General features: G+C 38.8%; 1 protein-coding gene and 1 long non-coding RNA gene across 2 annotated transcripts; one reads left to right on the top strand and one right to left on the bottom strand.

Annotated features, from left to right (window-relative positions):
• Nucleotides 1-45,919: 45,919 nt before the first annotated feature.
• On the bottom strand, nucleotides 45,920-254,780 carry SH3RF1 (SH3 domain containing ring finger 1). Its single transcript, XM_027837607.1, has 12 exons — nucleotides 254,538-254,780; nucleotides 251,765-252,239; nucleotides 121,379-121,654; nucleotides 119,182-119,277; nucleotides 100,794-101,105; nucleotides 91,210-91,320; nucleotides 80,004-80,155; nucleotides 76,117-76,287; nucleotides 71,078-71,337; nucleotides 67,631-67,968; nucleotides 60,471-60,808; nucleotides 45,920-48,800 (listed from the first exon to the last, which is right to left on the bottom strand). Exons 2-12 carry the CDS (start codon nucleotides 252,146-252,148, stop codon nucleotides 48,632-48,634), a joined length of 2,607 nt encoding a protein of 868 aa, XP_027693408.1. The 5' UTR covers nucleotides 252,149-252,239; nucleotides 254,538-254,780; the 3' UTR covers nucleotides 45,920-48,631.
• A 1,886-nt stretch (nucleotides 254,781-256,666) lies between these two features.
• Nucleotides 256,667-271,205, top strand: LOC114024322. Its single transcript, XR_003566894.1, has 3 exons — nucleotides 256,667-256,721; nucleotides 268,770-268,910; nucleotides 271,170-271,205. It is a non-coding gene; the product is annotated as an uncharacterized LOC114024322 (long non-coding RNA).
• Nucleotides 271,206-288,358: the final 17,153 nt, after the last annotated feature.

Genomic DNA, 288,358 nt, shown 5'->3' with positions numbered 1-288,358 from the left:
TATAAGCTTTATTTTCTATATATATATTATTTCCCCAAGGCGCAATAGATAGAGAACACTGGGCATGGAATCAGGAAGACTCCTGAGTTCAAATCCAGCCTCAGATACTTACTAACTTTGTGACCCTGGGCAAGTCACTTACCCCTGTTTGCCTCAGTTTCCTCATCTGTCAAATGAGTTGGAGAAGGAAATGGAGAACTACTCCAGTATCTTTGCCAAGAAAACCCCAAATTGGGTCACAGAGAGTCAAATAGGACTGAAACAACTGAACAAAAACAATTTCCCCCAGTAGAATCTAAGCTCTTTGAGAGAAGGGACTGTTTATAAATCATAAATCATTCATTTTAGAGCTGGAAGGGAACATAGAGGCTAAAAAGTCCCCTCCCCCATTTTATAGATGAGGAAATTGAGGCTGAGAATGTTAAATGACTTGTCTAGGGTCATATAGTTAGTGTCAAAGATAGGATTTCAAGTCAGTTCTTCCCAACTCAAAGACTAGCAATCTATTCACTTTGGTACCTAGTCTTTGTATGTACAGTGTCTAATAATGCCTAGCACATAAGTAGGTACTTAATAAATACTTATTAAATGGAAACCATTTTTCCAGGGATCTTCATTTTCCTATGTTGAATCCCAGTATAAATCTAGGCTCTTTTTTTTTTTAAACACCTAATAGATCTATGTGTAGGCTCTTCTTGTTATTTCACTCATTTACATCATAAATGAGATGTTTCGGTAGATTTCCAAAGTTAGTTAGATTAAAATGATGCTAACGTTAATTTATCCTGAAGAAAAAGTACTAATATTTAGGAGAGAAATTCCACGTGGAGAAGCATGCCTCCCCACAGCAGAGAGGTGGTAGACTGTAGAAGTGGATGTAGGATGAGGCCAGGAGTGTCCTAGAAAATGTTTAACCTCCAACTTTCTGTCAAACAAAATGTGCAAACAACACTTCTAATTTTAATTTGTACTATTTAAATTTTCTGTATTACTTTCCAAGTCTAAATGATCAATAAACAATAACTCAAGCCCTCATTTGTAGCATTTGTCTATTTCCTAGATGTAAATGCTCATACTGAAATTGTAACAATCTAGTTCCAAGCACACAAGGGGTATGCTACTTTTGGCATACCTCTTGATGAGATATACATTGTCAGACATGGCCAATGATTTGCTGGTTTTTTCTGTGTAACCATATTCACAGAAGTGAGATGAGGCAGCAGTAGGGTTGGAGGTGTGGGGGAAGGATGTGGTGATGGAGAGGCAACATTGGTAAATGAGGGTGATGTCAAAAAAGCATCAATAAAATATGTATTAATTTTTTAAAAGAATCAGAAAATCTATATTGTTGTCTTTCCTAAGTAATGTGAATTTCATAAGAATAATGCCACAGAACCACACTCAATGCAGGTAAAGTGATGGATGTATCTACTCTCTCATCCTGAAGCTAACCTTAGGCATTCAGGTCAATGTACAGTCTGTAGTCATGGAACAGCTAAGGGTTAACTGGCCAGTATAGTAATGTTCAAGCCTAGAACTATGTCTTCACTAATACATGGTCCTAACCCATGGAGTGAACTAGCTCTAATGGGTGCTAAAGCTAAGATACATGAATAATTGGCCACTTATTAACCAGATTATGAAGGGCACATTGCTTTGTAAAGCTCTGACTTCTAGCCACTCAAGACATGTAAACTAGTAGATACTGCATTTGGAAGAGATCTCCTTCCTCTTTCCATTACCTCCCACCCTAGACTCCTCAGGCCAGCATTCTCTGTTCCCCCATCCTCCACTTTACATAGACCAGCAGTTTTTCTCCTGTCATTGTAGGCATCAGAATTTCATCCTGTTTCCCAGCTGCACCTCCTCCCACTGTGCACCAAGATTGAGAAGCTTTTTGTGAGGCAATCAGGCCTTAAGCTACTATTTTTATTTCTTGGAATGAATTCAGTGCTGAGAAAAGGTCCTTGGAATGACCACTCTGGAGACCAAAGCCCATCTGGAAAAATGGATAGTGTGAAATTTTATCCCACAATGGACCTTCCCCAAAAGACCAATTACAATGTCATCCTTTCCAAGAATTTCTCCCAATATTTGTGTAAGGTCACCAAAAAGTTAAATCTTAAATAAAAGTTTCACTGACTTATGTAAGAGAAGAAAACTGCTTTGTGGGGGGTGAAAGTGAAAAACAGACAAAAGGGATATAGCAATGTTGGAAATGTATGGAAATTTGTATATATTTGTATATATTTTCTCCTTGAGTCTCACAATGCCAGTGAGAGGTATTTGGTCAAAATCTCTTTCTCTGAAGTGATTGCCTTAATACATGGACATAGAACCATAACTAAGGTGAGGCAACTAGAACTTTAATCCATGATGTTAATAGCCCAATAATACCTTACTCTCTGGTGCATGTCATGGGCCCTATACTATGAGGTGCCACAAAAATAATCACACCCACCTTCCAGATCTCACTTTCCTCCATAAGGGTTTTTTCTCTCTCTAACTCCAATGTTACCACCATACTCCCAAATTGAATTTCCCAGGGGTATCAAAATTCCTAGCTATGTCTTTGCATGGTCATCAATGTTAGGTTGGTTCTAGTGTAATTTGATGAGATGATAGAATAAAATTACTCCCAAATCTCTAAACAGTTGTCATAAAAATTCAAGAAAGAGCTATTTTATTCTTTAGTAACTAACTAGCTGGCAGCAGATAGGGATAACTCCCTCCCCAAATGCAGGGGCTTTTTGGGCATTGTTTCTGCATATGAAACAGGTAGGGGGAAAGCAGATAGATGCTTTCTCTCTTGTTTTGATTTGAACTTACTCTTTTAATTCATTTTTTTTTATAAATATCTATTTGGCACATCCCAAATGGACTGTAAAAATAATGATAATAATAGTACCTACTTCATGGTATTGTTGTAAGGATTAAACTAGATTACATATACATATATAATATATTATTTATCACATAAATAACATATTATGATAATACATACAAATATATTTTATATTTATCATATATTACACATACATATATATCTTTAGTACTGTATTAATATAATACAATACATTATATTAATACATTATATTATTATATATAATTATTATATATATAATATAATATTAATTCAATATAATAATGAGCTATTATTATTAGTCTAGGTAAGAGAGGAGGGATATGAGAGATGTTGTGACTGTAGAATTGGTAAGACTTGATAAATTATTGGGTATTGAGCGAATGGAGACAGGAAAAGGTCAGTGTTGGCTCCAAAATTAGGAATCTGAGTGACTGGAAGAATTATTGTGCCCTCAGCATAAATAGAGAAATGTGGAAGGAAGGGTAGGCTTAGAGAACAAGCTAATGACTTTACTTTGCACTTATTGATTTTTGAGATGCCAATGGGATATCCAGGTAGATAGTTTTGGTATTTGTATTCTACCATAGTGCCTAAAATATAGGTGTTAATAAATGCTTGTTGATTGATTGCTATGCCCAGGAAGCAGTTGGTGATATAGGACTAGAATTCAGGAAAGAGATTTAGGCTCAAGATATAGATTTGGGAGTCTGGATATAGAAATCAAAGAGAACAGAGTTAAAAGATGAATCCAAGATTTTGAATCGAGCTGGCTGAGAAAATGGTAATACTTTTCTCTTTCTTAAAGGAATGGGGTAAGTCAAGAGGTGGGGCTGGAGTCAGGGGAAGATGATGAATTCTGTTTCAGACAAATTGAGTTTTAAGTGTTGAAGGGTGATTGGAATTCAAGACTGCAACTCAAGAAAATGGTCCCCATTGCCTTTTCCACTTTGCACATTTAGATCAAAGATACATATGCAATATCCTCAGCAAACTAAGGAACTGATCTTCAACAAGATCTCCTAGTACAATGCCTGTCATATAGTGGGCACTTAATAAGCATTGATTAATTGATTGATCATAGAGTTAGAGCTAAAGGTATATTATCTAGTTCAACACTCTCATTTTACCAGTGTGGAAACTGAGGCCCCTCAAAAGTTAAATGATTTACCCAAGTTCACACATGTAGCAGAAGCTACTTCAAATTTGGTATTCTTTCACCTGTACCATACTGCCTCCTGAAAGTGTAGACAGTTGTTAAAAGAGATATTATTTATAAATGCAGTGTTATAAAATTTTCAGGGTTAATACAATACTCTTTGGTTACCCCTCTGTGACTTCTGAGTTGAACTCTGTCTTTTTTTTTTTAAATTGATTACTTTTGTTATGACAGCAGATAAATAAAGATATAAAAATAAATAAAGATAAATAAAGACATAAACCACCAACAAAGGGTATTTCCAAACACCATTAAGCAAAACAGTCTAAAAGAAAGATTGGGACTCATAGTACATGCAAATCAGTGTACTTTTGTAATTTACCCTTTTTTAAAAAATTTTAACTTTATTAGTTAAAAAAGAAAGAATATGTGCTTTATTTTATTAAGGAGCCAATTACATTAAATTTGGTTCATTTTAACAAGCATTTATTTTGCAACTATTATTAACCCTGTTTGCCTCATTTTCCTCATCTGTAAAATGAGTTGGAGAAGGAAATGGCAAACCATTTCAATATCTTTGCCAAGAAAATCCCAAATGAGGTCATGAAGAGTCAGACAGCACTACAAACAACTGAACAACAACTAAATATCATATGGCAGATACTACAGTAAGCATTAGTATTGTTATTGTTCAGTCACTTCTGATTCTTTGTGACTCCATGAGCTTGTCCATGGGATATTCTTAACAAAGATACTGGAGTGGTTTGTCATTTCCTTCTCCCATTTTGCAGATGAGGAACTGAGGCAATGACTTGCACAGGGCCACATGGCTAGTAAGTGCCCCAAGCAGTAGATTGCTTTTTGTCATTTGACACAATGACAAAAAGGAAATAGTCCCTGCCTTCAGGAATAAATTCTATGTCCATTGCATTTGACCTAGGTTTTGTTGCCTTTTATGTCTTTGCTTAAACAGTTGGAGTCAGTATAGATATTATTCTTTTGGTTCTGTTCTCCTTACTCCATATCACTTCATTCACGTTTTCCCATATTTCTTTGGGTTCTTCAATTTATCTTTCCTTATGTCCAGACTTAATTTTTCAGAGTCCCTTTGGGCTTTGGTGCCCTATATGTGACAGTGAAACTGACTGGCTTGGATGGTAGTTGCCCCAACCTTCATATGATAGACTGATGAAGAGAAATTTTGGACAGGGACTTCCTCAGAGTCACCTTAAAGTACAATTCAAAGCAAACATTAACTGTAATAACTGGGAAATAATGGCAGGGTTCATGGGACAGAAGAAAGGAAATAAGCATTTATTAAGCCTACTATGTGCCATACACTGTCCTAAAAGCTATCTCATTTGATTCTCACAACAACCCTGGAAAGTTAGTGCTATTTTTATCATCCCCATTTTACAGATGAGGAAACTGGGGCAGCAGAGGTTGTGACTTGTCCAGGGTCACACAGCTACTAAATGTCTGAGGCTGAATTTGAACTCAGATTTTCTTTACTCCAGGCCCAGTGCTTTATCAACCGTAACACCTAGATTCCCATAATGCTACGGGAAGAAAACATTCGTAAATTAATCAGCTCTGGTTAAGCCAAAGCTACAATGAGTAAGAGGCTCGGCTGGCAAAAGCTGAAATTCTGTTCTAAATGATGGACTTAGGATATCAAATGTATGAGGTCTCAGACTGGTGCCTTTTTTGATTATGTCTAATCCTTTGCATATGGAATTAAGGAAAAGGATTGGACCTGTCATTTCACTGGCAGAGGAAACAGCCCATGAGGAAACTCCATTTACAAATGCAAGTTGGCACTTTCACTGAAACTTATAGTCATGGAGAGCTGCCTCAAACACTGAAATGTTAAGTGACTTGTCCAAGGCTACCACACAGATATTATGTGTCAAAGGCAAAACTTGAATCCATGACTTCAAGTATGGTTTTCTATGTACTACTCCACACTGACTCTAAGTTACAGAATTTAGTAACTGGTCTATGGGAAGGGCAGCTTGGCAAAGTTGCTAGAGTGCTGGACTTACAGCCAGAAAGATGTGAATTCAAATCCAGTCCTTGCTACCACCTAGCTATGTAACCTTAGGCAAGTCACAAACCTGAACTTGTTTCTTTTTCTGTCAAACAAAAATAAAAATATTCATTGTACTTATTTCATAGGGTTGTTTTGATCATGAAGCTATTTTGAGGTTCAATTGAGAGTACAGGAAAATCACAACCTGTTTAAGTCTCAGTTTCCTTTTCTGTAAAATGGGGATAATAATAGCCACAGCACTTACTTTATAGGGATATTGTGATACTCAAACAACATAATGTGTGTAAGGTGCATTACAAAATTTATGGTGCTATACACAAACTTCAAGGTACTATACAAATATTATTTTTGATGGTCATGGAGAGAAAAGGTTAGGAAACATGACTCAACTGATGCATAGTGTAGGGAGTCAGCAGATATTATCAAAGATGTTACTCAAGTGCTAGTACAAGCACTTTCCTGGCAACTTCTGGGCAGAGGCCGATTGTTGGTGTTTTGGTCTTATGTACAGTCTGAGAATATATCTATCCCTAGTTATCAATAGACACAAAAGACAATACATGCTGTAGCCCTGCACTTTATCAGGCCTGGGGTCATTCCTGCTCATCATTGTATTAGAAGGAGATATTCAAAGTTGGATGCTAATCAAGGACTCTAAAAGTCTGAGGCTGGACCAAGTCAGGGGACAAGGGAATGTGGTCTTTAGGGTGCTTGAGTGACTCTTTTCTCCATAGTCAAAGGCCTCACTAAGGGTTAGATTGAAGGGTGAGCAAAAAAGGCACTAAGTCTTTTCTCCATATAGTAGACACTCAGTGCCTAGAGTGATTATTTTGAAGTCACATGCAAGACTCAAGAGTCACTGATAAAATGCTGAGGCCACTGAGCTCAGTTCTTTCTTGTGGTGAGATATACATTTTCTTAGAGCAAAGAGAATTGAATCACTTCCTGCTTCCTTCCACATTCTGTCCCTTAACTGTGAGAAGAAAGTGGGTGTAGATGAAGAGAGAGAGCATTCTAGGTATGGAGTGCAGGTGGGCCATCACCAATCATCCTGACCTATGTCTTGCCACTGGACTCCGAAACTCTAAGGAGAGAGTGAGGTTGATGACTTTACACAGCTCTGTCTTACTTCTAATTCACTTGTAAATCAAGACATCACTTTCTTGATGTTATTGGTTCTCTTTGAGAATGAAAAATGAATAACATCCCAGATAATACAGTCAGAATCATTGTTTCTTTTAGGTCTACTGCTTTTTAGGGAAGTGATTTGATTTGGTACAGCCTTAGGAACTGTCACTCCATACCTAGGGAATGCCCAAGGTCAGGGGTGGGGACTTGAGGCCATATGTGGCCTTCTAGATCCTTGGGTATGGCCTTTTGACTGAGTCCAAGTTTTACAGAACAAATCCTTTTAGTAAGAGGATTTGTTCTGTGAAGTTTGGATTTAGTCAAAGGGCCCCACGGGAGGACCTAGAGTGCCGCGTGTGGCCTTGAGGCCTCAGGGTCCCCACCCCTGCCCAAGGTTGTTTACAGCCTCCTATGTTCTCTGCCTTTCTTTGCCACAAGAGATCTCCCAGGAGGGAGAGGGGAGTATAACCAGAAATAACTGTTAAGTAAAAGCAAAAGACAAAACAAATAATAAATGTTTTTTGCTTTTGCAAAACAATAATTTCTAGTTATATACTCCTCCCTGTCCTGGGGAATCGAACCATTGCATGTAGGAAGGAAAAAATAATTAAACAAAATCAATATGGAAACTTTCTGACAATGTATGCAAAATCTTAACCTGTAGTCTCTCACCTCTCTTCCAAGAGGAAGGAGACAGCTTTCATTATCTGTTTTAAAAGACCAAGATGAGTTATTATAGTTATGTAGAGTTTAACTTCCCTTTTCATGTCTTTTATTACATTATTGTTATTATATTATTATGTTCTTGGTATTGTACTTATGTCAAATAATAACTCATGTTATTAGTTGATAATATTATTGTACTCATTGTATATATTATTCTGATTCTCCTCATTTCATTCTGCATCACTTCATACAGGCATTTTTCTGAATTTCCCATCATCATAATTTCTTAAGATGCCATGATATTCCATTATATTCAGATACCAATTTATTTAGCCATTCTTCTTCTAACTGACATTTTATTTCCAGTTCTTTACTCTGATAAAAAAAAAAGCTGCTATTAATATTTTGGTATATTTTCTTTCTGTTTCTGACCTGTTTTGGGGTGGGGGGTGGGAGGTATATCTCTAATAATATTATCACTGGGTCAAAGATCATGTACTGTTTAGTCACTATTCTCAAGTAATTTCAAATTAAAACTCTATGTACTTCACTGTAGGTTGGCTCACTTAGCATAACCTGAAGCAGACTAGCATTCTCTACTTCTGGTTCAAAGTCTTACTTTCATTCTTCCCCCTTTGCCCCCCACCCTTACCCAAGAAGGTCCACAGTTTAAGAAACACAAGCTATGCTGATCACATACACATTGCCAGAATTGCAGGGACAGCAATATTGTAGTGAATCAGAGCTTTAGGGAGGATTTCCTCAAATCCAGAGTTTATCCTCCTTCACAGAAATGTGTATGTAGGGATCTAAATAAGAGTTTTAGATTCCTGCAAGGAGAGGCAATCATGATAAGAGAAAAAGTTGGTATTTCTTCTGAGCCTGAACCCCAATCCAAATCCTCTTGGATAAAGTATTTTTCAACAGACTGCAGCAAATCTGCTGCTGACTTTTAAGCTTTTGAAAATACTGACTGTATCATTCACACTCCATCCACTCCAGAACAGAGGGACCATTTCCACCTATTTCCCATGAAATGCTTCTGTTGGCTTCCAACCCAACAACTTAGCTCTGACCTGGGAAAAACCAAATTCGTTTTTCTTGGGGCTTCATATTTCATCTCCTTTTTGTTCCCCCGCCAGAGTTCTGCCTGTATCTGTCAGATCACATACCTTTTGAGAACAATGCCTGCCAGCTCCTGTGGATTATCTTCTCCTGCCAACCACCTCGCTGCCAGCCCCAGCAGACAGTTGATGGGCAGCTCTCCCTTTTTCCCCCCACTGCACAGTCAGAAGCTGCTTCAGATTCTCTTAGTTTTTCCTTCCTGTGCCTTTTGTTCTTCCCCCCACCAGCACAAGCTGCTTTGCAGGACCAGTCGTGTCTTTTTTTCCCATCATTAAGATGGGCTATGTGGATGGATTGGCCACCCGAAGATGCCAGGACTTCCTGTAATGAACGAAATGTAACATTCAGCTCCTGGCATGCCACTGAAACCAGACTTCCTCAAGTCTGCTCCATTACCCCAAGGACTAAAATTCTCAATTTCACTCTGGGAGATAAGTGAAATGATTATTTCCCTCGATGCCCAAGTCAGTTAAAAACCCAGCTGACAGCCCACATCTTTAGCTCTCTGGCCTGGTGTCTATGGCACAGTATTGTAACTTTAATAGGGAGTTTTGAGGTCTTTTATTTGTAGAGTTGAGGACTGCCATGCTTTTTTTCTGTCGCTAGCTCCCAGTGTGGCCTTGGGGAAATTGTTACATGGTGGGTCTCAGTTTCTCTGAAATACCGTATACTCTGTAAATACTGTATACTCTGTAAATACCTATTCTTTCCCTGGCTGTCTTTACCTTCATCCATTCATTCATCCGTTCAACGAGCACTTATTGAATGTTAACCATGTGATAGACACTATGCTAAAGATTAGAGACAAAAAGACAAAAACAAGATTGTCCCTGTCTTCAAGGAATCTACATTTGACATACTTACCTAATAGACATACTTCTAAGAGTCCCTGGGCTCTCTCCTCCTTTTGCTGAAAAGTTGTGTCTATTCACAATAGGCCTACTATCTGGCCAGTCCATTCATTTTGGCTATAGCCTTAAGGAGGCAACACATTTGAGGCCTATATTTGAATGCTATATGTGAAATCAGGAGACCTTGGTTTGAATCCTACATCTCAAGTTTACTACTGGGGACTATTGGCAAGTCACTTCTGCACTTAGAATGTTAATTTCCTCATCTATAAACAGGAATAATAATATTTACCACATCTGCCTCACAGGGTTATGATGAAGAAAGTGCTTTCTAAGCCCTAAAAGGATATTTAAGAGTTAGTTCCTAGCATTAATGATACTCGTGATTGTTAGACAAGCAGAAATTATTAAGCACCTACTATATGCCAGGCACTATGTTAAGCATTGGACATACAAAGAAAGGAGAAAAAAAGTCCCTGATAAATCAGATATAGTCTCAGAGTATTAGAGCACTAGTATTAAGGGGAATTGGGAAAGGCTTCTTGCAAAAGAGGCACTTCAGGGGCAGCTAGGAGGTGCAGTAGATAAAACACTGGCCCTAGATTCAGGAGGACCTGAGTTTAAATTCAGCCTCAGACACATAACACTAACTAGCTATGTGACTCTGGGTAAGTCACTTAACCCCAATTGCCTCACCAAAAAAAAGGGGGGGCCACTTTAACTAGGACTTCAGGGAAGCCAGGACTCAGAGGTGAGGAAGGAAAGAGTTTTAGGTATGAGAACAGCCAAAAACACTCTGAGTTGCGAGATAGAGCATGATATATGAGGAACAGCAAAGAGGCCAGTGTCACCCAAAGAGTAGGTGGAGGGTAGTAAGGTCTAAGAAGATAGAAAAGTAGGAAGTGGCCAGGTTATAAAGGTCTTTAAAAGCCAAAGAGTGACCAAATCATTCATTAATGTGGAAATTTTCACCAAATATAGAGATTTCTGAAAAGTATCTCTCCTTCTCTCTTCCCCCAGGAAAAATGTAATTTCTGAAAAGTATCGAATGATCTTTTAATAGTATAAAAAAGGTCATGCAACTGTTTCAGCACTAGCTACTTACCAGCAAGGAGGAGATGTCTTGGTAAATGTACAACAGCTGGCTCTCTGAAAATGAATGACCCATTTTTAAGTTTAATAAACATTTTTTAAAAGTTATTTATTTATTTTTAGTTTTCAACATTTACCCCCACAAGATTTGGAGTTCCAGATTTTCTCCCTATCTCCCTTCTCTCCCTACCCTAAGACGGCATGCATTCTGAACACCCCTTCTCCCAATCTGCCCTCCCTTCTATTACACCCTGCGGCTTCTCTTATCCCTTTCCGCTACTATTTTCCTGTAAGGAAAGATAGATTTCTATACCCCATTGCCTGTATATCTTATTTCCCAGTTGCATGTAAAAACAGTTTTTAACATTTGTTTTTAAAACTTTGGGTTCCAAATTCTCTCCCTTCCTCCCTCCCTACCCACCCCTATTGAGAAGGCAAGTAACTTGATACAGGTTATACATGTGTAGTAATGCAAAACACTTCCATAATAGTCATGTTGTGAAAAATTAACTATATATCCCTTCATTCTATCCTGCCACCCCCCCTGTTTATTCTATTCTCTGCTTTGACTCTGTCTCTTCTCAAAAGTGTTTGCTTCTGACTACCTCCTCCTCCAACTTGCCCTCCCATCTATGACCCCCCCTCCTTCTCTTATCCCCTTCCCCCCTTACTTTACTATAGGGCAAGATAGATTTCTATACCCAACTGAGTTATTCCCTCTTTGAGCCAATTCTGATGAGAGTAAGGTTGATTCACTCCTTCTCATCTCCCCGCTCTTACCCTCCACTGTGAAAGCTTTTTCTTGCCTCTTTATGTGAGATAATTTACCCCATTCTACCTCTCTCTTTCTCCTTCTCCCAGTATAATCCTCTCTCACCCCATAATTTTATTTTTAAGATATCATCCCTTCATCTTCAACTCACCCTGTGCCCTCTGTCTGTGTGTGTGTGTGTGTGTGTGTGTGTGTGTGTGTATATATTTCCCCCCCCAACTACCCTAATACTGAGAAAGGTCTCATGAGTTACAAATATCATCTTTCCATGTAGGAATGTAAACAGTTCAACTTTAATAAGTGCATTATGATTTCTCTTTCCTGTTTACCTTTTCATGCTTCTCTTGAGTCTTGTATTTGGAAGTCAAATTTTCTATTCAGCTCTGATCTTTTCATCAAGAATGCTTGAAAGCCCTCTATTTCATTGAATATCCATTTTCCCCCTCATTGATTACACACAGTTTAGTTGGGTAGATGATTCTTGATTTTAATCCTAGGTCCTCTGGAATATTGTATTCTAAGCCCTCCAAGCCCTTAGTGTAGAAACTGCTAAATCTTGTGTTATCCTGATTGTGTTTCCACAATACTTGAATTGTTTCTTCCTGGCTGCTTGCAATATTTTCTCCTTGACCTGGGAATTCTGGAATTTGGCTATAATATTCCTGGGAGTTTTCCTTTGGGGATCTCTTTCAGGTGGTGATTGGTTTATTCTTTCAATTTCTATTTTACCTTCTGTTTCTAGAATATTAAGGCAGTTTTCCTTGATAATTTCTTGAAAAATGATGTCAAGGTGATGTTTTATGAGTTCTTGATTTCTCATGGAGTCATTAGCTTCCATTTGCTCCATTCTAATTTTTAAGGAATTATTTTCTTCAGTGAGGTTTTGGACTTCCTTCTCCATTTGACCAATTCTGCTTTTTAAAACATTCTTCTCCTCATTGGCTTTTTGAACCTCTTTTGCCATTTGGGTTAGGCTATTTTTTAAGGTGTTATTTTCTTCAGTATTTTTTTGGATCTCCTTTAGCAAGCTGTTGACTTGTTTTTCATGATTTTCTTGCATCACTCTCATTTCTCTTCCCAGTTTTTCCTCTACTTCTCTTACTTGCTTCTCAAAATTCCTTTTGAGCTCTTCCATGGCCTGGGACCAATTCATATTTTTCTTGGAGGCTTTGGATGTAGGAGCTTTGACTTTATTGTCTTCTTCTGGTTCTATGTTTTGATCTTTGTCACTAAAGTAAGATTCTATGATCTGAGGTTTTTTTTTTTTTTTGCACTGTTTGCTCATGTTCCCAGTCAATTACTTGACTATTAAACTCTTTGTTAAGGTAGGGGTCTGCTTCCAGTGTGGAGAATATATTGTCCCAAGCTTCAGAGGTTTTGGGCAACTGTTTTCAGAGATACTTCTAGAGACATGTGAATTTTCAGTTCTCCCAAGGTGGTATGATTAAAGGAGAGGTGTTTACTCCTTTCCTGGCCTGTGTTCTGGTTTACGAGTGACCACAAGCACTCTTTTCTGCCTTAGAACTGTGAGGAGGATTCCCTCTCCACTGCCACCACAAGTTCCACCATGCCAGCACTCCTCCTCACCCAGGACTGTGACCCAGATCCAAGCATGGGCAAAGCAAGAGAATCCTGCCTCAGTGCCAGCAAAGAGATCCCTGCAATCTTCCTCTGATCAGCTGCTCAATCCCCACTCTGTTTTCTGTGGGTCAAGAGCTCCAGAAGCAGCCACCTCCCTGGGGCTGTGCCAGAACTGGGGCCAGACCAAACTCCTCTCTCACCCAGGTCTGACAGACCTTTCCTACTGACTTTCTAAGTTGTCTTTGGCATTTGTGGGTTGAGAAGTCTGGAAACTGCCACAGCTCCCCTTGATTCAGTCCCCTGAGGCCTGTTCCAGGTTTTCTGAGGTACTGTCTTTGCCTGCATGGCCCATGCTGAACAGGGCTCCTCTCCTAGCCATTGCGGTAGACCTTTCCCATCAACTGTCCAGGTTGTCTTGGGCTGGAAATTTGCTCCACTCCATCTTTTTGCAGGTTCTGCTGCTCTAGAATTTGTTTAGAGTCATTTTTTACAAGAATTTGGAGGGGTTTGGGGGAGAGCTCAAGCAAGTCACTGCTTTTACTCTGCCATCTTGGCTCCACCCCCCCCTTCCAGGAGGTTAATTTTCTCAGTTCTTCTTTTGAGTCAAGTTTGGTTATTATAATTACACAGCCCAACCTCCAGCTGTTGATTCTACACATTTAACTTTATTATTAGCTAATATTGTCAGAAGCTCATCTTGGAAAAACTGCAATTTTCTGTACCATATGAGCAAGATAAAACCAAAGAGGAGTAGTATTGCTTTAATTTTGTAAGGTTCTGGATTTCATTTGATTCTGATTCGATCACAGACTTTATAAGGCCTCTGGCCACTCAGCAGTTTAACTAATCGAAAACCAGCTTTCAATTTTACCAGCAATTTTGATACCTTATACAGATCCTGTGAAGAAAAGATACTGTGACAGTGAATTATAATTATGAGATACCTTTAACTACTACTCTTTGGGTTTCCCGTTCATAAGTCTTCATTCTCTTTTTGTTATTTTATTTAATGATGAATTTTGATCCTTCAAACTCTATTCCCTCCTTGGGTTGCCACTCCTAGGTTTGCATAATTGGTGGTTGGAGATGAGGGAAAGGGGGACAAAAAACACAAAGAGAACTGGAGTATGACACTGAATCATAGCTATTTTCTTTTCATTTAACTATTAATTAATGAACATTTATTAAGCACCTACTATGTGCCAGGCACTATGCTAAGCACTGAACATTAACCTCATCCAGGGCTAAGGAATCCACTTTATACACACTATAAGATTTTCAGCATCTGATTCAACTCAATTTATCAATCACTTATTAACTCCCTACTGCATGCCAAGCATTGTGCTGGTTCAGGGAAAGGAGAGGGGGAATGAAAGACATGGCCCCTGCCCTCTTGGAACTTATAAAGTAGTAGGGGAATATGACATTTACACAATAAAAGGTGCAAAGTACTATGTGAGATCCAAAGGGGAGAAAAAGAAGAGAATCAAAAAAGGTTGCATGAAGCAGGTGGTGTTTGAAAGAGGTTTTCTAGTAACTCTGCCAACTGTATGTCTTTGGACAAATCATTTTGCTTCTCTGTGACTCATTTTCCGTGTGTGTAAAATGAGGGAGTTGTATTAGATGGCCTCTAGGGCTCTTTCAGATCAGAAATTCTAGAATCGTCTTAATGATTTTCATTCCAAATGGAGGCAAGGAAGAGGCATTTCAGACAAAAGCAACAGAATAAAGAAAGTCATGGCTGGAGGAAATCATGAGGAACAGCAAAAAATTCAGTCTGACCAGAACATAGGGCATGTGGAGGAGAGTAGTATGAGATAAGGCTAAAAAGAGAAGTTGGTGCCAGATTGTAGAAAGCCTTGAATGGCAATACTAAAAGTTTTACAAATTGTTAGTGGAAGATTTTAAAATATTAGAGCTTAATTGATTGAGTCAGGTGTCTCTCTGATAAACAACAATGTTCTGAAGCCAGTTGATAACAGCTCTAGGATTGTTAAAATTTCAGTCTGAGCATTTATACTTCAGGAATTGGCAAACACAACAGATCAAGGCTTGATTCATTGTTTTGTAAGTTGTCTAGTCTTAAGAAAATGATGAAGAAAATGTTGATTGGGGGCAGAGCCAAGATGGCAGAGTAAAAGCAGTGACTTGCTTGAGCTCTCCCCCAAACCCCTCCAAATTCTTGTAAAAAATGACTCTAAACAAATTCTAGAGCAGCAGAACCTGCAAAAAGATGGAGTGGAGCAAATTTCCAGCCCAAGACAACCTGGACAGTTGATGGGAAAGGTCTACCGCAATGGCTAGGAGAGGAGCCCTGTTCAGCATGGGCCATGCAGGCAAAGACAGTACCTCAGAAAACCTGGAACAGGCCTCAGGGGACTGAATCAAGGGGAGCTGTGGCAGTTTCCAGACTTCTCAACCCACAAATGCCAAAGACAACTTAGAAAGTCAGTAGGAAAGGTCTGTCAGACCTGGGTGAGAGAGGAGTTTGGTCTGGCCCCAGTTCTGGCACAGCCCCAGGGAGGTGGCTGCTTCTGGAGCTCTTGACCCACAGAAAACAGAGTGGGGATTGAGCAGCTGATCAGAGGAAGATTGCAGGGATCTCTTTGCTGGCACTGAGGCAGGATTCTCTTGCTTTGCCCATGCTTGGATCTGGGTCACAGTCCTGGGTGAGGAGGAGTGCTGGCATGGTGGAACTTGTGGTGGCAGTGGAGAGGGAATCCTCCTCACAGTTCTAAGGCAGAAAAGAGTGCTTGTGGTCACTCGTAAACCAGAACACAGGCCAGGAAAGGAGTAAACACCTCTCCTTTAATCATACCACCTTGGGAGAACTGAAAATTCACATGTCTCTAGAAGTATCTCTGAAAACAGTTGCCCAAAACCTCTGAAGCTTGGGACAATATATTCTCCACACTGGAAGCAGACCCCTACCTTAACAAAGAGTTTAATAGTCAAGTAATTGACTGGGAACATGAGCAAACAGTGCAAAAAAAAAAAAAAACCTCAGATCATAGAATCTTACTTTAGTGACAAAGATCAAAACATAGAACCAGAAGAAGACAATAAAGTCAAAGCTCCTACATCCAAAGCCTCCAAGAAAAATATGAATTGGTCCCAGGCCATGGAAGAGCTCAAAAGGAATTTTGAGAAGCAAGTAAGAGAAGTAGAGGAAAAACTGGGAAGAGAAATGAGAGTGATGCAAGAAAATCATGAAAAACAAGTCAACAGCTTGCTAAAGGAGATCCAAAAAAATACTGAAGAAAATAACACCTTAAAAAATAGCCTAACCCAAATGGCAAAAGAGGTTCAAAAAGCCAATGAGGAGAAGAATGTTTTAAAAAGCAGAATTGGTCAAATGGAGAAGGAAGTCCAAAACCTCACTGAAGAAAATAATTCCTTAAAAATTAGAATGGAGCAAATGGAAGCTAATGACTCCTTGAGAAATAAAGACATTGTAAAACGAAACCAAAGGAATGAAAAAATAGAAGACAATGTGAAATATCTTCTTGGAAAAACAACTGACCTGGAAAATAGATCCAGGAGAGATAATTTAAAAATTATTTGACTACCTGAAAGCCATGATCAAGAAAAGAGCCTAGACATCATCTTTCAAGAAATTATTGAGGAAAACTACCCTGATATTCTAGAGGGTAAAATAGAAATTGAAAGAATCCACTGTTCACCTCCTGAAAGAGATCCCCTAAGGAAAACTCCTAGGAATATTGTAGCCAAATTCTAGAGTTCTCAGGTCAAGGAGAAAATATTGCAAGCAGCCAGAAAGAAACAATTCAAGTATTGTGGAAACATAATCAGGATAACACAAGATTTAGCAGCTTCTACATTACGGAACTGAGGGGGTTGGAATATAATATTCCAGAGGTCAAAGGAGCTAGGATTAAAACCAAGAATCACCTACCCAGCAAAACTGAGTATAATCATTCAGAGGAAAAAATGGACATTCAGTGAAATAGAGGACTTTCAACCATTCTTGATGACAAGATCAGAGCTGAATAGAAAATTTGACTTCCAAATATAAGACTTAAGAGAAGCATGAAAAGGTAAACAGGAAAGGGAACTCATAAGAGACTTATTAAAGTTGAACTGTTTACATTCCTACATGGAAAGATGATATTTGTAACTCATGAGACCTTTCTCACTATTAGGGTAGTTGGAGGGAATATATATAGACAGAGGGCACAGTTGAAGATGAAGGGTTGATATCTGGAGAATAAAATTAAGGGTGAGAGAGGATTATACTGGGAGATGGAGAAAGGGAGAGAGAGGTAGAATGAGGTAAATTATCTCATACAAAAGAGAGAAGAAAAAACTTTTACAGTGGAGGAGAACAGGGGGGAGGTGAGAGGGAATGAATGAATCTTACTCTCATCAGAATTGGCTTAAGGAGGGAATAACATACATACTCAATTGGGTATGGAAATCTATCTTACCCTACAGGAAAATAGGGGGGAAGGGGATAAGAGAGTGGGAGATGATAGAAGGAAGGGCAAATTGGAAGAGGGGGTAATCAGAAGCAAACACTTTCGAGGAGGGACAGGGTCAAAGGAGAGAATAGAATAAATGGGAGGTGGGATAGGATGAAGGGAAATATAGGTAGTTTTTCACAACATGGCTATTATGGAAGTGTTTTGCATGACTACACATGTATAACCTGTATTGAGTAGCTTGCCTTCTCAATGAGGGTGGGTGGGGAGGGAGGAAGGAAGAGAGTTTGGAACCCAAAGTTTTAGAAACCAGTGTTAAAAATTGTTTTTACATGCACCTGGGAAATAAGGCAATACAGGCAATGGGGTATAGAAATCTAACCTGCCCTACAGGAAATAGGAAAGGAAGGGGATAATAGAACAGTGAGGGGGGTGATAGAAGGGAGGGCAGATCAGGGGAAAGGGTATTTACAATGCACACTGTCTTGGGGTGAGGGGAGGGGAGAGATAAGAAGAAAATTTGGAACTCAATCTTGTGGAAGTGAATGTTGAAAACTAAAAATAAATTAATTACTTAAAAAAAGAGAGAGGGAATGAGGGAAAGGAAGGGAAGTAGAAGGAGAGGAAGAAAATGAAGGAGGAGGGGGAGAGAGAGGAGATAGAGAAGGAAAAAGAAAGGCAGGAAGAGGCAGAGAAGGAAGGGGATAGGGAAGAGGGAAAGAGAGAGGGAGAATACTAACCAATGAAACAAAATGTTATTCAATGTATTTCATGAGTAAATGAGAAAAGTAAAAAGTCTTTTAGGCTGAGCCTTTTCATCCTTATCTTAAAAAAAGAAGTCTATTCTCCTTTTCCTACTCCTTTTTCTATTTTATCTAAGGGAATCTGTACCTTGTCTACTGGTTTCTTTGAAAGCTGTAATACCTAAGGAGGGCATGCCCTAAAGGAGGGTCAAAATAGGCCACTGCAATGAACATGTATTGTCAATGAAACAGGTTTTAACAACAGCATTGAATCTGGTGGGTGGAGATAGTTTTATTAGGTGTTTCTTTATGTTATGACATTCTCATTTGTTAGAGTTAGAAAATTAACATGGCAGACTCGTCCCTCCCCCTCATCACTGATTTAATACTGCTGGTTCTGAGGTTGAAGACATGGTTAATTTTCTTCAGCCAGTTGATTGCAAACCAGGAGTATTTCCAGCATTTTATTTGTTCTGGCTTTACTGGACACTTTGAAACAAGTTGGTTGAGAAGAAAAATGTATGAAGGACAAAGAGTCATTAAAAGCCTGGGGTTGTTACAGCTATGTAAAAAAAAAAAAATTAACCTCCTTTCATTCATTCCAGTGGTAGGGGTCTATGGATATGGAATATTACATATATACATACACACATATATTATCATATGTGACATGGTTCTGAATGGTTTTGATGAACTGACTTTTTTTAAACTTTTTTTTAAAAAAATCTTTGTTACATGGGAGGACTTTCTTGGGGAAGGGAGCAAGAAATGAACATGATGTAAAAAATGTATTTGGAAATTAATATGATTTTAAAAACAAAAAGCATCAATTGGAATTTTTTTAAACCTACAATTTTTCATTGAATCCAGATTTTAAAATTCTGTCACCAAATTTTATATGATTTGAGAGGGAAAGAAAAGAAAAGAGGAGGAAAAAAAAGGGCAGGAAGAGAAAAGGTTCATAAGATCAAAGGATCGTAGATTAGCAGCTAGAAAGGAGCTTTTGGAATCACCTAATCTAGAACCCTCATTTTACAGATGAGAAAACTGAGTCCCAGAACAGTCCCAGATGTTATCTAAGGTCACACATGTAAAAAGGAGATGGTGCTGGGGATTAAATGCAGAGCCTCTCACTTTAAATTTCACACTCTTTTTTTAATTAAACATTTAAATTTGCTATTGACAATCTGATGTCACTGATTACATGAAGAAGTTTATCATACATTGAGGCCACCTTGAATACTTTGAGCTACCTTGTGGTTTTTCCTTTTTCCTGTAGGTCAGAAAGAGAAGGAAGTAGCAAAGCAGCTTCTTCTAATTTCTTTGTTGATTTCCAATGTAGGCACCGAGGGAGTGATTGTATTCCATAAGACAGCCACTTTTGTTGAGTCAGGCTCTCTAGGTACCTGCGTTCATCCCTGGGAGCAACTGAAAGCCATTAACTCTTCCGGGCAACTAAATGGTACCCTGAAGCATAATTGCAGCAGTTCGCTCCTTCAGTGAGACCCCTGTAGTCTGATCAAGTTTGTGTGCCTCTCAAGGCCTAGCTGAGTGATTGTCATTTATTAGATTTATAAAATCAAGCCTTGTCTGCACAGAAACACACCACTGATACAAACAACCCTCAGCAGAGAACACAGCACGAAAAGGAAGAGAAGGGACAGTAAAGCATCAGAAGAACCAAAATCAAATCACCCATGAGTGTGGAAAACCTCTTTCAAAGAGAGAGATTTTATATTATGTTGTAAAGCCTTACAAATCAAAGCACTGTTAGGCCAAGGCCTCAGTTAAAACTGCACTTGAGGGCTTTGGGGCAAATACTTGGTGACTTGTAAACAACTCTCTACTTTTCCAAAAGAGTAGAAAGAAAACAGATGCCTCTGGCCACAAAAAGCTGTCTACACACCACCCGAATACTAAACTTTCTCTAGACACAAAGGCCCTGGAGACTTCTCATTACTATGACTCATTATTCCCATTTGGGGTGGGGGAAACTGGGATATTTAGTATCTGGCATTCCCCTAAGGGTGCTCTGATCAACTCACCTAATAAGCACTAAGACTCACAAGACTTCAAAGTATAGAACAGTTTTCTTTCCTTTCTTTCTTTTTTTTTTATAACAAAGACAAACTTGTAGTTTATATTGTATTTTTTTTTTAAATAAATACACTTTACATTAAAGAAAAAGACCTTTGATTTGTAATTTCCACACAGGAGAAAGGGAAGAAAACAAAAAGATAAAAAAAACTGAGTCATGAAGAAAAATAGAGGGAGTGAATTTATATCACAAGTTCCCTCATCTCCACAAAACCAGTATCCACAATGACCAGAATGCCAGGACTTGCTCTTCCCTGCCATTCTATAAGGGTGGGTGAATGAATGTGTACATATACATGGCAAACAAGAACAGTGTTATTTTCACCAGTGAAGGACGCAGAAAGAACTAGCATGTCAAACAATAGCAAATCCAAAGACTTTTCTGATGGACCATTAATTCCCTTCCAGGGACCTTTATAGTCTTTGTAACTTACAGTATGACCCAGAGTGAGGAGAAGGGATTTAAGGTTTACTCCTCCTTCTCCAGGAATAATTACTTTTCTCTCTGCCTCCCTGCAACATTGCTCCTTTGCCAACCTCACCTCTTGTCATTACTCCCCAGTTTTCCCTTCTTTGGGCTCTCCTTCATTCTGGCTCTCTACCAAGTCGCTCCCCTCTGGTTACTAGTTCTTAGTAGATGACGCTAATTATCTCCCAACATCTGACTCATTAAACAGCTCACATAATAGCCTAAACTCCTGCTTGGTCAATACCTCAGTCTTTTGGAGGGAATTTTAAAAGGTACTCTTGCTTTTTTCCCATTGATCTTTCTACTTCCCACTTCCTCTGGGGAAATTGGGCTGGGTTATGCAGATGATTCTAGGCTGCTTTTCACAGCTCTAGAAAAGGAAGAGTTTGGCAGATGAAGAGAAGTGTACTCCCTGAGTGGTTCCAGAAATAGGTAGTAAGGTGAAAAGAGAATTTTGTTGTTCTTTTATATTTGTATCCACTATAACAAGTACCCCAGAGTTAGATAAGAGGTACATAAAAGATGATCAATAAATACTTGCTGGATTATGCATTGCTTCTTTGTTCTTCCATCTCCCTAGCCAAACAGATATTAGGCCATTGCTTGGTGGCCTAATATCACAGAATTTGGCCAAGTTGCTCTGCTTGGTCCAGTGTAGGGAGGGGAGTGAGCATTGTTTTTAGCTTCCTGACTTCTAAAATGACTAAATTGTTATTCAATCAATCAATAAGGATTTATTAAGCACTTAATTTGTGATGGACACTGTGCTGTGATATAAATCTAATTTTCAAAAATCATGGAGCCCTAAGGTCATATATCAAGAAGTGTGAAAAACCTCCCTCATTTTATAGATGCAGCAGCAGAAGCTCATGGAGGTTAAGTGATTTGTCCAAGGTCAAACAGGGTTGAACTCTGACAATCAGTGCTCTTTCCTTTGTAGCACACTGCTTCTATCACTCAGGAAGGGATGACAATTATTCTCTAAAAAGGGTCATATTGTTTGAATTCCAGATAGGTGTAGGTCATGATCATAAAAGCATTTTAAAATTTTCATTCATTCATTCTTTCTTGTATCATTAATATCCTCCACTAGAGCCTGCTCCAATACTTCATATGTAGCAGGAAGGTGACCCTTAGCTATTGAAAATTTTACCAGTGGGGCCCAAGTTTTGGTAGAAGTTATCATATTAGAAAAGATTTCTGTGTGCAAGTAAACATGTTTGAGTAGAAATTCATTTTCAGGGGGCCTGGGAAAAAAGAACTCTGTCTCCCAGAAGGCTGTACATGAGTTTGCAATATGAACAATTCTCAAGAGAGGAGGTGTGGGAAAAGTGTTAGGGGGGAAAGCCTTTGGGAACTGAACACAGAAAGATAAGAAAAGACTGTAAGCATCTACAAGTCAGTGCTAGTGTAGATGCAGCAGCAGCACTCTACACATTATTAGTTGTTATCCTGAGAGAGGTTTATTTGAGTGCTCAGTGAGAATGGTTCATCTGAAATCCCCATAAAGAAACCAGCACTCTCAAGATTTGCTACTGTGGTGAAATAGGATGGAATTTTCTTTAACAGAAAGACAGCTGGTAATTCCAAGCTGTAAGACCCATGCCTTGGCTTTAGACTGACCATGTCCTGCTCCAATGCGGAGATGAATTAAATGGGGAATGGACTATTGCTTCCAGGAGGCATTTGGTTTGGAGAGGCATGTTGTTTCAGTACCCAGAATGTGGCTGCTCATCTCAATGTCCTTGATTTACCTTGCTACCTTGTTTTCATTACAGTAAATGATTCTTATTGATGATTTCATGTTATCAAATCTGGTTTTGTCTCTGAGAGAATATACTGAATAGGACTGCAAACTCTGTTGGTTAGCTTTGTCTAAATTTTTTTTTATTTCAAGTGATGGTTCTATGAATGGCATTATATCAGGAAATGACTATGATATAAAACCAAAAAGATTAATAAGACAAAAGATGAAGATGAGAAAAATGGGGGAGGGGAAGGGGAAGAATGGGGTTGAGTTGCCTTCTTTCAATGAAATATGGCTCTAATAAAAATACAATTATTCCTTCCACATTGTGACTTTCCCCATCGATGTTTCAATATGTCATGGGTCAGCATAAGAAATTAAGTAAAAATTTTGGAGGAATTTTGCAGAAGCTGAAGATAACATGGAAAATGTATTTTTACTTAACATTGACCTACTCAATATACTATATACTATAGCCTGTGACCAAATATTTACCCTAAAATTTACAATGAGGTACTATAAACACCTCATAAAAGAAAAAGAAAAAATATTCAGACTTCTTCTCTGGTAGGAAAGGAGGGCCAAAATATGTTATGTGGATTTTCCAGATCATGGGGGCACTACAACCCCAACCCCTGTGATGTGGAAGGGATAACTGTATTTTAAAGAAACACTCCAAAACTTGGACAATCCAAATGAGTGTTATCCTTCAAAATTACTACCTGGGTAGGTTGTACACTTTTTCCAGCACTGATGTCATTGTTTAAAACATTTTAAAAACTCTTCTTTTGTAATTTTCTTCAGGGAAAGCTAAATAAGAAAACTAGTTTGATTACTTAAGAGCCACAGTTTGGTTCTTAGCAAAAATTATATTGATCAACTTGATCAATCGTTCCTCCCCTTATCACCATCCTTGGATTTGAATGATGGGATTATATCTGAAAAATCTCCTTTTGAAGGATAGATTTGCCACTATTGGAGAGAGAAGATATTCCCAAGAATGTTTGTACTTCCGTTTGAACTCACTGGAGTTGAATATGCTACTACAGTTGGAGTTGAATATGCTGCTACGCCATGACAAGAGTTCCCTAAATGGTTTGAACCAAAACAGTACCATTTGAGTAAATATTGTATCTCCCAAGAGGATTAGTTTCAATCAATAAATTAACAAGCATTTATTAAGTGACTACTACAAGCCAAACATTATGCTAATCATTGGGGGTACCAAAAACAAAAACAAAAAACCAGTCCTTGCTCTCCGGAGGCTTACATTTGAATGGGGGAAGCAACATGTACATAAATAGACAAAATGTGTACAGAGTAGATGAGGGGTTATCTCAGAGAGCCAGGCACTAGTAGCTGGGGGAACAGGAAAAGGCCTCCTTCAAAAGATGGCATATGAAGGAAGTTAGGGATTCTGAAAGGTTGAAATGAGAAGGAAAAGCATCTTGGGCAGGAAGGACAGCCAATGCAAAGGTCCAGAGATGGGAGATAGAACACTGTGTATGAGGAACATCTGTGGAACCAGTGTGGCTGATCCATAAAGTTCATGGAGAGGAATGATGTGCAAGAAGACTAGTGATATGAAGGGGCCAGATTGTGAAGAACTTTAAATGCCAGATATGTGTTTCTATTTTATTCTAGTGGTAATAGAGAGCCACTGGAGTTTATTGAGGTGGGAGGTTACATGGTGGGACCTATACTTTAGGAAAATCACCTTGACAACTATGTGGAAGATGAATTAGAGTGGGGAGAGAGACTTGGGAAGGAAGAACAATTATAAGGCTGTCAAAATAGTCTAGGTTAGGTCTTCACAACATACAACCCACAGGCTGCAAGCGGCCTGCCAAAGGATTTTGGGCAGTCCATGAAAAATGTAGGATTGCCACTGTGCACTTTTGCCTATTTGTCATTTGACCCATGACAATCAATCATCATCAGTCTGTCTCTAGTCTAATCTATCTGTGGTCCGAAGAAGTTCAGCTTATTTTAATTTTGGCCCCTACCTAATCATATGAAAAAATACTCTAAATCACTGTTGATTAGAGAAGTTCAAATTAAAACAACTCTGAGATACCACATTAAACCTATCAGATTGGCTAACATGACAAAACAGGAAAATGATAAATGTTGGAGAAGATGTGGGAAAATTGGAACACTAATGTATTGTTGGTGGAGTTGTAAATTGATCCAATCATTCTGGAGAGTAATTTGAAACTATGCTCAAAGGTCTGTAAAATTGTGCATACCCTCTGATCCAGCAATCTTCTAGGTCTCTCTCCCAAAGAGATCATAAGGGAAAAGGACTCACATGTGCAAAAATATTTATAGCAGCTCTTTTTGTGGTGGCCAAGAATTGGAAATTGGTAGCCCTTTGAAAAACAAAACTCCTAAGTTCTAACACTTGGAATCTCAAATTGCAATCAAAGGTCAGCAACAGATGTCATCTCCTACATAAGACCCATCCTGATTGCCCCAGTGATTAATCTTCCTTCCCCCCCCCCAAAAAAAAGTACTGTATTTTTATATTGTGCATACTTTACTGATCTGTGTGAAGATTGTATTCCCCTAGTAGAATGTAACTTCCTTTTGAAGGCAAGGGCTCATCTATTTTTGCCCTTGTAAACTCAGAACCTAGAACACTGCCATATTCATACCAGGTATTTAATAAATGTTTGCTAAATTGAATGTTTTGACATGCTTGGTTCTTTTTTTTAAAGGCACATTCTCTCACTGTAAAAGCATGTAGTTACAAAATGAAAATGTCATGAACTCCCTGTCCACATCATCAAGGTAGATTCTGGCCTCTGGCAGGAATAAATAGTGTCCTTTTGGGGTCCTCTAGCCTCATCCTTTGTCAACACCAAATACCTAAACCAAAGCTCTAAGCCTATTTCACTAAGAGCTCATGCCAAATGGATTGTCTCATCAACAAAATTTTCTTCTCACATTAATTACACTTTCCTTCGCACATCATTAAGCAGCTCTTGGAAAAAGGTGGTTCTACTACAAACTGAGTTTCATTCAAGTATTGTTAACATGGTCTTTTATTCTCACTTGTTAAAGTTTTATAAGATTTTCTTGGCCCAGCAATGGCATATTTATCCTGAATTGTCTCCATGAAACTATCAGCTTGAGGACCCTGATTCAAGTAGAAATTGCCACTTTAATGTCTGAAGTGCTTTTTGCATGATTTCTCAGTTTGAGGATTGCAAAAATATTTGGGCAAGAAGATGGGGTTGAGAGGGCAAAACTTCCGCAAGAGGAGAGTGTAAAATGAAAGAACAGGGCATATGGGAAAGACAGAACTCATGAGGAAGGAGGGCTTGAGCCTAGGGAACAATTCCATCCTAGACCTTCAGCAATCCTACAAAATAAGCCTGAACTTCAAACCAGTAATTTGAACTCAAAACTGGTTATTTTTTATTTTTTATCTTCTTAGTTAATCCCCACAGAAGACAGTACTCTAATAGAGAGAGGGGAGCACTTTCCCTGGCCACTCACTGTGTAGAAGGTGTTTACCTTTTATATTTCATTTCTTTATTTGATTGGTACTCCTCTAGCCACCTTGCCTTGAATGCTTTTAATTTCTTTGGATACATGAGTGTGATCTCTATGTAGATGTTAGTCCCTGATGGACAAAATCTGTTTAATTCTTTAAAATGCTCAGATTGACAGAGTTGTAACCAGAGTGAGGTGACAGAATTTTGTTACAGGGTGCCAGCACTTAGGTGGTGTACTTTGTCCCATATTAGAGCCTCAGAGTCTTGCCTTGGGGTTACCTGCAGGCTTGCCTTCTGCAATGAGGGTCCTAAACCTCTACTGCTTCACTATTGGGCTCATTTATCTGCTAAGTTGTGAAGAAGAATCAGAATAAAAGGGAAAAACCATGAGAAAGAAAAAACAAAAAACAACAACAAAAAAGACAAAATAGTATTCCTCGATCTGCATTCAGATTCCATTGTTCTTTCTCTGGATGTGGATAGCATTTTCCATCATGAGTCTTTTGGAATTGTCTTAGATCATCGCATTGCTCGGAAGGGTGAAATCTAACACAGGTACTCATCATACAATGTTGCTGTTACTGTATGCAATGTTCTCCTGGTTCAGCTCACTAAACTCAGCATCAGTTCATGCAAGTCTTTCCAGATTTTTTCTGAAATCTGCCTGCTCACCGTTTTTCATGGAACAGTAGTATTCCGTTACATTCATATACCACAACTTGTTCAGCCATTCCCCAACTAATGGGCATCCCCTCAATTTCCAATTCTTGGCCACCACAAAAAGAGCTGCTACAAATATTTTTGTAGGTCCTTTTCCCTTTTTTATGATCTCTTTGGGATAGAGACCTAGAAGACTGTCAGATCAAAGGCTGTGCACAGTTTTATAGACCTTTGAGCATAGTTCTAAATTACTCTCCAGAATGGTTGGATCAATTTACAACTCCACCAACAACGCATTAGTGTTCCAATTTTCCCACATCTTCTCCAACATTTATCATTTTCCTGTTATGTCATGTTAGCCAATCTGATAGGTGTGATATGGTACCTCAGAGTTGTTTTAATTTGCATTTCTCTAATCAATAGTGATTTTGGGTATTTTTTCATATGATTATAGATAGCTTTAATTTCTTCATTTGAAAACTGCTTCTTCATATCCTTTGACCACTTATCAATTGGGGAATGACTTGTATTCTTATGGATTTGACTCAGTTCTCTATATATTTTAGAAATGAGGCCTTTATCGGAGACACTGTCTACAAAAATTGTTTCCTAGATTTCTGCTTTCCTTCTAATCTTGGCTGCACTGGCTTTGTCTGTGTAAAAACTTTTCAATTTAATGTGATAAAAATTATCCATTTTGTATTTCATAATGTTCTCTATCTCTTGTTTGATCATAAATTCTTCCCTTCTCCATAGATCTGACAAGTAAACTATTCCTTGCTCTCCTAATTTGCTTATAGTTTCACCCTTTATGTCTAAATCATGTACCCATTTTGACCTTATCTTGGTATATGATGTAAGATGTTGGTCTATACCTAGTTTCTGCCATACTGTTTTCCAGTTTTCCCAGCAGTTTTTGTCAAATAGTGAGCTCTTATCCCAGAAGCTGAAGTCTTTGGGTTATCAAACAGTAGATTGCTATGGTCATTGACTACTGTGTCTTGTGTATCTAACCTATTCCACTGATCCACTACTCTATTTCTTAACCAATACAAAGTAGTTTTGATGATTGCTACTTTATAATACAGTTTTCCATCTGGTACGGATAGGCCACCTTCCCTTGTATTTCTTTTGATTAATTCCCTTGATATTCTGGACCTTTTGTTCTTTCAGATGAATTTTGTTATTATTTTTTCTAGCTCTATAAAATAATTTTTGATAGTTTGATTGGTATGGCAATGAATAAGTAAATTAATTTAGGCAGAACTGTTATTTTTATTTTATTAGCTTGGTCTACCCATGAGCAACTGATATTTTTCCAATTATTTAGATCTGACTTTATTTGTGTGAAAAGTGTTTTGTAATTGTGTTCATATAGTTTGTGGGTTTGTCTTGGCAGGTAGACTCCCAAATATTTTATACTGTCTACAGTTACTTTAAACGGAATTTCTCTTGCTGCTGGGCTTTGTTAGTAATATATAGAAATGCAGATGATTTCTGTGGGTTTATTTTATATCCTGCAACTTTGCTAAAATTGTTAGTTATTTCAAGCAGTTTTTTAGTTGATTCTCTAGAATTCCCTAAGTATACCATCATATCATCTGCAAAGAGTGATAGTTTTTTTCTTCATTGCCTATTCCTATTACCTATTCTTTCAATTTCTTTTTCTTCTCTTATAGCTAAAGCTAACATTTCTAGTACAATATTGAATAACAGTGGGGATAATGGACATCTTGTTTCATCTCTGATCTTATTAGAAATGCTTCTAACTTATCCCCATTACCTATAATGCTTGCGGATGGTTTTAGATATATGCTACTTATCATTTTAAGGAAAACTCCATTTATTCCTATGCTCTCTATTGTTTTTAAAAGGAATTGGTGTCATATTTTGTCAAAAGTTTTTTTCTGCATCTATTGAGATAATAATATGATTTCTGTTAATTTTTTTATTGATATGGTCAATTATACAGATAATTTTCCTAATATTGAACCAGCCCTGCATTCTTGGCATAAATCCCACCTGGTCATAGTGTATCATCTTCGTGATAAGTTTCTGTAATCTGTTTGCTAATATTTTATTTAAAATTTTTGCATCTATATTCATTAGGGAAATTGATCTATAATTTTTTTCTGTTTTGGCTCTTTCTGGTTTACATATTTCTATCATAAAAAGAATTTGATAGGACTCCTTCTTTTCTTATTTTGCCGAATAGTTTATATAGTATTGGAATGAGTTGTTCTTTAAATGTTTCATAGAATTCCCTGGTAAATCCATCTAGGCCCTTGAGATTTTTCCTTAGGGAGTACATTGATGACTTGTTCAATTTCTTTTTCTGAAATGGGGTTATTTAAGTATTTTATTTCCTCTTCTGTTAATCTGGACAATTTATATTCTTGTAAATATTCATCTATTTCACTTAGATTCTCAGATTTATTGGCACACAGTTGGCCAAAATAACTCCTAATTATTGTTTTAATTTCTTCTTTATTGGTAGTGAATTCATCCTTTTCATTTTTGATATTGTTAATTTGTTTTTCTTCTTTTTTTAAATCAAATTAACCAAAGGTTAATCTAAATAGTTTTCTTAATTTCAGTTTTATTAATCTTGCCTCTGATTTTCAGAATTTCTAATTTGGTTCTCCCCTAATAGTTTGAAGCAATAAAAAGATACTCTAATTATTTGAGTTTCATGTAACAAGTGAGCTGTCTAATCTGATTTATTTCACAGTAGAAACCAGGATTGAACGTTTGCTACAAAATAAGCCAAGCAAATCACATGGTGCCAAGATAGGAGAGAGGATCTCCAAGGGTAATCCCTTTCTTCCAAGTAGAAAAGTGCAAAAGTAGGAATTTGAAGAGCACTAGACTTTAGGCAAAGAACTTAGTCTCTTGTTCCAGCATTCTGGCTTTGCCATTTATTTACACTGGGGCTTGGAGCAAATAGTAAAACATAGATTCCAGAATTTTAGAACTGGAAAGAATCTTAGATATCATCTCTATCACTTTCCAGATTCAGAGAATTTAAGTGATTTGCCCAAGGTCCCAGCAATTTAGTGTCAGAGTTAAACCTAGGACCCAGATCCCTCACTATGAGGGCAATGATTTTGTAACTTTCTCTGAGCCTTAGTTTCTTCATTTGTACAATGAGAATAATAATACTTGGAATACCAAGAATCAAATGAGATAATGTATCTGAGAGTTTCTTCTACAAATTAGGACAAGCAAATCACCTGGTACCAAGGTAGGAGAAAGTGTCTCCAGGACTGAATCCTTCTGTATATGAACATGAGCTGCTGTCTTCTCTGAAAGGATGACAATGATGATGTCTGTTTGAACTGTAGGAGATTCTAACACTAGTTAAAACAAGGCCATTGGGCAGAGCAGTCTCTAAAATTTCTTGAAACTATGACAAAATTGTATTCCTTACAGAAGAATTTTTTGGCCCCTGGGACCAAGTCAGTTGAAGGAGAGACAGAGACTCTGAGGCAGTTGCTGGAAACCAGCACACGTCACAATTGCCACTGTTGGCCAGGTGCTCCCAGACCTACATGAACAACGTGACATGAACAGTGTGCTCTGGTCAGGTATAAAGTCAAGTCAAGTCATCAAACATTTATTAAATGCCTACTATGTGTCAGGCACTGTCTAAGTGCTTTATGGTATTATCTTTGATCCTCCTAACAACCTTTGGAGGTAGGTGCTATTACTATCCCCATTTTATAGTTGAGGAAACTGAGGCAGACACAGGTTAAGTGAGTCTCTCAAGGTCACACAGCTACTAAGTGTCTGAGGCTGGATTTGAACTCAGGTCTTTGTGAATCCAGGTCCAGAGCTCTATCCACTGCATCACCTCTCTGGAGAAACAAAAAAAGGTAAAAAAAAAAATTTCTGCCCTCAAGGAACACACATTCTAACAGAGGAAACAACATGCACACAATTATGTAGAAACTCTGTGTGTGTGTGTGTAGGAAAAATTGGAGATTATCAGAAGGAAGGTGTTAGCATTAAGGAAGACCTGGAAAGGCTTCTTGCAGAATGATTTTAGCTGACATTTGAGAGAAATCAAAGAGAGAGAACATTCTAGGCATAGGGGAAACCCAGTGAAAATGAATGGAGTCAGGACATGAAGTATCTTGTGTAAGAACAATAAGGAAGACAATGTCATTGGATCACAGAGTATATGGTGGGGTTGTGAAGTCTAATAAGACTGGAAAGGTGTGAAGAGAGGATTTGATATATGATCCCAGAGGGAACAGGGAGCCATTGAAGTTTATTGAATGGGAGTGATATGGTCAGACTTGTGCTTTAGGAAGATCACTTTCACAGCTAAGTGGAGGATGGAGTGGAATGGAGAGATTTTAGGTGAACAACCAGTAGGCTCTTGATTAGTTCAGGTGTGGAGTGCTAAGAAGCTGCACCAGGGTGGTATCAGTGTCAGAGAAGAGAAGGAAGTATACATAAGAGATATTACAAAGGTACAAAATCAACAGGCCTTGGCACTAGATTGGATATGGAAGATGAGAGAGAGTGGGGAGTTCAGGATGACACCTAAATTGCAAACCTGGGTGACTAGGAGAATAGTAATGTCCTAGAGAGAAATAGGATGTTAGGAAGAGCAGAGGGTTTGGGGGGAAAGATAACGAATTCCATTTTGGACATAGTGAGTTTGAAATGTCTATGTGATATCTAGTTTGAGATGTCCAGTAGGCAGTTGGGGATAGGAGTCTGGAGGTCAGGAGAAAGTGATTTGGACAAGTGATCTGAGAGACATCTGCATTGAGATGATGATTGAAGGAAGGGGAGCAGATGAGATGAGATCACCAAACAAAAAGGATATAGAGGAATAAGAGAAAAAGGCCTAGGACAGAGCCTTGGTAGACACCTAGAGTCAGCAGGCCTGACCTGGATAAAGATTCAGCAAAAGAGACTAAGTGGTCAGACAGATAGGAGGAGAACCAGGAGAGAGCAGTGTCATGAAAATCTAGAGAGAAATGGGTATCAGGGAGAAGAAAACTGAAAATGAAAGTCCATAAGCTCCAGCAAACTAAACCAGTAGCTACAGGAGTCAGCATCAGTACAAATCTGAATGAAAGAGTCCCTCTCCTGGATGCAGACTGTTGTCCTCTTCCTGCTCCAGTCTCCACGAAGTCACCTTTGTGGTAAAGAAGAGTAGGTTCTGAGAAAAGGGATACTCAGGGTTGGGGGCAGAGTCCCAGGGACAAATAAAGCCAGGGGGGAATTTTGCTGGTGGCATATTGCTGGTGAAGAACCCCTTTGTGGAGAAAGAGCACTGCTCCCCAGAAAATGGTACCCTGGAGTAGAGCCCCAGTCACCACTCACTCATTACACCTCTCATTTCTTAGCTTCTTCTTTTCAGTTGCCATTAAAACCTACTTAAACTGAGGCTCAGAGAGGTTAGTGATTTGCCCAGGATTTTGTAGTGAGTGATTCAAATATGGTTCCTTTAACTTCCAGAGTAGTTTTATTCTATTTCTATCCCTACACCACCTTCCACACCCCTTCCCCCGCTTTTGCTATAGCTTATGTTTATGTTGAAACTTTTCCCATAAACGACCTCCTCTGAACCTACACAAAAGCTTTGTAAGGGAGAATAAAACAAGTATTTTTATTCCCATTTTCTGTTAGAACCTCTAGGGCATTGAGCCTGTGATGAAGTCCATTTCAGGCAGGCCCTCCCCAGGGCCCTTGCAAAGAGCCTCCTTCCTGTTTCTAAAGTGAATGTCACAATCTACTAACCCACAGCAAGACAGCTGAGACAAGAAGTGAGCTGGGGCATGACTCCCTGGGAAACACAGATCCAGATCTTTGCTGTTTTAATCCCATTTCTCTGAGCACATGGAGAGGCCAATACCCCAATGTAACATTGTGTTACAAGCTTTGAGCAAATGTGACACACTCTGCCATGTGGGACCTGGGAGTACATAATCCCAACCGCATCCCAATCGCCAAGAAACTGGCTCTCTCATTTGGCCCTGTCTGCTATCTTTGACCTTCTACAGATGTGCTGCTTCTTCACAAATGTCTTCTGGCCTTATTCCCTCCAGGGAAGGAAAATCAATAGATTGGCCACTCTTCTTGTCAGGAAAGATATGCAGATTAAAGTCACCCAGTATGTTTCTTCAACCTATATCCTCTAGAGTCAACCAGTAGACTCAATTAAGAACCATTTCAAGCACTACAAATAATAAATAAATAAAACTACCACTGTTTTATTTTCTCAACCTCCGTGGCTTTATGCCCTGAGTGCATGCTTTAATAGAAGAGGCAGAGAAAATGATCAGAGATGGAAAAAGCTGAATAAAGGGAATGACCAGCCACAACATGAAGTCAGATGCTAATGGGCAAGCTCCTACGCCAGCTCAGCAGCAAGCTCTTGCTGAAATTGCTGCTCAAACCAAGGCGTAAGCTCCCTAAAGACAATTGCATGAAAGACACAGTTGGCAGGCACAGGATGAACGTTCTCCTAAGAGATCCACTTTTATTTTACACAAAAAGCTCAGTGTAAAGGAAAACAATGTCATATTTAGCCATCAGATGTCATGCTGTGTTTGATGAGATTTTTATATGGTTTTAAAGGCACTCTTTTGATATGTCAATTCCCATATGAACTGCCAGCAGGATTTATCACTGCACAATTACATCATTACAGCAACACAGCAATTTCGTTTCAACTCTTTATCAGGTCTTCAAGATATTTGCAAGTTCCTTGATGAATGGGGGATATTGTTTTCAATGGCAGGGAAATCTGAGGGAGTCCCAAGAATTACATGGTTCAGTTCCAGGGCTAATCTGGTACAGAAATCACCCATAACCTTAAATCTAGTCCTCCATTCAGGGAATAAATCTGTTTTTGGTGAGTATGAAGAGGAGGGATTGAGAAATCCAAAGGCTTCTTCTCTGTCCACCTCCTCCTTAACCTTTCTGCTCCATTGACACTGTTGATTACACCCCCATTTTCTTTTCTTTTCTTTTTTTTTCTTTTTTTTTTTTTAGTGAGGCAATTAAGTGACTTGCCTGGAGTCACACAGCTAGTGAGTGTTATGTGTCTAAAGCCGGATTTGAACTCAGGTCCTCCTGATTTCAGGGCGGGTGCTCTATCCATGGCGCCACCTAACTGGCCCTACACCCCCATTTTCTTGAAACTCTTCTCTCTTCCCTTCCATGGCATAATCAGACCCTGGTTCTTATCATTTCAACAGATGCTTTGATAGCTTTCCTCTTCCTGGGGATATTCTCTAAGTGCAATTTCTTGCCTCTCTTTATCTTTATTTACATATTGTCTCTCTCTCTCTCTCTCTCTCTCTCACACACACACACACACACACACACACACACACACACATGCAGATCAACCATTCTTGAGCTTCCAACTATTGTCTTTAAGCTGTTGCATCCCAAATATGCACCCATCTGTAGAACTTATCTGAGCTCCAGTCCTGTGTGTCTATTTACCAGTTCTATTTGTTTGCTCTGTGATTCCCTTAAACTAAACATATCCCAGATTAAACTCACAACCTTTCTCTTAAAATAAATCCCTACCCTCAGATGAAGAAATTAAAGCCATCTACAGTCATATGAAAAAATGCTCTAAACCACTATTGATTAGAGAAATGCAAATCAAAACAACTCTGGGGTACCACATCACGTCTATCAGATTGGCCAACGTGATAAAACAGGGAAATGATAAATGTTGGAGAAGATGTGGGAAAATTGGAACACTAATGCATTGTTGGTGGAGTTATGAAATGATCCAGCCATTTTGGAGAGCAATTTGGAACTATGCCCAAAGGGCTACAAAAATGTGCATACCCTTTGACCCAGCAATAGCACTTCTAGTTCTATATCCCAAAGAGATCATACAAATGGGAAAAGGACCCACATGTACGAAAATATTTATAGCAGCTCTTTTTGTGGTAGCCAAGAATTGGAAATTAAGGGGATATCCATCAACTGGGGAACGGCTGAACTAGTTGTGGCATATGAATGTAATGGAATACTATTATGCTATAAGAAATGATGAGCAGGCTGACTTCAAAAAAACCTGGAAAGACTTGTATGGACTGATGCTGTGTGAAGTGAGCAGAACCAGGAGAAAGTTGTGCACAGTAACAGCCAAGCTGTGTGATGACTAACATTGATAGACTTAACACTTTTCAGCAATGCAAGGGTCAAAGACATCTCCAAAAGCCTCATGATGGAAAATGCTATCCACATCCAAAGAAAGAACTATGGAGTTTGAATGCAGATTGAAGCATACTATTTGCTTTTTTTTTCTTCTGTTTTGTTTTGTTTCCCCTTTCTTGTGGTTCCTTCTATTGGTCCTAATTCTTCCTTATAACATGACTAATGTGAAAATATGTTTAATAGGAATGTATATGTATAGCCTATATCAGATTGCACACCATCTTGGGAAGGGGGGGAGAAAAACTTAAAATTCAAAAGCTTATGGAAGTGATTGTTGATAAATAAAAATAAATTAATAAAAAAATAAATTTCATGTTAATGAAATAAAATAAAATCAATCCCTTCCTTCCCTCTTCCATATTTTTAGTGGTATTTTCATTGTTTTAGGCACCCAGATTTGAAACTTCAGTCATCTTTGACTCATCCCTCTCTAATCCATATATCCACTGAGTCCTCAAGTCTTCCTTCAAAATATCTTTGGCACCCATGCCTGTCTGTCTATTCCCATTGTTCCTGCTAATGCTGGCGGTATCATCTCCTTCTTAAGAGAGCAATGCAATGTAGTGCAAAGAGTGATGGGAAAGCAGTCAGGGAGAGACCTAGTTTTAAATCCTCCTTTTGGCACTTACTAGTTGAGTGAGTGCTTAAAGAGAATTGTACAAAAGGCACAGTCAGCAGGCCCGGGGTAAACGTCCTTCTGAGAGATCCACTAGTATTATACACAAAAAACACAGAATAAAGGAAAACAAAGAGTGAAACAATGTTAAATTAAATTCAAATTAAAAACAACTTAACTGCCTCTTTGAGCCTCAGTTTCCCCATTTGCAAAAGTGGGTAATAATGCCTGTATAATACAACCTTATAAGTTTGTTATAAGAATTATGGGAGATATTATATGTGAAAGGGTATATAAATGTCACTTATTTTATGATGCCTGAATTACATTTATTTTGTGATAACTGAATAGTGCAGACTCCCAGCTAGTGTCCTCGATATGAATCTCTTTCTCGTTTATCCTGAGTGACTGCTATACTAACCTTTTTAAAAAATATTCTGATCATATTATTTATAGAATAATTGCTTTGGAGCTGGAAGGAACCTGAGAAACCATTTAATCCAACCTCTCTGTTTCATAGAAGAGGAAACATGAGCTGGAGGTTTGTGACTTGCCCAAGGTCACAGAGGTAGTAAACAGCAAAGTCAAAATTTGAACTCAGGGTTCTGACTCTGGAGTCAATGGTGTTTCCACTGTACCACTCTATTAGAAAACCCACTGTTTCCTGATTTCTGACCAAATGATGTCTAAACTCAGATGATGGCTTTCAAGGCCCTCCATAATCTGAGCACACCCACCTTGTGTTTTCTGCTTGTCAGTCCACTGTCCTTACTGCCCCTTCCCTGGCAAAAGAAAAAAAAAAGAACCTGGCTCCATCCTGTCCATCTGTCCTTGTTCATGTGGCTTTCATCATTTAGAAACCCTTCTCTGGAGTGTACTCCGCCCTCATTTTTGTTCTCAGAAGCCCTTGTTTCTTTCAAGGCTCAGCTCAAGCATCCCCTTCTACATGAGGCCTTTCCAGTTCTCCCCAATGGCTAGCACCTACCTCCCAAATCATGCTGCATACATTTTGTGTGGCCCTATCCATGTACAAATAGTCTACCCTAGCTAGATTCCTTCAGAGCAGGAACTATTTCTCTTTGTAACTGTAGCCCTCAAGAATAGCCTTGCCCATGATAGACCCTTGGTAAATATGCCCTTTTTAGGTTGTTTGAGTCCTTTTCTGTTTGCATATCCAGATCATACATATCCTCCAGAAGACCTACTTCATTCAGGAAGCCTTCTTCCTTCTCTACTGCTGCTATGAATTGAATAAACATTTATTATTTGGGAACTTCTATAGCATGTATAACATATCCCACACAATTTGGTGCTTCATTATCATTAGCCCTTATTGTCCATTTTGTGTGTTACGTTGAGGTGACTACATGGCACAATGTATAGAGAGCTGGACTTGGAATCAGGGAGACTTGAATTCAAATCCAACCTTAGATACTTACTAGCTGTGTGACCCTGGGCTTAACCTCTTATTCACTTAACCTCTCTTTACTTCAGTTTCCTCATCTGTAAAGTACAAACAATAACAGCGTTTACCTTTCAAAGCTGTTGTGAGAACAAAATGAGATAATATTTGTAAAGTGCTTTGCAAACCTTAAAGTGCTATGTAAATTATAGCTATTACTATCTTAACTCCTTAACCTAATTGTAAGCTTACTAAGAGCAGGAACCATGATTCACAAACTACTTCTCTATCCTCCACAGTATCCAGCAAATTCCCAGTAAATGCTTGCTAATTGATAATTACAATAAAGCAGAGGGTATATGTGTTATGTGTGTTTGCCAGGTAGTTTTTCTTCAAGGATCCTCTCTTTCTGTGGTTCTCTCTTTCTCTCTCTATTTCTCCATGTTCTCTCTCTCTCTGTCTCTCTTTCTTAGGTCTCTTTCTGTTTCTCACTGTCTTTCTCTGTCTGTCTCGCCCTGCCCCTGCCAAATGAGCCAGCATTTGACACTCAGTGGTAAAGTTGAAGCTGAAGTGATGGGCCAGATAAGGAAAACCTGGTGAATGTTTTTCACATTGGTCCTGGAAGTCCATAGGCCAGATGAGTGCACTAGCAGCTGGGCCACTTGGCTGACCTGATGGTTCTCCACTTGGCCCCAGTTGCCTAACCAGAGGAAGCAGAAAAGAAGAAAGGAAATATGTGGGAGTCAGGGGTGAGGGGTTGGAGTGATAAGAAGCATTCGAAATGAATTTGGTGGTGGGTGTTGAAGTGCCAAATAGCGCTGGCTAGATGTTAAAACTTGAAATCAAGTAAGCCTGAGTTCAAATACTGCCTCAGATACTTACTAGCTGTGTGATCACTTAATCTCGTCCACCTTGGTTTCCTTGTTCTGTAAAATGGGGATAATAATAACATCTACTTCATATGAGAATCAAATGAGAAAGTCTGTCTTTTAAAGAGGAAAGTACAAAGAAAAATCATATGTACCAGGAATATTCCAGGACCCTGGGCTGAATGCTGACTTCCAAATACATTTGAACTCTTATTTCTCCCAAGGTTAAGCCACTGGGTGAGTTGTAAATGGCAGCAGAGATTATTACAGTTTTTCTTGTGTTAAGCATTACTTTGGAGACACATTCTTCTTAAAAAGCTCCATTCACTTTGGCTTTATTATAGGGACTGACTGATAATATGCCAATCCCACAAATCTCTCTCAGTGAGTCCATAAATCACAGGAAACAAAAATCTGAGTTAAAAGGACAGAATGTTGAGTCTGGCTTTGATTCCTGCCACCATCACCACATCACAGAGAACCCACAACTGCTGCCCCAGTACAGCATGCGTTCTCTGCTATATCTGGAGCCTGAGCTGGGAGGGGAAGGCAGACAGCTTCTCACACCCCCACATTTCCTCCCTGGGTCACTGCCCTTCCAACCCAGCCAGGGCTAACAGAGTAGTTTCTTTGCCCTCATCGAGACTCCAGGTTGACTGAGGCATAACTTTCTATTCTTATCTGAGAGATGGCTGACTTGTGCCAGTGACACAAGTAGCTGTATAATGGTAGCTATATAATAGAATCACAGGAACGATGATCTAAAGGCAGAAGAACCATCTGAGACCATCCAGTCTATTGTTTATAGATGAGGAAATTCATATTTAGGGAGGCAAAGTCACTTCTCTAAAGTCACACTGGTAAGATAGTGCTGGACTGTCTAGACCAGAGGTATCAAACAAGCAGCCTGCTTCCCTTTAAGTGCTGTCTGAACTAGATTAAAATGTCTTTGAGAAAAATTTAACAAAATTAATAAAAATATAATAAAACAAATAATATTACTTTCGAAAACTAAGTCAATATATGGCCTTCAGGAATCTTTATAGCATGGTTTTAATGGCCTTGTTTCTATTTAAGTTTGACATTGATGAGTTCAGGATGCACCTCAAGAATGTTGGGGCACCCCCTGAAACGATGAGGAATAGATGTGCAGTTCCTATTGTGCTGAAAGAATTCACTTGGACGGTCTCCAACTTAAAGAAAGGCATTTATTGGAGTGACACACACAAGTGGGACTGCTTCCGCATGGGAGAGATAGAACATAGGTACAACTCCCCTAAGAGAGCAGAGTATACTCTGTTTCCTGTAGGAGACAAAGGTAGTTATTGGGGTTACATCTGATTTAAATACAATTTTATGGAATAAGGGGAAAGAGGACAAGAGAATAGGAGGAGCAATCCCGGCTCCAGAATGCCTGGGATATCAGGTAGTCTGAAGGTGCCTTTATCATACAGATAAGTAAAGAGAATAGCAAAGTGGGGTTGTTCTGGAACTGGGGGTGCTTTGCAAAAGCACACAGTAAGTCCATGGTGAGGAGCTTCAATGAAATCTTCTTTGATCACTTTTCTGGCTTGGTCATACCCTGCATTTTATCTCATATGTCCTGCATCCGGCTTGCTCCATCTGCCTCAAGTACTCTTTCTGTCTCATCATCACTGGTGTAGACTTAAGAAAGTGATAGAGAAAATACCAATAATATGGATTAAACTATATATTTTTTTCAGAGAGTCTTTTGTTAAACATTTACCAGCACACCACAGGGAGCTTTGTCAAACATGATTGGCTATAGAGAATGGATCCCAGTGAGTCAGGAGGATGGATTTTTGGTTGGGCTAAGAGCTGTGGAAACATCCCTTGCTGCTCTCTTTGGGCTCTTCTTTTTTTTGGGACCCTCTTCCTTAGACTTCCAGCAAGGGGACACGGGGATTGTGTAAAAAGCAAAATGGGATCTTGAGTCAGAATGGGGGTTTCCAGGCTGGGGTGAAAAGGCAGAATGAAGACAGGCAAGGCATCTGAGCTGGCAATGATTAAAGAGGTGAATCATGGCCGAGGCATTCACCCTCACTCCACCCCCCCCCCCCGTAAGTTTCGGTCTTTAGGAGAATTATTTAATATGCTTTTGTGCTATAACTGATAAGGAAATGTGTTTGAGGAAGGTCTCATTCTGTGTCTTGTAACAGCCTTGAATGCTTCAAGAAAAAAATCAGGAAGTCATTCCATTAAGATTTTAATTTTCACTTGGCAAAGAAATGAAAGTGGCTTTAGTGGTACTAATGAACTAGATGAGCTTCAGTGACACAATGACACAGCACTGCCCTGAACTTGAGATGACCTTTTTCCAGTGGTCTATAATTTTTCATTCTAATTAAGCACCTAAACTTCTTTTTCTTCCTTAGATAGGGACAGGAAAAAAAAAAAAAAAAGCAAAAAATCCAACCATCAATTTGGGGAAGAAATGGAACAAACATTTATTAAGTGCCTTCTCTATTCAAGCTGTGCTAAGTGCTTTACAACAACTTGAGAGGTAGGTGCTAGTATTATCCACATTTCATAGGTGAGGAAACCAAGGCAGACAAATGTTAAGTGAGTTGCCCAGGGTCACACAGCTAATAAGTATTGGGAAGGAAATTATGATTTTCATATAATAGACATATGTACACATATCATATCAATTATTATGAAAATCACAATTCCCTTCACAGTATCCAAGGTCAGATGGATTTGAACAAAGGTCTCTTGGATTCTAGGACCAATGCTCTATCCACTATAACTTCTGGCTGCCTCAGATATGTTAAGAATTGGCACCTAACTGAATCACCATTCTCACAGTTCATTCGGGTGCTCTCTAATGGGTTAAGAATAAGACTAGTTTGTCTATGTCACATTTTAAGGTTTAACAAAGTGCTATTCTCAGAGCAACCTTGAGAGAAGGGTTGAGACGGGATTATTATCCTCACTTTGTAAACAGGGAAACAGTCAATGGAGGTAAATGACACAGACAGATGTTGGAGTTGAATGAGTGAAAAGCATTTATTAAGCACTAGACTAAGTACAGGGAATACAAATAGAAAAATCAAGACAGTCCCTGCCCTACCTTTCTGGCCTTCTTGGTGGGTGGAGGAGGGGGCTGGAAAGAGGGAGACAATGTAGATCTGAAAATAATTTTTTTAATCAAATTTTTTTAAAAAAGGAATTCAGCTGGAGGGAGGATGGAAAGGTCCAAGAGTCTTGGGGTAAGTCAAATGGAATTTTCCAGAGGTTTGGAGGGAGTAAGGTCAGAAGGTAAAACCTAGCGGTGTTCCATATCACAAGAAGGATTGTCTTCCATACAACAAGAAGGATTGTAGATGCTTTTGTCACCCAGTAGTCCCAGATGAGGTCTGGGTAGATTGGGATTAGGAGACTAGGGAAGAGGAATGGGAGAGACTGCCCCTGCTGCCAGCTCTTTAGAATATTATTGTGCTATTAGCAACAATGAATAGGAACAGTTCAGAGAATCATGGGGAGATTTATATGAATAGATACAGAGGGAAGTAAACAGAACTAGGAAAATAATATACACTTCAAGAAAATAAATGGATAGAAATACAAGGAAACAATAGAGACCCATAATTTCCAAGAACCAGGGTCAGGGAGACAAGTTGAGAAAATAAATCTACCTTTTTTACAGAGGCAGGAAGCTATGGCTAAGATATTGCTATATGTGGCCCTCCAGGTCTTTAAGTACAGCCCTTTGACTGAATCCAAACTTTACAGAACAAATCCCCAGGATTCTGTAAATCTTGGACTCAGTCAAAAGGCCATACCCAAGGACCTAGAAGGCCACATGTGGCCTCCAGGTCGCAGGTCACCCCTGGCATATACTGTTGGATTATGTTCATATATTGGTTGTTTTTGCTGAACTATTTTTGCCTCTTTTTTTTTTTTAAATTCTTTGCTACAAGGTCACTAGGACAGGAAGGCAGGACTGATATGTTTGGAAATAAAAGTGATATAGGAACAAGAGATTAATGAATTTTTTTTTTTAAGAAAACGGAAGTCTAGGAATGTTCAAAGGAATAACACAGAGTCCTTTGGAAAACCCATTGAAAACTATACTAGGTATAGCACTTGCAGTTACAAAGCACTTTCACATCTTGACTGTCGAAGAAGCACTGGGAGGTAAATCCTGGAATCAGCTGGAATCATTTCCAAACACGTCATCATGTGGTTAGTGATGGGGTATGGGCCCAAGCTGAGACTTTTGCCTCTTGCCCCAAAAAGAATTTGGGTCCCTTTTGTCTACAGCCCCAGAAAACCCTTAAACTTTCTTTGACCTCACTCTGGTCTCAAACAGTTGCCTGAGGCTATACTCCACTCAACTGGCTTTTCCTTATCTCTTATTCTTATTCTGATGGACCAGCTCTCCGTTTTCCTAGGCCTTATCTCCCTTTGATCTCCTAATGAAGAAGCCTAGTATTTGATCCTAGTATATTTCCCACCTTTGATCTTATCCAGACCCCATTCAACCTCTTCCTTCCAGTTCTTTGTTACCCTAATAAAGCCTAGCACTTCATTGTCTATTCCAGGTGATCTCCCAGACACTCCCATTCTCCCTAAACTCCTCCCTTAGTCACCCAGATCCTCTTCCCAGCCTCTCCTCCAAACACCCCCAAATTACTTGGCTGTATATAAGATTTATCCTAGCCCCCATTTAAACGCTGAGATTTCCTCATGCCTACTCGTCCTTATGTGTGTCACTAATGTTCAGATTCCTTAAGAGTCTGGTTTATCTCTAATAAAATTTTGTCTTTTGCTGAAAGAAGAATTGGGTTGAATTCATTCAGGCAGGACCCGCGTGTTGTGGTCTCAGGATCCTCAGCACCCCTAGAATCTACACCTCATCAGTTAATACCATCGGGGAAACATGTTGTGACCCATTCATGTCTCTCCTTTCATGTGACTTGACTTGAAACTGTGCACTCCCTCAAGACATGCAGACTTATCTTTACCCTGGCTATTTTCTGTCCTGCATTCCCTTCTCTGCTCATTCCCTTTCTACCTCTTGCTCAGAGAACTTGAATTAAATCAACCTAGCTATGGCAATGGGAAGGGTGTATCAATAGGCACACCCTTTCCATTCACCATCTGTGGGATTCACATACGATGACATCTTTCTGGCCACCACTTCCATATATGTACTATGTTCCCCATTGGATATAAGCTCCTTGAGGGCAGGGACTGTATCAATTTTCTATTTGGTATTGGTATCCCAACATTTAGCATAGTGCTTGACATATACTAAATGATGTGGAGACACACAGTGCCCTAAGTGTTAAGAGAATATTAACGTTGCTTTTCCAGTACTTTGTGAAATCCCACCTTATTCTGTAACTTGAAAGACATCCTAAAGGGGGAAAGCCCCTTTATCTTGAACCTGTACCAAAAGAATTGCTTTTGTGTCCCTTATCCTATGTTCCCCCTGTCCTTTAATTTTTAACTTGTGCCCTCATGCCCTATCCTTAAATCGTAACGAATTCCCTTCATCTCCTTCATCCTATGTCATAAAATCCCTCCTTGACCTGTCTTATCCTTTCCTTATAAAACAAGCCCCAACCCTCTTTAAGTTGCCAGTCCTCTTTCCAGGGCTAGTCTGCTGCTTTTGCATCAACAAAGCTCCCAGTGGTTACAGAGAAGGCCTAAGTGAATTCTTTCATACCTGAACCAGCTCTCCCAACTCTAAGCCTCAACAGTAAACGCTTAATAAATACACTTCCTACTTTCCTTTTTTCCTTCCTTCTCTTTCTTTTCCTTTCCTTTCTCCCTCTCTCCCTCCCTTCCTTCTTTCCTTCATGGCTATGTCCTAGACATCCACTATAGGGAGTCCACCCAATATGCTAGGGCCTACCTCTAGGTCTTTGGACATTGCACACAAAAACGGAGCACACAGACATCCGTTATCCTGTGTTTTTGCTACATGACAGGCAGCCCTCTCTCTTTAGCCATGTCTCTGAAGACACCTTTAATTCTCTCTCTTCTGTGCAGTTTCTCCTCTTGGCTTCACTTTGGGGAAAGGTTTCTCAAGTTAATGCAGTAAGTTCTACTGCTCAGTTTTATGGTGATTTTCCTTAGCTGTGTGCCCTGAGTGGGTTTGGAAGAATGCCTATGTTAGACTGCACTTGGACATGACTTTTAAAGTGCCAATGCAGACGTGTAGATGAGAAACAAGTACAGCTGAGCAGGGCTGTATTTCTAATTCGAAACCAAATCCCCAAATCACAGAGAGCTCCAAAAGACATGGGAACCTTCATCTGTAAACCAGGGGTTAGCAAGCCTACAGCTTAAAGCTTTTCATTTTCCCTGGGCTAGCTGACAAGGCCACAGCCTTCCTCCTCACCATTTGTGACTGTCACTGCCCAGACTCCCTCTGCCTCCCCAGCTGGCTTGACCCTTGGCACACAACCTTGCCAGCTCTTAAGTCATTATTAAAGCTTTAGTTAATATCCTAATTTTAAAAGGCTGTCCTCCTGTGCAGATTTCTTTCTCCCAATAACATTGATCCTTATGAGATACTATTTAAAAAAAAAATTTCCTTTTGGTTTGAAAATGGTCTCTTTTGTCTCAGCAAAAATTTTACCTTCTACAAGAAGTCTTTCCTGATTTCCCCTAAATTCTAGTGCCTTCCCTCTGTTGATGCTTTCCACTTTATCCTGTATCGTAGCTTGTTTGTCCATAGGTGCTTATATTGTCTCCCTCATTAGACTGTGAGCTCCTTGAGGGCAGGGACTATCTTTTACCTTTCTTTGTATCCCGAGGGCTTAGCACAAAGTCTAGCTCATACTAGGCATTTGATGTTTATTGACCGGCTTCAAGTAGCATGTAGTCAGAAACTTGTACCACAGTTTAAAACATAAGAAAGGCTCTTCTTTAAAATGAATTCTAACCAGGAGTGTGCTGGTAAACGTTTAACAACAGGCTTTTAAGTCTAATTTGTATTATTTAATATTTCAGTCATCATTTTAAGTCTAGATAATCAACAAAACAATTCAAACCCTGATTTATAGCATGTGCTGATTTCAAAAGCAGGTTTAAATTCTTACACTGAAAACTTAAGAATCTGCTCTGTGGGCTACTATGAACCAACTTCAGCACACTTCCAATTCTAACCCTAACTCTCAATAGATAGTATCAGAGGGCCTTTCCCATTCAAAAATCCATTATTTTATGATCATAAAGCAGCATGGTACAATGAAAGTTAATGAGTCTGGAGTTCTAGCTGTGTTCAGATCTTCTTCCAGATGTTTGTAACGTGTATGACCTTGGACAAGTGACTTAATTTTCCTACGCTGTTTTTTTTTTTTAAGTTTTATTGATGTGTTTTTACATAAACAATTTGATTACACCCTCTCCTCCTCAATGAGAGGTCTCTTGAACAAATGAAACAATTAAGCAAAACTAATAATATTGTGATTCACCTGAAAGTACATGTGGCCATTCTATATCTCCACTCTATTTTTATAATACATATTTTTTAACAGAAATCTATTTTCTCTGTCTCCCACCTCCTATCTATGAGGGAGATGAACGAGATGATCTCTGATATTCCTTCCAGCTCTAAACCAAAGATTCTATGATCTTCTGTTTAAGACAGAGATAGACATTGGACGTATGATTTCACTGGTGCAGAGAAGTCCCAGATGAGGAAATTCCCATTAGCAGTGCAGGATGGCACCTTCTTTGCAACCTGTAGTCTTTACAGAGTTGCCAAGAGCCCTGAGAAGGTAAGCCACTTTAGGTTCTTCCAGGAATTGGTAATAGCTTGAAACTACACTTGAAATCCCTATGCTTCTGATTTAAAAAAGAAGTAACACTGAGAAATAAAACAAGACAAGCATAAAGACTGAACATCAAATTTTAATCTTAGACACCTGGATCCATTTCCCCCAAGTTCACATGGAAAGGCTGAAAAAATTGTCATCGTATCATTGCTGCACTGTTGTGTAACAAACTCTTGTTTCAAAACTTCACTCTACTATCTTCAAAAAAGTTGATAGAAAAGTCATACAATACATTATCTAACAGAACTATTAGCAGATATCTTAACTGACTTTACACCATGAAAACTATTCACACAGGTACCTTAGTCACATAGCTTAAGATAAGGAGAAAACAGACAGGTAGAAAAAAGAATTTTAACCTGTAGTAGTCTTTTTGCCTTTTTTAAAATCTTATTTTATAAAATGTGCTAATTTCCCCAAAATAAAAAATATTATGACACATTGGTGTCAACCTATATGTATATGAAAGCTGACAACAGCTTTTTCCTAGCTAAAGTTCATTTCACAAAACCTTTATATATTACATGAATATCCAAGTAAACTATTTTTTTAAAATATTTAAAACACAACAACAGAATATACAGCATTTCATTAAAAATGATGAATTTAGGAATGGTTTTGTTCTCAACTCTTGCTCTAGATTTCTAAGACTCACTGCACTTCTCGATGCCTCAAGAAGCCTTTTTTGAAAATTACATTTCTTTATCTCCCCAGTTGAAATTCTTAAGAGTAAAAAAAAAAAAATTAAAAGGCATTTTCCATTAGAAAACCAAGACAATGTTGTTATTCACAACCATGAGATTTCCCCCGCTCCTTATATCTTTGGGTCTCTCCCAATCCTTTGCACTTTATGGCAAGCATCAGAATGAGAGCAACAGAGAAGACCACTGATATCAAAGGCAGAGAGAGAAAAAGAGATGATCAGCTAGATCCTTGCCAGGGTCATAAGGTGTGGGTGCATTTGCTGATGCTGAGCTTGTCCAGGCTCTAATGGAACACCATGGGCATCGTTGAGCCCAGGTGTCACATCAGCCAGATGGACAGATGGTGAAGGTGCATTCTCACTGATGATGCAGCTTAATGGATGGATACAAGGCACCTCGGCCTTGTAGCAGAGTTCACTCAAGAGATGTGGTCAGCAGTGACTTTGGAGTGGAGAGAATACTGTTTACATTACAGCCCCAAGGGGGCCACTCTGAGTGCAAACTAGCCACAACAGGAAATGACAATGAAATACACACACCATGCACCATTTATATTACTGTGGGAATTCAGTAATACATGCAAGACAGTGGGGGGACAGAGGGAATCCCAACGGATTAAAGTTTCCATGGTTAAAAACTTAGTCAACTTTTCACAGTGCCTAACAGCCTTTTAAATTTTCTTTTTTTCACTTTAACACAAGTGAACCACCACCATTACTGCTCGACCATATTTTTAACGTCTTCTGGTCACGCAGATTACTTAGGGGGAAAAGGGCAAATTACATTTAATAGCCATTCTCAGACAGCAAGTATGGTTTTAATTTTACTTAATTTCCAACCCACGGGTTCATACCCGTGGTATGAAACCAAGTAGGCGCATTTTGTTTTTGTGTTCCCTGGGCTTATCACAAGGTCTGGCCTATAGTAAGCACTAAATAAATGTCTTTCAATTCATTCATTCATTCATTATCCCATTGGATTGGGAGTCAGGACACCATGGTTCTACTCCTACTTCTGCCACTAATTGACTTTGGGACCTTAAAAAAAGTCACTCTTCTCCCTCAGTTTCCTTATCTGTTAAGTGGGAGGGGGAAAGGGTTTGATGAGATGCTCTTAACATTCTATGATTCTACAAATGTGCTTTGATAACATTTTTTGTTCGAGTGTTGTGCTTAAATCTCCTTCACATTTCCCTGATTATGATAACTGTTCTGTGAATATACCCCCAACCACAGGATTAGACTGAAAACTTGCATGGCAAAATTTCCAGAGCAAATGAGATTGAGCAGGAATCTCTTTCTGCTCCTTTCTTGGGTTCTCTCCCTTCTTTCCACACTCATGTTGGTGTGGATTTGGTTGTAAGTCTTCAGTCCACCAGGAATATTACATTGTTTGGGATTTGACTGTCATTTAAGAAAGGGGAGAGGCAAAGGAGATAACCACTTTCTATCTTAGGGCACAAAATACAGTATTTTACCTGTTGAGACTTAATCAATTCAATAATACACTATCATCATCACAATCTGACAACATTGACCCTTTTTCAAAAAAACAAGTTGCAATCTGCCACATACAGTTTAAAAGGAGGAAACAACTCAAGAAGGGAAATGCACTCTCTGTCCAAAAGAATCACTTGCTCATCAGGAGAGAATCCAGCTTCTCCTTAGCTATCATTTCATAAATTAATAATCTGTTAAAATCATAATCCCAAGAATTTATCTATAACAAGAATTCAAGTTTAAAAAATCAAATAAATTAGTTACAGCCTTGTAAACAATTGTCCATTTTCATTGCAAATTTAAAAAGAAAAAGGCTTGTTTTGTAGAAGAAATCAGACAGTACAAGGCACATATTACACATCAGAATCCAAAGGGAGAAGGCCACGGTTGAAGCCACCATCATCTTTGGCTGATGCTGCAATCGTGCTTGCTATGGGATGCTGCAGATCCATCAGTCTGTTTCTATCCTTGATCATCTAAAAACGGATGACTGTGCTCTCTAAGATCATTGTGCTCTTTCATTAGGTAATGGGATTTGAAGCTTTCTAAATACAGTTACATCTTCTCAGATGTTTTCCACGAAGCTCCCTGGGAAAAGGCCGGTCTTCCCATTGCGCTGCAGGGTACCCTTAAACCAGCCATCCTCTCTCTTCTTGTGGACAAAGACAATGTCTCCTTCCTTGAGCTCCAGCTCGGCCTCGCTCTGAGGAGGATAAGAAACCACCACTCGGTGCCTGTAAGAAAGAGGTAGACATTTTTGTCAAGCTTTCCTCAAAGCAGGGATGCTTGAAAACTGGGGAATCCACAGAGTCTGTGAGCTCCAAAAAACATCTAAACAAGAAGGGGGAATGAAGTTGTTCATAGAGTTTATAGAGTGGTAGCTTGGGCTTCTCTGAACATGTCCCATTTGTCTGGCATGGAGCCTGCTGTGTCCATTACTGCGTGGGTGAGGGTAGCTTCCTTTGACTGGCAGCCTGTCTTTGAAAGCAGGAATCTTTATGTCATCTTTCAGCTGAGCAGCATAGACTCCATGAACTTAATAGGTCTTTCCAGTTTTAAAGACATAGACAGCCAATTAAACGAGGCTACCCTCATCCATGGTAGGGCACACAGCAGGTTCCATGTCAGACAAACTAGCATGCTCAAAGCCCTTCAAATCCAGCTCCATTTTAAAAGTAAGCATGGTCAGAGAAGCCAGGGCTACATAATACTACCTCAAAAATAAAGTTCACATGTGCATAGCAGCCCACATATGTAACTGGCTTCTCTGCCTTGTTGGTACAATATATACAGAGAGCCTTGCCCTCCTTCTTCTTGGCCTGTTCTGGCAGAAATACAGCAGCAGCTATAGTTAGGGATGAGGCAGCTGGCCTAGATGCCCTAGTACCTTTACCACTCCCACATTCATGCTTTCCTAAAATGTTTCTACCCCATTCACCTTATGAAAGATTTATTTTTCCCTTGCCTTCCCTTTGCCATTTCCACAAAAGGGTATTAAGAACAGAAAATCTGCATCAATGTACACTCACCCCAAGCTATTGCTAAGTGAGACAGTCATTTGTAAAAGGAAAGGGGATGGGGGGGAAGGATTGAGTTTTTTCTTTCTCTTTTTTTCCCCAAGGCAGAAAAAAACTTTATATCCTCATGGACATCACTCACTCAAGGTGTGGAATGTTATAGCCTGAGAAAAGACAAGTACAGCTAATTCTAACTTTCTGGTCTTGTCTTAGCACTATGATGCCCTTAAGAAATGAAACTTCTTAAATAGAAGCTGGTTGAGTTGTTCTGTTCTTTGTATGTGTGTCCCCTGCAGCACAATACCTAACTCACAAGCAGGCACTTAATTAAATGTTCGTGGATTGACTAAGAAACCTATTTTTTTTAAAGAGGATTTGAGCTCCATCAATCTGCATTACATAAAACCATAGTTCAGTTAAAGAAATGACTACATCAGAAGCATAAAACCAAATCGCCCATTTAAAAAGGCCCCAGGATAGGCACAAGATACTCAGAGAATGCATGCAAAAATTTTGAGCCCAGAGTCTCAAAAGGCCTCAAGAGCTCATCCTTGAATCACGGGTTGGAACCATATTATTCTCCTTACTCCATGGACTCGTAAATTTGACCAAAGAGGCAGGGTAACAGAATAGAAAAAGATCTTGATCTGGACTCAGAAGAACTGGGGTGGAATTCTGACTATACGACTCATGTGATAACTAGCCAAATGACTTTATTTACCTCTCTGTGCCTTAATATCCTCATTTGTAACATGAGGGAGCTGAACTCTAAGGTTCCTTCCAGGTCATGATCTTATGACCTATACTCATTATAAGAGTACTAAAAGGCTCGACAAAATGGCACATTTACATGATACCTACATTTCAACTAAACCCTCTAGATTGACTAGAGCTACCCATAGCTTAACATCTGTTATTTTTCTTTGGATCATAAATTTAGAGCTGTAAGGGACATTAGAGGTCCTCTAGTACAATCTCATTTTACTGATGAGGAAACTGAGACCTAGAAAGATTACTTGTCCAATGTTATAAATACCCAACAACCCAAGGCTCTTTCTGTGGCACCTTGCTTACTGAGAGTTAATTATTTATGAGGCTCTGGACAGCATGGGGGAGGACAAAAAGCAACAGAGAACAAGCTAGTCATCAAGAGGGAGATAGCCTCTAATAGTTGCCTCCCTTTATTTTCTCCCAATTGTAAAAACTGTCAAGTAACTTAGGAACTGGAAGATGTCAGAACTTGTATACATGTGTGTGCGCACGCGCACATAAAAGGGTAAGAAAGCTTGTTCTGAAATTTTACGTGGAACAAAAACACTTTGAAATAGTTCACTCTATGCCAGTAAAATATCTTTTGATTTCCTTAGCTACTTTCCGTTTTAAGAACTTGTTTCTATTTACAGAATAATAAAATCATTTTAAATTTTTTTAAAAGAACTGGAAAAGACCATAGAGATTTGGGAGTCCAACCCCCAACCTAAAAAGGATGATGGAAATCTTGCACTCAGGTATGTACATTTATTTTGCTTAATTTTAAAGTAGAATTTTCCTTCATAAACTCTTAAAAATTAAGAAAAAATCTGAAAGGCACCCACTGAAAGTTACCACAATTCACAAGCATTTTCCTTTATACATACTAAGTATCTATAAACACAACGGCAACATGACGGAGTGTTAAGAAAACAAGGGATGGAATCAGAGGACCTGGATTCAAGACCTGGCACTGCCTGTTACCAGCTGTATGATAAAAGGCAAAGCTTCTCTCCCTGGGTTTCTCTTTCCTGACTTGTAAAATTATGGGGTTGGGGGGGCAGCTAGGTGACACAGTGCATAGAGCTCCAGCCTTGGAGTCAGGAGGACCTGAGTTCAAATCTGGCCTCAGACACTTAACTAGCTGTGTGACCCTAGGCAAGTCACTTAACCCCAACTGCCTCACCAAAAAGCAAAACAAAACAAAACAAAAAAACCAAAAAGTAAAATTATAGGATTGGACTGAATGATCTTAAGGTCTCTATATGCTAATGGTTTCAGACTTAAATACCAGGACTAATAATTTGATGTTGCCTGTTCAAATGGAGGGAGATGGAGGGAACCTGGGAACTATTCAGCAGAACTACAGAATGATTAAAAGACTGAAAAATCATGTTCTGGAGAAAGGCTTGAACTGGAATTATTTGCCCCGAGAAGGAGAAAGTTGAGAGACTGGCTACTTATAATCATACCTTGTATTTTGTATAGTCATAAAGAATTTTCACATATATTTTCCATTTGATACGCATAAGAAGCCTATTAAGACAAGTAGTACAAGTTTTATTCTTCCCATTTTACAAATAAGGAATCTAAAGCAAAGAAAAGTTAAGTGATTTGCCCAACATTACGTAACTAATAAATGATACAGCCAAGACTCAAACTCTGGTCTGAACTTCTACTTGTTCGATAAAAGACCTGAAAATTATCAAGAGTTACGTAAAGAGGGGAAACTGTTTGCTTCTGCAGAGGACAAAACAGGAAAAAAGGAAATAAGCGGTTATGCCACAACATACGGATTGTTATGAGAGGCAGTGTAGCACACAGGTATAGGGCTTGGATCAGGGTACAGGATGACCTGAGTTCAAGACACATCTGACCTCAGACACATACTAGCTGTGGGACCCCGGATGATATGTCACTGTATCTAAGTACCCTGGGTAACTCTCTAAGACTCTAAGTTATAGACCAGTTGCTGATCTGAACAGATGGAGGGCACACAAGGAATTCCCCCTACACTGATGAAATCACGGGTCTGGACCAAAAAGAATATTTAAACAGACCAGAACATTTAAGCTGTGGAATCTCTTTTCTGGAGGTCTTCAAAAGTAGGACAGTTTAATGTTTCTTATAGAATTGAGGTGTGGTTCTTTTGGAAAGCAGAGAAATGATCATCTCAAAACCTTCTCCAGCCCCATAATTCTTACATCTTAAAAATCTTGGAAGGAAAATGGTAACAACTGTCATTTGAGCTGAGTAAACAATAAGGCACAAAGTCTTGACCCTCTGAAAAAAAGATGTGACTTCGATCATATTAGACTTTAATTGTTTATTGAATTTATCTCCAATCTCTCCTCCTAAGCTGCTTACTCTACAGCTTGAACAGAAAAAAAAATAAATTGTCCTCTTAAAAAGGTGAAGTTTTTGAAGACTGTTATTTCGTTTAATAATATGAACCAAACCCATTTTGTCAAATTTTGTTTTAGAAGTAGAACTGCAGCTGGGCTAAGGACAAAGCCTTCCTGCCAAGTCCCCACTGGGAGCAAATTTTCATTTTTAAGTTATAAGCCTCTTGGGGTAGGAGTGGGAAACCATGAGACTAATGGAAACTTTGACACAGCCTTCATCATTTACCATGACTGCCAGGTGTAGCCATAACACCCTTGCCTTAGAAATTGTCCTGTGAGTGTGGCTTATAGGCAGCTCAGATCTTAGACTCTGACCTTGGGAAGGTCGGTTTGCACAGAAAATTCTAACACAGAGTGATACAGGAACAAATAACTGGATGTAACTAGAAGATACTGTCTTGGGAAATGAAGTGTTCTGTTTTTTGGTTTGTTTGGGTTGTTTTTTTGTTTTTTTTTGGTAGGCTGGTTGTTTGCAGACCGACAACCAGCTGTGTGGGCACAGCTGCATAGGCCCTTCACATTCTTCCTGTTCCCGCCTTGTCTCACTCTAATAATCCTTGAACATTTCAAGAGAATTGACCTCTTTTTAAGATGTCAGGTTACGCGGCTTCCACAGAGTAGAAAATCATAAACATGATTTGGTGATCACTAGAAGCTAAAAGAGAAGACTCCCTCCCTCACAAAAAAGGTGGTTACCAGTTTCCCAGACTTACCCACCTACAAAGACAATTGCATTATTATTTTTTTCTTCAAAGGGTTTGCCCAAATGTTCTTTAGCCACCACCAGAGCACAGTCCCATGATGGCTTGAAATAGACAGCAAGTCCCATGAAGAAATAAATGTCTTCTAAAAATCCCGAGTTGATTTTTCCATGGTTTGGGCTAAGCCTATCTAGTTTTGAGTTAAATGGTTTATAGACATTTTTCCCTCTGGCAAATAATTCCTTATTCCTTCCTATGATGACATCCCCTCCCTCTCACATCACTATTTGGACCATTCTGGTATTCACAAGCTCGTTAATATTCATCTTCTCTGTAGGTCATACACTTTTCTTTTTCTTCTTCATTCATGTATTCAGGGTATACATACCAAAGAAGTCCTCCATCCAGCTCCGGGGAAATCCCCAAGCCTGTCATTTCTTATTGGCTTGCTCTGTAACCATTTACTGTTTCAGCTGGTTACCAAGGCAATCTGATATCTAATTAAGGATTTCCCTGGTAATACCAGACTAACTCACTTTATAACCTGCTTGAAGTCCAAGTAAATCATGTCCATTGCTGGACCCAGTCATTTCATTGTCACTGCCTCCAGGAAATTACTCACGCTGGTTAAGCATGACTGCCACTCTGTAAATCTATCTCTAACCAATTTGTATATTCCCAAGAGTTCTAGCTTAATTGTCATCAAAGGCACAGGTTCTTTCCAAATTTAAAAGGCAGATGTGGAGGGATGTGAGTTTGAGATTTATTATGTATGGCGACCCTTTAGATAGCTTATGATCTTCTACAAAATAAATAAATAACATTTAAAAATTATTTAGAAATAAATCAGTAAAAACGCATTTTTCCCCTTTTCGTCCTTGTTCCACAGTATTTTGTTTCAGCTTTCCCTCATTTCAACTCTCTAAATTACTTCTTCTCAATCCCTCTTTAAGAAGTCTAAATGTCCTCTTCTATGCTTTAATCAATTTTCCATTTCTCTGCCTTTGGGATACAGAACAGTTTCAGGCCTCTTTCCCTCAGACATCTTGGCAAACACAAAGGAATCCTTTTGTTACTCAGAGAATTCTCAGATGACACCAATATCCTCCACCACATTTCAAGGTTCATCTTTCCATATTACGAGATTGGTTAAACCTTTACATCTTGTGCCTGCCTCTCTATTCATTGACTGAGCCACCTCCTTTAGTCATTTCCCATTTACTTTAGCCTTATGGGATGCGGGAGCGTACCTAGGAGGAAACATTGGATTCTTTCTCATTATCCTTTTGTCTAGCTATCTATTCATACAGTGTGTCACGGTGGGGAAAGCCTAGAATCAGCAGAGATCTGGGCTGGAATTCCACTTAATAGCTGTGTGATTTTTAGTAAGTCACCTTTCCTCTCTGAGGCTCTGTTTCACCATCAGTAAAATAAAGATAATCATAATTTTAACCTCATAGAGTTGTCTGTAAGAAAAGTTCTTTGTAAATCTCAAAGTACTATATAGGTATGAGATACAATAATGTATATATGTTAACATATATTACATGATGCATACACATAGCACATGTATATATGGATGTATAGATGCCTATATGTGTGTGTGTGTATACACACACGCACGCATGTATTGTATACAAACATATATCTGAATATGAGAGAGGGGGAGAGGGAGAGAGGTAGGGAGAAAAAGAGAGAGAAGGGGCAGCTAGGTGGTACAATGGATAGACCTCTGGCCTTGGAGTCAGGAGGACCTGAGTTCAAATCCAGCCTCAGAAACTTAACACTTACTAGCTGTGTGACCCTGGGTAAGTCACTTTACCCTGATCATGTCACCAAAAAAAGAAAAAGGGGGGGGGAGAGGGAGCACAGTATGGTATAGCATATAGAGCACTAGACATGGAGTCAGAAAGACATGGGTGTGAATCTTACTTCAGATACTTTGGTAGCTGTGACCCTGAGAAAATCAATTAGCCTCTCTGAGCCTTAGTTTTCCTCATTCATAAAATGGGGATAATGACCCCACCTACTACACAGGCTTGTTTTGAAATAATGAATGCGATGCTCTTTGAGAACCCTAAAATTCCATATACATGTCAGTTAGTTATGATGATTATATGTATTGTCTTTTATACAACAAAAATTCATTGTACAATAAATTCAGTTTTCTGTAATTCTATCAATTAGAACTATTCATTAGCATTCCATACTTTGCTAAAATAATGCTAATTGATATGCATATTGGTGATACTGAGGCCTTGAAATATCACAGAATCATATCCCAGGTTTCAAGGTCATAAATCTAGAGCTGGAAAGGACTTTGGAAATCATCTAATACAACCTCCTCCAGTTTGCAAGGCCCAGCTTTGAACCCACATTCTCTGACTTGGAATCTAGCATTCTTTCCACTGCTGCTTTGTAAATGCCTCCTAAATCATCATGCCAATCTTGAATTTTGTCTTCCCTTGATTTTAGTAGTAAGAACATTTTATAACACATATTCTATTTCTCTGAAACAGTTAAAGGCAGCCAGAGGCACTGGGTCTGGAGTCAGGAAGACCTGAGTTCAAATCCATTCTCAGACACTTCCTAGCTGTATGATCCTGGGCTAGTCACTTAATCTCTGATTGCCTGACAAAATGGATCCACTAGAGAATGAAATGGCAATCCACTTCAGTATCTTTGCCAATGGTCAAAAAGGGTTGGACATGACTGAAAGAACTGTACAATAATAAAATTTCTCTGAAAAATTTAAATCTTATATTGTTATACATAATAACTTTTTGTTTGCCAGAATGGCCCATCTGCAACCAGTTTATAGTGTTCCTTTTCCCCCCACATATTCCCTACTACCCCAGGGGTCTGGTCCAGTAAGGTAGAACTGAACACTCGACTAAAGCTCATTATCATCATTGTATGAATCAAGTTTGAAAAGTTACTTATTAAAGCAATATTATTTAAAGATACTCCACTGAATGGACACATTTTTTAAATGAGAAGTTGGGCAGGAATTTTCCCTAATGTCCCCTCTGCAACCGCAGGAAAGGAAATAGTCATATAAAAATTTTGCCCATGGATTAAATTGTGCCTATGACCATCTGTCCAATAATTAAATTATTTATGTGTCTCATCTGATAAGACTCCCAATCTCCCCCCAAACCCACTGCCTATCTGAGTAACAGATTTCTACATCTCAGCACAGTCCCTGCAACAGCAGGGACTTGATATTAGACATGAATCGGTGAGAGAGGAAATAGGATGAAATGTAGGCAGTGCAGAGATCCAGGACATCTGGCAACAAAAAAAGGAAACAGAGAAAAGGAAGGGGGCAGGAATTTGTGCTTGAGCTACTCAGAATCCAAGGCGATTTTTGGGCATGGAAACATACCACCTAAAACAACCACAAAAATACAGAGAAAAAAAGCAATGCCCTCAGGTTGTGAAAGACACAGCATGGACCAATGCCCAGGAATGAAACAAAGACAAACTCCCTGCGGCCAAATGGGAATGTCGACAAGAAGTAGCTGATTCAGGAATGAGAGGATTGTCCTTGGAAGACAGAAGGGATGAAAGGAGCATCAAAGTAAAAAGTCAGGGTAGACTTGCATTGAGTTTCATTAAAAGCATAAGAGATGAGGGAAATAGGCAAAGTTTCTGCCTGCTGGGAAAGAACACTTTGGAAGATAATGTTTCTTTTTGGCCATTGTTTTTACAAGGGTTAGACTCACAGCAATCCCTCTATCACATTGCTCACTCTGAATACCATCAAACATATATTAGTAAATCACTACCCCTACTTAACAAGTCACACAGGCTGCTGGCACTTTTCCTTCAAGCTCTTTTCTGCAGATTTATGCTTCGGAACAGGGGGCCCATAAAACAGCTATGGTCAGTTGTCGGCTTCAGCCCAAATACACATACATGTTCCTGTGTCCTCTGATCCATTAAGGGGATGGGCAAATCACTATTAAGTTGGGTGCCTTTGAACAAAGAACCATACTCTTTATAGTACAAACACAAACACACAGTAAAATTATGTTTATTTTGACTATATTTTGCATATATATGAGGCAGCCAGATAGGGCAATGGACGGAACACTGGGTCTGCAGTTAGGAAGATCTGAATTCAAATACAGCCTCGGGCATTTACTAGTTGTGTGACTTTGGGCAAGGGTTGTATTATTTAACTCTGTGCCTCAATTTCTTTATCTGTAAATGCTAGTTATCAGCTATAATTATACTTTATCATACATATATAGTTATACTGTGACATTTAAAAAGTTCAAGAGACAGTTTCTAGGTAATTAAACATTTTTATTAATAATGCTAGTATGTTATTAATAAAAGAGGTCAATGGCACTCTTGATTACCAAAGACCTCTAATGGCAGAGGGCTCACAGTTTAGGGTGGCAATCAACTCTGACTGGTTAAAAATTAATGAGAAAGAATGAGTATTACGATAAGAGGTGGGCTACAATACAATGAGGGTTTTGGGGTATGTGACACTGAGCACCCAAATACTGGTCAAAGAGACTTATCAATTTCCATATTACCTGTCTGACAAAAGGGAGGATCCACATTTTCCCAGACCTGTCTGAGTAAACACAATGAGCAGGAATCCACCCATTTGTCTAAACTTAGAATTTCTTTTACTGTCTTTGATTAGGTCTTAGACAGGGTAAGTCTTTGCCCAAGATTTCCCAGACTGGTTGATTTCTAGATGAGGAAGTAGAAAAGGGGAAAAACCCAATAATTAGCTATTAGTACAAGACAGAAATAATTACTTTTTTCAATACTCATCATAAAACAGTATATGTTATACTTACTATACTCATACATGTATATATATGTATGTATATTGTTGTTTCCCTTAATAGAGCAGAGAATCCTTGAGGGGAGTGACTGGGGTTTTTTTGTCTTAGCACAGCACTTGACACAGAGTAGGCATTTGATGATGTTTGTTGACTGACTGATATCCTCAACTGTAAAATGAAGAAGTGGCACCAGAAGGCCTCTGAGGTCCTTTTCAGCTCTACACCTATGATCCTACAACATCTGGTACCTCACAGGGTTGTCACAAAGATCAAATGAGACAATACATGTGAAATACTCTGTAAACCTCAACACACAACACATTGGCAACTAGGCATCCTGGTAGACAGCGTGCTGGGGCTGGAGTCAGAAAAACCTGAGTTCAAATTCTGCCTCAGACACTTACTAGCCATGTGACCTGTACAAGTGCCTTAACCACTTTTTGCCTCAGTTTCTTCAGCTGCAAAATGGAGATAACAATAGCACCTATTTCCCAGGGTTGTTATGAGGATAAAACGACATAACATTTGTAAAGTAGGGTAGATAGGTGGCACAGATAGAGTGCTGGCCTAGAGTCAGAAAGACCCAAGTTAAAATCTGGCCTTAGACACTTACTAGTTTGTGGTCCTAGGCAAGTCACTTAACCCCATTTGCCTCAGTTTCCTCATCTGTAAAATAGGCTGGAGAAGGAAATGAAAACCACTCCAGTATTTTTGCCAAGAAACCCCAAATGGGGTCACAAAGAGTCAGTCATGACCGAAAAATGATTGGACAACAATAAAACTGCACTTCGAAACCTTAAAGTGCTATAAATGTCATTATTATTACCTATACTACAAATATTAGTTATTTTTATAAACATACCTCTCAAAATTCCACAGGCCTGAAAATAATTTTGAATCAACACAAGAGGAATACTGAACTCCCACAGGTGAATTCTGTACATATAAGGAATGCATACCTTATGAAAAAAGCAGGTACTGATGAAAAGAAAATTTCAAAAAGCAACTCAACAGATGACAGTTCAACATATGGTAAATGTATTTATGTTCCAGTAAATGCTGTGCCTATTTTCAGGGTATCAGAGAATGCTGGCTTTTCCCCCACTAGGCAACAACAATATTTCATTTTGGAATTTATATGTCCCTAGTTGAGGATATTTGTCTTCCTAAAAATAATTCATCTCCCAAAGTACTCTGGTGCAACTAGTGGCTATGTCAAAAGACAACTGTTCATTCTTGTAGCTACTAATCAAGCTCAGAGTGGTTCCAACAGCCCTTATTTTCTTCTGAGTATAACTGAACCGAATCACTGGGTCAGGAGGAGGAGATAAAATTCTCTGGGAAACCATGGCAAGTTAACCACATGCTTCTGGCAGAGGAATAATCGAAACGGAATGTTCTAGGTTGGCGAAAGTCTTCAGCTGCTTCCTAATGAGTAGGTACTGATACAAACCACTGCTACTCCTCACACCCCAGCCAAAAGCTATGGGTAACAATCCTAACAATCTCAAATTGATATGGCACCTGAGGCTTACAAAGCACTTCTCTGAATTTGTTTTGCTTGACTTTGCAGATTTGTTTTAAAAAGTTGTTTTTTATTTTTTTTTTCCCCAGTGAGGGGAAAGGTGGGAGGGAAAGAAAGTAAAGTTTGCTAATTGGAAAAAAAAAATGGACAAAACAAAATAAAAAAACAAAACCACTTCCTTTATCAGCTGCTAAAAGCAACTAAGTGGTACAGTGAATAGAATATGAGGTCCGCAGTTGAGACGATCTGAGGTCAAATCCAGCCTCAGATACTTACCAGCTGTGTTACCCAGGGCAAATCACTTAACATGTAGGCCTCAGTTTCCTCAACTGCAAAATGGTGGCAACAGTAGCAACCTACCTCCCAGGGTTATTGTAAGGGTCAAATCAGAAAATATTTGTAAAGTGCTTAGCACAGTGCTGGTACATAGCAGGGCACAGAACCTGCGGCCTCAAGGCCACATGTGGCCTTCTAGGTCCTTGGGTGCGGCCTTTTGACTGAATCCAAGTTTTATAGAACAAATCCCCTTAATAAAAGGATTTGTTCTGTAAAACTTGTTCTGTAAAAAAAGGCTACACTTGAGGACCTAGAGGGCCACCTGTGGCCTTGAGGCCACAGGTTCCCCACCCCTGTAGGTAGACACTTAATAAATGCTTACTCTCTTTCTTCTGGAGTTAACCCCTACAACTCACCTTTCACAGACAACAGGCCTTGACTCATTCAGGACAGGACCCAAGGAAGAGCAGGGCTGCCTTGGGGGTGGAGCGATGGGAACGCTGGCATCCAGTGAGCTCGTCTTTCTGTGAAGTGCCTCTAGGACTGCTGACGTTGGGCTGTCCCCATCCACGGGACAGGACCCAGCCCTGCCATGACTGCCTCCTGGGGGGAGCTCAGGTCCCATGGCCCCCTGCAGGGCCAGCTCTGCTGGACCCTGTTCCACTTCCAGAGTTGGGGAGGCTGGAGGAGAAGCTCGAGGTTTCCGTTTGGTGGAGGCACCAGAAAGCAACCTTAGCAGACTTCTCCTTTCCTTCTGTAACAGACATGTTAGTTTTAGTCTGGCATTATGTTTGCTATTATAATCAAAGCATAATAGGATTATAGATTGAGGGCAGCTAGGCGGCACAGTGGATAGAGTGCTAGGCCTCCTGAGTTCAAATCCAGTCCCAGACACTTACTAGCTGTATGACCCTGGGCAAGTCACTTCATCTTCTTTGACTCAGTTTCCTCATCTGTAAAATGAGCTGGAGAAGGAAATAGCAAACCACTGCAGTATCTTTTGTCAAGAAAACCCCAAATGGAGTTACACAGGGTTGGACGTGACCAAAAGGACTTAACAACAACAAAAAAAATTACAAATTGAGAGCTGGAAAAGACCTCAGAGCTTATGTGGTCCACTCTCCTCCCTTTCCAGATGAGGAAAATTAGGCCGAAGTTTAAGTGACTTGCCAAAGGTCACGTGGGCGATGTCAAAGGTAGGATTTGAATCTAGGTCCTCTGACTCCAATTCCAGCATTTTCCAACATACCATATTGACTTACAGGATTTGCTACTGTCTCTAGTTCTCATTCCCTGTATATTATATATATCTATATCTATATATCTTGTCATTTATTTGTCTCTGATCTCTCCCTTTCCCTCTCTCTCCACATTTAATTTAGTTTTAAACATGTCAATTATCAAGGGACTGATGGTCTTTTTGTGGGATTTTCCATGTCCTTTCCTTCTCCTTTCTCCTGATTTTGGCCAGTTGGTTACTCATTAGATTCTTATTCCTAGGAAATATTCCTTAATTTAGGGATTATTCACTAAATCAATTGTAAAATTCCACATTGGCGTGCATGTATTTGATCCTATTTGTACTGTTTACTTCTCATTTGGCCTTTTGGGGATCTATAAATGTGATACTGAAAATTTCTGTCTTTTTGAATTTAATTATAACTTCTCTGGCACACAGAGAAGTGCTTAATAAATGTTTGGTAACTGATCTTCTGATTGATTACAACCTAGAATACCATCAGTTTTTAAGAATGTTAATGTTCCACAGATATTTAAAACATGTATATTCTAGAAATTTTTCCATTAAGTTCTCTCCATTTCTCTATCAAATCTAATTTCTTTAACATTCTGTCCAATGTTCATTAGATTCTTCCAAAGGATGGGGCAGCTAGGTGGTACAGTGAATAAAGCTCTGGCCTTGGAGTCAGGAGGACTTGAGTTCAAATTTGGTCTCAGACACATGACACTTACCAGCTGTGTGACTCTGAGCAAGTCACTTAACCCCGATTGCCTCACCAAAAAAAAAAAGAGAGAGAGAGAGAGAGATTCTTCCAAAGGGAACAGGAGAGCAAAAATACAAACCAGTTATTGCAGTAGCACTCATTACAGGCTTGTTGAGGATGGAGGTATTTTTAGATTATCAGTGGGTTTCTTTTGTCCATGCTCAATGTAACACTTGGCTCTGTCATTCATAGACACTGACACTGATCAGTGAAGTGTCAAACCAGGACAGGCAATTTGTTGCTTTTATAAGGTCACTGCCTGGATTATATTATTTATTAATTATTTTAAAAAATATAAACAATGACAAAATTAAATATGGAAGCAAAGTATTACAAACAATATCATGCATAACCTATAAACTGCCTGGATTAAAATGAATAAATTAAAATAAAAACAATAAAACAATTTTCATTCTGCAAGTGTCTTTCTAATTAGGGAAGTGAACCATAAACCAGATGATTAAATTTCCTTTCCCATTTTTTTTTTTATTAGAGGCATTGCAGGGTAGTAGAATGTCCCTCTGAAAGATACGGGCTGTGTGACTCAGAGTCAGAGAAACTCAGTTTCTTTTACTTAATAGTCATCCAGGTCATGCCCAAGTCTCTGTCCTGGACCCTCTTCTTTTCTTCCTCCATACTTTCTCATTTATTTAACTCATTAGTTCTCAAGGGTTCAATGATTTTCTCTATGAAAATGGTTCCCCAGATCTCTTATATAGCCTTAACCTCTCTCCTTAGCTGTAGTCTTTCATCACCAACTGCTTTTTGGACATTATGAGTGCTTATACTCATATGATATAATATACTCATAAGTGCTCATAAGCACTTATATGACATTGTAAGTGCTTATAAATATAGTGCACCTCAAATTCAGTATGGCCAAAACAGAACTCAATACCTCCCCCTCACTCCCAATCCTTCCCTCTTCCCAACTTTCCTATTACTGTTAAGGGACCATCATCTTCCCAATCATTCATGGTTGCAACTCAGGTGTCATGCTCAATTCCTCACAGGTACTTAGCTCACATTACTCCATCTGTTGTCAAATCCTGTCATTTTATTTTAGCCTTCACAACATTTTTCCTATCTACACCCCCTTCTCTCCATTCTCACCACCCTTATATAAACCCTCATTACTTCATGCCCAGGCTATTGCAACAGGCTTTTCTAGATTGTCTTCCTGACTCGAGTCTCTCTCTTCTCCAATATATCATTCGGTCAGCTACCCAAGTAGTTTTCCTCTACTCAATAAACCCCTATGGCTCCCTATTACCTCCAGGATCAAATATGTTAGATGTGATTATGCACTTACATAATAATGATGATGTTATTAAAAGAACAGCTAGCATTTATACAGTGTTTTAAAGACTGCAAAGAGCTTTACAAGTATGATCTTGTTTTATCTTCAATATGAACACTGGGTCCTAGGTACTCCTATTTTTCTCCTTTTTACCATGGAGGAAAAGGAAGCACAGAGATTTGCACAGGATCATACAGTTAGTAATTGTCTGAGACCACATTTGAACTCAGGTCTTATATCTACTTTGTATTTTATTTACATGTCTATAAGGCTTATTTACTTATCTAGCCTACAAGTTCCTTGAGGACTGGGGCCATATGTCAGTCATCTTTGTGTTCTTCTGGGGACTAGCACAATGTCCAAGGCACTCAGTAGGTGCTTTCTGAATAAAAGGTCATTGGACTGAAATGTTGATCAGCCCAGGTGGGGGTGACTTCACCATCCCTGGAGCTCTTGGTCTGCACTCTTCAAGCCAAAACATATTCTGTGTTGAGATGTAGCTATTTGTGTACTTGTCTTAACTTTCCTTAGACTGTAAGGTCAAGGATAGTAGGGGTGAAGCCTTCCTATCTGTCATTCCCACAGCCCCGACCCAGTGCCTTGAACAAAGCAGCTGCTCCATGTGCTTATGCTAAATGAATGAATGAATGGACAAATGCTGATTAACTAGCCTAAATGTTCATAGAAAGGGTACTACCCCCAGCCTAGGAGAAAAGAGATCTGTAGAGCTTTTATATAAAGTTAAGAGGCAATGCTGGTGAAATCAGTTCATGGGAACCCCACCTACTCTGCCAAAGCCCCTCTTGTGGCATTATTCTTCAGGTCTGCAGGGCTTAAAACAGGTGCTAGGGAAGACACATGTGTAATAGCTGCCTATACTTCAAAGCCCACTCACCTCTGCAGCTTCCCATCACTACTTAAACGGGAGGAAAGTCAGCTCTAATCTCCAACCTCTCCCAATCTCCCTAGCACAACATGTCTCATCAGGACACTGATACCTCTGTTAAACCCATCTCTCACAAGTTTGGTTCTGGGCCCTTGGAAGACATCAGCTAGCTAGAGGAGATTCAAAACCCAGTGACTATGGAGAGGGATGACTCAGTGCATCTTCAATGATTAAACAAATTATGCCTGGCTTCCTTTAATGACTCCTAAGGGGACCTGTTATCACGAACCAATATTGAAGGGCCATAGGATATACAGAATAGGATGAAGCATGTCATAGAAAAAATGTGGTGCTTGTTCTCAAGGGCCCAGGCTTTTAACTCGGCATTATTATCAGAGCAATGGGCTGCTCTGGAGAGATGGTCTTAGAAACTGAGCTATTTATAATCCATTAAATGACTAAAGGGCACTTTTAGTTTTGGGGTGTATGTGTGTGTTTCCTCCCTAAATCCAACACTAGAAAATGTAAATGGGAGCTGAATTTTAAAAGATTGATCTCTGTTTCAAGAAAATTCTAAACTCTTAGATCATTATCCTTGAAAAAGAGGACAAATCTTTTTAATGAGCCTTCCTAATTCTAGTTCCTCTGTGGATTTCTCAGGAAATTATTTCTAGATGAAATAATGTTTTTTCAGGCATTTTTTTTCTTCAGGGGATTTAATGGTGTGACTGGCATCTGAGTTGAAAATAACTATTAAGGACAGAAACTAGCATTGGGCAGGAAGCACCTTTCATGCATTAAAGAGGAATACTGAATTCCAATACAGCAAACTTTCAATTAGCTAGGTAGAAAGGGCAGCATGAAAACTGAAGTCACTCCCTCCAAACCTCTCATTTTACCAAGTCCTTGTTCTTCCTTCCCCAACCCAAACTATTAACATCAGTGTTAATAACAATGGCATTTTACAGGGCTGTTGATTTTTCTCTCTTACTTCCTTTCTTGCTTTCAAGCTAGGCTGAAAAACTAGAAGACAGATAGAAATCCACAATCATAGACTGCTGTTTCTACACTGAATAACTGATCACCAAACAATCAAGAATTCTCAAATATGAGTGAAAAATGTAGTCAACTCAGTTCAATGAACATCTTACCCCCCATAAAGTGAGACTGAACTAGATCAAGGGAGGGGTCTTTTCTTGGGGTCCATGAATTTTAAAAAAATATTTTGATAACTATATTTCAATATAATTTGATTCATTTATAATTCTCAGTATTTCATTTTATGCATGTAAAAACATTATTCTGGCTTCACCACACTGCCCCAGAAGTCTATGACACAGAAAAAGTTAAGAATCACTCCCCCGAGAATACTACTGGGCTGTAAGAAATGATAAGCAGATTGATTTTAGAAAAACATGGAAAGACCTGAATGAAATAATGAAGAGTAAAATGAACAGAACAAAGAGAACATTGTATACAGTTAACAGGAATATTGTTTGAAGAATAACTATGAAAGACTATGTTATTCTGAGTATTATTAATACTCAAATTAACTACAAAAGAACTATGAAGATGCTATCTACCTCCAAAGAAAGAACTGATAAAAAGAATTATAAGCATAGTATGGTTTTACATACACACATACATATATACCTACACATGCACACACATATACACACGTCAAAATGGTGGTCTTCTCTAGTGCAGGGTGGGGAGGGAGGGAGACAGACAGTTCAGAACTTAAAATGTAACAAAAAAAAAATTAAATTACCAAAAAAAAAAAAAAAAAAAAGAACCACTCCCCCATTGCTTCTCCCTTGGTCTTGATGATCTTTTAAGATAGATTTTTCAAAACCTATTTTAAGCCCTACAGACTCCAGGAACAGCATCCAAAGAGAACTGGAGGCTTTGTCAGAAGATGGGAGAAATGGCCCGGTTTTGCCAGCACTGCCTATTAACACAAAAAATTTGTCGCTTTTCTCAAGGATGATGATCTAGGGATTTAAAATTTGCTAAATTAGAACAGAGATCCGTCTTTTTAAATTCAATTCCCATTTACATTTTTTAATATTGGATTTAGGGGAAAAAAACAAACAAAAAAACTATCTTTAGGTCCATCCAGGCCCTAACATTCCATTCTGTTTATCAAGTATGTGCACTACATAATGCTCTAGAAGGCATCTTCTCTAGAAACTCTGCTGATCTAACAAATTGGAAGAGTCATCCTCTTCATATATAAAATTCAGATCCTTAAGACATGCCCTGTCTGAAGGACAGCTGCTAGGACGGGCATGGGAGGGGCAGTGATAACTTGGCAGCCTGGGTGGGCTTTCCTTAGGAGAATTAAAGCAGTGACATATGCCATGGGAACAAGAGGCCAGCTTTAGATGACAAGGGACAAAGGACTAGGAGAACTGAAAAGCATCTGGGTGAATATATCTCATGGAGAGATTACATGCCAGAAGAAGCTGACATCATGGAAGACCCAGGGAGTTGTCGAAGGCCGGGCTTCCTTTGGCTTTCTGAAATATTCTCCATTGCAAAGGTAAGTCACTAGAAAGTCACCACTAGGTTTCATCAGTCAGCAACAACAGACCTTGAAATGCTTTTTCCAAACCTCCGAATTTAAGCTACAACAATAAATCTTCTTTAAAAAGTATTCACACGGTATGAAATATCAGTCTTGGGACTTTGCTTCATGCAGTTAATTATAAACACCAAACCAATACTGATCTACTTTATTCATAAACTCTCATCTTAACCTGGCAATTAAATATTAACTTTTTAGTAGGCTGCAAGGTTTATTCCCTCATAAACTACTGTTTACAGGTATAACTAACAATTTAAACAGATCCATGTACATTAGCACAGAACCAGATGGCTGAGAGTTCAATTGTGCCCTGGGGCTAATATGATGTGAGCTATACTACTGGGGTAAACTTACGAAATGCTCATTAAGAGTCACTGGAATGATCCAATTTTGCTGTAGTCACTTCCTCTGAATTTATCCACCCCCTCTCCATGTTCTGCCCCCACACAACACACACACACACACACACACACACACACACACGGATTATCTCATTCATACTATCATGTATGTTTAAGAGTAGAATATAAGCTCCTTGAGGGCAGGGACTGTTTTAAATAAACATAAGGAAAATGTGTCACATAACAAGTATGTGGCAGGTTCAGAATTTAACCTTATGACCTCTAACTATACATCTGAAGTGTTTTCCAGTAAGATGAGCAGTGAGAAACAAACCAAAAAAACCCCAAACTCCCCCCCCCCCCCAAAAAAAAGGGAGGAAGAGAAATAAGTGATTCACATAATCATTCCTTGACCATGGGACACTACAAGAGAGAGAAAGAGGATGCTGGTCCCACCTTGCTATCCTTGTCTGATTTGGCGGAAAGACTACTTGCACCAGCAGATAATGCATTCTCAGGAGAAGGGAGGGCTGTCCCTGCCTGACCACTCAGTTCTGTCTCCAGAGACGTGGCAGGAATGTCAGGGGAGTTCAAGGAAGTAGTTGCTGCACAGGCCAGTGGCACAGTTGTCCGGTTGAGACTGACAGTAGCAGCGACATAGGCAGCAGAGTTTGGAATCGGAGGCTGAGGTTGCTGATGGGGTAGTATGACAGTTGCAGGGCCAAGGCAGGCTGAATTCTGCACCTGGATGGGCGTTACTGCAGCTGTGGGGCGTTCCTGGTTGTGAACAGCAACTAGTAGAGAGGGGAGGAAACACAAATCAAAACTTTAATTTTCTAATAAACATTACTTGTCAGGATGAGTCACTCCATTGTAACAGAACATGATAAAAGCTTGCTATTTTGTCTACCACGATAAGGCTCTATGGTGGGGGCTTCAAAGTGTCTTGTCTCAGTCAAATACTAGGAAGAGTATTTCCAATTAGAGGTCAAGTCCTTTAAAGGTCAGATTTTTTTTTTTAATTTATCCAGGGGCCCTCTGTCCAGCTAACATCCAGTGCTCTGGAAGGTGGGTAAGATTTTCATGATATCAGTGCCGTTGGAGACAACTTTTTATGGCATCTTACTAACCAAGAGAGACAGCATTGTATTCCAAGCACTGGGCCAGAAAATCAGAAAGACCTGGGTTCAAATCTACTTCAGACACTTACTAACTGTGTGACTCTGTGTTAAGTCCCTTAACCTCTGCTTCACTTCAGTTTCCTCATCGTTAAAATGAGAATAATGTAAATAAATAAACAAATAAACAAACAAATAAATAAATAGATGAATAAAATGAGAATAATCTCACAGTTGTAAAGATCAAATGAGAGTGCTTAGCACAGTGCTGGGCGCATAGTAGGCTCTTAATAAAAGCTTACTCTTTTCCCCTTTGAGGGAACTGGGGGATTGGGACAGCAAGTGGCTAATTGTGGGAACTGAGTGAACCACACTGACTCCATCCTGTGCCTCAATTCTGGAGCTAGCTCAGTTCCCTTTCTATTCAATTATGGGTCTAGTCCAAGTTCTGTATTGTGAGAAAACTTTATTCAATTGTGGGATTTGGGAGAAAACGTGACTGCATTGCTTGAACCTAGCCCTGCGTGGCTCGGAGGCTACACCGGCTCTACCTATTGCTTAGAGACCCTTTATTAAGGAACCAGATTATGCTGACCAGAAACCAAGACAGATCCAAAGATTGATGTAAGGAATTTTCTTGCATTTGTATATCTCAAGTAACCCATATGTCTTATCTAAAAACTGGCCCTGTACTGATCAATCATTTATTATTTCCTATGTTCCTTAGATTGTTCAAAGACATTTTGGGGGGAATGGGACACCTCTTTTTCTGAATTTGGGGAATTTCACCTATTTGCTTTCCCCTTCTCAATTTGGAAAGTTCCTAATCTTGCACCCAATTAGAAATCAGATTACCAAATGTTGTAGTTTCCTTTTAATTAATTGGCCTTATTTGATTGTTTTTTTGTCTTTTGTTTTTTGCTTTTTGGTGAGGCAATTGGAGTTGAGTGACTTGCCCAGGGTCACGCAGCTAGCAGATTTGAACTTAGGTCCTCCTGATTCCAAGGCTGGAGCTCTATCCACTGCGCCACCTAGCTGCCCCGATTGTTTATAATGTAAAAAAGTTTGTCTCCCTCTATATTTGAGTTACAGGTCTGAACTGAGGAGGTCTGCTTCCACTTTGTTAGGCAATTGCCATGCATTGCTTAATAAATCAACATGCTTGCAAGTTTGAGCCTTTGTCTCCTCAGTCATTTCATCTTTCTCCTGCTACACCTTCTTCCTCCATCTCTGAGCTTCAGGTCACCCTCTTAAAGCCTACATCTGAAAGGTACTAACTATGGCATCTTGGGTCAGTCCTTCCCCTTTTTAAGTCCCATCAACTCTTTCAAAACACATTTCTGATACATATTAACTACCAGGCAAGTCCAACACTCTTTGAAAAGTCTCTGAAACTCTAAGGTATAATCAGTTTGCATTCATGCAGGTGGCAGGAGTTTCCAGACCAATGAAACCATAGATTCCTGATCTATTGCCCAACCAAATGCATGGTTTTCTGGTTTCCGCCCTTTCTCTTTTCAATTTTTTTTTAAACCTTTCATTATTTACTCTAACACTTAGACTATTCAATGGCACTCAAAAGTTTTGTTTTTCCCCATTGATGGGCCCTAGGACTCTTGGGGAGTGGTAAGGAGTTCTCTCGATTCAGGGTAGATGAAAAGGTGGGGAGACCTATTTCTTTTATAATTCATATATCAGAATCATGAGAGACAATCTGGCAACATGGATTGAGAGCTAGCCTCGGAGTCAGTAAGACCTGGGTTCAAGTCCCACTTCTGATACATACTATCTGGGTGACCCTGGGTAAATCACTTAATCTCTCTCTGTTATGGGAGAGAGATATTCCTCATTTGGGAATTTCTCAGACCAAGGAAGCCACAGGTTCTATCCCTGTCCCCTATGTTAGAATCACAGGATCACTACACTTTAAGCTAGATAGGACTTTCAATCAATCAATCAAGCAATCGATCAATAAGGATTAATTAAATGTCAACTATGTGCCAGCATCATACTAAGTTCTGGGGAATAAAAGGCTTACGAAGCACCAAAAGTCCCAGCCCTCAAGAAGCCTACATTCTAATGGGAGAGACAACTTGTAAATAAATGCATATAAGATATATACAGAGTAGATGGAAAGTAACCTTAAGAGGTTTTATCTTTTATGAAATATATTATTTAAAATTTGCAAATGAGATATTTGTAAAGTACTTAGCAGCATAGTGACTGGCACATAGTAGGTACTAAAATGCTTGCACCCTTCTTCTAAACCCCTTTCCCCTTACCCTTAGAGGGGAAGGCTCAAGTGTTTAAAAAAATCATCTAGTCTAACACCCTCAATTTATAGATGATGAAACTGAGGCCCAGAGAGATGAAGTGACCTGCCCTTGATTGCACTGCTAGAACACAAATCAAGCTTGTGTATAGGTTCATGAAAAAATACACACTAGAGAGTTAGCAATTGATTAGAAGCTCAGTCCTGATGCAGCAGGGGGTGGTGAGTATGATGGGATATGAGACAAAATGATGTCTGAGCTCCAGGTCACAGCAGTCTGATATCTCTAGGGTCTCCGATCTGTCTGTCGGTCTGATACACCTGGCATAAGCCCAGGTGAGGTGAGGTAGAAGTCCATTTGATTGGCTTGTCTGTCTCTACCTCTTAATGTTATTCATGACTTTAAAGTCACACGGGCATTTCTAAAGGTCAGAGTTGGGGGTGGGAGGGTGTTCTGATGACTGTCAGACAGACAGGCCTTTGTGATGAAGCCCCTCACAGTTCTCTCTTTACCTGTACGGACAGCATTTCTAGCTTGATTGACAGTCATCTGTCTGATGATGGGCATCAGCACCTTGGCCTGCGGACTTGTCTGGATATGGGCTGCTGACACCTCTATGGTGGGCACCACATTGGGACTCCCTGCTATGCCGTTTCCCTGAAGTTTCTGGGAAGGCCCTGTTGCAGTGGAGGGACTGACCATGGTCACCACTCGACCTGTCTGACCAGCAGTAGACACAGAGACTTTACCCTGGGAAGCACTTGTCACAGACCTGTCAAAATAGAGAAATAACGTTTTAATAGTAAGGAAAGGGAAATAAACGTCGAGGAAGGCCTGCTCACATAAATAATTGTATATAGAATTGTCTCAAGTGTAAATCTTGATTTGCTCAAGTTGGCTCAACTCAAATATCTATTAAGTATCTATTACATGCCAGGCACTATGCTGGGTGCTGGGATAGAGAGACAAAACCTGCCTTCTGGGGCAGCTAGGTGGTGCAGTGGATAGAGCACCGGCGCTGGAATCAGGAGGACCTGAGTTCAAATTCAGCCTCAGATATATAACACTTACTAGCTGTGTGACCCTGGGCAAGTTACTTAACCCCATTGCCTAGCCAAAAAACAAAAACAAAAAAACAAAAAACCTGCCTTCAAAAAGCCTGCATTCTATTGAGAAAAAACAACTTGAACAGAGTTAAGTAAATATAACCTAAATGGAGGAAATACATACAAAGTATGTTGTGTATTTATGTGGTATATATAGCAAATATAATACTATATTTATATGATACAGTAGATATATAATACTATATATAACATACAGGATATATATAATATGATATACACATATATGGATATGTTTATGTGTATGCATATGATACAGTGCGCATGCACGCGCACACACGCGCGCACACACACACATTTCAGAGGCTGAGAGGAGAGCTGGAGGAAAAGGAAAGGCTTTGCAGAGTTGGTGGCTGCTGAGCACAATCTTGAAGGGAGCTAGGGATGACAAGAAGTAGAAATCAGAAACGTGAATGTAATTAGCAAGGGGGAGAGACTAGGCAAAGACAGAGGCGAACAGTGTAATGCTATGTACCAGAAAGAGTGCTGAGAGGGTAAAGTAGTAGGGAAAGAAGTAAGAAGAAGGGAAAAACATTTATATAGCATCTACTATGTGCTAGCTACTGTGCTAAATGTTTTTTTTACAAGTACTTATTTGATCCCCACACCTGGAGAGGTAGGTACTATTATCGTCTTCATTTTACAGTTCAGGAAACTAAAGCAAACAAAGGTTAAGCAACTTGCCCAGGGTCACACAGCTAATAAGTGTCTGAGGCCATATTTGACCTCAGGTCTTCCTGATTCCAAATCCAGTGCTCCACTGTGCCACAGCTGCCTCCAAGTAAATCATCTTTGTCATCATCATCATCATATTTGACAGTGAGAAAGGCAGTCTATTTCAGTGGCTAAAAAGTTGGTGTCAGGATGACCTGGGTTTAAGACCTCTCAGTGCCCCAGGCAATCCTCTAAGACTTTAAGAATTTGTACAGAAGAGTTATTCATTGGTACAGAAAGCTTCCAAACTGGGATTCCTCCAAACTCACAGGAACAGATAAAAAATAAATTGAAAGTTAAGCTAGTCAAAGTCTTAGTACACATGATAACCTTCCAGGTAATTATTAATAATAATAATAACATGGAGAAAATAGGATGAGGAAGGAGAGAAAAAGGAAGAGAAGGAGGAGGAGGATTTAAGGAAGGCAGAGGAGAAGGAGGGAGAAGGGGAGAAGGAAGATGGAAAAGGAGAGTGAATTATCCCAAGATTATTTCTATCCAAATGCTACAGGAAAAGATAAGAAGAGCGTGATAAAGAAGAAGAGCCAATTTAGAGACTGCTTTAGAATTTTCAAAGCACCTAACATTCATTATCCCATTCAAACCTTAAAACACCTGTTATTTCCATCACTAACCCCATTTTGAAGATGAGGAAACTAAGTACCCATAGTCACACAAAGATAGTAATATTCAGGTGTGGTATTTCAACCCAGGATCTTCCTGACTCTAAGTCTGGGCCCCTCTCCAAACCATCACACCCCTCACAACCCAGCCATATTGTGTGCCAAGGCTCACCATCACTTTTACTTACTCTAATAACTTACTCTAATAATTTACTTACTCTAATAAGCTTACACGACTACTTCTATTTGATACATGAAAAATTCTTTGATTCCATCAGTGTTGTATTCCGTAGTGCACAGAGTGCTTGACTGTTTCAGGAAGACCCGAGTGCAAATCCTGCCTCAGATATGTACCAGTTGTGTTACCCTGGCAGGTCATTTAATGACTCTCAGCCTTAGTTTCCTCATGTGTAAAATAAAGATAATTAAAAGCACCTACTTCCCGGAGTTGTGGGGATCAAAGGAGATAGCATATGTAAAGACCTTTGCATGTCTTAAAGCATTAGCTACTATTAAGTTTTATATAATATTAAGTTAATTAAGTTAATGTAGAGTATGTATGAATATATTGATATATTTTTATCAATTATATGATTATTATATTAATTACTTTAATATATATTAACTTAATAAATCAACTTAGTAATATAAAATTATATAAGATACATAAAATTATGTGTCATTATTTATGATGCATATCATATTATTATTGTATAATATTAAAATATTAAGTATTAACACTGAGTATTTAATATTATTAAATATTGAGGTAATATATTATACATTAATAATATATTATGTGTTAATATAATTAACTATAATTAATATGCCATGTTATTATATTATATTAATATCTATGAAGTTACTCTAAGTGTTAGCTACTATTGTTATTATTCTTTCAATTCAGGCTGACTGCAACCCTCCAATGCCTTAGTATATGGTTACTGTTGCCAAAAATATAGTCACCCTGGTGAACTTTTAAGTCATGAGGTTCTGTCAGCTTAAAAATCTGATCTGTAGATGAGAAGACATACAGGGCGTCTACATTTCCAGTGTTATTACTCTATATTCCCCTCCGTGTACTCTATGACTATACAGACCTACATCTACTTTAGTTCGTAGAACAAAACATCCCCCAAACAAAACATCTCCCCACTCCAGGTTTTTGTACTGGGGGTCCTTTCATGCTTAGAATGCTCTCCCCATTCACCTCTGCCTTTAATCTTCTCTGGCTTCCCTCAAGACTCAGCTCAAATCGTACCTGCTAGAAGAGGTGTTTCTGGTTTTCACCTCCTCCTTCTCCCCTCCTCCCCATACTGCTAATTTCTGTCTCTCTGATATGACCTCCCATTTATACTGTACATATTTTGGAGGAACGTAGGTGTAACTGTTGTCTCCACCCTTAGAAAGTGAGCTCCTTGAGGGCAGGGACCATATTTTTATCTTTGTATCTACTCCCCACTCCTTAGCTCAGTACCTGGCATACAGTAAAGTTCTTAATAAAAGCTGGTTGCCCTTTCAGCTTGCTAGGCCTTGCCAGAGTTTATCCTTCCTTTGGCATAAACCCATGGTCAAAACCCATGGTTACTTCCAAGATGAGACACACCAGAATATGTCTTTAGTGGATGATAGTAATAATAGAACAATTCATCTTTACTGAGCTAAAAAACAGTGAACTCAAAATAATGCTGACCCTGAGGCACTGCATAATTTGAAGTACATTCTGAACTAAAGAAAGATTAAATCACTAAATCCTTTTTCAGCTTAGGTTACTGCAATGACTCAAAAAATTACAGTGATTCCCTAATTCCTGGTATAATAAATCCAAACTTTTCTGCCTGTCTTTCCAGGCCCTCCATAATTTTTCTCCATTCATCCAGTCTGGAATCCTTATATGTATATGGTATTTCCCCTGATAGAGTCTAAACTTCTTGAGGGCAGGGATGGTTTCACTTTTGTCTTTCTATCCTTAGCATGTAGTAGGTGCTTAGTAAATGTTAATTAAGAACTCTGGGGAAAAAAAGATCAACCATGATTTCTGAGGACTGATGATGAAGAATGCTACTGCTTCTCATCTGATCCTTGATTATAACCTTTCTGTATCGTGGTTCTGTAATTGTTCTCTACTGTTTAAGACTATCTTTTTGTGCCCTTGGAGATCTCTTCCATTATATCTCAGACTTTATGATCCTAAGATTATAAGTAATATACTCACTATCACACAGCTCTTTTGCATCCCCCACAATGTTTTAACCCTGTGTCTGGTAGGCCTAGAGTACACACTGAAATACCAGTTAAATGAAATAAATTATCTTTTAGCAGTGTTATTCAGAATAGCAACAAACCATAGACCTATATCCAGTGATTAAAGAATTGCTAAACAAATTATGGTCTATTGTGTGGAGACAGCAAACTGTGCTACATTTGGAGTTAACTAATCAACAAGCATTTATAAAGCACCCACTATGTACTGTAGCGCCATTGTATTTAGCACGGGGAACACAAATAAAAAGAATGAAACAGAGAAATGGGATTCAAATCTTCACTTTGCCACTGACCATCTTTAATTTGGAATTTATGACCCTTACTTATAAAATTTCTGGAGGTTGGCTTTAAATGACAACTGAAAAAGGGTACATTTAAATTTGCTTATGTGTAAACCAAGGCGTGTAATCTGAAAAGTAGTCCATTAATGAGACCAGATCTATGTATCCACAGATAATCTTCAGATACTCACATAAAAGGCATCTGTGCAGAAACACTGAAAGAGAAAGAACTTGTGTTGTATAAACTGTCAATAGAAAAGTAGATCATAGATTCTGTGGTCACATATGGCTGGGTGACTGGGCAAATCTCTCAACCTCTCAGTGCTTGAGGTAACTCTCTGTGACTTTTAAGTTGCAGAAAAAATGCCCACCTGTACAATGTTTCCTCATTTGGAAGTTCTCTGAACTAAAGTGTCATAAGGTCCCACCCCTGTCCTATGTAAGGAAGGCAGGAATGGTATAACTAAGAATGTGATACAGCTAGTGAATAAAAAAAAAAAAGCTATTGTTTAGAACTTTCGAAACCATCAGTTTAACACCCTACCTTGTGACTGGTGCTACGTAGTTTCCAGGAAAAACTCCTATTTTGCTTGTGTGCATAGAAGTCCCTTTGAACCAGCCATCCTGACATCGTTCAAACACTAGAAACATCTCCCCTTTTCTCAGCTCCAATTCATCCTCTTTCCGGGGTGTATATGGATAAATAGCAATATACCTGGGGGGGGAAAGAGAGGCTGTCAGATTGTTTAAAAGAAATACAAAATTAGAAAGGTTTGATTCTTTTTATTCAGGAATTAAAGCTAGGATAATAAAGAAATTTTTATGACCCTAATTCAAACATTTACAATATCATGTTTTATCTGAAATATATCTAATTTGTCAAAATCTTCAAATATATGCCAATCTTTTTTTAAGAAGAGAAGATGCAGGAATCAGCAAAATATATCTATAATTTGGGGAGTTCCGTTGGTGCATTTGAACATTCATGTGATTCTGTAGCCCTGGAGACAGGCAAAGTATAGACTCAATTCCCCCACACCAGACAGAAAACCCATTTTAGTGACAAAGAGCAAGGTTCATATTTTGGGATGGTTGTCTAGAATTACAAAGACTCAAACCTACCCCAATATCAGAATAAAGTAATTGTTTAATGTCTATAAAGGACTTTTCTACAATATTTAGCACAATTTTTTTTCCCCTTTGAATACTTAATTCCAGTGTCTTACATTGTTTTCTGAGAGCAAGAAGCTAGTGACATTCTGGACATTTCTAGAGAAATTTACATTCTCTGGGCTATACATGTTTAAAAAATCTTCTAAACTTCAGTCCAGCCATGACCAATTTAAGCAGAATTTGCAGCTTAACTAAAATTACCAAGTACCCCTTTACCTTTGAACAGTTACTTTACCAGCAAATGCAAAACTGTATTGTCTTTGTCATATATGATTTTAAGGTGGCCAGTAAAAACACAAGGATAATGATGAAAATGAAACACAAGGTGCTACATTAGATTACAAATAACATGGATAAATTATGACTAAACTTAAAATGAAAATCTCCAGGATACTCCTGAATTTTTCCTAGAGATGCTGAGTTTTTAACCAAATGCAGCTACTTGATAAAAGCTTTAAATCTCAAAATAGAGCCAGAAAATCCTGTCAGGTGAAAGAGTTTTGATGGCTTGGCTAGGAATCATGAAAACTGCTGAATAATTTCCTGATAAGAATTACTGAACTGGATTTTCCCACTGTCTGAGAAGCTGGCATACCAGAAGGTTCTCTAGTGTTGTGAAAGAATTCATTCAGCCTCTAAGAAGGCCATGCTTGCTCTCAGGGAGTAGCTATCCCCCTGGGCAAATCTAGCTGCCCAAAAGGCACTTGTTAGAAATAGACTCTAACTCCAAATGGAGATATGTGGTGTCAGTTACTATCAGGAGAAACAGCATATGGTGGTTGCTAACTCAATGGACAAACATACAGAGACTTTAGTAGAATTTGTTTCCTGTGTTAAGCTGGTCAAGTTATTGGATCTAAAAAGGAAAGGAGGCATGGATAAGGAGTGCATATTGATAAACAAAATATCCCATGTTGCAAGATTACTTTGCTCACGTTTACCTATTTTCCACCAAACTGATACCCGCCAATCCTAGAAGTTCTCATAGTATAAATAATTCTTTCCCCAGTACTGTGATCTTGGGTTTCCCAAAGCCTCACTTGCCATATGTGTTGTCTTCCAAAGCTTGCTTAATCTATGAAGTCCACTGATCACCTTTTCTATTTTTTATTGAGTACAGAGAGATAGAGAAAGATACCAGTTTGGGATGTGTTGTTGCTGGGAAGTGAGACACAAGTCACAGTGTCTTTCAGAATTCTCTAGTTAGTAAAGCAGTTACTATTTTACAAAGACCAGAGGGGGTGATGGTGTGAGGTCAAATGGGTTTTCCTTTATCATAGTATCTCTTTCAAATCCTTTTCTATTTAAGGAAGTAGAACCATGGGAAGATTTACCTAACCCAGAGGGAATAAGGCCTAAAAATTAAAATGGGTTTCTGATCATAGGGCAGGTGATGGATGAACTGAGATACCGAAGCATAGTCAGTAAAGGATAAGGCAGGTAAAAAAGTGGAGAGGGAGAGGGGAGAGGTATTCTTGACTCCAAGTCCACTATCTACTATGCTACCTACTTGTCCCTATTATTTATTTATATTGCTATTAATTAAAATTCCTTTGTTGTCAACTCAGTGTGTTCTGTGATTGGTAAAAAATTTAAACGTAATGGCAAGAATTAATAAGCTATAGTTTAGAGGGAATTCTGATGTATAAATTTACTTAGATTCTAAGGGGATGGGGAGGGTCAGAGTACAGAGGGCCTCATGAGCTATTACAAGTATCAGGTTGTTCTGTTAATTACAGCATTATATTACAATTTGAGAACTTGTTCCTTTTTTTTCCTACTCGAACTCAAACAGCCACCACCTTATTTCAGGTTCCCATCACTGCTCACCTGGCAATCACTCTAAATTGTACTCCCTGCTTCCAGTCCCAGCCACTCTCTAGTCCATCCTGCACACCTTTGCCAAAATAATCTTCCTTAAAGCACGGTTTGTCCATGTCATTCCTCCACTCAAAAATCTTCTAATGTCTTCAGGATAAAACACAAACTTTATAGTTTCATATTTAACATCCTTCATAACAATGATGATGATGATAATAATAATAGCTAACATTTATATGGTGCTTACTATGTGCCAAGTACTGTGTGTACTTTACACTTGTTATCTCATTTGATCCTCAAAACAACCCTGGGAGGCAGGTTGCTATTACTATCCTTTTACAGATGAGGAAACTGAGGCAAATAGAAGTTAAGTGACTTGATCACAAAGGGAGGGTCACAAACTGCTACCAGTAGGCAGGCAAAATATTAGTTACTTAGTCTTTTACAATAGTCACACTAAATTCCAATGGTTTTCTATTGTCTCCAGGATGAAATATAAAATCCACTGTTTGGCTTTTAAAGCCCTTCATCACCCGGCCCCTTCCTACCTTTCCAGTCTTGTTACACCTGATTCCCCTCCATATATATACTCTATGATCCATATGCATTAGCCTCCTGGTCATTCCTTATATATGACTCTCCATTCCTGACTCCAGGCATCTTCAATGGCTGCCCCCAAGCCTAGAACGCTTTCCTTCCTCACTTCCACCTCCTAATTTCACTTAAGTCTCTGCCAAAACCCCAAAACTCCAAGAAGCCTTTCCCATTCCTCCTAAATGCTAGCACCTTCCTTCAGATATCACCTTCAATTTATCCTGTGTATATCTTGTTTGTGTATACTGGTGTGTATATTGTTTCCCCCACTAGACTGTGAACTCCCCAAAGGCATGGATTGTATTTTTTGGTCTTTCTTTGTATCCCCAGCACTCAACATAATGCCTGACATGTAGTGTTTTATAAAAGCTATTAACTCAACCTGTTGATCTGAAGACTCTATAAAATCCAGCTGCAGCCCAGCATCTAGTCACAACAATCTTGAATACTTGACTGGGCTATTTCCAAGTCCATCAGCATCCCAATCCAGTAAGAAATGAAAACGAAGGTGTGTGGGGAGGAGAGGCAGGAGCAGCTAACCCAACAAAAGGCTGTCCTGATTGTGACCTAACCCATGGTGGTACTTGACACAAAGGGCCTCCAGAGAGGTTAAGTATCAGACAGACTTGATCACTGCTGTTTCCCAATTAGAGACACGATTACGTGAAACCTTTCAGAGATCTTGGACAGCCATAATCTCAAACCACCCAGTGAATAGGACATCTGCTTGCCCCCAAGCCATGGCCAAGTCCTCCTCCACCCCTTAACCATCTCCCACATACCCTGGGCCTAATTTTAAACAAATACTTCTGGCTATGTTGTCTGGCTATGATGGCCACTTACACACTGGGTCGAGTCTGGGGTCGTAAATGTGCAGTTTGGTCAGCAGATCCTGCAGGTCTCTGTCCGACTCCAGATGCCGCAGCAGCTGAAGATGTTGGGGCGATGACAGTGGCAGCCAGAAGAGGGGGTGGGGGTAGAGGAGGATTCATATTCTAGTATTGGGGAGGAAATACAGAGAAATCAAATTATTGAGGATAGGTGAATGAGTGAGGGAAAAAAGGAACCACAAATCAGGGGTAAACATTTTAATGGCGCCCCCCTCATGGTGCTGAACTGTGAGGCTGCTTCCTGGGAAGGGCTGACTGTACAATCCCACTTTTTTTGTTGCTCTCTTTTTTATTCTCTTTTAAGCCCCAGATGTCTTTTTAGCAAACAGGTAAGTAATCTCACTTCAGCAGGGGAAGGGGGAAAAAAATGAAAGGGCCACAGGTGATTTTGAAGTTAAACAGCATTTTCAAAGAAGCCCCTGGAGCAGAATCCAACTACCTTCTAAAGGGGCAGCTCTAATATCCCACTGCTTGATAGGACTTAATCTACAATTGCTTTGATGCCTACCCTACAATGAGCATAAATAATAGCAGGCCACAGCCACTGGGCTATTGTTGCCACTTCTAATTATTTTTAACTTTGCCAGCTTTTGAAAATCAGTACTATCAAAGTTGGTAATCTTTAACAAGTATACCAGTGAAAAGCTGCTGGTTCCTTTATGGGCATGGCCTAATGGGGGCCCAGCCTGCAGGATTCCATTCCTTTTGAAAATCAATGGGGCAATTGTTACCTTCTGATCTATAAAACCCCAGATCATTCTTTAGGGTCTGTATAGTGACACTCCTGGGAAAGCAGGCTCACAAAAGCAGTCAGCCCCAAACCATCTTTGAACCACTAGCAGGGTAAGAAATGATTCAAAGGAGAAATAAAAATAAAGAAAGGCCTAAAGAAAGCATAAATTGGCTCCTATACATCAGCATGATTATAAAAACAAACCATTAATTTCTAACCGCACGAACAGCCATTTCATTTCTAGTTCTTGGAATCAAAATTTAAATTTCATCAAGCAGTGACTTCGCAAGCCTGTCGACGCACACACACTGTTCCTGAAACTGGGTGGAAAAGAGCTCGGATTTCTAGACGTATGCTGCAACTGTTTCACACATTATTTTTAATTTCAAGCCAAAGTGACTTGTAGTTAGTTACTCTCCCCCCTGCCCCCACCACAGCAGCTTTATGCCAGTTGTTACGAAGCACAAAATGAACAAAACAGATCATGAGCAGAACAGTGCTAACAGGGGCCAGTGAAAGCACCAGGGCTGTTCACAGAATTTTACTCCTTTTCCCGAGAAAAGTTTTCTCACACTCTTAACTACACCAACTGGCAGACAGAACGTGAGTCACTGTTTTGGAATCTGTTTCTCTTGAAGCTTTTAGGACCTCCTCAAACCTATAAGCTGCCTAGGGTCACTCTCTCACTCCATCTGACTCTTAACAGAGACAAAACAGAAAGTGGAGGGAAGGAGAAAACCCCCAGGAAAATGCTGAATTAGGAAATATCTTCCTACACAGATCAAGGTGAGGGAAACAATACCAATGGCCTGAGGGGGGGGAGATAAACAAGCCCAGACTGAACAGAGATTAAGATCAATAAGAAAATCATAAAATGGCTATTTAGGAAAGAGTGTTAGATTTGAAGTCATTTGCTACCCAGGTAATCCTGGGTTAAGTCTTTTAATGTCTTTTGGCTTCAGTTTTTTTCATCTGTAAAATAAGGTGTGGCCTTTCAGGTCCTATTATAGTTTAAAATCTATGATTCTCCTATGATTTCACTTTCATTAAAATTTTTCACTTCTCAAAGAAGGTTGTTAACTGAGGACAAAAACAGAACATGCCATGCACCCAAATAATGACAGGTCATCTAAAGGCTGACTCTAAATCAGTGAAATCCAAGTCAAAACATTGGCAGAATTCCAATTTAGTGTTGAAGTGAATGAAAATAATTGTGTTGTACGGAAATATCATAAATCAATAATGTAGGTGGGAGGTAGGTGGAACTCTCAGGACCCTTCTACCTCTGAGCTCAGAATCTCTCCAAGAGATGCAAGAAGCACAATGAATCATTTGTATCAAATGCATATATGTAAAGCAAACACTAGGTGTACAGTAACTATGCAAACAGTGATGGGACAGGGATGAAGGAGAGCATAAGGATGCGCTCCAGTTGTTCCGATAGATTGGAAATTGGTCCCCAAGAGTGTAACTACAGCATTGTTCTTCTGTATTTGAATGCTTTATAAATTATTAGTAACACTAGACTTTTCTGAGATGCACAAATGATGCTTTGGGGATATAGGCACAGGTATACAGACAGACATAACAGTCCAGGCTGTAATATGAAGAGGAATAAGAATCATTCTCTGAGGCTCTAGAAGGCAGAATTAGGACCAGCAAGTAGAATATAAGGGAAGGCATTTTTTTTTTTTTTTGCTGAATAGAAGGAAGAATTAAATAATGATTAAAGCTTTTTAAAAAATGGAAAGAATTGTATAGAAAAATAGTGAATTCCCTGTCACTGAAAGTATTTAAGCCAAGAGTGGCTGACTGGCCACCTGTCTGGCATGTGATAGAAAGGATTCTTGTATTGGGTGGAAAGCTGGATGCATAATCTTGGCAGGTGCCTTTCTACTTGCGGTTCTATGATCCTATTAAATTAGGCAAATGTTTATTAAATGCCTATGATGTACTGGAGACACTGACTCAAAGATCCATAAGGCCCTGCCTTCAGGTAGCTTATATTTCATTGAGGTGAAACAACATGAAAGCTAATAAGTAAATACAAAGTATTAACAAAGTAAAAACAAAGGATTTTGGTGGGACAAGATTACCAAGTGGCGGGGAGGAGTAAAGAAAAGTCTTGTGTAGGTGGAAGCATTTGAGCTGGACTTAAGCTAGACAGATGTAGATGTGTGAAGTAGGATTCTGGGTTAGTAGATATTATAAAATGATGGTGCCCAGGAAGATAATAGACTATGAAATGATATGACGTGTTTTGTAAATGACCCTTGGCAAACCGAAATTATCTGGTGAAATGGGAGTTCACAAGGTGATACGTAATATCTTCAGATAATACACTATCCCCAAAGATCTGAACTCTTCGCAAAGCATCTTACAACAGTGTACTGGCTTCATCACAGTTGATCCAGAGCCCTCTCATTTTATAGCTCCCACCAACCCAAGCACCCTTTATTAACAATCAGAAGCAGCTTTAAAAACTTCTAAGAACCACTAATACAACATTGTGAAAGACATCAAATTTCATTAAGCACATTTAACATAACACTCTATACCCAAATGCACCAATGAAGCTGGGATTTCAACCATGTAAGAATTACCTTCAAGGATGCAGAACTCACTTTAGAGCTACCATGAGCCCAAGCACCCTTTACCAACAATAAGAAAAAGTTTCTAAAACTTCAAAAATAAAACTTTTAAAGCTGTCAAATTTTATTAAACACATTTAATATAATACTGTATACTCAAATGAGCGAATGGAGCTGGGATTTCTTTCATATTGGAATACCCTTCAAGGAAACAGGTCATCAGTCATTCATGAATCACCATCTTAGGCAATTCTAGTCTAAGTTTTCCCAAAAGTCTGCCAGAGGTAGGTCTACCCAATATGCTGTCTAACATGAGGATACCACGGGAGCATATGAGTTTTCCATCAGTTTGGTCCTCACTCATACTGCATGGACAGACCATCTTCTTTTATGTTCATAATGAAATCCTTTTATTCTAGATCTTTTTCATAATTCCATAATTATATTTGTTGAAGCCTATTCCCCCTCGCCATAAGAAACAGACTGAGTCTGCTTTCTGAGGATCATTCTAAGTACACAGATACCCATCAGTACTAGGGTGGCCTTGATGAACTTGGTGAATATTTCTTTAGCTGGTGTTGTTCAGTTGTGTCCAACTCTTCGTGACTCCATTTGGGGTCTTCCTGGCAAAGACACTGAGTGGTTTGTCATTTCCTTTTCCAAGTCATTTTACAGATGAGGAAACTGAGGCAAACAGAGTTAAATGACTTGGCCAGGATCACACAGCTAGTAGGTATCTGAGGCCAGATTTGAACTCACATCTTCCTGATTCCAGGTCAGGTATTCTATCTGCAGCACCACCTAGTTGCCATTCTTTGGCCATGAAAACCTATGAAACAAATACTTTCTACGGATTCAAATAAACGCACAGGTAAAGAAAAAAAAAAAAACAAAACCCTTCTGAAAATATCACTTCTCTAATAAATAGATTAAGTCCTACTAAATGGAAAGAAGCTTGAGAAATTACCTACCATGGAGATTTCTGGTCCAATAAAACCCACTGTTTTACTGGTCCAGCAAAATCTATTGACAAGCAAATGTTGGCAATTCTTCCTGGTGTCTACTTTAAAAGAACTCTCACAGCCACCTCCTGTGTAAAACATGTACAACAAGCTGAAATTCTGAAAAATACTAGAAATAATTTTCAGTCCATATTCTAATCTTGGCATTTGCAGCCTAAAAAGCTGCACAACAAGACGTATGTCTTTCCTTAAGGGAACCAGCCCCCAAGACTTTCATTGGACATAGCATCACAGATGCTAAACCTAATCCCAGCTGAATAACAACCCTCTGCAACATCTTCCACTAATGGAAAACTAGTGGTCTTTGGAGACTTCAAGTGAAGAAAAGCAAAATGTTTTAAAAGCATCAAGACTGTGCAGTGGCTAGAGCACCAGGCTTGGAGTAAGGAAGACCCGAGTTCAAATTTAGTCTCAGACACCTACTAGCTATGTGACCCTGGGAGAGTCACCTAACCTATACCCGCCTTAGCTTCCTCATCTGTAAAATGAGGATAACAACAGCACCTACTCAGGGTTATTGTGAGGATAAAATGAAATTTCTGCAAAGCACTTTGCAAACCCTAAAGTGTTATATATAAGTGCTAGTTATAAAATTGTAAGTTGAGAGACCTTTCCCATTCTAAACCTACCACCTAATAGCATTAATATGTGATATCCAGGGTAAATGAAACTTGGATCATTTCATTGCAATCCAAAATGTTTATGTGAAGTTTTCAAAAACCTTGCCTTCCAGTCATCTGTGCCCCTTGAGATAATGTCAGGCACAAGTGTATACTATCCCAGCCAAATTGAATTTGGTATTTCATTGACTGCTATTGGCACAGTATTCATACTAACTCATAAACTCTCCTTTTACCTGGCCAGCATGCAGATTTGAGTAGCTAATCCTAAGAGAAAATGATCTGATGTAAACCAATTTCTGGACCCATCTTGTGCTAGAACTTTACTTTCACTAATCTGTCCTAGGGTGAATTCATGGTTACACGTGGCTTGACATACATTCCATTTTTAAATTTTAATCTCTGGGAATTGAAGCCCAGCCACCTTTGTGCTTTTTCTGTTAATTAACTATTCCAAGATCAGAAAGTTACGTCTTTTTTTCCTCTCCCTTTAGGAAATGAAATTAGTATTTTCCATGTGTGGTGGGCCACTCACAACAGAAGCACCAATCAGCTAGATGTTGGGGATAGATGTTTACAGGGAAAGGAGGATGGGAGAGGAGTTTTCTGTTCTTCCTGCCTCCATCCTAGGAAATCAGAGAGGAGGTTTTTCATGGAACTGGTCTCTGGACAAAACATCCTTTTTGACCCCATTTTCATGGGAATCATGTCTCACTCAATCTCAGTTGTACTTCACATTTTCCCGAAGGAATGAAAAGCACAACCACATTTCCTTTACCAAGTAGCTGTCCTATAAACAATTGTAGCTGAAAGATGCCAGAGAATTTCCTGAAGTTTCTTTTCCACATCTAATCAGAGCAAACTTCACTTTTTTTTTTAATAGGAGAATGCCTGATTTATCCCACTGAGAGTAAAAAACAAATATGATGATTATCTCAGGGCCAGTTGTTAAAGCTTTCACCCCTTGCCTTGGGCACAATGAACAATTCATTCTCCCCAGCTTTCTGAGACCTTGACAACAGCTTCCTTTTATTTCAAAAAATTAAGTTGCTGCCAATTATTTCTTTGTTTTCTAAAGTTGTGCTTGCTTGTTTTTCACTGCTGAGGGTTTTTCCTTGTTCTCTTCCTCTTTTGTGCCTCGTCTGTATGTCCCCTGAATTCCCTCCCTTTTTTCTATTTCATCCACGCTCAAGCAATCATATTGATCAGTGATCTCTTCAGTGTGAATGTCTCCTTCAACAATTTCAATTCCATAATTTTGATTACATTAAACTGAAAAGTTTTGCACAAAGCCAATGCAATCAAATTAGGAGGGAAGCAGAAAACTAGGAATGAATTTTTAAAACCAGTTTCTCTGATAAAGACCTCATTTCAAAAATATACGGAGAACTGAGTCGAATTTATAAAAGAATACAATTCATTCCCCAATTGATAAATGGTCAAAGGATATGAATAGGAAGTTTTCAGATGAAGAAATTAAAGCCATCTATAGTCATATGAAAAAATGCTCTAAATCACTACTGATTAGAGAAATGCAAATCAAAACAACTCTGATATCAGATTGGCTAACATGACAAAACAGGAAAATGACAAATGCTGAAGAAGATGTGGGAAAACTGGAACATTAATGCATTGTTGGTGGAGTTGTGAAACGATCCAACCATTCTGGAGAGCAATTTGGAACTATGCCCAAAGAGCTATAAAAATGTGCATACCCTTTGACCCAGCAATACCATTTCTAGGTCTGTATCCCAAAGAGATCATACAAATGGGAAAAGTACCCATATGTACAAAAATATTTATAGCAGCTCTTTTTGTGGTGGGCAAGAATTGGAAATTGAGGGGATGCCCATCAATTGGGGAATGGCTGAACAAGTTGTGGTATATGAATGTAATGGAATACTATTGTGCTCTAAGAAATGATGAGCAGGCCGACTTCAGAAAAACCTGAGAAGACTTAAATGAACTGAGGCTGAGTGAAGTGAGCTGAATCAGGAGAACACTGTACACAGTTAACAGTTAACAGCCACGATGTACGATGATTAACTTTGATAGACTCATCTCTTCTTAGCAATGCAAGGATCTAAGACAATTCCAAAGGACTCACGATGGAAAATGCTGTCCACATTCAGAAAAAGAACTATGGAGTCTAAATACAGATTGAAGCATATCATTTGCTCTCTCTTTTTTTTCTTTTGTTTCTTCTTTCTCGTGGTTCCTCCCACTGGTTCTAATTCTTCTTTACAACATGACTAATGTGAAAACAGGTTCAATATGAATGCATGTGTACAGTCTACCTCAAATCGCATGCCGTCTTAGGGTGGGGGAAGGGTAGAGATGGAGAGATAATTTGGAACTCAAAATTTTATGGAAGTGAATGTTGAAAACTAAAAATAAATAAATAAATAAACAAACAATGGTGATCCCAGCCTATACAGTTCATTCATCTATACATGCCAAGCACTGTCAAATATAGTCCTTGGGTTGGTTTTGTTTAAATATTTTTCACTGTTACAAAGGAGAGTTTAGGAGTGGTGGTGAGGGGAGAGAGAGGCTAACAGGAAATGAGGGTGACATAAAAACAAAAGGAAACAAAACAACATAAAAAAGCAAGAGACTGGTAGATCAAAAGAAATAAAGGTGAGGCCTATAAGAAATGAGGCTGAAGACCACAAGAAAACACGTTATTGTTTCATGCCACTGATCTCCTCAGCATTACAGAGTCACAAAATCTCAGAACTAGAAAGAATTTAATAGGCTGTCTAATTTACTCTGTACCTGACAAGGAATCCTCACTACACTATCCCCAAAGAGGGGTCATTCAATCTCCACTTAAAGAACTCAAATGAGGCTGAATCTACCAATTCCCAATGCAGCCCATTCACACATCCCAGAAGTGTGAATTCAGGCCGTTCTCAAGACCCACAAGGAGTGGGGATCCCACCACCTCTTGAGGCAGCCCATTCCACTTTGGGGACAGCTCTCAACACTGGGAAGTTTTCCTTAGTGTAATATCAAGCTTAACTTGTCTTCTTAGCAGCCTCCACCCTGGCTCTGCCCACTGGGGCCAAAGAGAACAAGTCTACTATATTCTCCAGTGACAATCCTTCAGGTTCTCCTTGATGCTATACATGCTTAGTTCCTTCAGCTTATCATCAGATGACACAGACTCAAGACCCTTCACCATCTTGCTTGGCCTTTCATGGTCACTCTCCAGCTTATCAATGTTTTACTTAAGCCATGATGCCCAGAACTAAACACATTATACTCTTAGATATCTCTAACTGCTAGGAAGTTTTTCATTTAAACAAACCTAAATCTGCCTCTCTGTAACTTTCAAACATGGCTCCTAATTCTGTCCTTTGGGGTGCCAATCTATCCCTTTATAAGCCTTAAAGAGCTTATATTATACTTTTTTGTTGTTCTTGGTTCAGTCATTTCAGTCATGTCCAGCAAAATATGCCCAATCCCTTTTCTATACAATATTCCTTCGCATACTTGAAGGCAGTTATTAAGACCCTGCTAAGTCTTTTTTTCTCCAGGTAACTATCTCCAGTTCCTTCAACTAATCCTGAGTTGGTGCATATTGAGTAACTTGCCCATCCTGGCTTCAACAAAGTCATTTAGTTATTCATTGACTCAACACATAGTTCTTGACTAGCTATTACATTATAATAGTAATTACAAAAGTAATAGCTTGAGTAGCTATTACTAGCTATTAATAATAATAACAATTATTATTACTGTGCTATTCACTGTAAGCACTGCAAAGAAGAATGAGATTCACTCCACTACAATGTCCACAGGTGGGCAAGGCATTTGTGTCCCCTTTGCAAGGGTTGGAAAATGAGTTGTTTTTACATTACTATACTCTGTCTTTGAGGATTCATTTTAATCTGTGACTGTGACTTGTCAGAGCAGCTAGGTGGCTCACTGGATAGAACAATGGGCCTAGAGTCAGAAAAACCTGAGTTCAAAACCAGCCTCACACGCTCACGAGCTGTGTGATCCTAGGGAAGTCACTTCACCTCTGTTTGCTTTACTCCATTGGAGAAGGAAATGGCAAAGCACTCCAGTATCTTTGCCAAGAAAATACTGTGAACAATATGGTCTATAGGGTCACGAAGAGTCAGACAGGACTGAACAACAACAAGAACAACATGACTTGTCACAAAATAAATATCGACATGCTCCAGATTTGCCTACTGTGTGCTTGGCCTTTGCACAGGCTACATCCACACCTGGAATGTTCTCCTCCTGCTACTTGGAATCCCTTGCTCCATTCAAGGTTCAATTCAAGTTCCATCTCCTACAGAAGTTTGCTCCTGATCCCTCCAGTTGTTGACCCCCTTCCCCAATATTCTATATTTATATTCTATATATTTTGCTTTTCCTAGCTGTGTAAGTAGACTACCTGGCAGCTAGGTGGCACAGTGGATAGAATGCAGGGCCTGAAGTCAGGAAGACTCATCTTCATTGAGTTCAAATGTGGTCTCAGACACTGACTAGCTCTGACCCTGGGCAAGTCACTTCACCCTGTTTGCCTCAGTTTCCTCATCTATAAAATGAACTGGAGAGGGAAATGGCAAATCACTCGAGAATCTTTGCCAAGAAAACCCCAAATGGGATCAGGAAGAGTCAGACACAACTGAAATAACTGAACAACAACAACAAAAAGTAGAATATAAGCTCTTTGAGGGGATAAACTGTTTTTATTTTCACCTCTGCATTCCCAGTACGACACTAAGCACCTAGCAGATGCTAAATAAATGCTTTTTGCATTGTGTGGCACTAAATACAGCATGGAATTCTTTGGCATTAAAGAGACAGGCAGCTTCGTACAGTGCCAAGAGGCACTGGCTTTGGAGTCAGTAATATCTGGGCTCAAATCCCACAGCTGTTTACACTACTTGTGTGATCCTGAGCAAATCAATTCCCTTCTCTAAGATCATTCTCTAAGATGCTAAAGCTGCCACTAGGTGGAGATTCTGGCTTCAGACACTGACTAGCCTCTGTCTACTTCAGTGCCCTCATCTGTAAAATGGGGAAAATAATAATACCTACTGCCCAACATTTTTTGTAAAGATCAAAGGAAATAATTGTAACGTACAGAGCACAGTGCCTGGCACATATTAAGTGCTATATAAATGTTGGCTATTATTATAAATTGCAGGGAAAGTGATGATCTGCACCGTCAGATGGAGTTTCCTCGTCTAGGGGCTCCCTTTATCAATGAAGTCAGAGGTCTATCCCTTATCCTATTATTATTATTACTGTTATAACTATTATTTATATTAACATATAATAGTAATTCATAATATTTACATTAATATATAATTTTAAATTATTAATATAATTGTTATATTCATCATCATCATTATGGTATGGAGATGATCCTTAGCTCTCTGAGATCCATTTTCTATCCTCTATTTATAAAAAGCACCTCAAGCAGCTGCCTAACTTACCAACCACTAGTCTCAACTGTTATTGTGTAGAAGGAAAGATTAGACACACACTCACCTAACTATAATAAACAACAGAATGTGAATGTATAAGTATTTTTTTCTGAGACCATCAGACTATAAGTTCCATGAGGACAATTAGATTGTCTAAATTCAGTTTCACTCCCAGTGTCTGCCTATAACAGATGCTTAAAAATTCACTTGATGAATCATTGCATGGATAAAGTTAGTTCAGAAAAGGAAGAGATTTATTCCAGCTGGGGACTTCAAGAGAGACTTCTTGAATGAGAAAGCATTTAAGTTGGGCCTTGAAGGTCATGCTGGACGGATGCAGCTGGGCAGATGGGTATTCAGCATGCAGCCTGCATAGGACATGATGTATCTGAGAAACAGTCCATTTTGGCTGGTGTGTTTAGTATTATCATTATTACATATCATAGTATAGGATATACAGTTAGGTATAAGCTTGTTTAGTATTAAAAGAAAGGGTGAAAATTGGCACACTTCAGGAGAGACTTTTCGATTTTAACTGCAAAATTGGCAGAAATAATACTCCAGATGACTAACACTATAGGTGAAAGATATGACTGGTGAGGCTTCCACCCAAAGGAACAAGTATCAATAATAAACTAGGGCTGCTTAGAAGTTGAGAGAACCAAATTAATGCCAACTGTTCGATAAACAGCTAAGGACAAAATCATTAAAGATGGGAGAAATAATATGATACTTACTCCAAGGGCAGCTTGGTAGGGACCATCTGATGGGAAGGTGAATGAAGGTCCCGTTGTGACGGGGCTGCTCGGAGGCGGGGTTACAATTAGCCCAGTGGTACTGATGTGAACCTGTCAAGAAAAATACATATAAAAAGGGTTATTAGAAAACCAACTATGAATTTAATGCACGACGAGCCTGGAAAGAAAAAGCAGTGTAGTCACAGTGGAACGAGCTTTGAATTTGCAGTCAAATCCCAGCTGTGTTACCTACTGTCCTGTGGGATCTTGGGTAAGTCACGTTACCTCTTTAGGTCTCACTTTCTTCATCTATAAAATGAAAAGGTTAGGCTAGATGGCCTCTGAGGTCCCTCCCAACTCTCAACATGTGATCTTGGACTGTGAATTTCATGTAACAAACACACTATCTTGGCATAGCCTCCAGAGAAACAAATCATGCAGTGTTTACTATGCAGTCTCCCTCATTTTAAAAAGCAGTATGTATTTTTGTTCCCTTTGTGCTGACCAGTAAAAGGTAGGAGACACGGCTCCTGGTTTGATGAACACTCTCGGCCCTTGGCTTTCACAGTAACAAGAAACAACACAAAAACCTTTATTCTTTTTGGAAGGTGCTCTTCACGGGACCCACCTCTCAGATTCAATAACCCTGCAAAGAGCTCCATGCCCAATCATTTGCACACAAGCTCCCTTCAAACCTTGTTGAGGATTCAGCTTCCATAGGCTATCACTAAGTTAAATCTGGGTTTAATTCACAAGGCATTTCACTCTTTGGCAATCATTTCCTTCACCCACACCCCTAACTTCCACCTGTGATTAAGATGCAGTCAGCTCAACATGCCTCCAGAAAGTGATTACTTTTCAAGGCCTGAGGGAGACAACGTCCAGCTAAAGTAACTGTCTTCAAAGGTTCCTTGTCAGCAGCACCAATACAAGCAGAAATATGTGCGCTGGGAAGGACGTCCATTCACTCCAAGGTCCAATGCTTAGACACTTAATCAATTCCACTCAAGTTGCAGATCACAACCTGATACCTTGAAGATGGGAAAGGTGTCTATTCTATTTCTCTTTTAAACAAAAAGGTCCTTCCCCCATAGCTAGAATAAGGGATATAGCTTGCTTCTGCGCGTTCAAACAGGTGATTTCCCCCCTGTTAGAAATGACCTACCCTCCTAAATTCTGCCTCTCACAGAGGTATAAAATTTAGATGCCCATTATTACCACTACTGTTAACAAATGAGATAGTATTTGTAAAGCACTTAGTACAATGTCTGGCACATAGAAGGCACTTAATAAATGCTTGTTCTCTCCCTCCCTTACTATTTAATATAACACAAGAAGTCCTAGCTATAGCTATAAGACAAGTAAAAGACACTGAGAGAATAAATAAAAGAGGAAACAAAACTATCACTTTTTACAGATGATATGATGGTATATGTCTTTGGGGTTCTTTATCTACAGTCAATGAACTAGCTTTAAAAGTATTTTGATATCTATATTGGAATTACTTTGTTATCTTTGTAATCCTATGTATTTTATTTTGTGCATTTAAAAACATTATTTTGAGAAGGGGTCCAGAGGCTTCACCAGACTGTCAAATGGGGTCCATTTCTGAAAAAAATGGTCAAGAACCCCGATCTATCTAGAGAAGGAAGCCTAATGAATCAAGCATAAAATTAACTAAAATTAACAAAAATTAACTAAAAATAACTTCAGCAAAATTACAGGATGTACAACAAATTCATATGAACAACCAGCATTTCTATATATTACCAACAATATCTAGTAGGGAAAGACAGAGAAATTCCATTCAAAATAACTACAGAATATATAAAGTATTTGGGAGTCTTTCTACCAAGATACACATGCAAACTATATGGATGCAACTACAAAACAGTCTTTACACAAATGAAGACAGAACTCTGCCTGTCAGTTCTTCTCTTTCTTCAAGGCTCAACTCACCACCTCTTCTCAAAAACCTTCCCAAATCCCTTTTGTTGGCACTTTCTCTTCTCTCAAATGGCCTTTTATGTACTAAGGGGAGTTTGTGCTCCCCTTAAAAGAATGTAAACTCCTTGAGGGCAGGGATAATCAAAGGATTACAGAGTTATTGGAACCCCTCAGAAGCCATCCAGTCCAAACTTCTCATTTTACTCTTGGAGAAACTGAGGGTCAAGGAAATTAGTTAACTTGCCTAAAGACACATAGCTAATAAATGTCAGTGCTGAGTTTTGGATCAAAGTCCCATGACTCTCTATTGTGTCTCTGAGTCTCCACAACCCAACATGTTGTCTTATAAGCTCTCAATAAATGCTAAATTGAATTTTGATGAATTTTCCCCCACTAAGGAAACAATGGCAGGCTAAGAAGAATGACAACCACATACACAAGGAAATTCTAATATAACACATTTTCCATAGGTCAGATAAATAATCTATATGAGAAAAGAAAAAAGACTATTGGGTAAAACAGTTAGTTCTATGGCAAAACCCACAGTTATTTCTTTTATTTTTCCAATATTCTAGGTAGTGCTATGAATTCTGGTATAATAGTAGTAGCAGTAGCAACAGCAGAAGCCCATCAGGAGCAAGTCACATCAATACAGGGTATCTTAGTGAAATTTTAAGCCATTAAAGCTTAAAACTTCAAAACTTCAACAAGACTTTTGGAACATGTATAGGTTTTAAGGCTGAAAAGTGTTGATATACTATCAACGCAGAAAATCCCATCACTGCAAGTGGATTTAAAGATACTAAACATACTCTAAACAACGGCTAAAATTAAGTGTCTTGTACTATAGTATGTTCTACTAAAGTACCTCTGAGGAAATGTAAGATTTCCAACTATTCCTATATTTCTTGTACAAAGATACAGACATAGACATGCACACAGACACAGACACATACATGCTGTGTCCAGTTAGCTTTTCTTGTTTGGTTAGTTTTTTTCTGGCTAGGCAATGGGGTTAAGTGACTTGCCCAGGGTCACACAGCTAGTAAGTCTGAGGCCAGATTTAAACTCAGGTCCTCCTCAATCCAGGGCCAGTGCTCTATCCACTGCACCACCTAGCTGCCCCAGGAAGCAGGTTTTGTCTCTCTATCCCAGCACCCAGCATAGTGCCTGGCATGTAACAGATACTTAATAGATATTTGAGTTGAGTCGACTTGAGCAAATCAAGATTTATACTTCAGATGATTCTATATACAATTATTTATGTGAGCAGGCCTTCCTCAACATTTATTTCTCTTTCCTTACTATTAAAACATTATTTCTCTATTTTGTTAGCTTTTATTGGAAAGCACATTTTGTGAACTTTCCTTTCAAAGACTGAACCCAATGGTTTTCCACTTTCTAACTAGAAAAGTTTCTGCTCATTCAATCATCCACTCTTCTTTCCTTCCATGCTTCAAATACAGAGTATCCCATTAAAACTGCACTAGGACTTTTGGGACGCTCTGTATTGAGAAATGAAGCCATGTTTACTATAGGGATAAATGAGAACAGGTGTTGACCAGGAAGGCCAGAAAGCTGTGAGTGCTGTTAATTGCAGGCCCTGGACCAGAGCCCAAACAGCTGTGCATCACTCTGAACCCTAGACTCTCCCCCAGGACCTATTAATAAACAACCAGGAATATCCTGGCATCAGCTTTGTCATTTATTACCTGTGTGACCTTCAGCAAATCACTTAGCCTCTTTAACCTTCAATTATTCATCTGTAAAATTCTCATGTTGGACTAGATCAAGAGTTCTCAATCTGGGATCCATGAAATTTTTTTTCTAATCTTTTGATAACTGTATTTCACTACTACTGGTTTCCCTTTATGATCCTACACATCTTATTTCATGAATTTAAAAGCATTATTCTGCAAAAGCACTATTCTCTAGGCTTCTTTGACTGCCCAAAGGGAACCATGACACCCAAATTAAGAACCTCTGGACTAGATGATCTCTCAGGTCCCTTTCAACTCTTAACAGTCATTATGTCCAAAACCTAATTATCAGAAAAGTGGGAGACAGATGATTAGAAGGAAACAAGTATTTTATTAAAAGTACCTACTATATGTCAGGCACTGTGCTAGGGGCTTTGCAAATACTATCTCATTTAATCTTATATAAAGAGAATACCAGTAAAGAGACAAAGCATGTGGGCTGAAAATAATTAAATTGTTTTAAAAAATTATTAGTATTGTTAGTTTTGTAACACTTTCATTTCCAAATATATCCCCTAGTCGGAGAGACATTCTTTATTACAAATAAAAAAGCGGGGGGAGGGGGGGGGGCCGCTAGGAGCTATCCTGCAAAACTCACCAATACATCAACCTCATTAATATTATTATCTTGGGAAGGAAAGTGTTGATCTTCTACTCCACCCCATTTATTTTTCCTGGTGCAACAAATTAGAGTGATTAGGCCAGGACAACATGAAAGGGAGGTTGAATGAGGAAGATGGAAGGCTCTCCGCATTCCCTGAAGCTAGTGAAAATATCCTCAGTCCTAATAAGCCTAATATTAATGACTCATCTGGCTAGCTTAGGTCAAGATCAATCATTGGTGTGTGAGGTTCTTGTACAGAGGAGGTTAGTGAACAGGCAAAAACCACTAATTATGTGTTTCAATGGAAAGATCGTGAGTGTTGGACTTAAGTTTCTTTCAGAAAACACAGATTTGAGTCTCAGTTCTGCCACTTACTGGCCTTACATAAATCATGTAAACTCTGTATCTGCATCTATAAAATGGAGGCGATAGTACATCTTTCTCACTGTTATAAGGAAGAGTTCTGCAAAGTATATGTGAACTACCATTCTAGGATTTTGACCCAGAAGGGATCTTAGGGGTAAAATAGCACTAGATGGGTGCCAATATCACACACCTAGTAAGGCACAGATACAAGATTCAGATTCAGGCCTTTGGACTTCAAACTCATTGTACTGTGTTGTTATGATTATCCATTACCACAGGTTTATCACAGAATCATAAAATTATAGGTCCAGAAGGTGCCTTGGAGATCATCTAATCCAAATCCCTTCTACACAGCTTATCAGTCACAAATATCTGTGCACACCTGTTCTGGTGACTCACCTGGATGACACATCTTATAAACAAATATCTTTATTTATGTTTGTGAAATTTATCTTTCACTGAACAGTAGCCAAGCACAACAGCCTCCAAATACACGTAGAAAAATGAATCATTCATACAAATATTTTAAAATAAACACCAGAAGCAATTAATAAGACATTAGAACAAAGAAACAGAGAAACATATCCAGGTGAGACACGTAACATGCATTCAATGAGGCCCACTGAAGAAGCATGGCATCATGGATGGAATGCTGGATTTGGGGTCAGGAAGACCTAGGTTCAACATTTACTAGATGTGTGACCATGACCTTCTTACCAGGCTTCAGTTTTTTTATCTATGAAACAGGGATTTTTAATATGTGCTATACCCTCCTCACAAGGCTGTTGGGCGTCTCAGAAGAAATCGTGTATAAAACAGTTAGCAGACCTTAAAAATGCTACATCACTGTCAGTTATCACTTGTTTAGGAAGCCAACAGAGCAGCTAAATAATGACGTCAGTGGGGTAAACAGCACATGCATCTGAAGTCTCTAGAGACAACATGATCATTTCTATTAAATCCAGTGTAATTTCTATCCTGGTTCACAGATGTAGAATTAGAAGGAACCTTAGGGGACCCACCCTCATTTTACAGATGTGGGAATTTTGTCCCAGGGAAGTGATGTGATTGCATGCCTTCAAGGTCTCAAATGAGACTCCATATGGTCATGGAAGAAAATCTAGAGAGATAACAGTGTTACTCAGCAACAGCCATCTCAACCCCTATGTGGAAGCAGGAAAGGTGGAAGGGATAGTGATAGCTAATATATCATGGTTTAGTATTTCAAGGATTTGTGATTTTATTGGTTATACTCTACTCCACTGATCAAAATGCACCACAGGATACAGTTTACTGTGGCCAAAAAATCTGTCAACCTAACTCCAACCTGGTAATAAGCTTTTGTCACATACTTCGGCTAGTCCTTAAATGACCAACCATTGAATCCTTCTGATCTCTTCTGATCTTAGGGCCTTTTAGAGTGTATTGACCATGATATAGACCCTGAAAACCCAAAGGACTCCTTAATACCATGATGAGGCATCAGAGTAGGACCTTAGTAGAAGATAGAATAGAAAAATGATAAGTAAATAAAATACTCCACAATCATGTTTTCCTTCCATATCAAAGGAAAGTTGTATGGATCAATATCTAATAATTAGTACTCTCATTTCTCTGCATATACAACACTATAAGATGAGAAACATATAAGAATAAATATCACTAAGCTATTTTTGTGTTTCTATTCTTTTCAGACCACAGACATCCCTTTGAACAAGCCAGGGTGGGGGAATTTCTCACCCTTGCCTATGCCCAAAGGGGCAACAGTTGCTGTGATAAATTTCCAAAGTTTTAAGGAAGACAATGTTAGGCACTCCCAGGGTAAGATGGTGGTAGCTGTCTTTAACACGGTAATGAATTACTTTTGTATTTGAGGTGCCAGCCTGGGAGAAGGGGAGGTGGTGATTGACAGCGTGTGGGGGAAGGGTAAGAAAGGGATGGGACCTCTGGACTGGGCTAAGTGGGCAGTTGTGAAGTGCTAAGGGGGACTTCTAAGAGAAAACATCATGTGATTTGATTTAGAATGGAATGTGAAATACCTTCCAGGCAAAATTCTGACCTTTACTTCCTAGGTGAGTGTGGGCCAGTCACTTCTGGTCCTTAGTTTTTTCATCTGTAAAGCAAGGGGTCATATGAGTTGATTTTTAGGGTCCTTTCTAGCTCAAATCCTGGGATTCTATGAACATCTCCACTGAGAGACAGATTCTACCAGAGTCATGACCTGGAGTGAGAAAACTTGAACACCTATTCTTACATTATAAAAATAAGCAGTGGAATAATAACAGCTAATATTTATATAGAAATAAGAGAATAGATATAGAAAATAGATAAAAATAGAAATTAATAATTGTAAAGCACTTAGCACCCTGCCTGGCACACAGTAGGCACTTTAAAAATAATTGATTATTAGGCATCGTGCTAAGCACTTTAAAACTATTAACTCGTTTGATTCTCACAACAAGCCTGGGAAGTAGGTGCTATTATTATCCCCATTTTAGAAATGGTGAAACTAAAGCAAACAAACTAAAGCAAACGACTTGCCCAGGGTCACACAACTACTAATTGTCTGGGGCCAGATTTGAACTCAGGTCTTCCTGCCTCCAGGCCTGCCACTCTATCCAATGCACCACCTACCATTCAATAAAATCCTCTCAACATAGCATAACACAGTAAACAGAAGAATGATGGAGGGATAAACTTTGTGTATCTGATCATACACTATAGATTTCATTAAAAATGTCTTTTTTACAGGGATCACAGATTTAGAGATAACCTCCTCATTTTGTAGAGAAGGAAACTGAAGCAAACACAGTTTAAGTGGCTTGCTCAGGGTCACACCAGTAACCTCAGGGGAAGGATTAGAATCTAAGTTTTTCCACTGGGACACATAGCCTATTTCCTTGTGCAGGGGTAAGAAGGACTTGGGCCCAGGGCTGACTAGGAGCTAAAGGTTGTTTCTTCTTAGGATATGGTTACCTTCAAAGGATAGTAGCCTCAGGTTGGGCAGGGGACTTGGTGCTATGGCCCCTTCAGATCGATCCCCTGAAAGAAAAGCCTGTTGGATACAGATCTGTACGTCATCTCAAACTCTGGGATAAAAATATAGTAGCAGCTCACATGTACACAGCCCTGGACAGTTCATGGAGCTTCTCTCACAAACTATGCCATGAGACCTGAAGTGTACGCATTAGAAAGAATTACTTTCATTCCCACTTTACAGAGGTGAGGAGATTGAGACTCATTTGCCCAAAATCATGTACCTAATAAGTGGTGAACTGTGCATTCAAACTGTGTTGAATGAATGAATGTAAACATATTTTTTTTTTTACTACACATTTTATATATGTTTTGTCCTGTTCCTATTAAGTTTTCAAGGCCATGTCTTTTTCCTCTATATAAATAAGGTTGTTTTTTTAAAACCTTGTTTGTGTCATGGATCCCTTCAGCAGTCTGGTGAAGCCTATGGACCCCTTTTCAGAATAATGTTTTTAAATGCATAAAATAAAATAAGTAAGATTACATAGGAAACCAATTATATTGAAGACGTAATTTTTTTCCACCTATGTTCATGGATCCCCCAAAATCTATCCAAGAAGCTCCAAGAGGGGAACCTCAGATGGGTGTTCAATAAAACAAAGTGCGCACACTCTGCACAGAGTAAGGGCTTTACAAATGTTTGCTCAATGGAATGACTGACTTAGAAATGCCTTAGCCCTACTAAAAGACCCATCAAGTGGCAGTCATGAATAGAGCTCCAACCTCAGAGTTAGGAAGACCTGGGTTAAGATGATCTCTCTGACACATATTGGCTGTGTGACCCTGGGCATGAAACTCAACCTCTCAGTGCTTCCCAGGCAATTCTGAGACTCCAAATTGTAAAGCAAGTGCTGATCAGTATTAGTAGAGGGAATTTCCTCACTAGGAGTTCCTTCAATCAATGAGATCACAGATATGGCACCCAAAAAAGGCTGTTCAGAAGCTAAATAAGTCTGTACCACACAACAATGCACAGAGCTAGAAGGGCAAGAAAGCAAATGAAAGTGGTTGTTTGAAAAGGAAACATTTTAACAGAGATGGAAAGTAACACCCAACACTGACATGACTATATTTTCTCAAACAGCAGGTGCTCATGATCTCGAGGGGTATCATGATTAGTGCACCAGTATACAGGAGGACACTTATAGGATCATCAAGTCTCAGAGAACTGAGAGTCACGTGAGATCTTTTAAGCCCATTTGGGGGTGGGTCCTTTAAAAGAACTCTTTCTTTACCTTATTTTGCCTCCTCTGTAATACTTACTGAAAAGACTAAAAGAGGAAGGTAGGCTTATATAAATACAGGCAATTGATAAATTTATAAATGCTTTATAAAAAAAGCATTTCAACCACAGCATCCTAAGACTGGATAAAAGTAAAGTTTTACTTGGCAAACTTTTCCGAACCATCCTTATGTGGGAAATTTGGCCCAACTGGTTGGGTTGGCAAGATGTTTCCTCTCCTAAGGACTGCTTGGGTGGTCTTAGGTAAAGACACTCTGGTTAGTTTCCCTCTAACCTCTGCTTTCCCACATGCAAAATGGACCAGTGAGAGACAAGAAGTGAACAGAGAGCCAGACTCATATCCAGGAAGATATGGGTTCAAGCTCCATCTATGAGTACTGCCCAAGATGATAATTTGCAATGAAGATGCTTATCTATAATGATGGGGGTTCCTTACTGGGAGTTTGCTATACCAATGAAATTTTAGTTGAGATAAAAAAGAAATGATGGAGACATGATCTCATCTTGCCTCAAGAGCACTACTGTACTTCCAAATGACCATCTATTATTAGGGAGAGAACAGGGCTTGTTTTTAGTGCAAGAGTCTCTGTATGCCCCCCTACCCTCCAACCTCAGATGATTCATTTACCTGAGAAGGAGCACTACAGGAAAGTCCTGTCAATTCGCTGATTCGAGCTGCAGCAGTAGGATTGCTGGAACTGATGAGGACAGGAGGGCTGATCTCCATGGAATGGCGGTTCTGAGTAGCCTGGGAAGACTTGTTAGCCATGGTGAGGGAGGTGAAGGAGTGCCGCTTCTTGGTGTTCTTCTTGGTGTCACTGGGCTTTGGGGCTGTTGCATTGCTGTGGACTGTTCCTGAGGGGCCTTCTCCAGAGTCAGTACCTGGACCTGACAACAAAGCCTTGTCCAGTTCTATCAGCTGCTTGGCTGCTGAGTTAAACTGCAAGACCATCAACAGATTCAAGTTTAGAAAAACCTTATAGATACAATGAAATTTATTTATTCATCACAAATTTCCTTATTGTGCTTTCTTAGCTTATATAATCTAACAATAGATTATTGTTTTTTAATGTGGACTTATAATTTTTTTGGTTTAGAGAACTCCCAGGGAAGGGACTCCTTCTCCAATACCAGCTGTAACTATTTTGTAACTTAAGGTCTTACAGATTTGCCTGGGGGTACTTAAAGGTTAAGGGATTTGCCACAGTCACCCAGATAGTGTGTATCAATAACAACAACAACAGCAACAACAATAACAAGCATTTATTTAGCATCTATACAATGTGCCAGACACTGTGCTAAGTGCTTCACAAATATTATCTCATTTGATTCTCAACAACCTGGGAAGTAGGTGGCATTATTATCCCTATTTTAAAGATGAGGAAATTGAGGCAATCAGAGGTTAAATAACTTGCTCAAGGTCACACAGCAATAAATGTCTAATGCTGGATTTGAACTCAGCTCTTCCTGACCCAGGGCTCTATCCATGGTGCCGCTTAGCTGCCTGTATGAGAGGTGAGATTGACCCAGGTCTTCCTGACTCTGAAACCCTCTATAATCTTGTCATACATTGAGACCTGGAAGATACCCGAGAGGCCATCAGGCCAAACCCTTCATTTTACAAATAAGGAAATTGAGGTTGAATGACTGACCATTCAATGACAATAAATGGTAGAGGTAAGATTCAAACTCAAGTCCTCCAACTATAAAGCCAGAATTCTTTCTGCTGTACCACATTGCCTCTACCATGCTGCTTCTTATCTTCATTTAAACTTTAAAGGCCTAGCACAAGGCATTCATATATACATACACATACACATTTGTTATTGTTCAATTATTTCAGATGTGTCGGACTCTGTGTGATCCCATTTGGGGGTTTCTTGGCAAAGATAATGTAGTGGTTTGCCATTTCCTTTTCCAGCTCATTTTACAGATGAACAAACTGAGGCAAACAGGGTTAACTGACTTAACCAGGTTCACACAGGTAGTAAGTGCATGAGGTCACATTTGAACTCAGGTTTTCCTGACTGTAGACCCAATGCTCTACCCACTGGACCACCTAGCTACCTACTTATATACATACACACCTACAAATACTTTCTCATTGAAATAATTTTCCATCAAGGCTGAGGTTTCATTGGATATAAACACTGACACTATTTCTGTGGTGCAACATATAACTAGCAGTCCTCTCTTTTAAACTATTTTTTAAACTCTATTTTTCATAGGAGCTGTGTTTTAGCTTACCACAAAGCCCTAGAAATGAGGCCTCAAAAACTAAGTTGGTGACTTTTGGATTTTGGAGAATGGGCAAAAAGGCAGTGATGTTCTTAATGAAAAGTGTCTTCCTTTCATAGTTAATTACTCTCCATATATTATAGAAAAGGAAACCCAGAGACAAAATGGTATAATAATAATAATACAGCAGCAGCAATGAACATTTATACAGTGTTTTAAGGTTCAGAAAGCTCTTTACAATTATTATCTCATTTGCTCCTCACAATGACTTTGGGAGGTAGGTATTATTATTACCCCCATTTTAGGGATGAGGAAACTGAGGTTGACAGAAGTTAAGTGACTGGCCCAAGTTCACACAGCTATCTGTCTGAGGCCTATCCTTTTTCTAGGTTCCTGTATCAGTTGTCTTGAATCATGCTCAATTTTCAAAACAGTATCGGGTCAAATATATACCTCAGGGTCATTGATGGGGACTTTCTATAGCATTCTCGACCAAATAACCACAAGAAAATCAAGATTACAAGGAACCAAAGGTTAGTGTCTCCTTCCTTACATATACTTTAGGTGTTCGGAATGGAATCATCGTAAGCAGCAAAGTAAATAATAAGAGTTTTTTGTTTTAGGCCTGGTACAGAGGGAAAAATTCCTGAAATCCTCAAACATTACAACAACTTGTAACTATGTTGAGCAGGCAGATAAAGCAGTAAGGAAAAAATCCAACATATAGCTATTTTAACCTTATAAAAAGGCAAACTTAGCAGCATAAGAAATAGAAGATGAAGAATCAAAAAAATTAAAATATTCTCTGACACAACAATATTTTAATGTAAGATGAAAGAACTTTTCAAAACCAAAATTGACAAACCCTCATCACACTATTATGTATACCCCAATTAATAACTGTTTTTAAGGATGATGACTGTGGGGATGATGAAGAATAATCAATGGATATCCTTCACTCACCCATGAAAGGAAGGATTAGTTCCAGTCTTCCTCATGTCTTGATGAAGATGTCTTGTTGGACAGAATCTAATGGCTGTCAGTAAATAGCATAAGGAAATGAACTTGGTCTGCCACAATTCTCTTTTCACAAAGCTATGCTAATTACTGCTCAGCACCCAGCTCTCTCCTAGGTAATTGCAGATTGATTAATGATTTGTTCTACAATCTCCCCAGGTATTAAAATTCAGCTGACCCAGCTAGTCTATAATTAGCAGGGTCATGCTTTTTCAAAGATGAACGGTACATTTCCATTTTTCCAGGCCTCAACACTTTCCTGAGCTGTTCCAACAAACTCTCAAAGATAATGAAAAATGGCTAACAGTATCTGCTAATGCTTTACTTACTTTCATTTGCAGGTCAATGGGGCTGATTTGGCTAGGACAGAATTCAATTCAACTCAACAAGTATTTTGGTTCTAAGAAGTAAGGTGAAAAGAAGTTGGAAAGGAAGGACACTCCTAGATTGCAGGAGTATTGAATGCCAAGCTAAGGCATTTATATTTTATGGCAACAGTGTAAAGGACGGATTCGAGTGAAGAGAGAATGAAGAGTTGGTGGTCCAGACAGGTAGCAATGAGGACTTATACAAGGACTGTAGCAGTGGGGATAAAGAAAGGAGAACAGATTGAAAGATGTTGTAAAGGAAAAATTAAGGGGACTTAGGGAGGCAGCATGGACACTGACTCTGAAATGCAAGGACCTGAGTTCAAATTCTACCCCAAATGTTTCCAACTTGTGTGACCTAAGGCAAATCACTTAAACGTCTTGGGCCTCAGTTTCCTTCTCTGTAAAATGAAGGAGCTGAATTAGACGGCTTCTGTGGACCCTTCCAGCTCTAGAGCTATTATCCTATCACACAGGAGATGTGAAGAGAAGGGGGCAAGAAAAGAAAACTCTAAGGTTTCAAGCATGGGAGGTAAAGTGAATGACAGCAACCACTGACAGAATCGATGAAGTCAGGAACAGCAGGTTTAAAGGGAAAACCAGTAAGCTCCACTGGTGACACACTGAACTAAAGATACACTAGTTTAACACTTAGTTCAAGATGTACTGTGAAAGCTAAGAAATATGAGTCCTAGAGTTATCTGCTTGGAAATAACTGCTGAAAGGATAAGAAGAACTGAAATTGTTAAGGGGGAGACTGAAGAGTGAGAAGGGAGGAGAGTGTAAAAGTAAACCTTAGAGAGTGCTCATGTTAAAGCATCAAGAAGAGTAGGCAAAGCTGGAAAATCAGAGGGGAGGAGTCATTAGAGAGACAGGAAGAGAACCAAGACAAGGCAAACAAGGTCAAAGCAGGGACGGTCAATAGTGTCAAATGTTCTGGAGAGGTCAAGGAGGATAAGGATTGAGCAAAGGGCCTTTAAATGACGTGATGCAGTCTTTGATAAGAGATCAGATTCATTAACAATGGTAATACAGACTCCAGATTATGAGTGGCTGCCAGAATACAAAGACAGAGAGTATAGATTTTTTTTTTTAGACTTTGTGGTCAAATGTAAGAGAGAGATGAGATGGTGGTGTGATGAGGTGCAAAGGTCATAGGAAGGTATTTTTTAGGCTTAGAGAGAATGACTATAGAGAGATGGGAAAGCGACAGCATAGTGGGAAAAATCAAGAGAAATGAGTGTGAGGATGATTAATATAGCAAGGTACTAGAACAGGGGTTCTTAACCTGGGGTTAAGCATGAACCCTTTTTTTTTGTTAACATTTTGACAACCATAATTCAATATAATTGGTTTCCTTTGTATTTCTATGTATTTTATTTTGTGCATTTAAAAACATTACTCTGAGGAATCCATAAGGTTTCATTAGACTGCCAAATGGATCAATGATGCAAAAAAGATTAAGAAATTTGGATTATTGATGATTAAGGACATGGGCAGGGAAATTATCCTCAGCAAGGAATAAAGACATCTTTGTAAGAAGGAAAGGAGAATAGGTGAAGATAATACAAGTTCTGAGAAATGGAAGAGGTATTTTGACAGAACGCTTGTTGGGTGACATCTCAGTGAAATAGAAGTCTAGGCCATCTGCTGTAAGCCTGGGAGATGAGGTCTAATTATAGACTAGTGAATAGAGGAAAAAGATTCCAACGATGGGAAATTTACTACTTTTGGAAACTACTCATTTCACTGTTGGACTCTCCTAATAATGAGAAAGTTAGTTTTTGTCAACCATGCCATTTTCAGTCACGTCTGACTTGTGTCCCCATTTGGGGTTTTCTTGGCAAAACACTAGAGTGGTTTGCCATTTCCTTCTCGAGCTCATTTTACAGATGAGGAAACTGAGGCCAACAGGGTGAAATTACTTGCCCAGGGTCACACAGCTAGAAAGTGTCTGAGGCTGGATTTTAACTCACAAAGATGAGCCTTCCTGACTCCAGGTCCTGCACACTATCCACTGCACCACCTTGCTGCCCCTTATTCTGAGCCAATAAATAAATAAATATGGTTGGATTTTCTGTTTGTTTGTTTGTTTTGCTTTTCCTAGTTCTCCCTTTTGGATCAGCACAGTAATAATGGAAAATCCTGGGTTTGGAGCCAGGTGACCTGGTTCAATCCTGGCTCTGCCACAGGTGGTTTGTGTGACTTTTGAACAAGTCAATTTATGTCTCTGGGCTCCGTTTCTTCATCCGTCTGAGTGAGTTGGACTAGGTGATCTCTAAAGGTGTCTTCCACATCTAATATTCTGCGATAGTCTTTCTTCTACCTGACAGGCTTTTGGATATTTGAAGACAGCTATCATCTTCCCTGTCAGGTTTCTCTTCTTCAATCTAAACAGCCTCAGGGCTCCTCAACTGGTCTTCAGATGATTTGGTTTCAAATACTCAAATAACCTAGGTTATCCTGGATGTGCTCCAGTTTTTTAACGTTCTCCCGTATCTGCGTTTTCATTTTTTCCTGAAACTTTTTACTCCCTCCCCCTCAAATTTCAGTTTAAACTTTCTTATCAGGTTGGGGAAGAGCAATTATATGCCTGGAATACATTCATATTGGAAATTCCCTCTGCTGATGATATCACAAGTCCAGACCAAAACAAAAGAACAAAAACTATATGTGTATAGCCTCTTTATGAAAACACCATCATCAGTCATTAACCAACCTTCTCCCCTCATAACCTCAGAGGAAAGAGCATCAGATTCAGAGGACCTGGATTTGAATCTCAGCTGTGCTGTTTACTATCTGTGTGACCCTGGGTACATTGCTTCATTCTAGGGAACACATTTTTACATTTATAAAATAAAGGGGGTGGATTTAATCACATAGCTCAAAATCAATAATTTTGTGATAATGATGATGATGATGATGATGATATATTTACCTAGAGTTTTGAGGTTTGAAGAGTATATTATATACCTCATAGGTTCCATATGCAACTAAATATTCATAGTGTGGCTTTGCTGAGCTTTCAAGATGTCTTTAGACTTTCTGGAAGGAGGTTTGGAGTTGCTTTCTATGGGGGTGGGGTTCTCAATCTTTTTTGTGTCATGGACCCCTTTGGCAGGTAAAACCTGTGGACCTCTTCTCCAAATGTTTTAAAATGCATAATGTAAAAATACATGGGATTACAAAGAAAACCAGTTATATTGAAATAAAGATGCCATTTTTTCCATCCAAGTTCAAGGACCCCCTGAAATCTATCCATGGTTCCCAAGGTTAAGAACCCTTGCTCTAGGGGGCTGAACATCATAATATGGTAACTATCCCTCAGTGGCAGTAATGAATAAATTGTGTTGAAACTAAAAGATGTTTCTTTTGATGAGACCCTTGAGCTTTAGCAAAAATGAAAAAACAAGGATTTGAGAACTAAATGGAATTTGGATTAACTCCATTTGTAAATGTTTGAGCACAGTAGGGGGTCCTTTAAGTGGCTACCTCACTAGTGGTGGCTCACTCATCACCTACTACTTTAGCTCAGTAGCCCAGAATGCCTCCATGGATACATCTGGTAAGCTAAGTTTGATAATGACGAAGAGCTAGGTTCAAAGTTAAAAGTTCCTGTGCTGTTGCAAAAAATGGACTTTACTTTTAGCATTTAGAATGGTGCTTTGTATCCCAATGCCCCTCCCTTCATAAAAGCCCTTTGCAAAAGACTTGACTCAGAATGAGTCACTGCTGATAATTCTAGGTTATTAAGAGCATAAACACACCTGTGAGTCTGAATACAGACAAAAAGTTTCCTCTCTCCTAGAATTAATCAGTTAGCAAGGCCAGCTTCCATTGTGACAGATCATTCTGGGATGCTTTATGGCCCTGCACAATAAGAATCATCGTGTTTGTATGCTTTGTGTGTTTGTATGTCCTTTGTAAGCTGAAATTCAACATTTCCAGAACCAAAAATGTTTGGTATGGAATTTCTCTTAAAAAGACAAGTTGAATATTCATTGAATTGAACTGCGAGAAATACAAGTTAGCATTTAGGACATGCAAGGCACATACTAGGCACAGAGAAGACAAAGGTAGATGCACTGTGGACTCTCAGTAAGTAGGATTCAGGACAGAATGTGAAAAAGAGGAGAGCAGAAATGCAAGAGGCTCAGAAATTTGAGAAGAGCAAGATCACTTTCACTGAAGAGTTTCCAGGGAAGGCTTCATCCAGAAGGTAGCACCAGAGTTGGGCCTTAAAAGAAGGGAAGGAATGCAATAGACAAGAAAGAGGGGAAGGAAGAAGAATCCATTTCAGATGTGGGGATGGCAAAAGGAAAGATGAGAGACTGCCAGAAAAGAATGGGGAATGGAGAGTAATCCAGTTTGGCTAAACCACAGAAAATTTCAAGGGAAATGGTATGACAACATAAAGTTGAAAAGGGAAGGGGAAGGAAAGAAGCATTTATTAAACACCTCCTATGTGCCAGGCACTGTGCTAAGAACTTGATAACTATTATCTCACTTGATCCTCACGACAGCCCTATGAGGTCAGTGCTATTATTAAACCTATTTTACTGTTAGGGAAACTGAGGTAGGCAAAGGTTAAACGATTTGCCCAGGGTCACATAGCTAGTAAGTATTTGAGGCCAAATTTGAACTCAAGTCTAACTGACCCGAGGCCCAAGGCTTTATCCATTGTACCAACTTGCTATAGTTTTAAGTTATCCTGCTGAATGCCTTGAATGCAAGGATCGAGAATTTATTTTATTTGGTAGGCAAGGAGAAAACCACTGAATGTTTTCGATGGGAAGAAGGACAAGATCACAATTTTAAAGGTGAATGCGCTTGAGTTTTTGAGGGTCAGAGTATGTATATATGTATAGTCAAAATGCTTTACATTGTATTCCTTTGCAGTAGAGTAAAGGCTCCAGACTTTCCTAGGCGGAGTAGCCCTCTAGAAACACTGGCACAAGCTGTGCCTCTTAACAATCTCTTATTCCTAAGATGTAATTTTGGTAATGTGGTTTTTGTTCTTGGATGGCCAAGAAGACAAAAGAATACCCAGGCTTCATGTATAACAAAAGAGTCTCCTTCTGGGGAGGAGTAATTAAAAAGAACGAAGTGATTACACAAGAAGAAGGCTCTCCTAAATGGGGGCTAAAACCTCCCACAGGTATAGTTCTAGAAGCTCAGTAAATATTTGTGGAACAAAGATGGTGCATTTGAGCTGGGCTTCAAAGGACGGGCAGGACTTAGAGAAGGGAGAGTTCCCCATAGAAGGAACGGCAAGAGTCAAGATGTGGCAAAGAAGAACAAAAGGTGTGCTTGAAGAAGAGTGAGTCAGCTAATTTGGCTGGTTCAGGGAAAGCTTCGGAGGAGAGCTCCACAGAATGCTGTGAGATGCTGTACAGTCTGAAACTCCAGGCTGATTCCAGGCTTTGTTCAGTAGGCAAAGGGGAACCGTTATGCACGTTGGCTTTACTTGGGCTTTATGACTAAAGTGAACTCACCTATCACCTGCACCCTTCACATTCCTTTTTACAGGTATATGATACTGAAGAGGCATTATGCTGTAGTGGGTAGGGCCCTAGACTGAGAGAAGGGAAGATGGGACTTCAAATCCTGGGCAATTCGCTTAACCTTTTGTTTCTTGGTTTCTTCATATGTAAAAAATGAGAGAGTTGTAATTGCTGTCCTATGGGGTCCCTTCCAGCTCTAAATCTAGGATCCTAAGATCATAGAGGGTTTACAAACCAAAAAGTACCGACTACATACACACAATGTGAGCCATAATCTTGCTGTTTTATAAGCTATTAAAAACACAGTCTTCCACTAAATCCTAAAGCTCTACTCCCTGGTCAGATTTTCACAAGTACTAAACAGGTTTTGCATCTATCTTGGGTTGTGAAAATGACTCAAAGTATGGGTCCTACATCTTTACCCAGGGGGGTACTTGATAAGCACTAACTAAATCTTGGTCATACAAATTCCTTGTAATGAAATTAAAATAATATGATTTAGAACAAAGGGAAATTTCATCGAGGATATAGGGGAATAAGGGTGTTTAATATTGCCTACAATGGCAGATGCTGTCCTGGTGTCAGTTGATCTTGTTAATAACTCTTTTTCTTTGTTAAAAGGGAAATTTGGGTGGTGGTGGTAGGAAGGGTGTATCTTGAAATGACCATGATGTAGAAACAAATGTCATAAATGAAACTTTTTTGGGGGTGGGGAGACAATTGGGGTTAAGTGATTTGCCCAGGGTCACACAGCTAATAAGTGTCAAGTGTTTGGTCTGAGGTCACATTTGAACTCAGGTCCTCCTGACTTTAGGACCGGTGCTCTCTCTACTGTGCCACCTAGGTGCCCCATAAATGAAACTCTTAAAACAAACAAATTAATAAAAATTAAACAAAAGGAAACTCTAAGTTAGCAACAGGCCAGTAAAAAGCAAGAGAGGCCAGACAGAATAAAATAGGAATTCTTGTCTTGAACCCCTCTGGCAGTCTAGTAGGTCCTTTCATACCAGAATATTTTTAAATGCAGAAAATACATAGATAACAAAGGAAACAAATTATATTGAAATACAATAATCAAAATAAAGGAAAAAAATTACAGACCCCAGGTTATTAAAAACCCTAGTGTAAAGACTTTAGCTCTAGAGTCAGAAAACCAAGGTTCAAATCCTATCTCTTATGTCTACTTATATGACTGACCTCAAGTCAAGTCTCTTACCCTCCCTGGGCTTTAGTTTCTTTACCTATAAGATAACGGGGTCAGATTAAATATCCTCTGAGGTTCTTCCAGATGTAGCTCTGTGATAGGGGGTGCTTTACTTATTTCAAATGGCCTGTTTTCAATTCAGCTACCAGCACTACCTCAAGCTACACTTTAAACCATTGTTTAAAGTTATCCTGCTGAATGGCCAAGTGCCCTAAAATTACAAAGATAACTAATCTGAGGGTAAAATTCTGAAGGTATGCAAAATTTCCAACATGAAATAAAGCCTCCAGCACCAAAAATCATCCTCTAATATAAATATGTCAAGCTGATCAAATTTTATAAGGTATAAAGTAAAGAATATTAGGAATTATCAGCATTCTCTTCAGACCTCCTCATGATCCCCTTCTGTTAATATAAATGAGTTTACTGAAGCTGGCTTTAGATTCTATCAATTTAATATCATACCTAAATTCTAAAGAGAAAGAATACTTAAGGTAAAGACGAATTAAACTTTAATTTAGACAATTCAATCTAGTAATTTTTTTTAAATGAAAAGATCAATCTTTTTTATTTCTTCCCTTACTAATTTCAGAAAGCAACAAAAAAGTTTTGGATCAAGAAGATGATATTCCAGAAGAATCACCAGTATATAACCTTACACATCATATGACATATATAAGTATATAACTTATACATCATATGACAGAAGCTTAGTGTCTATTTAGCGGGGGGGGGGGGGGGGGGGAAAAAGAATAGTGGCAGGTAGCCTGATTTGCCTTTGAGCAGTACAAAAGAATGAATGGTTTTTTGACTGGGGAGTCATTTACTGACTAATATAGGTTGGACCATTAGGCAAGGTTGAACTAACTTCATTAATCTGGATGATTGTGGTAAAAAAAAAAAAAAAAGGGGCGGGTGGTAAAAAAGGAATGCTTTCATCAGTATGATGAAAGTCGTATGATTTAAGAAGTTAACAACATTTTTCTCTTAAGTTGATCTAGGAATCAGTCAGGCAGTCATGTAACAAGCATTTATTAAACACCTACCATGTGTGTCAGGCACCATGCTAAGCACCAAGGATACAAAGAAAGGCAAAAGACTGCTAGCCAGCCAGCCTTTGCTGTCCAGGAGTTCACAGTCTAATGGAAGAGACAATTATGTACTAACAAGATGTATACAGGATAAACACTAAGGGGTATGGGTGCTGTTTTAGCTGAGGTCTGAAGGAAGCCAGGAGGTGAGGAAGGAGAGAGTTTTAGGGACGGGACGGGATTGACAGACAGTGAAAACGGCCAGCGTTGGGAGATGGACAATCTAGTTTGAGAAACAGTAAGGAGACCAGTGAGAGAGAAGGCAAATGGTGGAAAGGGAGAGAGAAGGAAAATTCTAACTACATGGTGAAATGGTTAAATATTTTCAAAGAAACAGGAGTTGTTGGACTTTTAACATGACCTGGGCAGCCATGGGTTTGCTTTTTCTTTCTTCACTGTTTAAAAAAAAAAATCCCTATTCATTAAGAACTTAGGAAAATCTGACCACTCAGGGATTTAGGATTTAGTGGAAAGCTCCATTTTTAAAAATGGATTTCTCTTATAATATAGCAAGATTATGTCTGGTATAGTAGGTATTTTTTGGTTTGTAAACCCTTTATGTCTGTTCATGTACAGTCATGGAAGCCTAGATTTAGCCCTGGATTTAGACCTTAGAGGGCCATCAAGTATAACTCTCTCATTTTTTACATATGAAGAAACCAAGGCACAAAGAAGTTAAAATTTATGTAGTAGACAGAGTCAGGGTTTGAGTTATACCTTGGCCATAAACTATGTAATCCTTACAGTCACAATCTCCTAGAGATGCGCTGACCTGAACTAGTACAAGGATGAAATCACAGGTTCATTCACTATCCTTAAATTACAAACTTTTTCTCTTTACATAATCATCATTCCCCATTCCCCTTCAGACTGAACCCTCTCTTGTCACAAAGAAAAACAATTAAGCAAAAGCATTCAGTATGTAGACTGAGTCTGACAAAACTTAAGAGCTAACATTTATATAGTGCTTTTAAGTTTTGCAAAGCACCTTAGATGCATTATCTCATTTAATCCTCACAACAATCTTACAAGGTAGGTCTATTATTATCCCTATTTCACAAAATGAGGAGACTGAGAAAGGTAGCTAAGATAAAGAGTTGAACTAAGGTCTTCCTGCCTCCAAAGTCTGGCATTCTATTCCCTACTGCAACACTCCTAAGTGCCCCCAAACCATTTAAAGATGTACTTGGGAAACAGTTAACAAATCTTTTAACAATACAATAAAACACAGATAATGTCAAAACGTGGTTTTCTAGGTTAGCATGCAGCCTGCAGGAATCCTTATGTGTGGTTTAGTGGCCCCCTCTTTCTATTTGAGTATGACCACATTGCCCTACATGACTACCTGGTTGTCTACCTTTCTTATCACTGAGGGAGGAATTGTGATTCCAGATCCTTAATTTTTTCATTAATCAGAATTCAACTTGCTCTGATGATCTTTTCATTCCTCCCCAACCCCCCCCAAAATATGTATGCATGACACACCTTTTAATTTAATCTGCAATACCTCCACTCTCCTCCCCCTCATTACCAAGCAGTGTCCAGTGCTCTGGGATCAGGAAAATTTCCCAGCTGGCTAAACAGCAATAGTTGATCCCATCTACCTGGCCTGACTGAGCAAAACCCCCAGCTGTACAGAACTTCAGACCAAGGCAGGAGACACATCTGTTTAGTTTCTCCTCTCCCTGGTGAGAGGGGGAATATTCTTAATTAGGCAGAAATAGAGCCCTCACCACTCCCTACAAGATCCAGTTGCTATTTACGCAGATTAGTTACATTTGGTCATTAGCCATAGCCTTTGTATTATGGCCCCTATGGGAATAGGGGCCTCTGTGTTACTGCCCATAAATGAAAAGAAGTGTGATAGAATTATAGTAATTCCTGCCTAGGCAGGGACTTGTTTATTCTGCCTATCACAAGTCAGAGCCAATGGCCCCAAATGAAAAGTTTGAATAGACCTGAATATATCTCTCTGATTTGGGGCAGGGCTGCTCTTACATGCTCATGTGCAAATAGGCACACAAATATCCATGAACAATAACAAAAACAGAGCAGCCTCATCTGATGTATCACAGAGCAAATATTAGCATGAAATCGATAACACCTGGCAAGTGAGGACAGGTCTTCATCATTAGTCTGAAGCTTAGCCATGCTTTCAAATACGACCACTAAATTCTCGGAATTTTCCCTGGCACAACTATTGGAATACACGAGTGACATAACGAAACCCCAGCCTACTGGATATAAATTTTTTGGGTGGTGATTTTCAAAGAAGGGAAGATGATTTCAGCAATAGGAAACACCTAAAGGGCATGGCCACAATTCAAGACAAGTACAGGCTTTGAGTCACTTTTCCATGGGTGTGGACAAACTGATTTGCTATGAAAACTTTGGGAGTTCTCAACACTGCAGGAGGCAAACTGAATATTGGCTGTGATGATAAACTGCTTTTTAATTTTCAGAAGCTGGCAAAAATGGATGTTTTGGATAAAAAAGATGGGGAAACTAGGAATTGTCTTTCAAATATCATGTATGTTTTCCTCCTTTAAACAGAAGAGCTAAACTTTAGCTTTCTGTGATTTTTTGCCTTTCTTTGTATACCCAGCACTTAACACCATGCTTGGAATATAATCAATGCTTCTAAACACTTGCTGATTGACTACGAAGTAGAAATGAGACTATGGTTTGTAAACTTTTGCAAAAGTACTGTGGGTGCTCCATTGTTTACCTTTATAGGTATACAGTGATCGTTAGAAAGATATCTGGGTTGCTGACATGAATTTATTTCATTCATTGCTTTTCTATATGCCTATGCAACTTGGTTAGTCTCCAAGTCTCCTTTCTGTACAGGATCTGTCAACCCTACCCTAACTCTCTATTCCCTCAAATCACAATGCACTCTGATTGGGGAGAAGACAAGCTTGTATATATGCAAATTAGAGGCAATTATACCTCGAATTACTGCAATAAAGCCTATGCAAAATGAAGTCTTTCTGTGAAAGAAAAAAAAAAGAGGGAGATTCTGAGTCATTGCCCATGCTCAGTTTTGGAAGTCACACATTTAATGTGAAATGAATATTTAAATATACTCGAAATAACCAAAAATGATTATTCAAGTCAATCTTGATAGATACCATTCCAACCAATCTTTTTAAATTATCAAAATTCCACTGTAACATAAACTACCAGAATATTTTGTTCCATGTCACAAGGTTTCACTTCTTATAATGTACTAATTAAATGCAAATTAAAATGTCCTCTCAGCTCTAGAACGACCAGTTTTGAAAATCTCTGAAGTAGTCTTTAAAAGATCCCAAAACACATATATAGAGAAAGAGGGTTCTTAATTTTTTGTGCATCATGAACTCCTTTGACAGTCAGAAGTCTCTGGACCCCTTCTCAGAATAATGGTTTTTAAATGCCTAAAATAAGATACATAGGCTTACAAAGGAAATCAATTATTTTGAAATACCGTTATCAAAATACTGAAAAACCAAGTCCACAGAACCCAAGGTTAAGAACCCCTGACTTAGAGGATGCTTAAAGATGTTCCTAGAGGAGCTCCTGAGACATAAGACATCATTATGGACAATAACTTTTCGTGATTATGCTAGCACACTAGTAAGAGCTCACTTAAGGTGTATAACAGGACAATGACAAAGGAGCTTCGCGGTGTTGTTGGAATGGTATTTAGTGGAGCTAAACGAGCATGAAATGACAGAACTTCTTAGTTGAAATAATTGTGTTCAGTTCAACTCAATTCACTTCAATTTAATTCCATCAGCATTTATTAAATGACTACTGTGTGCTAGACACTGTGTTAGTCTTTGAATATGTGATGGGGGGGTTAGGGGAGGGGAGGACAATGAAAGAGTCTCTGCCTTCAAAAATTTTACATTCTATTGGGAGGGGACAGGTTAGAAGTAGAATTGCAACTCATTGATGTACACTAGCCAAGTATATGACACATCCCTTCATTTGCCCAGATCTTTCCTTTTTTAAATTTTGTCTGCAAAGGTCTCATATGTGCCTTAGTAGGTTTAAATGAATTACTTTAAAATAACATACCCTATTTATTATTTGGAATAGGTTATATAGTATACAAGTACCCAACATCATTCCAATCCTGAGCCTCACCCAACAGACAAACCTGAGCCAGGAATGAACCAGAAGAGCCCTTAACTTGAAGTTCTATTTATGGTTCTAGATCACATAATGGCTTCCAAATGCTATACCAGTCCTCCTGAAGTATCTACCATAAGTCATTTAATCAATCAATAAAGTAATAAGTCAATAAAGCAATAAAGTAATAATCCAATTCTACTAATTAAGTTTTATTTTATTTTTTAAAAAAATAAATATTTTTTAAAAATAAATATATTTTATTTTATTTAAGATATGAAAGAAAATAATTCATTCCTCCTTTGCAATTGTTTATCTAGTTTTTTCCTCTCCCTTGTTTTACAGAAGAGGAAACTGAGGAACAGAGAGGTTAAATGATTTGCTCACGGTTACATCACTAGGGAACAGATAGAATATGGTATCACTGTGTCTCTTGCTTACAAAATCCAGGATTCAAGAAGCTTGAGGTCATTTGTCCTCCAATCAAATGATCTATGATTAGCAGTGGAGCATGATTATTATGATGTATCCAACTGGAAACTAATACTTGGAGCATGACTGTTAATGTTTTGTATGCAATTGTAAGATGAACACTGGCTATGAAAACTTCTCAGTCCTTAGGTTTAAGAAAAACACAGACAATTCCTTTGGCACCCACTTTCATTCCATGGAAGCTACTTTGTAAGGTCAAATTTGAGCAATCAATCACTTTTGAACAAATGCAAATCCCAAGGTGTCATAGTATGGTATCAAGTAATAGGGATTTATTGGAAAAGACTGGTCACACCTACCAGGTGAGGGTTCAAAGAAACCTCCCAGGCACATTCAAGTTCACTTCACTCCCAATTCACATCCCAATTTCCCCCAACAGGTCTTCTGAACCTACACCCAGACAACACCCCAGCTGTCTACTAACATGGCCTCGGGAGTCTCTCAATTTCTTTCTGGAGATAGCAGCTGCATCTGCTGCCCTTCTTCCAGGTATCCAAAAGCCTTTACTCATCAATGTAAGCTACTGCTGCTTCCAGTCATCCCATCCTCTCTCTTTATGAAACACCCATCAGTCCATCTATAATCCCAGTCTTGGTCTTGTAAATCCTGGAGGAACTTGGTTCTTGGGGCTATGCCTAGCCCTTAACACTTCCTCTTTTAATTCAGCCCTTACGGCAGGAGTAATATCTACTACTACTATCTAGTTGGTATCAATGGCAGACAGGAAAGAAGGTCCATGAATAAAGACTTGTTTTTCCTAAAAAAGACAATGAAAGTACCCTCAATACTGTCATACTCAGAGGACTAAGGATTAAATGGTCAACATACTTTCCTGGTTGACTAAGGCATAAAAGTACAAGGCGTTAAGTAGTCAGTGCTCCTCGGGCCAGGAAAATCTCAACAATGCCATTGTGCCAAATGTAGAGATAAGCAAAGCTGTACCCAAATGAACTAACACTGTATCTTTCCTAAATACCCTTTCTATGCCATTAGTGAGTGACCTTTCTTGTTTTAAAGGTCATATAGTGCACACAAGGGTCTAATTTCATTCCAATCCCAAGCCCAAGTCATCAAACCAGCCTGAACCAGGCCTGACACATAACAGCCTTTAATTTGCAGTCCTCCTAGAGGCTCCAGCTCACATAATGGTTTCTAAACCAGCCATACTCCTGAAGTTTCTACCATCAGTCATTTAATCAATCAATAAGCATCCCAGAATAGTTCAAGCCCTAGAATTTAGGATTAGCAAGTTGTTGTCATATATTTGACCAGGTAGTGGGCAGTAAAAAGATTAGATTAGATAAAGCATTTAAATATTAAGCCCTTACTGTTTACCGGGCACTGTTGCTAAATTCTGGGAATAAAAATACAGCTCAGTTTAAACCCAGCTCTCCTACTTACTTGCCATATGATCTTGTGAGAAAGTGACTTCTCTTCTCCTTTTCCTCATTTTGAAAACAGAGGCATTGGACTAGTTCATTTCTATGGACCTAACTGTTTTAAGTTCTAAAATCCTCTGATGACACATATTAGGGGTCCTCTGCCTCTGGTCTCTCAGTTTTCTTATCCATAAAAACACAGAGGTTGAACTAGTGGATCTCTTCAATTCCCTTATGGCTCTAAAATCTGTGGTCCTACTATTCTATTATAGTCCCTCTTTCTGTGGGAAGAAACACTTTAAGGTCAGTCAGAGATGGAAGCACTGATGATAGTGAAATCCCTAAGAGGGGAAAGGGAAAGGAAAAGGGAAAGGGAATTGGCATTTATTTAGCACCTACTGCATACCAGGCATTGTGCTAAATGTTTAACAGATATTTTAAGAGACACACTGAGCTGCTACTGTAGGACTAGGGAGCTCTCACATATTTTTAAAAATAGATTTTACTGATATCATTTGTCTTTGCATGAACTAGATCGCCTTCTGTGTCTCACCTCCACAACCACTCCCAAAGAGCCATGAAAGTATGGCCCTCACATATTTTTTAAAAGGTTCATTCATATGTCTTACATTATTTCACACATATAATTTATATCATTTTCTTGCCTTCTTAGTGGGTAGAGGAAGGGCTGAAGGGAGGGAGAAAATTTGGAACTCAATATTTTTTAAAAAATGAATGTTGAAAATAAAATTTTTATGAAAAAGGCTTAATCATAACTTCTTATGGAAAAGAGGCAGCTAGGTAGCACAGTATATGTAGCGTTTGACTTTAAATCATTAAGTCCTGAGGGCAAATCCAACCTCAGACACTTATTAGAGGAGAATGGCTGAGCAAATTGTGGCATATGAATGTGAAGGAGTACTATTATGCTGTAAGAAATTATGAAGGGAAAAATTTTTTTTAAAAATTAAAAAAAAAAAGAATCAACCTATATGAATTGACACAAAATGAAGTAAGAAGAACCAGGTGATCACTGCACACAATAACAGAAATGCTGTAATGACGATCAATTCTGAAGACTTGGCAACTACCCAGAGAGAGAACTGATGAACTCTGGATGCAAACTGAAATATAATTTTTAAAATTTTTTTGTAATATGGCTAATATATGGAAATATGTTTTACATGATTTTACATATATAATTGATATTATATTGCTTGCCTTCTTATTGGGGGGGAAAGTGGGAAGGAGGGAGAGAATTTGGAACTCAAAATTTAAGAAGAAAAGGATGCTAATAAATAAATAATGAATTTGGGGATGTGGGGTGGGAAACAGCATATGAAATTTCAGCGTTCAGCAATCATAGGGCAGGCAAGAGTCAGGAATTACTACAGATTTATCCTGAGACCTAACATAACTCTCATCATTTATCTGTGTCTCACAATTAGTCCCTCTGTAAAATAAGATTAAGGTGCAGTTCACTCTTTGGGGAGGGGAGAGGGAGAGGGAGAGAAGCCATGACCAATAATGAAATTTCACAATTAAAGTCTATTTCTCGGGTCCATCACTGGTCTCCTCAAAATTGCTGCAGCTTAACTTACCTCAACATATGAAATAGGGAATATCCCAATTTTGTCGGACAGCATCCCTTCAGCCCAATTTTCATCCACTCTCCGAATTACCGTCAGGACATCATCCTGTAGGAATATCAAAATGATGATGTCTCCACATTCTAATGAAGACTTGTTGCTTACTTTGTGCCTGTTGATAATTTCAGACTACATGAATAAAAACTCAATGATGGGTATGTCTTTGTATGCATGCACAATTTTCCTCAATCAAATACTGTCTAGCTCAATGATTTTTCTGACAGTCTGAAGACTACTGCTCCCCTGTAATTTCCTTGTGAAGAAGCTTGGCTACAATATTATATACCTAGGATGTTGCAATCTATTCCCCCCCCCTTTAGTTTATAGAATCTTAGTTGGCCAGTTACTTAATTAACAAGCATTTATTAAGTACCTATGATGTGCTAGGTAGTACGCTAAGTGCTGGGCAAAAGACAGGCAAAAGCTCTAAAGGAGCTCAGAACCTAAAGGAGAGATTACTATGTAGCAACAAGATTTACAGGATAAATTGGAGATAATCCACAGAGGGAAGGCATCAGCATTAAAGAGGAAAAGGTTTCTTGTAGAAGGTAGGATTTTAGCTAGGGTTTGAAAGAAGTCAGAGTAGCAGAGCTGAGGAAAGTGCAGGTTGCAGGTATGTGGAAGCCAGTGAAAATGTCCAAAATGAGAGAAATACGTAGGAGTTAAGTGTTACTGGATCACTGAGTATGTGAAGAGGAGTAAGGTATGAAAAAACTGGAAAGATAGGAAAGGACTCTCAAACTTTTCTTACAGAAAACTTTTCTTAGATGAAACTAAATGCTTCTATTGCTTTACAAACTTTACATACAAAGGTAACATGCACCTTAAAATGCCTACGCATTATCAGCTCAATAGACAACTTTTCTGGTACCGTGAATCCTTTTAATCACAAAAGCAGACTTTTAACTTAGAAATTCCACTAGTTCATTCAACTTTCCATATCCTGGCACGACATATACACACTTTAAGGGAAGGTGCTAGGAATTTTTTTTTTTTTGCTGGGGAGAGATATAATTTTGATTATAAATGAAAAAACAAAAAAAGAAAACTCAAGATTTTATTTTTAATTGGCACTTCATAGTTTGTGAAGAAAAGTTAATGTTTCTGTGACCCCAGTTGGGGTTTTCTTGGCCAAGATGCTGGAGTGGTTTGCTATTTCCTTCTCCAGCTTATTTTACAGATGAGGAAACTGAGGCAAAGAGAGTTGAGTGACTTGCCCAGGGTCACATAGCTAGTAAGTGTCTGAGGCTGGATTCTAACTCATGAAAATGAGTCTTTCTGATTCCAAACCCAGTGCTCTATCCACTGCACCACCTAGCTGCCCCATGAACAAAACTACTTTTGGTAAATGATGATTACTCTTTTTTGGATCACATGTGATTTCATTGGAATTCCCCATGAGGAAACTCATCCATGAAGGTTGTCAACTATTCTGAAATTTAGAGTCGCCTGGGGCCACTGAGAGGTTAAGAGTCTTACTTAGGATGACACAGCCTAGGATGTGTTTTCCAAATTCTGAGGCCAATTCTATTCATTATGTCATGCTGCTTCTCTATTGACGATTATTTTTAAAAAATTAAGATCATATTTAAAGTTAGGAACTGGTTTGTAAAAACTGGCAGTACAAGGAAGTAAGAAGGAAGTACAAATGGCCATGAATCTATCCCATTCAGTCATACCCTGTCAACCAAATAGGAAGGAAATAGAACAACCGTGAAAGGCAGTTGAACTCTGATGAACTCTAATTAACTGATGATAAAACCCACCTCCAACATCCCAACTGAAAGGTGGAAGACTATGGATGTGGAATGGTGTATACCCTGAGAAACATAACAGTGATATCTATTAGTTTTGCTTAAATGTCTTTTTTTCTTTGGGGGGTAGGTAGATGGGGGATGAGTTACAAGGTTCAATGGTTTAAGAGTAAATGACTGTAGTTTAAAAACACAAAGCAACAACAACGTACTAAAAAAAAAAAAGAAATGTCCAAGGGCAGCCAGGTGGCACCTGCCCTGGAGTCAGGGGACCTGAGTTCAAATCCACCCTCAGATATTTACTAGCTATGTGACCCTAGGCAACTCACTTAACCATATTTGCCTCAACAAACAAACAAATGAACAAAAAGAAGTATCCAACTGAGAAAGTTTACCTTTGCAAATGGTAGACAGTCTTTGTCAGCTTCCTTGTCTCTCACTTCAAAATCATAAAGTGCTTTGCACTGAGGCGGGGGCTGAGGTAAAGGTTTAATAATCTGCACAAAATTAGTGGGAAAAAATCCATGAATCCCGTTGACTTCTCCATGATACCAATTTTCATCCACCTGTCGACGTAGAATGATGATGTCGCCCTTGGTGAAGTTAAGATCTCCTGGCTCTTTTCCCTCATAGTTGTATAATGCTTTGGCACATGGTAACTGAGGTACACCCTTAAAAGGAAAGAAAAACATGACTGAGTTTTTAATGCTAGAACACTGAGAGAGAAAAAAAAAAGATCTGAAAATATAAATACTCACCAACAGTATTTTAAAAAGTAAGGCCGTGCCTCAATTCTAAAGTATATAGAGAACTGAGTCAAATCTATAAGAATATAAGTCATTTCCTAATTGATAAACAGTCAAAGGATATGAACAGGCAGTTTTCAAATGAATAAATTATAACTATCTATAGTCATATGAAAAAATACTCTAAACCACGATTGATTAGAGAACTGCAAATCAAAACACCTCTGACGTACCACATCATACCTATCAGATTGGCTAACATGACAAAACAGGAAAATGATAAATGTTGGAGAAGATGTGGGAAAATTGGGACTCTAATGCATTGTTGGTGGAGTTGTGAAATGATCCAACCATTTTGGAGAGCAATTTGGAACTATGCCCAAAGTGCTATAAAAATGAGCATACCCTTTGACCCAGCAATAGCACTTTTAGGGCTGTATCCCAAAGAGACAGAAATGGGAAAAGGACCCACATGTACAAAAATATTTATAGCAGCTCTTTTTGTGGTGGCAAAGAACTGGAAATTGAGGGGATGTCCATCAACTGGGGAATGGCTGAACAAGTTGTAGTATATGAATGTAATGGAATACTATTGTGCTCTAAGAAATGATGAACAGGCTGACTTGAGAAAAACCTGGAAAGACTTGTATGTCTGACGCTGAGTGAAGTGAGCAGAACCAAAAGAACGTTGTACAGTAACAGCCACATTGTGCGATAACTAATACTGATAGACTTAACCCTTCTCAGCAATACAAGGATCTAAGACATCTCCAAAGATCTCATGATGGAAAATGCTATCCACAAAGAAGAATGAACTATGGAGTTTGAATGCAGATTGAAGCATACTATTTGCTATTTTTTTTCCTTCTGTTGTGTTTTTTTCACTCTTTCTGGTGGTTCCCCCTATTGGTTCTAATTCTTACTTACAACATCACTAATGTGAAAATATGTTTAATAGGAATGTGTATGTATAGGCTATATCAGATTGCGTGCCGTCTAGTGGAGGGAGGTGGGAAGGGAGGGCGAGAAAAATTTAAAACACAAAAGCTTATGGAAGTGATTGTTGATAATTCATTATTAAATTAATAAAAAAATTAATAAAAAAACAATAAAGTGATTGCATTGCCCCTCCAAAAAAAAGAAAAAAGAAAAAAGAAAATTAAATTAAAATCTTTCACAAACCTAGTAACAAATAATTTTGTCCAACCTGATGGTCAGTTCCCCCAATCTTTCTCCATCCTAATTGGTTATGTCTAGCCTACTTTACGCAAAAACTTATATTAAACTTCTCAGACACGATTCAAAAGGAGTAAAGACTATGAACTGTGTAGTAACTGCCAGCGGTCACTGGCAGAGCTCGACAGCAAAGAAAACTCTGCAATTCAGTGACAATGGCCTCTTTATTGTTCTTGACACATGACACTCCCTCTCTGAAATCCAAGCATTTTCCCTGGCTATTCTCCATGACTGGTACTCTCCCTTCCCATCTTCACCTCCCCACTTCCCTGGCTTCTACCATATCTCAGCTAAAGTTCCAACTTCTGCAAGAAACATTAATCTCAGTGTCTTCCCTCTGACAGTACTCCTTCTAAATATCTTGTTTGCAAGTTGTCTCCCAATTAGACTGTGAGCTCTTTCAAGTAGGGATTGTTTTTTGTCCTTTTTTTTTTGTATCCCCTGCCCTTAGCACTGTGCCTGACACGTAGAAGCTGACTGATATCGTCCAGGAAAAAAGAGGGGGGAGGGCAGAAGTGGGGGGAAGGAGGGATATAGAGAGAGAGAAAGAAAAAGAGAGAGAGAGAACATTCCTGAATTATTTATTAAGCATTTTCCCCCTTCCGGTTTGAGTCTCACAACAGATGAGGAAACTACAGCTGAGGTTCTGTCCTGAAGGAATTTATGCCACAATGACACCCTGAAAATGTTTACTTCACCACAACTCAGACAATATTCCTAGAAGTATTTAGTATTTTAAAACATACAGCAAGTTTTGCTTTTTTTTGTTTTGTTTTGTTTTTACCTCAGTATTTTTAAAATGGTCATACAACTCGAAGTGTCTATAGTGAGATTTGAACCCAGGTCTTCCAGACTCCAAGTCCCATCCACTACCCCATATGGACTTTTTCCTACTGAGGTGATCTTTGAAGGACATCTGCAGGGCTACAAAGAACTACAACCTGGTTTTCCTTCGACAAACTGGTGTGACATTTTGTTAGTGCTTATTCCCTGAACACAATCATGTCCAGAATCTGGTGGCCTGTTTTTCCAAAATAAATTATGAACTATTTCCCAAAAATGTATTAAGTATTCTTGATAGTCCTAACGGTAGAGGACAATATTGTCTATTACAACAACACTAGGGTTCTCCTTGGCCTGGGTTCATGTTCTTCTAGTGACTATCACCTACTTGGTAATTAATGCTGGCTAGTCAATTGAGGGCATTGCAAAAATCAATTCTGAAACATACAGTAGATCATAGAGGTCACAGAAAGTGAATCCATGCTCAAACATCTGGCTTCATTTTCCCACAATGTTCCTTTTGCAATTAAATCCTAAGAGTCAGAATCCAAGAAGCCAGATTCTGTCAAGGATCTCAAAGGAACACTTCCCACATTAAATAAAATGGATTCTGTTCTATAATTAAAAAAAAAAAAAAAACCAACAAAATTCAGGGGGAGGAAGTCCTTATTCGAACTGGGACAGACAATGATTAAAGATGAATGGTGAGCCCACTCTGAAGAGCAATAAAACAAATGCCTTGTCCTTCAACCCTTGGTTTGGATAGCACCCCCCTCACCATTCTTGGGGGCATTATATATCACAGCCCACCAGGGCACTATCTTCACAGTCATCTTCTCCACCAGAAGATCTGAGAGCAAAGCCTGCCTTGGGGCCCTACTGCCCTGTGCCTGCAGGCTGTCTTCCCAGGCTGTTTTCTGCCCTCTAAACTCTCTCATCAGCCTCCAGGCCCCAAGATCTGCTGAGCCAGAGTTTATATTTCACTCTGAGTCTTTCACTTGGCTACACATGAAAGGAAGGCTTAAAAGCAGAGGGAGGAAAAAAAAAACTCTGAGAAAGGGTGGGAGGGAGGAGGAGAACCCTACCACTCTGCAGCTTACCCACTGGTCTGCAGCTGTCATTTACCCAGCCAGCACTAGTCAAAATTCTTAGTCTCAAGATTGAAAGAGAAATATTTGAGTTGTAAAGAGAATTTAATATTCATTCAGGTTTTACAAAGTTGCTTAAGTTCTTGGTAATGATCATAAAAAAAAGTTTGGTGTATCAGACATTCTCGATTTATAAGATTTTCTAATAGAGAAGGGCTTAAATAAATACTAGTTACATTACTAATTTTTTAAAAAGTTATGACAATAAACCCATCTCATTTCTATAGGATCACAGAATCTCCAAGGTGGAAATCACTTAGTTTTATCATACAAGAAATGAGTATCCCTTCTCTAACATATCCAAGAAAGTATCAGACTTGGAAACAACTATGTTGTGGTTTGTTAACATAACGGAAATGTTTTGTGCCATAAGAAATTATCTATAGGAATAATAAAGAGAATCATAGGAAGATATGTGTGAACTGAGTGTGGAATGGCTCGATAATATATGCTTAGGAGTTTTTTTGGTCCTAACCTAGATTCATTTATGTAATGAATTCTCCCTGTGGAAACTCACTCCAGTTACAGCTTAAAGAAGTGTTTCTTTATCTTGTTGGAGAACTGCCTGGGGCACTGAAGGATTAAGTGATTGGTCTCTACCTGCCCTGGGGATCCCATTCCAGGGCATCTTGTCCAGCAAATTTCCCCTACTATCATTACCTCTCTCTCACTTATCTGCAATGTCTCTCTGTCTACTATGTCCTATCCTACTGCCTACAAACATGCCCATATCTCCCCTACCTTCAAAAAACTCTAACTTGATCCATCCTCCAATGTTAGCAATCATCTTATCTCACTTCTCCTTTGCTTGGCTAAACTCTTTGAGAGGCCTTCTACAACTGATACCTCCATATCCTTTCCTCTCACTTTCTTCTCAACTCTCTAGGCAGTCTGGCAACTGAAATTGTTCCTTCCAGAGTCACCAGTAATCTCTTAATTGCCAAATCTAATGGTATGTATCAGAAACAGGACTTGAACACAGGTTTTTGTAATTCCATGGACTTTACCTCCTATGTCACCTTGCTTCTCTCAAACAATTCATACTCCTAGGAAATTCTCATGCTGTAATATAACAACTCATTTCTTTATTTCCTGTCCTGTTCTTGACAAAAACAAATAGCTGCTAGTGCCATCTTTCATATGCCCCACAGAAATTCAGTGACTTGCCCAAGGTCATGAAGCTAGTAGGTGTCAGAGTCAGGATTGAAACACAAATCGTCCTGACACCAAGGCCCCTCATCCTCTCTATCTGTTATGCCACCAATGCTACTATTCCATAAAACATTCATGAATGTATTTTTCTGTGATAAGCACTAAAATCTTTAAATAATGTTTTTTAAGATATGCATAGGAAACCTATACCCACACAAATATTTTAAAACAAATGTTCTGAATTACAAATAAGTCCTAGCCTCAGTAAGTCCCATTAGTGGGAGGCTGATGCGCTGCAAGATCTGTCAGAATGAGTCTGATGATCCATCAAGGATTCTTACCAGTAAATAAAATATGCTTCATTGTCAATCTGCATTATACCCTCCAAATCCCAGTGCTCAGATTCACATGCAAGGCAGCCTCTTTCATTCCAAGTTCCTTCAAGCATTGCCTACCACTCCGTGACAGAAGGCAAGAGTTCATGAATCGACTAGTGAAAGAAAATTGAGATTTTCTCCCCCCAAATATATCTAGTTTACTGTGGTAATGACTGTGGGGGGGAAATACCATCTTGGCCTGAACATAAACCTCATTTCCCCCAATCTAGCACATATAAACATGGAATGTGGCCTATAATCAGTGCTACTTTTCATTGGATTCCTGCACTATACGTTCTTCCTTTCATAGGGATCTTGAATCTCACTTTAAGGAGGTGGCCTTTATTCAGAACGATGCAATATGATAGAACTGAGAAAAGATGGTAGAATATGGCTGAATTTGGAGTAATAGGACCTGGCATCAAAATCAGATTTTTTCCACTTACTTCATGACCTTAAGCAAGTTATTTCACTTCTCTGGGGCTCAGCACTCTTATCTAGAAGATGGAGGGGCTGGACTTCCAGTTCTAAATTCCTTTGATATAATTTAATTTTAAAGTGCTGATTTTTAACTGAGGTGATATTTCCAGCTACATAAACACAAAATACCGTCTGGATTCACCTTGGTTTTCCAGGGTTACTGAAGGAGAGTTTGGTTGTAATCCAATCCAATCAACATTTATTAAGCACCTATTCTGTGCCAGGTACCTGTGCCAAGTGCTGGGGATACAATTAATTTAAAAAAAAAAAGGTAATCCCTATCCTCAAGGAGCTTATAATCTAAAGATGGAGACAACACACAAAAGAAGGTAGGAAAAGGGAAAATTTGTAGAGCTAATAATAATAGCAAGGATATAACGATTTACAGATATCATCTCATTTTGTCTCCACAACAACCATGGGAGGTAGCAGTAGTATTATCCCCATTTTACAGAAAAGGAAACTAAGGCAGACAGAGGTGACATGATTTGCCCAGAGTCACTCAGCTAGAGGAGTGTTTGAGGCTGGAGTCAGGTCTTCCTGACTCCAGGCTCTATCCATTATACTACCTAACTGCTTCTGAAAAGGTGTTTTTTTGTACAAAGGGAAATCTATTGGCTATTCATTATTAGTATACTATAATGAAAGAAGATAAAAATGAGAGAATTCTACTTAAGTATTGATTCTTTAATAGCCAGCAAAACAGGTTTGAAATGAGAATTACTCTCCTCAAAGTATGCACATAATTGTTGCACAGAAAGTTCTAAAGCAGAAAGCAGACAAGTCTCTAACTACATAAAATATCATAGCCATAATCCAGTGGCTTCTAGGATCTAACTGTTCTTTCAGATCATAAGATCACAGATTTAGAACTGAAAAGGAACTTGAAGGTCTTCCACTTCATTTTACATTTGAAAAACTAAAGTCTCTAGAGAGGTCTCATAGAGTCTCATAGAGCACAGCATCTCAGAGAGCAGAGCTGGAATTCAGACTCTTTTAATTCCAAATCCAGCCCTGAGAACCAGAAAAAACCTTTGGGCATATCAGGAATCCAAGTGTGATTTCATCTCCTCCTCCACCAACCCCAAAAGAACAGACTTAAATGAGAAGTATTTAATCTCACACATTTTTATGACTTCAATTTTTTAAGCCTCTAGGGTAATGATAAAAAGCTTAGAGAAAGCCCTACCTTCACTGACTTTATAGTCTAGAAAAGACATAGGTAATAAGATCATAAATTTAAAACAAGAGAGAACCCCAGAAGTCACCTAGTCCAATCTCCTCATTTTAAAGAGGTTGATATGGCAGCCCAGAGGTTAAGTAACTTGCCAAAATGGCAGAATTGCTGTTAGACCCCTGCCACCAAACCGTAGTTCCTTATCCTGCATCAGGATGAAGACATAATATTATGACACATGTTCCACAATAAATATATTAAAGCTCTGTGTGAGACCCTAGAGGGAAAATCTTACTAACCAAGAGGACCAAGAAAGGTGTCACAGAAGAGATGGCACATGAGTTGGTAGAAATTCAACAGGTAAGAGTATGGATTAGGACATTCAAGGTATCAGGAATAGATCAGATTAGCTACAGCACCAAGTAGGCCAAAGGTACCGAAAACATTAAAGGACTGCTAAACTCATAATCCCACCATCCATTCAACATTTGTTGAACAGAATACTGGGGGTTCCATCTGATAAGTATCAACTCAGCCTCTCTTTAAATTACTGGTCAGTCTTTTTCCTTTTTAACATTTCTTCTATTATTTGGAAGTCAGATAAAGGGAGGTGAGCTATCCTGTCCCCTAGCCCCAAACAATGAACACACATGCAATTCCCCTAGTATTTATGAATGGTCCATATAATTTGGATACATACCACAGCTTGACAATTATCTGGGCCGAGAACTGAATAGAAAGAAGAAAGAAAGCTGGATTGTATCTGCGATATTGTGTGTGTCATTTTAATGACTAATTTTAATTAAACTAAAGCCCTAATTTTTTTTAACACCATCGGTGTTCTGGTGCTGCTATATATGTATGAATCATAACACACTATGGTCTTTTTAGAATTAAAACTGTGGATAAGTAAAAGGATAATGGAGAATGGTGGGTCTAAGTAGGCTACAGCCCATTACCAACAAAGAACCAAGTACCAGAAGAGGGGTAAAAGATATCATTAATGAGACATGTGACTGAAGACAGAGAAAGGTCATTCATCCCTCAAGAGGGATCACATATGCTCCACCACACTCAGGAAATGTCAAAAGGCCTAGAGTCAGGCCACCCATTTTGAGAGAACTCTCTGTTGAAGATCCATGTGAAAACATGGACATGACTTGCAAAGGATAAGCTACGATCTTGACTATGGGAGGAAGTACCCATTTCAAGGATTTCACAGACCCATTAAAGAATTAAATTACACGGAGGCTCAAAAGAGCAACCTTTCTTTTCTTCATTCATCTTTATTCTTCTTGATCTCCATTTCAGCTATTCCAGGCTTCCATGTCCACTCACATGTATTTTACTGCCACATCCTCCTTCAATAAAATACCCCACTTGAAAGCCTGCTTTCTACCGCACACTTCATCAGATTCTCCTATTGGTGTGAAGATGATGCAGGGCCAGTGCTAAAAGGGCCCATGTAGTGAGCCTATGTAGGCATTCCATAAAGATCACTACTTCTCTACCAACTGAAACAAATATTTGTCTAACTTCTCTTGCTACTGTGAAGAAACAGTCACAAGGTTTGTAATATCATTTTCTCCTTGGAAAGCTTTAAGAATGGAGCAGCTAGGCAAAACCATGAAGGGATTATAAATTCTTAGAAAGAAAACAATATGCATTGAGAGAGAACACAGAGTCCATAGTGAAATACTGACAAGCCAAGCCTCAAATTGCACAAAAGCCCAGTTTTCTGCCTTGTCATAAATGTAAATTAATTTAGACAGCAACTCAGTGACAGCGGGAAAGTCCGCTGGACAAAGTTCTATATGAACAGGAATTACCAATCTCTGAGAGCTCACAGTCAGCAAAATTTTAAAAAAAATTTTAATTTTTTAAATTAAAAAATTCAAGGGTTTAAGAAAAGCAAAATTGATGATTCTGAGAAATATTCAAACTAACTTTATTTCTTCAAGCAGTCAACTGAATTTCTACATTTGCAAAAAAAAAAAAAAAAAACAACTCACAACTCACAACATAGATGTCTGAATTCCTCAAATACAAATAAGTAATAAGTAATACCCAGCATGAGGCAGCTAGATGGCTCACTGGATAGAACACTGGGCCTAGAGTCAGACCGAAGTTCAAATCCGGCCTCACACACTCACTAGCCATGTGACCATGGGCAAGTCACTTAACCTCTGTTTGTCTTAACCCACTGGAGAAGGAAATGGCAAACTACTCCAGCATCTTTGTCAAGAAAACCCCATATGAGGTCACTAAGAGTTGGAGATGACTGAACAACAAACAACAAAACCCAAGCACGGCATCAACTTCAATTCAATCCAAATCAACAAGCCATTTACTGAGTGCCCTACTGTGTGCAGAGCACTGGGCTTTGGGAGATTCTGAGTTTATAAAGACGGTCTAGCTTCAGAAAGTGTAGTTAATTAAAATACAAAATGAACTCTGGTGGCTCCCTACTGCCAGCAGGATCAAACACAAAATGCTCTGTGTGTGGCATTCAAAGCCCTTCACAAACCAACCCTCTCTATCTTAACAGTCTTCTCATACCTTACTCCATGACCATGTACTCCCCAATTCATAGACACTGGCTTCCTGGCTATCTTCCAACTGAAATCATTTCCCTTCCCCAAATGCTCTCCCTCCTCTCTCCACCTATTGATTTTCCTGGTTTCCTTTAAGTCTCAACTAAAACTCCAGCTTTTACTGGCAGCCTTCCCCCAACCCTTTTAATTCTAGTGCCTTGCCTCTGTTAACTGTCTCCTAATTATCATGTATATAGTTTAATTGTATATATTTGTTTTCATGTTGTCTCCTCCAACAGACTGTAAGCTCCAAGAGGGCAGGGACTGTCTTTTGCCTATTTTTGTATCTCCAGTGGTTAGCACTGTGCATGGCACATAGCAGGCACTTAATAAGTATTTACTGATTACTGATTGATATCAAGAGCCTTACAAATGTAGAAAAACAGCATCATGTGAGGTCTAAGGAGAAAATGTGTTACTGATAAGAGGGCTCAGGAAGTGAAGGCATTGGGTTAAACAGCTTTTATCACACAATTTAGTAGTGAAGGGGAGAATGGGGCTGAAGCTAAGTGGAATAGAAAAGTCAAAGGAAGTCTTTTTAGGATTGGAGAGGCCAGAGCATGTCTTGCTTGTTGGACATTTTAACAGTTCTCTTTCATCACATAGTTTTATTCTCCCATGATATACACATGTATAACTAAGTGATTAGGGTCTAGAGATGGTATGGTACAATGGAAAGGTTACCACTGGCTACAAAGTGAGAGGACGTGAGTTCAAATTCTGCCTCCAGTGTTTACTACCTGTGGGTCCTTAGACAAAAGTCATTAAAGCTTCCTAGGCCTGGAAAATGAGGAGGGAAGAGGTTAGCCTCGATCGCTTTTGAAGTCCCTTGCAGCTCTAGACCTAAGATTCTATGAATTTCAGGTGACTTACTAATTTTTCTTTTGCTCAGTTTTCTTCTCTGTAAAATGAGGGGGTTGGTCTAAATGATATCTGAAGGGCCTTCCATCTGTGGCTCTTATGTTCATAAACATCAACATTTATTAAGCATCTACTCTGTATAGGGCCTCTACCAGGGGAGCTCACCACTTGTAGGGCTTGTATCCAGCAGCAATTTTTGTGTTTTTGCCTTTCTTTGTATGCCCAGCACTTAGCACAGAGCCTGGCATATGGTAAATGCTTAAGAAATGCTTGTCAATTGATTATTGATTTTTTAAAGTAGATCACTGTCACCTACATGAGATGTAACAATCATTTTAAATGCCCTGTTGGTTCTATTCTCATATTTCATATAAACATAGAGTCTTAGCACAAGTGGGAAAGATTTTAAAGATAGATCAATCGACAGGTAGTCTAACACCTATCATTTTAGGTTTTTGTTTAATGCTTTCATTAAAACATAATTGATAATTTTTTTGAGCATGGGCTAATTAGAACATCAAATGTGAGTTTTAGGAGAGATGACCAGCACCGGGTATTCAAAGTCCAAAATAACATTGGTAAATCATCCCTTTTAAGTTCTTTAGGAAAGATAAATAAAAATGTGTTCATAAATTGGAAAAGTTAAACACTAATCATAAAAAATAACTGACATTTACAGGCTACTTTGAAACGTTCAAAGCATTTTACATATACTGACTCATTTGAGTACTTGCTGAACCTCTTACATAGCAGCTGCTTAACAAATGCTAACTGGATAAAGGAATGAATATGTGAAGAAACTACTATTGTACTACTGGCATTATTATCTCTATTTTACAGATGAGAAAAGTGGATATTAACTTTGAGGTGTTGAGATATCTAATTTGAGAATATTCTTCCTTTGTTTTACATCTATAGAAATTAAACTGACAGATTGAAAAATTGAACTATTATCTTGAATAATTCCCAGAATTAACAGTTTGGCTTTTCCCTAGATACAGGCACAATGTTGACCTCTATCCAGAAAACCTTCCCTATCTTTCTATGATTTCTCAGAAGCTGAGGCTGGTGGATCTAAGATGGTGGATTAGAGGCAACAACCAGCTGAATTCTCCCAACATTCCCTCCAAAGATTAAAATAACACCTCAAATCAAATTTTGGAGTGGCAGAGTCAACAAAAGGTCAGGATGAGACATTTTTCCAGACTAAGACAATCTACAAGGTCAGCAGGATAGCTCGGTGACACCAGAGCCTTGGAAGCAGTCAAAATATTAGCTGCAGTAGCAGCTTCCGGAGATCACCACACAAAAAACTGTAAGGGGGTCGGACAACTGGTGAAAAAGAGATTACAGGGGACCCTTTCCTGACACTGGGTGCAATCACCACTGATTGTCAACTCTATTGCTATATGTTGCAGTTCCCAGGTGGAGAGGACTGCTTGTGGCTAGTCATAAGGGAGCAGAGGCCTTGGTCATAGTTCCAAGACCAAGAAGAGTTTTAGCACTTACAGGATATAGAGGAACAGGAAACCTTCCTGAGTAAACACCAGATCACAGACCAGGAGAACAGTGATTGCACCTCTCCCTGATCTCTCTACCTTGGAAGCACTACTTGGAAGCAGACACCCAGAACTAGCTTTGAAAACAGCAGGATAAAGCTTGAAGTTTGGCACAATGTATCCCCACCCTCTAGTGAGCAGAGCCTGACTTTAACAGAAAGGCAAGAAATGCACTGGAAAATAAGCGAAAAACCAAAAAGAACTTGACCATAAAAAATTACCACCATGGCAGGGAAAACTAAGACATAAACTCAGAAGAAAACAACAATGTGAAAACTGCTACAGAGCCTCAAAAAAAAAAAATGCTAATTGGACCCAAGCCCAACAAGAATTCCTAGAAGAGTTAAAGAAAGATATGAGACTGCTAAAGGAAAAATTGGGGGAAGAAATGAGAGTGATGCAACATACACACACACACACACACACACACACACATATATATATATATAAATTAGAGGTAACAACCAGCTGAAGTCTCCCAACATTCCCTCAAAAGATTAAAATAACACCTCAAATCAAATTTTGGAGTGGCAGAGTCAACAAAAGGTCAGGATGAGACATTTTCCCAGACTAAGACAATCTACAAGGTCAGAATATACAGACATACATACATACATATACACATGCAAATATGTATATGTATGTATGTATATACTGACCTTGTAGACTGTGTGTGTGTGTGTATATATTATATATATATATATATGAAAGGATTATATATAGATGTAGATGTATATATATATGAAAGGAGAATTAACACCTTGGTGAAAGAAGCACAAAAAATATTGAAGAAAACAACACCTTAAAAAATAGAATTGGCGTAATGGTAAAAGAGGCACAAAAATTCACTGAAAAAAAGAACTCTTTAAAAAGCAGAACTGACAAAATGGAAAAAGAGAAACAAAAGGTCACTAAAGAAAAAATTTCCTTGAAAATTAGAATTGGGCAAACAAGCAGAAGCAAATGACTCCATGAGAAATCAAGAAATAATAAAACAAAGTCAAAAGAATGAAAAATAGAAGAAAATGTGAACTACCTAATCAGAAAAACAAATGACCTGGAAAACAGATGAAGGAGAGATAGTTCAAGAATTATTGGACTACCTGAAAGCCATGATGAAAATGAAAAAGAGCCTAGACATAACATTTCAATAAATTATCAAGGAAAACTGCCCTGATATCTTAGATCCAGAGAGGAAAATAGAAAGTAAAAGAATCCAACAATACCCTCTTGAAAGAAATCCCAAAATGAAAACTCCCAGGAATATTATAAGACAAATTCCAGAGCTGCCAGATCAAGGAGAAAATAATGCAAGCAGCCAGAAAGAAACAATTCAAATATTAAGGAGCCACAGTCAGGATCACAAAAGATTTAGCAGCTTCCACATTAAAGGAGTAGAGGGCTTGGAATAAGTTATTGCAGAAGGCAAAGGAGCTAGGATTACAACCAAGAACTACCTAGCCAACAAAACTGAGCATAATCCTTCAGGGAAAAAGGGAAATATAATAAAATAGAAGACTTCAAGAATTACTGATGAAGAGACCAGAGCCAAACAGAAAATCTGACATTTAAACACAAGATTCAAGAGAAGCATAAAAAAGTAAACATGAAAGAGAAATCATAAGGAATTCAATAAAGTTTATATTCCTATATATATTCCTTTATCATAATTAGGGCAGTTAGAAGGAGTTTATAGAGACAGAGGACATAGATGCAAGTTGATTATGTTGGGATGATCTCCAAAAAAAATGAAGCAATGAGAAAGAGGGATGTGCTGAAAGAAGGAGGAAGAGAGAGGTAGAACGGAAAGAATTTTCTTACATAAAAGAAACACTAAAGGCAAAACTTTTACAGCAGAGGGGAAAAATGAAGTGGGGGGGGTAGTGGTGGGTAATGCTCAAAATTAGTTCAATTTCTTTCACTCAAAGAGGGAAGAATATTTATACACACTCAGTTGTGTATAGAAATCTCACCCAATAAGAAAAGATAAGGGGTAGGAGGAAAGAGATTGGGGGCGTGAAATATGATAAAAAAGAGAGTGATGAAGGGAGGCAGTGATCAAAAGCAAAATAGAATTTTGAGGAGGAACAGGATAAAAGGACAGTGAGAGAGAAGGATAAAAAGAAGAAAACAGGATGGAGGGAAATACACAGTTAGTAATAACTATGATTGTCAATGGAATGAGCTCACCCATAAAACAGAAGCGAATAGCAAAATGGATTAGAAACCAGAATCTATGTTGTTTTATAAGAGATACACTTGAAACAGAAAGACATACACAGAGTCAAAATAAGGGCCTGTAGCAAAATCTATTACACATCAAGTAAAGTAAAAAAGGCAGGAGTAGCAATCATGAACTCAGACAAAGCAAAAGCAAAAAACAGACCTAATTAAAAGAGACAACCAGGAAAACTACATTTTGCTAAAAGGTACCTAGACAACGATGTAATATAAAAAGTTTTTACAACAAATTTCTCTGATAAAGGCCTTATTTCTCAAAAACATATGCAACTGAGTCAAATTTATAAAAATAAGTGTCATTCCTCAATTAATAAATGGTCAAAGGATATGAACAGGAAGTTTTAAAAAAAAAATCAAAGCTATCTACAGTCATATGCAAAAATGCTCTAAAATCATTATTGATTAGAGAAATGCAATTTAAAACAGCTCTGAGGTACCACTTCACACTTATCAGAAATGACAATGTTGGAGGGAATGTGAGAAAATAGGTACACTTACAAAAGGTTGTTGGAGAAAATGGCAGAGTAAAAGCAAGGAGTCACTTGAGCTCTCCCCCCAACCCCTCCAAATACATATAAAAATGACTCTAAACCAATTCTAGAGCAGCAGAACCCACAAAAAGACAGAGTGAAATAAATTTTCAGCCCAAGACAACCTGGATGGTTGACAAGTAAGGTCTGTTGCAGCTGGCTGGGAGAGGAGCATAGACCAGGGCAGGCACAGACTGGGCCTCAGCAAACCCAGAACAGGCCTCAGGGGACTGAATCACTGGCAGCTGGGGCGGTTTCCAGACTTCTCAACCCACAAATACTGAAGACAACTTAGAAGGTCAGTAGTGAGAGAGGAGCACAGGCCAGCCCAGGTCCCAGCACAGTGGCAACAGCAACTGATCAGAAGGAGATTACAGGGATCTCTTTGCTAACACTGAGGCAGGATTCTCTTGCTTTGCCCTTACTTGGGTCTGGGTGACAGTCCTGGGGTGAGGAGGAGCATGGGCACAGCAGAGCTTGGGGCAGTGGGGGAGAAGGAATCTTCTTCCCAGTTCCAAGGTAGAAAAGAGTGCTTGTGGTCACTCACAGACCAGAGCACAGGCCAGGAAAGGAGTAAACACCTCTCTTTTGATCATACCACCTTGGAAGAACTGAAACTTTACAGGTCCCTAGAAGTATCGCTGAAAACAGTTGCACAAAACCTCTGAAGCTTGGGACAGTACACCCTCCACACTGGAAGCAGAGCCCTACCTTAACAAAGAGTTAAAAAGTCAAATAATTGGCTGGGAAAACAGACAACAAAGTCAAAGTTCCTACATCCAAAGCCTCCAAGAAAAATATGAATTGGTCTCAGGCCATGGAAGAGCTCAAAAAGGATTTTGAAAAGCAGGTCAGAGAAGTAGAGGAAAAACTAGGAAGAGAAATGAGAGTGATGCAAGAAAATCATGAAGAACAAGTCAACAGCTTGCTAAAGGAGACCCCAAAAAATAACACCATAAAAAATAGACTAGACCAAATGGCAGAAGAGGTCCAAAAAGCCAAAGGGGAGAAGAATGCCTTAAAAAGCAGAAGTGGCCAAATGGAAAAGGAAGTCCAAAAGCTCACTGAAGAAAACAATTCCTTGAAAATTAGAATAGAGCAATTGGAAACTAATGACTCTATGAGAAATCAAGAAATTATAAACAAAACCAAAAGAATGAAAAAATAGAAGACAATGTGAAGTATCTCCTTGGAAAAACAACTGACCTGGAAATAGATCCAGGAGAGATAATTTAAAAATTGTTGGGCTACTTGAAAGCCAGATTAAAAAAAAGAGCCTAGACATCATCTTTCAAGAAATTATCAAGGAAAACTGCCCTGATATTCTAGAACCAGAGGGTAAAATAGAAATGGAAAGAATCCATCGATTACCTCCTGAAAGAGATTACCAAAGGAAAACTCCCAGGAATATTATAGCCAAATTCCAGAGTTCCTAGGTCAAGGAGAAAATATTGCAAGCAGTCAGAAAGAAACAATTCAAGTATTGTAGAAACACAGTCAGGATAACACAAGATTTAGCAGCTAGAAGCTGCTACACATTAAGGAATTGGGGGGCTTGGAATATGATATTCCAGAGGTCAGAGGAGGTAGAATTAAAACCAAGAATCATCTACCCAGCAAAACTGAGTGTAATCAATGAAGGGGAAAAATTAACATTCAGTGAAATAGAGGACTTTCAAGCATTCTTGATGAAAAGACCAGAGCTGAGTAGAAAATTTGACATTCAAATTTGACTTTGACTTTCAAAGACTCAAGAGAAGCATGAAAAGGTAAATACGAAAGAGTATAAGGGACTTATTAAAGTTGAGCTGTTTACATTCCTACGTGGAAAGATGATATATGTAACTCATGAGACCTTTCTCAGTGTTAGGGTAGTTGGAGAGAATATAAATATATATATAAATATAAATACAAATAAATATAGATAGGTAGATAGATAGGTAGAGGGCACAGGGTGAGTTGAATATGAAGGGATGATACCTAAAAAATAAAATTAAGGGGTGAAAGGGGATTGTACTGGGAGATGGAGAAAGGGTGAGGTAGAATAGGGTATATTTTCTCACATAAAAGAGGCAAGAAAAAGCTTTTATAGTGGAATGGAAGAGGGGGGAGGTGAGGGGGAAGAATGAATCTTACTCTCATCAGATTTGGCTTAAGGAGAGAATAACATACACACTCAATGGAAAATCTGTCTTACCCTACAAGAAAGTAGGGGGAAAGAGGGTAAGGGGGGGTGATAGAAGGGAGGGCAGTTTGGGGGAGAGGGTAATCAGAAGCAAACACTTGAGGAGGGATAAGGTCAAAAGAGAGAATAGAATAACGGGGGGGCAAGACAGGATGGACGGAAATACAGTTAGTCTTTATGACTATTACTTTATGTCTTGACTATTATGAAAGTTTTGCATGACTACACATGTATAACCTGTATTGAGTTGCTTGCCTTATCAATGAGGGTGGGTGGGGAGGGAGGAAGGGAGAGAATTTGGAATTCAAAGTTTTAAAAAGGAATGCTAAAAAGTGTTTTTATATGCAACTAGAAAATAAGATATACAGGCAGTGGTATAGAAATCTATCCTGCCCTACAGCAAAATAGAAGGGAAAGGGGATAAGAGAGAGGGGGCAGTGATAGAAGGGAGGGCAGATTTGGGGAAGGAATATTCAGAATGCATGCTGTGTTGGGGTAGGGGAGGGGAGAGAGGTGGAGAAAATTTGGAATTCAAAAAGGAGAACAAATATTATGCTTTTATCTGTATTCAGATGCCTTAGTTCTTTCTCTGGATGTGGATAGCATTTTCTATCATGAGCCTTTTAGAGTTGGCTGAGATCCTTGCGTTGATGAGAAAAGCTAAGTCTATGAAAGTCAGTCATCACACAATATGGCTCTTACTGTGTACAATGTTCTCCTGGTTCTGCTCACTTTACTCAGCTTGTAAGTCTTTCCAGGTTTTTCTGAAGTCCACTTCCTCATCATTTTTTATAGCACAATTCCTTTGTATTCATATACCACAATTTGTTCAGACATTCCCCACTTGATGGATTTCCCCTCAATTTCCAATTCTTTGCCACCACAAAAAAAGCTGCTATAAATATTTTTGTACATGTGGGTCCTTTTCTTGTTTTTGTGATCTCTTTGGGATATAGAAGTAGTATTGTAGATCCGTTGCTGGGTCAAATACACTTCATTCTCAGAGGTTCAGTGACATTAGAAAGGTGATGTCTTGACTTGCAAGTGAACTGAATTTAAGTGAGGCAAGGCTGTGCAAAGTTATCACCCCTATTTCCATAAGGAAGGCAAATCAGAGAAAGATAAGGGCTTTGGGAGGGAGAAAGATAAATACAAAACCATAATTCCTTGTGGAAAGTTACTGAAAGCTTTACCAAGATGACAGAAGACAGAAATGGTAAATATTGGAACCAAGAAAGAAATGAAACAAAACTAAATTTATTTATTTATTTATTTTTGTGAGGCAGTTGGGGTTAAGTGACTTGCCCAGAGTCGCACAGCTAGTGAGTATCATGTGTCTGATGTCAGATTTGAACTCAGTTCCTCCTGACTCCAGGGCCAGTGTTCTATCCACTGTGCCACCTAGCTGCCCCTCAAAATTAATTTTCTAATAGAATTAAAACTAATAGAACACTAATTCACTGTTGGTAGAATTGTGAAAGTGGTCCGATGATTTCATAATCTGTAAAACAGTTTGGAATTATATTAGGAAAAAACCACCACACTATACATTCCCTTTGACCTAGTAATAACGTTACTACTTGGCATATCAAAGATAGAAGAAAAGGTTCCATAATATGCCAAAATAGTTATAGTGGCCCTTTATATAGCTGCAAAGAAATAAAGTATGTACCCATAAATTGGAGAATGAGCAGACAAATCCTCTCATATGGATGTCATGGAATATAAGTGTGCCTTAAGAAATGAATCAGAAGAATATAGGGAGCTTATAAGAACTCGTGCAGAGTAAAGGGAGCAGAACCAGGAGAAAAATAAGGAGATGGTATTATATAGAGGAAAAACTTCTGTCTCTAGAGTGAGAGATCTTGGATTCAAAAGCGCCTCTGTTCACTTACTGTCTATATGTTTTGGGCAAGTCACTATATTTCAGTTTTCTCATCTGTAAAATGAAAGTGTTTGACTTGATGGCTTCTCAGGTCGCTTTCAGCTGTGAATCTGTGATCCTCTAATGTATACATAACCACAGTGCTATGATGGAAAACCATCTTAAAAGGCATCAGAACTTTGACCAGTTGTGACTTTAAAGAACTGTTGGCAAAGCCTGCCTCCCTCTTCTTAGCAGAGATGGTAGACTGTAGGTGTGGAATGAGGCATATGTTGACTTGTTCTGCCTCTTTGTTACAAAGCATAGGTATATCTAAGGCATGGGCCATATGTACAGTATGGTTGCAAAGAGAAGTTCTATGTCGCTGAGGAGAAAATATCAATGAAATGTCTTTTTAACAAAAAGATAAAGAAAAAGAAAGTTGGTGGATGACCTTGGAGCAAGTCAGAGAATGGGAAAAGATTGTGAGAATATACCCTTTAGACAAAACCAAACTTCAGAGTCTCTCTTAGGTTTTAAAAAGCTTTCCAGTGAGAGATTTCATAACCCATTCCAAAATCTTAAAACCCTCAGTATTGGGAAATACTTTATCTATCTTAAAAAATTCACTTCACTTGAACTTGTTTCCTACTGTGCATCCTAAAATGGATATGGAAACCCGCCAATCACCTTCTTCTGTGAAAGAGCCCTCCATTATGTTTGAAGATTTATTTTCATACCCCTAGCTTGGGGTAGAAAGGGAGAGGGGGGAGTCTGACTTGGGAGAGAGTGGTGATAGAACAACGTAGTTTCTTCAACTGTTCCTCATGTGCCATATTTTCCAACCCTTGAATCATTTTGTGGCTTTTCACTGAATTCTCTCCAAGTTCCCTATATCCTTTAATTGTAGGACTCAGAACATAATATTCTGTGAACTTAGCTTCCTGGTAAGGATCTAGGGAGTGCTGAGAATGGTGGGAAAAGTTACCTTACATTTGGTCTTTGACTTTTTGTATAGTCAAATGCTGTGTAAATTTTTTTGAGAGTATAGTAAATAGTATCCAGTCAGACTGGGCCTTCTTATTGTTCCTCATCCACAGCACTCTGCCTGCTATCTTTTCTTGTCTTTGAACTTAAAATTTCCCTGTGAGGTGGGTGCTCTGTATTATCCATATTTTGCAAATGAGGAAATAGAGCTTGAGAGAGGCTAAAGTGACTTGCCCAGGGTCACACAGCTAATAAGTATCAGAGGCAGTTCTTGAGCAAAATTCTTCTATAGCCCTGGGAGGTGGGTGCCATTAACATTCTCATTTCACAGGTGAGGAAACTAAGATAGAGGTCAAATGACTTGTCTAGGGTCACACAGGGTCTGACAGATGCTTATGGATCACTTCAACATATAGACATCATTAAATGGGACTATTGGATAATAAAGAGGAATCTGGGTAGATCCCTGGGCCTAGAGTCTGGAAGACCTGAGTTCAAATTGGCCTCAGATACTTAAGTCACTTAATGGCTGCCTGCTTCAGTTTCCTTAGCTGTAAAAAGGGATAATAATAGGACCTACCTTCCAAGATTGTTGTGAGGATCAAATGAGAAAATATTTGTAAAGTACTTAATACAGTACCTGGCACATAGTAGGACCTTAACAGATTGTTATTTCTCTTTCCTTCCTTCTTTCTCTCCTTCCTTCCCTTCTTCCTTCCTTCCTTCCTTCCTCCTTTCCTTGTACTCAGAGTTCATCAGTTCTTTCTCTGGAGGTGCATAGCATTTTTTCATCATGAGTCCTTTGAAATTGTCTTGAATCATTGTATTGATCAGAGTAGTCAAGTCTTTCACAGTTGATCATCATTGCAACATTGCTGATACTGTACACAAAGATCTCTCAGTTCTTCTCACTCACTTTGTATCAGTTCATCTAGGTTTTGCCATGTTTTTTGAAACCATCCTCTTCATCATTTCTTATAGCACAGTAGTACCGCATCACAGTCATGTCCCAGAACTTGTTCAGTCGTTCTCCAATTGATGGCCATCCCTTCAGTTTCCCATTCTTTGCCACCATAAAAAAAATAAATAAATATTTTTGTATGTACAAGTCCTTTTCCTTTTTATTTGATCTCTTTGGGATACAGACCTAGTAGTGGTATTGCTGGTTGAAAGGATATGCACAGTTTTATAGCACGTTAAGCATAGTTCCAAATTGTTCTCCAGAATGACTGGACCAGTTTACAATTCCACCAACATTTTTATTTATTTATTTTTTAGTTAATTTATTTTTAGTTTTCAACATTCACTTCCACAAGATTTTGAGTTCCAAATGTTCTCCCCATTTCTCCCCTCCCCCCACTCCATGCTGGCATGCATTCTGATTACCCCTTCCCCTAGTCTGCCTTCCCTTCTATCATACCGACCCCTTCCCTTTCTATTTTCCTATAGGGTAGGATAGATTTCTGTACTCCATTACTTGCATATCTTATTTCCCAGTTGCATGTAAAAACAATTTTTAACATTTGTTTTTAAAATTTTGAGTTCCAGATTCTCTGCCTTCCTCCTTCCCCACCCACCCTTACTGAGAAGGCAAATAATTAGATGTAGGTTCTATGTGTATAGTCATGCAAAATACTTTCACAATAGTCATGTTGTGAAAGACTAACTATATTTCCCTCCGTCCTCTCTTGTTCTATTCTCTCCTTTGGCCCTATTCCTCCTCAAAAGTATTTGCTTCTGATTACCCCCTCCTCCAATCTGCCCACCATTCTATCTCCCCCACCCCCATCCCCTTTCCTCCTACTTTTCTGTAGGTTAAGATAGATTTCCATACCCAATTGAGTGTATATATTATTCCTTCCTTAAGCCAAATCCAGTGAGAGTAAGATTCATTCATTCCCTTTCACCTTCCTCCTAAAACTCCATTGTAAAAGCTTTTTCGGGCCTCTTTTATGTGAGATAATTTACCCCATTCTTCCCCTCCCTTTCTCCTCCTCCCAGGACATTCCTCTCTCACCCCTTAATTTTATTTTTTAGGTACCATCCCTTCATATTCAACTCACCCTGTGCCTTCTGTCTATATATATGTTCCTTCTAACTACCCTAATACTGAGACAGTTCTCATGAGTTACAAATATCATCTTTCCATGTAGGAGTGTAAACAGTTCAACTTTAATAAGTCCCTTATGATTTCTCTTTCCTGTTTACCTTTTCATGCTTCTCTTGAATCTTGTATTTGAAAGTCAGATTTTGTATTCAGCTCTGATCTTTTCATCAAGAATGCTTGAAAGTCCTCTATTTCATTGAATGTTAATTTTTCCCCTTCATTGATTACACAGTTTTGTTGGATAGGTTATTCTTGGTTTTACTCCTTACTCCTGACCAGTCTCTGGGAGCCGAGATTGTGGAATAAGCAGTAAGTTGCTGTCAGCCTCCCTTATTGACCTTGAAAAACCCAGAAAATACTGCCCCAGGAAAAATCCTGGAACAATAGAGCCAGCAGAAAAACAAGGTGCAGCAGTTTTTTAGCTTGTGAGGCTAGGGGGATTAATGGGAAAGGTCCCTCTTGCTGTGACTAAAGGAGACCAGTACAGGACAGGAGTCATCCCAGCAAGCCCCACCTCAGCAAACCCTTGGGAGATCCTGAGCCCTAGGATGGTAGAGCAAGCAAGCGCTAACACCAGGCCCCTCAGTGTGTCTTGGCACAGCCAGGGAATTGCAGCAGATGCCAGTGTAGAGAACCACCATGTGTGCAGGCGGACCTACCCATGCTCTAGCACAGCCCCAGGAGAGGAGGCGACTTCCAGTGGCCAGACCACCCCCACCCCACAAGCTTCAGTGTAACCCTGGGGAAACACAGAAAAACTTTACCTGGCTTGGGCACACACCAGCTACCACCACCATCTTCAGGTCAGCACCAGGTAAGCTACCACACTAGAGCCTCCAGCTGCCAGCATCTGAGGTCCCAGCACAAGAAGCATGGGACAGTGCTGCCTGTGCCCCAGAAGCAAAGATCACCTTTAAAAGTCAGGAAAAAAAAGCATCAAAGAAAAACAAAGATCATAGATTCTTACTGTGGGGACAGGGAAGATCAAAACACGAATTCAGAAGAGGACAGCATTGTCAGTATACTCACATCTGAAACCTCAAAGGGGAATATGGACTGGTCTCAAGCCTAAAAAGCCTTCTTGGAAGAACTCAAGAAGGATTTTAAAAGTCGAATAAGAGAGGTAGAAGAAAAATTGAACAATTTCTTTAAAAATGCAATTGATAAAATGGGGGGGGGAGTACACTGAAGAAAACAACTCCTTAAAAAGTAGAATTGGCAAAATGGAAAAGGAGGTACAAAAAAAGCTAACTGAAGAAAACAGTTTGATTTGGGCAAGTGGAAGCTAATGTCTCTATGAGACATCAAAGGGGCAGCTAGGTGGTGCAGTGGATAGAGCACTGGCTTTGAAGTCAGGAGGACCTGAGTTCAAATCCAGCCTCAGACCAAACACTTGAAACTTGCTAGCTGTGTGACCCTGGGCAAGTCACTTAACCCCAATTGCTTAAAAATTAAAAAAAAAAAAGAGAGAGAGAGATCAAAAATCAAACAAAATCAAAAGAATCCTTGTTCCTTTGACCTCTGGAATATCATATTCTAAGCCCTCTGATCCTTTAATGTAGAAGCTGCTAAATCTTGTGTTATCCTGACTGTGTTTCTACAATACTTGAATTGTTTCTTTCTGACTGCTTGCAATATTTTCTCCTTGACCTAGGAACTCTGGAATTTGGCTATAATATTCCTGGGAGTTTTCCTTTGGTAATCTCTTTCAGGAGGTAATCGATGGATTCTTTCCATTTCTATTTTACCCTCTGGTTCTAGAATATCAGGGCAGTTTTCCTTGATAATTTCTTGAAAGATGATGTCTAGGCTCTTTTTTTTAATCTGGCTTTCAAGTAGCCCAACAATTTTTAAATTATCTCTCCTGGATCTATTTCCAGGTCAGTTGTTTTTCCAAGGAGATACTTCACATTGTCTTCTATTTTTTCATTCTTTTGGTTTTGTTTATAATTTCTTGATTTCTCATAGAGTCATTAGTTTCCAATTGCTCTATTCTAATTTTCAAGGAATTGTTTTCTTCAGTGAGCTTTTGGACTTCCTTTTCCATTTGGCCACTTCTGCTTTTTAAGGCATTCTTCTCCCCTTTGGCTTTTTGGACCTCTTCTGCCATTTGGTCTAGTCTATTTTTTATGGTGTTATTTTTTGGGGTCTCCTTTAGCAAGCTGTTGACTTGTTCTTCATGATTTTCTTGCATCACTCTCATTTCTCTTCCTAGTTTTTCCTCTACTTCTCTGACCTGCTTTTCAAAATCCTTTTTGAGCTCTTCCATGGCCTGAGACCAATTCATATTTTTCTTGGAGGCTTTGGATGTAGGAACTTTGACTTTGTTGTCTGTTTTCCCAGCCAATTATTTGACTTTTTAACTCTTTGTTAAGGTAGGGCTCTGCTTCCAGTGTGGAGGGTGTACTGTCCCAAGCTTCAGAGGTTTTGTGCAACTGTTTTCAGCGATACTTCTAGGGACCTGTAAAGTTTCAGTTCTTCCAAGGTGGTATGATCAAAAGAGAGGTGTTTACTCCTTTCCTGGCCTGTGCTCTGGTCTGTGAGTGACCACAAGCACTCTTTTCTACCTTGGAACTGGGAAGAAGATTCCTTCTCCCCCACTGCCCCAAGCTCTGCTGTGCCCATGCTCCTCCTCACCCCAGGACTGTCACCCAGACCCAAGTAAGGGCAAAGCAAGAGAATCCTGCCTCAGTGTTAGCAAAGAGATCCCTGTAATCTCCTTCTGATCAGTTGCTGTTGCCACTGTGCTGGGACCTGGGCTGGCCTGTGCTCCTCTCTCACTACTGACCTTCTAAGTTGTCTTCAGTATTTGTGGGTTGAGAAGTCTGGAAACCGCCCCAGCTGCCAGTGATTCAGTTCCCTGAGGCCTGTTCTGGGTTTGCTGGGGCTCCAGTCTTTGCCTGCGCAGCCCACAATGAACTATGCTCCTCTCCCAACCTGGCACAACAAACCTTTCTCATCAATCACTCAAGTTGTCTTGGACCAGAAATTTGTTTCACTGTCTTTTTGTGGGTTCTGCTGCTCCAGGGTTTGTTTAGAGTCATTTTTACAGGTATTCGGAGGGGGTTGGCGGAGAGCTCAAGCAAGACACTGCTTTTACTCTGTCATCTTGGCTCCACCATCTAATACTTCTTTACATCTTTACTAATGCGAAAATATGTTTAATATGAATGTATAAGTAGAGCCTATAATCAGACTGCATGCCGTCTTGGGGAGGGGTAGAAAATTTAAAACTCAAAATCTTATCAAAGTGAATGCTGGAAAGTAAAAAATAAATTACTTATTTTTAAAAAAAGAGAATGAAGGACAAACCACAATCTTTGAGTAGTAGTAGCTGCCCCAGTGGGGATCCAAGTAGCCAGTTCCAGTTGGGCAGTGCTCCTTCTTTCCTTCTTCCCTCCTCTCTCTCTGTCCACATGGGGAATCATACCCTTACATATGGGCGCTCTGCTCAAAGGAACATAAATTTTGATAACTGAAGGCCCGCAAGAAATCTTGGAGTTTAGGGGATAGAATAAATAAGTAGGAAAGAGGAAAAACAATCTATCATTTTTTTTTTTAAACTGGGACATTTAACTCTTTTGTCCCAGGTAGTTTCATTTATGATTTCTTGAATCTGAGTTCTAGAAAACCATGCTTTGATAAAGCCCATTGCAATTCAAATGGGGCTACTTGACCATGCCATAAACCCAAATCACTGGCCAAAAATGGATCACAGCCCAAGCCTCACTTGGTCATTGTTTTGGTTTTGAAGGCTCTGAGTACAAATAGCAATTGTTCCTGCTCTGGCCAGAAACTCTGAGGGTCTTCCCATCCCAGTTTGTTTGTTTGTTTCTTTCTTTTTGAGTAAGCAAACTAGGCCATCTTTTGCCTCATTTTTTACCTAGCCTTAAATTACTGAATGGGTGTTGCCTCAGAAAAACTGCAACCTGGGCTTAAAAAGACCACGGGGTCATCTCTATCTCTCCTGACCTATATCTTGCCACTGGACTCAGATGACCCTAGAGGAGAAAGTGAGACTGATGACTTTGCACAGCCCTGTCTCACTAAAATCCAATTCACTTGCAAGCCAAGACATCACCCTCATGATGTCATTGGTCCTCTTCAATAATGAAGGACAAACAACAACAGTAGAGTAGAGAGGTATGGAAAGAAAAGATGTACCACTTTATCGATCCAAAGCAGGTCAACATTCTTGCTCAGTAGGTGATTTGGTTATTCTAAAGCTGGCAAAAATCATACTGAGATCTGTTCTACTGTTTTTGGCACTAGCCTTTAGCCATTTCCCTTGGAGCCCACACAGATAAACTGATATAGGGTAAAATAAGGTACAAAGGAATAAGTCATACCATCTCATTGGGTAGACTTTTCTTGTCCCCCTGATGCTAATCCACAGTTGAGAAGAATTTTTTGAAGGATGAGAGATTTTGCATGCCTATGTACCCACGTCACACTCATTATTCTATATTATCTAGCTTCCTGTTAGTGGAACCTATTCTTGAAAACAAAACCATTATTTTGCCATACTTACAGTGTTTTGGAACATAATTTAATGGGGTAACCCATTCACTCTAACCTAAGCTCAGAATGGTGGATGTGAAACCATCATTTACTAATAGGAGAGATCAGGTATATTTATCCTCTGGTAATTCCTGACATACCAGAAAGAATGCTTGATTTGGAATCAGATGATCTATGCTAAAATCCATGTTCTGCCAATTAGTATTTGTGTGACTTTGGGCAAGTCAATTAACTTCTCTGGTCCTCAGTTACCTGTACTTTAAAATGAGGGCATTGGACTCTGAGATTCTTTCCATTTCTAAAGCTATGATTCTGGTGCGTGCGTGCGTGCGTGCATGCGTGTGTGTGTGTGTGTGTGTGTGTGTGTGTTCGCCTGTTCATCCTGTCCCTCCTCCATGCCAAGGAATAAAATACATCTACACACCTCACTCAAGAGGTCTAAGGGTCCCAAACTCCTGGTTAAGCATCACAGGTGCAAACAAAGTCCTCAACAGGGTTTCATAGTATTTTCCTTCCTGACTAACTGGTGTCTTTTACTTGTACTGACTGGGTCAGTAAGTGTGAAAGTTCTGGGGAGGAGCTAATTTATATTTCCTTTTTGAGAAATTATTTTTCATTTCTTTAAAGATTTTTTATAATAAAATGATAGACTTCTTCCTAAAATGTGTGTCTTTTCATCCCATTATGTTGCCTTTCATTTCATTATTTTTGCTTGTTGAATGAAAAGTCATATATAATACATATATACTACTGTTCAAAGGAATTGACCACTGGTCAATTTATATCACATTTTGCAGTGAAGACTGAGTCATTACTTCCGTACAACATCCTTTCCCTTTGAAATATAATCTTTTACAAGAATATAAAAGCAACCTTATAGAGCCTATAGGTTGGAGCTAAGGCCATTGATTACAAACAAATCTATTCACCAGCAAAAAAAAAATTATACTTGCTTTGAAACTCAGCTACCCAAGAAATAAGAACAAGAGACCGAAAGCACATGAGAATTTGAATCTTTGATTCAATTGGAAAGAGATACTTAAAGAAGAAACTCATGGAAATAAGTCCCAGTTCCTAAACACAAAATGGCTGTCATTGAGAGTCCTTGGTGGTAGCCACTCTGAAATTTCTTTTGTTAAACTATCATCAAGATAGCACATCACTGGGAGTTATAGTTGAATGGCAAAATAATTCCATGTTTAAGATAAAAATTTTACTACTAAATTGACTTTTCATGAAATAAGAAAGCTAGCCTTCCCAGATCTCCTCAGTTGAAAGTAAATTCTCTCTTTGCCCTTAACACAGGCTAATTTGCATCATCTTTATTTGTTCATAATACCTTCCCAAACAAAGGCACAGGCTTTAACAGGAAGGGCATCCTCACTAGCAGAACTTGGGAACCTTGGGTTACATTTTTTCACTGTCCTCAAAATAATGGCAAAATAATGGTTTGTCTGAGTGTTTGTAACAAAAAAGAATAATCTAATCACAAACAGGTAATGGGTTTTGTTTTTATTTTCCCTATAAGTTCATTAATCAATCAACAAATATATATTAAGCCCCTACTAGGTGTCAAGTATTATGCTAGGGAGTGGGGATACCAAGACAAAAGAAATTAGTCCCTGGCCTCAAGGAACTTACTCTTTATCTGGGATTACAAAATATCTATAAAATGCGCACACGCGTGCACGCATAAACACACACACATACACATACACACACACACACACACACACACACACGGTGCTGGTTTTTGTTTTTCCCATCCTGTCAGAATGTATCCATATAAAAAAGAACAAAAACTGGGTAGGAACCCATTTGGAGACACGAAAGGCAGATTTTTATTAAGAACTTACTGTATGTTGCATAATAGCAGATTATTTTTGCTCTCTATACACTGAGAACTAACAAATTGCAGGTAGCCCTGATTCTCTGACAGTTAGAAATGTCTGCCACCTACATTAAGGAAAAAAAAAAAACAACCCACCACACCACAACAACAAAAACAGCAAGTATTTTGGATAATAATTTCTTATGAACAGGAAAGTACACCCAACTGAAAGAACAAATTTCTTCATTCTTTTTTTTTTTTTAATAAATCGCAAAATCCCAGAGCTGGAAGGGACCTTGAAAGCCATCCTGTCAGAACTTCACCTGAAAAAAATCTCCACTAGAGCTCAGTGGCTTAGTGGATTAAGTGCTGGACTTGGTGTGAGAAGATACTGTTTAGACACTTGCTGACTGAGTGTGACCTCAGAGTGACTTTGCTCAGACAAGTCACTTAACCTCTCTGTGCTTCAGTGTCCCCATGTATAAAATGAGGTGTGGATTTGATGACCCCAAAAGTCCCTCTCAGCTCCAAATATATGACCCTATGTACCTAACAAATGGTCATCCAGCCTTCATTTGCAGACCTCTAATGGTAAACCCCAATGAATCTCAGTTCAGTCCATTCAATTTTAGGAGCTGCAAGTGTTTGCAAGTTTTTTCTTACATCAAGTATAAATCTATCTCATCAACTCTCTTCCAGTGCTCCTAGTTCTATACTTTAAGGCCACAAAGAACAAATCCAATCCTTCCTCCTGGTGCCATTCTTTCAAATACCTGATGGTCTCTTTGGACGTCAGGTTAAACACACTTTCCAGTACACCATACTGCTTCCCTCTCAAAGGGAACAGAGAAATATATATAGGTGACTGTGTGTTTTCACAGACCCAAAGCTTTTGGGAGAGGCAGCAAACCAGTAACAGGGTTGGCTATAATGGCCCCCAGAGGGAGAGAATGGCCAAGAGACTTAATGAGATAGACACAGAGAAAGACAAGAAGAAAACATGTTAACGAGACAAACAACATCAAGAAGTCGGAATAATTTTTAAAAATCACAAAATAACAGTTAATGTTGACTCAGTGACAGAAACAAAAACAGTGACCAACCTTGATACACTGAACAGGATTCTACCCCTTGTCCTACCATCCCCCATATCTCCACTAGAGTGAATGAGAAAATAGATGTTTTACTGTTGCTTTTTAAGTACTGCTGACACTTTCAGGTTAACTACCCTCCCCAAAAAACATCCTCCATTTTAACAAAAAAAGTACAATAGAACAAGCCAATACAATCAATCAACAAATATTTATTAAGCACCTACTCTGTGCTAGGTACTATATGAGGCCTGAGGGAATACAATTAGAATGATGAGAAATGATCCATACTCATAAAGAGGGACACATATAAGTTTGCACAGAATAAATGTAAAAAGAATAAATACAAAAGTAATTAGCTACAAGGTAGTTTGGGAATGGGGGTGGTAGCAAAGGAAAGACCTTATGTTAAGAGCAGCACCTTAAAGAGAGGGATTCTAAAAGGAAGGAGTTAAATAGGGTGTGCTTACCAGCCCTGGGGGTCAGCCAGTATAAAGGCAAGGAAATAGGAAATGGAGTGGTGTGCATAAGGAATATAGAGAAAGACAATTTGGCTGGAGTGTAGTGTGTGGGAGAGTAACATGCTGTGAGGCAGGAAAGAGAGGCTGGGGCCAGGCTGTTTATGGTTTTAAAAGCTAAAAGGAGGAATTTATATTTTATCCTAGTGTGAATAGGAAGCCACCAGAACTGATCGAATAGGGAATGAGATGGTCAGATCATTTTGGCAGCAATGTGGAGGATGGGCTGGAGTAAAGAAATATTGGAGGAAGGGAGATGAGGAAGCTGTTCCAATAAATTAGGTGAGATGAGACTGGGGATGAAATTAGCAGCTGACTGAGAGATCCACCACTTCTCTGCTAAGAGGAGGGAGACATGCTCCACCACCAGGTGTCTGAGGTCACTACTGATCATTCTTTTTTCCTTTACCTTACTGTGGCTACTGTGTACCCTGTTTCTACTCCTCTTGATCTACATCAGTTCATACAAGTCTCCTTAAGTCTTCTGAATCCATCCTTTTCATCATTTCTTACAGCTCAATAATATCCTATTATATTCATGTATTACAGTTGGTCTAGCCATTCCCCAATCAATGGGGCACCTACTTTGTTTTCAGTTCTTTGCTCAGAACATATTTTTGCACATATGGGGCCTTTTTCTTTGGGAAAGAACAAATTTAATAGAAATGTTTCACTGGGGAGAAGTTACTTTGTTCATCAAAACATGGCAATCTGGTCTGGTCTGTTCCTTGTCAAAACAGGTTTATCATCTATGGGTGACCAATAAACTGGGTTCAAAGTCACAGCCTTTGTACCTCACATATAGCTTTGTATGTAGAAAATAACTATAATAATAATACTATTTACCTCACCAAAGTATTGCACACAGTGGTTAATGCAACATGAAATAATTGGTTTCTTTAATGAATGATACTAGAATAGTTGAAGGTAACATTCCAAAGAATTTAAGACTCAAAAAAAAAAATTGACCCCCATACAATCAGAATTCTTCTTAGCCACATTTATTAGTATTACCTCCTTGCTTCTCCCTTCCCCAAACTCCCAACACTCTGTGCTATCTCCAGTTACTCTAGGCTAAATGAACTTAAACATCTCTCTGCAGCAAGCTTGATGGCTCTGCTCCATTTCATCCTTCTGGCTACCCAGCTGCAAAACTTTACAGTCAGGATCATGTAATTAGAGGTAGAGGAGGCCTTAAAAGTTATCTAATCCAGGGGCAGCTAGGTGGTGCAGTGGACAGAGCACCAGCTCTGGATTCAGAAGGACCTGAGTTCAAATCCAGCCTCAGACACATAACACTTACTAGCTGTGTGACCCTGGGCAAGTCACTTAATCCCATTGCCTAGCCAAAAAAAAAAAAAAAAGTAGTTATCTAGTCCAATCTCCTCATTTTATAAATGAGGAGTGACTTACTCAAGGTCAAATAAGTAGCTAGCATCAGAGGGATGGGGGCATTTGAACCCAAGTCCCCTGACTACATAGGCAGGGGACTTTCCATCACACCATGATGCCTCCCTCTTAATGCACTGCTGGGGGTCATCTACCCATAAATCTTCAGTGCCCCTGAACCCAATGTTCAAAATCTTCCACAATAAATACAGATCCAAACTAATTTTTAGCCTCATCTCAAGGCAATGTGGACAGCTAGGTAGAGCAGTGGATAACGTGCCAGACCTAAAGTCAGAAGACTCATCTTCCCGAGTTCAAATCTGGCCTCAGACACTTACTAGGTGTGGGACCCTGAGCAAGTCATTTACCTCTCTTTGCTTCAGTTTCCTTATCTGTAAAATGAGCTAGAGAAGGAAATAGCAAACCACTCCAGTATCTTTGTCAAGAAAACCCCAAATGGGGTCATGAAGAGTCAGACACGACTGAAACGACTAAATAACAATAATTCAATATGGCTTTGTGCATTGGCACTAGTTTTGGAATAAGGAGGACCATGGTTTGGCACTTGAGACACTTACAAGCCATGGGAAGTTGACAGTACATTAACTGGAGTCTTAGTTTCCTCATCTTTAATACAGGAAAATAAGAGCAGTTATCTTAAAGAGTTGTTGTGAGGAGCAAAGGAGATAATATATGTAAAGTGCTTGGCAAACCTGGAAGAACCGCGTAAATGTAAACTCTTGTTTTTTAATATTCGTACATTCGAGGTTCCAGCTAAACTGAACTATTCCTCTCCCTCACTGTATTTTTTCCCATTTCTTGGGTTTTACTTATGCTATTCTACCATCCTGCAATGCTTTGCCCTTTACCTCTCTTACTGAAATCCTTCCCTTCCTTCAAGGACCAACTCAGGTCCTGCTTCTTTTGTGAAGTCAGTACTACATTCTAACATACTAGCTAAACTAGACTATTCCCTCACTCTCCTGCCTGTCTCTTTCCTGAGCCCCATATGTCTATTCCCCACACTCCTACCTGAAAATGATTTCTCCTTCCTCATATTTCTTACAGCAGCTTGCCCAGACCTCTCCTTTGTATGTACCACATTCTCCCTTGTGTCTTTCCCTTCCCATTCTCCAACAGACAATAAGCTCCTTCAAGGAATGACCTCTTTTACCTGGTCAAAAAAAAAATCAATCTGGGAGGGGAAGACTCTCAGGGTTTCTGGCCAAAACAGAAACAATTGCTATTTACACTCACTCTGAGCCACTGGGGCCCAAACAATTTACCAAGTGAGGCTTGGGCTGGGACCTACTGTTGGCCAATCAATGAGAGTCAGAGTGATTTGAGTTTAAGGCATGGTCCTTAAGAAAGAAATCTGGCCTGTAAACCACAAGATCAAAATTTATATTCCTTTGGGCAGAGCACCTACAGGTAAGGGTATGATACTCTATGTGGACGAGGGAGAGGAAGGAGGGAAGGAAGGAAGGAAGGAAAAGGGGGAAGGAAAGAAGGAAGGAGCTGCATTGCCCAACTAGAACTGGCCAGTTGGGTCCCCATTGGGGTAGCTATTACTACTCACAGGTAGTAATAGTGTTCTAAAAAAGAGCATCAAGGGTTATATCATTTCACCAACCAGGGAGATATGGCCTCCAACTAATGTCACCCTTTCCAAAGCTTCAATTAGTAGAATAAAGGTGTTTTTAGATGTATACATACACTTTAGGTCACCTAAGTACAGACCTGTTTTTAAGTAACATGAAGAAAATACGTATGTTTGCATTTACTATATTCCATCTTTTCCATGGCCTGTATGTAATTTCATTTATCCATTTATCCTTTATCCATTAAAGAAGGCTCTAACTGCCTCTATTTCATCTGTTCCCTCAGGGCAGAAATAATGTAATTATAATAGTTACATATTTCATCATACCTCTGTGATGTGAAAACCCTTAACACCTTCTTAAGATATGGCAGACGGGGGGGGGGGGGTTTAAATAGTGGAGAGAGCCACTGAAATTGGAGTTGGCAACAGGCTACATTTGAATCCTGACTCTGCTACTTATTCTTTGTGTGAATTCATCAAAAAAGTTAGTTATCTCATCTGTCAAATGAGGGGCTTGAATTAGTTGATCTCTAACATTCCCTATGAACCTATAAGAATCACAACTACCAGATTAAGAGAAACAGAAAACTTTCTTTCAAAATTTAAAGATCTTAATGATGGACAAGACAACCATTTATTGTGAGATCTTTCACATTATTTCTAGAGCACCAATACTATGATGATAAATTATTACTATTTTGACATCCTAGTATATGCTACATATTAATTATGTTAATTAATATATAATAATATTGGGCTGATCAGCCACAGTCAGACACTCTAAACCTTGGCTCCAACATAGTGATGTCATTTGGGGCCTCTTCCAGAACAAAGGTCAACAGCTAACCATATATTAACTAATGGTAGGAAGGATTTTAAGATTCTGTGATATCAATTCAGTCTAAAATTCTATTGACTAATATTGGTTTTGTGGTCAATTGAAATCCTCATATATTTTTTCCATGACTTGTTTGATTCAGTTTTCCTTTATCCCATAATGGCCTATTTGCTGTTTTCAACTTACATGCTAAATTTTACTTTTATCTCTGTTAAATTTCATCTTGTTAGATTGGGCCCATTCTCCTCTTTGCCACCCCCGCCCCTACCTCCTCCATTCTCTCTCCAAGCTGGCTGTCTGTGTGTGGTCATGGGCTCCAACACTGTTCTGAGGACCAACCAAAGATTCATCCTGGACTCCCAGGGAAGTCTGAGTGAGCTATCCCCTGCAGGGAGCCTCTCCGTCCCCCATGGAGCTAGCATTCTCCAAGAGTTTACACAATCCAAACCAAAGTTCAGGGAACAGAACTCTGTCTTCCTCAGCATTTGCTACCACTGCACCTGGTACATGCAAAGGGATCAAGGGAAAGAATGCAGGTCAAGCACGAGGCAGAAAGACCCTGACAACTGCCTCTAACCTTTCCCCACCCTGCCACCCCCATTCTCAGTCCCCGGTTTGCCACCACTGCCTGGGGCATTCAGCTGCACTCAATTGTTGGCTCCTGCTTCAATTCAGGGGGCAATCATGTGTCACATGGATGAAATCACTTTAACACGGGAACCTTGCTGAACAATACACCAGGCCTTTTGGGATGAATTGGGTGCTTTATTCCCTGCTTTCTCTCTCTCTCTCTCTGTCTCTCTTTCTCTCTCTTTGTCTCTCTCTCTGTTTCTCTCTCTCATATACACAAACACACAGATCATATCCTAAACTTTTTATTTAAAAAGTATTTAGATAAGTGTTGAGCTCTCTTAAGTATGGCAAAGGTAACATTCACAAACTGACCTCACCTCTTGAAAAAGGAAGGCATGTGAATTCCCTCTCCTTCCAGGCTTCCTTCTCAGGGTACCACAATAATCTCACTAGTGGAGTGCATGACTATAATCTCCTGACCCTGTGCAGTAGGTTATCACAGGACTTTACAGTAATATATACTCAGAGGGAATCTGCAAGGTTGAGGATACAAATTCCTGAATTTGTGAAATACAAAGAATTCTCCTGAGAAATCTCCTTCAACTAAACCCACAGGTGATTTTAACTAAAGAATTCACACTGCGATCCTAAATTATGTTATCTAACCACTCAGAAGTTATGGTTTTATTTTTAAATAAAGGGCTGTAAGCTCTTGTAGTTTCATCAACAAAAATCCACTGATCAAAAGCAAGAATTTGGGGCTAACTCATAGGCTATCCTCAAATCTAAGTCAGGGGTAAAAGTTGTGGTTTCATAAGCAGCCTTTGGTCACAGTGTCTGAAGAAAATATGGAGTGCTCTCCAAATAAGGGTGGCTCAGATTTGAAAGTTAAAAAAAAAAAGGCATTAGCCAGAAACGAGATTTGAAGTTAATCAGAATCACAGCATGAAACTCAAGAAATTCTTGTAAATAAGATGGAGAAATATGGGTTGGAGAATAGTTCATTTGGGTAGATTTCTAACTGAACAACTCAACCTTCAAAGAGTGCTAATTAATAGACCACCTAATCACAACCTGAAGAAAAGTTTCTAGAGGGATGAAACAGAGTTCTATATGGGCACTATCTTGTTTGACACTTTTATCAATGATAAAAAGACATATCACATTGGCAGATGACACAAAGTTAGAAGGTGAATATAATGCACTGGATAACAGAATAAAGATTCAAAAGAGCCTCTACAGGCAAGAAGATGAGTCCAAACAAGATAAAATTTAAAAGAGATAAGAGACAAAAGTTTTATATGGAGATTGAAAACATCAAACAGAGAAGTATAAGACAGGGGAGAGACCTGGATCAAACAGAAGTTGTGGGGGAAATTAGTGGGGAATTTGGCTGACCATAAGCTCAACATAGACCACTAAAACCTTAGGCTATGTTACTCTCACAGAATTACAACATCTCAATAAAGTGCTCAAGTGAAGGGAGGTCATAGTCCAACTGTAGTCGGCACTGGTGGGAACACAGAGAGCACTTAATCCAGGTTCTGGAGGTCATATTTTTAAAAGGATATTATTGACAATGAGGCATGTCCAGTGGAAGGCAAACAAAACAATGAAGGGTATAGATACCATGTCCTATGAAGAATGAGTTAGGGACTCAGCCTAGTGATATGATAACTCACTTCAAATATCCTTGGCTATAAGAGAAAGAACTTATTTTACTCTGAATCACTCCTGAGGAAAGAGTCAGAATTAATGGGTGGACATTATGAAGAGCAAATTTGGGTTCAATTTGATAAGAAATTTCTAAAACGTATGAGAAGTTGGGATTAGATGATTTCTACAGTTCCCACCAGCTCAAGGTCTATGAAGAAATTGCCAATATTCTCCATAATAAAAGTATTGTTGTTTATTATTGTTGTTCCAGTTGTGCTTGACTTTTTGTGACCTCTTTTTGGGGTTTTCTTGACAGAGATACTGGAGTGGTTTACCATTTCCTTTTCCAGCTCTTTTACGTAGATAGATAGATAGATAGATAGTTAGATGATAGATACATATATGTCTATGCATGTATCACACATATAATATGCAACAAAAATATATTAATATGTGTGCAATATATATTATATGTATATTTACATAATATCTTTAAAACCTCCTAATGAGAGCAAAGAGGTTGAATGCCATCATTCAATTATCTACAAAATAAACCTAGCTGATCCAAGTTTAAGGAACCATAAGATACTACTCTGAACCACATGGTACACTTAAAGCAATAGATTTTATTTTCCTTCTACTTGTGGCCAATGATGGCTCGGCACATAGGTACTATTAATTAGGGGTGTGATCTTCTCCTTGTTCCCTTCATTTTAATTTCTTTTGAAAACACAGGTCTTTTCCTGAAGCTTTCCTCAGCCTGCTATAGCCTAAGGGATTATCATTTCATAACCATCCACTTGTTACACAAAAAGAGATTTTTTTCTCCATCTAATTAAATAAGTCATTAACTAAGCTAAGAAGAACTCCTGGAAGAATAGAAAAGCAATAAAATGTTAAAATGCAACACTGAAAATCCTAAGTATTATTTCACTGAATGTCAAATAAATGTGTAACTACCATATATATCAACATGTAATTTAAGAAAATAAAAAAGCAGAAGGCACCTATAAGCCATGCTGTATTTCTATAAGTCTGAAAAATAATATGTGATAAAGGAAAAAACAAAGATGATTTAGATATTCCTGATATAGTCCAAATACAAGGGCTATTTGCTAACTATTTGAACTCAACCTTCAAAGAATGTTAACAGACCACCACTTAACAATAAATTGAAAAAGGGTCTCTAGTGAATGGCATAGAGCTCTATACTGCACTCTGTGGATAGTGTGTTGGGCTTAGAGTTAGAAAGACCTGAGTTCAAATGCAAACCCCGACACCGACAGCCTCAGTTCCCTCATCTGTATATTGGGGATTATAACAGGACCACACAGGGTTGTTTGTGTTGATCAAATAAGATAATATTTGTAAAGTGCTTAACACAGTGCCTAGAGCACAGTAGGTGCCTAATAAAAGCCTGTTCGCTTCCCAAGTTATATTTTGACCATGAATTTGTGTTTATCTATGTCTTAAAAATAAATTAAACACGCCTGTTTGAATGCATACCCACAGAAGCGTGGATATGTGCAAACAAACACTAAACGTGAAAACCAAAAAAAAGTCACATATCCTGAAAATTCCTTAAGGGTCAGAAAGAGGCTTGTAACAAAGTGCAGAGAACAATGGATCTGGAACAGAAAGACCCCTGGATTCAAATGCTACTTGTTACACTAGCTAGCCTTGACCCTTCGTGAATTACTTACCTCTCTGAGCCCAAGTTTCCTTTCTGTAAAATGTGGGTGATAGTACCTGTATTACGCATTTCAAAGAGCTGTTGTGAAGCTCAAATGAAATTCATATTTGTAATGTCCTCTATAAATGTTAGCTATTGTTATTCTAAGCAAAAAGAAGTTCATACTATTAGTTCATTGATACTTAATTCAATTAGGAGGTCACAATTGAATACTCTAGCAATTTTGAACAAACTTCTACATAATGATTCCTTTTTATCTGTACTTTTCACCTATATCCAAAGCAATTTTTCAAAATTTAATAAAAGGAAGCCATCAACAGATTCCAGAATTCAAGCCCCAGCCTACCCTCTAGACAGAAGTGACCTTCACCAGAATTTTAATTCTGAAGGGACTCCCCAAACTTCCTAACACCCATGATGCCACCAGCAAATTCACCCCATCATAGACAGTCAAACATTTATTAAGCACTTAGTCTGTGCCAGGCACTGACAAACCCACAAGCAAGAACAACGCTGCACAAACTTGGGATAAATTAAATTCCACTGCTCACTTTAACTTGTTTTTTGACATACACTTCCCAAGCAGTACAGGGTTGATTCTGAATCTGTTTTCCGGAATTCCATTTCTAACAGCTAGCTGGCTGTCCTTTTGAAAAAAAATATATATCATCAGAAATGTGCATTCTTCCCCAAGATCCATTCTACCTACCACAAGGACTACCAGAAATCTGGTTGATCACAGTGGATTACCATCTTAATACATATCTCTTATATTTCCATTCTGCAATAAGCCTCTTGGAGGAAGGTGTGACTGCATCAAAGGGTTTGGATCAAACGCTTATACAAACCTGTATAAATCTTAACCACATGCACTCTACAGGGGGAGACTAGAAATAAGAGGAAATTCTTAAGGGCTGAAAAACTCAGCCAAGGTCAGAACACCAGCATAATGGGAATATGGTGGGGAGAGAAGAGTAAAAGCCAAGTACAGGTCTGAACTCATTCTTTTAAAAAATGCTTTATTGATGCCTTTTATGTTTTTTTAATATCACAATCACTGATATATCATTGAATTTAACATTTTTTAAATAAACATCTGACATTAAAAACCTGCAGTCCTCCATCTTGCTACCACAATTGGGGGTGGGGAAATGGGGAAGCAATATGTTTCATCCTTTACAGAATCCATTGTTTAAATGGCCCTTTCTATTCCACTCTCTGGATTCATAGTTTCAAAAATGAAGAGCTAGAAGGGATGGGGAAATGAGGGCCAGAGAGATTGTAACTTGCTCAGGGTGATAGGTACTTGGCAGTACTTTCTGTTGAGAAAGGGATAAATACCTTTGAAGAAAAGCTGAGATTCTTAAGGGAAGGATTCTTAACCTTTTCTGTATCAAGGACCCCTCTAACAGTCTTGGGAAGCCAATGGATGCCTTCTGTAAATCATGTTTTTAAATGCATAAAAATATATAGGGTTATAAAGAAAACAAGTTATATCTAAATTTAGTTATCAAAATTTGATTTTTAAGTTCATAGCCCCAGGTTAAGAAGCACTGTAAAACAGAGAATTTTATTTGATCCTCACAAACTATTCCCCAAAGTAGGCAGTGCAAGCATCTTTATTACCATTTTACAGATGATAAGCTATACACTCCCACAATCAGTGAATGGCAGAGCTGGGAGATGAGGCTGCAACCTGGGTTTTTTTTGGTTTTTTTTTTGTTTTTTAACACCAAAACAGTCACTCTTTTTCCCTACTCCACATATTCCTTCTCAAGTGGAAAGGGTTAAATGGAAAATCTCTGCAGAGCAAAAATGTGCTCATACTGGAGTGTCTAGGACTCCAGCTCCAAGCCATACCTGCATAAACACTGATCCTCCAGTTCGTTTGAATTGTTGACATTACATAATCATCCAGTTACAATAACAAGCATTGCTGGCTTAATGGACTGCCACTATAACGGGAGAAATTCTAACTACTCTGATGAACTAGCTGTCACCACCTCCATTCATACATGTCTTGAGATGAGGCTAGGAGAAAGAAGAGGGAAAGAGAGAAGAGAAGGGTGACAAGGGAGAAGGAAAAGGAGAAGCAGGAGAAGGGAGACAGACTGAGACAGAATGAAACACAGACAGAGACATACAAATGTAATGGGGAATAAGGAACTCACTGTGTAGCCAGGATTCTGATCCTTCTGGACAAGCCTCTGGCTAGTTTCAATTCTTTTTAAGTTGCAAAAAATTTTAAAGATGCATGGTGTCTTATGTCACAAGAAAAAGATATTCATTTACATCAAATTTATCTACATAAAACTATCCATTCCAGATCTTTCCCCCTTCACTTCTTAAACTTCGACATAAAAACAAAATTCTTCAAAAGTCACAACTAGCTATTATCATTCCTAGCCTTAGCCAGAGGATGAGTTTCTTCTACCAGCTACTCCTTTCTTTCCTCCCTTCTATCCCCTCTCCAGAGACCAAGAAGGTGTTAGGTTCTTCTCTCTGTAAAATAAATTAAATCAGAAATGTAGGCCAACCCTGGCAATCAATCTTAGACACTTCTAACAAGAGTGTTTAATTCTCAAAATGAAAGGCAAAGTACATTCCTTTGTTTGGGGGCATGGGTCACAGTCACAGAATTCGAGAGCTAGAAGGGAGGTTTTCTAGTACAGTGTAAATGCTCAACAGTTTGAATCCAGGGGTCTGCTGGTGGCTGGTGAATGTTTAACAACCAGCTCTCTAAAAATAAATAGATGGATGGATGGATAGATGAATGAATGTAGGACATACTATTATTAACATTTCACTGCTTTCTTAAGTTTAAACAATAAAAAAAAAGTCAAGCCCTGATTTGTAGCACCTGCTGATTTTTAAAGTACAAATGCTCACAGTGAAAATTTAACAATTGGCTCTTGTCAAGCAAAGTGGGCCCATGGCACTTCCTAGCAGTGTGACTCTAGCCAAAGGACTTCTCTGAGCTTTAGTTTATAAAATAATTCCTAGTAGTGTGACTCTAGCCAAAAGACTTCTCTGAGGTTTAGTTTATAAAATAACAGCACCTATATCACAGGATTGTGGTGAGGGTCAAATGAGAGGACTGTCCAGCTCTATGAAAACTTTAATGTCAGATCATTTAATGGTCATGTCTCAAGCCAAGATAGACTGGTGAGATAGCTAAATTCATCACCTGGGATTGTTTCACCCTTCTATCCTTCTTCACTGATTCAGTTTGTAGTTCTTCCTGGCTTCAGAAGGGCAGGAGGAGAAGGAGGCAGGAGCAGGAGTCGTCTGTTTTTAAAATTTATGGATTTTGGGAAGTAAAGACTTGTAATAAAAGTTTTGTAGACCAGTAAAAATCTACCATGCTCTATCTACTCCAACCTCCTAACTTTACATATGACACTGAACTATAAAACAAACAAAATGTTTCTGATCCCTGCTTCATTACCCCTACCCTCACCATCTCCCCCCCGCCCCAAGCAATGCAATAAAACTCAATTATCCAGGCTAAGAAGAATATTAGAAGGGAGTACCCTGGCTGTTGAGTGTGCATCTCAGAACTAACCAACCTTCTATCTCATCACAACTAGGTCAACTCTATGTAATACTGTGGTTCAGGGGGATCAGATGTTGGTTCTAATGTGACTATGGGCAAAGCTAGTAAGACTCTCTGAGCGTCAGTTTTTTGCATTGTAAACTGGGACCATCTACACTACAAAGTTACGATAAAATTCATATAAGATACACATATAAAATTATTTTGTGTACAGTAACACACGATACAAAGGCAAGGCATGAAGTGACTGAAATTTGCCTTTGGTAATCTCCCCTAGACCTCCCTTTCCAGTGCCTCATGTCTCCCTCCATTCTCCTGGAGCCTCCATTTCACATCAGTAGCAAAATGCAGAGGTAGAATTTGAGGCCAGGTCTTCTGTCTCTTAACTCCAGCGTTCTTTTCACTACACTAAACTGCCTCTTTAAAAGAGGCAGATGTGTTACGACAGGGTTGCTCATTTTGACTAAGGAGATTAGAATGATGAACTGGAGGGATCAAATATTTCACTTTCCAGAGGATTTCTGTGATATGATGAAGTTCATCTACCGAAAAAGATGAAATCAGTCGACTACCTGCTGATTTGGGGTGCATTTCTCTTGTTAAAGCAGTAATAGCTTCTGTCATCCTTTCACCTGAGTCTCTGTCATCTGAGGACTCACATGAGAGGATGGTTGGAGTTGATTAGTGAACAACCTTGGAATGGATTCACTTAAATGGAGCGTAGGCTGCTAAAAGACAAGGAATATTGTAAAATCTCCATGGAGCTTATAGATTCATTTATTCTGACCAACTTTCATTTATGTATGCCCTTTGCAGTAAACTTTGCAAAGGAGGGGTAGAGAGGCAATGGAAAATTTAAAGCACAGACTCTGCCCTCAAGGAGCATACAATTTAGGAAGATTTATAAGGCAGCTACTCAGATGAAGAGGACACATATGAAATCCTATGATTGAGAGATTACTTCACAAGAAGGTAGAAAAGTTCAGGATATGTTTGAAGGATAAACAGTACTCCGGTTTGGCTATAGTGTGGAATAAGCTCATTAGGGGATGAATAGTAAGTAAGTAATAGTGAGACTAGAAAGGCAAATTAGTGTTCTATAAGAGGGGGCTTTCAATGTCAAGTCAAGGATTTTATTTATTTATTTATTTTTTGCTATGGACATTAAGTAATGGAAAATCATTAAACATTCTTGAGTTTTTCAGTGACATGATATGAAAGATTACATGCATACGAAATATTAATTTGGCAGTAGTGTCAAGTAGATTGGAGGAGAGTGAGAAATTACTGTAAAAGGCCAGGAAGAAGGTTTTGATGTGGCCATACAACATGTCTTGAAACCCATTTTGTGCCTGAATCCCTAGAATCCTGTAATTCACTGATTTATCCTTCAAAAAACCACCATACCTTACCCAAAGTAGACGCTTAATAAACGTTTCTTGAATTGAATGTCTAACTTCCCTATGCTGTTCATTAATACTAGGCATACCAGACATGCATAAACCCAAAATGGTCCAAGTCACCATGTTAAAGGCCTAAACATCAACAGCTGAAGTTAAATTTTAAGGTTTCACAAAAACCACATGATGAGCTCTGATCCTTTTGGATTTAACAATACAATACTTTTTAAAAGTATATCGAGTTAAAGCTGAGGAACACAGCAACCACTAATTAACAGTGGGCTATGAGGCTCCCTGCCTCCAAAAAAAAAAAAGGAAAAGAAAAGAAGAAGGAAAAAGAAAAAGTAAAAAAGGAGATAACCATATGCGGATACTAAAGGCTAATGGAGAAAGGATTCCAAACTTCATAAATGCCTGAGACATAACAGTGCTATTATTTATTGAATACTGACAGGCGGGCTTGATATTGGGCTGAGCCTACAAAGACAAAATCCACGCGTACACAGCCTAAATGATGTCTTGAGAAGTACGGCTTTAGACTGGACAAAACAGAAAACAAGTTGGGGCAGGCAGGCTTGCTCTTGTGCAGGAAGGTCTGTGTGTTTGCTGCTTCTCAAGTTCTGTGTACTGTTGAAACCCTTTTCATGATGTGCCTTGAAGCATAGTTTTTAAAAATTTATTTTATTTTTAATTTATGGAATAAAGCATTTCTATAACAATATAATTTAAAAAGATGATTGCATATGAAACTGCAAATCTTTTATGTACAACTTACTATTCCTTTTATATATATTATACGTATATATGCATTACTTTCAAATATGTTAATATATTTCCTTTTAAATATGTGTGTGTATTCCTTTTAAATATTAAGTTTTTTGAGAGAAGGACCAAAACCTCCTGTATCTGAACCTCTTCCAAGTGACCAAAGGTGGTCTGCCTTTAAGGAAGAAGTTTTCAAGGGAAGAAGTTCCCAGAGCCCTGATAGAAACGGAGATAGGCCTCTCTCATTGTATCAATACCGCAGGCTGCAGAAGGGCCATAACTGACAGCCAGTGATTCAAAGGGATTATGTATGGCTAAGAGACAAGCATCAGTGCTGTTAGGGGAAGGGTGTACTATAAATTTTCACTCAAAACTCTTCAAATCAATAGAAACAATCTAGGAAATGTAGAGCAAATAGAAAAGTTGTTGTTTTTTCCCTCTCAATTAAAAGCTTAGCCTCGTGTTTTGGTAAGGATATTGGATCTGGAGCCAACAGTCCTAGGTTCAAGCCTGGGTCTGCCACTTAACTCCTATGTGCCCTTGGGCAAGTCATTTATGTTCTGAAGGCTTAGTTTCCCCATCTGAAAAATAAAGTGCTTAGGACACCTCCGGGATCTCTATATCTTCTGAGATTCTGTGCTTGTACCTTCCTTATTATTTTAAAGGGACTACAACATCAATAGTACAGTGGGTAAGATGGCAACACCAGCTCTCATAAAAGAAAGCTTAAAGAGCAAATTCATTCAGCAGAATAGGGGGAATGAATAAATGTTAGTAGGTTAACTGTTCTATCTTTTTTAAGTCACTCTACTCAAAATTAATTTTTTTCCTTACTAAAGAACATTGAGGGATTTATTCCACCCCATCCCCATTTCTATACCACTACCCCAGCACCTGTTTTCCCTTCTGAATATTGGGTACAGAAATACAGGTAAACAAAAAGAACATTCACATGGAACTAATTGAATAATTGTAATGATCAATACTGGGCTCAGAAAACGGATAATCAAACATGTCTCCCTCCCCTCAGGAGACGTGCTTAATGCCACACATCGACTGTTAGAGGTGGCCACTGTGCTGGTTGGTGCTGCTTATCTGTTTTTATTTGTTAAACGGAGGGTTAGATAAGTATGTGTGGAGGGGAAGAAATGATTTTAATATAAAAACAAAAGGTGACATACAAACAAAACTATTTAAAAATAGTTTTTAAAAGACTTAATAGGAATAAGGCCCAGCCTTGAGATTTCATTGAAAAACAGAATTCCCAGATGAAGAGACCTCTTCTACCAAAGCTGGTCAGTACCTTCTCTACAACTGAAGTCTTAAGAGAGCTGCCTGGATCAAGGAAGGGGTAAATGAAGTGTCCAGGGTCACACGATCAGCATGTATCAGAGACAGGACTTGTAGTTTTGGTCTTCCTAGCACAAAGACCAGCATGCTTTCCTTCATCCCACAATCCCACTCAAAAGGGTTAAGAGAGGTATTTATTACTTATATAACGTCATGCTAAGAAGTTCTTCAAAAAATGAATACAAGATAAAATGAATACAAGATAATTCTGGGTAACATATGTTCACACAAAGAAATACTTTATAGTGCCAAAAAGTTAGAAAAACCATATTCGATATTTTGAAACTTTAAAATTAAACACTTTAAATTCATCTATTTTCTCATCTTTTAAGGGAAAAATGCTAAATTTCTGACAAAAACCTAAAAAAAAAAAACCCCATTCCAAAGAAATATAATGTACAGAAATTCACAGTATTATTTTAAGACCTAAATTGTCTTAGTGCTAAATCCATATGAGGGGAGCTGTACCTTGATCTTTAATCCGGATCTTTACGCCTATGTATAGTTCTATCTCTAACCCAAAATGAATACATTCCTTTAAAAGCTCAAGTTTCACCTGTATCTTGCAAAATAAATAAATAAAATAAATAAATACATAAGGGTTTTATTTTTCTTATGTAACACATCTTAATTTGTCAGGACTACTAGAAACTAGCTTTCTACCTTCTAATTTCTAAGTTTTAATGAGTTTATTTAGTATCCACAATCTCTCCGTGAACTCATTTATGATGTCCACCCGTCCAAACCTCACCATATTTGACCAAACCTGACCAAACACACAGGGGAGGACTCAATATTCAGGGGAGAGCTTCCCTGAATTACCCTGACATTAGTGGACACTAATGGTGTGCAAGAACTGTCTCTCACTCTCATTTCCTGATTAGGCCATCTGCTTTGGAGGTCATTCTTTTCTCAGATGGCATTTGTTAAATGATGCCTCTACTGCTAATGCGTTTCCTCAGAGATGACTTACCATTTTCACTATATACATTATATATGTGCACAGTTTTTTGTATGTTGTCTCCTCCATTAGAACATGGTCTCCTTAAAGGAAGGGGAAGATGTTTTTGCCTTTCTTTATATCTCTAATACTTAGTACAAGGTCTGGCACATAGTTAAGTGCTTAATAAATGCTTGCTGACTGACAGCATAAGGTGTTGCAGATTGCTCACACATTCCATGCTCCTGTACTGCCCTATGTGTGTGCCATGATGCCATCGCCCTTAAGATGATGATTAATTTCTGACTGTTGAGGAATGTAGCATTCCAAGACTTGTAACCATCACATACAGGAAATCTGGGTCCTACAAAAGAGCACTGACCAATAAATACTACCTCTACCTTGTTATCACTTTCAGAACCACTGTCTCCAGGACTGAAATCACCAGTTCACATAATATACAAAACAGACTTCAGAACAAAGGTGAAGCAAACAGATCTTATTTTTCCAAACAAAATTTTAAGATCTTTGATTACCTCTTAAGGCATCTAAGATCTATAAACTGTATTAAAGCAAATTTATACCAGATATAAATAAGATCTAGATACAATGAATAAAGTGCTTCCATAAAGATATTTTCCCCAGGATTCTTTTATTCTTCAGGTGACACGGAAATTTTACTCTAAATAAAATTCCAACTGTCTCTTTAGAAAGAACATAGGGCTGGAAATATGAAGACAAGCAAATATCTGTTCCCATCTCAGGGCATGCCATGCCTCCTCCTTCCTCCTTTGAGTTAACAAAGATCACATCATCTACACATTTCAGTTATCAATCTCATGGAGCTATCCATTGTCATGCTCACAAAGTCAGGCTTCAGAACACTAGAGATTTCAAGGGGGAAGGGGCCTTGGAGGTCATCTAGTCCAACCTCCTCATTTTAGGGTTGAAGAAACTTACTTCCTGATGTTCAAAGCAAAATCCAACAATAAAAACAGAAGGATCAGTGCAAAGTCGGTAAAGCTATCCACAGCCAACTGTTTTCTCTCCATTCAAAAGACAAGTCCCATATTTATCACAGGAAATCAGACAGAGTAATAGCCTACATCCAAAAGTCTCCATTTGAAATCTTTAAATTTAGGTTTTTTTACAGCTCTTCAGGCTGATTTAACCATTTAAAACTCTCTGCCATGGCTGAAGAAACACTAAATGAATGGCTTTGTGTATAGAAGCGGCCAAAATTAGCAAAATAATTTTCTTCCATGTTCCCTGCATCAATATTTTTATGTGCTTCAAATTTTCAGCAGACTGTTAAACACACACTCTTTTCTTCTCTAACTTTTTGTGGCTACAGGGCTAAGGAAATAGTTTATCAATGTATCACTTGTAACTGACTTTTTCAATGGAATTATGTAGACACCTTGACATTTTTTCACAGTTTAGATATGGCAGCAAAGCCAAAAAAAATACATAGAAAGAAAATTTCTGGGGATGCAATTAACTGTCTTATTCTAGTAAAAATTGCTTTGGTTTAAATAGCTGTTGTGAAGAGAGTATACTCTTACCACCTAAGTAAAAGCTTTTCCAGATGTCTACAATGAAGCACATTTTGGTTTTCTCCAATGTATTTCCAGTTGATGCAACATTCAAGTCTTTTGCACAAGAAATAAATCCCAAACCCTCCAAATCAATTGAGAGAGTACTGCTTGCAATTAGTCAGATGTCATAAGACAGTAAAAATGTCAGCACCTAATAGCTGGTATCTGCCACATTTTTCGGCCACATTTAATCATTCATCTTTCAAGTCCCGGGGCATTTATTGGTTCATGCCACTATCCAGAAGTGTCAAGCCACAAGCAGCAGAAGTCAAAGCTGAATCAGTTGAAGTTTTCCCCTCCTCAACACAGTCCTGGAAATCGGCGATTCAGAAATAAAGCAGCTGAAGAATTCAGGGATGATAAGTATAGGAGAAACAGCTTGCTGTTGACTCTTATCTGTATTGGTAATTCAGAGAATTTGTATTTCCTAGATCACTTGTGTAACATCTTCCATAAAAATAAAATTCTTGCCCAGATAAATCAGAAAAAGGAAGAAAAGAAAGGCATTTTTTCACAAGAATTCCAATGGTTAGCCTTAGGTCTGATCAGGTAACACACAAATTCTTCCCCACTGTAAAGGGAGAAAGATCTATAGATCTTTCAAAGAGAGCAAGGCTAGTTTGGCTTCTTTAGGTTTAAAGGATCAGTCAGTCCACAAACATTTATTAAACTCCTACTACATGCCAGGCATTGTGCTAAGCTCTAGGATACAAAAAAAAAAAGGGGGAAAAACACAGTCCCTGCCCTTAAGGGAACATAGATTTAGATCTGTAAGAAATTTGGAGGTCATATACTCCAACCAGGGGTGGAGAACTTGCAACCTCAAAGCCACATGTGGCCCTCTAGGTCCTCAGGTAGGCCCTATGACTGAATCTAAACTTCACAGAACAAATCTTTTTATTAAAGGGATTTGTTCTGTGAAATTTAGATTTAGTCAAAGGGCTGCACTTGAGGCCCTAGAGGGCCACATGTGATCTCAAGGCAGAAGTTTCCCTACCCCTGTGTCCAAATCCTTCATTTTACAGATGAAGAAATAGAGGTCCAAGGAAGTTAAGTGACTTACAGTCATATAGATAAGGAGTATCAAAGCTAGAATTTGAACTCAGTTCCTCTGTATTCCGGAACTCTTTGTTCATTCCCCTCTGCTATGTAAAATAGTTTCATTTAAATGTAAAATATTATTTATATCCTAAGACTGATATCCAAAACTGATACTTTTCACCTACATCTATCTACACACTATAAATCTATCTATATCTAACTATACAACTTGTTCCCAATGGAAGGGAGGAACAAAATGAATAAGGAATAATTCATTGACATTGCAGTCTAATCCGATAAAACAAACTTAGAGCCAGAATGAAATACTAGGCTATTACCTAAAATTAGCTTAAAAAAAAAACACAGAGGGATAGAAGTAGAGTGATTATAATAAAAGAATGATATATTTTTCCTTTGTAGTTGGACAAATAGCATACATACTGAAAATATTAATTATATATTTGTAAGTACATGAATGTACCTGTATAAAGCAGGGGTCTTTTATCTTTTTTTGTGTTATAGAATATTTGGGCAGTCTGGTAAAGCCTGGTTTTTTTTGTGTGTGTATATATTGTTTTGTTTTGTTTTTGGCGAGGCAATCAAGGTTAAGTGACTTGCCCAGGGTCACACAGCTAGTAAGTGTCAAGTGTCTGAGGTCGGACTTGAACTCAAGTCTCCCTGACTCCCAAACCTGAGCTTTATCCACTGTGCTATCTAGCTACCCCAATTCTAATTTTTTTCTTTTTTTTAGGCAACTGGGGTTAAGTGACATGCCCAGGGTCAACACAGCTAGTAAGTGTCAAGTGTTTGGTCTGAAGCTGGATTTGAACTCAGGTACTCGACTTCAGGGCCAGTGCTCTATCCACTGAGCCACCTAGGTGCCCCTAGAAGCCTGGTTTTTAAATTCATAAAATAAAATATACTGTATTTCACGGGAAATCAACTAATTATAATACAGTCAGCAAAACATAAAAATTAAAATTTTTTTTAAAAAGCTCAAGGACCCCAGGTTAAGAATCCCTGGACTAGAGATACCTATGTGTTTAAAATACTGAGTAGGAAAAAAAACTGAGGTTTTAGCTGGTGACCTCTCAACACCACATTCATCTTAATCAAAACTCCAACTTTTATCATACTTAGTATTTTAAACATACACATACTCATGTATGACATTTAAATGTTTCTCCTTCCTCTGCCAATATAACACCATTGCTGAGATTACAAACTCTGATTATGATTCACAAAATGAGAACTCAAAACCCAATTTTTTTTCTAATTAGGAAGAATGAAAGGATTTCATAAAGATTCTTTTTTTTAAACCTACTGGTCTAAATGATCTCAGATAATTTTTTGCCAGTATTGCCAATCTGCTAGGCTAGCAGAAAAAGGTAAGTTTTCTTATGAAAAGGTCTAAAATAAAGTCCCCTGGTCCAGCCCTTCATTTGCTTTCTTACTTTCTAGAAGCTGATTTTCAGATTATGGCAGTTTTCAAACTATAATGGAAAGAATGAATTCTTAGGGTATTGACATAAGAAAGACTATTAACCTAGCCAGTCATTTTAATATTGGTTTTCTCTTTCAATGCCACAAACTGAAAATAATTATTCACTTCTCTAGTGATGCAGTCAACATTTTGGTCATTAAAATTTTTAAATCTAATAATGCTATAATTTTTTACAGTGTCATGCAAGATTAATGTATATTTCAAAATTTATACTATGGACATTATTAAACAAATGGGGTAATGCATATAAAGACCTTATAAGTCATAAATAACTATATAAATGCCAGCTACCATTATTACATGCATTCATACTTTTCCCAGTAGAGATACTAACCATTATCCTGAGCTCCAGGCCTATATCAGCAACTGCCCAATGGCCCACTGGCTGTTTCGATGTCCTTTAGGAATCTCAATCTCAACATGTCCAAAACAGAACTTATCTTTTCCCAAAAATTAGGCCCTCTTCTGAACTTTCCTATTATTTCCCTCTTTTCCTAGCTGATAATCTCAAAATGGCAATCTCACTTGACTTCTCATTCTCACTCATCCCACATGTCCAACTAGGTGCCAAATTTTGTTTCTACTTCTATGATATCTCTAGGTATGTCCCCTCCTGTCCACTCACAGCTATTCTCCCTTGTTGAGGTCCACATCACCTAAACCTTGTAAGAGCTTTTTATCTGACTTCCCTACCTCTACCCTCTCCACACTCCAATCAATCAAACAATCAACAAGTGTTTATTAAACACCTACTCATACAAAAACAATGAATCAAACAACCCCTTCTCTCAAGCTTACATTTTAATAGGGGACACAACAAATGCAAACGTACACACAAACATACAGAGCATAAATAGAAACTAAAAAAAAATGTAAATATGCACAAAATAGTTAAATACAAGGTGGTTAAGGAGGACACTAGTAGGGGAATCATGAAAGGCTTCATGCTGAAGATTCAGCTTCATCTCCGAGAGAAGGAGACCTTGAGAGAGAGGTAAGGATCTGGAAATGTATTCCAGATATAAGGGATGACCTATACAAAGGCATGGGGATGGGAGATGTGAGGAATAGAGAAAAGACCAGTTTGGCTAGATCACACAGTATGTTTGGGGAGGGGGTAATAACATTTAACGGGGCTAGAAAGATAGGTTGGATCAGGTTGTATGATGCTTCAGAAAATAAACAGAACAGTTTATATGTAATCCTCAAGGCAACTGGAAGCCACGGGAGTTGACTCAATAGGGCAGTCACATGGTTAGATCTGCATTTAAGGAAAATTACTTTGGCATCAGTGTACAGAATTGACTGCAATAATGAAAGACTTAAGGCAGAGAGACCAAGCTGTTGAAAAATCTAGCCAAGAAATGATGATTGCCTAGACCAAGAGGTAGCTATTTGAGTAAAGAAAAGGGGTCAGATCTGAGAGATGTTATGAAGGTAGAAATGGCAAGATTTGGGAACTATTAGTGTCTTCTTTCCCTAACTACCTTCTATGTAACTACTTTGTATTTATTTGCATCTATATGCTTATATATAACACACACACACACACACACACATGGTCTCCCCCAGTCAAATGTAAGCTTTGAATACTGATTGTTTGATTCATTGGAACTGTATCCCTAGAGCCCCTCATAACTGGATACAGGGAAAGAGAAAGAGAAAGGAAGAGAGAAAATAGGTAATCCCATGCCTAGAATTCTCTTTCTCCTCACCTTACCCTCTTGGAATTCCTGGTTTCCCTCAAGATTCAACTCAAGGACCAAGGCTTGTACAGGAAGCCTTTTCTGCTCTGCCAGATGCTAGTGTTTTCTCTCCCATAACTACCTTTCAAAAAATTGTATTATATGTATTCATGTTGGGGCAGCTAGGTGGCGCAGTGGATAGAGCATCGGCCCTAAAGTCAAGAGGACCTGAGTGCAAATATGACCTCAGACCAAGCACCTGACACTTACTGTGTGACCCTGAGCAAGTCACTTAACCCCAATTGCCTAAAAATTAAAAAAAAATTATATGTATTCATGTTATCTCCCCCACTTGAATGTAAGCTCCATGAAGGGAGGGAAGGAATTGTTTTGCTTTGTATCCCCTGTGCTTAGCATAGTGCCTAGCATTAAGCAGGTCTTTAATAAATGCTTCTTGATATATTAACCTAAGTTTTTAAAATATATCATATCAACTGTGAATTATACAATAGTATAAGGTGCATGTCTGGATGGTGTTTTCCCAGTAAACTCCAGTGACAGACTTGGAGGCAGAGGAAGATCTGAGACTAAAGCCTGACTCATATATTTACTAGCTAGGTGACCTTTCTGAGTTTCAGTCTGCTCCTCTGCAAAAAGAAAGAGTTAGAGTTAATGACCTCTGAAGTACATTCCATCTCTAAACATATGATTCCATTATTATTGGAACATTCCCAGTATGGCTTTGTTATGGCATGATCTGGATAGGTTGGCTGAGAAGAAATGACCAAAGAGGCAGGTACTCACCAAGATTGAATTGAGAGGGAAGAGGAAAAAGGGGGGGCCTGGAAGGTTAATGGTCATACTAACCATACTAAAGACTCCTCCAGCCTGGGAATATAAATATTCAGGCTCCTATATTTCCCTCTCATTCCACACACTCTGGAAGCCTTCTTAGACACTCACCCTTTTGGACAGAAAGGTTCCCTCCAACTATGAGGTTTTATACTCCCATGCCTAGGAAGGCTCAAGCTGGGAACAAAAGGGAAAGCTTACTGGACCACAGAGGAACAGCATGAGAAGGCTGGTGTTGAGGTATCATTCAGTCAGCAGCTACATCTAGAAGAATGACTGAAACTTCTGTGAGGCACCCACAACCAGTACTGCCCCCATTCCAGGACTGATTGAGATCATTCCCACTCTTGCTAAAGAGACAGCCAGGAAGTTTTAAAATAAGCCTCTGAACTTATGGGTTGACTCTCCCACAGCTCAGAAGCAGCTGGAGAGTAAAGAGAGAGAACTTGAAATCCACCCGGGGGATGGCAGGGGGTGGAGGAAAGGGAAAGAGTAGTGGAAATGATAAGTTACAGTTATTGTGAAAATGTTGATGGGAGAGTTTATATTAACTTTGGAAATATTTGGTGAAATTACCACACTTTCCTTCGAATCTAATTTAACTGCTTTGCTTGGGATATAATCAGAAGCCTAAGAGAATAAGTAAGAGCAGCTGGATCCAAACTGAAGGCATTTCCGGTGGGTGGGAGCAGTGACAGGCGACACCAGAGGTATGGGATAACAGGAAGAAGGGAAGAAGACAATTCTCCGGCCACTGTAGAAGCCTGCCCTACCCGGCAATAAAAACTGTCATAAGCAGGAGCCTGTCACACTAGCTGAGGCAAACCCAGATATATTAGTCATGCATATAATGCCAATTTAAGTATATATGAGAACAAACTGACATGATTAACATTAGAGCATCCAGGGGAAGGTAAGCTCCTTGAGGGCAGATGGACTGCTTAATTTTTATTTTTACTGCATCATCAGTTAATATTGAATTTTTAAATAATTGTGACTTTTCTGAGATAACAGGCTCTCTCTGAGAAAAACCAAATTCTCATTTTTTTTTTCTGATCTTTTCATTTGGGTTAAGCAATACATAATGCATAGTGGGAGGAGCCAAAGAGAAAACTACCAAGGAAAGAATGTGCATCCACCAAGAGAGGAATGCTAGATCTCTGAGGAGGCAATGGATAACACCAGGGGACAGAAAGTCAAAGAAGGAGGCTTTAAAAATATCTAGTAAAATTACTTGTCCAAGCATAAGAATTAGCCATTTCTGGCCTTCCGAACTCTTTGCAAGCAGAGATTGTTTCATTCATTTCACCTTTGTGTTTTCAGTGCCTAGCACAATGACTGATATGTAGTAATGCTTAATAAAGGCTTGCTGATTGACTGACTGATCTAAGGGGGAAGGAAAGTGAATAAACACTGATAAAGCACCTACTGTGAGCAAAGCACTATGCTAAGTGCTTTATGAGCAAAGCACTGTGATAAGTGCTTTTAAAACACTGTCTCATTTAATCCTCACAACAACCCTGGAAAGTAGGTGCTATTATTATCCAAATTTTAAAGATGAGGAAACTGAGACAGAGGTTAAATAATAATAGCTAATTTTTATACACGCTTACTACATGCCAGGCACTGTGCTAAGTGCTTTATAATTATTATCTCATTTGATCCTCATAATAACCTGGAAAGTAAAGTATATATTATTTTACAGATGAGGAAACTGAGACAAACCGAAGCGAAGTGACCTGCCCAGAGTCATATAGCTAGTGTCTGAGGCCACATCTGAATTCAGGTCTTCTTGATTCCAGGCCTGGTACTCTAGCCACAAGCCAGCTAGCTGCCTCATAAGGCACAAAAGCACCTTGGCTTTTACCTGCTACCAGTTTCTCTCTTAGTTGTCTCTATTTACATCTTTAAATTACTTTTTTAATCTAAGAGCTTCACCACTATCAAGAAGCACTACACCAAGTAATTCTCTTAAGTCACAGGCCCCAAAGCCGTCCATAAAACCAACTCTAGATCTCACAGTAATTTGTTGTAACGTGTTAGCCTGACACATTGTCCGGGTTGGGGTGCCAGACAAAGAGCTAGATTATTCTTTAAAGTAGATCATTCCTTATGAGAGAAATAACAACAGTAAGCTGAGAGAAGTCTTCTGGGGCCACTCAAACACAAGACCAGCATAATGTGTGAATCCTGGAGGACTGGTGCAGAAAAAGGGAAATCGAGAGAGACACTGGCATTATACCCCTTCTCTAGATCATGAGACGCAAAGGCTATATATGCTAAGAACATCAGTAAAGCCAAAAGCAAAGTATAAATGAGTCATTATTATCATTTCTTTTATAAAATAAGGCTAGACTATATGACCTCTAAAATCCCTTCTAACACACAATCTACGATTCTATTATTATTCTTTAAATAGACAATTAAATTTTTTGCAAGATTTTGTTTAAAGTCCATAAAGAGTAAGAGGAATGCTAGCATTTTAAAATCAAATGACAGTTCCTACAGAGAAAGTAATGTTGTTTTCCTCTTTGAAGTCATCGTTTATCTTTGCCCATCCTGCTCAGTTGCAGCTACAACAATTAATATAAGCCAGTCGTTAAGACTTAAGACCTGGAGGAAGCTACTAATGCAAAAACTAAGAACCCTGGATCAATTGGGAATAAAGGAAAGGGGGAGGCAGGAGAGGTGTGGAAGGAATCTGTGAAAAACAATATTTGCTAAACTAAAAACACACGCACACACGGGAATTATTTTACTTTCAACAAGTTCTTAAAATGGTAACAAGATGACAATTAAAAGAAAAATGTAATGTTGGTGTTTCAGGAATGCTACTTGGAGACCAGGTATTCACACTTCATGCTGCTGACCCATTCTTCTGAAATCAGGATGCTGGCATGATGTTCCTCAGCATTTTATCTCCTTTTACAGCCCCTTTTTTTTTATCTGAAATTATAATTCAGTATTTTACAGAAAGCCATCATTGTTTCCGTGGCAACAGGCTATGATGTCACAAACAGAATGTTCTAACATTGCTTTCTGATGCTGCTGCTTTCTTTTTTCCATTTGAAATCATAAGACCATGTTTGCTTTTTTGTCCCCCAAGGCAAATTGAGGAAATGTAGCCTGAGTATTATGTGCAAGGATTCTAAGTAAGCTCTTTAAAAAGTAAGATTCAGAGTCTTTACTACTAAGGAAGCTAGTGGAACATTTCAGAAGAGTAATGGTTTGTCTACTCCAAAGGCTTTGTTCCCATCATGGTCCTTACCGGGACCAGGGCTGAGAGTGATGACAAAATAACTGTGTTTTTTGGGAATTGAATTTGGACCTTAACAAAGCAGCCCCCTTCTCCAGTTTAGTAGTTTCATGTGTAAAGAGGAGGCTGCTAGCAATAGCAGAGTTCACATTACCTACTTCCCAGAGTTATTTGTGAGGAAAGTACTTTTGTAGAACTTTAAAGCACAATAAAATGTAAGTTACTACTAGAATTACCAGTGGATAGTGCACCGGCCCAGGAGTCAGGAGGGCCCCAATTCAAATCTAGCCTCAGACACTTTACACTTACTAGCTGTGTAACCCTGGGCAAGGCACTTAACCCCAAATTGCCTTAGTGGGGAAAAAAAAAAAAAGGAATTGCTTGTGTCCCTCACACAGGCAAAGGCCTCATAATGGAAAATGCTATCCACATCCAGAAAAAGAACTATGGAGTCTGAATGCAGATTGGAGCATACTATTTGCTATTTTTTTTCTTCTGTTGTGTTTTGTTTCCTCTTTCTGGTGGTTCCTCCTATTGTTTCTTATTCTTACTTACAACATCACTAATGTGAAAATATGTTTAATATGAATGTATATGTATAGTGTACATCAGATTGCGTGCCATCTTGGAGAGGGAGGTGGGGAAGGAGGGGGAGAAAATTTAAAACTCAAAAGCTTATGGAAGTGATTGTTGATAAATCAAAATAAAAAAAAAGAACCCCCCCCCAAAATCTAGTACCTCTATTTCACAACCCCATATATTCCCTTCATTTAAGCCCTAAGGAAAAAGAATAACATTTCATGCCAGGCTATTAAATGGGATTAGGTAAGTCAAAAGAACAACCTTTTTTTTTAAACCAAACCCATACAGCTCAAAAACAGCGATGAAGAAATAGTTTCCAACTTTTGTAAAATGACTTCTTCCCCATTCAGATAACTATTCATTCAATACAGTAAGTGTATTTGATTTCAAATTTGCAAGACACACCTCCACTTTAATCAGTGACACCCCTTTCCACAAGTGTGACCTTCCCCTAACCACATACCTAGGAAGTCGTTTATGGAATACACAATTGCTTTGCACAAATAAAGCGAACCTTGTATAATCACTCTGAGTTTCAATTTCCTTCAGTGCAGAGTCTGGACCTATACTTATCTTAATTTTCTTATCTGGCATTTTGCTGTCATCACTAATGTCTAGAGGCTGACTTGCTTCCTTAATGGGTCCTTGTGGTAAATGAGAGGCCTGAATTTCCTTTTCATGTGTTAATTGGTCATTAGAAAAAAAGAAGGCAAAGTGGGAATAAATATATTAAACAGGTAATCTACTGGCAAGCCAGAGTTACTCAGTGTGTTGACAGACCAATATGGGAATATCAGCACAAATCCCATTTAAAATATCATGACAAATACCCCACTGAGTGGCCTATTTACTCCCCATTAAATCCAAAATCTTAACGTTTTGACAATGTTTTGAAACCAGATTCAAATTCAGGATTATCATATTCCTTCTGCTGGCAACAGCAATGGGAAAGTTAATGCCAGAAAGTCTAGTGATTTCTGTACATACTGCTGGTGTGTTAGGGATTCAGAAGACTGATGAATCAGACTGAAATTAACACCAGATGTATGGGTTTGGACAAATACAGAAATGATCTGAGTCCCTATTTGAAAAATTGTTCAGATTTGTATCATAAAATCTGTTTTCTGTTTCTACAAGACCCACTTCTCCCCAGAAGGCAGAAATAAGTATAACTTAAACCCACTAGTAAATTACTTTCTTTATGCCACCAACTATTAAGATTTTGAAAAAAAAAAAAAATGCAGTTTTAAAACAAGGGTCCCTTTCCAAGTATGTCAAACACCACCTTAAAGAAGGTGATAAAAAAGAAAGTATGACACAAGAGCCACAGGCTGGTTTAAACTGTCTGGTTCTATGTGTTTACAAATGTCCACCTTTCTGAAAAGCCTTAGAGTGTGATTTTTAACTTGGTAACATAAGCAGTTGCTGTGATCAGATCTTCAATGACAAACATTCAGGACGTAACTAATATATTATACCTTTCTCATTCTTGGCATTTACCAACATCAAAAACTGACAAAGAAAGAAACCACTGACCCAGAAAAATGGGAAAGGTAAAAACAGAAAGGAGGAATAGCAAAGGCATTTCTTTCTTGCCATCCTTTCCAGGATTCATAAAAATAATTTTTAAAAGCATGCTTTGAACTTCTTAAACACTCTCACACCAAACCTTATCCAAAGGAGTTATCAAATATAGTAACTTTCCAAAAAGCAATCACAGTCCATAGGGAACATTTATACTTCCAGCCATATTTTAAATACTTAAGTCTTTCTATCTCATATATCATATAAACATCATGGGTGTATATATGTATATAAAACAAGGATAAAATTTTTATAATGGGGAGGCAGCAAACTATATTTGAAGAAGTATATACAATCAGAGAATCAAGATGTGTGTACTAATCCCAATTCTTACACTTAGAAGTTGTATAACTTTTGGTGAGTCTATTTCTGTTGAAGGTCTAAATTTTTCATCTATAAAGGATTAGGGGGTGGAGAGAAAGAAGGAAAGGTAAATAAGCATTTATATAGAACCAACTATATGCCAGGCACTGTGCTAATTTTTTTTTTTTTTTTTACAAATAATAACTCATTTAATCCTCACAACAACCCTTGGAAGTAGGTGCTACAATTATGACCATTTTACAATTGAGGAAACTGAGGCAAACAGAGGTGAAGTGACTTGCCCAGGGTCACACAGCTACTAAGTGTCTGGAGCTAGATTTTCAATCTAGAGTTCACTCTAGGCCTAGCATTCTATCCACTAAACCACTCGCTCGCTGCCTTCCAGGGAAGGGTGGGGGGTGGGGGTGGACGGAAAATAGAACAACATAGTCTACTCTACTTGCAGCTGTCCAAGAGAAGCAATATAAAACTGCAGAGAGAAAATAATAATATTAGTAGTAGTATTAATATTGGACTGATCACCTTGAATAAATCACCAAAGCTTTCCCACTCTTGTATTTTTATTGGGTTTTTCCATCTGGTAGATGTGCTGCCACTAAACAGAAAAGAAACATACTATATATTGCAAATTACAGGCTACAAACTACATATCTACTGTACTAAACCTTCCAAACATGCCTTTTCAAGATATATAGGCCTCTGGAGCCTAGCTAGAAGAGGTACTAAATACTGTGAGGAATGCAAAAAGAGCATCAAACAAAAGACCTACTCTCAAAGACCTTAAAATTTAACTGGGGAGACAACTGAATTGCATAAAATAATTTTTTAGAAATTAAATCCTCAACTTTGTGATAATGACTATAAATTCAATAGCCATTCAGAGAAAGGCAAGACCAATGCAGAAGAGAATAGTTCAGGACAGCTTCATGAAACTTGGTTAGTTTGCTTAATTCCTGATAAAGCTCTAGTTTCCTTCCAGGGCAACTGAGTAAAGAGTGTATGAGGATGATTAATCTAACACTGGTATGTGGGTTGGCTTGGAGGTGAATATGATCCTGAAATCCAGGGAGAACATTTAGGAGATGTGAAGTGATGAGTAACTTGAACAGTGGAGAATCCAAGAAAGAAGAAACAACAGTATCTGTTGACAAATCAGATAAAATCTGGGATGTAGAAGGAAGGGTCAAAGATGGCTCCCAAGATTTTTAAGTACAATTGGAAGAATGGAAGTAATGGTGTACAGACCCTGGAAACCCTGCCCCACCTCGAACTTTCCTTGAACTTTCCCACAAGGCCAAGTCTCTAGTTTTCGCCTGAGGCTATAATTCTTTTAACTGACCTTTCATTGTGGCCTACACCCAAATGTCAAACCTCCTATTCTCCCTTACCTCTAACCTAGCCCAGCCTTTCATTGTCCTAGATCATTTCCCACCCTTAATTCCTTGTAGACACCTTCCACGTGGCCCAGGTCTCTGGCATTGGCCTGGGGCACCCATACCTCCAAGTCTACTGTCCACCCCCATCCTTTTCCAGCTCATTTTACAGATGAGGAAACTGAGGCAAATAGGGTTAAGTGTCTTGCCCAGGGTCACACAGCTACTAAGCATCTGAGGCCAGATTTGAATTTAACATCTTCCTGATTCCAGGCCAGGTACTGTATCTGCAGCACCACCTAGTTGCCCACCGAGCACATAGCTGGTGCTAAATCAATGTGCTGAATTGTTTAACAACCAGCTTGTGAAGGAAGAGATTACCCATTACATTTTACAGCCACCTTCACATTCAGTAGGTACTGTTTTGCTAACACCTTTCTCAGTAACCAGCAACGAAATTCTTCTTTTCCCCAAAACTACTATATTCCATTAGCTAAATGACTCTCTGATTGATGCTTTATGGAATCTTGTTTCCCTCTTTTCCATCCTTTGTGTTGAGCATTTGGTGGCATCAAAGAAATAGGGGAAAAGAAGAAGAAAAAGAAAGGGAAAAAGGAATTAAAGGAAAAGAGAAGGTAGAAAAGGGAAGAAAGTAGGAAAAGATTAGGATCAAAGATTTAGAGCTAGAAGAGACTTGTCTAGTCTAACCATCTCATAAAACAGATGAGGAAATTGAGACCAGGAGGTTAAGTGATTTGTCCAAGGTCACTCAGGTAGTATGTGGAAGAGATAACATTTGAATCCAGGTCCTCTGATTCCAAAACTAGAACTCTTTTCACTCCAAAACATTACCTGGGGAGATCATAATGGCAAATTGAAACTGCTTAGGATCAGATTCTAACTCATAAACCAGAAATGCAAGCTGCAGCATGCACTGTGGCCATACTCCAGTAAAACCATCTTGGCAGATGGGCTAAACAAGGGTGAGGGCAACCAAAAGGCCTCAAACCTGCTGGTGAGTTAGGGGAGTGTCTACCCCAAGCACGTGAAGACTTCCATCTGGCAGAATGGGCAGATGAGAACAATTATGTTCCAATGGCTATGAAGGTGGCTGAAGCAGGCACTATGAGGCAACTTTGAGTTCGGTCACACATCAAAGATGCCAATGTCATCTGCATCCCAGGCCATCAACAGGCATCGTGACTTCTGTCCTGGCATTGAACTCTCTAGAAGAGAGAGTGAGGCTGATGACTTTATGCAAGTCTGCTTCACTTAAATCCAATTCACTCACAGGACATCGAAAAAGAACAATGAGTAACAACAACTGAAAGGAGAGAAGTCTCAGAGTTCTGTCTTTAGATCATAAAGTATTAAAATGCTGACCATGTAAAATATGATCAACCTATCAATGGACCTTCCTAACTCTAGGGCATAGGACTTTGAGGTAACAGGTGGAAAGAGCTTTGTCAGGTAAATGAATCCAACAGCCCTTGAGGATTTGACCTACATCTAGCTAAATTGGCTCTGTGGAATACATTCATTTTGGGGCTAACTTCTCCTTAACTTGTCCGCTGAGTTAAAAGGCACCATGATTAATTTGATTAGAACAGGAAAGACAGGACTGTTTATACAGGTGCCACTTTCTAAAAGGGCACAGAAGGAGCAAACCCTCCTGCTGAGCAGGCCCCAGATCTAGAATTAATGTGCGTACCAGAGGCATTTACCCCAAAGACAATAGCCATACCTGACAATAAACATGGGGAGCACAGACTGAGGGGCTCATTTACCTGGGATCCTATGCCCATGCATCACCTAAATTAAAAGGATCTCATTTAGTTGCAAAAAGATTTATGCCATGTTGGCTCATTAGAGGTATCAGAAGAATTTCTTAGCTTAAAGGAAAACACTTTTTCTTCATTAGCTGTCGTTCAATTTTTTCCCACAAGCAATAACAGTGACTGTCCAGAGTTTAAATGACCTCTGCCCTTGCCGCCTACTTTGTTTTCCAGAGGAATTTCATTCATCCTTTTGTAACCTACTGTGACCCACTAGGGCCTCATTTTCTTCTGTCTGCTTTTCTTTCTGTTCTTAAAGAAGCTATATCTCAAAATGCAAAGGAAAGGGCTATTCTTGGAATGGAAAGCTTAAGAGAGAAATGCACTGGTATTAGTATCATAATGGATGCATTTCTTTCTCCTAAGATGTGTGTGCGAACACAAAATGAAAGAATTTACATGGGATTCTAAAGTAGCTGGATTCAATTATATTAAGTGAAATCTATCTTCTCCTTTTCCCCCCTAGTTATTTATGCCTTTTTAATAGGAAGAGACAACCTAAAAACCAGTATCCTGAATGACATACAAACATCCATCTAATTTTTGGTGTCGTTTAAAGCATTTCAGAGAGGCAGCATAGAAAGCTGGCCTTGAAACCAAGGGAAGCTGGGCTCACTTCCTGCCCCGATACATAACTGACTGTAGGTTCTTGAGCAAGTCATTCTACGCAACTCTCTGTAGCTATAAATTGCAGAGTTGACTTGCATCGGTAGTTTCCTCACCCAAGAGTTTCTTAGATCAAGCAAATCACCAGCATAGGCCTATCTCTATTCCCTCAAAGAATTCCCTCCAATAATACCCTGATTTCATAGCATGTTGTCATAATGAGAAAATATCTAACCAAACCTGGATCCAAGAACCAACAGACAACAAATAAGCTAAATCTCCAAAGTCCAAAGGACCATATACACCATGACTAATTCAGACTAAGGACTGTGTTCCCTTATGATCTTATAGATCATAATCTATATGTGATTGTGACCTTATAGATCATAATCTATATGTGATCTATTTATGACTGTAATATCCTTTAAGAATAAGAGGCATGTGCTTTAGTTTTATCAGCTATCAAAGAGTAATAGGATTTTAACTAAAGGTCTTTACCTCATTAAAAAATTTCAGAAAGATCAGCTGCCAAATGGAAATTCACTCACCAAATTGTTCATTTAAATGATTTTCCTTTCACTAACTACATGCCACTTAAACTTGACTCTAAAATAGGAAAAGGAAAGGTTGAATTTATTTTTGTAGTGATGTTCCAATTTCTCTTTCTCAGAAGTGACCATGTTTTCCCCAAAATAGAATCAGCAGTTCTCACACAGCCCTACAAACATTAGCTAAGAAATACAGAACATAACTGTCTGTCAGAGACTCCTATCCTTAGATGAATGCCTAAGGAGACTCTGGTTTGATCTGGTCCTAGCTATTCTTTACCTAGGCAGACATAACCTATTAACAAGGCTCTGACCATCATACTAAGAGTAAAAAGCTAAATCCAGAAATAAACATAATTGTGGTCATTGGAGAAATCATAATAAAAAAGAGGTATTATTCCTAACTTACATGAGGTTTTTGTCAATGAGAGACGAGAGCTAAACTGCTCTTAAAACGTGTGATTTTTTCAAACATGCCCATGCTTGGCTTGTGCCAAGAACATCCAGGACAAACCAGAACTTGACCCAACAATTCCCAACACCACACCCTAGTAAGGTTTTCACTTTTATCTTGAAATTTCATTTGACCACATGGTGGCTGGCACATAGCGAATACTATGTGCTTGTGGAACTGAATCAAATTAATTAATTAATTGACTGAATTGATAATGTTCGCTGAACGGAACTGAACTGGAGTCAGGAGGACCTGAGTTCAGATGTGGCCTAAGACACATAACACTCACTAGTTGTGTGCCTCTGGGCAAGTCACTTAACCTCAACTGCCTCACCCCAGAGGAAAAAAAAAAAACAACAATGGTTAGGGAGGCAGGGGAGAGTTGCCTTCTCATTTCTCTCAGATACTTGACACTAGTTGTGGGATCCTGGCAAGTCACTTAACTCTGATTGACTCACCAAAAAGCAAAAAAAAAAAAAAAGAAAAAAGGAACCAATCAAACCTCTGTCATGAAGCACCTTGGTCTTCCATCTGACCCACTTCTCAGACTCTGACCTGGCCTTATTGATTGTTTGTTCCTCTGTCTGTGCTCCCATTTACCCGGCTTTGGTTCTCAACTCTTGACTTGTTTCCACTTGTATCCTGCATTGGCTCATGACCTAATTTTGTTTCATCCCTGGCTTGGCTCTTTTCCCAAGCATTGGTCAGCCTTAACTACTTTAATGCTTGGCCATGGGGCTTGACTCTACTGCTTAATTCTCATATAACGATAAAACATAGGATCATAGATTTAGAATGGAAGAGACCTTAGACATCATCTAATCAAGTCTTCATTTTGCCAGTGAGAAAACTGAGGCTCAGAGAGACTCGAATTTGCCCAAGGCCACAGAGCTAAAAAGTATCTGAGACAAGATTTGAACCCAGTTCTTTCTGACTCCAATTTCAGCACTCTCTCCACTGAACCATGTCACCTCTTTAAATCAGTTCAGTTCCTACCATCATGACACATTACAGCTCTTAGGGTTTAAAATAGTGTAATGTTCCCTTCATCTCTTGAGTTACCTTCATCAAATGAGTTCCTAAATATGTATAACACTTTGCAATTTAACACAGTATATAAACGCTAGCTATCATTATTATTAAATGCTACTGCCTTTTACGTACCATCTATTCAAATCATGTATACTAAAACTTGAATTACAAATGCACCAAACTATGACAAGCACATTCTCATAAATATTCAAAGGATCATATATTTAGAGATGGAAGAGACCTTAAAAGTCATCAAATCCAACTCATTTTACAGATGAGGAAACTGCACCTCAGAGAAGTGAAGTGATTTGCCCACATTCACACAAACCGTGTCAATGCCTGAGGCAGGATATTAGCCCAAGTCCTCTTGACTCCAATCCAACACTACCCACTACACCATACTGCTTATTCAATGCTTTAGACATTTAAGAGAACATATTCCAACTTTTAGTTTTAGTTTCAGTATCAAAGAAAGAATGAAATTTCTTTAGTCTGCAAAAGGATGACTAGACCGATGAAAATACCCACATATTTGGTTCAATCCTGGAAAATGTACCATACTGGTCTAACTACAAGCAGAGGTTTTCCCTAAATCCAGCTTATACAAAATCTTAGAGCAGCCTAGAACCATACTCTTAGTAGCATACTTAGTGAAGTTATGACTTCAGACAAGGCCTTGGAAACCATGAGGAAATTCCATAGAGATAACTAGTTTTGTTTTTAAAAGGGAAAGGGAGAAAGCATTTATTAAGTGCCCATTATGTATCAGGAATTATGCTAACTGCTTTACAAATTTATCTCCGTAGATTTTCACAACAACCTTTTGAGGCAGGTGCTATTACCCCATTTTACAGTTTGGGAAACTGAGGCAGACAGTGACTTGCCCAGGGTCACTCAGCTAGTAAACATATGAGACTGGATTTGAACTCAGGTCTTCTTGACTCCAGGTCCAGCTTTAGCTCTTTAGTTATACAATAGTTTTTTAGAGCATTTCACTTAGTTCTTTTCAAAAAAATTATACTTTGTATTTACTTATTTATGTACATGCTGTTTCACCCTTAGCAGCATCTGAGGTCCCTGAAGGAAGCGGCTAAGTTCATTTTTTTCTTGGTACCTCTAGGGCAAACACAATGCCTGGTACATAGTAGGCATTTAATAAATGCTTGTTGAATAATTTGTGGAGTAACACTAGCTGAGTGACCTTAGGAAAGTCACTTATCCTCAGTCTGCCTCAGTTTCTTCAAATATAAAATGGGAGTAATAACAGCACTTACCTCACAAGGGTTATTGTAAGAGATAATATTTCTGAAATGCTTAAGATAATTCTTGGCATATAATGGGCACTTAATAAATAAATTAATTTATTATTATAATCCAAATTAGGACCACAGATTTTGGATGTGATTTAGATTGAAAAATGTGTGAATGACCAAAATCTGTTTGTTAATCTCTCTCTGTCTCTCCCTCTCGTCATCCCCAGGATCACAGAGTCATTCCTACACTTTAGAGCATGCATTTAGTCTAGGTGCCAACAGACACTGAGTGGGAATACAGTTGAAACAAATGTTTATCTCACCAAGTTACATCAACAACTTACTCTGAGCTTCTGGGAACTACAAGAGCGCGCAAGACCTAACCGATAATCACCCCCTCCCCAACTGAAGCCAACAATCAACCAACAAGTTTTATGAGGCAACTACTACACTGCTAGGTCCTAGGGCTATGAATACCCAGACTGAAGCAATCTCTATTCACAAGGGGCCTACCTTCCAATGGGATAACTAATCATATTTTTACATTGAAGCAAGAGTTTTTTTCATTCCCCACTCACTGGGTGACCCACACAGTGGGTTGGTATATACTTCAAGCCCAACTCTGGTTAGCTGATCCTTTTACAATATAAATGAGGGAACTGAGGCCCAGAGAGGGTCAGTGACGTGCCCTGGTTACTCAGTAAGCGGTAGAGTCAGTATGAAACCAAAATCCTCTAGACCCCAAATCCTCCCGTCTTTCCACTCCACCAAAGGACCTTCTCTCCCTTCTGGCTCCTGTTTGTCCTTTTATAAGCATCCAATCATCCCCAATTCTCCTTATTATGCCTTTAAGTTCTAATACCGTTGTAAAAATAAATTTAAATTGAATGCTACAAAATTATAACAATAATCAAGTAAGAGCTATGAGAAGATACCTTCCATTTTAAATGCAGAAGTGAGGGTACTACAGGCATAAAGTCAGACTTTTTCAATACGTTGATTAATTTTGCTGAACTTTTTTTCTTCCTCTTTTTATTCTTTATTACGAAAGAATAGTTTTCTGGGAAGAAACAGAGAGGGATACAGTAGAAAATGTAAGTGACAGTAAAAAACAAAATATCAATAAAAGTATATTTTTAAAAGATTAATCTTCTCTATGACTAACAAGGTACAGGTTCTCAATCAATAGCAGATGCTGCTTAGGGACTGCCTTTGTTTGATATACTCCTCAATGAAAACTGCTGGTTTTCTTATTTTTGTCCTACATCTTACTCCTTATCTCTACTTTATCTTCATAGATTAAGAGGAAATTAAGATTTGAGTATTACCAATTGAGTGATTATCAATTATGCTAGAACTGCTTCAAACAACAGTGGTTCTGAACAAGTCTTCAAAAGCAGGATTCTGATGGGTTTTTGTCTCCAGGGCATATCCTGACCTTAGGCAGAAAAATTAATAAACTGTCTGAAAATCTCCTGTGCAAATGAATGGATGTTAACTGCTAGGAAATAATATCTATTGTCCAGGTTTCAAAAACACTGCCTTTCAAAGGAAAGACTATGGCTAATGGGAAAAGGAGAGAAAAATCAGCAAGGAAAGAACAATGAACATAACAATGATGAGAGCAATGATGATGGATGAATGGAACATCTTTCTCTTAATTGAAAGCAATGTTCAAAAACTCAAAATATATCTGCATTAGCAAGGAAATGATAAAAACCAAAGGTAAAGTCCTTTGGATAGAGGGCTAACCTTGGATTAAAGACCTGTATTCAACCCTGCCTCTGAAAATTATTAGCAATGTGACCCCGGGCAAGTTACTTTCTCAGACCACAAGTCTGGGGTGAGTTGCCAATCTGTATTGGCAACGAGAATTTTCACACCAAGTAGTTCTCTATACAGATGAAGTCACAGGTCTGGACAAAAATAACACCTTATGTTATTCCACTGGTAATCCTTTCTGTGTAATAACCCAACGATGTAGGTAGTACAGGTACCATTATACTCCTTTTTCATAAGGAAACTGAGGCTCAGAGAGATGAAATTAATTTTGGTCATGCCATTTGGGTTGGACTCAGCACTTGAACTCATGTCTTCTGCCTCCCAAGTTTAATGCCCTTCCCCTTCTATACAGGGTATATCCATATTTTTCCCTACTGAAGAGACTTTAGGGGAATAGTCAATCTATATTCATACCAATGTGGCAATTACAGAACATTGAAAAGTCACTTTTAAAATATTTCTATTTTTCCCTCTCTTTTTTCTCCTTCTCTGTTCCAAGGGATGGCTTGCCAATGAAAAAGAGAAAAATAAACTTGGAAACGACAATGATGTAAAAACAAAAGAGAGAAATTTTTAAAGTTTCAAATATTTAAACATAAAATAAAATATTTCTATGGTAAATGAAAAATGAAAGTAGCTAATCAATGAAGAAGCACATTTAGTTGAAAACGGCATTGAAGGCCAACAATTTGCCATCTTTTGTACTAATTGTAGTTAAACTGGCAGAGTTTCCCTTTTTAACTACCCCCACTGCTTTTTTAAAAGTTAGGAGAATAATCTCAGTGTTCTAAATGAAAATTTAACTCTTCACACACTTAAGACTGAAAAGAGAAAAAAAATCCATTTCAATAACATTTTGTTTCATAAGTTGTATGATTAAACATCTACCCCAGCTGTTGTCTATTTCAAATAAAGGAACCACATGAATTGATTTTTCATCCTTCATTCATGCTCCTTCGCTGATCTTCTCTGCTCCACCCTAATCTCTTTTCCTAGTATTTTTTTTTTTTTTTTTTAGAGAATAGATTAGGAGTGGAGGGGAGAGAAATAAGAGAAAATGTTCATTGGTTCCAAGAGACCACTTGTGGTCTGGCCTTAGACTTAGAAATTCACAACCCTGTAAACCATACACCAACCTGAGTACTCTGTTTCAGCAGGCTTGACTTTTACCATGCTCAGCTCTAGTGGCTTGTCAAACAAGTGACCCACAAAATCCCAGCACAATTCATGGCAGGCCTTGCATCATGGGACCTGAAAGGGGGCTGAGTAATTTCTCTGGGAACTCTCCTGTCTAATAGATAAAAGGGCCTAAAAACTTGAGTATAAAATGATGGAAACTAGAATGGAAACCAGTACATTTAAAACATCTCTCCTACAATTTATGTGAATGACATTATATATTTTTACATATTTTAAATTACGGGTTCCTAACTCTGTCTGATGGACCCTTTTGGCAGTCTAATGAAGTTTAGGGAAACCTTCTCAGAATAATGTTTTTACATGCATAAAATACATAGGATTACAAAGGAAATTAAATATATATTGAAATGCAATTATCAAAATATTCAGAAAACAAGGTCACAGACCCCAAATTAAGAACCTATGGTCTAAATCCTTATTAATTTGAGGGCAAGATACAGCGCTTAATTAAGAGCTAAAGCTTGGCAAATGTAAAATAAAACATTAAGCTTAAAGCAGGATGCAATTCAGTTAAACCCCAAGCTATTGTAAATACAGAATAACTTTCATAGCATCAAGGTGACAGGTGGTTAATCACAGATGAGAGCTCACTAATAATATATATCTATGTATTTCAATTTGCTGACACAGTATCATTCTCTGTTCTCTAGTGAGCAAGCAAATCTTAAATGAAATTAAATATAAAACATGAGTCAGGTAATGATTTTTTTAAAAATCATTTTTCTTGAAAATCAAGGATTTGGATCAATTCAATTCAACAAACATTTATTAAATCCCATGTGCAGGGCCCTGGGCTGATAACAATAGCTAACATTTCTATAGTCTATTAAGATTTGCCAAGTACTTTAAATTTGTTTCTCATTTGATCCTTATAATAATCCTGTAATTTAGACACTATTATTACCCCCACTGCAGGGTAGGGGGAAAGAAAGGTAAGTGGAAAGGAATAAACATTTATATGGCACCTACCATGTGTCTGACATGATATTAAGTTCTTTTCAAATATTATCACATTTGATCCTCACAACAAATCTCTGAAGTAAATGCTATTACTATCCTCATTTTACAGTTGAAGAAACTGAGGCAATCAGAAGTTAAGTGACTTGTCCAGGGTCATACATTTAATAAGTGTCTGAAGTCCCATTTGAACTCAGATCTTCTCTAAGCTCAGCACTTTATACCTCCTTGCTGCCCCTTTGATGGAGGAGAAAAATGAAGGTGAGAGAGGTTAAGTGACTTGTCCCAGGTCACACAGCTAGTGTTTGCATCAGCATTTGAACTCACATCTTCCTGATCCTAAATCCAGCACTCTATTATAACACCAAGCTGCCCAGGCTAGGCCCTGGGGAAGATATAAAGCTTAAGTAAGACACAGACATATAGAACAGATATCAATAACCCAAGAAACAATATTACACAATAAGTGCACCAAAGAGATACAAAGCAAAGTATTTATTACGTGAAATCTAAGGAGAAAGAACATTTCTGACAGAGTATCAAAGAGGGAGGCAGATCTCCAACTCTCTCAACTCTGAGCTTCTGATGCTATTCTGAATGGAACTCCAAGTAGGGTATCCAAGTGCAGCATGTGAATAGCAAAAAATAGGTCTTTCTGATGAATCACGCTAGGCAATCAACCAGCTGTGCCCTCATGTACCAGCCATGGGTTTGGAACTACTTTCAAGACCTGGTTTCCACAGCAACCAAAAGAGAAAATTCCTACAACTGCTGTTTCAGGTCTCCCATCAAGCAAATATAGTGTATAACTTGAGGCAAGTCATATTCAGTTAGAGTGAGAACCATGTTTTGGGAAAAATGGGAAACTTCAGGGAAAATACACATTCAAAAACAAAATTCAGGAACATACACATATGAAATTTACACTTTTTACATTCACATCATGCTTCCTAGGTGCCACAGTGGACAGAAAATTGGGCTTGGAGCCAGGAAGGCAGTTCAAATGTGACCTCAGACACCTACTAACTGTGTGACCACGAGGCAAAGGCATTTAGCCTTTCTTGGACTCCATTTCCTTATCTCAAAAAGGAAAAGAAGGGAACAAGCATTTATTAAGTACCTTCTATGTGCCAGGCATTTTACGAATATTATCTCATTGGACCTTCCAAACAATCCAGTGAGACAAATGCTATTATTATTCCCACTGCGCAGTTGAAGAAACTGAGGCAGAAATTAAATGGGTCACTCAGCTAGTAAGCATCTGAGGCTGGATTTGAACTCAAGGCTTCCTGACTACAAGTCCAGCTCTGTATTAACTTCACTACTAGCTGCCTAATAAGAATACTACCTCCCTCTCACAGGGTTATTGTGAGGGTCAATTAAAATAATATGCAAAACACATACATCTTAAAGCACTTTACAAATGCTAGCTATTATTTTCAACTGGTGTTTACATGGTTCATTAAGGTTTTCAAAATATTTATACATATCTTATGTCACATGACCTTTCTAACAACCCTGTGGGTAGTGGCTAAAGTTGTATTACTGTCTCCTTTTTATACATGAGGAAACAGGTTTAATGAGGTTAAGTGACTTGTACCCGGACAAGGGTCAAAGACAAGAATTGAACCTATTTTTCCCTGACTACAGTCCAGCATTCAACCCACTATATCTTCCTATAGATTATCATTGGTAAATCATTTAAGATGTCTTCTCCTCCCTGGAAGGGTTGACAAGCAATTTTTTTTTTACGTTATTTTGTCAAAATGATTAAAAGAATGAAGAAAAGAACCATGTTGGGTGGTTCCTCTATGGAGGAATCATGGAAAACCATGGACAAGAAGAGTACGTGATGAGAGGACGTGGAAGTGGTGTGAGCTACACTACTGAAAGAAATACACACACAGATGAAATCTATGCTCCACTGAAGAAAAAAGCATTTTGTCAGCGGGACAAGGGAAAAGGAAAGGGGGAGCTTCATCCCTTTGAAACTGGATACCATTCTCTGTGACTACAGTTTTAATGTGTATATTTGTTGGAGATGAGCCTAAAATATTAGTTAGTTCAAGTTCAATACTAGAACAAAATAAGGTAAATCATTCAACAATTAACAAAAGGTTTACTTAGCCATAATAGAAGAAGGATTTTCAACAAGCTCACTCCAGTACTTAGCTAGAGTAGATGTGGCCCTCCTCCTTTCCACATGGAAATTCATCTGGTCAGCAGGGCAGGGTATCGTAACTCACAGAGTCTTGGGATATCACCCTAACTCCACATGGGTGGGGTTCATTATGTTCCTAAGTAACCAGGAAGTCATTTGGATAAGGCCAGAAACTACCAGGAAGATAAATCAAATATGGGGTAGTTTGAACCTTGTCCCCTCCTCCCCCATAGCTGATAGAATCTTGGGGACAGCTATTTCACCTTTAAGGGGAAAATAAACCTCACCCTAGTTGGGGGAAGGATTGGAAGGGAGAACACAGATACATAGTGGTCCTATCATAATACTAGATCATGAGTACATATCTAAAACTAAAATGGCCACTGGGAGCCATAGAGCCCAATACATTTATGCAAGTCATTCTGCAGGCTATAAGGAAACTATCTCTCTTAGGCTTCCCTCCACATTTCTTCTCCATGAAGAGACAGAATTTGTCCAAAAGCCTGTACTGAAACAGACTACAAGAAATTTCTCAAATCACACAGATTTTTATGTTGCAGATTTGTGTCTTGTCTATCTAAAACCACTAAATTAGACTTGGCACAACCCATCTGAAGAAGGAAGGAAACTTCCGGTTAAGGAAACTAAGGTCCAGGGAGATTAAGTGATTTGTCCAAGGTCATACAGGTAGTAGGTGTCTGAGACAGGATCTAAACCCAGGTCCCCAACTCCAGAGTCAGTACTTTGTCTATGGTACCATACCTCAAGGAAAGCTAACTCAACTTCACAAACACTTGGTATGGAACCCACTGAAGTTATATAACTACCATGAAAGATTAGTGGGTTCTAAAGGAAGTCAACTACAAGATTTAGCATTTTACATATTTGGGAACTCATCATTTTAATACCAATATCCTTTCAGGGATGATATATGTCTGTGAGCTATGGGAAAACAAAAGTTCCAAAGAAAGGATGAGGATCACCTAAAGGTACAATGAGGAGGTGAATGATGGGTACGAACAGGCTACAACATATTCAAAAAAAGACATTATGAAGGAGAAACAATGTAAAAGATATCATAAAGTAAGTATATGGGCAGAAAAGGTCACAAGGAAATAAAAATGAATTAGCAACTGGTAGCCCATAATACCCTACTGCTATCCTTGTGACATCAAGAAAAACTGAGGAAGGCATCAGCCCTGTGGAGGGTGAGCCCTCCACAGAAAACTTACAGCCCTAACAATGAGATCACAGATTGATTAAAGTATATCTCTACTTTTTTTTCCCACAAAAGCAAATGTTTTCATTTTTCTTTTATTGTGGCTAGGCATATCATGTCAGTCTTTGCTCTGTTTGCTTTATAAAGGTTTGGTATTTTTTCCCCTCTAAGTCAAAATACATTTTGCCAGTCAGACTAGCAACACTGATTATTATAAGCAGCAAAGTCACATATTATTGAATCTCTGAACACTTTATCAGCTTCCCAACAGTTATTTAAGATATTAGAATTTGACCCAATTAGCAATACCATTAGACTTGGCATTTTTTTCATATTATTAACCCATTCATAAGTGCTCTGGTTCAAATCAACCTGGAAAAGCATTTAGAGAGCAAGTTTCAGTCAGGTTTATTACTTCCCTTGTTAATCTTTCACCTTCTGAAAGGCCTTTTACAATTAAAAGTGAGAAAACTTACGTTAGCAAGTCTCAAGCACAGTATACTTTAACTTTTATGGTGCATGTTTGTTCCTTCCTGCCCCTTACAGTCCCCCTGCATGAGTTCAAATGAGAAAACTCAATTTTGTGAGGTCATTCTGTAACACCCTGCATTCTGAGCTTAACTGTCAAACTTAGCTGACTGTTCTCAAAGAGGATGGAATGACAAGAGAAAATCCTTGTCCTCTGTAGACTAGAAACACTTTCCAGCTTGCTGTCCCCAAACATCCAGTCCTAAGAGGAGGCAAGTTCAGAGTGTCCTGAGAAGGGCAGATAATTTTTTCTAGCCATACTCCTATCACACAGAAGCAGTCACTAAAGGCCCTCCAGGACCTTCCTTAGTGTAAAAACTCCATACCAGGGAGGACATAGTGCCATCATCTATCTTAGATGGAATGAGGAAGAGAGAAGGTAGAGGAGGAGGAAAATGAAGAGCATAGTTAAAACCATTTAAAACAGCTGAATGAGGCAGTAATGAAGTGAGGGGCTGAATGGCTTTGGTAACAGAACAAAGAACCTTCCAAGATTTCTGCAAAACCGACATTAAATGAGAAATAGCATCATATTTTATGTCACTCATTTAAAGAGAATTTAACAAACTCCACATGGTTTGGATTTTGTATATCATTTGAGAGTTATGTGTTAGACCTAAATTCTTAAAAATAATTATTCTGCCTTTCACTGAAATTATGTCTGTTTGGTTCATATCTGATTACATAAAAACTACATATCTTAATAGTGAATGATGAATAATAAAAATGGTATAATGAAAGCATTTAATGTAGATAGCCTGGGAAAGAAAAGCTTAGCCTCTGGGCCTCAATTTCTTCATCTCTAAAAAAGGAGGGGTTAGACTGAATTATCTCTAAGTTCCCTTCCAAGTCTAAGTACTATGATGCTACTTTTTCATATCTGAGAAAAGCAAATCATGAAAAGGAGACTTACATAATAGGGATGATGAGACTACAAAGAGAAGACTGAAAGCTGCCCATTCAATGGCAAAACCATTTATTCAATCAGCTACAGTAAAAATTAGTATTGTTTTTATCTTGGGAGGAAAAAAATCTAAACAGACAAAACTAAATACACCACAACTTTGGATAGAGGTTCAAGTTCCCACAATATGATAAAATTTTATAACTACATGTGGGGGATTAAACCATGGGTGACAAATTGATTAATCTGACTATTCTGCCCATTAATATTTTATCCTCGAGCGAAGAAGCAAGGCTATAAGTTATCCCCAAATGCTTAAATTAACTGACTTCATTAATATTTACAGCTTAAATATGAGTTAAACTTTAAATTTATGCCAAATTAATCTCAAATTTCCAAAATGTTCAGAATCACATTTTGAAATCACTGAGGATGTCTTACACCAGCACTTCAAAGCCTTAGAGACAAATGTCTCTTTGAAACTTTTTCTAATGATAGGTTACAGGATATGTCCCTAGAAACTTAAGGAAGTTGTTTCCTTTTTAGCTTTGCTATTTTCTTCAAAACATTTTAAGATGCGAGTCTCTGTTTCAGGTGGATTTGGAGCCCATAAATGACACCATACTTGAAAAGAGTTGGCTAGGGCTGGGAAAGTATGATCAAGGTACCTGTTTGTCCCAACACTTTTCCTGATTTGAGAGGGATTCATTTCTGCCAATTAACAACCTTTGTGGCATGGGTCCTCAAGCTGGAGTCCGTGCTCTTGGTGGGGTTTTTTTTCCCTCATATATAACTGGTTTTTTTATTTAATTGGTCTTTACAACCTGCCACCCATACACACACCTTTTCAGTCATCTTACACCTTACATCCTTTCTCATACTCCCACGTACCCATAGATCTAGTGACACCAGCCTCCTCAAAGCTCCTTCAACAAGACATTCCATCTCTGGACTCTAGGAATTTTCACTGGCCATCCCCTTATGCCTGGACTACTCTGCTCTCCCCTCCTCATCTGTGCCTCCCAGTTTCCTTCAAATCCCAGCTAAAATCTCACCTTCTACAGGAAGCCTTTCCCAATCTCTCATAATTCTAATGCCTTCTCTCTGTTGAATATTTCCTATTTATCATATATATGTCCTGTTTATACATAGTTATTTGCATGTTGTTACCCTTGTGGGCTCCTCAAAGGCAAGGGCTGTCTGGCTTTTCTTTGTATCCTCAGCACCAAGGACATAGTAGGTTCTAGGTGGCACAGTGGACACAGTGCCAAGCCTGGTGTCAGAAACTCTTGAGTTCAAATCCAGCCTCAGACACTTATTAGCTGTGTGACCCTGGGCAAGTCACTTGGCCCTGTATGCCTCAATTTCTTCATCTGTAAAATGAGCTGGAGAAAGAAATGGCAAATCACTCCACTATCTTTGCCAAGAAAACCCCTAAATGGGGTCACAGAAAGTCAGACACAACTGAAACAAAGAAACAACAACAATAACAAGTGCTTAATAAATGTTTATTGATTGACTGTGCTTAAAAATGTTATTCTAAGAAGAGGTCCAAATGCTTCACCAGACTGCCAAAGTGGTCCAGTACATAATAAAGGTTAAGAATCCCGTTCTTTAGGGTGTCTCAGGCCTGGAAACCCAGTTTCCTTTTTTGGGGGGTTGGGGAGGTAGGCAATGGGACTTACAGCTAGTAAGTGTTATGCATCTGAGGGCACCTTTGAATTCAGGTCCTGCTGACTCCAAGGCCAGAGCTCTATCCACTGCGCCACCTGGCTGCCCCTCTGGAAACCTAGTTTCAACACTTAACACAGGGCTCTATACTCCATCAATGTTTGCTGCTACTGCTGCTGAGTCCTTCTGCTTGGGTTTCTGGTTTAAGATTGTTATGACCAGCCTGTATCATTACTGAGATTCACCTCTTTCTTGGCTGTTAGTTGTGTAAATACAGGGAAACTCTGCTTTAAGCAAACACAATAATAGAAAGTCTGGAGTAAGGAAAATAGATAAGTTAGAGATCAATTATTAACTTTAAAGAAAATAAATTGCCTTAAGATTCTTTTAAGTAGATTCTCTAGTGTACTTTAATATCTACACGGAATAGAAGCTCATATTTATATAGTACTTTAATGTTTATAAATCACTTTCCTTATAATAGCCCTCCAAGATAGGTAGTGCATTTTAATGATATTAAAAAAAAATTTTTTTAACAGGAGACTAATTTGGAATTTGGGTAGCTAGGTGGCACAATGAAAAGGGTGCCAGGAGTCTGCAAGACTCATCTTGTTGGTTCAAATCTGGCCTCAGACACTTACTAGCTGTGTGATCCTGAGCAAGTCACTTAACCCTGTTTGCCTCAGTTTCCTCATCTGTAAAATGAGTTGGAAAAGGAAATGGCAAACCACTCTGGTATGTTTGCCAAGAAAACCCCAAATGGGGTCATGAAGAGTCAGACATGACTGCAAAACAACTGAACAACAATTTAGAACTGAACTGGAAAAGAGAAATTGGAAATAACAACAACAATAATGTAACTACTGACATTTCTATAACACTTTAAGGATGGCAAAACACTTTACAAAGTCTCAGTGTTTACAACCATGCTATTATTGTTTACCACTATACAATTAAGGAAACTGATGCCCAGAGTGGTTAAGTGATTAACACCAGGATCACATATCTCATAACTGTCAGCCCAAGGATAAGAACCCATGTCTTCCTAACTCTGTGCCCAACATAATATTCACAAAACAGGCTGTCTTAAAGTTATATTTTTTACTGCTCTAACAATAAATCTGAGAAAAGCAATGAGGCATTGTGAATGAAGGTGTGGCCTTGCAGTCCAAAAGACAAAGGGTCAAATAAGTCACGCTTCAGATACTGGCTGTGTGACTATGGATGGGCAAGTCATTTGATGTTTCAGTGACCCCAGACAACTCTCTAAGACAGTTGCTGATCTGTATTGATGACAGCAGCTTCTTCGTGAGGAGTCAGTCCTCTATTCTGAAGAAATCACAGCTCTGGACAAAAAGGAAGAAAGCAAGGCTCCCGGTAGGCTGGCTGGTTTTTTCTGTCTTCTTCGCATCTCAGCACTTAACACAGTGTCTGATGCATGGTAGGCACTTAATGAATGAATGTTTGCAGATGAACTGACTGGACTCCCACATCCTAATAAGTGCTTAATAAATATTTACTGATTGACTGTGCTTAAAAATATTATTCTAAGAAGGGGTCCAAAGGCTTCACCTGACTGCCAAAGTGGACCAGTACATAGAAAGAGGTTAAGAACACTATGCTTTAGGGTCCCTACTGGACCCAATGGGAGGAATGAACAATAGTTACATAGGATAGGCAGCCATGGATGGACAGAGATCTGCACCTTTGAGGAGAACCTCCACATTGATGTAATCATAGATCCATCTATCATATTAATTCATATTTATATAGTGTTTTTAAGGTTGATAAAGCACCTTCCTTATAACAACACTGTAAAGTATATCATTCTAAGGATTATTAGCCCCAATTTACAGCTTAGGAAACTGAGGGCCAGAGAGAAGTTAAATTATTTGCCCCTTGTCACACAGCTTTTCTTTCCACTACATCACGATAAAAAGCTGGCAGGTGGGGGGGGGGGGAGAATAGAAGGAAGAGGAGGGAGTTGTTGGATGTTTTCATTTAATTAGCCAGTTCCTTTTTTTTTATGAGAATCTAAACCTTATCCCTAAATTTGAATGGAGAACATAAGGGTGATGGATAAAAAGTGGATTAAATGGATTAAAGAAGGGATTGATGTTCTCCCATGTTATTTCCCATGCTCACATCATTTGTCTCCTCTCTCTTGCAACTGGGTTCTATCTGGAGTCTGCAGAGTACACAGCTGTGTCTGTGTGAGCAAATTTCTTTTTTAGAACTTGCTGCACTGATATTACTCATCTTAGATTGTAAAATTGAAGTTGGTGAGGCTTTATCCACATCACTTGCCTTGTACAGGGTCAGAGATACTGGTGGCACCAAAAGCTTTTAGTAATTGCCTAAAAGTGATCAGCTCATCAGTCACATCCCACTACAGAACCATACAAGAAGTATTTTCCTTATCTAGCTGGGCTAAAAACTTCAAAAAAAAAAAAAATAACTAATGCTTAATCATTTGCCAAAAGGAAAATGGGAAGAGGAAAAAAAAAAACAGAAGTCACTTGACTTCCTCATCAGTGAACTCTTTTTTCCAAATAATCTACACAACTGATGCTCTCACAGAATATAATAATAATAATGAATAACAATAATAGCTAACATTTGTATAATGCTTGCTTTGTGCCAGGCACTGTGCTAAGTGCTTTGTAATTATTATCTCATTTGATCTTCATTACAATCCTATGAAGTAGGTGTTATTACCAATCCCCATTTTACAGAGGAGGAAACTGATATAAAATGGTACTAGTAGTCCATAAAGAAAGATCATATGTTCAGGAGAAGAAAGGACTTAAAAGCCCATCACTAAATATCCCATCTTCTACTAAGTTGGACCCAGGAAATATAATTCATGGAGATCATCCTCTTGGCTACACACCCCAAGATGCAGTCTCTTCCTTAACAGATGTAAAGTGTGGCACAAGAATTTATGTTTCGCTACATAGCCGAAAGCCTAGAGCAACATACTGCTGCTACTTTGCTTAAAATCTGAATCATAATTCTGGAAAAAAAAAACATAGTAATGGGGTTACTGGAATTATAACAGGGAAGTATAGGATTCTTAGGACACTAAAATGCCAGAGTATCCCTTATTAAAATTGTGTCAGTCATGCTGGATTTCCAACAGAAACTTCTCAAGTGATGAGGCAGTTTAAAGGATCCCCTTAAAAGCATCCACTCAGGAAACTCTTGGACACTATTTTGTAACAGCAGGTAGCTTGATCTAGTATTACATTTAGAATCAGAGGATCTGAGTTCAAATTCTAACTGCTGGGAGGGGAGAAAAGGTTATCTTATCAGAAACAGCCAATGGGTATCAACGGGTGTTTTTTATTAACTGCACATTGTTACAGGGAAGGGTCGGTCCTGTTGGGTGAGAGGATAATTGAGGAGTGTTAGCTGTGTTTAAAAGAAAACATCAATGAAACCTTTTTTTTGGGAAAAAAAAAAGATGAGAATAATATACATAATGACCATAGCAAGGAAAAGGGGGAAAAAACTTTGAAAGATTTTAGAACTGATAACAGCAATGACCAATCATGGCTCCAGAAGCCTGATGATAAAGCAAGTTTCCCACCTTTTGGCAGAGAAATGTTGGACTACAACTGTAGAAAGACAATTAGATGGAGTCACAGATAGTGCCTCTGGAGTCAGTAATATCCAAGTTCAGACACTTACTAGTTATGTGACCTTGGGCAAGTCATTTAAGCTGTTTGCCTCAGTTTCCCCATCTGTAAAATATAAATAATAACAGCACCTACTTCGTGGGGGGGGGGGTTGTAGGGATGAAATGAGATAATATTTGTAAAGCCCTTGCAAACCTTACTATATAAATGCTAGCTATTGTTATCATTTCAAACACAGTCCATGCGTTAATTTGTTTTGCTTGACTATGACTATCACACAGGAAAGTTTAGATTAGAAAGAGTATGTTAGTAGTGAAAAAAAAAAAGGAAGAAAGCAAAAATAAGATACTTTTAAAAATGCACTTAAAAAAATTCAAAAAGGAACACAAACAGTGCAATTTTATAATTATTGTGTTAAATCTAATATGTTATTGTTACTGTTCAGTAATGTCCAACTCTTTGTCACCCCATTTGGGGTTTTCTTAGCAAAGATACTGGAGTGGTTTGCCATTTCTTTCTCCAGCTTATTTCATAGATGAGGAAACTGAGGCAAACAAAGCTAAGTGACTTGCCCAGAGTCACACTGCTAGTAAGTATATGAGACCAAATTTGAATTCGGGTTTTCCTGACTCCAGGCCCAGCCCTCCATCCACTGTGCCACCTAGCTGTCCTTAAACTATTTCACTGCTATAAGGATCTGTGAAAAAACTCCCTCTGCCAATGCACCTTCTCTACAACTTACCATATTAGAGAGTTACCCAGAGAAGTGAGAAATTAAATGACTTGATCAGGATCATTTATAGTATGTGTCAGAGGCAGGATGGAGCTTAGGCTTCCATTTCTGGTCTCTAGTTACTAGGCCAGCGACACTGCCTCTCAAACTTTATATGTACTTTTTAAAAACTGCTTCTAACAGAAGTTCAGAAATTCCCAGTTTTATATACAATCTTCTTTTTGGTTCTTTGTATACTAAAAGGTTCACACTTGCTGATGTTTACTAAGTTAATAATAAAAGATAAAAATTCTATAGGAGTGGATATGTAATAATAGTCCTGAAATGACCTGATGGGACCCATATAACTTCTGATGTCCTGTGCCAACCCTGAGTCCCGGAAGCCTGACTTGAATTTTATTTAGGATTTTATTTCCTATAAAAGTACTGTAATGCATTTTCAACTGCCGCGTTTCTTTAAAAGGTTATTTCATTACTTTGCTTCATAAATTGCAGTGAAATCAAGCCATCCATCCTTGAAAGACAATCTAAAATGAATTCCTCCTAATAGAAGTACAATCTGGGTTAACAAAAATTCAGCTATTCTAAAGCAGGTGATTTTCAGAAACAGGTAGTCACCTAAATAGGTTTGAGTGCCTCTATAAAGATAGATAAATTAAAAGTAGATACATCATTTACATACCTATACATACACTTTACACATATACACATACATACATTCACCTAAACACCAAGAAAATATTCAAGCATTTTTAGATTTCTCAATTTTTATTTATTTTATACAGATTAAATATATTAAGTATTTTCACACACGGTTTTTAATCAACTTTATAACTATGTATTTTAAAGAAACTTATGTTAAAATGCTACACTGTTGAAAGCAATTTTAGGTGTTCTGGAGAGCAGAAACCAGAAATGGCCTTTAACAGATAACAAAAGTAGATTTATTCTCCCTGCCAGAAAGGGGCTCCTTAGCATTCAAGTGGCTTAACAATTACTGAATCTCATTTCAATGTTGAATCTAGACAGACTATTAGGTACTTGGTCTTGCCCATCATCCACTCTGCCATATGCAGGGGTAACCCATGTAAGTGGGCTGCTATTTCATCACTTTAACTCCATTATATTTCACAATTGGGCAGCTTTCCAGAAGTTTTAATGCTTCTATACAGTTAACTACAGGTGCCCATCAAATAATTAATCAACAAGCACTGATTTAGCACTTCCCACGTGGCAGGCACTGTATGGTCCCTGCCCTCAGGAAGCTCACAGAGAGCTTGAACAGAGGAGTCACTCCGTCTTACGTCTGCTGCACGGCCTGATTTCAACTCCAAAAAATGAAATGCCCCTCCCAGAATAAGCTCATAGCTTCTAAACTCACCACCATGCTGCTAATTCAAACTCCTCCCAATGCCTTCCTTTACAGAGGGCAAAAACTGAACTCTCAGATCACTCCACTTTGCACCTACTGCCCTGCCAGGTTTCAACTCCATGGAACTAGATGCTCCCTTGTGTCCTGTTTGTTTTTCCCCTCCCCCTGCTTCCTTCCTCTTTTTGTGTGTTCCCCTTTAGATTGTAAACCAGCTGTCTTTCTTTCTAATTAATTGTATCCCCTATAGCTTAGCACAGTGGCTCGTGCTGTTGTGGATGCTTAAGGAATGTTTATTGGATTGGATTAGATTGGACTAGGAATGGCTTGGTCTGACCAGTGCCTTAAGAATGTCCTGCAGACGAAGAATGAGACAATTAGAAAGCTATTGCAGTAATTCCAGGAGAGAGGTAATGAGACTTTGGATCTGAATGGTTGTAACTAAGTAAAGAGAAATCAACCTATGTGAATGATGCTGAGAAAGTAGATAAGTAAATTAGACATGATTGGATATAGGGTGGGGAGGTGACCAGAAATAATGATGAAATGACAAAGAAGGTCCTATGTTGCATTCTTGGAAAGATGGTGCCCTATGTAAAAAGACGGAAGCTAAAAGGAAGGCTTATAAGTAAGGGCAAAGATGAGTGGTTTGGGATATGTTCAGGTGAGACGCATATAGGACGTCCAAGTAGAGATGTTCAGGGGGGAGTTGGAACTGGAATTCTAGAGAGAGATGGGGCTATATTTATCAACGTGGAAGTGAATTGCATAGAAAGAGAATATTTGCTACTAAAGGAGTTGATGAGATCACTAAGAATAGAGAAAAGAGAGGGCCCAGGACAGAGCTCAATTGTCACATGCTGTCATTTAAACTAAAAGTAAGTCAAAATATTTCAATTTCTAAATTAACAATATAAAAATTGACTCATTTCCATGACGTTATCTTTTACAATTATCTTGCATTTACGAAAGAAGCTTTTTAAAAAAATTTCCACACAAATTTGGTGAATGACTTACTTATCTTTCAACCAAGTATTTATTAAGTGCCTACTGTGTACCAGGCACTGTACTAAGTACTAGAGAGACAAGTGCCTACTGTGTACCAGACACTGTGCTAAGTACTAGAGATACAAATTCAACGAATGAAACAATCCTTTCAAGAAGCTTAATTCTAACTGGGGAAACCACAAAGATATTTGTAGGTATACACATAATAAAGAGAATAAATACAGAAATTGTGAGGCCAAAAACGGTTTCATGTAGAAAGTGATGTTTGAGTAGCATCTTGAAGGAAGAGAGGAAGTCTATGGGGTGAAGGGGAGGCCCATTCCAGGCTCATGTCCAGGGAGACAGCTGGTGCAAAGGGAATACTGGATGTGAGGTAATTTTTATTCTACATAGTGTTTGCACATCAAAATTAAATCACTTTCCACAGACAAAATGAATAGCAATCAGAAGAATCATTTTCTAAATAAGAAAAATCAGTCTCCATTTCTTGTAATTTCCTCTCAAATTAATAAGCATACTGAATAAACATGCATTTGTTTTCTATTTATCTGCTCTTTAAATATACGACTACATGGGGCAGCTAGGTGGCCCAGTGGATAGAGGACCAGCCCTGAAGTCAGGAGGATCTGAGTTCAAATCTAGCCTCAGACCAAATGCTTGACACTTACTAGCTGTGTCACCCTGGGCAAAGTCACTTAACCCCAATTGCCTAAAAATTTTTAAAAAAAAATTTTTTTTTAAAATATACAACTACAAAAAGAACAGCTAGATTAACCAACCACAGCTTAACTCACTGGACCAAGTAACATCTACTCCACTCAACATTTTGGAAGGTATCTTATCTTGCTGTCCAGTTTACTCTACCATTTTCACAGACTCTGCCCAAATGCCTTGCTCCCTGAACCTGCTTTGCTTATAGTCTATAAGAAAGCCTTATGCAACTCAAATGTACCATCATCTCCCTTGATCCTGGGAAGGTCCAAGCTCCCTTAGGCTGCAGCACTACTGTCAAGGTTTGCAGGGAACAGGGAAAAATGTCTTAAGAGAAACTTACACCAAGAGAAGGTCAAAATGGGTACATGACTTAGATATAAAGACTGAGACTATAAACAAAGTAGGAGAGCAAGAAATAGTTTACCTGTCAGATCTATGGAGAAGGGAAGAATTTATGACCAAATAAGAGATAAAGAACATTATAAAATACAAAATGGATAATTTTGATTACATGAAATTGAAAAAATTTTTGCGCAAAGCCAATGCAAGCAAGATTAGAAGGGAGCAGAAAGCTGGGAAACAATTTTTACAACCAATGTCTCTGATAAAGGCCTCATTTCTAAAATATAGAGAGAACTGAGTCAAATTTATAAGAATACAACTCATTCCCCAATTGATAAGTCAAAGGATATGAACAGGCAGTTTTCAGAGGAAGAAATTAAAGTTACCTATAGTTATATGAAAAAATGCTCTACATCACTGCTGAGTAGAGAGATGCAAATCAAAACAATTCTGAGGTACCAAATCACACATATCAGATTGGCCAACATGATAAAACAGGAAAATGATAAATGTTGGAGATGTGGGAAAATTGGAACACTAATGCATTGGTGGTGGAGTTGTGAACTGATCCAACCATTCTGGAGAGCAATTTGTAACTATGTCCAAAGGGCTATAAAAATGTGTATACCCTTTGACCCAAGAATACCACTTCTAGGTCTGTATCCCAAAGAGATCACAAAAACGGGAAAAGGGACCCACATGTACAAAAATATTTATAGCAGCTCTTTTTGTGGTGGCAAAGAATTAGAAACTGAGAGAATATCCATCAATTGGGGAATGGCTGAACAAGTTGTGGTATATGAATGTAATGGAATACTATTGTGCTATAAGAAATGATGAGCAGATGAACTTCAGAAAAACCTAGAAAGATTTAATATGAACTGATGCTGAGTGAAATGAGCAGAACCAGAACATTGTACATAGTAATAGCCACATTGTGAGATGGCTGATCTTGATAAACTAAGCTCTTCTCAGCAATGCAAGGATCTAAGACAACTCCAAAAGACTCATGATGGAAAATGTTATCCACATTAAGAGAAGAACTTTGGATTCTGAACGCAGATGGAAGAACACTATTTGTTCTCCTTTTCTTTTGTTGTTTTGTTTTGTTTCTTCTTTCTTGTTGTTCCTCCCATTAGTCCTAATTCTTCTTTACATCATGGCTAATGTGAAAATGTTTAATATGAATGTATAAGTACAGCCTATATCAAAGTGCACACCATCTTGGGGAGGGGGGAAGAAAGGGGGAGGGAGAAAATTCAAAACTCAAAATTTTATGTAAGTGAATGTTGAAAACTAAAAGTAAATAAATTAATTATATATAAAAAAGAAAAACATAAACTAGATGTCAACTGAGATAAAAAAAAAAAAAGATTATCTTAGGGAGTCTAAAGACCAGTGGAGTTACATGATTTATTTGTCAAATAAATCCCTCAAAACACCAGACATGCCAATATTCAAATATAAGTATGAAAACTCATTTAAAAGCCCCAAATAATTTTTTAAAATCATCTAAAATTTAAGATTATCCAACTATTATAAATTTCTAGTCAAGATATGGAGATCTGTTAACTGTCCTAATCTAAAGCGCTGACTTTAAAGTGTCCATACATCATTTAACTTCTGAGTTTAAGAGGCTGGCGGGGAGGGGGAGCCTCTACTGATTATAGAAGCACCAGGAAGGGGAGACCGGGCCTAACTTTTGAAAAGTGCATAAAAAGAACAGTAAAGCCCTTGGGAGGAGAGCTGGGCTTTGGCTCTGGCGTTGTTGTCAATAACTCCTATATGAACCATCTTATCACTTAATTTCTTCCAAAACTCAGTTTCCTCATCTATAAAATCTAAATTAAACTAAATTACTTCCAAGCTCCTTTCTAGCTCCCAACCTTTGAAAACTGAAAATGCAACTATGATTACACACTCTCTGACAGAGTCAAAATTTCATAATGACCTTTGGTTTTTAATTGATTGCATATGGACAAGTGCCATGGATAAAGCACTGGGGCTGAAGTCAGGAAGATCCAAGTTCAAATTCAGCCTCAGACACTAGCTGTGTGATCCTGGTTAAGTCACTTAGCCCTATTTGCCTTGGTTTCCTCAAAATTATGATATGGCGAAGGAAATGACAAACCATTCCAAGATCTTTGCCAAGAAAATCCCAACTGGGGTTGCAAAAAGTTGGACAACACTGAAACTGACCAGAAGCAATATGGGCAAGCTCCCTTATAAGCAGAACTGTTTAATGCCATAGGACTTTCAATGGGGCTAGGCTCAGCAAAACTTAGAATGTCTACACAAAAATAAAGAGAACACTGAGTCTACTTCAATACCACATCCCATTCTAAATGTCTGAGGAAACAAAGTGTCTGCGCTAACCAATCACAATTTATAAGCAACACTGAGATGGATGAAAGGTATTTCAAAGGTGTTCATTTGCCCATTCAGTTAGCCAAAGGTTACCTTTATCCACAGACATGCAATCAAGATACAGAAACATCATTCTGAAGGGATGGGAAGTTTATTCTAAAATAAATTACCGCTTTTTACCTTGTTTTTCAATTAAAATTCTATAGTTGCCTGAAAAAGAATCCATAGAACAATCTATTTTGAGTTTTAAAACAGAAAAGCAAGTACAACAAACCTCTTTTATGAAGAAAAGGGTATTCGTTTACAAACAAGGCCAACTTGTACTTCTGCTTAATATTCACTAAGAAAAAACAGTACACAAAGCTCATCCATCACAGAGGAGAGAAATGGTCCTTTCTTAGTCAGTGGTTTATATTCTGTGTGGCCTTTTGGGTCTTTCTGTTCTCTCCAAAGTCCAGTTGTTCATAAACAATAGGGGATACAGATGTCTCTGCTACTACTTTAGGCCCCAGACTAGACTATTTGCTATTCCCGGGACACAACCCAAGCATTCTCACCTCCATGCCTTTGACTCATGATGTTTCCTCTGTTGCAGTCTGAGAGGTTGAGACCCTCAAAGCACAGGACGGGGTCATCTGGAATGAATTCACAGACTCAAACATTCTTTAAGTCAAGGTGGCAAAGATTTATTGTTATGCTTTTCAGCAGGCAAGGATTCTTAAGAAATCTGCGAGAGACTGAAGATGGAGCTAAGGTTTATATGGAAAAGGGCATGGGAAAGGAATGCCAGGGATATTGATTAGGTAATCCAAAGGTCCAGGTATCTCTGGGAGATATGGATGGGAAAGTACAGGGAGTATACCAGACAGGAAGGAAGATGACAGAGGTATGGATCTTGGGAGTCTGGCAGGAGGAAGAGTCCTTGGGCCAGCCAAGGACAAAACTCTGTCTTGATGAGAGAATGTTCTACAACAAGGGAAAGCTTTCTCACAAGACAGGAACTTACGGCTTTCAGAGACATGATCTGAGGGCTGGAACCTGAGCAGCCCAGCACTCTCTCACCCAGCTTTGTGTAGCTGCACTAGGAAGAGAGATAAAGATCTTGCTGGGGCCCACGCATGAGTAATTGCTAGGCACAGTGTCCTTGAGCTGAGGAGAGATTGTTAAAGACAGTGTTTCTGAGAATAGGGAGAAATTGGGGTCCAAGTACAAGCACAAGCACCCCATCACCTCCACCTGGCATAAATGTTATTTTACCTCCTGAGGGCCCTAACTTATCTAATTCCCACCTGCCCCACCAATCCCAATTCATATGTTACCTCCTCTAAGATGTCTTCCCAAATCCCTCTGCCACAAATAGTCAAAAAATGCAAAGCATCAAGTCACCATTAGGAATATCAATTATTACTTCAAGTATTGGTTTAAAAAAAACCAACAATTTTTAAAATTTTTATTAAGTCCTTGGTTGTTTGGCTTCTGAATAAATTGAAATTATGTATTTAGTAAGGATGAGGCAGTGTAGAAAAAGAAAGGAAGGCCATCTAGGGCTGCCAGGTGGTCCTCATGTGACAAAATTATGATATGGAGAAGAGTCATAAAGGAAACTCCCCCACCTCCCACAGCAGCAAGGGGTCTTGCTCATAGATGAGATCTGAGATCTATCTGGGATTCTGAGGAATGATGACTATGCCATCTGATACCATTCTGATGCCTCATTTATGGCATGATGGTGACCCTGGGGTTCTGGAAGGCTATGAAAAAGAAGAGTCTACCAGATGAGAAAGGCTTCAAAAATGTAAGTTTATTGACTGGCTATGTGTCTGTTGTCCAAAGGATAGCTGGCACTTAATCTAGCACTCTGAAGTCTACAAAGCACTTTAGAGGAATTCATCACCACAAGGGGGGTCACCAGGTGGTGATCCCTTCAGCCACAGAAAGCTCAATCCAATACAGTTTAATTTGACAAATATTTGTAAAGAAATGACAAAGTGCAAGGCACTAGGCTCAGTGCTAGAAGTACAAAGACAACAAAATTATTATCCTTGGGTAATAAAAACAATAACAATGATGATGACAAAAATAATAATAAAAACTGCTATCTACATAGATATCAGATAGATTAATTGATTTAAGGGTTGCAAAGAGCTTTACATACCTTACCTCATTTGAAAATCACAACAACCTTGCAAGGTAAATACTACAGGAGGGTATTATCCCCATTTTATAGGTGAGGAAACTGAGGCTCAGAAAGGTTAAATGATTGCCCTCAGTCCTACAGTAACAGTTTGGGGCAGATTTTAGCCTCATTCTCTTGACCTCAATTCCAACCTCCAAGCAACTACACTAGCCACCTGCCTCCTGATATATCTATGAAGGCAGAGAAGGATTACATCTGAGAGGTGAGGGAAGTACTCACAGAGATGAAGTGCCACAGATTCCTGAAGGACTGGAGCTGGTAAGACAGTAACTAATTTTCTCCATAGTCTCTCAATAATGAGTGATTTAATCTGCCAACCACTTTCCTCACCATATTATTCTCTGGCACCATCATTCTTTAATGCTTGTCAGTTCTACCCTCCAGGAACTGACATTTCATTAAGGAACACAATTGAAAAATCTAGCTTCCAGGTAAGTTGAGAGGTTTTTTTCCCCTGGCAATTTCTCCAGTTTTTTTTTTTGTTGTTGTTGTTCCCCCCCCCCTCCCCCAGCTGCTATGAATCACATTCTCCATCTCTCCAAGTTACCAAGTGTCCTCCATCCTGGATTCTTAAGACACCCTCTCTCCAGTAGACCAGAAATAACCCTGATTTCAACTTTCTCTTTTTCCTTATCCTGCTCTCAGGCTTCACTGTCCAACCATCTACTCTGACCTACACTGGACTGGGATAATAACAACAAACATCTGCATACAAAGGCTTGCAAAGTTCTTCCTTCACAGCCAGTCTGTGAGGTAAACATTACAAGTATTATTATACCTATACAGGTATAGGAACCTGATAAGTAAACTGAGGCTCTGAGAGATTAACTGATTTGACCATAATCACAAGGCTATCTGGGTCAGCATCCAAACCCAGATCTCCTGCCTTCAAGTCCAGTTATCTTTTTACTTTGCCCAACTGCTTCTATCAATCAACAAGCATTTATTAAGTGACTACTGTGTGCCAGGAACTCTGATAGGTGATAAAGATACAAAAATAACAAAACAATCTGTGCTCTCAAAGACCCTGCAGATCATTGAAGGAGATATAGATAGGAAGATAGATACACATGTACACACGGTACCCTGAATACTTATATAATAAATACAAAATGTATACACAGTAGCTCAATACACTGTAGTTAGGGAGGAAGGATACTAACATTTGGAATGCTCAGGAAAGGTTTCAGGTAGAAGATGGTGCTTGATCTGAATCCTGAAGGAAACATGTGACTGTAAAAGGAAAAAAAATTATAAGGGAGTACATTCTAGGCATGAGACACTACCAGGGCAAAGGCTGAGATGGGAGATGGAGTGCTGTGTGTAAGGAACAGAGAAAATGCCAGTCTGACTGGTCCACAGTGTGCAGGAAGGGAAGTAGCACACAAGGAGTCTGGAAAGACAGGATGGTGGCAAGTTGTGAAGGACTTTAAAAGCTAAACAGAGGAGTTTATATGTTATCCTAGAGGCAAAAGGAAATCATTGGAAGTTTATTGAGTAGGTCAACTTGTATTTAAAGAAAATCACTTTAGCAGCTGTGTGGAGTACAGACTGGAATGTGAAAAGGCTTGAGGCAGGAAGACCAATTAGGAGACCATTGTAATAATCCAGGCAAGAGGTGATGAGGGTTTTAACTAAGACTGTGACTATGTAAGTAGAAAGAAGGGGTCAGATGAAAGAGATCCTGTAGGGTTAGATATGTGCAGTGAAGGAAAGTCAGGTATCTGGAATAATCCCTATGTTACAAACTTTGGAGGCTGGAAGAATGGTGTTGCCTTCCACCGAAATAAGAGTATCAGTAAATACTCTATAAATAGAGTAGATCAGTAGAGATGTGAGGGAGCAGATGAGTTCTGTCTTGGAAATGTTGAATTTAAGATGTCTCCAGAACATAACAATTTGAAATGTGCAATAGGCAAACGGTAATGGAGGACTGAACTCCACAGAGACACGAGCTCGAGATATAGATCTATGAGTCATCTGCAAAGAGATCATAATTAAACCCACAAGAGATGATGAGGTCACTGAAACAGTATAGAGAAAGAAGACAAAGAAGGTCCAGAACAAGGTCATGGGGTGCACCCATAGCCAGAGGCACAAAGAAGGAAGAGTAACCAGGAGGAGAGGGTGGTCAACAGTGTCAAAAATGCAGCAAGGAGGCAAAGAAGGATGAGAACTGAGGGGAAAAAGAACACCACTGGATCTGTCAATTAAGAGATCTTGGATAAATTTAGAGAAAACAGCGTCAGTTGCAAGATAAGGTCACAAACCAGATTGTGAAGTACTGAAAAGTATTGAGAGACAATAAAATGTTTCCCCCATCTCCCTTGGAATTGACTGTGAAAGGAAGGAGAGATATAAGACATTAGCTTGAGGGGCTAGTAGGTTAAGGATGAGGGTGGGAAAGACTTAGGCATCTATGAAATCAAAAGGGTACACACCAGTAGATTAAGGAAAACTGATGTTTAGAGAAAGGGGATGTTGGAAGGAGTAATCTATTTGAGAAGGCAGAAGAAATGGGCTCAAAAGTACATACTGAAAGCTGGCTTGCACAAGGAGAAGGGCCACCTCATTATCAGAGAATGGAGAAAAGAAGAAAAGAGTAGAGGATGACAGCAAAGGGTCTCAGAATCAAAGAGGAGAGAATATATTCCAATTGGCCTCAATTTTCTCTGTGAATGTAAAGAAGGGAAGGCAGGAAGAATGGGAGGTATATAAGATATTTGAGAAGAAAAAGCTAGAATAGTTTCTGTGAGTAGTAGATAGTACCTTTGTATAAGGTACAGTAGGAATTCCTGTCTCAGGGTAGGAATTACAGAAACTACCAGACTCCATGCCAAACCTCAGACTGTGTGCCAAGGAAGGAAGGAAGGAAGGAAGGGAAAGAAAGAAAGAAAGAAAAAAAGAAAGGAAGGAAGAAAGAAAAAGAAAGAAAGAAAGAAGAAGGAAGGAAGGAAGAAGAAAGAAAAAAGAAACAAACACAGAAAAAGAAGGAAGAGAAGGATGGAGGGACAGGGAAGGAGAAAGAAAGAAAGGAAAGAAGGAAAGAAGAGCAAGTACAAGTTGAAGCTAAATTTTAAAATATTGTTACCAATGTAGTCACAAGCACGTCAAAGTGTACCGAGTTCAATTATATAAACACTTATTAAATACCTATTTGCAAGGTCAACATTTAATTTAAATAGTTAAAATATTGGGGGCAACCAGAGCACCGGCCCTGGATTCAGGAGGACCCGAGTTCAAATCCGGCCTCAGACAAAGAACACTTACTAGCTGTGTGAACCTGGGCAAGTCACCTAACCCCATTGCCTAGCCCCCCCCCCCAAAATAGTTAAAATATTTTACTTTTATTTAAATACTATTACTATAAATATTGTGATAACTAGATAAACTCATTGTTAAAATGATTAATGCTAAGTGCACAGGGACTTGTGAATGCGTGTTATATGAGATATTGTGTTTTACAGAATTTGCTGCAATCCAATTAGCAAAGTTGTGTGAGTTATTGTCTAGACCATGGAAATAGAATGATTATATAAAATAGGTCATTCCAATGGTAATCCATTAAAACAAAATTCTACCTACATTTGTCAAACAATAGGGAACCTTCTTATAGAAAACAATCTTACAAGACAGAAAAAAGAGAATTAGGTCAAACTCAAAATTAGCCCCTGAGTTTTTAAATCCCAACCTTCACACATTGGATTTAGTTAAGTCATTTATTCTTACCCAAAATTGGGCTATAAAAATAGTTATATTTGATTGATCTGACCTACATGTCCTTTGAATTACTAAGGTCATATATGGGATCACAGATTTAGAGGTAAAAGGGATCTTAGAGGCCAGCTAGACCAGGCTCCTCATTTTACAAATGAGGGAACTGAGGATCAGAGAGGTTAAATGATATGTCCAAAGTCCCACAGGTTACAGAGACAGGATTTGAATCCAGGTCCTTGGAATTCTCTTATACAGGTTCCTGCTTTGGTCTGGCTCCTGCCTAGGACTGGTTTCTCAACGTCCACCTGGACTCTTTTCTTCCAACTCAATTCAACAAATATGGATTAAGCACTTACTACTGTTCAATGTACTTTGGTCCAGGGCAATAGCTACAACAGCCAAGGGTAAAAGGAAGCAGGGAGAGAAAGGTGAACCCCATGACTGCTTCTTCCTCCCTGTAGACTCTGCCCCATCTTTTTACCTCCAAACCCAAGGGACTAATCCTTACTCTTAGACTGAAATGCTCAGGACAACCTGAACCCAATTTTCCCCTTTAAATCTTACTTTAGTATACAAAGACCTGCCATTAACTGTGTGTGTATGTGTGTAACCCATATGTCTCAGATTTAAGGTCAATTCCATTTCATGAAAAAAAAAGTTATTTTAAAGGCTTTGCAAAATATATATACTTTGTCTCACCATAACCCAATTCTTTTATCATTAAATGTAGTCATCCTACTTTCTTTCCCCACAAGGTACACGTGAAAAGGTAAGGGACAAAGTTGGAGAAATTTTGCTCCCAATCTGTATCCCCTTTCTTAGAAGCAATAAAAATCCCATAAAAAGCTCAAAAGGGAGACTACTCTATTCTAGAGTGAGCTACAGAAAGAAAAAACCCTGGTCAGAAGTAAAATGGAAATATCTAGGCTAACTTCTGGTAGCAAAAGAAAAGAGGAAACTAAGCTATCTGGACAGACAAGAACCACCACCTCCACTCCACCTCACCCCAGCTCTCTCTCCACAGCTCCCTAACTCAGACCTTCTGCCACTACCCTTTACTATTGTTATAGTGGAAAGAATCATGAGCTTGGAGGTAAGTGTAGGTTCAAACCATGAACTCCAACATTGCCTATCTAGATGATGACTTCTGACCCTTGCTTTCCTCATCTATAAGACAGAGATAAAAATACCTACAGGAGCCATCACCAGCAGCTTGAAGCTGAAGGTGACTCTGCTCTCACCACTTGGGAGGTGGGAGACTGACTGAGAGGTCAGTACTGCATTCACAAGTTATAACTTAGAGTGCTTTTTCCCATTAAAAAATTGTTACACACCATCTTGACCTCTACAACATATAGAATCAAAGGGCGAAAGGATCACATAAGTTAGTCCGATCTCCTCATATTACAGGTGATGAGGGAACTGAGAGCCAGGAAAGTCAAGAGGCCTGCCCACAGTCATACAGGTAAGCAGCAGAGCATGAAAGTGAAACCAGATCTCCAGACTCCCAAATCAAGGCTCTCTCTACTAACCCACCAGGGCAGTTCCATAAAGTCTCTAAGTTCAGGTATTTTATCAGTTAAATAAAATAGGTGTCTGGGCTAGCATGAGAACCTAACCATCACATGTATTGGTGCCTAGGGGAAAACGTAGTCCACCAACTTCCAAATGAATGCCTTTAGTTAATGATGCTATTTTAAGTCCATGTCTCCAATTGGAGACAATTGCACAAGAAAGACCAATTCTATTCCGTTCAAGAAGTATTTATTGAGCATTTTTATGGACTGGGCACTGTGCAAAGCACTGGGCACACAAAGACAAATCCTAAACAGTTCCTGCCCTCACAAAACTTACATTCTACTGGGTCCAAAATATTGCTCCAATCTTGACAGGAAGGCCTGACCATGGACACCAAATACTCATTTGTCAAAGCAAAAACAATGGCCTAGCATGAGAATCTGGCTTGTCAGTAGAGTGACATTCTTTTATAATGGAAGCGTTAAGGAGGAAGTAGGCTAATGACATCAAATTAGTCTTTTTCTGGACATACTTATTTAGTTTTGGGGGAAGAGATTTGGCATATGATTTAACAAGTCCCATGTGATCACAAATTATGCTGCAATAGGATTCTATTGCACTCTGCATAAATTCTGTCTCTCTTTCTATGTGTCTGTGTTGTTTCCTTGGATAGAATGGTAGTTCCTTGAGGACAAAGGTTTGTCTTCGAATCCTCAGCACCTAGCAAAGTATCTAACACGTGGTAGGCCCTTAATACTTGCTGACTAAATGGTTTTCATTCCAGGATATTTCTTCTCCATAGTAATGGACAATACTATGGTAAGTAACATCTTACATTCTCCAGTACATTTAACATTTAAATTTAAATTTAGCAATTAAATTTCCTAATTTCTTTCTAATTCAATTCAGGTAGCATTTATTAAGTGCCTCTGATGTCCTAGGCACTGTGCTAGGTACTGAGGTTACAAATACAAAAACCAAACAGTCTCTGCCCTCACAGAGTTTACATTCTATGGAGAGAAAAACATATACAGTGATAAATAAATGTGAAGTATATACAAAATAAATAACATTAGTTTGGGGGCTCGAACAAGTGCTAAAAAGGGTGGGGTGGGGTGGAGGGAGTGGAGAAAATAGGAAGGACCTCTTGTAGGAAGCAACATTAGAGACAAGCCTCGAAGGCTACGTAGACACTATCAGACAAGTTTACTCAAAGCTGGCATGATGGGGTCATTGGTCTTTATATTCAAAGGAATAAAGAATCTAAATAGAACATTTGGTTCATGAGGCACCAAATAACTGGTGGTTAAAAGGCCTATCTGAGTAATTCAAGGACCAAAGGAAAGAAGGAAGGAAAAGAAGAGAGCGATTGGGAGAGGAAGAGACATAGAGATAAAGAAAGAAGCAGAAAGACACAGAGGAAGGAAGGAAGGAAGGAAAAGAAAGTAAGAGAGAGAAAAAGCAAATGATTGGGAGAGAAAGAATGGGAGAGAAGAGAGAGAAAGAATTAAAAAAAGGGACACAAAAGGACTGAATCTAAAGGGTCCCCCTTTTTGTTTCTGTTCCTATCCTCCATTCTGCATACTTGTACACTCCCTTCTCAATGAAAATATTTAAACTGCCAGAGATTCAGCAGAAGGAGCCAAAGCACCCAGTGCCAATTGGCTGCGAGGTATGTACAATAATGTCTACTAAATGAACACACACCTGACATCCAATAACTGGAAAAAAGGTCACCAGACTGAAAAGGAGCTTTCTGGTGTGAAATCGCAAGGCAAAGAGTGTCATGCTTGGACTCAAGGAGCCCTGACCCCGACACATACTCCTCAAGATTAATTTCACTGTGGTCCTTGTATTTACTTGGGGGAGAAATACAACAGATTTTAAGGAGTAGGAAGACTCTACATGCCCACGGGAATTTATAGGAACCACCAGAATTTTTAAGAGATCAATGTTTCAGGAAGGTCTCTGCACTCCTTATTAGAAATTATCTTAATGGGGAAAAGCAAGGAGGACTTTCTTAAATAAAAGAAGGGAGAAGTCTGATTCACAAGTGAAAAAAAGACTGCCTCTCCTATAAAGGAATGTGTTTTTTTTCTTCCCACAAAACACAGCATCTTATTTCATTTTGAAAATGAGTCTGACGAATGCCCCAAGAACTGTACATAGAATGTGGAGCAGTATACAAGTATTTCTTCATTATTCTAGAGTAGGGTACCGGCATACAATAGTCCCACCATAAATATAGTATATTCAGCATTATTGGACTTTGCTTCACTTTCTTCTAATGAGAACATTTCTCTCCTGGCTAGTTTTTGTGTCCTTGTCATTGTTTCATAGTACAGTCTTCTTTCTGTCTTTTTTTATCACGGTGGAGGGTGTCTTGTAAACGAGTATCAAACGACCAGTTTACTGTTTCCAACATAGAGTTAGAGGACAGTATAAAAGTCTCTTTGCAGAAAGTCACAAAAGCCACAAATTGGGCATTTAAATTCAATCTAATTAAAATGAATGATGAATGAAAAACATTCATTAAATATCAGATATTGATAGGCACTCTGCTATATGCTAGGGATACAAAGACAAAAATAAGACAGTTCCCGTCCTCAAGGAACTTACATTCTAATAGGTGGTAAAGGAATGTTATAAAGGGATATATATGTATGTATGTGTATAAACACATATACACACATACATGTACATACATAAACATATATCCCTTTATAATATCCCTTTATAGGAAGAGTATTTGTTTCACCTGTGAATCAAACTTCTTTCTTTCTCTCTCTGTATGTATGTGTGTATGTGTGTGTGTGTGTGTATAAAAGATACATATATACACACACATATTTACACACATATTATAAAGGGATTGTGAATTTAAGGGCAGCATATGAGGGCTGGTGGAATCCATGCAAATTACAATAGCTAACATTTGCATAGTATTTTCAAGTTTGCAAAGTATTTTATATATAATAATAATAATAGCAAACATTTATATAGTGTTTTGAGGTGTATATGTATATTATCTCATCTGATACTCACAACTTTGTGAGGTAAGTGGTATTTTTTACATATGAGGAAACTGAGACTGAGATAGGTAGTTTGCCCAGGGTCCCATAACTAGCAAGTACCTGAGGGAGAACACTTTGAAGTGATACCATTAGTATACAAATGGGGGTTGCAAGTACGTTTAAAATGGAGCAGTGTAAACATCCCAGATTGAAGCTCTGAAAGTCCCAGATCATACCAGATTTAGTGGAGAAGGCAATATGGTGTAGAAGTGTGGGAGATAAAAGACACACATTCAAATCTCATCTTGATCATTTACTAAATGTGTGACTTCGAGACACAGTTTCCTGAACCATAGCTTCCTTATCTTTAAAATAAATGGGTTAATAACACTAGATAATTTCTAAAGTTTCTTAGAGATTTCAATTCATGATCCTAAGAGGAGCTCCAGGGGAGAGTTGTGAAGAACTAAGAAGGAGATTTAAAAAATCTAAGGATGACAGCCTCTGGCAAAAAGGGGCACAAAGACAGATGTCACAGAGATGACAGGAGCATGAGATTCCTGTTGGGAAGAACTGTGGTTACAAAGGCAGAGCTCCAGACAGAGCCCACTAACAGCAGGCCAGGTACAGAAAAGGAAGGAAAAGGAAGCATACAATATGCTTTAATTCAAACAGGAAAAATAACATCCCGTAAAAGGGCTTCCATCAAAGGCTAGAGAGAAGATATAGCAACCAGAGAACAAAGAACACTCATCCTCCAGAGACCAATTTGAGAACAAATGGCAGTGGCTGGGCCTGGAGATTGGAGGGTAGAAGTGGAAAGATTAGTAGAAAGGCTGTAGAAGGGAGGAGAAACCTCCTAGTTCAAGGGGAGTGATAACAGGTTGCACCTGGACAGGTCTACTGAGACTTTTAAACCTGTGTAATCCATTACCTGTGGCCAACAGCAGAAAAATCCAAAGTTTCAAACCTTGTTCAAAACTAAGTGACTATACTTGGAAGATACTGCATCAGTTGAAATTCCTGTGTGCCTTCACCTTCACACTATCAAAGAATGGATGGAAGAATCACAGATTTAGAGCTTGGAAAGGATCTTCAAGGTCATCTAGTACAACCTTCTCATGCTACAATTGAGGAAACTAAGGCCCAGAAAGGTTGAGTGGTACTGTATGAGAAAGTTTGGTTGAGCATCTAAATGATGGATGAGTTGGACTGAAGTGAAAAGGGTACCACTCTAGGAGGAGAAGAGGTGGGAAAGGGAGAGAAGCCTGGACCCAGTCTTCAATAGGAGATAATTCTCTGCCTTTATGCTTAAGTGGTACAGCAATGAGGAAAACTTAGATCATTTTGGTAGATGAGACAGGTTCATCATTTTGCCCCAATTTACCAAATGCCTATTATATTAGTTATGATATTTTATTGGACATGATATGGGAAATGGCAGAATGGGAATGGGATGGAAAACAATAATCCAATTTGTCTAGAATATAAGCCACACAGTGTGTCCCAAAAGTCTTAGTGCAGTTTTAAACCTTGAATAGTTTCATGCTACCTGTATTTTTTTTTAAAGGGAAGTAGTATGAAATAAAAACTGGAAAGGTAGCTTGCAGCCAGGCTACAGAGAGCCTTGAAAACAAAGTCTATACAGGGTATCCCAAAAGACTTGATGCAATTCAATAGATAAAGCTTTAATAGCTTAAAACTATAGTAAGACTTTCGGGACACTGTATTTTGTCTCCAAACAGAAACAGGCAGTCACTGAAGGTTTTTGAGTAGAGGCAGAGCTGTGACATGAAGAAAGCAATATGGTCTCTCTATCAAGGGGAAGACTTCCTACAAGCTGCTGACATTGAAAACCAAAGCTATAGAGTACACTGGGTTAGAATCAATCAGTTCGATAGAATTCAGCTGATTCAGACAATTTCTATTTATTCCTTCCCCATCCCTCAACTAAAGTTAACTCACTGCCTAAGTTAAGTAGTTATGGAGGCCACTAGTACATTCTTCTAGCTCACTGAGAAAGTAAACACCAACAATATCTCTGCCTTGACAGAGTAGGTGAGGATAGGATGTGCTTAGCCCCAATAACAGCATCTACTTCCAACCATATGCATAATAGCTCACATTTATACAACACTTTACAAAGTGTCTTCCTTATGAAATATCTAAAAGACATACCATGATCCAAATATTATTCACCATTTTACAGATGAGAAAACTGAGACTTCAGAGAGGACAAATAACTTGTTCATGGTCATACGGCTAGTCAGTATTCACATCTCTCCTGACTCCAGGACCAGTATTCTTTCCACTATACTGTTGACTCTCTTAAAAGCACAACTGTGGCAGCATCCAGGACGTCCGGCCTTGAAGTCAGGAGGACCTGAGTTCAAATGTGACCTCAGACCAAACGCTTGACATGTACTAGCTGTGTGACCCTGAACAAGTCACTTAACCCCAATTGCCAAAGTGGGGAAAAAAAAAGAAAAAAGAAACGAAACTGACAGGCAAATAATTTCAAAGATAATCCCTCTTCAGGTTGCTTCCCCCACACTTTTTCTAATTCACTTGACTTTTCCCAGTCTCCAGACATCAGTCCTCCATGAATTCTCAAAAATGACTGCTTAATAGCTCTGCAAAGACCTTGGCCAGTTGCTGAAGTCTGGTATGATACAAGTTAGGTAGTAGTGTAGATTTGGGCACATTTGGTCCATTTAAGTAATAATGATCAATCTTTGCCATTATTCCCAACTCTGCCCCTTGTCCTTCTCTCACAACAAGCTTGGCTTTCAGCCCTCTCATTTCATGTACTGCCTGTTCCAATCTGCAGACCCCCACTATAAGCATATCCCTGTTGTCCACCAATATTCTACCCATCAGTCAAGGAGGCAAACGTCTCCCATCTCTCTGCAAAAATGAAAGCTTTTATTAATACACCAAGTAGAATGAGAGAGGCATATTGAAAACAGAATATGCCCATGTGCCTTCTCCCCAGAAAGTTGGAATTAAGAGAGGTCAAGCACCAGAAAGGGAAACAATGAGCAGATGAGGAGAATGCTGAAATAAAAGGGATGTGCATAAAATTTAACAGACATCTGGGAATATTCAACTTTGCACACTGCTGTTAGTATACTCATATGATTCTTGTTTTTATTAAAGTCATTGTTTAAAGTTAATCTTTATCTACACCCTGCCTGTATCTATAGACTAATAGGCTAAAGCTTTCCAATTTTCCTATATTTGGCCATGTGTCCATGGTGGTGATGGTATGGGTGTGGGTTGTGGGTAGGTGTATATGTGTAGGATTGATCTAAACCTGAAAACTCTAACCACTCAATAGTTGGGGGGAGGGAGGGTAGGATTCTTCTAAAGCTGAAAACTCTCTAAGCACTCAACAGCCGGGGTGGTATACAGAATAAGGTGGAAGGGCTAATATGCATAAACAACAGCTTTGAATCTCATGGGACTTAAGGCGACTAAAAAGAACCTCAGAGATCATACAGTCTACATGTTCTTAACTTAAAGTTTCTCCAAGGGGGCGGAGGATAGATTTCAAGGGGACTTGAACTTGGATGGGGGGGAGGATTACTGTTATTTTCACTATCCTCTAACTGAAATTTTGCATTATTATTTAAAACTATTACTCTGAGAAAACGTCCATAGACTTTACCAGACTGCCAGAGGGTGTCCCTGAGACAAAAAAAGATGATCTATTCCTATCCATTGGCCTCACTAATGGAGAAACCCAGGGCCAGACAGGTGAAGAACTCCATAAGTTTATGACCAAAATAGCTGGGCTGGGGCTGAGACTGAAACTAGGTCCCCCAACCCCAAATCTGAGTTAACGATTTGTGCATGCTGTTTTTCATTTGGCAATAACCTCATCCTACATGAAAAACAACCCTGTTCTAAAAAAAGTGAAGAATGACTGAGCTGTTAATTATACAGCCCACTAGAACAGATGAAACATCAGAAATTGCCAACTAGAAACAAACGTCATGATCTCCGGTGAGAACAGCAGGCCTCAAGCTCTTTAAACTAAAGGTAAACCTGTCCTTGCAGTCTTAGCATGGCACCTGGGAGGTGCAACTATGAAAAAGGCAACCACCTAATACTTAAGAGTCTACACTCAAAAGTACAGTTGATCCATTTATATTGGCTGTGAGAGTAACTACTGCTCAAGATTCCCGAGCACTGCAATAGGATAGCCCTTACTGAGAATTTAAGTTCCTAGAGGGCAGGTATTAGCATTCTCGGTGCTTAGCACAGAGCCTCATTCACAGTTAGTAAATGCTTGTAGGTGGATTGACTGATTGAAAGAAAGGGAATGAGAGGGGTTCTCTCCCGGAAATGTGTTTACTTTGTGATTTTTAAATAAGGGTCATTGTTTTGAACTTTTGCTTGGGGGTCAAGAATTTAAACTTCTCAAGACTTTTAAAATGGAAACAAGCTTAGACTTTTAAAATCATGTAAAGTAGCACCGACTAAACATAAGAAAAATGGTTTTAATTTTAAAAACAACTTATTGATGAGAAAACCAGATGGATTTTCTTCAATGAATTTACCCTTGGGCTAAATTAAATAGAATAAATTTTCATCCCCAAGTTTGTGGGGGTGGGGGTGGGGCAGAAGCAAGAAGGTGAGGGGCGTAGAAGGTCTGCTTGTTGTTTGTTTTTAAAATTATAATCCATTGAAATTACAGGATTAAGAGTAAAGTAGCTTTAGCAGTAGACCAAACAATATGCTTTGACTCAGGTCCCAAGCTGTCTCTACACAAGTATACCTGAACTATCCAAAGCAGAAACTTTTGAATTTCCAGTGTTCCTGGTACTTTTGGAATATTGCCTGAAATTGAAATGCTCCATCAGTATATCAACAACAAAAAGGAAACACGCCTTTTTAAAAAACAAAAACAACAACGTTCACGCTGACATTCCATTAAAATGTCAGTTCAGCAACAGTACCTTGGACTCTAGAGATAAAGTGTTTTCTATGAATAATGGAAAACTGGCAACCACCTGTAAGACCAGAAATGGGATATTTTAGTCAAGTCAGCTTGGAGACTTTCCAGCCTCCAGTCTCAAGGCCCCAAATCTTAACTCTAGTAACCAGAGTTGGGGAGTAGAAAATGAAGCTTGGAAAACAACAAAAACTCAAGCCAGGTCAAAGAAGCAGCTTAAGACCACCTGGCAATTGGCTTCAAAAATGAGTAGGATCTGAAGGAGAGATAATGAAAAAACATAAAGAGGAAAGACAGACCTATAAATTCTAAATCAAAGGAGTTCTCTTTTAATGAAAAGTAAAGGGTTTGTTTTATACTGAGAAGGTAGAAATCCTACAAAAGAACTATACCTCAAAGTGCATCAGAGAAAATCCTCTGCCTGAAAATGACTTCAATCATCAGAATTAACTTCTAGCACCTGACAAAGGCAAAGCTGCTTAATCCCATCAAGCTAGGCCTAAGGGTAAACCGGTTTAAAGATATTACTTAAACACCCGCTCCCCCAAATTACCCCAAACAGGAAATGGACAGATACCGAACTTTTTGCCCAGCCAGGATCTTCTTCAGTTGAGGTTTCTGGGTTTAGGAAACACGCAGACCAAGTGGAATGTTTTGAGACTGGTTTAGGATGCTGCTAACTAAAACATTTTCTCCACTGCACTCTTTCACCTCAGAAATGCCTGCATGCTTGTTTACGTTTTTAATGAAATTTTGTAGACTGCATTTTTCAGTACTACTTCAAAATGACAAGAGGCAAGGGAGGATGCTGCTGGAAATGAGCTGAAAGCCATTTCCTTCTTTTAAATGATAGAATTAAAACAACTGAAATTTATATAGCATTTTAAACTTTGCATGGCATTTTACACATATTACCTCAACAAAACCTGTGGGGTAGATCCTATTATTAGCCCCATTTTGAAAAAGAAGAAACTGGGACAAAGAGAGGGTGATTGTTTAAGGTAATGGCTGAAGCAACATTTCAACCTAGTTTTTTGTGGATCCAAGTCAGGAGCTCTATCCACTCTGCCTTGTAATCCTAGAAGCCTGCTTACTCCAGGGCCTTGAGGAGTGGAAGAGACCCTGGATGCTTGGAGGCTGTCAACTCTGCCTGGAAGGTTATACTAAGCTTCTTAAGATTTGAGTATGCCCTCAGGGATGGGCTGCATATCCATTTTCTGAGGAGAAGCCTAGGTAAATAAACAGTTCATCATCAAGCTGGCTATAGGCTAACAAATTTTTTGGTCACAATGACTTACAATGCCTATTTCCTAAGGCACTGAGGAACTTCAGTCTGCATCCAAGAAAGGGTGTACCCAACTCAAAGAATCATGGATCCTTGAAGTAAAAAAAATCATAAAACATGGAGATCTTAGGGATAAAAATTGTCTTAGGCATACCTTGGATTAACATTAATTTTTTGTTCTCTACATTCCCACTGTGTCACCTCACTGAATGCATCAGATCATAGCTGAAATGTAAATTATTCTTTTAAATACATCTTGTTTTTGCTTTTTAAGAAGTCATGTTCTTATTTCCATATTCCACTCATAGATCATTTTTTAAACTGTAAAATAAAAAAAAGACTTCTTGTCTTTTCTTCCCTGCATTTTTAGGAAGAATGAATAGACCATCGATTTCTTCCCAACAGACATAAACACTGCATAAAATGATTACAGTAACTTTGAAAACAAACTCAAAAAAATAGCACAATTTAATGTTTTTTTAATTTCAGTAACTGCAACCATGGCAGGCATGGGCCAGTACTGCCAAAGTCAATATGTTAGGTCTGTCTCTAGGGCAACAGACTAAGGAGTAGTAAATGAGGTTTTGGCCGGCATGCCTATTCGTTTCTGATTTAGGAACAGGCTTTTACATGCTCTCATTATGCCCTGGCCACCGCTTTCACTAGTCTCAAAGTTGCCTAGAGTAAGCTTTTTTTTTTCCTTCCAAAGAAAAGAGAGAAAGAAAAAAGCATGAGGCATCCTCCATTTCAGTGTTTCTGATTATATCATTTTAGGTACCTAGTCCTCTTTCTTTCACTAGCTTTCTACCCAGTTTCTATTTTTCCTCCTTTATACACTACAACTTTTACATTTTCCCTGGGAATGGAGAACTGCAGTCATTCAGAGCTTAATTAAAAATCTGCAAACCCCTCCACACAATGGGCCAGTGCTGATTCAGTAAGTACTTCCTGCTGCTTTTATAAAAGTTCCTCTCAAGTTGTTGTTTTTAAAGCCCACCACACCGCAGATCCCTCCCTCCACTACTCCTTACCCCCACCCGCCACCTAGTCTAGTCTTTCACAATGAATCCTTTGGAGGACTCAAAAATACAGTGTGTGATGGGAGGCTAGGATGGCACTCATTCTCAAATGCACCCATTCCATAAGTTAATAGTCTAAGCTTGTCAATCTGTGTCAAACCAATATGTACAACAGACTAAAGAGAAATAAGAAAGAGACACCTAGTTAGCCTTATTACCAAAAAGAACAATTAAGATAAATTGGTGAGAGAAGCAGGTCTAATGAAATCCCCCCTAGGATAAAATGCAAATTTGGCATATATTTAGAGGGATACAATAATGAACCTGCCTAGGGCTGGTTTCACCAAACCCCCACCAGCACTTCTAGTAACTCATATTCATTTCCTTGTGGGTTTGCTTTTTACTTTACAATTTAACTTTTTTAACACTAAGAAAGATACTTTACCACTAAGAAACAACACTGGAAGAAAAAAACAAAAACACAGCCTCTGGCCTGAGTCGAAAAGAAATGCTAAACAATAACAAATAGGAGAGGAGACCTTCCTATTTTTTTTTTGTAAAGATTACACAAAAATTGAAGCAATATTTTAATCTAGGTTGGCCCCTGTGACGCAGAGACGCACCTGCAGCTGAATAAACAGACCAGTACAATCAGAAATTTGTCCATAACGATATAACTGGCATTCAATACACTTCCATTAAAATAATTAGTCTTTTCTTCTTCTGGCTGTGTCACTGAAAGCTAAACGACATAAGCTTTTATTGATTAAAAATGAATCCACTCATGTCAACCTCAATTAAGAAGAGTAGTTCATTTTAAAGCAGAGATTAAGGTGACAATAAACTTTTCCAAATGAAACTTGTGTCAAGCTGGACCAAAAGGGAGGGGATAACAATTCAGGCCAGGAAATGAAATAGGAAACCTTCCCTTACCCACCCCTTCCCTACCCCCTTCCCAAACTAACCTCTGTTTGGACCTGAATGTCTCTGTTTGTAATGCCTGAATACTGAATTCAAGCTGTGTTGACAAATAAGCTACAAAGACATGGTCTAATGATGTGGGTCAAAAAAAGGCTCTTACTTCTCAAGAGCAAATTATTTTGACCTGAATTATCCAGATAATAACTGCTGGATGGATTGAATGAGTTCACCATTTCTGTACTTGAGGTTTTTGGTGGGGGGAACAGAATGTGCTGGTTTTTTGATCACTAATTGAGGCTTGAGCATGAGATCTTACAGAGTAATTGGTGTCACAAATAACAATCTAATAATCCAGAGATCAAACCTCTAGTTGGCATAATTTTAGCAAGCGCCTCGGTTTATGTGGAGGATGAAATATCTTCCCCTTCTTGTTGGTCTCTGTGAGATGCAGTCACTTGAATGGAAAAACTGTACTTTGTAATCAATAGGGCCAGCATGATGTTATGGCTAGCTTGTTGGACCAAGAGTAAAGCCAGCCTAGGTTCAAATCCCACCTCTGACATGGTGACTTAATATTGCTGAGCCTCTGTTTCTTCATTTGTAAAATGAGGATAATTATACCTGTAGAACCTACCTTCCAGCACTGTTATGAGGTCCAAAAAAGATCATATATGCAAAGCACTTTTCAAACCTAAAAGCACTTTGGACATGAATTACAGAAATATATTGGAAGAAAAAAAAAAGACATACTGTGGTGGGTCTATAATGAAACCTAGAGCCTTCTGACTGGATAGAATGAATGAAACCTAGAGCCTTCTGATGGATATACACTATAAAAAGAAAATATAATTTGTAAATTGCTTTTAATGCTACCAGGAATTGGAGGAAAGTTAACATGGGAATATTTATATAAGACCACCTTGTGTGGATTCTGCCAATAAAAGCTAAAATAGGGAATATAAAAATTAGTCATATTAATTTTTAATGAAACGAAGGAGAAGTCATTCATAAACATCTACGTTCACTCTCCTTTATGAAAGTCAGTTTGGTCCCCTTCGTTGGAAAGAAAACTAATGAAAGGAAGAAGTCATTCATAAACATCTATGTTCACTCTCCTTTATGAAAGTCAGTTTGGTCCCCTTTGTTGGAAAGAAAACCACAACTTTGGCAGAACTTGATATCTATTTGAAGTTCAACGGGCTTAAGACTTGACAGAAAACTTTTGCAGAGCTGCAGGCAATACTTCTATCTCAACTTTCTGAGACACATAAATGCAACAAGGTGACCATTCATTCTAATTTTAAGTATTGTAGTGGTTATAAAATACATTCCAAATTAGCCTTTGTGAACCTTGGTTTCTTCATCTGTAAAATAATAAGGGACAGTTAGGCATGCACTATATACCTAAGATTTAAGACCAACAGGTCTGTTAGAATGTAAGCTCCTCGAGGGAAGGAATTATTTCCCCCTTTTTCTTTGTATTTCAAGAGCTGGTGGGCACAGTGCTTGGCACAAAGTAAGCATTTTATTAAGATTTAGCCCAACTCCCTCATTCTATTGATGAGGAAAACTGAGGCCCAGGAGCACAAGATGACTTGACACAGTTGGAAAATAACAAGGTTAGAATTCAGACTCGGGGTATCTACTCACTTTGTACTAAAAAGAAAAAAAGAAGTCTTTAAACCTTGAAATATGAATATGAATGTAAATTCTTATTGAGATTATAATTTGAAACTAAAAATGGTTACAATCTTCACTACAAGTCTGAACTTCAGAGATCTTATTTCAAACCAGAAGGGAAAGGCACTTATTCATTTAATAAAAGAAAGCCTAGCTACCAAAAATATTTTAAATAAACTTGGCAAAAAGAACAATACTGTTCTTTTTTCTCCAGCTAGTCAGCTATTTTATCACAGAATTTGAGTTGGAAGGAATACCAATGACTGTCTAGTCTAACCCACATAGCAAAAAAATCACTGCCCACCAAGTGGTCATCACTCTCTGCTTGGAGGTCTTCAAACCTCCAAGGAGGGGAAATCTACCAGCTCGCAAAGTATCTCATTCCATTTTCAAACACTGGTAATTGTGAGAAAGTTTTTCCTTAGCCGTCAAGCTTAAATTTGTTTCTTGCTATCTTCTCGGCATTGGTCCTGTATCTGTCCCTGGGCCATCACAGCAAGACTTCCTTTACTTGACAGTCTTCAAATACTTGAGTATAGCGATCAGGTTCCCCCACATACTCCAAAGTCTTTTCTAGGTTAAACATTATCATTTCTTTTAATGTATATATTCAGTTCAACAAGCATCTTTAAGAATCTGCCATATGTCAGAAATTGTGCTGGGTGCTGGAAATACAAAAACAACAATGAAACTGTTAGTCCTGCCCTCAAGAAGCTTATACTTTATTGGGGGGCTGGTGAATATGTAAATATATAAGTAAATGCAAAAGAGATGCAAAATAAATACAAAGTAATTGGAGTGGAGAGGACATCACTAAGCATTATATATTTTGAAAAAGCATCAAATATGATAGAGACCATGGGCATGTACAAATTCAGCTCTTCCGTATTTTGACACAGTGCTGTGATTAATAGAAACTGAATAGGTCATGCTTATTGTCAAAGAAATCCCTACATGTTTGAAGGGTTGGGGGGGAGATTGAGCATTCAACTATATTTTCAACATAATTAGACTAATTGCTTCCCAATTTTGGTTGATGCATTTGCACATGCAATTAATTACAGCTGATTTTAAAAGCAGTGCTTGCAATCCTTTGTTCCTTACTTCCTACCAATCAAATTAGTAAGGAACAAATTTAATTTTTCAACTTTCATTTTAGGATTAGAAAAAACTCATGTTAACCTGGTCCAGGGGTGGGGAACCTGAAGCCTCGAGGCCACATGTGATCCTCAAGCATGGCCCTTTGACTGAATCCAAATTTCACAGAGGTCACAGGTTCCCCACCCCTGAGTCCTGATATATTCCATTAATATGAAGTCAGCTAACTAGCATTTACTCTTAGAAGGAACCTGATCCAAACTCCTTCCCCCTATAAAACAATTCTCCATTAAATATGAAAATTTCACTAAATGTTCCTATAGTAACCTAAAAATGAAGATGGGAAAAGCGAGCATTTCACTCTGTTTATGTGTTGGGAAGGAAAGCTATTAAATTAACTCTGCTTTCTGTTTTTATGCACAAAATCAAATAGAGCTTAGTAGTTACACTGGGTTCCAATTTAAAGATTACAAAACAGTCAGCTGGGAGAAGGGAAGATGTTCCAAGCATCTGGATTTTCCAGGACAAAGACTGAAAATGGAGCCTGAGTTTTCCAGGAAGCAAAAAGGAAGAAAGCTGAACCAGTGTAGAGAGTGCAGGAGGAGAGCAAGCAGATGCAGGTAAGGAGGGGAGAACCTGTGGAGAGCCTAGTCAGAAGATGGTATTTGATCCCATGGTGTCAATGAGGAGCTATTTAATAGGCTGGAGATAGGACAGAACTGAAGGCACAAGTATAAATGCTCCTAAAATGCACCCAATGACTGATACAGGTGGCTGGAAAGAGACCAATAGTAACCAGAGCCAACATCGGGGGTGGGGGTTGGGCGGGGAGATGTTCAATGATACAGGCAGAAGAAACGTACAGCAAAGAAAGGGGCTTTACTTGGGGGCTAGATAATATAGTCCATGGCAGTTATGGAGAGATGAGGCAAGGAAGTGATTTCTCAGGCTTGAGAGGGCCAGGTTAGAAAAGTCCTACTGTCTGTGGTAAAACAGAATTTGGGCAACAGTAAGCCAGAGAGAGAACAATCTAAAGAATGTCTGACCTCATCTTATGAGTTTGGAGTAGCTGGACAACCAAGAGCCCTACAAGCAAAGATTCTCAACACGGGGTCCAGGGGCTTGTTTTCTTTAAGATTTTGCTAACTGTATATCAATATAGTTGGTTTCCTTTGTAATTCTATGTATTATAAGACCATAAAATATATATTTTTGGGGAAGGGATCAAGGGGCAACAGATGGAGTACTGGATATGTAATCAGGAAGACCAGAGCCGAAATTCGGCCTCAGACATTCACTAGTTATATGATCCTGGGCATGTCACTTAACCTTTGCCCCAGTTTTCTCCAGTAAGAAGGGGATAATTATAACATCTACCTCTCAGGGTTGTAGTAGAGATAAAAGGAGATATTTGAAAAGCACTTTGCAAACCTTAAAGCACTACATAGGTGCTAGCTGTCATTATTATTGTTTTTAGGCCAGAGTGCCAAAGCAGTCCATGGCGCTCATTGTAGGGAAAGGCTTAAAGGTACTTTAAGACAGGAGAATTCTTAAAAAAGAGACTGACAACCTGAAAGAGCCTCTAAGATGGAATGTAATTCTGCCTGGGTTTAGATAGGTCCCACTTATACTTATGAAAGTATATCATGTTGTATATTATATAATTATATAGCTATGTAAGTATGTCATACTTACATAGGTCCTATTCTGGTATCCTCTTCCTGACTGCTGCTAATACCTTTTCCTCTAAGGTTATCCATATGTACTTTGTATTTATCTTAGACGGAAAGGTATTTTTCTTTTCTTTTCTTTCCATCAGAATGCAGGCTCCTGAAGGGCAGGGGCTATTTTCCCTTTTTCTTTGTATCCCCTGCACTTGGCAGAGTGCCCAGCACATAAGAAGTGTTTACTAAATGACTGATGATTAGTTGACTGATTCAGTATGGTACTTTCTTGTGGCCCTGAGGAATGGTTGTAGGGCTGGGAGTAGAAGGATGTGACAAGAAGGAAAAGGGGAATTTCAGGAGCATCCACCAGGAGAGATAAAAAAGGCTACATAAGCTTTGGGAGACAGAGGAGAGAAGAGGATGATTCAAGGGGAGTGAGACAAGAAAAGCAGTAACTGAGATGGAACAAGCGCTGGTTTCCAGACCATTTATATGCTAGATGAGGATTATTAGCTCTAAACAGCAGTCACAGAGCACTGTAGACACAGAGATGTGGATATACTTTGGGAGAGGGCTTTTCCTCACTGGGGTTCCTGCAAAATCATTCAATAAACATAACTTTCCTCTCTTTGGGCACAGAAATCCCACCTGCTACCAAGAAACTATAAAGGATCAGGGTAATGTTTCTTAAGCACTTAGTGTAAAAGAACACCAAGGCTTCCTTCACCTGTTAACCTCTCGCAGGGCTGTGGGGGAAAGAGTGGAAAATTCTCAGTGAGCTGTTACTTTCTCTGGCAGACTCAACAAGCCAAAGAAAGTATATCTACATTTAAGCATGGCTGGTGTCACTTCCGAGATGCTGTGATTGTGGTCCTGTTTATAGGTCTCAGTACAGGTATATTTCAAATTATTTTACTTGTAACATAGAAGATGTCTCAAACGTCTTAGTGCCGTTTAAAGCTTCAAGCCGAACCAAGACTTTTAGGACACCAAGTCTCCATCTCTAGCAGAGAATAGGGCTCAAAGGGAAAAGTGTTTTGCTCTCATTAATCCTTACAAAGCAATGAGCAGGCTGGGGAGGCTCATTAGGTAGTACCAGTTAGGAGAAAAAGGACCTTTAAAGACAGAACAATTTCTTGGGGTCATGAAGCAGACCAGATTAAAAAGCTTTGTCCTGCCCACACCTTGAATTGTGTCAGGAATGATAAATCTCAATTTCTCCTACTTAAATTATGTTAACTACTAGAGTTTAACAAAATATATTTTTAAATGTTCTTTTCTATAAAATCATTAAAAGCTATCTTAAAACATCAGAAAAAGTAAAATTACCAAAGGGTATAGTATACTGTTGGTTAAGTACTTGTGTCCAAATCTAAAAAGAGTTACACAGATAAGAGCTTGAGACCATGCTACATGTCTAATTTTCTAGAAAAATGAAAGAAAGAGAAAGGGAAAAGGAGGAGAGGAGAGAGAGAGGGAAAGGAAGGAAGTGACAAAGAGGGAGGGAAGGAGAGAGAGGAAAAAGAGAGATAGAAAGCAATCCCTTGACTCTCACAGTAGCACAGACATGACCCTGAGTATGAGTTCTACTGTCCACCGGGTCAGAGAAAGGATGTAGTTTGTATCAATGGAGGAATTAATCACTCCACTGAAACCACAGATCCTTGATGTGCTGTTAGAATGTTAAGTTTCATTTTTGTTTCTGATGCTTGCTGATTGATTGACAAGACAGTATGTATGCACATACACACATGTAAATGTACATATGTATGAATATACATATACATACATGCTGGAAATATCCAAAAATATAATTGGCAGTGGTACTCCCTTCATTAGTTGAGACTACACTCCATCCATATTTCATAAATTGCATGTCTCCCCTTTCCCTCACCCCAACCCCCCAAATTCATCAATCTGGTGACCAAGCTTTTAGTGATGAGCCTTTATTAATTTCTGCAGGCTGGTCCTCAATGGGCAGACACTATCTAGTCATTAGATCCATACTCTAAAACCAGTGGTGTCAAACTCAAATTGAAACTGGGGAACACTGCAAGTAAATAAGGATCCCTGCTGGTTGCATGCTGACTTAGAGAAACCACCTATTAACATTATCTATGTTCAACTGTATTTTTATTTATTTTGTTAAATATTTCCCTGGTTACATTTTAACCGGGATCCTGAAGATGGGAGATTTTGACACCTCTGTTTGAAACTCTTCCACAATGGAAAAGTTCATCAGAGCTTAGAGTCCACTGCATGCTTTATCTGTTGAGAAGCAGTACAAATAGTGAAAAGCACACTAACCTTCAACTTCTCTGAGACTCTAGGAAAGTCATTTAACCTGAGACTTGGCTTCCTCATCTGTAAAATGAGAGAGCTGTAGCAGTGGAAGGAGCACTAGCTCCTTCAGAATCAAAGGGCTCTGGGTTCAAATCTTACCTCTGTGATCTACAGTAAGTCACCTAACCTTTGGCTGCAACATCCTCATCTATAAAAGGAGGGGGAAAGTAGATTAGATGGACTCTGAGGTCCTTTCCATCTCTAAATCTATGACCCAATGATTCGGGCCACCTCCACACATAAGAGCAGGACTTTAGAAGAGGATATCTTCACAGGCATAGACTTATTTGAGAAAGGAAGCCTGGTAGAGTACAAAGATATCAATCAAAACACAGTTTCTCCCCACTCTGGATAAACCCCCCTCCCCCAAGCCAAACCAGATTAAAATGTAATTGGGAAATTTTTAACGAAATATGTAAAAAAATGTAATAAAACATAGATAACATCACACTTTAAAACTGAGTCAATATGTGGCCCACAGGAATTCTTGTTGAGTTTGACATCACTGGGGAAGTAGACAGAGAGCCCACCTCTCTACCAGGGACCAACTGCATAAAAATGGGCAAGTGACAATCTCTCAATTTTGCTGTTTAGTGATTTCAGTCATATCCAACTCTTTGTGACCCCATTTGAGGTTTTCTTGACAAAGATCCTGGAGTAGTTTGCCATTTCTTTCTCCAGATCATTTTACAGATGAGGAAACTGAGGCAAACAGGGGTAAGGGGCTTGCCTAGGGTCACACAGCTAGTAGGTACCTGAGGCTAGATTGAACTCAGGTCTTCTGACTCCAGACCCAGCACTCCATCCACTGCCCTACCTAGCTGCCAATCTCTTAATGTCCTCAGGCAACTCTCAGAGACATAATTTACAACCCAATGGCTAAAAGGTGTGGGTGAAAGGTATTTCTGTAACCAGAATTTTCCATGCAGATGAAATCACTTGTTAAATAAGAATTATAATTTGTTTCACAAACTTAGAGAAAAAGCCTCATATGATAACAATGAAAAGGCTGACTTCTCTCCTTGCTAGGATTTAATGGCAAAGTAAATAACCTATGTGGAATGCTGGGTATAGGATGTCTCATACCCTTTTGTCTTAGAGGCTTATGCAGCTCCTGAGCCATCGGAACCTGAAGGAAGTCAGAGGGCCTTTTGTAGGAGAGGCCAAATGTATTGCAACAGGCCTCCCACTTACCTGGACCAGGGCTAAAATAGAGGTATAGACAACTCCACAGCAGGCCCAGGCCAACTATATTCCACCTCTTCCTACTACCACCATGTCTACCCTAGAATACACTCTAAAATTAATAAGGTGACTCAAATAAGCTCTAGGTCAGACTCCCTGAGTCCAAAATTGAACCAGAGACTCCTTTGAAACACCTCCCTTGTCTAGACGTGTACTCCTGAGTTGTCCCCAGGACTAGTTTGAAGTATTTCATTAGCTAAGTAAGTGCTAATCTGGACAAGCTCCCCTAAAATATTTTTTGCTGCTGCCAGTAGAAAAGCCATTTTAAGAAGGATTAATCTTTGGGGGAAAAAGCCAGATGAAGTTTAGAAAGAAAAAGAATACCAAAGTTTAAACTGTTCTTTCAATTGTTTCTAAAAAAAAGAACACTTAACCACCAAGTTAATTGTGTTTATAAATAATGAGTAATATAGCAGTAAAGTGTAGTGGTTAGAACAGTGGGCAGCGAGCCAGGAAGACCTGATTTCCATTTCATCTCTGACCTTATTTGCTATGTGGCCCTGGGTATGTCAAATGTTTTAAAGCAACTAGTGGGTTGGCAAGAGACATCAGTTTTGCTCAACGGTAGGTTATGCACAGTGTTTTTGTAGGTAGGCATCAGAGTAGGCTGGCAATAAACTGAATTGCCAGAAGTAGCAAAGGCAATTCTCACACTGGAAGTCCTGAGTTCAAGATACTATATTCTCCTTGCTAATGTAAAGGTTCACAGAACAAAGCAATTCATCAATGAAAGAATGATCATTTATTACTTTATGCATCAGGCGGTCTTTCTAGGCCCACAACAAATGGAGCAATTACTATCTGCAATAAGCTTATACTCTTATCAGGGAAACATTATTATCCATATCTATTCAAAATAAGTTTTCAAAGTAGTGATAACCTGGCTATGCCAAGTCAAAGAATCTGGTATTTTCATCAAGTTCTTCAAGTTCATTCACTCTCCAAGTCTCAAAAATGAAGGGGAATCATGCTCTTAAAAGGCATCCTATTTAAAGAAATCTATATAAAAAGGTCTGTGACAGCACCCATCCTCTAGTGACTTGTATCATCATGGGGCATCACTGAAACTGTCAAGGCCAGTTGTCTTAGGTCCATGCTTTCACAGCTATGTACAAAACAGGGTTACCAGCATTCCCTTTCTTTATTATAACAATTTGAAAGTCAGATAGGAGTAAATAGTCCTTTTGTCCATAACAAGCTACTTGAAAAACAGAAGCCTACTGTCTTTTATTGTCCATTCCCGGTTTACAAAGCCTGTACGGTTAGCTTTAACCCTGAAAAAGCTCTTAATGCACAGGTACATTTGAACTATATTTTACAGATGGTGAGAAATGGAATGAAATGGGAGTGGGCCACATCCCCTTCTGTTAAAAAGGCTGGATCTAAGCATCGTGGAGTGATCTCACCTGTAAGAAATGCCATGTCAGTGACATGGAACAAAGTGGCTTTCCTCACAATGAAACACAATCTGTCTAAGAATAAAGCCCCATTTCCCCTCCATGATTCAGGGCTGCACAGGCCACTGGAGGAAGTTGCATTCTTCTGTTTACTTTATTATCACTACAATTTGCAATGATATCTGTGGCACAGACAGTAAGGAAAACATTTAACTAGTCACTGTTCTCTGTTGAATGCTGTTCACGTGACCTTTGATCAAATACATTTGTACCAAATAAGTGCATTTGCCAGTAGGAGATTGTAAGCTATGGTTTATACATCTCTATAAATAATGACTGTGCTATGCTGCCCACAAACAAGCTTAAGAAGAGTGAGTGAGAGTGCGTGTGTGTGTGTGTGTGTATGTGTGTGGGTGTGTCAGTGTGTGTGGGGGGTGTGTGTAAGGTAAGGTCAGATTAAACACATACTTCAAGCCAAATCTACTATGCCCAAATAAATTCTATATTTTCACATTTTTAGGCTGTCTGTAGAGTTTTCCAGTTGATTTAAGTTTATTACTGCCCTCCTTTCACAAACAATGAGTCCAAGGCAAAGACTACAGAATAAACCCATTCATTTATCTCCTCGAACTAAGCTGCAAAAATTGTGCTTTGCTCCTTTAAGAAATGTAGTGACATCCTGTTAGCCCTGAGTGAAGGCAGTCACTTTGCTAGTCAATAATTACCCATCCTCAGGCATCTACTTCCCAGGGGTATTGTGACTTGAGATAGCCTAAGTAAAGTGCCACCTAAGTAAATCACCACCACCACTACTACTACCATTACTCCACTACCACTGCTACCACCACTACTGCTACTATTACCACCAACACCATCCACTACCACCACCATCATAACTACTACTACTACTACTACTACTACTTACTACTACTGTTGATCCAAGAACATAATATCCAAAGGGAAAAAAAGTTTTAAAAAGCAATTTCATGGCAACTTTTAAATTAGTATAGTGTCAAAAATTCAAATTGCTATTCTCCTCACCCTACAGCAACACAGAAAGGTGGTTAGTGTCTAATTGCCCAGCCCTGAATCCTGGATCATCTAGGGCATGGCTGCTACAAATTTTGGGCTCCAAAGTAAAGATGATGCTTAGAGTGAAAGAGGGAAAAATAAAATAGAAATAAATTTGCCTAATTCAAGTGACATTCTCATTCTTGAAATTATTCAGTGACATTTAAAAAATTGTTTTAAATTAAATTAAACCATACTAAGTAGTCCCTCAGAGATAATGACATAGTAGTGAATAGAGGGTCAATCTTGGAATCAAGAGCCCTATGTTTAAGGACTGTTTCTGACACATACTACCTGAGATTTTTGACAAGTGACTTAACCTTCTCAGTGCTCTAAAAAACTCCTTAAATTGCAAAGAAGATGCCAATGTACTCATAGCAACCCTTTTATTATCCCGATTGTGCAGATGTGGAAACTGAGACTGAGAGAGGTTAACTGCCTTACCAGGGTGACACAGCTAAGTCTATGGCAGGATTCAAACTCAGTTCTTCCTGAGTCTAAGCCCTCTATCTAAGCCATGTCACTGCCTAAGCCACTAAGATGACAACCTGGCAGACAAATTGCTGACAGGTATCAGTCAACACTGCTTTTTCCTCACTAAGAGCTCCTTACAGCAATAAAGGTTCAGAACAACAAAAAAAGTCATTTCCTTGAATTTCCTTTTCTCCCGTGCTGTTTACTCTATGACAAAAAGTTGAGTCCTCTAGATTTTTTTGTCTGTATTAGACAGCTTGTCTCTTCTAAAGGAAGTAATGGGGTATTACTAAAGATTCTTCTACCTTAATATTAAATATATTTTTATTTATTTCATTAAATATTTCTCAATTACATGTAAAAAATTTAACATTCATTTTTCCATTAATATTTCTGTAAGAATTCAAAACTATCTTATGGATTAAGTATCTTAAGGAGTAAGTTGAACAGGGCAATAAAGATGATAACCTTCTCTTTCCCCTCTCATTTTTATGGCCAGCAGTCTGATGCAAGAATTTATAGAGGGCCTCTTGGGACCAATTTACTGATGCTACATTCTGTTTCCTCAAACTCCCTACACCCTGTTCTTCCTTGTCTTACAGATATAGAATGTATGGAACCTTGGGTCACTGTGATTTTTTTGGGGGGGGAGGGGGTGAAGGAGACATCTGAGGGCAAAGGAGCCATATGATTTTCCTTTTCTATTTTTCTTATCCCTCCCATCCCTTTACATGCACGACCAGTAGGCTTAATTTTATTTTATAAATACATGATGTCTCTAGAATTTGATGATGCCATTGTTAACTACACCATATTTTCCATTACTCAGTGGCAAGACGCCCCCAGGAGCCATTTGCTGAATAGACTAAATGGACCGACCCAAAGACCCAGGCCAGTGGTATAACTGAACAGATTCAAGTTCAATGGGCATTTATTAAGCACCTACTGAACTTCAGTATGTGCTAATTGCTGCTAATTGCTGAGGCTACGAAGACAAAACCAAAATAGTCCCTGTCCTCAACGAGTTTGTATTCTACTGGATAAAATGGAAAAGAAACTGTATTTGTGGTCAGAGGACCTGGATTCAAATCCCAACTGTGGTACCTGCATAATACCTGCGTGATCTTTCAAGGGTAAAGTAAAGCATGTGATTCACCAGCTGTTCAGTAAAAAAAAAAAAGTCAAAATTACATTAGGAAGAGCATGCCCTGTCAGGTTTATCTCATTTTCTGCACTGACCACATAGTGTACTTGCTGGATGGTTTAGACCACAGGGAAAGATTCAAAAGTTAACACGCAAGAAGAATAATTAGAAAGGATCTACTGACAGATTAGCTACCATTCCAATGGGACTTGGAAGGTGAAACTTTTCATTACAGAGCTGGACAACGGAAAGGAGACTACAGTTAAATTCTAGATACTAAATTAATTCTAGATACTAAAAAAAAAATTTATTAAGTGCCTACTGTGTGCCAGGCACTGTGCTAAGTGCTTTACAAATGTTATCTCATTTGAACTTCACAACAACCTTAAGAAATAGGTGCTATTATGATTTTCACCATTCTACAGCTGAGGAAACTGAGGCAGAGGAAAGTCTGACATGCCCAGGGAAACACTGCTAGTTAATAATAACAGCTAATATTTATGTAAAAGCTTTAAAATCTTACCATTACATAACTGTATAATTATATATTATATAATGAATAAGTATATTATAATTATTGTAATAGAATATATAATTATATTCAATAATAATAACTAACATTTCTATAACACTTATTGTGTGCCAGGCACTGTCCTAAGTGCTTTACAAATATTATTTCATTTTTATCCTCATAATAACCCTGACCGGTAGGTGCTATTATTATTTTCCACTATTGAGGAAACTGAGGCAGACAGAAGAGCAGTCACGGGGTCACACAGGGAATATCTCAAGTTACACAGGTCTTCTGACTCCAAGCCCAGTCTCAACCATCTAATTGCCCCCAAATACCCTACCAAAAACAGGTCATGAATTCAAAGTGACTGTGACCAATTAGAATGGGGAAAAGACCATGAATTGTGTTTTTATAGAGTTAGGACTAAGTGCCAGTTACACTGAAGATTAAAAGACTATTAGAAGATCATGAGCGGGGAGGAGGTCTCAGGGGCCATCTCCAACCCCCTGATTTTACAGATGAGGAAACTGAAGCCCAGGGAGGTTGTGATTTACTGATGATCCCATGGGACCCAGGTGGGATTTGAACCCAGGTCCCCTTATTCCAGTGCTATACCCACTGTTTTACTGTGTTGCATCCCAAAGTGCCTGTTTTCAAAGAGCTTACAATTACTTAGAAAAATTAAATTAACTTAATAAGTTGCTTACAACAATATGATAAAAAATCTGTGGTCCCAGAGAATAGGCAAGGAAACATACTTATGTACTTCCTTCCTCTTTGCAAAAAGGTAGGGAACTACATGCACAAAATGCTGTATACAATGTCATACAAGGGATTTTTCTTGTCAATTATTTTGAGTTTTGCTCAATTATTTTTTCTGTAACAAGAGGGCTGTGTTAGGGGCATGATGGGCAATGGCTGGTATAAAATGAACAAGATGTCTATAAAACTGTAAACATACAAACAAAAAGGAAACAAAATAAAATCCACAGCAAGGAGCATAAACACATCAGAAGATAAAGGCAGTGTCTACAAGGCCAAACAGTTCCAAGTATCTGCTGAATAGACAAGACTGTCCACTGGATTCCTTTCCAATGAATCATCTTAGCATGGAGGGGGCACTGAGTATTCATAAACTCTAGCAGGTCCTATACCAACTCCAAATAGCTTCAAGTGTGAGCCTTGAGGTTCACAGAGGCTCATCACCAGAAAAAGGGATCCCAAGGTAAGTGTCTACGTAGCTGGGGGAGGAGGGGATGGGGGGGGGCAGCAATGCACAACTCACGAAATCATTTACTATGATGTGTAATGTTTTCAGTCCATGTCAGTGATAGCTTGAGAAGGACCCCAGGCAACACAAGGCCAGGAATGTGATCATGAAAAATTAACTTCCCAAACATATGACATATAAAAATCTGGATATATAGATATTCTTATAAATTATACACACGTATACACATACACACAAAAATGTGTTTATAAATATACATGCATGTTGTGTGTATGTTTATATATACATAAATAAGTACACATATATTATGATAGACCTATACATGTTTTTATATATATACATATATATATAAATACACATGATATAAACAACTACATCATGCGTGAATGGAGGGATTGTGTATATTATGTATGTCTGTGTATATACATATGTATGTATGTATACATGGTTCCAAACAAATACGAGTCCATAAAAGGAGAGCTAACACCCTTCAGGAGAGAATCAGGATCCAAAAATCTCTGAAGAGGCCTAAATGACAGACTAAATCTGACAGATAAAGCCCGATGAGGATAAATGTAAAATCTACCACTTGGGTTCAAAAAAATCAACTTCATAAATACAGGATGACAGAGGTATGGCTAGGCAACAGTTTGTGTGAAAAAAAAAAATTTGAGAGTTTTAGAGAACTACAAACTTGTAGATGGGTGCCAGAAAAAAAAAAAAAAACCTAATGTGACCATGGGCTAAATTCCTAAAAGAAGTGTCCAAAATCTCAGTGTCCCTTGCCGGAGTCAGATCAGATCTACAGAATTCTGTTCAGCCCTACCTGCCACATTTCAGAAAGGGCTTTGATGAGCTGGAGAGTGGACAAAGGAGAAAGACCAGAATTCTTCAGAGGCTTGAAAATATGCCCTTAAGAGAACAGGTGCAAAGAACCAGAAATATTTAGATTAGAGAAAGGAAGACCTATGGGGAAACGTGATAACTGTTCGAGGGTCTTTGATAGCTGTCACGTGTAAGAGGGATTAGATTTGTTTTTCTTGGACCCAGAAGACAGAATTGGGAGCAATGAAAGAAAGCTGCAGAGAGGCAAATTTCAGCTCAACGTAAGGAAAAATCTTCCTAATATAGAGGAATGTTCAAAAATGCAATGGGCAGCTTCAAGGAGTAATGAGTTCCTGCTCACTGGAGGTCTTTCAGTGGGAGCAGGATGAACCAAATGTTTGAGATGCTGTAGAGGGATTTGCTATTCCAATTCAGTTTGGGCTAGATGACTCCTGGGGTCCTTCCTAGCTCTTGGAATAAGTCATCAATGTAGTGAAGTTGTTCAAAAAGTACATAATAATAATAATAATAATGGTGATAACTCATGTTCATTTCATGCTTTAAGTTTTACAAATGGGTAAATAACCCTGTGAGATAAACAGCGGAAACATTATTTCCCCTACCCACCCACCCATTTTTTAGATACGGACCTTAAGGCTGATGTAGCTTGCAGTCTAAGAATTGTCAGAATTCAAACCCAAGACTTCCAACTCCAAATCCAGGGTTCTTTCCACTGTGCCACACATATGACATTAAGATATATAAATAAGTGGGGCAGTAAAAAGGAGCAGTAGGATAACCCTTCCACAACCCTAAACCTTGGTCAGAACTTCATTATAGTCCTGGGAGCTCTACCAGACTGAAACTTAAACAAGATGTGCAGAGAGTTGGAGAGGGTCCAAGGGACGGCAACCAAAATGATTATAGGTCCTAAGAGGAAATATAAAAGAAAAATAGTTATTTAATCTAAAGGAGAGATGAGAGATGGAATCTTAATATGAATTTTTGCAGATATGAAAGGATAGCATATGATCAAGCTCTTCTTTTCCACCAAGAACAGAACAAGAGGAAATGTGATTAAATTGAAGCCATGGGGATTTGTATTTAATACAAGAAAAAACTTTCTGGCTAAGAAAACTCTGAGATACTGAAATGTGTGCGGCAATTAAGATTGGGAATCTACTTTTCTAGACACTTAAAAAATATAGTAGATGACTACCTTTTGTCCAATTCCTTTCTTACTTTATACTTTCTTATGGAGAATTAGTTTTGATAAGCCAGAATGATGAATCTGCACTCTGTGTAGATTAAAACATTTAGGCTCTTGGGAATGAGGTAAAATACATTACTGTCATTTCATTCCCCAAGTCTTACATACAGTGTTTGCTGGAGAATGCAATAATTAGACATACACTTTCCCAGTTACAAGAAATATCATGAGTTTCTCTAAATACAGAAATATTCAATACACAAATAACTGGACCAGGAATTTATTATGCCTTCTTCAAGATCTATAATCTTCTCAGTGTCATCCAGGAAAGAAAAAAATCTCTCAACTACAAATAAAAACCGTAAGAATATAACCTGAGATCTAAAAGTCTCTCTGACCAACAGTAGGAGCATATGTTTGCCTTCCTTAAAATTTACCTTCAGCATACTCCAAACCCTATCTGTCATCCATTAGTAAGAGTCCACTCTAAAGTTTCTGAAAGCTAAACAGAGGAACCAAGCTGAAAGATTTATGGTTCAGATCATTTGAATTACATTCTCTATTCCCACATTTCACTTAAAAGAAAAACTAAAGAAAAAAAATTCACACATATACAACATGTAACTTAACACAGCTAGTTTTGTTTTTGCTGCTATAAGTAAAATACACATTTCATACAACAGGTAACTCCTCAATTTTCCAGGGAGTTGTCACCCAAAAGTTCATTAATGGATTTGGTACTCAGAACATTTTCCCCCCCCCCCCCCAAAAAAAGTATTAATGGGAATTAAGCTCCCAGACTGACCCATAAAAGCATACTTAATATATAATTAAGCTTCATTAATTTATTAGCTAGTGAAGAAGAAAGAATAGGAAGAGATGGGAATAGGGAGGAGAGTTTCTTCCCCAATTTGAGATAAGTGAATTCTGTCTCCCAAGTCCCTTTCTGTGCTTCTGTCCCTAAGACCTCCATGCTGTCCCTAAGTACCTTCATGCTGTCATAATGCTGGACGCCTTTCCTATTTCCCAAAGTGCTCTTAACCCAAAATTACCTCTTTCTCTTCACCCCACAAAACTCTTTATTTCCTCAGGGTGCAGCTGGATATTGGAGTAGTGGAAGAAAAGTAAAATGGAAGGCAACACTAAACCTCAGAAATAGGAGGGCCTTCACGGCCCATCTTGTCAAACCTATACCAGAAGGAAAATCTCCTCATAATACTTGTGACAAGTAGTTATCCATCCCTAAAAGCTGAAGCTGGGTTTGAAAATTCCAATTCTGCTATTGATTTACTTACTGTATATCCGTGAACAAGATGCTGGCACTCAGGGGCAGCGAGGTGGCGCAGTGGATAGAGCACCGGCCCTGAAGTCAGGAGGACCTGAGTTCAAATCTGACCTCAGACCAAACACTTGACACTTACTAGCTGTGTGACCCTGGGCAAGTCACTTAACCCCAATTGCCTAAAGAAAAAAACAAAACAAAACAAAACAAAAAAAAAGATGCTAGCACTCAGTTCCTTTATCTGTAAAATAAGTGAGTTGAGAAGGGTGTGGCCTATAATCCCTGTTAGAGAGGAGGCTGAGGCAGATGGATCCTTTGAGCCTGGGTCTTATGAGCTACAGTGAACTAGGTCTAGCACCAATATAGTAAGCCCCTGGGAGCTAAGCGCCACTAGACTGCCTAAAGAGAGGTGAACTGGCCCAAGTTGGAAACAGAGCAGATCAGGCCTTCCTTTAAGATCAGCAATGGGGTCAGATCTGTGAGACATAGCATTTCCAGCTTGTGTGAGTGAGACAAGGAGACTCAAACTCCCTTGACCCTCCCCTCCCTCACAAGAATGTGGAATGGACAACAAATCAGGGAATCTTAACCTGAAATGCGTGAACTTTCAAAAAAGAATATTTTGATAATTGTTCTTCAGTATACTATAATCCTATATATTGTATGCATTTAAAAACAGTATTCTAAAAAGTGGGTACTTAGGCTTCCCCAAATTGCCAAAGAGTATCCAGGACAAAAAAAAAGGTTAAAAACCATTGCATTAAACATTTTAAAATAGAACTGATGTCTGAAAGAGTAACTGTGATCATGGCATTGAGAGGATTTTGTGTTCTCAGAAGTGATGCCCCTATATCAACCTGGAAAGGCCTAAAGTGTAGCACTAGGAACAAATAGTATGTCTTTTCCCTGAGGACCGAACTAGCTAAGTCCTGAGACTCATCATCAGAAGGCTGACCCCCACATGAGAAATGTTCTCAGACCCAGCCATTCATTAAACTGCCAAGTGAGTGGAGGAGATGTGTCTACATCAATAGGACCACAGAGAAGTTCATGGAAGAGGCTGCCACACACCATGAACAGTACATTACAAAGTAGAAGTGGTACATAGTCAAGATGCTATCAGTGAAATTTATGACCGAAAAAAATAATAGGATCACATGGCAATTGCTGAAGGAAAATCAGGAGATAGCCAAGTACTCCATTAGTATTTTCACTGATGGGAAAAGAAAGCAAGCAAGTCCCCTTGCATTCTGGATGGACCTCCCCTGGTGAACTTATGGGAGGGAAGAAATGAGAAAGAGTCTACCAGGCTAGTCAGGAATAGATGGGTTGCAATCTATATCAGAGGAGGAGTCTGCGCACAGCAGTAACATCAGAAACATGTATGCAAATATAGCCATCTTAAAGACAGATGTGTGAGTGAACTTTTTTACAGGATGCTTTCAGGTTTGCAAAGCACTTTGATGATCACAACAACCCAATGAGGTAGTAGCTGTCACTATCTCATTTTATTAATGAGGAACCTGAGGCAGATTCAGCAACATGTCCATGCAGCTAGTAAGCATTTGAGGCAGGATTCAAAGTCAGGTTTTCTAGCACTCTGACCACTTTACCCATCTAGCCATCTCCCCATACCCACATGAATCCCAGATCCCAGAAGCAGTCAAGTGTATGCCTATTAAATGGAAATGACTGAACAGAGAAGTCTCTTTTGCAAACTTGAAATTAGACTCACTTCTAAGTTACAAAAGGATAAAAGTAATTCCTTATTACTTGAAGACAGTTGCTAATTAAGCAATAAAAATAATAAAAATCTGTGCTCCCTCATGAATTATTGGACCTCTAGCAGTAAAAAAAAAAGCACTGGGGAAGGGGATTTTTTTTTAAAAAGTATTTTAGGATATTTATTATTTCCTTAGGGTAACAGAAAAATGTTTAAAACTTGACAAATCTTGCCTTTCTGTACTATATTCAATGCAGCTGAAAATTTCATTTTCGAGCCCTCCTACTGCTTACTTTTTTCCCTGTTTCACAACTCAAGTAATTTATTGCCGACTGCTGCTGTCATCCATCTGAAATGGCACCTCCGTTCCCTTCCAGCTTCCACTGAACAGCTCGCTCACACATCTATCTTTAAGATGGCTATATTTACACATACCCATATGCCACCATTCATGAAACAAACCACTGCCTTCCTCTTGTCTTGGCACTGATGGCTACATACATTCCTAAGTTTTAAGGGGGAGTCAGAGGGTGAATGAGAAAGGGGATTTCTCTTTTTAGGTTACTACTCATTTTTTCATGGGCACAGAGTAGGCATTTTTAATTCCATTGCCTTGTGGAATGGAATTGGTAAATGTAATTTAAGAGAAAGGCTAAGGAGCCACAGTAGGCTATAGAGGAAAGGTAGGATTCTAAGAGTTGGGAGCAAAATGCCATCTTCACCTCTGTTCTAACTGCCTAAAGTCCCTCTCCAACTCTCCTCTACCTATCCAAATCCCATCTTTCAAAGGCCAGCTCTTGGTCTCACTTTCTTTTTTTTTCTTTCTTTCTTTGGTGAAGCAATTGGGGTTAAGTGACTTGCCCAGGGTCACACAGCTAGTAAGTGTCAAGTGTCTGAGGCCAAATTTGAACTCAGGTCCTCCTGACTCCAAAGGCTACAGTTCTATCCACTGTGCCACCTAGCTGCCCCTCTTGGTCTCACTTTCTTCATGAAGCCTTAATTGATCATGGCAGTGACTATTTCTTCTTGAAAATCGATCATTTGATCTCACTGAGTCTCAGTGACCTCGTCTACAGAATGGGGATAGTAATATTCATATTTACCTACGTCACAGAGCTGTTGAGAGGAACATGCTTTCTAAGTCCTCAATCACCACAATTTGTGTTATGAATCTCTGTTATTATTGTTGGCTGTAACACTTACTTGGCCTTTAACCATAGGATCATAGATTTAGAGTTGAAAGGGCTCCTGACTGTCATCTGCCCCAGGGTGTGCTGGAGATAGCTCCTCCTGAGAGTCAATTGTTAAATTTTCAATGTGAGCATTTATACCTTGGATATTGGCAAATGCTACAAAAGAATGCTTGATTTATGGTTTTGTTGACTGTCTAGATTTAAGAAAATGATGGAAAAAATGTTAATAATGCAGATTAAACTTAAAAGTATGTCCTGCACATTTTGGAAAGCAGGTTGTTAAACATTTACAATCATATCGCTAATCTAATTCCAAATGGATTAAGTAACCTGCCCAAGGTCACAGAGGTCATAGGGAAAAGAGGGGGGATTCAAATTTAGGTCTGAAATTTAGACTCTAAGTTTAATGCTTTCAAATTTACCATCCCAGTCATATCCTCCTAATACCTCTCCTCTTGTTGTTTTATATACTTTACTACTGAATACTACTGAATTATTCTTTAAATATTAATGGGTAAACTCCTTGAGGGTAAGGACTACATTAGTCACACCCTAACCCCAGCACCAGGCAATTTCTGATCCTTACTAGTTTTTTGTTGTTAAGCAGTCATATCTAACTCCTCATGATCGATTTTTTGCGGGTTTTCTTGCAAAGATACTGGAATGGTTTGCCATTTCCTTTTCCAGCTCATTTTACAGATGAGGAAACCAAAGCAAACAGGGTTAAGTATCTGAGGCCAGATTTGAACTCAAAAAGATGAGTCTTCCTGACTCCAAGCCTAGCAATCAATACTTGTGGAATGAAAGAAGTCAAGGCCAGTTAACTATCATGGTGGGACAGTCAAAAAAGCAGAACTATACTTATTCTACACTGTCTCCAAATTCTTAGGGCAGTTTTAAATTATTAAAGCTCTGACCCATGAAAGCTTACAAATTGCACTAAGACTTTTGGGACAGACCACACAGTCCATGGAGCTGGAGTTGAACCCTAATTCTACATCTTACTATCTGTGAGACTCTTGACTATGTCCTTTAACTTTTCCCAGGACTCAGTTTTCTCAACTATAAAACAAGGTTAGATTAGATCAGTTGTGTGGAGCTCAGATAGAAATGGATCCCTCCCTGCTGGTCCCAGATAGGCGTGAGTCTGACACCTTTCTACCAAGTGATCTCCAAGGTCTCATTTGACCCTGAATCCAATGAACTTGAGCTCCAAAGACACAAGAAGATTAACAGCATAATACTTTCCAATAGTAATGTTAAGATACGGAAAGGCTGGCTGAAAGCAATCAAAGATTCCACAGGCACGTAGTGGTTAAATGACTTACCTAGGGTCACACAGTAAGAAAAACCCTGAGGCAGATTTTGAACCCAGATCTTTCTGACTACAAGGCCAGATGTCTATCTACAATGCCTTCTCCAGGCTTCATCTCAATATGTTCACTGTAGATCATACATGCGTTATCACATTTGATCCACAACTCTATGAGGTACGTGCTATTATTGCCCCCATTTTGCAGATAAGGAAACTGATGCTGACAAAGGTTAAGTGCCTTGACCAGGTTCACACAGCTAATAAATGTCTAAGGTTTTCCTCACTCCAAGATCAACACTCTCTAATGTACCATGTAAGTTCAGAGCTGGAAGGACCCTTAGAGTTCATCAACCTTAGAGCTCATCAAACCTTTTGTTTTGAGGAAACTGAGGAACTTGCCCAAGATCACAGAAATCGACAGAGGCAGGATTAAAACTCATGGCTGATGACTCCAAGGCAGTCTTCTTTCCATTACACAGAAGATGGGGAACAGATTGGATAAGCAAAGATCATCCTTCTCCTTGAGGCCCATGCAGGTGAGGGTCCTCAGCCTAAAACCAAGTCAAGGTAATTCTCTGCCTAAGGGCAAGAATGAAAGCTTCCAAAGCTGACTTAGGCAAGGCAGCCATAACCCTTAGTTAGCCCTCTTCATTCTGTCTCTGGACTGAGCTAGTAAGTCAAATTCTGGAAACAAGATATGCAGAACATATTGGAAATGTTCAGATCTGCTAATACTCTGCCTCAGCTAAGGGCACAAGGAAGCCACATGATCACGAGTCTACTGGTACATAACAGGACATAACTAACAAATTAAAACAACGTTCCATGTGTTATCACTTTCAGCTGTGCCAAAACATGTGGCAAAATGCATGCTGCACAGTACTGTCATTTAAAAATCTCTCACTAACAAGGATAAATGCTCGGCAGTCATTATGGCCACTTTCTCATTGAGTGTGCTTAAGAAAATGTGTGTGTGTGTGTGTGTGTGTGTGTACACTCTCTAGCTTCCGCCCTGGCATGCCAACCTCAGTGCCATCCACAAACTGTGATTTCTTTCTTCCTCAGGAATTTTCTCCTAGACCTACAAGTATGTTTTTTTAAATGCTTAGAAAACATTCATCAAATAGAATGTATTTTTACCACTATTTATTCTGAGTATAAAAGGTACCATTAACAACTAATTAAGAGTTATTTTAAACAGAACAGGCTGTCCTTTTAAGTACTGAAATATTTGGCATCACTCATCAGGAAGAGACCTTAGAAACCATCAAGTCCAACATCTTCATTTTACAGGTGAGGAAACTGAGGCACAGAGAAGCTAAATGACTTTCCCCAGAGTCATATAGTAAGTGTGTAGGAGGGAGGATTTGAATTTGGCTTTTCCTGGTCCAGTGCTCTACCTCCTATGTCACCTTGGGGTAAATTCCACTTCAATATAAACAACATGTTTTTTTCCCATTTTACCCATCTCTACTACAGTAGCGAAGTTATAGTAAGCAGCAAGATAAGTTGGGTTTCTTAAAAAACAATTTTTTTCCATGCAAAGAAATCACAAGTAAATATACTAACAGAACACCTGGGTTTGGAATCAGGAAGACCTTGGGTTCTAATATCACCTCTGACACTAAACAAGTCACTTTAACTGTATGTGCACCAAGTAACTCCATTGAATTTATTTACTAAGTTATATATGGTTCTGAACTGCTCTGCAGGAGGGAATTTTCACACCGGGAGTTCCCTACGTTGATGAAATCACAGATCCCTTTGCTATTCTCTTCCCAGTTAGATTGTAATAAAATAAGAAAACTGTAAAACCTAAGAAAATACTATCAATACTAGCTGGTATTACTGACATAAATACTAACAACTGTTTACATAGCAATGCATACCTGAAATACCTTAGCAGTTCAAAAACACAAGAATTGTGTGGGTGGATTATGTAGGGAGATAACAAGGTAGAGTTGGAAAGAATGCTTCCTTTAGAGTCAAAGGACATGGGTTTGAATACCTGTTCAACCACTTTTCTGCCAGTGTTACCTCAGGCAAGTCTCTTCACCACCCTAAGTCTCCATTTCCTCATCTTCAAAATAAAGGGGTTAGACTAAAGGACCTCTGAGGTCTTTGTGAGCTCTAGATCAATGAAGATAGGTAGCAGATTCCTTCCCTACAAAGAAAACCAAGGCTGTAAATTATTAACTCTAAATCTTAGGGCTGTTCTGTTGAATACTTCAGCCCTCTCCTCCAAATTCTTTTTACCAATGATCAAACGTTCAGAGCATTCCTCCTAACACATAAAGTGATGTGTCAACAACAAAGATACTTTCTATTCATAGCCAGAAGCTATCCTTCTAAATCTAATTAAGAGTGAAACAAAACCTTTCCAAAGAAACAAATCTCCCCTGTCATTAAAGGACGCAGACCTGGGTCAGGTGCCTCAGAAATGATCAATGTGATGACTGGTTCTCCAGTTAAAATATTCATGAGTGAAATTCCCCAAGTCTTGTTTCCTTTGGAATTTTTCTTGAAAGAGTCCAGGAAATAAACAAATGCCAAGAAGAGTGCTGAGGGGACCTGTGTATTTATCTAATCTACAGCACATGGGCTCCAAATACTGAAAAGGATCACCCTCTCTCTCAGAACATTCACTCTCTTGAAGAAATTTTAAAATGTGAACCAAAATAAAAGATCATCAAATGGTCTGCCAGTGATGTGTTCAAAGGATCAGTTTTCTAAACTTGGGCCATCCCCTGGGGGATGGATGTAGAGGCAACCTAGTGTTTGTAGCAGCCACATCATCTGAGCTGCAGTCAAACCAGCTGCTCCTCATCTGCTCTAGGTGAAACCTGTATTATCTAATACCTGCAAGATGAAGAATTCCTGTAGTAAGTCAAAGGAAACTACACAAGAAACTACAAACCACATTATTTTTGGTGGAAGGTTATAATAATAGACATTGGTACTGGTAGGTGGAAAAGCACAGGAGTTCCAGTAGAGAGACCTGGAATCAAGTCTACTCTGATATTTAATACCTATGTAAACTTGGGTCAAAACATTTCATCTCTCTGAGCCTCAGTTGTTTCTTATGTAAAATAGGGATTTAAAAAACTGTACTACTTACCTAACCAGGGCTGTTGGGAGGAAAAGGCCTTATAAACCTTCAAGTGTTAAAGGAAGTGTGAGTTTATAAATGCTTACTAAGAACTTCCTCTACCACACCTGTCACCTGTGAGACACTGGGCAAGTCACTAACCCTCTCTGGTTTTCAGTTTGCTCAACAACAAAATCAGATAGCTGTACTCAAGGAGCTCTAAGATCCCTTAGCTCTAAATCTAAGATCCTATGAACTGTTGAAAAACATTCTAAGCAAGATTAACTACTAATGAAAACTGGATCCATGACAATTTAGCCAATTTCCAAAATAGTTTCCTCCATGACAAATGCAACTATTTACTTGACAACTACTTTCCCTACTTCCCCCCCCCCCCAAAAAAAGCAAGAGAGAAAAAACCACAACACAGTACAGGATATTATATTATCTTATTACAAGATAATATCATTACCTGACTTCTGACCTTACCTAATAAAATAGTTTATTCCTAAGATATATATTTGATTAAACTAGAGTGAGGCTCAGTTAAGCACTACATTCTATCTCAAGTCTATCTTGGTATGTCCAACCCACAGGAACTCCCCCCAAAATTATTTTGTATCAAATTGCATAAGGTTACAAGTCATCTAGTCAAACACTCTCATTCTACAGATAAGAAAACTGAGGCACAAAGAGGGTGGCGTGCCCAAGGTCACACCAGGATCATAAGGCCAAACCTGGATTCAATCTCAGGCACTTTATGCAAGTCTCCCCTACATCCCCTCAGATCATAAGCTCATTAAAGGCAGGAACAATCTTACTTTCATCTTTACATTCCTAGTGGCTAGTACAGTGCTGTATCTGACTCTTCATGATGCCAGTGGCCAGAGCATGCCATAGGGTTTTCTTGGCAAAGATACTTAAGTGATTTGCCATTTCCTTCCTGCAGTGGATTAAAGCAAACAGAGGTTAAATGACATGCCCTGGGTCACACAGCTATTAAGTGTCTAAGACTGAATTTGAATTCAGGTCTTCCTGACTCGAGGTCTGGCACTCCACTGAGTCATCTATTTGCCTCCGCTTGGCACACAGTGGGTGTTTTTAATAAATACCTGTTCACTGGTTGATTTCAAGTGGTGGTGAGCAGTCATATTATGTGTTACACTTAAAATTTTTTTTCCAGCCCCAACTCAGGCCCACACCCAAGCTCTAATAAAGGATCTTGCTAAATGAATGTCATTGCACTCCCACTAAAAAACAAAAACAAACAAAAACAACCCCATGTGATTAGATTGTCCACAATCCAGAATGACATTGTGCTGCCATGGTAACAAAATTGACCTACCTGTGGCTATGGTCTGTTAAGAACTCCTCCTACCAGCAAATACAGTAGCACGCTTTCATAAAGCCGAACACCACCACAACCAGAAGCAAAAAAATGATGCCACTGGGCTGATTTTCTATTCCGGACATATATAATCAGTGTGGGAGAAAATAAATAAACCACAATCACATCTAACCAACATTTTACAAGTCACCACAAGCTGCCATCTTCTAAATTACATTTGAATAATTTGGTAATTTTCCCAAAAAAACTTACTTTAACTGAGAACACATACAGAATATCAAGATATTTTGAAACAGATAATTTATCACCAGTTCCAAAAGCACTTGTTTTCTTAAGTACTGGTAATGAATAAATGGAAGTAAAGAGAGAAATCCAGTCCTCCATGCACTTAATGTGATTCACCAACTAGTTGTTTCTTGGCTACTTACTCGGACTGGGGGGCTCCTGGCCTGCACACGTTGCTGTCCACTTTGGGACCCTTGCGGATCTTTCGAATTACAATTCCCAACAGCACTGCCCTGGGCCCTTAGAGCATTTGTGCAGGTGATCCCGACACTGGTGCCTGATTTCCGAGGTCTCTGCTTGATTCCATCCAACAGCCTAACCAACAGGATGTTACTGGGTAGCTCCTCAACTCCGCAGCCCACTAAAGTCCTGCATTCTGGACATCTCAGTTCATTTCGAGAACCAACAATCCCCAGCAAACAGCGTTTGCAAAACGTGTGCTGGCAAGGCAAGACCTTTGCAGAGGCATCAAGTCGTTCTAAACACACAGGACATTCCAACAGATCCAACAAGGCAGATTCATCCATCTTTATCTAATTTACTGAGAAAAAAGCCTTCATAGTTGTTCACCTCCCTTAAAGTGATTCATGTAACATCCATGCCTGTTCAGATTCTCCTCTGGAATTCGTGGGCAGAGAAAAAAGAAAAATACATAATTAATGTTGTGATCTGGAGAAATAATGTAAAAATGAGTTCATCGATAAGCATCATAGCATAGTAGAAAGAACACTATGATCCAGAGACCTGGGCTTATGTCTTAGCTCTAACAAGTTTACTTTCTTTCACTAATCAAGTGTTTACTTTTTAAGAAATTTAACTGAATAAAAGAAGTTGACTTTAAATTATGGTAAGTCACTATATTATTAGTTTAATTTAAAATTAATAAATCACTTTGTGGTCTTGGGAACCTCATTGACTTTCCTTAGCCTCAGTTTCCTCATCTGCAAAATAAGAGCATCAAATCAGATGATCTCTTAAGTCCCTTTCAACTTGGGCAACATGGATCTACAGAAGAAGGGCCAAGAACCAAAACATTCATAAATATTTTTAATAGAGCCTGCTACACTGGTGAGGCAATCATTTTTAAAATATTTCTACATAATTCAAAAATAATCCCTAAAGCTATTTAGAAGTACACTGTTTTGTAATAGCCATTAAGTGCTTATTACAGAAGGATTTCTGTAATAAATGCAATTTATGAAATGAAATAAAGATAATTTCTTTGACCATCAGAGTGCTATTAACTGCTGTACTTGGCTCAAATGCAAAGCTAAACAGAAGCCAATTCAAAGTTTTCTTTACCTTAAATTACTATTAACATCCAACAAAGCTCCAATTTTCAAACCACTTTAGAGTTTAATAAATTCTGCTGCCTGTGATCACTTGTGGCAAACTGGCTCCAGTATCAGATATGTTTCTTTTTTTAAGTCTGGGGCTGTGATTTCATGAGTAAGGGAACTCCCAAGATGGAACTCCCTCCCCTGATTCAGATCTGCCACTTGTCTGTAACTTTTAGTCTTAGAGGTTTGCCTGGTATACTGAGAAGCTATGTAACTTGCTTTAGGAGCACAGACAGCATGTATCAGAGACTGGACTTGAACCCAGGTCCTAGTGAATCCAACACCAGTAAAACCTTTAGCCAATATGCAACTCTGCAAATCAATTGTTTCTTATCTGGTCAAAAATGAAATTTTGTAATATTTCTTATAAAAAAGAATGCAAAGTCAATACTGTAAAATAAAGGGCCGGAATTTAGCTGATTATAAGAGACCTTCTAACTCTGGATTCTAAGACCAAATTCCAAAGATATCCCTAAAAAGACTGGCTTGAAAGTTTCTAAAATATAAAAGCAGCCGTAATTTACACCAATCTCCACCTCCTGAGCAGTCATTCACAAACTCTCAAGAACACAGATTTTTTTTGTTTGTTTGTCTAAACTGCCTGCCCTAATTCCATTCAAGGCAACAGGCAAAAATAATTGTGAATCTGACAATAGGAAATCTTTGCCTAGAAAGCTGGGGGCAGAATAGGAAATTTGACCACTCAGTAAAAAAGTCATTACCCACTTCCATCCCCTCACTTCCCTCACGCCAAAAAAAGGCAATCTCTACAGATTATTAACTCTGACTCAATATAGGAGAGACATACTATACAGAGGCAACCCACCCATATCTCTGTCTCTCTCTGTTTCTTTCTCTCTCCAGACACAGCCCACAGCAAGGTGTTTGGGGCACAGCGTGGCCACTTCCAAGTGGGAAAGGTCAAGGGCTAACGCAGCCAAGGCAAGGGAATGGGAGAAGTGGGTAAAGAGGAAACTAGTCACGGAATGTGGGTTTTATTAAATAGAATCCACTGTGCTCGCGCCTTTCGGTTGGGGCAGCACACACACACACACACACACACACCACATACACACAACACACACGCACACGCGCGCTACAGAGATCTCTGGAAGTTTTCAAGGACTTAAAAAATAAATGCGTAGCCTTAAGTTGCGAAACTAAGCTCGGGAGTGGGGGGGGGGTTGAGGGGAGATAGGCAAAACAAGAAAAACCTATTAGAAAAAGGGGCGGGAGAAATAAAGAGATACCAGTCCCCACAGAAATAGATTTCTCTGGGTGGTGGAGGGGTCCTGGTTATCGCGTAAAAGCTAGTCAAGCCTGGGGAGGATCCTGTCCCCAAGCCTGGCGTCCGGGCCACAGAAGCCCTGCTGCAAATCCTGGACCTCGGCAATTCCCTCCTGGATCCCCAGGCACCCACAGGGACCCAGCCTGCAAAGCGAGCCGGCTCTCCTGCTTTCCCGGAAAGGAGAGACATCTCCGCCCCGCACCCGGCGAAAGAGAGAGCGAGGCTTGGGAAAGAGCGGGAGAGGGAAAGGGAACGAGGCTGGGAGAGAACAAGAGAGAGGGCACCCACCATCTCCTTCCTGCGTGGCTCCTCCGTGACCAAGAAGGGCTAGAGGAGCCAGGGTCCAGGGGCCCCCTGCTCCCGGTCTGGAGCTGCCTCCTCCTCTTTGTTCGCGGGCACTGCAGCAGCAGCAGACGGAAGGGGGGTGCGACGGCAACAGCAGATGCAGCCGATGCCGCCCCAGCCCCGCTGCCTCTGTGGGTGTGTGTCTGTCTGTCTGTCTCTGACGACGCGGTGGCACAGTGGAGACTCTGCTGCGCCCCCTGCACCCCCCTCCCCACACACACACATACACACGCCCGCGCGCGCGCCACCTCCCACTTTCCCAACCAAGAAGAAGGGAGAGGGGAGGAGGCAGCGGAGAAACAGCAGCAGCCCCAGCCCCGGGGCACCAAGAGCCGGGAGCCCAGCCCCTCCTGGCCGTGAGCACACAGCGCCTCCCCTCGGCGCCCAGCGCGGCCGTGGGGCGGGGGTGCAACTAGCCTACTGCTGCAGCTGCTACTGCTGCCCCTGCTGCCCACCCCTCCAGCAGCGCAGGCTTCTGCCCTTCCGTCTACAGGGAAGAAAATTGGATGGGTCCTGGAGGGTGCAGTTTACCCAACCCGGCTAATCTTAGGATGCATAGGTGATTTCAAAGAGTCTGAACCCTGAACCCAGTTCAGGGCGAGAATTTTAAAGCAGGCTAGTCAAAGAACATTTATTAAGTGCTAACTACGTGCTAAGCGCCAGGGATACAAAGGAAGGCATAAACAGGGGTCCCTGGCCTCAAGAAGTTCACTTTCTAATGAGGACTACATGCAAACAACTATGTACATACAAGATATATACAATGTAATGGGGGCAGTATATACATATATATGTATATATATACATATGTGTGTGTGTGTGTGTATATATATATATGCCAGGTATTGGGGGAGGGGGGAACTGGGAAAGTCTAGAAGGCCTCTGACAACCCTTAGTCAACAAGCATTCATTAAGCTCTTCCTGTGTGCCAGGCACTGGGCTAAGCCCTAAAGAGACAAAGAAAAGCCAAGAGATCTCAAGGAGCTCACACTGTAATGGCAGAAAAACATGCAAAAGACCATGTAGGCACTCAATATTTACAGAATAGACGGAATGTAATCCCATTGGAAAGACATCAGCAGGAGGGACCCAGAAAGGCCTCTTGCAGAAGATGGGATTTGAGACAATAATAATTACGTACAAACAAGATATATACACTGGGAGGTAATCTTAGGGGAAATCACTAGCAGTAGGGAGTGAGAATCAGGGGGTGGCCCGTCGTATAAGATGAGATATGAGCTGAGTATTGAAGGACTCTGACATGCTCCTCAGTCAACAAGTGTGTGCCAGGCTCTGTAACAGGGGATACAAAGAAAAGCAAAGACGTGCAAGATCACATTTTAATATGGGAGACAACATGCAAATCACTACATTTATGCAAGATATATATTGTGTAAATGGGAGGTGATTTCAGAGAGAAGACACTAGGAACGGTGAGGAAGCATCTTTAAACTGAGTCTTGAAGGACTCCAGCGTGTCTGGAGGGCCCGGTTCAGAGACACCGCCACCCCCGCTCCGTGTCTTGGAGTGGTAGGGAGAAGCTCTACGCTAAAGGCTTTAGGGTGAAGATCCCAATATAGATTTGGAAGAAGGCTGTTTGCAGAAGGACTCAGCGATGCAAAGGCAAAAGAATGAAAAAGGCAGAGGTGGAAGCGAGACAAGACAATGCCTTCGGACAGATGGCCAGGAGACCCTGGAATGCCTGGGGACCATCAACGGGACGGACCAGCCCCTCTTCCTGCAGAGCCCAGGAGCTGATCTGCTACGCTCCTAAGTTTGGAGAGTGGGAGGACGCTCGGGAGCCGCCCTAAGGAGCGAGATGGGAGTCTAATTCCAGCCTTGCTGGGCGGTCTTAAACTGTCCGGCCCCCAGGAAACTGGGGGGCGGGGGGAGAGTGACTGCATTGGTCAGCGAGAAGGAAACGTGGCACACTATTTTAATATAAACCAGTTAGTTCCTAGAGCCCTTGCAGTATTCCTGGGGCCACACCCCCACCCCCAATCTTTCCTTCCCACCCATTTACTTCCCAAGCTATCACGCGCACGCATACGCACACAGGCGTACACGCACACGCGCACGCATACGCACAAATACACACCTGGGGTGGAGGATCTTGGATCTATGCAGGTATACGAGCGGCATCTGGGGGGGTTAAAAACAAGAAACGTGAAAGGTACGACCTCCCACGCAGCCCCGAAAGTGTAGAGTTCCGACCAAGACAATGCGGGGATGACGGGGGCGGGACGAGGAGGGAATCTGGCAAACAGGCTCAATTGCTTCCCAGCCAAGGAAGCAGCTTTCTGTATTCTTTGTTTTGGGTGGCCCCTTGAACACACCTGTTACACCGACTCCCCATCCAGCGCAAGAGAAGGAGGCGGGGAGGTGATGCGCAAATGAATGGGCAAATAGGCTTTAGTACAGAGGCAATCGTGTCAACTTCAAAACAGAACGATTCTGCTTGGGATTGCTCAACCCAAGGACTTTTCGGAATAAGCATCCCATGGCATGAATTAAGGATTAAGTAGTGGATTACAGAGACGAGGAAAAGAGCCATCCCTCAGCTCTGCCATGACTCACTATTGGGCACTTTTGGTTAGCGTCTTCCATATGTGCACATGGTGGCAGTCAATAAATGTTGACCGGCCAGAAGGTTGTTTAGTTTTAATTTTTAATTGCCTGGTATGTGCTGTTTTGAGATTGTGGTCAGGGAAAGGGGACTAGAATGGTGTACCTTCTGAAACTCGGATGGGGCACAGAAATTCATTGTTGCACTTTTGGGTCTTATCCACATAGTGCCTGGCATCCAGTAGTAGTAAGTAATAAGTGCTTTTTTTGACTGACCCAAAAAATTGACATATACCAGAGTAGGGCTGAGATGAGCAGTCCTCTTAACATTGGTGAATAGAGTTATTTTATAGCATACTGGCAGCTCTAGGAATTTCCTAGATACAAGCTACCATGTTTTTTTAGATGCTAATGGGTCTACCAGCTTCAAGTACCTTCCCACTCCAATCCACTCAGCCACCCAAGTGATATTCCTAAAGTGCAGGTCCTACCTAGTCACACCAGCACCACCACCACCACCAGCACCACCACCACCACCGATCAATCAACTTTAGGGATTTCCCCTGGCGTTCAGAATCAAATATAAAGTCCTCTCTCTGGCATTCAAAGACCTCCATAACCAAGCCCTCTCCTACCTTTCCAGTCTTTTTCACCTTACTCCTCTCCATACAGTCTTCCATTTAGTGACACTGGCTTACATCTAGTGACACTGTTTCTGGCTTCGGGCATTTTCTCTGCCTTTCCCCATACCTGGAATAACTCTTCCTTCCTCATCTCTGCCTACCAGCTTCCCTGGATTTCTTTAAGTCCCAACTAAAATCAACAGGAAGCCTTTTCCAACCTCTTGCAGGAGTGGGGAACCTTCAGCCTCAAGGCCACATATGGCCTTCTAGGTCCTTGGGTGCAGCCTTTTGACTGAATCAGAACAAATCTTTTTATTAAGAGGATTTGATCTGTGAAGGTTGGGTTTAGTCCAAGGGCCAAACTTGAGGACCTTGAGGGCCATGTGTGGCCTTGAGGCTTCATCCCCACTGAGGTATATAGTGCTTAACCTCTTGTAATTATTTCTTTTTTACTGTGTATATAGCTTATTTGTGCATATTTGGTTGCTTGTCTCCCAGTTAGATTGTCAGTGACTTGAGGGCAGGGACTTTTTTTTGCCTCTTATTTACCCCAGTGCTTGGTACAGTGCCTGGAACATACTAGTTGTATGATAAATATTTTTTGATCGACAACAGGAGGAGCCAGCTTCTGCTAAAGGTCACCCCAGAGCCAGATTTATAGTAGAAGATGGCTTATTCTCTTTTTAATCTAGGCTCCTAAATTTGGATCAATACTTTTTTCTTCCTAAAGGTTGGTCAGAAGTCAATAAACAGTTTATAAAAGTGATTTATCCCCGGATATGAAGGAATCTAATTTCCTGGAGGTAATTGGATAGATTGAAACTTAGCTACCCCAGTTAGGAAAAAGGAAGGAAAGAAATAAGCAATTATTACCTACTATGTACCAGGCACTGTACTAAGATCTGGGGATGTAAAGTAAGGTGACAGCCCCAGCTCTCCAGGACCTCACAGTCTCATAACGCAAAGGGAAGTCTAGGGGAAAGGAGGCACAGGATGAGATTTTCCTTCCCTTCATTCCTACAGATTGAACATGAAGAAAAGAATGAACTTATTTTTCTGACCATGGTATGATTTACTTAAAGAACTGTATATCTTTAAGATGATGCCTCACTGTGTGACCTGCTGCTATTGGTGGCTGAGATACACTTAGTTCCTTTCCTCCCAAGACTTCAAAGCACTTTAATATATATTATCTTCACAACATCTCTGTGTAGCAGTAGGTAAGAACAGATATAATTATCCTCATTTTACAGATGGGAAAAAAAAGAGATTAGGTTATGTGCTCTGAAATAGAGCCCCAGTCTTTGAATTCCCACTCTTTTCATTAGGCTAAGCTATCATGAGTATATATACAGCATGGTACAGTGGAAAGGACACTGGCATCAGAGTCAGAGGACTTGGATTCAAATATTGCCACTATGACTACTCACATGACCTGGGGCATGTCACTTAACTTCCCTCAATCTCAGATTCCTCATCTATAAAATGAAGGGGTTGTCCTAAATGTTCTCTAAGTCTGATTCTATAAACAAAAAAATAATACACATACAGGTATTGCATATCTACTAACTAAATCATGTTGATGTGATTTTGTTGTTTTAAAGAACCAAAAGTAAGGTAATATGAGCTAAGAAGACAATATACCCAATAACTGCACCATTGTAAAAGGAAACAACTACGATGAAAACAAAACTGAATGGTACTTAATTATAATGACTGAGGTTGTCCTGGGGAGAAGAGATGAGAACTTAGCTCTCCTACTTCTTTGCAGAAATGGATCCCGGATTGTGGGTGATTTAGTCAGTTGGTTAGTTTGGCTGAACTGCCTTTCCCCACTTCTCTTTCTTCTTTTGTTGGCACATAGTAAGTGCTTAATAAATGCTTATTGACTGACTGACTTGTCATAAAGGATGGCTCCCTGGAAGGAGGTAAGGGAAGGATTATATTGGGAAATGAAGGTGATGTTCAAACAAAAGATATCAAAAACAATTTTTAAAAATTTATAGAAAGAAAAACATGTTGATAAGCTACACAATGACCCTTCTCTGTCATACTTCCGCACTGTATATTTGGAATCATGCAGACATTGCTAGCCCAGTTCTACCATGGAAGGACAGATGCCTATTCACAGAATTATCTTATTTTGAAAAATATTTTTTTATTGATGTCTTTGTTCTTTCATCACCTACATTTTTTAATGCATCCCTTCTCCCATCCTCCTCCCAGAAAGCTATCCATTATGACAAATTTAAAAAAAAATCCAATCAAACTAACCAACAGATCGAGTCAACAAGCATTTAAGTGCCTACTATGTGCCAGGCACAGTGCTGAACTAAGTCTGGGATACCCAGAAAGGCAAAAGACAGTTCCTGCTCTCAAGGAGAGCACATTGACAGTATATTTTTAAAAGTCCGGCATTATCTGTATCTTCACCCTTATTCCCCCACCTCTGAAAAGAAGTGAGGGAGATGTCTTCTCATATCTCTTCTTTGAAGCCAAGGCTGGTCATATAATTCCATGTCATTCAGTTTCAATTGTTTGATTATTGCTATGATTTGTATTTAAATTGTTGTAATCATTGGGTATACTATTTTTTCCTATTTGAACTTACTTCACTTTTCATCAGTTCATGTAAATCTTTCCATGCTTTTCTGTATTTATCATATTCTTTGTTTCTTTCATCCCAATAGTATTCTATTACATTCACTCACCACAATTTCTACTATAAGTCTTTGGCCATATTTGGAAATTTTCTTTTTATCATTGACCTTCATGAGATATTTGCCAAGAAGTAGAATTTCTGAGTCAAAAGGTAGGGACATTTTAGAGGAATTACCAACTATTAACAATCATACAAAAGAAAAGAATGCTCCAAAATTCAAATAAGAGAAATGTAAAATCAAAACCACTCAGAGGTTTTACCTTACCCAGCAAATTGACAACGATGATACTTTCTACATTCTCTCTAATATTAGTTGTCCCCCTCTTTTGTTATCTTTGCCAATTTCTGCCTAAGATGAAACCTCAGAATGATTTTAATCTGCATTTCTCTTATTAGAGATTTGGAACATTGTTTCATATCATATTCTTCCCAATGGTTGTTTATAGTTTACCATTCCTATTTTGAGGATTTTTGATCATACTCTTTGACCATTCATTTATTGGGAAGATAGGATATCTTAAAATCAACTAACCAGCAAGGTTTTACTGAATAAAACTCTTATGTCCACTATGCAACAGTAGTATAACCCATAGGTCCTGTCTTCAACCTGCCTGAAACCTAGTTGGAGAATCATAGTAAAACATTTTTAAGTGTTAAATTGTGCCCTGCATTAAGAATTTGGGGGTGGGGAAAGGAGAGGAGGGAATTATGAGCTCCTTGAATTGAAGAGCTAACTTTTGCCTTTCTTTGTGTCCCCAGTAATTAACACAGTGCCAGACACAAAGTAGATGCTTAATAAGTGCTTATCAACTGAGTTTTTTTAAAGACTTCACAGAGAACTTAAGTCAACAAACAATTGTTGATTGCCTATTGTGTGAAAGACACTACTAGTTACCAGGGATAAAAAAAACAACAACACAAAAAGGGTTTTGGCCTTAAGAAGATTACAGTTATATTTCTTGAAATACAGACATTATTTAAGCCTTTCAGGCAGTGTTGTAGAGTAGAAAGAGCACTCCATTAGAAGTCTGAGGACAGGCTTTTTAAAAGATTACCTAACTAGGCTAGATAACTTTATGACGTTAGGCTTAGTCACTTCCCGTCCTGAGCCACTTCCCTCATCTGTAAAATGAGGGAGTTGGACCAAATGGCCTCTGACATCCTTTCTAGCCAGGGTGGGTTAGGGGCAACTTGAGAGAAGCCCATTGTTAAATTTTTGGTGTAAGGATTTACACCTCAGAAATGTACAAATGAATCAGATCAGGACTTGGTTTATAGTTTTATTGATTTCCAAATTTAAGAAAGTGATAAAGAAAATGTTAATAATGCAGATTAAAGTTAAAAGTTTGCCATATGTAAATTGGGGAGGGGGGTAGAATACCTGTTAAACATTTACCAGCATACTCATAAATGCATTTATCAGCTGCTTCTATCTCTAAAGGGAGAATCTCTAAGGTCCCTCTAATTCTAAATCTCACAAAGACATCACTACTAGATCCTAAGGTCCTTGAGATCAGGATTGGCATTATATCTAGCTTGGTATCCCCAGCAGCCACCACAGTACAGAGGTAGATATATATAAACGCCCCTTGAATTGAAGCTTGTGGGGAAAACTGAGCCCTATCAGATGGAGCAGAGTGTAGGTAAGAATGGAAAGTAAAGATGTTTGGTAGTGCAGAGAGTTATCTAATCTTTTGTGTACCATGGGCAACTAGGTGGTACAATATATGGAGCAGTGGGCCTGGAATCAGGAGGACTTAAGTTCAGATCTGTAAAATGAGGATAATAACAGTACCTACCTCACAGGATTGTTGTGGAGATCAAATGAGACATTTGTAAAGTGCTTAGCACAGGGCTGGCACACAGGTGCTTAATAAATGCTATTCTCTTCCCCTGTGTATCAACATAGCAAGGGGCTGTTCCTCCCCCTCCTCCCCCACAAAAAAAAAAAAAAACAACTTGTGGGTCACAGACACTTGGAGTAGATTTACATTGCATTAGATTTTCATGGCCCTGCTGATGTCTACCTAGCCTACCTAGAGAAAGATAAGTAATATGGAGACCAGTAGATAAAGGGAATGGAGTACCTCCAAGCCTTTGAGAGTCAAGGGGAGATATTAAGCAACTCGCCTGCAGGCCTGGCGGAGAGGAGTGGGGAGGGGAGGAAGGTTTGGGGAATTTTTGAGCAGAACAAATAGAAAGCAATATCCATAACGTCTGAAGAAGCCCTCTGTTTGAAGGGTGGAGCTTTGGGACCCCAGTGTTAAAGAACAGAAGGAGTAAATAGCCTGGAACTATGGGGCCCTGGGTGTGAAGAATTTTAGCAGAATTAGCCACTCCCCTGTTCTAGATTCTGGGGAACTGGTTCCATCTCCTGGCCAAAAGTGGAACTGCTGGAGAATAACCATAACAGAGAATGAAATCTGTTCTAAATTTGATGCTTTGTGAGCCTGAGTATTTTAAGGGAAGCTGATGGCTAACCTCAGAGGGAACATTCCTAATTACAGCTTAGTGGAGGCAAATGAGTGAGAAGAGTGTTAAATCTCTAAAGGGACCAATGGGCTTTGAGTCAGGAATGAAGCCTCCTGCATAAGGTTAGGTAACTGGACACCCAGAAGTCAGTCAGAGAAGTCCAAGGAACCTATGTCCATTAATATTGGGAAGGTGGGAAAGGCCAAACCCAAAGGTTTGAAGGACCTCTGAGCAAAAATATTTGTAGGCATCACCAGAAAACTCCCATTCACCTAGAAAGGAACCTGGGAGGAAAGCATCAATAATCAGTTTGAGACATAATAAAATGGACTTTCCCGTTTCTTCTTGAAAAAAAAACAATTTAATTCAGTTTAGCAAACATTTGTTAAGCATCTGCTACATGCCAAGAATTTAAAAAACAAAGAATCTTGTTTCTTCCCTCAAAAAACTTACAATCCAGTAATTAATTAATATGTAGATTGGAACCTGGCCCCTGAGGAAGCTATAGGTCCTATTCTCACCTTAGCTCCAACCTAAGCCTTAGGGCAAAATTCAAAGGTTACAGAATCCCCTAGGACCTCATATGTAGTTTAGAATCATTCATATCAAGCTTGGCAGAGAAGGGAAGGGTAAGTTTTTCTCTTCTTATTTAAAATATTTCTGCTACCAAACTCCAATGTGATTTTAAAAGTTCAAAAAAAGATCTTAAAATTTAAATGTACAGTGGATAGAGCACGGGATTCAGGAAGTCAGGAGGACCTGAGTTCAAATCCGGCCTCAGACCAAGAACTTGACACTAGCTGTGTGACCCTGGGCAAGTCACTTAACCCCAGTTGCCTTAAAAAAAAAAAATTAAATGTAGGGTCCAACTCTGTCTCCAAATAAACTTGTAGACTCCTAGGATTCAGAGCTAGAAAGGACCTTTTAAATCCAATCTTTTATTTTACAAATAATGAAACTGTGGCCCTCAAAAATATAGTGACCCTCTGCTTTTATCCTGGCCCATTCTGAAACATACTTTCTCCGGGGCAGGACCTTTTAAAACAAAACAAAATAAAAATCATGAACCCTTTCTGATCCCATCAATCATGGAATGTATAGCCAGATTTCACTCTAACCTCTAGAGTCAAGAAGACCTGAATTCAAATTTGGCCTCAGATACTAACTAGCAGGGACTCTGGACAAGTCACTAAAACAAAACGAAACAAAAAACCCTTGTCTGTAAAATGGAAATAATAATAACACCCCCACCTCGCTATTTCAAGGACTAAATGAGATAGTATTTGGAAAGTGCTTAGCACAGTGCCTGGCATATAGTAGATGCTTAATAAATGTTTATTTCCTTCTTTCCTTCCTTCCTCCCTCCCCTCCCTCCTTCTTTCCTTGTTTCCTTATTCCTAAGTGGAGTAGTTAAATATCAATCTATCCAATTGTCTCCAGGAAATTAAATTCATCCTTCTAGACAACTCTCCTTTATAAACTAAAAATTGTCTAGTCATTTTCAAACTTCTTTTAGAATCCAACTTGGAGGGAAAATTCTTTGCTGTCATTAACCAAGCCAGCCAGAAAGTACAAGCAAAACATCTGCATGTATTTTGCCCAGCTTCCCAAAGTCATAACCCAGTTTTCCTTTCATTATAGCCTTGGGCAGAAGATGAAGTCAACTTGATCACACCCAAACACACCTATGTGGCAAATGCATACACACCCTTCATATATTACAATCCCATTAAATTTTCTTTTGGCCTTTCTTTCTCACTAGCCCTTCTTCTCTCCTCCTTTCTGTACCCAAAATGTGTTTTTATTCATCCCGTTAAGTATAATTATCATCATATGAAGCAATAATCCCGTGAGACTTCTTTCTGCCTCCATCTTTGGCTATACTAGACTAAATCCAACACTTGACTTCCGCTTTGTCTCTACAATCACTTTTCCTTACTATTTTAAAGGGAAAAAAAGGGGGGTGAGGGAAGGGGGAAGTTTCTTTTTCAACTTGAGAGTTGACTTGCAACAATTTACAGCCCAAATCTAGTGCTTTTTCTTAGAACTTATGGTGCATTGTCCATCCTGGGAGATGTGTGTTTGGAGGGTCAGGTGAGATGAGGAAGAGAGGCAGAAAAGTTATTCCTTTTCATGATATGTGAAAATAGTAAATGTTGTTAAAGTTCCATCCTGACCCAATTTAAAAGAGCAGATTTGAAAACACACACACACACACACACACACACACACACGGAATCAAAGTACAGTTTTATCATCTTCATAAGCAAGACACGAGCTTTGCCAAGGAAGTCAGCCAATAAAGTTCTTATGAAGCATTCACACATGTAAATTGTTATGTGACTATATAGAACAATCCTGAAAAGTTTAACTAAATTGGTGTTTATGGTGGATGCTATAACATTAAGCTTGAATTCAACCATGTAGAAAACATGTGTTGCCATCATAATCTCAAGGAAAAAAATAATGTTCCCACATAGTTTAGAATGAGTAGTTAGAGATTCCCAGCCAAAACCAGAAAGCAGGTAATTATCAGTCTTCAGTATTCTACAGGCTATCAATCAGAAATCACTTGATGAGAGCCCAAAGATTACGATAATTTTCTTGTGTTCTGCAATATTTTATGTAAAAAAAAAAAAAAGAATGATTTGCGTAGCTTCCTGTCACTCTCCTCAACAAAATTTCTGAAGCTATTTTTCAAAAAGAAAAACTGTATGTCTCCAGTGTACACCATCTGTCTCATCTCTCTCCCTTTTTAAGGATCACAATTATCTTGTAATTGGAGCTGTCAAGTCTTGTGCCTTTGATAAATGAAAAGAAACTGTATATATTGTTATGTATAGTGTGAGTGTTGCTGGGGTTAAGGAAAGGTCAGATGCTCAAAGCCCATTATGGCTAAGTTGACACATTGGAGGAAATGGGACCAGGTGAGCTGGCTGCAAGTTCACCAGGCAGGCAAACCATCCCCGGAAAGTGGACACAAAGCAGACCTTGTGGGTTAAGAGGAGGAAGAGCTGGAAAGTAGCCTTGCAAGGCTCATGCTGTGAGCCACATAAGAGAATGGAAACTAGGTTTGGGATAATGACCCTGCCCAGTGACCTCCTTCTGAGGTCCACAACTATTTGAATACAGTTAATGCTTATTTCAAGTTTTATAGGTATAACACAAGCATCCAGGAAATCAGAAGGAATGACAACAAAGCATTCATGCTGAGGTTTTATTTAGAACCAATCATGCCAGGTAGATATAAAATATGTTTTGCTTGGAATTACCAGGGAATTGCTATCGTATCATAGTACAATATTTGGACTTTATAACCAACGAATGTGGTATTTCATGATTTTCCCCTAGCACTGATTCTAATAAAAATGGTTACAAAGCACAGTAAAACATAAATTAATTGGAACAAACACTGAAGGTGTAAATCATTCTTGTTTACTAAGACCTAGTAATGGTTTGTAAAGAAGGTATTTCACTTGCAGAACCTCCTCTATCTCCTGTAAATTTACTTGGTAAGCACTTACTAAGGAAAATAAGCATTTGTATCAAGCACCAAGATAGAAAAAAGGCAGGATAAGGTATTGTTCCTGTCCTGATGAATCTTATCATCCAATAATGGTACATACACAGATAAATGAGAAAAACAAAGTTTTGCACAATAAAGGTGCAAAAAAAAAAAAAAGATATGTCATTTTCTGGATAGCCAAGCATTTTTAGATTGCCAAATCTAAAAATTTGTTATTAGACAATTTAGGCATCAGATTTCTTCTCCTTTTTTTTTTTTTTTTTTAAATCTTAACTGTTTTGGATAGATCTTTTGCTAAAATATATTACAGACTTTCTTCTCAAACAAATATGCTGAGCATAATTGAAGCTTTTCTTTATGACTCAGAGTCATCATAATGATCAATTGTTACTGTGGAGTAATTGAGTTACATCCTCAGAGTCTATTGAATTGTATGGGATTATTTACCCCTATATTAAATGGCCCCAGATGGGGTTCTTGGGTCCACTTTTTATGGTTTTTCTGACTCCTTCCTTAGAAACAGGCTATCAGGGTATCTATAGCAACTTCTTACTGCTATTATTGTACTTGCCAAGAGAAATCCTTTCCTCTCCTTCTTATTTGAACATTCTAGGTAGGAAAAGAGAAGGAAAGGAAGGAAGACAGGAGGGAGCAAAGAAAGGGGGGAGGGAAGGAAGGAAGAATAGAAAAGAAGAAAAGGAAAGAAGAATAGGGAGAGGGTAGGAGAGAAGGAAGATAAAGGAGGGAAGGACGAAAGGGCAAAGGAAGGAAGAAAGGAAGGAAATGAGTATTTAAAGTATTGTTCTGTGCAAGGTACTGTTCTAAGAGCTTTACAAATATCTTATTTGATCCTCACAACAACCTTGGGAGGTAAATGCTGCTATTATCCCCATTTTACAGATGAGGAAACTGAAACAGAAAGAGGTTAAATGACTTGCCCAGGATCATGTAGCTAGTAATATCTGATGCTGGATTTGAACTCAGGTCTTCCTGATTCCAGTCCCACTACTCAAATCAAGAAGGTTAAATAATGTGTGACTCCCACTGTCTCTTTCATTAGGTTTATACTTCCTTCATATCTGCTTAGTACAGTGACTTGCACATAATAGGCACTTAATAAATGGTAATTGACTGACTGAAAGACTGTATCCCCCAAAGTACCAGGTCCAATGTTGAGAACATAGTGGGAAATGCAAGGGCTATCTTTTCTAGGTACTGTTTGCGGTCATTGTTTTATGTTTAAGATTTACCACCTCATTTCTAGACTTGTATATTGACTGGTAGCTAGTGATGAAACAGAGGGATTTAATAACTAGAGTCCTTGTTTGATAGTAAATAAATGTGGAATCAGAAGTGTTTACAAAACTGCTTAAAAATTAATCCATACCAATACTTTTTTTTTTTTTGCAAAAGGTTAAATGAATTAAAACAATACAAAAATATTAGATTAAAAAACAAAACAGAAATGTGAGTTCTGTCTAAATTTCATAGACTAAAAAAAGGGGAGAGTTAGGGAAAGAGCAGGAAATCTGGAGTGGGTCAGGTCAGGGAGCAGATGTACCATGCCCACTACAAAAACCGTGTACATTTTCCAGAAGGGATGAAGCATAAATGATTTCTGGAGCTTGTGACTTCGGCTTTCAGCCAGCAATGAATAAGCTTATTTGAAACTGGGCCAGATGCCTTTTTTTTTTTTTTTAGGCAATTGGGGTTAAGTGACTTGCCCAGGGTCACACAGCTAATAAGTGTCAAGTGTTTGATCTGAGGCCAGATTTGAGCTCGGGTCCTCCTGACTTCAGGGCCAGTGCTCTATCCACTGTGCCACCTAGCTGCCCCCTCCCAGATGCCTTTTGAACACCTGCTGTGAACCTTAAACAAACCAATAGTAGTCCTTAGCTTCTCTCTAGGTCATTTACTTTGCCAGGATATTCTTCTGACATTTTAGGAGACCTCAAGGATCCTATTTCCTATTCTCTACTTCCATTCTCATCTACTTCAAAAGCAGAGGTGAAATGAGGACAGGGCTAGAAGTTTCAGAGAAAGCTTCAGCATTCTAGTATCCTTTTCAGATTATTCGGATAAATGTCACAGAAAATCATTGGTGAGTGTTCTTCAGAAAAATAAAGCAATCTTAAGCCTTGTCTCCTTAGTAAAATTAACTTGGTCCTGAAATGTCAAAAGAGGAAACAGAAAAACAGGAAAAGGACTGGAAAATGGAATAATGCCCTAAACGACTTGATGTGATTTTCAATAAGCCAGAGCTTTTCAGAAGAACAAGAATAAGATTAATGTGCTCATGCTGATAACTTAATTTAACTTATTTTCAGAGAGTTGTCCAAAGGAGAAACCGAAGTCATTTTTTTAAACCATCAGATAAGATCTCATTATCATGGGAAAGGAAGACCACAGCCAACAACATATCACTTCTCCTATAACAAGAACAAAGATCACATCTGAACTCTTACTTGGTATTTCTCTCATGTCATTACTTGTTTGTTTGTTTGTTTATATTCAGAGGTTATTTTTTTTAATTTTTTCTTAAAATATGATTCAGACTGGACTTCTCGGAAAAGCAAGCCATGTAAATGTCTTCTTAGATGTCATGCTCCTAGCACGAAGTCAACAAATTAAATCAACAAATATTTATTAACCATTTGCTATGTGCCAGGCACTGTGCATACAAATGCAAGCAATAAGATGGTCTCTACCTCAAGAAGTGTACATTCTATAGGGGGATACAACACATAAAAGGGAGAAGAGTGGATAAGGAAGAATGATGAAGTCTGGAGATTTAGAAATAGAGATGGAGGGGGAATGAAGGGTGACCATTCTTTACAATAGAGGAAGAATTTCTAGAGACAACAAGTAACAAAGGTAAATGATATTTCCTCCCTTGACCTGGACTAGTGCAAATGCAGGTCTCCCCAAAAATCCTACAAAACACTCTCAAATTGCTGTTTGGAGTAGACTGAGTTTCAACCTGTTTGTCCTTATTAACATTCCAGTGAAAGGCCTTCAAAGCCGCTGTCAAAGTCCTACTGCCTGATGAAGAGCATATGAGGATACTTAGGGTCACACCTATTACTAAGACAGAGCAACAAGGACTCTAAACCCAAGGAACCAAAATTTAGGGGGTGCTGATAATGCTTATATGCTTTTAGAAGCTAGAAATAACTGAACTTAGTTAACCTAATTAAATTAGAAAGCTACCAAAATAAAGCTTACCCCACAGATTCCTCAATAGCCAGAATTTCTTATCTTCAACATGGGCCAGTGTCCTAAGGTTTCTTCTTTCCCTTCAACTGAATTTGTCTTTAAATGTTGCTTTGAGGATGCATAAAGGGTATGTGTAATTTGCTGGTTAAAGATCAGCTTATGATCCCCCAGCTTTCCCAAGCAGCTTCTGCTGCTATCTGGGCCCCAAGGAATCAGTCCCTTTTAAGGGCTTTGAGGGTCAGTCCAGCTTAAGTTTGTTTGCAAGAGGGTCAGTGCTAATACTGCTTTAAGGTAATTAAAGATACATACATATATATATTATATATATATATATAATATATATATTGTATATATATATAATATATATATATATATATTTTTTTTGGTTACATTTTGAATTCTGAATTGTTTGCCTTCTTCCCTCCCAGCCCTGAATTAGAGAAGGCCAGCATTTGATATAGATATATATGTGGAACCATGCAATGTATTTCATATTTCAGTTTTTCCTCTGGAGGTGGATAGCATTTTCCTTCATAAGTCCTTCATAGTTGATTTGAATATTCATATTACTCAGAATAGCTTAGTCATTCAGTTACTCTTCAAACAATACGCTGTCACTATATATGATCTCTTGATTCTGCTCATTTCACTCTGCATTATTTCATGCAAGTCTTTCAAAGTTTTTCTAAAATCAACCTGCTTATCATTTCTTACAGCACAGTAGTATTCCATCACAATCATATACCACAACTTATTCAGCCATTCTCTGATTGATGGGCAACCCTTTAATTTCCAGTTCTTTGCTGCCACAAAGAGAGCTGATATGTTTTAGAACGTATAGGCTCTTTCCCTTTTTCCCTGATCGTCTTAGGAAACACACCTAATATTGCTATGGCTGGTTCAAAAAATATACACAGTTTTATAACTTTTTGGGCATAATTCCAGATTGCTCTCCAAAATGGTTAGATCAGGTTGCAGTTCCACTAACAGTGTATTAGTGTCCCAATTTTTCCATATCCCCCCCAACATTTGTCATTTTCCTCTTTTATCCTTTTAGCCAGTCTGATAGGTGTTAGATGATATTTCAAAGTTGTTATAATTTGCATTTCTCTAATCAATAATGATTTAGAACATTTTATATGACCATATGTAGCTTTGATTTCTTCTTCCAAAAACTGCTTGTTTATATCCTTTGACCATTTATCAATTGGGAAACGATTCATATTCCTATAAATTTGACTCAGTTCTTTATATATTTGTGTTATGAGGCCTTTATCTGAGAAACCATCAATAAAAATTTTTCCCAAATTTTCTGCTTTCTTCCAATCCTGGCTACATTAGTTACATTTGTATAAAAACTTTTTAAATTTAATGTAATTAAAATTATCTATTTTACCTCCCACAAAGCTCTCTATTTCTTATTTATTCATAAATTCTTCTATCTATAAATCTGATAGGTAATATGTTCCATGTTCTTCTGATTTACTTATGATATCTCCCTTTATGTCTAGGTCATGTATCCATGGTAAATGGTGGAAGATACTGGTCTATACCTAGTTTCTGCCAGATTGCTTTCTAGTTTTCCCGGCGAGGTAAATTTCCATATTTATTTGTACAATGCTTGGATCTATTTGAGAATATTTAAGAGCGTGCACTGGTATGTCTGTCAGTCATGGATGTTTCAATTACAGCAGGCAGTTAGGATGGTCAGTGAACTGATTTCCCTGTTGTTTGTTTTTTCATGCCTTTCTTTTTTTTCTAGCCGCTCAGAGGCAGGCCAGATACTCTTGCCTTTATCTACACAACAGAATGGGATTTGAGAAGTAATGGGTAGAAACATTAAGGGTATAAAATTTGTCCACCAGCTCTCTTGTTCAGTGGAGATATGGGGCTTTGGAAGGGACTTCTAATGGTTGGAGTTTTTTTGCTGCTAAATAATGCTAAACCCAATAAATCATAGATCATAGAACCTTAAAGCTAAAATGAAGACTCAAAAAAGGTGTAGCTAACTTACCCAAGGTCACACAACTACCTTTCAACAGAAGTAGGACTGGAATTCGAGACTCCACAACACTATCTTTCAAGGGAGTAATTCTAATGGTTGAGTCTTTTGATTTAGGTCAGGGAAAGAGAAACTCTTGACAGCTCTAGATTGGAGAGATGATTGGGCCGGTGTGGCCTCAAATCACCAGTAATAAATAGGCTGCCTTTTCTTCCTTGTAAGAATAGGCCTATCTTCATCTTTCTGGGAATACTGAAAGGTTAGATGACTGTTTTTAAAAGATTTCTAGTCTTCACAAAAAAGTGTCTATAAAATTACCAAGGGTAAGAAAACAATGTTGTAGTTGTTTTTAAATAGTTAAGAGATACATTTGAAGTTGAATTATAAATGAGTTTCACATAAAAACTTACTACAGTAGATGAAAATTTCCATTAAAAATTATAATATTTAAATGACTGTGTCCTATCAATATCAAATGTAATGGATATTGATAGCTTTAAATAGAATCGTTGAATTTGTATTTTTCAAGTGAGGATCACAAAATAACATATTACAGCTTTGCAAATGTTAAAGTGCTATATAAATGCTAGCTAAGGTTGTTGTTATTATTATTTTCTAGACCCATAGGAGTGAAGTCTAAAATCAAAATGAACACCAAGGTAGCCCAAGTTTCCCTAATAGCTCACAAACGTTTAGCATAAAAGCAAAAATAAAAATAAAATGGACACCTGCATTGAACACAGATGATTCCAAAGACAATGCAATGAAATAAAATACTTAGAATGTTCTCAAAAGATCACTACAATCAGTTGAAATCTGATTTTAAAATATACATTATGTTTTCTTTAAAATTGTTCTGTTCTGTGTAATGGGCAGCTAGGTGGTACAGTGAATAGAGCATTGGGCTTGGAGTTAGGAAGATTCATCTTGCTGAGTTCAAATCTAGCCTCAGGTACTTACTAGCTACTTGCCCTAGGCAAGTCACTTAACCCTGTTTGCCTCAGCTCCCTCATTTGTAAAATGAGTTGCAGAAAGAAATGGCAAACCACTCTAGTATCTTTGCCAAGAAATCCCCAAATGGGGTCACAAAGAATCAGACAAGACTGAAAAATGATTGAACAACAAATTCCATATAATGGTTACAGGCCCTTTAAGAAAAAGTTCTGAAAATTACATATCTGAGATGCATTATAACATGAAGCCATTGCTTGTAGCTTCCTCTTTCTCTTCTACTATGTGAGGAGGAAGGAGCTCATTGCTAGAAAGGCTACTACCTTTTTCTCTAATTGGTTTAAAAAGTCAAGATGAATAGACCATTCCTACACCCTACCCAATAACTGCTGCAAGATAATCTGTCTAGAAGCATTTTGACATTACTTTTCTAAAGTTTAAACAAATTCCTGGAAAGGGCTTTTGATTTCAAACTATAAATTCAGAGTCAATTAATAATGGAAAATGCAATCATTTAAGCTGGCATTTATAGAGCATTTTAAGGTTTGAAGAGCGCTTCCTATATATTATCTAATTTTATCCTCACAACCCTGGGAGGTAGGTACTATTGGTACTATTATTATCTCTATTTTACAGATGAATAAAGTGAGGCTGAGAGAGGTAAGTAATTTACTAATGTAGAGATTAGGAAGAAAGTTATTTAATTATACTTAACGTCCCCTTCTTATGTTATCCTAACATAACTTCTGCAAAACTCATGCATGATTGTCACAGAGCTCATGTGGTCTAACCTTCCTTCCCTTCCTCCCCCCCTCCTTTTTTTTTTTTTTTTTTTTTTTTTACAGTTGAGGAAATTGAGGCCCAGACAGTTTAAATCACTTGTTCAAGGACATATAGTGAGATCTATAACTCGATTCAGGTAGTTTCAGTCTTAGTGGGTTCAGTACCAGCTTGCCTCAAGGATTATGATGAAAAGAGACATAAAAGTAAAGAAATTGTCCAAATGTCCCGCTGCTCAGGATTAGTCACCTCCTTAGCACAATGCCTGGAATATAGTAGGCACTTAAGTGCTTATTGACTTCATCACTTATCTTTGCCCAAAACGTTGCCATTTTCAAATGCTCTTTTTCACTGTTGATTAGAGAAATGCAAATTAAAACTCTTGCAGTACCACCTCACACCTGTCAGATTGGTTAATGTGACAGAAAAGGAAAATGATGAATGTTGTAGATGTGGGCAAATTGGAACATTAATGCATTGTTGGTGGATTGTGATTCTCCATTCTGGCGAACAATTTGGAACTATAAAACTGTGCATAGCCTTTGACCCAGCAATACTACTTCTAGGTCTGTATCCCAAAGAGATCATAAAAACAGGAAAGGACCCACATGTACAAAAATATTTATAGCTGCTCTTTCTGTGGTTACAAAGAATTGGAAATTGAGGGGATGCCCTCATTAATTGGGGAATGGCTGAACAAGTTGTGGTATATGAATGTAATGGAATACTATTGTTCTATAAGAAATGATAACCAGGCAGATTTCAGAAAAACCTGGAAAGACTTGGATGAACTGATGCTGAGTGAAGTGAGCAGAACCAGGAGAATATTGTACACGGTAACAGCAACATTGTTTAATAATCAACTGTGATATACTTAGCTCTTTTCAGCAATACAGTTCCAAAAGATTCATGATGGAAAATGCTAACCACATCCAGAGAAAGAACTATGGAGTCAGAATGCAGATTGAAGCATACTATTTTCACTTTTTTTGTTTTTTTCTTTATTGTGGTTTTTCCCTTTTGTTTTGTTTCTTCTTTCACAACATAACTAATGTGGAAATATGTTTAACATAATTATACATGTATAACTTGTATCAGATTGTTTACTGTCTTGGGGAGCAAAAGGGAAGGTGGAGGGGAGAAAAATTTGGAACTCAAAATCTTATTAAAAATGAATGTTGAAAACTATCTTTACATGTAATGGAGATAAAAATAAAATACCATTAAAGATTAAAAAAAAAAACAAATGCTAAAAAATAATCATTTTTGTCAGCCAAAAAAAAAAAATCCTCTCCTCCCCTTCCTGCCTCCTCCCCTTCCTACCTCTCCTCTCCTCTCCTCATGGGGTATCTTGCCCTTACCTGTGGGTTCTCTGCCCAAAGGAATGTAAATTTTGATGCCTGAAACGTAGCTAGATTTCTTTCTTAAGGACCATGCCTCAAACCCACATCACTCTGCCTCTCATTGGTTGGCCAACTGTAGGTCCCATCCCAAGCCCCAGCTGGTTTTTGTTTGGGCCCTGATGGCTTAGAGTGAATGTAAATGGCAGTTGTTTCTGTTTTGGCCAGCAACCCTGAGGGTCTTCCCCTCCCAGATGAATTTTTTTTTTTAACTAGGTAAAGAGACCATTTTTTCCTTCATTTCTTACCTAGTCTTATTACTAAATGGGCTTTACCTCAGTCAAACTGAGACCTATTAAAGACCTTAGTTTAAAAAGGCCAAGGTTTTCCACTGCATCCAGAGCCATCTCCAGTTGTCTCTATCTATATCTTGCCACAGAGCCCAGATGGCTCGGGAGGAGAAAGTGAGACTGGTTACTTTGCATAGCTCTCCCTCACTTAAATCCAGTTCACTTGCAAATCCTCTTTTAGAACAAAGGACAAACAATAACCCATTGCTGTAATTAGCTGAGTCATCCTAGACTCTTTCCTCTTCCTTACTTTCCCCACACCCTCAAAATGTAATCAGTTACCAAGTCCCATTAGTTCTATTTCCACTACATTTCTTGCATCCCGAAGTGTGCTGGTGAATGTTTAACAACCAGATAGCTGAAAGTGAAAATGTACATACCACTATTTTCAGTTTAATCTACATTTTTAACAGTTTCTCCCTTACTTTCTTAAGACTAGACAATCAACAAAACCATAAATCAATCCCTTATTTGTAGTGTTTGCAAATTTCCAAGGTGGAAATACATTGAAAATTTAACAATTAGCCTAATTAAGTACATTCCTTTCTTTGTATTCACAGTGCCAAAACTCCAGTTCAGGACTTATTTCCCTCTCTAGGACTATAGGAATACCTTCCTAATTAATTTCCCTGCCTCCAGGCTCCTCATTTTCTAATCTATTCTCTTAGGAGATGCCAAAATAATTTTTATAAATGAATCATCTAATTGTGTTGTACTCAAAAACCTTAAGAAGCTTCCCTGTTGCTTATAAGATAAAATGTGAACTCTTTAGTTTGGCATTCAAAGTGTTCCACAATCACAATGCAACCTTTTTTTCCAACCTCATCTCCCATTAATCTCTTTCATGTACTCTATGTGCTAACCAGAAAGGACTTCTAGTTGTCTCCTATACTTGATCTTCCATTTCCTGCCCCTGTTCCTTCAAAGAAGTTATCTTCTGTGCCTAGAATATACTCACTCCTCCTTTTTGGCTCAGAAGTTCATCTTTCTAAAAAGTTCAATTCATATGCATCTTGCTCTGGGAAGCCTTCCCTCAGGCCGACAGGCTGAGATAAACACTTGTACACATATACATATGCACTTTTATCTAGATTCATGTGTATGCACCTAGGAAAATGTAAAGTCCATGTGGAAGAGACTTTTTTTCTACTGTTTTTCTTATTTTTTTCTCCCTGGCTTGCAGTAGTATATTTAATAAATGTTTCTTGTTCATAGAATGACTGAGGAACCCCTGTCCCCTGATGGTAGCATTTCTATGTAGTAAAGGCCATCTCATAGAGTATGATGAGTCCACATTCCTGTTTCCTTGCCACCATGTGGAAGCTTCGTTTAGGGAAGGGGAGGGGATCTTTTCAGTTATATGTGACTCATCTCTGAGGGGCTTACCCTTTGACATAACAAGGAGTCCCTTTGTTGGCTGTGGAGCCACAGGATCCCAGAGGCAGAGTGAAAGCTCTGGAGGGAAGGCAATGAGGAAAATGGCCAGAGTATAGACATCATGGTTTAGAAATGGGCCTAGTGTCAAAACCACTTGCCCTGCCTGGTCAAACCTATAGGCAACTGAGTATACTAAGATAAGATAACTAGGCTTAGAGGTAGCTTTGTGAAACTGAGGGAAAGGAAAGGAATACTTATTTATTAAGTGCCCACTATATGCCAGGCACTCTGTTAAGCGCTTTACAAATTATGGCTCATTTGATCAACAACCTTGGGAATTAGGTACTATTATTATTTCCATTTTACAGTTGAGGACACTGAGGCAGACAAAACTAGTAAGCATCTAAGGCTGGGTTTGAATTCAGGTCTTCCTGACTCCAGGCCCAGCAGTGAAATCTCTATCCCACCTAGCTGCCTCTGAGAGGTCCAGAAACTTGGGTCACTTGGGTTGGAGGTGGCTCATGGAAAGGGAAGCTTTTGCGTCATAGAGGACAGCCACCAGCAAGAGGACTGGCCTGAGCCTGGTTATTTTACCAGTAGATATGTGCCTGATATCATTTGGGTAGTACAGAGGTGAGATGAAAAGTAAAATACCTGCTTGGCAAAATAATCCTTCAAACTGCTTTGTGTTCTGGTGAGATTTGTGTGTCAGCCTACAATCCAATTTATAAGTATAAGTTAAGATACCGAATCTTGTTCTGCTTAGGGTATGTTTATAAGTTTTTTATGTTCAGCATTTTTTGTGTGCAAGAATAAATCCCCTGCCTTATACTTGATTTATATCTTTTACTCCTCTCTTTTTGAGGACATCCTAGATATGAACCATAACCTAATAAGCAGCTCTAAGTAAAATTGTCCCCAGAGTCATCAGGATAGGGGTTTTAATGATCCAAAGAGATGAGAAAAAGGTATCTAATACCTCTCATTACATGTCAGGCTCTCCCAGGACTAGACTTGGCCCACCTTCATATCTACATGCAAAGCAGAGGAGCCCCTTGGTTGAACCAGGGAGTGTTACCCTTCCCTCACTCTCAACTCACCACCAACTCCCATCCCCAACAACCCAGAAGTGGCTCCTCAAGTTAGACCTAAACTGTCAGTTCAGCAATTCTTTTCTGTAATTTAGACAAGAAGAAAATAAAATCACAATGACAAAGGAGATGATAAGAGCTATCGTAAAGGTTTATGCTACAAATTATCATGATTCGTACATAGCAGAAATGGAAACTTCCTGGTAGTCATCTCCTCTCATGTCATCGTGGCCAATAAAAGCATAATTTTAGGGGCATTACAGGGCCTGTGTCATGTCAAATAAATCAATGGACAAACATTTATTGAGCACCTGCTGTGTCCAGGATACTGAGGGGAGCCTGGGCAAGGCTCCGAATAGTATCTACCTACAAGGAACTGACAATACAATTCAGCAGAGGAGACAGGATGTGCATTAGTAGCCCCTTTTAGATGCTCTGCATTCCTGGATTGTAAATTGAAGCCACTGTTAATAGCAACAAGCTGTTTGAGTTTCCTCCTCTGTAAAATGAGAGGGTTGCCGAAAAGAATCTTCATGTTCCTTTCTGACTCCCAAGCGCTATGTTCTAAGTCGATAAGTACAGGAAGTCAATTAAGTCATGCCAAGCTCCCCAGGGAAGTTGCTACTGAGAAGGAAGGAAAATAGAGAAAGAGCAAAACCCCTTACTGATTTGGGATGTAAGAAGGTGCTAAAACCGATCACTGTCAGGTAAAAAATTCTTCGGCCTATTTGGACCTCAGGGAACACTGTTTAGTGAACAGGGAAAAGTGACAAGAGGCCAAGGCAAGGATTTGGAATTTTGCTTCTGCCATTTACTACCTTGGGCAAAATCACCAAACCTCTCTGGGCCTCAGTTTCCACACCTGTCAAATGAGGGGATTGGGCTAAATGGTCTCTGAGGGCTGTTCCAGGTCTAGATCTATAATCCTCCAGTCCTACTAGGCAATTTCAATCAAACAGCATGGTGAACTTTGAAGCAGTGAGAAGAGAGGATTGCCTGTATAAAGGGAAACAAGTAATAATAAAACTGATATAGTGGAATAGGAGTTCGGGGTGGGGGGAGAGAGAGAGAGAGAACGAACACATTCATGTTTATCCCTTTAGCAGGTTGATTTGCCAGACTTAATGGGACATGGGACAGTTAAGTTTTGATAGGAAGTTAAGGTAAATTCAGAGCATGAAGCATTGTGGGAGGGAGGAGGCATAGACTACCGGTATGAGGAGATCAACAAAAGGGTCCTAAAACAGAAGGAGGGAAATATAGGCAATACTAAAGACAACCAGCCTACTTCATAGTTTCACTTAGGATCTACCCAGACTATCCAGGTCTGCTTCACAAAAACGTTTTTCCTCTTCCTTTGTCCAGCCACCTTTAAATGATGACAGCATTATTGATAGAATATATTTATGCCCTTTACCCACAAATGGCATCAATTAACCACCTCATAAAAGCCCCTTTGTATCAGTTCAGTTCCTTAATTCAGCCGTCTGCGTGGAATATGTGCCTATTATCTTAAAAAAAAAAAGTTGTCAACAAATCAGCCCAGCATCTAGTTTGAGTTGACAAGTAGGAACGATATATTCCTCTAAACAAAACATTCTTGCCACCATACAGACTTTGCAAATAATAGAGAAAAATATTCTATTGCATTTTTTAAGATGCAACAACAAATACATCCTTCTCTCTAATTTGAAGTATTTGAGGAGAATAATCTCCTCACAAGGTCTGGTTTTCTGACTAAGCATTTCCACATCATTTTTCATTTATGAAGAGCAGGGATGAACTAGACAGAGAGGTACCCTGACCTTTTAGCCAGGACTGCCTACCGCACCCCACCCCTCCATGCCTTGGCCGCAGCAGGTTTAAAGTGGGAGTGACCCTCTTTCTTTTTTTTTTTTTTTAAGAACCTTCATGTATTTGATCAAAGTCTCTTTGAAACCTATTTCTGAGATGTTAGCCATCCTGCACACTTTGCACTGTGCATGCCGTCACTCCACGCAATGCCAGTGAATGCTGCCAGAAACACCTCAGCTCAGATTCAAGACTACTGTATGTTATGAATTGCAATACATAGTTATGTTATGTACATAGTACATGTTATGAATTACTGTACATAGAAAGTTTTCTGCTCTTATAAAAACATAATAGTTTAATTATGGAAAATAAAGACTTAGTGTCTTCCTACTCATTCTTAAACTTGTAAGTATTAAATTAGTATATCTTTGGATTGGATTGTGTTAGAATGTTTGATTTTAAATGGTCAAGGGATATGAACAGGCAGTTTTCAGATGAAGAAATTAAAGCTATTTATAGTCATATAAAAAATACTCTAAATCACTATTGATTAGAGAAATGCAAATCAAAACAACTCTGAGGTACTACATGACAAAAAAGGAAAACAATGAATGTTGGAGAAGATGTGGGAAAATTGGAACACTAATGCATTGTTGGTAGAGTTGTGAACTGATACAACCATTCTGGAGAGCAATTTGGAACTATGCCCAAAGGGCAATAAAATTGTGTGTACCCTTTGATCCAGCAATAGCACTACTAGGTCTGGATCCCAAAGAGATCATAAAAATGGAAAAAGGATCTACATGTACAAAAATATTTATAGCTGTTCTTTCTGTGGTGGCAAAGAATTGGAAATTGAGGGGATGCCCATCAATTGGGGAATGACTGAACAAGTTGTAGTATATGAATGTAATGGAATACTACTGTGCTATAAGAAATGATGAGCCAGCAGACTCCAGAAAAACCTGTAAAGACTTGTGTGCACTGATGCTGAGTGAAGTGAGCAGAACCAGTGTTGTACACAGTAACAGCCATGTTGTAGGATGACTAATTTAGATAGACTTAGCTCTTCTCAGCAATGCAAGGATCTAAGACATCTCCAAAAGTCTCATGATGGAAAATGCTATCCTCATCCAGAGAAAGAACTATGGAGTTTGAATGCAGATTGAAGTATACCATTTGCTCTTTTTTTTTCTTCTGTTTTGTTTCCTCTTTCTTGAGTTTCCTCCTGTTGGTTCTAATTCTTCTTTATGAACATGACTAATGTGAAAATATGTTTAATAGGAATGTATATGTAGACCCTATATCAGATTACAAAATGTCATGGGGAGGGAGGCGGAGAAGGAGGGGGAGAAAATTTAAAACTCAAAAGCTTATGAAGTGAATGTTGAAAACTAAAAATAAATTAATTAAAAAAAAGAATGCCTGATTTTAAAAATTGCTATTACCTCCTTTTACAGAAACATGTGTTTAATTGCAGTGGGTAAAGACAAAAGCCCTTCAATAATATTTCTCCACCATCGCCACTGTATGTGTAAGTGTGAACATCAACTTTTAAAATTAAGCACAAACAAATGCAATTTCATAAACTAAAGCTAATATTTATCTGAGATAAATATTTATTTATGTTTCAGTACAAAAATATTTTTGGTTATGGATTAGTGGCTAAATTTAGACAGAAGAGGTAAAAATACTGATGACAATGCAACAGAGTCTTCACTACTAGGTTGTAGTACGTCTAAATTGACAAGAAAAAGAAAATATGTCAAATCATTTTTGCAATATGGAACCACTGAGATCAGGTTCATAGTGGAGTTCAGGGAGAGGTCAGTGGGACCGACTCTGTTGGGGTTAGGGATGGTTGAGGGGAACAGAGAAACCCATGAAAATCCATAGTTTATTAATTAATTAATTAATAGTTTATTAAAACTATTTAATAAATTACTGAAGAAACTACAAATAGAGCTTTGAGAGCTTAGTACTGGAGAAGAATGGGGACAACAGAACCTGAAAATCTTATATATTGTCATTCCTCTTGTGATTACTCTCCTACCCTCTCCTTGTCAAAACTACATTATTTCTCTCCCATTATTTCTTCTCACATCTGTCCTCTCCTCTTTATCTCTACTGCCACCACCCTAGCACAGGCCCTTCTCATGACCTACCTGAACTATTACAACAGTTTCCCAATTGGTTTCCCTGCTTAAATCATCTTTTATAGTGCTGTCAGATTAATCTTTAAACCAGAGATGGGGAACCTGTGGCTTCAAGACCACATGTGGCCTTCTAGGTCCCCAAGTGTGACCCTTTGACTAAATCCAAACTTGGACTCAATCAAAACACTGCACCCAAGGACCTAGAAAGCCACCTGTAGCCTCAAGGCTGCAGGTTCCCACCCTTGCTTAAGCAATGATCATTTCACTTTCCCACTCAAAACCCTTCCATGGATCCTTATAACCTATGGAGTAAAATCCAAAGTCCTTAGCCAGTCATTTCAAGTTCTTTACAATATGGTGCCTCCTCTCATACTCCCATATATAACATCCTCCAGCTAAACTCAGTTATTTACTATACCCTGTATTTATCCCATTCTTTCCTCTGCTCTGTGTTTTTTGCTCAAACCTATTCCTTATGTTGAAAGTACCTTGCCCACTCTCCCTTATATCTTTGCCTATTGAAATTCCTAACTCTCCTTCAAGGTTTAGTTCAAGGACCACCGCTTTGCTAAAACTTTCACTAATATCCTCCATTAGAATATTTACTGCTTTAGATCTTTCTACCTCTTTTTATGCTCTTCTCATGTACTATTGCATGTTATAGCAATTATATACAAATTCTAAATAGAGTGGTGCATCAGTGGAATAAATTAGGTACAAATTACATTATAGTAATTGACCATAGTAATCTAATATATGATAAACCCAAAGATCCAAGTTTTTGAAACAAAAACACATTATTTGACAAAACTGCTGGGAAAACTGGAAAACAGTATGGCAGAAACTAGGTGTAGACCAACATCACACACTGGATACCAAGATAAGGTCAAAATGGGAACATGATTTACATATAAAAGGTGATACCATAAGCAGATTAAGAGAACATGGAATAGTTTATCTGTCACATTTATGGATAAGGTAAGAATTTAGAACCAAAGAAATAGAGAGCATTACAAAATGTAAAATAGATAATTTTGATTATATAAAATTAAAAAATTTTTGCACAAACAAAACCAATGCAACCAAAATTATAAGAAAAGCAGAAAACAGAGAAAATTTGCAACAAGTACCTCTGATAAAGGCTTCATTTCTCAAAATATAGAGAACTGAGTCAAATTTATAAAAATACAAATCATTCCCCAGTTGATAAATGGTCAAAGGATATGACAAAGAAATCAAAGCTTTCTATAGTAATATAAAAATGCTCTAAATCACTATTGATTATAGAAATGCAAATTAAAATATCTCTGAGATACCATCTCATACCTATCAGATTGGCTAATATGACAAAAAAGGAAATGTTTGATGTTGGAGGGCATGTGAGAAAACTGTGACACTAATGCACTGTTGGTGGAGTTGTGAACTGATCTAACCATTCTGGAAAGCAATTTGGAGCTATGCTTAAAGGGCTATAATACTATCCATACGCTTTGATCCAGCAATACCACTGCTAGGTCTACATCCCAAAAAAGAGAAGAGGACCTATCTTACGTTATAATTATTACTATTATTCCAGGAGGAAACAAAGAAATGTGTCTAGGCATGACATTATTATTTTTATTTTTTAATTTATTTTTAGTTTTCAACATTCACTTTTATAAGATTTTGAGTTCCAAGTTTTTCCCCCTCTCTCCCCTTTCCCCTCCCCAAGACGGTACATAATCTGTTATAGGTTATACTTGTACAATCATATTAAACATATTTCCACATTAATCATGTGAAAGATGAATCAGAACCAAAGGGAAAAGCCACAAGAAAGAGAAAAGAAAAAACGAGAGAGAAAATAGTATGCTTTGATCTGCATTCAGACTCCATAGCTCTTTCTTTGGAGGTGAATAGCATTTTCCATCATGAGTCCCTTGGAATTGTCTTAGATCATTGAATTGATGAGAAGAGCTAACCAAGTCTGTCAAAGTTGATCCTCGCACAATGTTGCTGTTACTGTATACCATATCCTCCTGGTTCTTCTCACTTCACTCAGCATCAGTTCATGTAAGTTTTTTTCAGGTTTTTCTGAAATCTGCTTGCTCATCATTTCTTATAGAATAGTAGTATTCCATTACATTCATATACCACAACTTGTTCAGCCATTCCCCAATTGATAGGCATCCCTTCAATTTCCAATTCTTGACCACTACAAAAAGAGCTGCTATAAATATCTTTGTACATGTTGGCCCTTTTCTCTCTTTTATGATCTCTTTGGGATACAGACCTAGTAGTGCTGAATCATAGAGTATGCACAGTTTTATAGCCCTTTGGGCATAGTTCCAAATTGCTGTCCAGAATGGTTGGATTAGTTCACAACTCCATCAACAATGTATTAGTGTTCCAATTTTCCCACATCTTCTCCAACATTTATCATTTTCCTTTTTTGTCATATCCAATCTGATAGGTGTGAGGTGGTACCTTAGAGTTGTTCTAATTTGTATTTCTGTAATCAACAGTGATTTAGAGCATTTTTTCATGTGACTCCAGATAGCTTTAATTTCTTCATCTGAAAACTTAGGCATGACATTATTTTAAAAGGTTACTTACAAATCCTCAACATCAAACAAATAGAACTCCGGGGGGGAAGTCATAAAGGAAAACTCTGTCTCTGTCTCTCTGTCTCTGTCTCTCAACTCTCTGTGTCTCTCTCTTTTTCTGAATCTCTCTCCCTCCACATTTATTTTCTGACTACCTTTTATTCTAAGCACATGGATCTCATGGAGACAGGCATTGCAAATGTGGGAAATTTGATATTTCTATTCATATTGCATAACCATAATATAACCACTTTGTTAGCTCTGCTCTTTTCTTTCTTAAATGTCTGTTCGCTGAAGTTTTGTGTGTGTGTGTGTGTGTGTCTGTGTAGGAACAACATTCATGTGGGAGTCACAGTCACATGAGTAAGTCATCAATCATCTGAGGGATAAAGGCATTCATAAATGGAAACAAAATGTAACATCCCGGGGAGGACAGATAGCTACTCTAAATTGCAATTCTGTCTGTAAATTACAACCACATTGGAGAAATCACCATGATTTAGAAAGGAAAAACTAAACACTTTAAAGTCAGTTTGTGCATGTGCGTGTCTTAATTAAACACAAAAGATTCCTGAGCAAAGGTAAGAGATTTTATGTTAGATCCAAGTTTCTCCCCATCACCAGCCCCATCCCTTGGATAGATGGAAGAATTCTGAAGAATGAATATGAAGAACCCTTCCAGACTTTGTTTGCTATCAGTACAGATGGCAGATACCATCCCATGGGGTTCTTACATCCCCTGGACTAGCATTTGTGGGTCCCTAAGGTAGCATATCTTCCAAGCTACCTTTTGTTGGTCTTCTGCACTTGTAACTATAGCAGAAGTTTCTTGGAGTTATCTGGACTTGCATAGATTCAAGATCAGTTTTAGACGAGGTATGTTAGTAAGACAAGGACTTTTCCCCCTTATTTTTTTTTCCACTGTCTGCTCCAAGAATCCAGGGGAAAGTGATTTCATATGTAGCTATCAATTGTCACAAGGATTCCTTGTCCTAATGATTTCCTACAAGAATCCACTTTGGAATGTTGGGACAAGCTTTTTATTCTCAGAAAGTCTAATTCTATTTTGTCATGTATTTTGTTAGTTTGACAGTTTCACCAAAAAAAAAAACCACCTCTTGTTCAAAAGTTTTGAATATTTGGTTTTCTCTCTTGGTTTAACCTTTTGAAGCTGGGAGCTTCCCCGCTGTATGTACATTCCTAGGGGAAGTGTGTAAAGTTATTCTGACAGTCATTTGAGGGACACCCCCCATCAACCTCCCTCAAGGAATCTCCTCTCTTGTAAATCTCCACTAGTAAGGGTTTGGGTTAATATTCTGTTGCTAAGAGGCCATTGTTAAAATACATATTTGTGATAATATTAATAAGTTATATATTTAATATGTAATAGGATGGAAGACCCATTAACATATAAGCAAAGATTTCTATTCTGGATTAGCCAGCCATTGTATTGGCACTGGTCCTCAGAATATGAGACCCAAGACAGGAAAGTTTTAGTGGTGGAACGGGGACTCTGGTGAAGCCTCAGTGAAGGAGGTTCTGGGACATGTGTTTATATGATATGTGTGTGTGTGGAGGGATAAGTATGAAGGAGTAGAAAGAAAGGGGAGGTAGAAGGAGAAATACAGAAGACAAAGTTGAGTTGAATAACAACTTTGCCATCGACCAATCTTGGAGCTATGAAGACAAAGCATGAATGTTCTTTGGGAGAGTCACTAATATATGCCGAAAGAAAGGCTTTCAAAGAGATCAATAAAATCATCAAATCTTAGAGGCACTTCAGTTATTGTACTAACCCTATCAAAAACTGAAATCTCTCACAATATCCCTGTCAAGTATTCATCCAGGATCTGCTTGAACACTTCCCATGATGGAGAACTCGCTGCCTGTCATGGAGCAGTCCATACCATTTCCAACAGCTCTAATTTTTAGGAAGTTTATCATCATAGTGAGTTAAAATCTCTCTCTGTAACTTTAACCCTCTGTGTTTTGTGTTTTTGTTTCTTTTGCTTTGTTATTGTTTTCTGTTGTTTTGTTTTGTTTTGTTTTGTTTTTTAGACTTATCTCCCTGGGACAACTAGGTGGTACAGTCGATAGAGTACTGGACTTGCAGTCAAGAAGACTCATCTTCCTGAGTTCAAATATGGCCTCCGACTAGCTGTGTGATCCTGGCTAAGTCACTTACCCCTATTTGCCTCAGTTTCCTCATCTGTAAAATGAGTTGAAGAAGGAAATGTTGAACCACTCCAATATCTTTGTGACCAAAGGTGGTCGCAAAGAGTCGGACATGACTGAAAAACAACTGAACAACAAGAAAATCTTCCTATCTCACTCTGTACTAGAAGTACAGTAGCCACTCACTGCTTAATTCCAATACTGACTGGAACAGAAACTGAGATAATTTGTCCATTCTTAGGCAACTTGTACTGCACTTAGTGTGGACAGCCAATCAGTTTTAGCCCCACTGTAGGATTGTTTCAGCTTTGATACTATAAACAAGTATCCTTTTCATGGTCTACTTGGTGCCATGTTCTTTGCATTTTTGTACTTTTTATTGGTGATTTCACTGTTTAAAATTTGGAAGCAAATGTTGTTATTAGAAATTTGCAGGAACCTAGTCCTGTATCTCTCCTAGGACCAATGGTTCTATATTTATTAATTCAGTGTTCATGGTGACTTTATAGAACACAGCTACTATGAACGATAAGAATTGACCGCATTTATTCTTGCAATTGATTACTGAAGTACAGCCAAAAATTATTATGAAATAAATTAGATTTATCCCAAAAGTGCAAGATGGTTAAATATCAATAAAGCAATTAGCATAATCAATTAAATTAATAAAAACAAAAACATAACTATATAAAGAGGAGAGGAGGGAGGGAGAGAAGAAGAGAGAGAGAGAGAGAGAACATTTATTATAGTCAGCTTCCAAAGCTGAAACTATCAGAAGTTCCAAGCTCATGTGATTCACCAACCTAGACCTTCCCAAGAACAGGGGGTTTACAAAGCCCACACCATGGGGGCTCCAGGCCTTTCAGACTTGGTGGGTTCATTCCCAAGATCACAGGAATCACCGTACCAGATGGAGGGATGGAGATGAGGTGGGACAGTCCAGAGAAACTAAATGCCACAGTATCCTTGTTACATATCCTTTCTGTGTCAGGTCAAAGTAAACCTGTTTTCACTGTAAAGTGCCTCATTTCTTCTCAAAATTGAACCTGAATTGAGAAGCTTCTGGCTTTAGAGTGGTGTCTGTAGGCTTGCACCACCACCACCCTGGCTCCCTTCTTTTGGTTTTACCCTGAGTGGGGTTAGGGAAGGAGGGGCAAGTAAAGAATGGCTAATCCACCATGACAATTGAGTAAATACATCAAACTGTTTCTACAACACAATCTCAGTTCTTTCCACTGACCATCATATGTTTTGGCAAACTGAAAGATAACAGTGGTCATCCTGTTCGTAATTACCAGAGATAAGAAAGGTTTTCTAGTGACCAGAATCTCTGTAAATGCTCAGAGGATACAGTTCCATTATAGGGCTGCTGGAATTTTCAGTGCTATCGAGTACAGATTTGTGTCAATCAGACAATCTGTGCCTAGTTTTGTACTGGTATCAGCATATGAAATTTACACAAACCATCACTGAATAGCTGAGGCTCCCCACCCGTGCTTGTCCAGGATTAACCTGTTCCAAAGCCAAGTCAAAGAACGGGGGCAGGTCATGCAGACAATCTGCTGAGTAATGAATCTGGCAGCTGTGAGGAGTGTGAGAGCCAAAAGATGTTCTTTGAAGTGTAACCTAAAACCCAGGCAGAAAAAAAAAAGCTGCAGCCTAATCTTTACAAGAGAAGTATTGTTTTTCATAAATGATCTCTTCTTATTATTCTTAGTCAAGAGTTTTGAATTTCATTACCCAATTAAGAGTTTTATGTGATCCCCTTTTTTTTCTGAGGCTGGGATTTCATCAATGTAGGGAGTCCCCAGTGAAGAAATTCCTCAACCAAAGATCAATCTACACCTGCTCTTCAAGCCCTAGACAGTTACCTGGGGCCATGAGAGGTTAAGTAAGACATGAACTCAAATCTTTCTGACTCTAGAGTCAGCATTCTATCCATTAGAACACACTGCCTGTACACAAGATTTTTATCTGTTCCCCCATCCCCACAATTGAGTGTTATTTGAGGATGCTGAGCAAGCTAGGATCTGAATTTCTTTTTCTCCCCTCCCTTCCTTTCTATAACCTCCTTGTTTACTGTCTTCTTCTATTAGAAT

Source organism: Vombatus ursinus, unplaced genomic scaffold, assembly GCF_900497805.2.
Source record: "Vombatus ursinus unplaced genomic scaffold, bare-nosed wombat genome assembly UNPS02014821.1, whole genome shotgun sequence".
NCBI lineage: Eukaryota > Metazoa > Chordata > Mammalia > Diprotodontia > Vombatidae > Vombatus > Vombatus ursinus.
Note: the sequence above shows the minus strand (reverse complement) of the source record. Positions and strands in the feature narration are given on the sequence as shown.

What these genes read in the sequence shown, in the direction of transcription:
- SH3RF1 (XM_027837607.1), bottom strand. Translation starts at nt 252,148, where the DNA reads ATGGATGAATCTGCCTTGTTGGATCTGTTGGAATGTCCTGTGTGTTTA. An exon ending in CCTGTAGTGCTCCTTCTCAG is followed by an intron (nt 91,321 to 100,793) that starts GTAAATGAATCA and finishes TTTTCTTGACAG; the next exon opens with GTTCACATCAGTACCACTGG. An exon ending in TAGAAATGCTGTCCGTACAG is followed by an intron (nt 67,969 to 71,077) that starts GTAAAGAGAGAA and finishes CCTCTCTACTAG; the next exon opens with TTGCTGTTCACAACCAGGAA.